General features: G+C 42.5%; 2 protein-coding genes across 2 annotated transcripts; both read right to left on the bottom strand.

Annotated features, from left to right (window-relative positions):
• Positions 1-66,128: 66,128 nt before the first annotated feature.
• LOC311246385 (uncharacterized protein) lies at positions 66,129-209,144 on the bottom strand (the record flags this gene model as incomplete). Its single annotated transcript, XM_084336544.1, has 14 exons — positions 208,965-209,144; positions 195,253-195,343; positions 169,448-169,810; positions 169,268-169,348; positions 165,438-165,554; positions 162,049-162,105; positions 161,793-161,933; positions 160,014-161,573; positions 80,589-80,876; positions 80,409-80,489; positions 78,594-78,710; positions 68,222-68,337; positions 67,159-67,252; positions 66,129-66,145 (listed from the first exon to the last, which is right to left on the bottom strand). The coding sequence occupies exons 2-14, from the start codon at positions 195,332-195,334 to the stop codon at positions 66,129-66,131; spliced, it is 3,114 nt and encodes a 1,037-aa protein (XP_084192670.1). The 5' UTR covers positions 195,335-195,343; positions 208,965-209,144.
• Positions 209,145-212,225: 3,081 nt separating this feature from the next.
• Positions 212,226-288,118, bottom strand: tbc1d31 (TBC1 domain family, member 31). Its single transcript, XM_084335818.1, has 20 exons — positions 287,760-288,118; positions 284,637-284,783; positions 273,864-273,979; positions 271,099-271,277; positions 263,982-264,133; positions 261,374-261,533; positions 258,105-258,305; positions 256,251-256,424; positions 252,259-252,338; positions 246,577-246,723; positions 240,926-241,059; positions 239,838-239,971; positions 235,235-235,414; positions 234,403-234,635; positions 231,606-231,678; positions 230,415-230,534; positions 229,883-230,080; positions 226,653-226,716; positions 214,342-214,422; positions 212,226-213,189 (listed from the first exon to the last, which is right to left on the bottom strand). Exons 1-20 carry the CDS (start codon positions 287,828-287,830, stop codon positions 213,035-213,037), a joined length of 2,799 nt encoding a protein of 932 aa, XP_084191944.1. The 5' UTR covers positions 287,831-288,118; the 3' UTR covers positions 212,226-213,034.
• Positions 288,119-288,358: the final 240 nt, after the last annotated feature.

Genomic DNA, 288,358 nt, shown 5'->3' with positions numbered 1-288,358 from the left:
AGTGGGGCCCGTCTAATCCCTGTGGCGGTCAATGTGTTAAGAGCACACAGACCACTAGTCAGGGTTTCCGTTAGAATTTTTTTTTGCAGGTCTGAGTGTCCGGTAGATTTCAATCTACCGGACAAATGGGATAAATTCCGGTCAGAGTTTATTGAGCTTAAAAACAATTGATAGGCCTATATAAATAATGACATCATCAAGGCATTTATAATATTTTAACTTAAAACTAGGCTACTTTTGCGTATATACAGTCATTAATATATTCCAAATAAAATAAGTCCCTCGAGACTTCGTGCTGCTGCCGACTTGAGACCGGCCGTCAATTAGAACGCCTCTATAAAAAAAACACCTCACCATCCACGCCGACCTCCACAAACAGCACGTCTCCTCCTACCGTGATGCACTCCAAGCTGCCAAATCTGCCCACTACTCCACCATCATCAAGAGCAGCAACCGCAACCCCCGGACCCTCTTCTCCACTGTCAAGAAACTCCTACAACCCCCGGCCAATAACTCACTCTCCTCCCCTGACCTCTGCAACTCGTTTCTCCTCTTCTTCAATAATAAAATATCTCTAATAAACAGCTCACTGACTGCCCGCATCGCCAATTCCCCCACCCTCGCCCCCCCCCCCCCCCCCCCCACTATCATTTTCCCCCCACCTGACTCCATCCCTCCCACCCCTTTTACTGCCTTCGCCCCAGTCGACTCCTTTTTCATCATGGACCTCATGACCACCTCCAAGACCACTACCTGCTCCCTTGACCCCCTCCCCACTACTCTCACCAAAGCCTGCCTCCCTGCTCTCATCCCCCACCTCACCACCCTTTTCAACCAGTCACTATCCCTAGGCCACATCCCCTCCCCCTATAAACTCGCCGCTGTCATCCCTGTCCACAAAAAACCCACTCTCGACCCATCCAACCTCTCCAACTACCGCCCCATATCCAATCTTACTTTTTTCTCCAAAACACTGGAACGCATTGCTGCCTCCCAACTCCACTCCCATCTCCAGTCCAACACCCTCTATGAACCCCTTCAGTCTGGCTTCCGTCCCGCTCACAGCACCGAAACTGCACTGGTTAAAGTCATCAACGACCTCCTCATCTCCGCTGATTCCGGTGCCCTCAACATCCTGATCCTACTCGATCTCAGTGCAGCCTTTGACACAGTGTGTCACTCCATCCTCCTCCAAAGGCTGCACCAACTGGGTGTTGAGGGCACAGCACTTGACTGGTTCTCCTCCTACATCACAGACCGACACCAATTCATCTCCCTCTCCGGCCACACCTCCTCCCCCTCCCCAGTCACACAGGGGGTACCCCACGGCTCAGTCCTTGGCCCCCTGCTCTTCATCTGCTACATTCTCCCCCTTGGTCACATCATCCGTAAATACCACCTCAACTTCCACTGCTACGCTGATGACACCCAAATCTACATCAGTACACAATCCCCCCACAGCCCACCCCTCAGTCACATCGAATCCTGCATTACCGAACTCCAAACTTGGATGACTCACAACTTCCTCAAATTGAACAGTGACAAGACTGAACTTCTCATTATTGGCACCAAAACCACCCTCACCAGATCCGGACCCATCACACTCACCATCAACGACTCCACCATCACCCCCCTCCCCCCTAGTCCGAAACCTTGGTGTCCTCCTTGACCCCACCCTCTCATTTAATAATAATAATAATAATAATTCATTTAATTTATATAGCGCTTCTCAATAACCCGAAGTCGCTGACAGTAGTCGGGAGCAGGGGTACAAACAAAGAAACGAAAGCAAAGAAACAAAAACAAAACAACAAAGAAACAAAAACAAAAGGAACATGAGACCATGGGGGGAACGGGGGAGACAGCCTGATGGCACAAATAAAAGACTGGAGGCATATCAATCAGGTTGGAAAGGAGGGGGGGGTTTAGGGGTGGGGGGGTTTAGGGGTTTGACCCCCACGTCCGCTCCATCGTAAAAATATCTTACTTTCACCTCCGCAACATTGCAAAAATCAGTCACTGCCTCTCCCTCCCTGCTGCTGAATCCCTCATTCACGCCTTCATCTCCTCCCGCCTGGACTATTGCAACTCCCTCCTCACTGGTATCACCTCCCGCTCCCTCCATAAACTGCAAATGGTCCAAAATTCAGCCGCCCGCCTCCTCACTAACACCCGGTCCCGCGAACACATCACTCCTGTCCTCCACTCTCTCCACTGGCTCCCGATCAAACACAGCATAAACTTTAAAACACTACTCCTCATCTTCAAAGCCCTCCACAGCCTGCCCCCCCCCCCTACCTGACTGATCTCCTTCTTCCCTACCGCCCCACCCGTTCCCTCCGGTCCTCCTCCACTGCCTCCCTCACTGTCCCGACATCCAAGCTTAAAAACTTTGGAGATCGGGCCTTCGCTCGTACTGCACCCCGACTCTGGAACTCCCTCCCCCAGTCCATCAGAGACTCCCCTACACTCTCCACCTTCAAAGCTCGCCTCAAAACCCACCTGTTCTCCCTTGCCTTCAACCCCCCCACCCATAAACCCCCCCCCCCCTCCAACCTGATTGATGTCTGTCTCCAGTCTTTTTGTGCTATCATGCTGTCTTGTCTGTTCCCCCCATGGTCTCTTGTTCCTTTTGTTTTTGTTTCTTTGTTGTTTCTTTGTTTTTGTTTCTTTGCTTTTGTTTCTTTGTTTTTACTTTTGCTCCCGACTATTGTCAGCGACTTCGGGTTATTGAGAAGCGCTATATAAATTAAATTAATTATTATTATACAATTGTTAAGGGGATGCATACCAGAGAAAGATGTTTGTCTTGTTTACATCAGGGTCCCCCATTTTCAATTCATAGTGACATTTATGACATACACAACATAATGACATTTATGGCATAGGGACATACATGACATACAGGTATATAGTACTGTTACATTTGTGACATATATGATATGCAAATATACAGTACTGTTACCCATAGATCCTGACAGAGTATATACATATGATGGGGAGGAGACTGTACATTGTACTACTGTGACATTGAACTACTGCTACAAAAGTAACAGTCACTTAACTTTAGCTTTTGCCCCTTTTATGCATACAATGCCTATGTTTTGGCTAGTGTTGCTCTTCTAGAAAAATAATACTTTCAGGGTTGCCTATTGAAATACTGTACACCTCCAGTACAAAACCAGTGGTTCTCAAACTTTTTACACCAAGTACCACCTGAGAACTAGGGATGCACCGATATGAACATTTGCGGCCGATACCGATTGTTCAACTAACACAATCGGCCGATACCGATATTTGTGGCAAAAAAAATATATATATTTTTTTATGAAACTACTGTATATTTGAATGTCTAAATGTTTTGATGAATTGAAAATGGAGGACCCTTATGTAAAAAAGCCAAAAGTCTTTTTCTGGTCTTCATCCTCCAGTCTTAGCACCGTTGTTGTATTGAGCTGTACTGTATTGTACCCATTAGGGCTGGGCGATATGGCCAAAAACGTTATCGTGATAAAATTATTAAATAATTTTCATATCACTCGATATCGATAATTATCGTCGATATACATGAAATAATTATTTCTGTCGAGTTTAATTAACTTCTTATGCCCGGCACCGGCGGCTATTAATAGATAGACTCACTGTATCTCTCTCAAACAAAGCTCCATGTTCTCCAGTAATATCTCCATAATCTGAGTTTGCAATGCATGTGTCGTGTCAGGTACAACAGAACCATTTTGATTGACAGTCGATTCTGCCAATTACGTCACACCGCTAGCACCCACCTCCTGCTGTTCTTACCACCAATCGGCAAGCGCTTATTCGTTTTTTACTTCCGCGAAGTCCGCCATTGATTTTGACGAGAGCTCAACAACAAAGCTAATAAAGTTAGCTCCCTGCGGCCCACGAGTAGATTACCAGCGCTCCGCAGGAGTACTAAACGAGGCATGATGATTTTACTGCAACGAATGTTATAATAAAAGCTTTTCTATACATTTGTCTAATTGAAAACTTTATTAAACAGATTGCAGAATGGGTACAATTCAGTACGGGCTCTCTGAGCAAAGGAAGGAACTGAGCTATGAATGATTTGATTTTATTACGGACCAACAACAATGCTATATGTTCGGGTAAATACGCTGATGTTATTGAACGTGTAACTATATAACGTTAATGCCACAAAACGAATGCCTTTGTTAATCATAAGTAACTTTGATGCAGTAGCGTGTGTGTGTGTGTGGGGGCGGCGTTGTGCAGGTCGCTTGACTGAAACTTTTTTCAAAGTTTGAACGTGTGGGCCAGATTGATGAGACACAAATTGATGGATATTTATCAGCTACTGCCATCGGCACATCTGAGCTTATCGGCCGATAGGCCGATGGCAGTCAACAAGGCACTTATCGGCCGATATATCGGTGCACCCCTACTGAGAACGTAGCTGGCTCTCCAAGTACCACCATATGACCGACGTTAAAATACAGTCTATTCAGCTATGCACAGTTCACGCACGAGGCAAATGTATTCCTAATACCATTATTTATTGTTAACTTTTGTCAGACAGCCACAATGTACAAAGGGGTAGCACTAGAACTAGCAAACTCTTCCACACAACTCATACAATGCAAGGGGCATTGAGAACATAATAACTAACATTCTCACATAGCAAGTGAGAAAATTAAGAACTGTATTTCACCAAATGTACTTAATTCTCTCTCTCTCACACAGCAAGCAATTGTCCTTCATTCACACACACACACACACACACACACACACACACACACACACACACACACACACACACACACACACACACACACACACACACACACACACACACACAGTTGTTGTCCATTGACAACTCACATAAGCAGGGTCGGACTGGGGAAATAATTCAAGCTGGGAAATATAGTGTGAAATTTGGTTAGAGCGTCTCTCTCTCCACACCACTCTCGGTAAGAGACAGTAGGCTACAGACAGACACCCAGTCAAGCTCAACTCAGCCAGGAACAAGACTAGGCAAGTCTAGTTAAGCGAGACCCAGCCAATAACAAGACTAGGCAAGCCTAGTTAAGCAAGACACTGACAAGAACAAGACTAGGCAAGCCTAGTTAAGCGAGACCCAGCCAAGAACAAGACTAGGCAAGCCTAGTTCAGCGAGACCCAGCCAAGAACAAGACATGGCAAGCTTAGTTAAGCAAGACCCAGCCAAGAACGAGACTAGGCATTAGGCAAGCAATCATTTCTTCTGTTTTTTTAATACAGTATATCTATATTTTTATCATGTAACAGTTTTTATATCAAATCTGCAAATGGATTATGCAAAACAACTCCCAATGTAATATTTTCTTCCCCATCTTACCGCTGACAATCTCTTGAGCGGGATTTCCAGGAGTCTTGTCTGTAGTTTAGCTCCACTTTTCTCTCCAAGCTCCTCATAACCTTGGATTACAAACCAGTCTGTGTCCTTTTCTGAAACTGAGAGAACCGTCATATTTGTTTTTGTTTATTAAAAGGGATCCCCATTAGCTGATGCCAATGGCATCAGCTAGTCTTCCTGGGGTCTGAAGTCCCACATATCAATATATACACATCCAAATATACATGCACATATATACATATACAATAGGGGTGTAATGGTACACAGAAGCCACGGTTCGGTACATACCTCGGTATTGGGGTCACGGTTCGGTACAACAGAAAAAAAAATATTTATAATTAAATTTATAATCTTTTTATTATTATAATAATAATTTTTTAAATAATAATTTATACTTATATATTTATGATAATAATAGAATAATAATAGAATAATTTTCTATAGGCTTGCCGGCAGTGTTAATTTTGGCAGCTATTTTCATTTTAGTCTTAGTCATGTGTCAAGTGCTCCTTTTTCGTTTTCATCATATTTAGTCATCTTCATTTATTTTTCGTTTAGTCAGTCAACTAAATGTCTGAGCATTTTAGTCTTAGTCAGTTTTTGTCTCCATTTTGTCTTTTTTGTTTTAGTCTAGATTTAGTCGACGAAAACGGATGACATTTTTGTCTATTTTTAGTTCATGGAAAATAATTTGTCAGAAGTCAGAAATAGTCAATATGGAACATTTTCTGATTTAAATTGCGTATTTATTTTTTAACCTAGGGGAATCTGAGTCGGCGGCACAAGTGATACACAGGAAGTATATATGTTGGTGTAGACATGGTCCAATGTATTGTTGCTCCTACAGTATATGTTGGTGTAGACATGGTCCAATGTATTGTTGCTCCTACAGTATATGTTGGTGTAGACATGGTCCAATGTATTGTTGCTCCTACAGTATATGTTGGTGTAGACATGGTCCAATGTATGCATCAAAGAGAGCATTACGGATGTGGTGACGTTGTTTCTGACCAGAGAGACGACGCTGAACTCTGTCTGTCTTCTGTTTGCTGTGTCTTTCCTTTCTCTCTGCCATGTCTGTCCTCTCTCTGCTGTGTCTGTCCTCTCTGTCATGTCTGTCCTCTCTCTCTCTGCTGTGTCTGGTAGCGGTTTATTCTATAACAGGATACTGTAAACTAAGTAAACAGAACACACAGTAGTACTAGTAGTAGTACACACTGATTGCAATCTGCTTGCATAAAAACATTATATAAAATCACATTCTGAGGTCAGTGTTAAAGTGTCACATGGAAGAGGTCTGGTTAGTGGTTAGAGGTAGTCTAGGTCTGGTTAGGGTAACTTAGGGGTAGTTAAGCATTAATTATAATTTATTATTATTATTATTTAGATAGATGGATGTAAAGGGCTAGACTAGAGCCATATGAAATCCGCGTTCACGGAATTGTGGACGGAATCGCGGAATTAACCAATAAAAATGGAATCAACTGCAATACATGGAATATTACAGAAGTTGGCCTAATCTGGACTGAAATTCCGTTTTTGGGTGGAATGTTTGGTGCTCACGCGACCGGGGAGGCGGACGCTAGAGCGGGTTACACACAACACAGCAGTCTCCAAGCGTCTCGCTGCTTTGGTGTTAACATAGTCAAGAAGCTAAGAAATTCCCCAATAAGCCCTCAATTCAGAGCAGAGCAGTATCCTAATGACTTTTATGCCTCCGGCGATAAGGTGTTTTGCCAATTCTGTCAACGTTCCGTGGACTGGAGCCACAAAAACACTTGCGACACTATTGTGATTAAATACCTATAATGTTAGGACATGATAGCTTCTTGCTAAATCTAGTGCACCCATCCATTTGTTTAATCCAAACGATTGTCATTATACACTGCCCTTTATAATCTAAATAAACTTAAATAGCTATGAAACGTTACAGTACATAGGACTATAGATGTAAATGATAGCTTCTTGCTAAATCTGGTGCACTCATCCATTTGTTTAATGCAAACGATTGTCATTATACACTGCCTTTTATAATCTAAATCAACTTAAATAGTTATGAAACGTTACAGTACATAGGACTATAGATGGAAATGATAGCTTCTTGCTAAATCTGGTGCACTCATCCATTTGTTTAATGCAAACGATTGTCATTATACACCGTCCTTTATAAACGAAATAAACTAAACTAAAGGTGCCTAAATTATGCATTACTATATTTCATCACAATATAATAGATATAGCTAGGCTACTGACATTGTCATTGTGATAATGTCAGTAGTAGCTAGCTGTATCTATTGTTTACACTTGAAATGTGTATTTTTATTTTGTCACAATATTATTTGAAAAGTATTGTGTAAAATTGAACTGTATTTCTGAGTTGCAGCACTTAAAAACATTAAATGGACTGTTATATCATATTCAATTGTGGACATTTATTCATTCCCACTTATTAGACACTATTTCTGATGGTAAAATGAGCATAAAAAGCTAAATACAGAATTCTGAAATATTAAAACGGAAAAAACTAGAATAAAATGGAATTTGGAAAATAATAAAACGGATTTCATATGGCTCTAGGCTAGGTTAAAGTTAGAGGTGGTCTAGGTCTGGTTAGGAGTTAGAGGTGGTCTAGGACTGGTTATACTGATCCAATACGAGTGCATTCATAAAAAAAAAATTATATTATATAAATTATAAAACTTTTTTACTTTTCTTTTTTACAACTACTGTTTTATGTATACTGTTTTTTAGTAATAACTAGAAAGTAATGGTATTTATTCAACAACAGGTGATTGTATAGATTAGTATTAGTATCATTAATTGACAACTAAGCTCAATGAGTTCACCCACGGAATGGTTGTTGGTACATTGGTTCCGCACGGACGTTACACGTTATTGCGCACTTCCTATCCAGGCTGCTCCGTTTAGGTTAGCTAGTAGTAACATTTATGTATTTTTAATGCAAAATAAATATTCAACTTTCTCTTTTGAGACTCCGCCTCAGACTCTTATCATTTGGCACTAAAAGCTAAACATTGTCACCGGTATGGCTGTCTGCATTATGTCATTAATTGTGTGCGAGAGGTCGATCAGTAACCACGTTAGCGTGAGCTAGCTTAGCCACTAGCTAACGCGAGCTAGATGGAAATACAAACAATGTAACGAAGTGATTTACCTTGGAATACTCCTTTGCCAACTTGCTGTACTTTGCTTGCAGGTCTGCAGCTGGATTATGAATAGTCCCAACTTTAGCCAAGGTAACGTTAAGATAAAACTAGCTTTTCAAATAGCTCTACAGCTAATGCTAATAACGGAGCTCCCCGTCACACTGCTCTGTCGGGACGATGGCATTAAGAAAAGTTATAATTATTTTGTCTCGTCTTGTTTTAGTCAACAATATCAATATACATGAAGAGAAATTTCGTCCTGGTTTTTGTAAATTACATTTTTGTGTCCTAAGTTGTGGTCAACGATATTTAATAAACTATTTAGTCTTGTTAGCGTGACATGGTCTTCAATAACGTGACGTCACGTCTCGTTGTCGTCATGAAAAAACATCTTTCGTCATCAATTTAGTCAACAAAATTAACACTGATCAGTGATACTGGTGTCATTCTGTGTTCAGGCATCCACTGAATAAATTAATTGCCTAGTGCCCCTTTAACAACTTATCCTTGCTAAGTTTCAGTTTCACTTCTAGAGAGAATTTTACTTCACAAGACTGAATACTAGAGAACAGATGACATGTTACAACAATGGCAGATAATTATTTGGATTTAAACACAGTAGCAGTTCAACTGGAGAGGAGCTCAGTATGTACGTTTATTTTTTTTATTTGATCAGCTCTGCCTGAGAGTCCGGCGGGGGAGAATGTTGGTGTGTGTGTGTCTTTCCATTGGCTTCATTTGGTTGACATTATTGGGCGAACAAGAAAACGAAAGAAAACTGTAAAATTGTAATGACCCTGCAGCTGTTCCAATGTAAATGTGCCTTTCTCCGTGCACTTTCGCCTGCTCTGAAGTCGGACTCGGTGTGCCACGCACTGTTCTCACACGGACACGGAACCCGCGAGTGCCTGCATGCGCGACTGGTGTGTGTGCGCTGTGAGGCGTATTCTTCGTATGGCTGCGCGTACCGCACCGTGACGGCCGTACCGTAAATTTGCGCAACGAATACACGTACCGTTACACCCCTAATATACACGTATACATACACACACATACATACACACACACTATATACATACATATACAGCAGATCAGTACCCTATTCACGTCAGGAATACAGTCAAATCAGAACGGCTTAGTTGAGTGAGGGAAGATCTTGTGAACTCGAGACTAGACCGATGAGTCAATATGGTCATTAGAGACACAGACCCATTGATACTAACCCATATTGCTATAAAACAATGGTAAATACTGAAAAAAGCCATTTATAATGCATGTCCCCTTTAACGACCTGTCCCAGAATATGTGCTGGAACATAAGGATGGCATTTTCTTGCCATATAAATGTCATTACCCATTTTAAATAAACCACTGTGTCAATGTGCTCTAGCCATGTTAGTCGACTATCTATTATGACTCCCAGTCATTTAACCTTATCAACCTGTTGTATGGGTTCACCAGACAAGTGCAGACTCAGTGTAGGATTGGCTAATAGTTTGTGACTGATTCCTAGGATAATGGATTTGGTCTTTGAGATGTTTAATAACACCAGCTTATTTTGTGTATCCAATTAGTTACTGCATATAACTCTGAAGATTTGTATACTTGCTTTACACAAAGCAGATGGTAAGTCATTTATGAATATGGAATACAGGAGTGGTCCAAGACAGCGGCCCTCCAACCTACAGATGCAGCTATTAGAAATCCACCCTCTGCTGCAAGGGTGCTGTATCGTTAACGCCTCGTTAACGGCACTGCCAGGTTAATGGTATATTCAACCAGTAGGGGGGATCAAGTTACATGGGTGATTATATCCATCCGAGGCGCAGATCAGCTCGATTATAAGTTGGAAGTTGGAAGGCCAACTGGAGAACAATGACATCACACAAGTGTGGACTGGAATGCAGACCATAACCGGCATTAAACCGGTGGGGGGAAGGGGAGTGGATGGAGATGTAGACCGGGCTAATCTGTTTTACAACAGGTTTGATATGGCTGCCCCGGATAGTCTCCCCCCCCCCCCCCCCGACACTACTCCAGTTGCCCCTCCCTCCCCCCAACTGCCCACCACCCGCCCTCTCTGGTGCAGCCTGTCTGCCCCCGTGGCTCGAAGAACCGCCCCTCCCCCAAACACCTGAGAACCCCACAGTGTGGCTCTCTGCAGAACAGGCGAGTGTACAGATGAAACCTGAGCCCCCCACGATCACTTAATGGTTACAGAAGGTTGAACATGTATATACAATGGAACACATGACATTCCAGCTACAGTTGAAGATGCCTCTCTTTGAGAGGAGGTGGAGGTAAATTACTACACCTATCTTAAGGTGGCTTGGGACTAGGGTTGGGCATCGTTTGGATTTGAACGATTCCGGTTCCGATTCCGATTCTCCATTTCGATTCCTGTTCTAAACTATTCTCAATTCCGATTCTTTGAGGTGCAGGTAGAGCCATATGAAATCCATTTTATTATTTTCCAAATTCCATTTTATTTTACCAAATTCAGTTTTTTCCGTTTTAATATTTCAGAATTCTGTATTTAGCTTTTTATGCTCATTTTACCATCAGAAATAGTGTCTAATAAGTGGGAATGAATAAATGTCCACAATTGAATAAGATATAACAGTCCATTTAATGTTTTTAAGTGCTGCAACTCAGAAACACAGTTCAATTTTACACAATATTTTTCAAATAATATTGTGACAAAATAAAAATGCACACAAAATAAAAATACACATTTCAAGTGTAAACAATAGATACAGTTACTACTGACATTATCACAATGACAATGTCAGTAGCCTAGCTATATCTATTTGGTTCATATCGATACTCTTATTTTGAAAATCCCGTGGCAACTCGGCGAGTCGTATCCGCCCAGTCCGTGCTAATGTCTGCTGGCATTAAGCAGAGCAGGGCTACACAGCAGTGCGCCTATTTTGCGACCCGAAATTCGTCTGTGCTGTTTTTTTTCTCACAATGGGTCAAATGCATCTAACATGCTTTGCATCGTCGCCATTCCTTTATGCCCACATCGCCCCGAAATTAACGTTACGTTAGCGTAAGCTAGCAAGCTAATCCTGATCAGAGGCAGAGCCATAGAGAGAACAGCAGAAAGTGGGGACTGAGGAAAGGGAAAGGGGGGGGGGGGAGCGGCACTCTCCCTTTCTCTGTGTGTGTGCGCGCGTTTGGAAAGACGATGAAGTCAGGAGTATATTATAGTAAACTGAGGATTACTGAGGATGGACAGATAATGTTGATATTCAAATATAAAAAAAATTATAATAATAAATGAATTCAACATAAAACAATTGTAGAAACGGTTTGGGAGAGGAAGGGGTTTTAGGTTGCGTGTTGTGAGTTCCAAAATAATTTACTTGAAGTTTAAAGCTCAATATATCAAAATGTGGCACTTTACAGTGAACAGGACTTACAGGAGGTCTATTTGTATTAAAAACAATAGATTGTTTTTTCATTTAAATGTCTGGAAGAGCTAAATAAATTTTTTTCAAATTATATTTTCATTACCTTTTTTGAGTTGCTCTAAATGTTACTGATTGTGTTAAATGGGCTTATGATATCGTCTCATATCGATTGCAGGCACCTGCATTGTATCGTATCGTGGCAGATATTGGCAAATATCTGCCACAAAAAGCTTGTCCACCAGACTATAACTTTTTTCAAATACCCAGAAAAAATAAAAGGGGCGGAGGAGTTGCAGCAATCTTCTCCTCAAAACTCTTGTTTAGAATCACAGAACTAGGCGAGTTCATGTCAATGGAATATCTTGCCATTGAACTAAAAACAGAATCAACTATTATTGTCACAATATACCGCCCGCCTAGACACTCACCAATATTTATACAGGAGCTCTCTGAACTGATCTCACTATGTGTTACCGGATATGATAAGGTGATCCTAAATGGAGACCTGAACATCCATTTTAATAAGAAAACAGACTCCAAAACTATGGAACTAAAAAATCTACTGGATAGCTTTGACCTAATACAGCATATAACAAATGCAACTCACCGGCTTGGGAATACACTAGACTTAGTTATAACAACAACTGGGCTAAACATAACAAATATCTCAATAACTGAATTACCTCTCTCCGACCATCACTGTATATTTTTTGATACTCAAATAACCCTTACTAAAACAAAAAAAGAAATCATAGTTAAAAAGAGGCTCCTAAACGACAAAGCTGAATCAAAGTTCATTGATCTTATCAGACTACATGAACCACACAATCATGACAGCTCTCTAAATGAAATGGTAGAAAATCTCAATGATGCAATGTCATCTATATTAAATTCTGTCGCCCCATTAAAAACGAAAAAGAAGAAAACTAGAGCCTCGCCCTGGTTAAACTATAATACGGTCAACAAAGAAAAAAGGAAATGTCGTGCAGCGGAGCGAAAATGGAGAAAAACAAAAACCACCATATGCTGTGATATATACAAAGATGCTTTAACTGCTTATAATAAAACCATCCGCTTAGCAAGGAAAGATTACTTCTCTAAAATCATTACAGAAAATGCTGGAAACTCCAGAATCCTCTTTTCCACTATTAATGTACTACTCAACACTGCCCCTACACCTCCTCAGTCATCAACGGTTAAGTGTGAAGAACTTGCACTATTCTTTAACAACAAAATAACCTTGATCAGGGCCAGCATTACTCATGATGGAAATAAAGTTGATTGCGGCAAACCGTGCAATGTAACCATGAGAAGTTTCACATGCATCACATTAGATGTACTCTGCAAAACTGTCTCAGAATGTAACTCCTCCACCTCAGACATTGACCCTATACCTACAGCTTTCTTCAAACGGGTATTTAATAGTGTTTCAAGCCCTGTGCTAGATATCATAAACACTTCCCTTAGGACTGGTATTTTCCCGGATGCCTTTAAAACAGCAGTTGTAAAGCCATTACTAAAAAAACCTAACTTGGATAGTAATGAAATGGCAAATTATCGTCCAATATCCAACCTACCATTCATTAGTAAAGTACTTGAAAAGATAGTTTCAGTTCAAATAAATTCCTTTCTTGAAGAAAACAACATCTTAGAAGAATTTCAGTCAGGATTCAGAAAATATCATAGCACTGAAACTGCCCTCACCAAAATAATCAGTGACCTCAGACTAAACTCTGACGAGAATAAGATCTCCATCCTTATCCTGTTGGATCTCAGTGCAGCATTTGATACAATCGATCATGATATTCTAATCGATCGTCTTGAAAACCATGTCGGTTTCTCAGACCATGTGCTGGGCTGGTTTAAAACATACATCAGAGGGAGGAAATTCTATGTTAAACTAGGAGATCACATGTCTGATATATACGACAACAACTATGGAGTTGCACAAGGGAGTTGCTTAGGTCCTTTACTCTTCTCCCTTTACATGTTACCGCTGGGTGATATCATCAGAGAACATAATGTAGATTTCCATAGCTATGCGGATGATACACAACTGTACATATCTGCTGAACCAAATGATACAGCGATTAGCTCCATTACAGACTGCTTACTGTCAATAAATAAATGGATGAGTAAGAACTTCCTGAAACTAAACGAGAACAAAACTGAAATTCTAATTATCGGCTCCAAAACTAAAAAAGAAACATTAATAAAGAACCTGGGGGGACTAACCCCTTGGATCAAATCTGAGGTCACTAGTCTTGGGGTTATCATAGATTCAGAACTGAACTTCAATTCTCATATTAGCAAAGTGACGAAAACATCGTTCTTCCATCTCAGAAATATAGCAAAAGTACGACCATTTATTAATCAGAACGATGCTGAGAAGCTAATTCATGCATTCATATCTAGCCGGTTAGACTACTGTAATGCACTTTTCACAGGTCTCCCTAAGAAAACCACAGAGAGGCTTCAGCTAATCCAAAACTCTGCAGCCCGACTGCTAACTAGAACCAAAAGGAGAGAGCACATTAGTCCAGTCCTAGCCGCTTTACACTGGCTTCCCGTAACATTTAGAATTGACTTTAAGGTCCTTCTCCTTACATACAAAGCTCTAAATGGACAGGGACCTAGCTACATCGCCAACACTCTAATAAATTACACACCAGCAAGAACACTGCGATCATCAGCTGCTGGACTACTAGAGGCTCCCAGAAGCAGTCAAAAGAGGATCGGTAATGCAGCCTTTATCAACTATGCCCCAAAACTATGGAACAAACTACCCCAAAACATCAGGGAAGCCAACTCGCTAGACATCTTTAAAAGACAGCTTAAAACCTATCTCTTTGCTCAGGCATTTCACTGATAGTTATCTGCTACCACCTAGTGGCAAGAGGAAACATCAGGGATATCCTGACACAACTTGTATTTATTCTTACCCTGCCTACTCTTTTACACTGCCTATCAAACTCATGTGTCGGTTATTGCACTTTTTACTTCTTACTGATGACTATTTTTAAACTGAATCATTTTAAACTATTCTTATTTATTGCTAGATCCAAATGTGAAACACTGCGGGTTGTGACGCACACACACACAGTCACACACACACAGTCACACACACACACACACAATCACACACAAACACACACACACACCGACATACACACATACACACACACACACAGACACACACACCGACATACACACACACACACACACACACAGTCACACACAGACACACACACACCGAGTTGTAGTAGCGTTGTAGTTGTAGATCTAGGTTAACTGTGTCCTGGTAGAGTAGTAGTAGATCTAGGTTAACTGTGTCCTGGAGTGGTAGTTGTAGAGTAGATCTAGGTTAACTGTGTCCTGGAGTAGAGTAGTAGTAGTTGTAGCGTTGTAGTTGTAGATCTAGGTTAACTGTGTCCTGGTAGTTGTAGAGTAGTAGTAGATCTAGGTTAACTGTGTCCTGGTAGATCTAGGTTAACTGTGTCCTGGGGTAGAGTAGTAGTAGAGTAGTAGTAGTTGTAGCGTTGTAGTTGTAGATCTAGGTTAACTGTGTCCTGGTAGTTGTAGAGTAGTAGTAGCTGTAGTAGTAGTAGATCTAGGTTAACTGTGTCCTGGAGTGGTAGTTGTAGAGTAGAGTAGATCTAGGTTAACTGTGTCCTGGAGTGGTAGTTGTAGAGTAGTAGTAGCTGAAGTACAACCACACACACACACACACAACACAATAAACACACATACACACTAAACAACGATGCATACAGGATTATTTATGACTATTTTTAAACTGAATCATTTTATTCTTATTATTTGCTAGATCCAAATGTGAAACACTGTGATTATTTGTTCATGAACTACAGGAGTATTACTGAATAGAGAGCCTATTAAGATGCTAGATCCTAATGTGAAACACTGTGATTTGCCATATCTTGCTATGCTCGCTCATGCCTGTATTTTTTATGTCCGTTCTATTTTATAATTTTTTGACTATTTTTAAACTGAATCATTTTAAACTATTTTTACTATTTGTGTTACTGAAAACTGTAAGCGGAGAGCCTATTGGGATGCTAGATCCTAATGTGAAACACTGTGATTCTACCCGTCTATCTTTTTATGCTCGCTTATGCCTGTATTTTTTACTGTTGTGAAGCACTTTGAACTGCAACCTCTGTATGAAAAGTGCTATACAAATAAAGTTATTATTATTATCGTTGTCCAAAGAATCTATATCGTATCGTGATGAAACTGGTGATTCCCACCCCTAGTAGAGTCCATACAGCCAACACCAAATCCCATAATTCCTTACACGTAACGTGTCTGGCTGTGTGACGTCAACTTGTCAGCATGAAAATGACAGCCAAACATGGCACTGCAACTAAATAACACAAATACAATAGGCTTTGTGACTGTTACAAATATAACACGTTTTATACTTGTGTTACAAGATTTTGGCCTGTGCTACAAAACTATCAACCTCTGTAGCACCAGTGCTATGTGCAAAAAAAGTTAACGTACAGCCCTGGTTGCTAGCTGCCGGAGCCATAGATATTATAGCTGGAGCTGCGCTTGGGCGGAAATGAGACCCGCCAGAGGATTTTCAAAATAAGAGTATCGATATGAACCGAATGCCTATCGCACCAGTGCTACTGAAGTAAATCCATTCATCACACAGACCGATGTTGCTGTAGCACGTGCAACATATATCTTGCACTGTACAGCCCTGTATTGTGATGAAATATAGTAATGCATAATTTAGGCACCTTTAGTTTAGTTTATTTCGTTTATAAAGGACAGTGTGTACTGACAATCATTTGCATTAAACAAATAGATAGGTGCACTAGATTTAGCTAGAAGCTATCATTTCCATCTATAGTCCTATGTACTGTAACGTTACATAGCTATTTAAGTTTATTTTGTTTATAAAGGACAGTGTGTAATGACAATCGTTTGCATTAAACAAATAGATAGGTGCACTAGATTTAGCAAGAAGCTATCATTTACATCTATAGTCGTATGTACTGTAACGTTACATAGCTATTTAATCACAATAGTGTCGCACATGTTTTTGCGGGTCCAGTCTGCGGTACGTTGACATAATTTGCAAAACACCTTATCGCCGGAGGCATAAAAGTCATTAGGATACTGCTCTGCTCTGAATTTAGGGCTTATTGCGGAATTTCTTAGCTTCTTGACGACGTTAACACCGAAGCAGCGAGACGGCAGACGCTTGGACACCGCTGTGTTGTGTGTAACACACAGCAAACCCCGCCTCCCCGGTCATGTTTGCTTTGCAACAAACGTTCCACCCAAAAACGGAATTTCAATCCAGATTAGGCCAAATTCTGCAATATTCCACGTTTTGCAGTTGATTCCATTTTTATTGGTCCATTCCGTGATTCCGTCCGCGATTCCGTGAACGCGGATTTCATATGGCTCTAGGTGCAGGTCAAAACAGGTCACAGCTTATTTCGCAGGAGATATATATATATATTTTTTATCCTTTATTTTTTTTCATACTATTCACATTGTCAATTGACTTGATACAGTTTAATTTGGTTGCTGTACTGTAACTAGGGTATTAATTAACAAAGTAATTTTTTTTTTTTTTTTAAGAATCGAAATGCAAACATGTTACTTCCGGTTCCGGAACCGGAAGTTAGGAACTGGTTCCTATTAGAAACGGTTCTCGGTGCCCAACGCTACTTGGGACACACTGCTTTGAGACAGGATGGTACCGATATACCGATATTGTTCAACTCTTAATTTCCGATACCGATATCAACCGATACCGATATATGCAGGGTTTCCCCCCCCCCCCCCCAAAAAACTGAATAATTTCAGGTAATTAACATTACATATGTCTTGTTGTGTAATTAACATAACATTATGCATACTTTTGACAATAAATTAAATCAGAATTTGTTCTTACTTGCTTGCCTGGGTAAATAAAGGTTATAGAAATGTAAAAAAAATTAAATAAAAAATAAAAAATTTGAAAACCGATACAGATATTTTCTGATATCACATTTGAATGCCAATATCGGCCGATAATATCAGACATCCCTAGTTAAAACCTTTTAAACTAACGTTAGCATTAAGCTAGCTAACAACGCTTCCGGTCCTCTTTCACTCGTCTCTCGTAAGCTACGTCATCCCCCGCTAAGAGTCACGGGAAATGTAGTAAATACAACAGTCCTTCCATAATTCCATGAATTATGACAGTAGCCACTACAGTAACATCATTAAGTCTGCTATAAGCCATTATCCCTCTCGTGTGTGTGTCTTTATGCAGATCTTTATGCAGTTTTAAAGAACCTCAGCTTTGTTCTGAATGCACTTTGTTGTACTTATCCTACAGAGATAAGAAAATGCACTTGACTTTAATGCACATTTTGTTGTATGCAAAGAGAAAATGTTTAAATTGTACAATCTTTCAGCATTCAGTCTGGAATTAATGTATGCATTCAAGAGTGCTGAATAAATGTTTTATGGGCCCATAATAGCAATTATTAATATTATTTAAGTTAAGTTTTGCCATAATCATGTCTTTTGCCATAATCAGGTGGCTGAAAAATCAGCTGAAAAAAATACATTATATATATATTTATATTAATCATTTTCTGCCTTTCGGCATTCGGCCAACTGTTTCCTATTTTCAGTATCGGTTCCGGCCAAGAATTTCCCATTCGGTGCATCCCTAATCTTATTTTACCTCCTGAGCCACTGTTGCCCCGTATTGAATGTAAATGTATTTATTCATTATTTTAAATGTATTTATTTTCAATTCTGTATTGAGATGGTTATATGACTAATACAAATGTGCTGGAGCAGAGGATGGACAACAAGAGAAAATAAAGACAAGAACAAGAAAAGTAACATACCGATATCCTGATGGTCTGTGGGCTCCTCCTTCAGCCCAGTGGAAATATCCATGGTTGGTTCTAGTGTGTCCTGAGCCTCTTCTTTCTTCAGTCTCATCAGTAGGTTGCTGGGTGGATCTGTTGTCATACAAACAAGCAGCCCTTCAGTGACATGTTTATTTTTGGTAAGTCAATACAGGGGGTAAATTATAATAAGGGGAATGTCACCCATTGTAAGAATCCACATTATGTGAAAGAGATCTGAAACATCTGTGTGGCGAGATTGATTGGTTTACTGTCTGGGACAACACATCTAAAAACCCTAACCACAAACATATGCACTTCAATTACTTACATAGACTTTACCTCACTCCTAGACAACATCACCTCGCGAAACACCCCTTTAGGCTAGTGCGTTTCTTATGTAATGACTATTGTTTTTCTCAATAAAAACAATTGATAACAACAAAAAATCTAAATAATTTGTGTATGTTCTTCCTGTGCCCCAGGACAGTTCAGTCAGTATTCGTGAACATGCACCGCTCTCTCCTAAAGCTAGAAATCATGGAGAGAACCCTCCGATCTGTGATGTCACTGGGATGTAAAGTCTGGGGCTGCTGCATAGACAATGAACAGGGCTATGACTTCATGAAGCCAGGCGTTTGTGTGAGCTCTTACACCCAAATGAGGGTTTCATTATGGTTCACACCTAGCAATGCTAGAATATAACCTGCATGTAGGTGTAAGAGCTCACACAAATATTAAAAAGCCATCACCTCATAAAGTCAGAGCCCCATTCATTGACAGGAGAGTGGTGCATGTTCACTGAGTGAGCTGTCCTGGGGCGCAGGAAGAACAGTGCTGATTGTAGGCAGGAATGAGTGATCGGCATGGGGTGGCGATCTTCGCTTTGTCGTCTTTGCTCCACCGTTGGACACTTGAAAGAGGCTTGATCCCACAGGCATTGCTCAGGAGCGTGACATATTTGTTGTCATACCATTTGACTGCAAGTGCCCCTTCAGCAGACTTGTAATCAAGAGATCCACATCCTCTCTGCATCAGCTCTTTGTCTTCTATCGAGCAAGCTCCACCGATGCAGTTTGGTCGGGCCCGCGCACACCGAGTCTGACGTATGCAGCGAACAGGTCTATAAGGCTGAGTTAAGTTCAACACATTTTTCAATGAGAGATAGTGACTCAAAATGTGCTCTTCCAAATCACTGAGCAGACTATTAAAGGGATTACGGGTATATTTCAGAATTTTGTTTGTAATGAATCAATCAATCAAGCAATCCATTCATCGACTTACTTCCATAACCTAGCTTTGGTGTTGCTGTCCCATGGCCATGATCCTCGTCATCTTCATCTGCATGTGGAACCACTTTGTCATCTGCATCAAAGAGTATGGGGTTGTTATGCAGTCAGAAAGGCTGTGAAGTGTTCTCCTCACTCAGCCCTGATGTTGTATCAAAGTAGTTTGCATTCTCACCATCTTCCTCCAATTTAACGTCAACACTTGCATCACTGTGTTTTTGTGATGTATCAAAGTAGTCTGCATCTTCCTCATCCTCTTCCAGCTTAACATCAACACTTGCATGGCTGTATTTTTGTGATGTTGTATCAAAGTAGTCTGCATCTTCCTCATCTTCTTCCAACTTAACTTCAACACTTGCATGGCTGTGTTTTTGTGTTCTGGAGGAGTCAGAGAGGTTGCTAGATGGTTCTCTCAAACCGAGGTGTGAGGGGTGACAAGGGGAGGCCATATTCACAGGAATCTCTGGGGACGATAAGAGGAACTGTCAGTTCATTTTACATTAATCCGAACATATAAAGAAGTGGTTCAAATGAAAATCCTGTAATAGATGTTATTTCTATGATCTTGGACAAATTAGATTTGATTAGATTCAAATGTACTGTCAATGGCAAGAATCTAACCAGAGTGCAAATGTAACAGTAAAGTGCATTAACAATATACAATGTACAAGTGATTAAATGTGATATAAATATATAACAAGCTACTGGTAATATATGCTAGAGACTGATGTATGTACAGTATAATTATGCTATAGAGTGATAAAGGTATAAAAGGTGGAACAGATATAAATATACTATGGTAGTAACTAGTAAGTCATGCTTGTTTAAATATACTATATGGTAGTAAGTCTTGCTGGTAAAAATATACTAATGGTAGTAAGTCATGCTTGTATAAATATACTATATGGTAGTAAGTCTTGCTGGTAAAAATATACTATGGTAGTAAGTCATGCTGGTATAAATATATACTATGGTAGTAAGTCATGCTTGTATAAATAATTGGTAGTAAGCCATGCTTGATAAATACTGTATACTATGGTAATAAGTCTTGCTGGTATAAATATAGTAACTAAGCCATGCTTGGCCAGTGGTATGTAACCTATAGAGTTGATCCTTACTCTTTTACTCTTACTGTATTACTGTATTACTGTATGAAGCACAATCTCAGGAGGGTCATACAGAACCAAGCATTTCACTATAATGTGTATGTAGGCCTACCTATATGTGACAAATTAAACAAAACTTGAAACTTTAGTAGGTATGGGATATAAAATGGGTCTAAATTAGGAATGAATATAGTGAAATAGATGTTATTTCTATGATCCTGGACAAATGGGTCTAGAATAGATTTCTCCCCTAAGCTACAACCAAGAAAGTAGGGCTGGAGCATTCAGTTTTCTAAGGTTTACGACTTTACTCTGGTCATGGATCCATGCAAAGGCAGTGCTTTCCCTAAACAAGGTATAGGGGTGCAGCGCCACTATGACAGTGCATCAGCGCCACCATGTGTTAAAGAAATTAATACAAATAAGAAATCTGCCGTGAAAGCTTCGGGCCAGCTTAGAAACAGACGCATGTCGTAGGAAATATTATCATGTCATTATAGATCTGTGTTGAGGAGATATCATTTTATCTTTGTACAGCTTGACTGGTTCAATATGGCCAGCTAGTATAATGTGTGTGTGTCTCTTTAAAAAGGTCAGAAAGTGGGTTAAGCGCAGAGACGAATCGCATCGGCGATCCTACAAAAAACAATGCATGCGTGTGTGTTCCGGTGTGTGTGTGTGCTAACCGTGTGTGCTAACCACTAACATTGAGGATAATTGCATGCCAATTAAAGACCTCTGAACAGGTCCTGCATTATTATTATTATTATTATTATAGTACCAAGGTTATCTTCCCAGCCAGTCAAAGCAAGGTTGTGCTATTACTTCCCGTAACTGGGAACCATTTTTATCTACTATTCATCATCATATCTGAGGTATAATGTTACGTCTATTTCTGTGTATAATGTACGTTCTGACCAGAGCTCTTTGTCACTTTATGGTCAGACGCTAGTGTGTGAACATGATGTATCTGTCTGTAAACTGTCCTTTCATTGTGGCCACAGTGAAATAAACGTCTATTTTTTTTTACAAAACGGCTCATCTTTTGTCCTTTAATATTTTCCATAACACGCATCATTGTCTAATATGTGATTTGCTCAGTCATCTGGTTCCACTGTGTGCGTGCGCTTTCGTGTGTCGTGTTAAACTATTGTGCAACCTTATACAACTAAATAACTACTTTGGAAATTACTGAACTTATTGAAATTATGTTTTTAAGTTGCAGGAAATTACAGCAAATGGCTTTTTTGCTTTTATTTGCACTGCCCCATCAGGACCACCCCCTAGTTGCAACTCAGTAACATCTTGAAAGGTATGGTTTTTACAATACCGTCATCAACAACACACTCATATGATGCCATATGATGTCAGTAAGTCTCAGTACAGTGAAACATTTAGCTGTTTTGTCTCTGTACTCCAGCACATTGGATTTGAAATGGAACAATGACCTTGAGGTTAAAGTGCAGACATCATCCAAAGTTCACATCCATATCAGGTGAACCTTGTTGGAAGTGTAGCCCCTTTTTATACATACAGTAGTCCCCCCGTTTTAGGAGACTAAAAGTAATTGGATAAATTAACTTTATCTAAATAAAGTCATCATATTTAATATTTGGCTGCAAATACGTTTCACACAAATCATTGGGCCTCATGCAAGAACAGATATGATCCTAAATTGTTGTGAACAGTTTAACCCTCAAGAAACCTGTGGGGCGCCAATGCTACTGGCATCATATGAGACGAGACCACCTAAGGAATCCATTGGTACCAAGCATGAGGGAAGGGGGCTAAATAATGTTCCAAAGTTAGGACTTTGGTGAGGGGATAAACTGGCATTTACTGGTCCCTTGACCTCTCACCTCAAGATATAGGAATTGTGCTGAAGGGTCTGCAGTTATGTAGAAATCGACCTAAGATGTCCCCCTCTAAGTTCATTAGACCCTTTTGATATGTGGGAGTTCAGTAATTATTTTCCACATACTGTTTACTTATACCGTCTGCCTGGTGATATTGCATCTTCATGTTGTGTGACAGTGCTGCCATCTACTGGGCAGAGGTGGAAGTGTTTAGTTATCATGCGTCACTTCCTGTGTCGTTCAACTTGTCCAGACTTGTTGAGAGAGAGAAATGCATCCAGCCGGGACGCGTGAATATTAAAGGCAACCAACTTGTGTTCAGCTTTTCGTTCAGCGTTTCTCTGATTGGCCACACGGCCAATCAATCAATCCACTAGCACACGCCCTTGCGGCGCGGCAGAAGCGCTGGTCGAACCAGCGGTGTTCTGTTGTGTGACTGTACTACAGCGGTGTTCTGTTGTGTGACTGTACTAAACTCTTCCACCACCATGACCGACATTTGACATACAGTACACCTCCTATCTATGTTGGGATTATGTTTGGTCATGACAAAACAATAAAAATCGCTACTGTTAGTAATGCTGCCACCACCCACTTCAATGACAGAGCTCTCATATTTGCGAATGCATAAACTATATCTTAAATTATGGCGATGTGTCTAATATGGCTGTCGCGAAGTCATTGATAAGCGACAGCCATATTAGACAAATAGCCATAATTTAAGATATAGTTTATGCATTCGCAAAATATGAGAGTGCGCCGCTGTCATTGAAGGGCTTCCTACAACAGAGCACCGCCGCTGCTGCTGCTGAAGCTGTATCAAGCCGGCGGCGGCGCACGAAAGCCGGGGATAAACCACCGCGTCGCCCCGCTGGCGCTTCAGGCTCAGCAGCCTCCACGGGCGAAATAACATATAACGTTACAGTTCCACACTGATGTACAGTGAGTGTCTAATATGGCTGTCGCGAAGTCATTGATAAGCGACAGCCATATTAGACACATAGCCATAATTTAAGATATCGTTTATGCATTCGCAAAATATGAGAGCGCGCCGCTGTCATTGAAGGGCTTCCTACAACAGAGCACCGCCGCTGCTGCTGCTGAAGCTGTATCAAGCCGGCGGCGGCGCACGAAAGCCGGGTATAAACCACCGCGTCGCCCCGCTGGCGCTTCAGGCTCAGCAGCCTCCACGGGCGAAATAACATATAACGTTACAGTTCCACACTGATGTACAGTGAGTGTCTAATATGGCTGTCGCGAAGTCATGCCTCTCCCTCTGATAATATCATAATGATGTGTTTTCTATATTATATCCACAATCATTCATCTAAAAAATTGTATGGGCTTTGATTAAACATGTAACCTACACCTACTGTAACTTACTGTACCTCTGCTTCCTACAGCACAGCAGGTAATGGCGTTAATCAATGGAACGCAAAACATAATAACGTTACGCGCTCTAGTTCAGCGCATTTCATAACTGTATGGGCTTTGTTTATACACGAGTGAATCTGGTAGTTGGTTGTTAAAAACGCGAAACATAATAACGTTACGCTTTCTAGTTCAGCGCATTTCATAGCGCTCCACTGCTACCGCAGCCCAACACAAGTGCGTTGGAACAGCAGCCACAAGTTGGTTGCCCGCGCTGCCGCTCGCGCGCGCTCCTTGGATTTCATTTGGGACGTGGGACGACTGCGCTTGCCTGCGCGTGGGGGCGCGGCCAATCAGAGAAAAGCCGAACACAAGTTGGTTGCCTTTAATATTCACGCAGCCGGGACGGTCACGGACATTTGACCACTGATGTAAAGTTGCCTATTTTGTGGACATTATTCCACCAGAGAGTGTGAGTTTTGAGTAGTTAGCTAGTTAGATGTTTAGGAAAAGTCAGTGATTCGCGGACTACAGCTAACTATCGTATTTCCAGTTATTGTTAGCAGTTAGCAGAAGCTAGCTAGCTCGGAGCTAATAGCTAACGTAGCCCGTTGCACATGAGTTGCTAGCTGCTCTGCACTGGACATATCGGATGATATAGCACAGACCGGAGAACATTTAGCTAGGTTCTGTGCCGAAGGGACTCTGTACAGAGGCACACAACCAGTAATTTGCTAGCTCAGCAGCCGCTAGCACTAGCCTGTTGTACAGAGGCGGACCGCGTGTCTTCAGTCTGGCTGTCTGCATGCTCACTACTGAGCGGAGGAGACACTCGGATACCCAACAGCGGTGCATCTGGTCTGTAGGAGCAGACTGGTAGCGCCAATCGGACCGGGCAGCGTCTTCATCGCCACGCAGCGGTCGACTACTCTTCACCACAGAACAGAACCCCTCCGGGTTCTCACCACCAGGCTTACTAACTCTCTCTCCACCTCTCTCGTCCGGCAGAGGGAATTGTTCCTCTGCTGCTACAGTAACCGCGGCAACGTTGCCCAGAACACTTTAGTAGAACAATTTGGGCACCCATCTAAATTTAGCTATAGTATTTTAATTAGGAATGGTATAAAGTACTAAGAATATTTGTATGTATGTTTGTTCCCCGTGTTTATATAAAATGGCATTATGGTTCATCAGTTTCCTCGCTCTTTCTAGTCTAGGTGACTCCATTTAATTTAGTTTACTCAGTTGTGTAATTTGGTATCATTAGTTCGGCAGTTAAGGCATCCGACCAGTCCCTAAGGTGACAATTATATACAGTCCTTTAAGCTCCAGCACAGGAATAATATGGGTTATATGAGCCAATAGTCTTCTCTTTGCATACATGCCCACTTTATGCTAATCCCATATCGTTTGGGGCAAAAACTGCAGTTTGCATGCAGTCCAAATGTGTTATTTTCACCTATTAAAAAAAAAGAAAAAAAAATATATATAAACTTTTTTCTCCTTATTTTCTATTTTTCTCCCATCCCAATTTCGTGTTTCCAATTCTCCCCTCCCCTGTCTTGAACGTTGCTTGACTATGCCCCCCACTGGTCGGTTGTAGGGAGGATAGAAGCCTTGCATCACGTGTCCCCTCCGGTACACGAGGAGGCAGCCTGTCACATCTTTTCACCTGCCAGCACGGACTCTCAGTGGCGAGGTGTAACGCATGGGAGGCTCACACTACCCCCGCTACTTCCCGTCTCTGCTGTGCAGGCGTCCCCCAACCAACCTGTAGGAGTCGCTGTCCACAACGTCCAATCCCCACCCATCGACTTCCACCCTCTAACTCTGCCAATTGAGTTAGTATGACGGCTGGCCCAAGCCGGAGGCAATGCTGACACCCGGATTCGAGACCGGAGTCTCTTGCATTGGTGACGAACGCAATCTCCGCTACACCACCCAGCCGCCAAATATATATATATTTGACTATTCCTGCAGATTGTGTTCCCTAAACAGTCTTGGAATTGCATGAATTGAGTATGACTGGGAAGCTGCAACTATTGTGGATGCAATGAGTCCAACTGTGTGATGACGTTAGACCACACAGTAGCCATTTCATTGCAGTGAGACCATTTTATGAAACTTGACCCCACTGTATAAAAACAGCCTCATGAAACTTTACAACCACAAACTAAAGACCTGGGGCATTCATAAGATGTATGGCCACCATCCTAGGTATATTGACAATAAGGGGGGGTCTGAGCAATTTCCCAAAAAATATCAATTCTTTAGTGGTAACAAATGTTCATGTTTTTCACCAAATCTGTCTAACAATGGTATCAACCCCAAAATTGCTGCAGCAATTTATGATACATAGCTGAGCATGGGAATGGCCATCATACACTTCCATCATAATGTTACATGCCCTTATACACTTTAAACATTTGATGCACGCATTGGATTGGACTGAATGAAAATGCATGAAAAAAAAAAATCCGGAATCTACATTTTACTTATCAGGCATGTAACCCGAGCCGATTGCATTCATTGCCGACCCTCAGAACAGCGTGGAATATGTGTTTCGAGTACCCAGCTTTGGATCAATAAACGCAATCGATATCTGGAATGGCGATCAGGAATTGGAATAATCTTTTTGCAGAACATCTGATGTGAGGTAAGGAATCTATTTTACCAGTCTTGGGGCAATCAGAGTTTTTTTCACATATATCTCAACGTGTCCCCTAACTGTGTATGTGTGTGCTGCTGACCAGAAAATAGATAAGGCCTAACAAAATTAATAGTTGCTTTCAGGTTGCCGACCGACCCTGCCGATTTAGGTGCGACCCAATATATTTTATGAGTTTTTAGAAAAAATTATAAAAAAAAAAATCATTTTTTTTTTTTTTTAATAAAGTTTCATAGAAATCTTAGTCAAACATTTAGTATTATGGATATTAAACATGCTGGCAGAGTATATGCATCCATGTTGTTGTGAACATTTTAATTAAATAAAGAAATTCCCTATCCATAGTCGCCGTGGGAAAGAATAAAATAAAAAAAATAAAAAAAATAAAATTCCCTACCTACCCATGGCCAAACTGACAACCAACCTGAAACCAACTATTAATTTTGTTAGGCCTAATCGATTTTTCAGCCCGCTTCTCTAGCGTGCATAAGTACACATATACTATCGATAATCTAGTGTTTATTTGAAAACGATTCATAAATAGGCCGAAAAATGACAACGTGTTTTGTGTATTCCATAGGGGTGGAACGATACGCATTCTAACTGTGTACCGTACGGTAGGGCTGCACGATTAATCGATTTTAAATCGAAATCGCGATTTGGAATGATGCAATTATCAAATCGCAAAAACCAGGAAGTCCCATTGAGATACAAGATCGGTTTGGGAGAGGGAGGTAAGGGGTTTTAGATTGTGTGTTGTGAAGTTTAGACTTCAGAGAGGGTGAGTAAAGTACAGAAAAAAAGGTACCGTTGGGTACCGGTATCGATTCCCAGGTAAAAAATTAACATTTTCAGGCTCGGTGTCCCGAACAGACCCACCGCGTAGGCCAGATGCAAGCCGCATTTTACAATAAACCTCTGTGGGGCTGCTTTAAAAAAAATCGCAAATTGTATCGCAATCGCGATATCTGTCAGAAAAATCGCAATTCGATTATTTCCCAAAATCGTGCAGCCCTAATGGAGGGCAGTATACATATGTATGTGTGTATTATGGGCATGTATTATATAGGTAGAAATATGTAGGTATAATTGTGTAGGTTGGAATGCTTTGGAGGAGGTACCCAATCTCAAGGTTATTTATTTTTAAGTGTTTACTTTATTTTATTTTGTCTGTACTGTCTTTGTACTGTCATATTGTATTGCTGTTGGCAATAAAGTAAATACACTCTGTCTTCTATATTATAAATAATAATAGATGTCTCTGTTCAGAGAATATTGTACACCACTCTATACTGCACTCAAACTACAAAAAAAGCAAGCTTACAGAAACAAGTAGCTTATAATGATGTCATGATAATATTACTTAAGAGGGCTAGATGGTGTAGTCACTGTAGTGCAAGCAAGATGTGTGTGGCTGCAGGACTTCCATCCCAAGCTGTCTTATAAATCTTATGTAGAAATGTATTTACCGGGTAAATGACTGTAAATGAGATCATCTTGGTTTTGTCCTTCAATCCCAGCAGTGGAAACACTGAGACAGTTGTCTTTATGCAAGACTCTATTTTCTTATCTTTTAAACTATGTTTTGTATGGTGCTTTTATATGTAATTTATTCTATGTATTGTCTTTTATATGGACCCTGAGTCCAAAATGTAGATTGATTGACATCCATGAGGTGTTTAGGAATGATAGAAATTAAGAACAAAATTATTTTAAAGAATGTAAAGAATGTAAAGTGGTAAAATGATCACCTCTGGCAAGCTCGTCTATGTCCAGCAGACCATCCTTGTTGCCACGGGTGATGGGAAGCGTATGGACGTCTGGACAATCCATTAGGGTTTTCTAGAGGTTGACACAAAGATGCCCAAAACAAATTCATCATGGTGGACGCAGTGGATTATTTGCCAAAAAACGAATGGCTAAATTACAGAAGGCTAAGAGAAAAAGATACCTTCATGTCATGGTTCATAATGTACCGACAATAGCCTAAATCTGCCAAACCTCTTTTTGTTGTACTGTACTTGTGCTGTATACTGACAGCTAATCTAATCTAAATTAGGGAAACCTCCTCTTCCTAACAAGTTGAAATAAAGGTTTGAAACAGAAAAAAAACTAAATGTTAGCTTCGCTAGAGCGTAAGGTAGCCTCCTAGCTTTCCAAACCATGCAACATAAAGTACTGATCACAGACAGCCAGGTATGATAGTTCTATGTATTGATCACAGACATGTAGGATAGTTCTATGTACTGACCAGACATGTAGGATAGTTCTATGTAGATTGATTGATTGATTGATTGATTGATTGATTGATTGATTGATTGATTGATTGATTGGAAACTGTATTAACAAATTGCAGAATGGGTACAATACAGTACGGCTCAATAGGATAGTTCTATGTAGATTGATTGAAAACTGTATTACACAGATAGCAGAATGGGTACAATACAGTACGGCTCAATACAAACAATTGTTAAGGGGATGGAGGGGGGTAGGAAATATTTCGCAAATTTGTGCAGTAAGGAAAACATCAATACCGCGGCAGCTCTACAGACATGTAGGGTAGTGTATTGATCACAGACATGTAGGATAGTTCTATGTACTGACCACAGACATCTAGGATAGTTCTATGTATGTATTGATCAGACATGTAGCATAGTTATATGTACTGATCACTAGGGCTGTCTTAAATACTTCAAAAAAAAGATCAATTTTTTTTTACTTCGATTTCTGTGTGTGTGTGTGTGTGTGTGTGTGTGTGTGTGTGTGTGTGTGTGTGTGTGTGTGTGTGTGTGTGTGTGTGTGTGTGTGTGTGTGTGTGTGTGTGTGTGTGTGTGTGTGTGTGTGTGTGTGTGTGTGTGTGTGTGTGTGTGTGTGTGTGTGTACACGCCATTGGGTGGGGCCGGGGGACAAATACACTGGAGGAAAGTAACCCAGCTCAGCACTGCCCAAATTATATCATCACTATTGCCTGTTTGAAGGATATCATCCTCAAACACATATACACCTACATGCCTTGTAGAATTCTACACATAAGAAAGAAAGATACTGGGATGAATAAACAAAATAGGAAATAAAATGTAGAAATGCATGCAATACATAAATAAATATGAATCTCCATATATGAAATAGAACATTTAGATAAGGTGCTACTGAGTTTTGGTGAGTTCTTTGTTTTTTTGTGGAAGTAGCCCTTCTTAAAAATGCATGAACATTCACTGATAATTGGTCTGTAGTGGAGTCTACAAGGTCTACATTGCCGGACCATGTAGAATCCGGACCTTGTAGACTGACATAATTCTGTGCATAGTTTAGTCTACACAGGCCACATTTCAAATAATCAAAATCTTACTTCATTCATCTTAAACATTCTTGATTTGGGGGATTGGTAGTTCCCATGAAATCTGAAGTTGTTCAAACGACAACAGCGATCCACCTTGAATTAAATCACACAGCCGAGTGAAACCTTGTTGGCTGCGTCACAGTCACGAAAGGGGCTACTTAATTCATTAATCCAATCCACTTTATTTATAGAGCACATTTAAAAACAACAAAGTTTACCAAAGTGCTGTACAAGTCCCACAACATAAGATAAAAAAATAAAAATAAAAAATGTAAAAAAAATAAAAATAAATTAAGCTTCGAATTAAAATCGAAGCTCGGCCCCGAAGCTTCGATTGCCAAAAAAAGCTTCGAAGGTCAGCCCTACCACAGACATGTAGGATAGTTCTATGTATTGATCACAGACATGTAGCATAGTTATGTACTGATCACAGACACAAGTGTTAATTTACGTATCGTGAAATGTCCATCGTCACTTACTTTATACATTTTTATTGGAAGCTGGAATCAAAGTGCTTGAATGTTCCGAGAGATTGTAACGCAAGTTTTTCTTTGGCAAATATTTCCTGTGACAAAATGGCATCCAATGTAATAAAAAAAGTCAACCAATGAACTCGATTCTTGTACCGGATCTCCTCTCTGGTAAACAAGAATACCCTGAAGACTCTGGCAAGAGCACTCATTCAAGGGTACTACGACTATGATTGCACCTCATGGTACCAAAGCACCTCAAAGGCGCTAAAAACAAAATTACAAACATCTCAAAACAAACTGGTCAGACTACTGCTTGACCTTACTCCTAGAACCCACCTCACCCCTGCCCACTTTGACAAACTAGGATGGCTTAGAGTAGATGAAAGAGTACAGCAACTTGCAATGGGCCTGGTCTACAAGATACACTACACAACTAAGGTACCTATGTACATGTCAAAATACTTCCCAAAGGTCAGTGAATACCACGATCACAACACCAGAGGGAGCTCCACAAATCATGTTAAACCCAGATTCGGCTCAAACAAGGGACTAAACACGTTTCGCAATTATGCCACATCAATGTGGAACGCCCTACCCAAAACTGTAAAGGAATGTGAATCACTACCCACTTTCAAAACCACTCTCAAAGAACACCTACGGGAGACTGCAATTCGAAACTGGCCCCTGTAAATGTCCTAACCCAACCCCCTCCAATGTACAGTAAATGACCTAACCCAAGAATACACAAGACACTCCTCTTGGAACCAAGTATGGTTTCGTCTAGCCCCTTTCGTGACTGCGATGTGCAAGCCAGGGGCTTTTGAATACGCAGTCACTCGCAGCTCCCCAGTAGCCAGGTTAATTTGGACCACCAAGCACTGCTTAAAAGCTCGGGGTGGGTCCGAAATATATCAGATATAATTTTCAAAGGTACCCAGCGTTCAATTAGGGTTTCAGACACACACACGGCGGGGTTTGAAAGCTCGGCGTTGCTAATAAACATTTTAAATCATTTTTATAAACTGGTCAACACTGCATTATTTCCGGCGTTGGGTGCACCAGGCAGCCAAATACGGAAATACAGCAGTTTTGAACAGTGTTGACCAGTTTATAAAAATGATTTAAAATGTTTATTAGCAACGCCGAGCTTTCAAACCCCACCGTGTGTGTGTCTGAAGCCCTAATTGAACGGTGGGTACCTTTGACATTTATATCTGATATATTTCGGACCCACCCCGAGCTTTTAAGCAGTGCTTGGTGGTCCAAATTAACCTGGCTACTAGGGAGCTGCGAGTGACTGCGTATTCAAAAGCCCCTGGCTTGCACATCGCAGTCACGAAAGGGGCTAGGTTTCGTCAATATTCCAATGTACAGTTTTGCTTGTACAGTTTCCCCCACCCACCTTCTCCATCATGATTGAGCTGTACTGTATTGTACCCATTCTGCAATCTGTTAATAAAGTTTTCAATCAAGCTTCGTAACAAAGACCCGTGTCAAGCTAGCGACAACAACAACCATAATGACTTTCTATCAGAATCGTTCAACATAAAAGCTGCAACATATGCGTCTTTTCAGCTGTGTATACCATCACCTGTAAAAGGTGTAAGACATTTTAAAACATAGCCTACCTGGAATTATCCAGTTTCATAAAACAGAAGTGGTGGTAAAGGAGTGTAGGTACAGGATCGGGTCCGAATCAGGCCAGGATCCTCGAGGAATAATGACGCACTTCCTTATATATTGTAGCGTTCCGTCATGCAGGAATACAGGGAATAATGAGGAGAGTTTCCACTGGTGAATGGTGCTTTATTTCAGCTTAAATATGGGTCTTCACAGGTTAATACCTCGCCTCGTAATACACAGCCCAGCTATATGCTTCACAACAACGCCAACATCCGGTCCGTCACTCTTATATCTCCCGGAGGGAAACAGCACCCCAGCTCAACAGTGGTTCCCCTAATACCATGCACTACTAGAGCGATACACAAAACCCCAGAACCAGAACATTACAATATGTGATTAGAATGCGCATTCGTAATTCGGTTTATTGTAGTATCCCGTGTACTTAATAACATATCAAAAGTATAATATCTGACCACTAGAAAGGTCTAATTTTCAAGATGGCCACCGCCAATTACTTAAAAGACCATTACCTCTTCATTATTCATCCTAGACAAGTACTTTTTGTGTCAAACCCCGTGTTTTGGTGATCTAGGAATCCAGTTACTGTAGCATATATAAATTAGTAAAGTGATTACAAGTAGGCCTACAATTATATACTAAAATCATTGGTTATATATTTATGTTAAGTGAAGAAGATTTTTCAATGTAATTGGACCTTCCCCTTTTTTTTCACGTGCCATAATACATAATGGTTATTTCACTTAGAATTCACTTTTTTTTATACTGTCAGGAATCCAACCGTGCTCAGATCCTCTTGAAAAGAGGGGGATCCATCACAACAAATAATTTTGTTCTATTCAGACGTGAATTTATTTTATAGTTTAATTGTGCAAAAGTAGTAAGAATAAAAAAGGCAGTTGATGTGGAAAAGAAAGACAGAGTATACTCTCGAGTCAATGCGTCCCTAGACTTCGTGCCACACAGACTAGAGGATCCAGTTAGTTTGCCTAAGAGTCCCTGGCCCTCCCTCGACAGAGAGAGAGAGAACTCTCAAGGTCGGCCTGCAAATGGAATGCTGATTACCATGGAACCTCGACAGCTTTAAAACAGTAAATATGGTACAAAAATAAAGCTGACTTGACTTGACTTATTAAGCTTCTTTAAGTTGACACAGATGCATGCTTTTCCAGACTTTTTCAGGACTGGCACCATGGGTGCGCACCACTCTGAGTCTGTTGGGTCAGTCACAGCTTCAATGATGTAGTTGGCTTCCATCCTCTCCAACTCCTCTTTCACTGCACCCAGGAGGGGTATGGGGACTTGGTGTGCGGTGCAGACTAGAGGCTGACACAGGAGTGCATTTTGACTCCCGCTCCCACAGAAATAATCCCATCCAAATCCCAAGTGATAGTTTCCAAAAAAATCCCACTCCCTCCCACTCCCACAGAAGACTGATCCCATCCCAATCCCGAGCCAAACTTTTATAGAATCCCATTCCCATCCATTTTCACTCCCACCCAATCCTGCTCCGTTTTTCTTCCTCAGTATAAAATATGCATTACATGGGTATGGGCCATGTCTGCCTTAGTTAAATATAAAACCACCAAACATTTACATCAACAGGCTTGAGGTCACACACATGCGCGTTGCATTGCATGCCGGATGCAGTACTAGACTTCCGGTGTAGTTCGTTTCGGTTGTGATGCAGTGTTGGGTGACTGAATGAAAACTACAAAGATTGTGAGGGTGATCAATGCAATGTTTAACTCGATGCTGGGGAGAAATGTTCAAATATGTGACCAGGCACAGAGAATAGGGTCTTGTTAGGCAATCTTCCATTTTTATAAGTAAGCCATCACTTGTACAAATTGGGCGAATACTTTTTAATCTATGTCTCATTAACAAAGATGATAACACAACAGCCCGTTTGTCTCTAGACTACCACAACCACAGCAGGAGACTTATTTATAACACAGGGCAGCAGCGTGAACCTGTCCACGGGAGTGAGGTGCGGGCGGAAGTGGCAATTTTTCAAAATAAAATATCCGGAAGACTAATGAACCTGCAGATTCCTCCTGAGCAACGTCAGAAGGATCTGCCCCTTCCTGACAAAAGAAGCCACCCAACTCCTCGTCCAATCAACAGTCATCTCCCGCCTTGACTACTGCAACGCACTGCTCGCTGGCCTCCCGGCCACTGCCACTAAGTCTCTTCAACTCATTCAGAACGCAGCGGCCCGCCTGATCTCAAACCTACCGAAGTCGGCCCATGTCACCCCACTTCTTAGGGACCTGCACTGGCTCCCCATTGCTGCACAAATCCGCTTCAAGGCCCTTGACCTAGCATACCGTGCGGCAAAGGGAACCGCTCCCGCCTACCTCCGGTCAATGGTCTCTAACTACACACCCTCAAGACCCCTACGCTCTGCATCTTCTGGCCGCCTCAGACCTACTCCTATCCAAGCTCCGGGAGGGTCATCAAAGAGAAGTCGCCTATTCTCAGTCCTTGCCCCACAATGGTGGAATGAACTACCCACCCCAGTTAGGACAGCCGAAACCCGTCCAATCTTTCGCCGTCGACTAAAGACGCACTTCTTCAACCATTATCTGAATAAAAAATTTAAAAAAAATAATAAATAAATAAAAATCTAACCCTAACTAACCTTACTGTCATGCACTTGTCCTAATAAACTACCCTACACTGTAGCACTCAACACTTTGATGAACATTGTTACTCAGCTGATAGAGTTGTGCCCTTCCTGATGACTTGTCGTACAGAACTTGTAAGTCGCTTTGGATAAAAGCGTCAGCTAAATGACTAAATGTAAATGTAAATGTAAATGTAAATGTAATGAAAATAAAATACATTTAATTTTAAACAACTTTATTCTTTCGTTGTGGCCCAGTACCAAATTATCCATGGCCAGGTACCGGTCCACAACCCGATGGTTGGGGACCTCTGCTATAGAGCCTTCTCTCTATACTCTCTCTATACGTTATGCACAAGCTTACAGACTTGTACTGGAGTAGATTATTCTATGCGCCAGCCAGCTTTTAGAGAAATACACTTTCAATCATGATGGAGAAGATCATTGTGAGGGTCCACCTGTCCCTGGACCTTTCTCCCCTTTCCATCCTCCTCAACAGCCCCCTCCTTTGCACAGACTTTTCCCAGCCCCTCATTCTGTATCTCCCCCTGCTGGACAATTCTCAACATTGCACCTTGTACATTTATTTCTGCTCAAACTGTCTGTCTGTCTGAGTGTTCTCACCATCCTGCTGTCTATCCCTGTGTACCTCTTGCCCCTTGTTTTCTCTTGTTTGGTATAGCTTGATTATTTTCTTTAGTGTTTTGTCCCCAGTATGTTTTGTGTTTAATCAGTATTTTACCTCCTTTGTGTCCTTGCCTGTTATTCTGTTGTTTGCTTTGTTTCCCCTGCCTTAGTCTTGTGTTGTTCAGTGTGGTATTTGTATTTCGGCCCTGTGTTGTATTGTGTTCTAGTATAGTTTATTCCCCAGTGTGTTTTGGCCATTGTGCTTTCCTATACCCCTGTGTGTTAGTTCTACCTTCCCTCTCAGGTGTGTCTTGTTACCAATTACCCCCTTGTGTTAATCAGCCTGTGTATTTATGCCTGTGTACCCCTTGTCTCCCTGTGGCGTCATTGCGTTTCCTGCCTTGTTCCCCTTGGTCTGTTCCTGCCGTTTTCGGATTAGTCTTGTCTCCCTGTGTATCCTGGCTCTCTCACCTGGTAATGCTTTTGCACCGTGTGCCTCCCCAGCTTTGCTGTATCTTGTTTTCGTTTATTTTCTAGTTTCTCAGTTTAGTGTCGTTACTGTTGTTTGGCTTTCTTTATTTTTCAAGTGTCTCTCCTGCAAGTATTTTTCAGCACCGTCTTGTGATGTGTCATTTTTGTTTTGTACATTTTTGGACTTGCTCTCTTTATGAGATTATTCTTTGTTTTGTATTTTGTCCTCTGCCAGTCTTAAACTGAGCTATTCTTTGTTTTGTATTTTGCCCTCTGCCAGTCTTAAGCTGAGCTATTCTTTGTTTTGTTTTACTGCTGCCTTTGAAGTGTTTTTTGTTACACTTCACCCCTGGCTCGAAGTGTCTCTAATTAAAGGAGCAGTGCTCATATTTGACAATTCACATCTACCTCTCCCTCGTCTCTGTTTGCGCTTGGGTCCTCTGCCAACACAATCCCTAACAATCATCTCCCGATTCAGATACAATTGAACACAAACGGTTCCAAAGATATTAATGTTTCTTGGCATATTTTTACACCGCCAACAAAGTCCGGAATGGATTTTGGTGCGTGTCCTCTTCTCTCACTTCTGTGCGTCTCCTCTCCGACACCTGAGACAGAAAGTACTTAGCCAGTAGCCACTCCCCTTAGACGTCACGCAACTGTAGTTTTTTCACACAGCAAGGAAAATAATACTGTCGGACAATCTAACAATAGTTAACACATTGGCAATCAAAATTGCCAATATCTCCATTTCGACCTATTTCTGAATTGCGTGACATTTTGGAGTTTTCTGAGGAATCGTGAGCTCCTTAACACATTCAGTGCCAGCCATGCGGGGGCGTTAAAGGGCTCCTTATGCCAGCGTCCACTTCAATGATAGAGCTCTCATATTTGCAAACGCATAAACTATGTCTTAAATTATGTCTAATTTGGCGGTCGCTTATCAATGACTTATTTGCAGTCAACATTGTCGAAACGGATTGTTTTTTTAATCGGTTCATTTCCATTTTATACCATTTTGAAAAACTCGTTTTTTGAAAGTTTCAGGAAAATATAAAGATTCTGTGATAAACGCCCTTTACTGGAATATTCTGGAATACACAAAAAACGTTGTAATTTTTCTGCCTATTTATGAATCGTTTTCAAATAAACGCTAGATTATCGATAGTATATGTGTACTTATGCACGCTATATAAGCGGGCTGAAAAATCGAATCTCTTATTTCCTGATTGCACAGACACACACACACACACACACACACACACACACACACACACACACACACACACACACACACACACACACACACACACACACACACACACACACACACACACACACACACACACACACGCTGATATATAGGTGAAAAAAGTTCTGATTATCCTAAGACTGGTCAAATAGATTCCTTACCTCAGATCAGATGTTCTCCAAAAAGATTATTCCAATTCCTGATCGCCATTCCAAATATCGATCGCGTTTATTGATCCAACGCTGGATACTGGAAATATGTATTCCACGCTGTTTTGGGGCTCGGAAATGAATCTGAGCCTCTCTGGTGGCTTGCCCGAGAAGTAAAATGAGGAAGCATGTTGCTGTGTATTTACCACGTGGAGAAATTAAAATAAATATATTCGGCATATTCGTTTTTCTAAGCAGATATATACTCTGAAGTATTTTTTGCCGAACCACTGCTGCCTGGACGCAGTGATTTCATCACCTCAAAAGCCCAGTTTTTCAAAAAACAAATGTTTTTTCCGAAAAAGGAAATCCCAAAAAAATGTCATCCTCTAGTGCAGACTGCATATAGGGCTGGGTATTGTCCTTTAGGAAATAACGTGTCATGAAACCGTTGTAGTCCTAAAACAGAGGAGATCCAGGGCTTTTGATGGACATCGAAATTTCATAAAACTACACTACCCAGCTCACACCAGCCTCTGTGAAAGCTTCTGAAAATATTAGTTGTGAAAGATTCTGTCCAAAATTGGCAGATCAAGAGCAAGTGCAGAGTTATATAGAATAAGTATGAAACAAGCATAAAATAGACAGCAGCCAAATAGACAAAGTCAAGGTAAGGCATAGAACATTCAATCACATAGTTTTTCATATTAGGATCTAACATCTTAATAGGCCTGTTTGTTTACGGTTTGATCATCACTGATCCATATAAAATCATGAAATTGGCAGATGCACATAAAATAGACACATCAACACCAGGGGCGGATTTAGGATTGTAGGAGATCCGGGGCTTAGCCCAGACGGATTTTTTTTTACTTCGACACCACAACCTTTAACTTAAACCACCACCTTAAAGCGGACAAAAGGCACTAGAGAACACTTAAATTCACACCCTTTAATTAATGAAGCAAACTATAATAATTTATTATAATAATAATAATAATAATAATAATAATAATAATAATAATAATAATAATAATAATAATAATAATAATAATAATAATAATAATAATAATAATAATAATAATAATAATAATAATAATAATAATAATAATAATAATAATAATAATAATAATAATAATAATAATAATAATAATAATAATAATAATAATAATAATAATAATAATAATAATAATAATAATAATAATAATACACTGTGTTTGTATAGCACCTTTCATACAAGAAATGCATCTCAAAGTGCTTCACAGCAGTACAAAAAGACAGGCATAAAATGAGCACAACATTGGCAGATCAAGAGCAATGCATAAAGTGCAGACATAAAGCATAAAATAGATAGCAGTAAAATAGACAGTCAAGGTAAGACATAGAACATTAAATCACATCGTTTTTCATATTAGGATCTAAGATCTAGGGTTAACTCGCCGAACGTTGAGCACCAGGACCCCCGAAAACCAGAGTATAGTCGGGTTTTCATCGTTGTTTCTTTTATTCGATATTTCCATTCATAAAGACATGCCGGCAGCCTGTGTTATCACTGGGGATGGGTCTGAGATCTCAAAAGTCCAATACCGCCGCCTAACACCTTGCGGCCGCTATTGCACTCCATTTGAAACGATGTGGCTTGGTGTCTGTCATTTTGGAAATTACACCAGACCACCCTGAAACTACACTCATATTCACGACGGTATAAAACGGAAATGTATGGATGGAAAAATTATCTGTTTTTTGCATCTTGACCGTTAGAAACTCAATGACAATCGACTATATTATTAGATCCATAGCTATAATATATAATATAGCTTTAGGCCTGCAAACACAGCCACGTATCCCCATGTTAAAAGGCGCTGGCCTTTCAACAGTAACAGTAAACAGCGGCATCTGGCGCTGAAAGTGTTAATATGCGTCTTTGATTACGGTTTGATTATCACTGATACAAAGAAAAATAGTGCAGTGCAATAAAATAGTTAATAAAATAGAATAAAATAATGCAATAGTGCATTGCAATAAAATAGCTATCATCGTATTTTTTCGGGAGGCCGGTAAGGAGTGCATTACAGTAGTCGAGTCGGCTTGAGATAAAGGCATGGATCTGGTTTTCAGCATCCTTTTGATTTATAAATGGCCGTACTTTAGCTATGTTTCTAAGGTGGAAGAATTATGTTTTTGTCAACTTGTTGATTGTGATTTAAAGCTTAGGTCTGAGTCTACCATAACACCAAGACTTAACTCACTCAAATACAGTTAGCAGCTGGATAGACTACAGATGGAAATTTGCTTCTGCTAAATCTGGTGCAAACATATTTTCATGTAACAATGATTAATTGACAAAAAAAAAAAAAAAACTGAATAGATTCTGGGCTTTTCAGAAAACATTCAGGGCTTGAGCCCAAGTAGCCACCCCCTAGCCCCGCCCCTCAACACAGTATTTTAGATGTTTACACAATACGGTTGATAAGAAAAGGGTAAAAAACAAAGTGCTTCAGCACAGCAGTATTAGCTTTTAGGCACAATAAATAATAAGAAAGCCCAGTAAAGCTTTACCATTACTCAAAACTTTGTACCTCTGCCTCCCCCTCCCACTTTGTGTGTGTGTTTGTTACCTATATGATCCACTACCTCGGTCCAGTCAGTGATGATGAAGCTCTCAGCGATCTGACCCGTCAGCCTCCTGCCTGTTGTAGTGCAGTAGGTCTGACCCTCCACTAGAGCTGGGCGGTTCCTGACTCATCCGAGGTCTCCATTAACCCGGATCCTATGAGTCCTCTGTCTGACTGGCTGGCTGCTGCTGTAGTACACATGAAACGGAAAGACCGCAGACTCAGATGATTTGTTCAATGACTCGGTTAGCGGACTCACCAGAAGCACCGCGGACTCAGATTCGTTCAAAGATTCAGGTTAGATTATCTATCAATGATAATAAACACTTCTCTATCAATGTTAATAAAAACGTATCTATCAATGTTAATAAACACTTCTCTATCAATGTTAATGAACACTGTAACGGCCAAAATGGATTAATGTGCAGTGGATTTATGTGACCAGAAGGTGGCGCTTCTTTTATTTAAGCGTCAGGTAAACCTGTAGGAGGAGGAGTTTTGACCCGGAAAAGGGCAATGGTTTTTGACCGCACGCACGCACGTGACACACGCACGAACACGCCACAGGGCGAAATGTTTGTAAGCAAATAAATATCATTTTCCAAGTAAAGCTGCCTGCATTGTGTCATTGGGACAAAGACTGTTTTGGTATGAGACCAGGATTATAACGGCGCGTCAGCCAGTCTAACTACAGGATCAAAATTGCTCAGTAGCTCCGTATAAGACGGGAGCTCCTTTAATATTAGTCAAAAACCACGCACCAGTTGGACTCTTGCTTGGAGACTGGGGAAGATTCGCTGCGTTAGGGGACGTCGGAGAATCTCCACCGGAGGAAGGCGAGGAGCTGCTGCTGTTGTTGTGTGGAGGAAGAGGGATTCCACTGTTTACTGTTGCATCGGGGAGCTGCCTGCAGCCGTTCGTGGACGAGGAGCACACCGGTGCTGATCCGAAGTTTGGCTGAGGAACAGTACTGGACCGCGAGTACTGATCCGTGAGCGACAGCATGATATCCAACGCAAGGAGGTATGTGAATAGCGCTATATAAATACATGGCCATGTAAAAATTGTGTGCACACATAACTTGGGGTTGGGCATAAATCCATGGTTGCTGAAGAGGAATAACACTTGACTACGCGGACCTTTTTGTATTGACTTTGTTGCGCGACTCGTCACCAGCCGTCTCGTTTTAACTCAGACTATCAAATAACATGGAGACGCGCAAACCGGCGTCAAACGTTTCCATGGAGACCCCAGCTCGCTCCGCTGCTAGTGGTGACGTCACTGGGAAACGTGTCATTAAAATGACTGCCAAGGCTGTTGCAGAACATTGTGGCAAATTGGAAGCCAGCAGAAAACATACATTTAACATGGCAGCCAAGATAAAAGATGCAATTCTTGGTTTCATGTTAAATAATGAGAAGGAAAAAGTAGAGAATGCTCTTACAGATTTGAGTCAGGTGTGTTATTGTGAGGATTCGCCTGTTCCCTGAGCTTTTCCCTGTCTACTCTCCTTCACCAGCCCCCACCCTTGCGAGATTTTTCCCTGTCTACTCTCCTTCACCAGCCCCCACCCTTGGACTACCTTCACGCAGCTGTCATAGTTTGTGATTAGCGCCAGAGGGCTTTATATACCTGGACCTCCCTTCCAGTCCTGGTCGGGTCGTTCTGTGTTCATGGAGTGCTGTACGTTACCATTCTGTACGTCACCATCACCTGCCGCGTCTCCGGCGTGAGACGACGGCCCAGCCATCACCACCTGTCGCCGTTTGCCTGGAGTGGGACGCCGTCTTCGCTCTCTAATTCTCTACGGGAGGTTTTCCAGTGTTCCCACTCCAGACGTCAAGGCGGCTCGCCATCGCTCCCGATTCCACGGGAGGAAGGCGTCTCTTCGTGATCCTCGTTCCTGGGGTGAGGCTTGTCGTCGCTCCCTAGTATTCCACGGGAGGACGGCGTGTTCCCATCCCGGTCCCCTGGGACCCCCTTTGTTCTGCGCTGCCCGTCTGCAGCATCCGAGGAGGAGGATCTCCGTGCCCGGCCCCCGCTGTCGGGCCCCTGTCTCCGTGCCCGGCCCCCGCTGTCGGGCCTCTGTCCCCGTGCCAGGCCCCCGCTGTCGGGCCCCTGTCCCCGTGCCAGGCCCCCGCTGTCGGGCCCCTGTCCCCGTGCCAGGCCTCCGCCGTCGGGCCCCTGTCCCCGTGCCAGGCCTCCGCCGTCGGGCCACTGTTCCCGTGCCAGGCCTCCGCCGTCGGGCCCCTGTCCCCGTGCCAGGCCTCCGCCGTCGGAACCCTGTCCTCATCCCTGTAAGCAGCTCTGGCCCTCGCCCTGTCCAAGGCCTTAACCCTGTTCTCTGTCCCTGTATCCAGCCCGCCTCTCCGGGCCTCTGTCCCTGTCCCCCTCTCCAGTGCCCCTGGTCCTGGCCCTGACACTTAGCCCTGGTCCTTAGCCCCGGCCCTTAACCTTAGTCCCTTAGCCTGTTCGCCTCTTAAAGGCACAGTGCCGCATTTTCCATATTTCCTTGACTCTAGTGTTTTTGTGTTTTCCCTTAAAGGGACTGTGCCGCTTTTTGTTCTATAATAAATATTTGCCCTGTTTTGGCTTACTCTCATACTTGTCTTGTGTTGTGCGATTGGGGTCGGTTACAAACCATAACAGTTATGAGGCGAAATGCATACATGACAATCTGTTGGGTTATACGTTACATGATGAAAAAGAAGAACAAGACACCTGGTTTAAAGCAAAAATGTTGTCAATCAATGAGTGTATTTCAAATGCAAAACTGTGGGTTTCAAATATTGAAGGTATAACGAATGTACATGATGAAAATGATTGTAAAACAACTGAAGGTGATTTGCATTTAATGGATGATAGTATTGCTCCAAATGACAGTGTGTCAAACATTGTGAGCAAATATTCAAAAACAAGTAGCAGGTCATCTGCCAGGATCTTAGCTGAAGCCGATAGAGCTGCACTTCTCGCTCGTGCTGATTCTCTAAAAGAAAAACATGCTTTGGAGGAGCAGGAGCAACAGTTGAAGGAGCAGGAACTACAGTTAAAGAGAAAAAAGGAACAACTGGAGGTGGACACTGAATTGGCTGCAAGCACTGCAAGGTTGGCCGTGTTGCACTCCTCTGAAAGTAAACGTTCATCTCGTGCACCTTCAAATGCAATGAATTCCTATTTTGAAAAGGAACACCAAATCTTAAATCCTGTTGCAAGAGAATATCAACCTGGGACATTAACACAACGAAGTAAATTGACACAATTGTCAATACCACCAAACAAGCCTGTGGATGTGAGACCAAAGGAACGTGGTCAATGGCATAGCACTGCTGCTAACCGCCAATATAATCACAACCACAAGGAACAGGAAAGCAGAATGGGAACAACTGATAACGTTCAAATCAATTCAAACCAACCTGCAAACATGCTTACCATCATGGAGAGGCAAAATGAGAACTGCTGCTCTGGTGCAGCAACAGCATTCCAGGTCTCTGCCACCACGAAACATTCCAACCTTTGAAGGTGACCCTCTCCAATATAGAACATTCATCAAAGCATTTGAACAAGGAGTGGAGGAAAAGGCAACAGAAGCTGATGCTTTGTATTATCTGGAGCAGTTCACAAGAGGACAGCCACAAGAATTGGTGCGTAGCTGCCAGCATATGGCTCCTGAGCGTGGTTACGCAGTGGCAAAGGGTCTTCTTAAAGAACACTTTGGAAACCAGTACAAAATAGAAAATGCCTACATGCAAAAGGCCTTGGCATGGCAAACAATAAAATCGGAGGATGTCAAGGCACTTCAAGTCTACTCCTTATTCTTGCGTGGCTGCTGCAATGCAATGGAGGAGCTTCATTACATGCAGGAGTTGGACATGCCTGTCAACATGAGGGCCATTATATCAAAACTGCCATTCAAGATGAGGGAGCAATGGAGGAGTACGGCTCATGGCATAATGGAAAATACACAGGAAAGAGCTCACTTCGGTGATATGATCAGGTTTGTGGAGCGACGCGTCAGTATTCTTTCTGACCCTCTGTTTGGTGACATACAGGATCCAAATTCTGGTGTGGTTGGCACAAAATCTCTCACCAGGTTTAAATCATATCCACCCAACAGAGTAAAAGGAAATATTGTCGCCACTACAGTAACAACCATGGACATATCGGAGAGAGCCAAGGAGCTAACATCACCAACATCAAGTACAATGAATGCTAGGAGAGCTGGATGCCTTTTGTGTGCTCGCAGTCACTCATTGGAGGAGTGCAAACAACTTCAGGAAAAGTGGCACAAGGAGAAAATACACTTTCTGAGGGAAAAGGGAGTTTGCTTTGCATGCTTATGTGTTGGTCACATGAGCAGGGATTGCGAAAGGCGCTTGGTATGCAAAGTCTGTGGTCAAACTCACCCCACCCTGCTTCACATTAAAAGGCAACCATCTTCTCCAGAACAGTTAAAGCAACCAACTTCACTGCAAACATGTGGACATACAGGGGCCGGTAAGGACCGGTGTGTATTAGCCATTCTCCCTGTGAATGTGAAAGCAGCAAACGGAAACATAGTACAAACATACGCCTTCTTAGACCCTGGTAGCTCAGCCACATTCTGCTCTGAACGCCTAATGCAGAGGCTGAATATCACAGGCAGAGGAACCACCTTCCTACTGAGCACCATGGGGCAAGAGACGGTTGTTCCAGCTTACTCCTTGACTGGGTTGGAGGTAGCTGGTTTGGTCAGCGATGACTTTTATGTTCTTCCGGAAGTTCTCACACAGAAGAAAATGCCAGTCACGGCTGAGAACATGGTGACACCTGAAGAACTGTCTAAATGGTCATATTTGTCCAACGTACACATCCCACGCCTAAAAGCAAATGTCGACCTGTTGATTGGAACAAACACTCCCAAGATATTGGAACCTTGGGAGGTCATCAACAGTCACGGGAATGGCCCGTATGCTATAAGGACAGTGCTGGGATGGGTCGTTAATGGTCCACTGAATGGAAACAGTGGTGTTGTGGAGTCAGAGTTTCCCTCTGCTACAGTGAACAGGATCTCTGTGTGCAGATGGGAAGAAATGCTGGCTGATCAGGACAAACACAACTTCAAAGAAGTAGCTGTGAAGGAGAAGGAAGTGTCCAGAGAAGACCTAAGCCATCTGGAAAAATTGGAAAGTTCAGCAGTGCTTCAGGAGGAGAGGTACTGCTTGAAATTACCTTTTAACAAGGAGGTCTCTCTGCCCAACAATGTGGGAGTGACTAGGCTGGATACAGTGTTGGGAAAGTTCACTTTCTACATGAACTAGTTCAGTTCACAGTTCACATTTTTTAAAACGAACTAGTTCAGTTCATAGTTCATAATTCAAAATTTTGAACTAAAGTTCATGGTTTCAAAAAAGAACTAATTTATAGTTTATAGTTCTTTTTTCAATACGTTGCTGCGAGCTATTATTTGTCAAAATTATTGCCACAACCCATATAGAACCACAGACAGCAATCAGAATACTGGCATTTCCATAACGCTTTGCTGCCGCCCATTCAGTCCACACTAGTAGCAGCTGCAGCTTTCATCTCTACAGTATATTTTCAAAAACATGAGGAAAAACGTGCTGCTTGAATGGTCTTTATTAAGTATAATAATCTAAATACTTAAAGTACCAAAAGTGAACGTACATTACAGTAGCAAACATATAAACATGTGCCAACATAACTCTGTACTAACACAACACGAGGTAGGAACCAGGCTGAGGTATGAAACTAAGGTTGTACCTCAAAGTTCAATATTCAAAGTGCAAAACATTTAAACATTAATTCTATTTTCATTAAGTCAGTCGCATTCTTTTTTGTCCTGACTTGTTTGCCCAAAGAACAAAAAGTTCTATAACTTGGGTCATAACTTGGGTGCAATATTCAGCCCAATTGAATGAGGTAAAAAAGGTAAAAAATAAAATATAAAAACTTAAAGAGTCAGTCAGAGTCCAAGGCCCATAGACAGCTATTACCTTCTGTCCAGTGTGAGTGAAAATACTGAGTGAAGATCTGTCACCACTGGTTACAGTTCAAATAAATTTAGTTCACCAAAAGTGAAAGTAGTCATATAACATTACATTACAGTAGCAAACATATAACATATAAACATGTGCCAACATAACTCTGTACTAACACAACACGAGGTAGGAACCAGGCTGAGGTATGAAACTAAGGTTGTACCTCAAAGTTCAATATTCAAAGTGCAAAACATTTAAACATTAATTCTATTTTCATTAAGTCAGTCGCATTGTTTTTTTTCCTGACTTGTTTGCCCAAAGAACAAAAAGTTCTATAACTTGGGTCATAACTTGGGTGCAATATTCAGCCCAATTGAATGAGGTAAAAAAGGTAAAAAATAAAATATAAAAACTTAAAGAGTCAGTCAGAGTCCAAGGCCCATAGACCGCTATTACCTTCTGTCCAGTGTGAGTGAAAATACTGAGTGAAGATCTGTCACCACTGGTTACAGTTCAAATAAATAACTAAAATAACTAAATCACAAATAATAATTTGTGAAAATAAAGAAAAAAGTGTCCAAAAGTGAACTTTCTGTCCATCCTGAAAATGCCTGTGTGTGTGTGTGTGTGTGTGTGTGTGTGTGTGTGTGTGTGTGTGTGTGTGTGTGTGTGTGTGTGTGTGTGTGTGTGTGTGTGTGTGTGTGTGTGTGTGATTATCTGAATGAAGATTCTCTGGCACTGGTCAAAGTGGTCTGGTCTCTCAGAGTCTCTCCCTGGTGGATCTGCTGTTTCGGTCACAGTGGTCTAGTCACTCCCTAGTGGATCTGCTGTTTCTTGCTTCCTGTAAAAACAAAAACAAGATATGTTCTGACTGTTATTTTTATGCAGCTCACCTCTGCACACCAATATACTCATCTCCATTGACAATACATTGTACTTCTATAGCCCAAAAAACAGGTCACAACAATAATATATATACCTTCAAATATTTTTGTTGGCATTCAAGATCAGCTGCTTCTCAAAGTTGTCATCTCCCAGCCGGTTTCTCCTGGGCCTGAATTAGATGAAAGAAGAAAAAAGAAAAAAGAAAAAAGAAAAAAGAAAAAAGAAAAAAGAAAAAAGAAAAAAGAAAAAAGAAAAAAGAAAAAAGAAAAAAGAAAAAAGAAAAAAGAAAAAAGAAAAAAGAAAAAAGAAAAAAGAAAAAAAGAAAAAAGAAAAAAGAAAAAAGAAAAAAGAAAAAAGAAGAAGAAGAAGAAGAAGAAGAAGAAGAAGAAGAAGAAGAAGAAGAAGAAGAAGAAGAAGAAGAAGAAGAAGAAGAAGAAGAAGAAGAAGAAGAAGAAGAAGAAGAAGAAGAAGAAGAAGAAGAAGAAGAAGAAGAAGAAGAAGAAGAAGAAGAAGAAGAAGAAGAAGAAGAAGAAGAAGAAGAAGAAGAAGAAGAAGAAGAAGAAGAAGAAGAAGAAGAAGAAGAAGAAGAAGAAGAAGAAGAAGAGAAGGCATTTTAACATCATGATTATTGTGGCAAACATTGTAACAGACAGTAATCTGTATTAAAGGAATTGTGTACTGAGGCAAATGGCAATTACTGAAATAATTAGATTAGGAATATAATCACAGCTCATCCCTACCTGAATATTTGACCACCGATGCTGAAGAGCCTCTCTACCGGAGCGCTTGAGGGCAGTGCTGTGTTGTGTTTTATGAACAGCCTTTTGAGTTTTGGAAACTGCATGTACTCATCAAACCCATCTGTGGTTGGGGCGTCCAAATAAGTGTCCACTTCAGATTTTTGAGGAACCTGAGGGTTTCTGTTAAATCTGAAGAATGAAGCTGCAGGATCTTTCTTCTTACTTTCGCCACTAGACTGGGTTTGACCTGAGTCTCTTGCATCCGAGTCATCAGAGTTGGTTTGCAATTCTCTTTTCAGCATCAATCTGTACTGCACATGTTTCTCCTCATCTTGGACCCAGTCAAGCTTGAATCTTGGCACCAGCATAGCGGACAGTATGTGCTCCCTCTTCTCCAGAAGACCTGCCAGCCTTGTGCTCAGTGACTGCAAGATGCTCTTTATGAGGGGACGGCATGTAATGAGACCCCCTGCAGCAGTGGGTTTTGTGCTCTCATCCAACAGGTCATTCATATGACATTGCAGTTGCACAATGGTTGGAGCCAGGTACCCAAGAAAGATGTTCTTCTCTGCTTGGAGGATGTTTAGTGCAAGTGCCAAAGGCCTCATCACATCCACAAACTTGTGTATGAAGTTGACTTCATCTGGCGAGAATCGACGAAAGCCAAACTCATCACTCACATCGTGCAGGAGCAGCTTGTCATGTAGGGGAGTGGCATCATTTGCAGAGGTGACCTCATCCACATTAATGTCTGCCTTGGTAGTTAGTGTTGCAATGCGAGACAGTCGCTCCATGGAAAGAAATACAGAGTTCCATCTTGTGTCATTTGGTGCAACAAAGCTAATCCCAAGCTTTTCCTCCACACTATCAGAAGCCTTTGAACTCCGCTTGACCTTGTTCCACAGAGCAGATGCTTTTGCAAAAACAGCCCTCGACATTGCTTTGTAGGATTTTTCAGTTATCTTTTCTGTATCCTTGGCCACTAGATTCAAGGTGTGAGCCATGCACCTTCTGTGAGGGGGGAGAGAGGGATGATTCAAATCTGAGAGAGGCTCAGGCTCCATCTGGTCATCTTCATCTGAGCTCTCACTGGCGGCAGCAAAGGCTGATTCTGGTTCATTGGCATCTTCACTTTCAGCTTCATCAAAGTTGACCACTGTCTCTGGCTCTTCGTCATCAATAGCCATGTCCATCCCAAAACAGTTGAATGCCTTGACAAAGTTTGAAGCGTTGTCTGTTACTGTACACACAACCTTGTTCTGGATCTTGAATTCCTTGTTCACATCTGACAATACTTTTGCCAATACATCGTGTGTATGTGATCCTTTAATCCGCCGGCATGCCAGTACTGCAGAGTGTCTCTCAGAAACATCAGTTTTGTTTAGCCAGTGTATTGTGATGCCTATAAATGACTTATTGACAGCTGTCCAGCAATCTGCTGTTGTGCACACAGTATCGACGTCAGATAGTACAGATTTAAGTTCACATATGTTTTCTTGAAATTGCTTGTTTAGCAGTGTCTGTACTCTTTTTCTTGATGGCACCTTTTTGGATGGCTGCAACCCTTTAATTAGGTTTATGAAAGCTGGCCTTTCCACTTTACTCAAAGGCTGCAGGTCTCCAGTGATGTACTGCAAAACCAGGTTGTCTATCTGCGGCTGGGAGAGAGTGGTAGAGGATCTGTTTTGGCTCTCTTTTTTATTCGCCACTCGCACATACCTTGAAAGGCTAGTCGTGTGCTTACTCTCAATGTGCCGCTTGAGGTTCGCTGTCGACGTCGTCGATGTGCGGACTTGTTTTTTTAAACCGGGCGGACACAGTTTACACGCAAACGTGAGATTTTTCCCGTCTGCGTCAGTACTGACTTTGACATAAAACTCTTTTAAATGCTCATATGCCGTAGAGTCTGACTCTGAGCGAGTGGTGCTACAGCTGCTCTCGGCTCCGTCCATGATAGGAATGCTCTCCACGTTCTTTGTTGTGATGACGTATATTTTTGTGCGACAGCCAGGCGTGTTGCCAGATTCGGTGCGTTTCCGCATTATTATGTAGCCCGTTTACAGTGTGTTTTAACATGGTTTTCGGCTGAAAAACATATGAAATCTGGCACACCTTTGAACACCGTTATAATACAAATATTGCTGAGAATGAACGCACGTTTGAACGCCGTTATACAGCGCTGAGAATGAACGCGTTCTCAATTGCGTTCATTTAGCGGATATGCAGTACGTTCAGTTCTCGTTCGCCCAAAATACGAACGCGTTCACGAACGATCGTTCATTGAACGCGTTCGGGTACATCACTGGCTGGATACAGCGTTTGACGATAGCCTCTTGAGAGTTGTAGGAAGATTGAGCAGAGGATCAACACCAGAGGAAGCTAAACCTCCACTCATTCTCTCCAAGGACCAGCATGTTTCAACGCTCATTCTCAAGCATGTACACCAGAATCGGAGACATGGTGGAAGGACTCACACAATGTCCAAAGTGAGGAAGAAATGTTGGATCACCAACGCCCATGCAGCTGAGAAGATCATCGCTGAATGCAGCTTTTGCAAACACTACAGTGACAGTGCAGTGGAGCAAAAGATGGCGGATCTTCCAGCAGGCAGAATCCTTCCCGACCTACCACCGTTTGCCAACACAGGGGTGGATGAAGGAAGAAGAAACAGGAAAGGAGGAGGAACAGGAAGTCGAAGAACCAGGAAAGGAGGAGGAGCCAGGAGTGCTAACTCGCTTCAGAGAGGAACCGGTGGCATTCATGGGTGACATTCAAGCCATGTTCCACCAGGTGAAGGTCGCTGAGGAAGACAGTGATTTTCTGTGCTTTCTCTGGGACAAGAGGAAAAGGAGTTTGGCAGCTGGAGATATTGTAGTCGTCATGGACTCTTCAGCTCCTCGTGGGTCCTGGCCACTTGGCAGGGTTCTTTCCAGACGAACAAGGTCTGGTGCGTTCTGTAAAATTGCAGACTAAAGGTGGCACCATTGTAAGGCCAGTGACAACTGTGTTTGGTTCATGAAGTGTAGATGCACTTAATCCATAACATGTTTTGGCTCTTATTTGTTTTGTTTATTTATTTTTTGAATTGTTATGTCTGCATGTCTTAACAATTAGGGGCCGGTGTGTAACGGCCAAAATGGATTAATGTGCAGTGGATTTATGTGACCAGAAGGTGGCGCTTCTTTTATTTAACACTTTGGCTGCCATGGGTTAAATTCATTATCAACCGTAGGTTGCCGGCTCTATTTGTCTATAGAGAAAGTCCCCTTCTTTGCAGGGCTATAACTTTTTAAATTCTATTGCTACATTGCCATTATTAGGGCCCATTCAAAGTCCTATATGTATTGTTCATTGTGTAGCAACGTTAAACTTTTTCATTCACATATTCATAGTAAAGTATGGTCTAATGTATAAGTATGTTTTCATCTCTTTCTGCAGCTTTCTCCAGAACGTGATATATAGCCCCAAATACATTATATTGATGATGCAATACAGTTTTATGGCAATCAGCGCGATATAAAAAATTCCAACTAGACGTACTTCTAGAAGTTACTACACGTCATCTGATGTTGACCGGATGGGCTAGGGGGCGTTTATAATTCCGTGGGCAGCGTTATACCAATCATCTAATGTGGGTCAAATGTTGATAATAGCAGTTAGTATCGAAGACGGTAACTTTACACGCTAAAACTCACCCCAGTCTCCGCGCGCCGTTGGGCGATCATCGTAGAGTAGAAATGTTATCATTATGGGATGTAGATTTACCCGGTCCATCTCCAGCTTGTATAATGGTATATACGTCCAAATCATGTTGTTTATCGAGTTATTGGCAATCGATCGTTATGTAGTGTGTCGAGATCGAGTCCCGGGACCTATTAGCGAGTGCCCGGAAGTAATACGGCCGTCCAGCACAACCTCTACGGCACTTCCTGTTAAGCGATTGCGCCGATCGGCCACCAGATGGCGCTCCTGAACCGCCAGAGAGCTCAGTGGGTCCTCCTGGTGGATCTCAGGCCAGCGGAGGGGACATATGAATCGGATCCCAGATTTTTGAAATATTGATATTAAAGACGCTGTAAGGCGTCTTCGGCAACTTGAGCATGGCCGGGAATGACGTGTTTAGGCGTTTCCCGGCACCCAAAGTGTTAAGCGTCAGGTAAACCTGTAGGAGGAGGAGTTTTGACCCGGAAAAGAGCAATGGTTTTTGACCGCACGCACGCACGTACACGCCACAGGGCGAAATGTTTGTATGCAATTAGATATCGTATTCATTATCATTTAATCAGTTTAAGGAACAAAAGCAAGGATATTCTGTTTGCACGGCGAAGCAAATAAATATCATTTTCCAAGTAAAGCTGCCTGCATTGTGTCATAGGGACAAAGACTGTTTTGGTATGAGACCAGGATTATAACGGCGCGTCAGCCAGTCTAACTACGGGATCAAAATTGCTCAGTAGCTCCGTATAAGACGGGAGCTCCTTTAATAAACACTTCTCTATCAATGTTTTTTTTTTTTTTTTTTTTTTCCTTTTTCTGTGATTTTTCTCCCATCCCAATTTACCTCTCGTGCCAATTCTCCATCCCCTGTCCTGATCGTTGCTTGCATGTGCCCCCCACTGGCCGGTCGTAGGAAGGATGGCGGCATGGTCATGCTGGACCTACAAAAAGCCTTCGACACTGTCAATCACACCATTCTGATTGACAAGCTCAAAGCAATTGGTTTTGATAGTCTATCAGTGAGCTGGATACAATCCTACCTGGAGGGGAGAGAACAGATGGTGGAGGTAAACGGTACCCTATCCCCCCCCCCTCCCAGTGAGCTGTGGTGTTCCACAAGGAAGCATACTAGGACCGCTACTGTTCCTAATTTATGCAAATTACATGTCGTCAGCTTGTGACTGCAACTTGTTCCTGTTTGCGGACGACTCAGCCCTGCTGGTCTCTGACAAGAACAAGTTACAGGTTGAAAAAACCCTCAGCTCGGAACTAGGCAAAATCTGCATATGGCTCGCCGATAACAAACTATCATTACACATGGGCAAAACAGAGTCCATTCTCTTTGGTTCAAATAACAAACTCAGCTAGACCGACGGCTTCTCAGTTACAGTGGGTGACAATATTGTCACAAGGAAAGATGAAATTACCTACCTGGGTACCATCCTAGAGGCTAATCTTTCCTGTGACAAAATGGCATCCAATGTAATAAAAAAAAGTCAACCAACAAACTCGATTCTTGTACCGGATCTCCTCTCTGGTAAACAAGAATACCCTAAAGACTCTGGCAGGAGCACTCATTCAAGGGTACTACGACTATGCTTGCACATCATGGTACCAAAGCACCTCAAAGGCACTAAAAACCAAATTACAAACATCTCAAAACAAACTAGTCAGACTACTGCTTGACCTGACTGTAAATAACCAAATTCCTCTGTGTATAACGTTAGACTTGATTTTACGTGGAATTGTTTTTGCTGTCTTTTATTTTGAAAATACTGGTGGTTCCCCTCACGCTGTGGCTACTCTTGCGTAACAACAATATCCGGTTACCTTTGCGGGTTCAGAGAAATGACGAGAGAGAGAGTACTAACGTAAATAACGGATATCTCTCATTTATATAACTGTTCGTGAAGGAAACCCCCCTTTTTACCTTGTTTAGCACCTAGCTGGAAGGCGAAGAGGTATGTGTTTATTTATGGATTGTGTTATTTGTGTTATATTTGCAATCTTCATAATTTATGTATTGAGCTGAACTAGCTAAGATGCTAGCCAGTGCTACACCTTTCTATGGAAACGTGGTCTGGATAAACGAATGACTGTATGTCTGTTTCCACTTTCAGCTCTTACGGTGTCTAATGGTCAACTTGTGTCAATAAATGGTTGGCATACCACACCATGGCCATCAGTCTCAAGGAGTTCATTTTGTCTGAAGTAAAGTCCCGCTGGGAAATGCTACAGTAAGAGCTCCGGCCACTCATCATCCCTGCCGCCCGCTGCACCGAGGAAGCCTGGTCTACGACGACGAACCACAGGGCTGAGTTGCTACTCACAATGGACAATGGACAACGAACGATTCATCAAGCAACTCGGTGCCATTCCATGGGTCTGGTAGACAAAAAGACTTCACGTGATTGATAGCTGGCTAAAGGATTGATGCGACGGTCAGACAAAGGAAAAGGAACAATTATTTCATTAAAAAGGTACAATTCATCTTCAACAAGAACATTCACAGCTGGCTAAAGGTTTGATGCGACGGTCAGACAAAGGTATGAAACAATTACTTAATTAAAAAGGAACAATTCATCTTCAATAAGAACATTGATGCTCACATTGACAGTTTGAAGAAGAAATTGAAGTAAACAATTAAGAACCTGTAGTAATATTTGATAAATCATAAATCCTAAACGTACTGGAAAATGTTCCTAATAGAAAAGGTTCTAAGTAAGCATAAGGATTGGTCATAAAAGATGTCTTTCAGTCATGAACCACAGGGGGCCAGGCCCTGAGGCTACATTGTAATAAAATAGAACAGATGGTTGTCCCTAGGTTAAGGAACTTTGTAAATAATCATAAGTCATTTAATTAGAGAATACTACTGGATTTGTGTGCAAAATGAATGCTTTATACTTTTAGTCTTAAACAATAAGTGGTTAATAGGTTGACACTCAAATATAGTTTAAACCTGATTAACCTAACAGTAAGAAGCATTTTGTATGAAAGTATTCTGTACTTCTGTATGACAACTATTAAAGAAACTTGAAACCTATAGTGATTTAGCTCAGAGATTGTGTATGCTTGTAGAGACTTGGGCGCTCAACAGTAAGTAGATTTGCATACAACTGTTGGAATGTGAAGAGATAACAGGTTTCCTTACACAGACTCTTGTTAATACAGGATGTGGGCCTAGCAGCTAAAACAATGGCATGGCCACATCACATGAAGTCGTTATCTCCTGCCCCAAGGCCTAACAGGCAGCCCAAACTGGTCTGATTACGACATGTGGAGACAGCTGCGGTAGGAGGGACTAAGAGTCACTATCTCAGTAACTCAAGTAAACTTTCAAATGTCTGTTTCTATACTTAGATTAGCTTAAAATGAACTGCAAATGATCCTGTTATATTGTGGTAACAATTCTGAATATAAGGATATGAAAAATGCCATGTTTATGAATAAGAATCACAGAGTGTGAAATTAAGCCACTTCTTAAACTACATTGGAAAACACAAAGTGCTGAATAATAACTGTATAAAATAGATATGGATTTAAGTTAACAGAAGATGATTAGAATACTATAGAAGTGGGCTTAATGGTAAAACTACTGTGATTCTCATTTAGCATCAAGAGAAACTATTCAAAAATGATATCTCTGTGTGTATGAAATCAATCTCAATTCGAATATATATATCTTGGGGTTAATAACCAAAGTATTAAGTTAGTTTAGACGGAATCTAGTTCTCTGATCTGAAACACAGCTTACTGAGGACAACCTTCTATTTCAAATTCAAACTTAGAGAGGCCGTGATTGGAGGAAAACATCTGCTGGACGTCACTCCGGTGACATCACGCAGACACTCCCGGCTTTTGATAAAAGGGGGGGTGTTGTGACTGTGGGGACACTCTGAAAGGGAACAACACAGGACGACACCCACCTTCACACAGAGGACGGCGCGACCAGAGGAGAACAAGGAGAACAAGCTTTTGGAACGAGAACAGAATCCTTTGTTGTCAGCAAGACAACAAAGACCAAAGACAATTCAATAATTCGTTAGTCTCTATAATCTGATTTCTTAGTCTAATATTGAGGGCAAGCGGCATAGTGCTTTGGTGCCGTCAATATTATAGCGTTCTTTATTTTAATTGAACCAGAACCATTGTAATTACACTCTTAACTTTGAATTAAACAGATGCTGGTACACCTTCTCCTTCATTTCTCCTGCTTAGCTGCTGTCGAACAAGACCAGTAGGTCTTTTGAAAGTACAAGGGTTTTTAGGAGACACAATTCACAACGCAGAGTAGGATCAAGCTGGTTCTGATCCATCAGAACAGAACATAGACCTTTGTGACTTAAAAACGTTCTTAATTTGATGCAGAATTCTAAGGTACCCTCCACACTAAAGTGATTTATATAGAAACCTTGTTTTTGCACTGTGATTATAATTTTTCTTAATTTGATGCAGAATTCTAAGGTACCCTCCACACTAAAGTGATTTATATAGAAACCTCGTTTTTGCACTGTGATTATAACTACTGTTGGTTACCTGATCGCCTTGACTGTAAAATGCCTCTATGGATAACTATGTGCAGTCTAAATTGTAACATAACTGGGTATTCTCTGGAATGAAAGGAAATGTTTATAATATTCATTATTCAGCACATGTGTTAGGTTTTGTTTCTCTCTGAGTGGTATAAATAATTAGGATTCTTTGTGCAGTAAAAAATAGTAAGGATTATCTGATATTTTATAGTAATAGTAAAAACAATGGTTTATTATTCAGATCAGATTTAATTTTGCATATTTAAAAATGGAGCAAGCAGAGACTGAGCACCTTTCTCCACAATTAGAGCTGGAAAATCAAATAGATAGCCTACAGCTTAAAATTAGTAAGCTTGAAGTGGCTCTCGAACAAACGCTAGAGACTACTGAGATGGAACGTATAGAGAAGGAAATTCTAAACAAAAAAGAAATCCTAAATAGCCTCAAAGGTCAAAGTCAGGAGGACGGCGAGGAGCACCTCCGACGCTCAGGCCGAATAAGGTATCCAACCCCTAAAATGCTTGAAAAGCAACAAGAAGAGGCACAGATGAAGGAAAGAAAACTCACCTCAGCGTATGAAAGGTGGAAAATTGGAGTCCGTGAGTCAAGAAAGCAGCTCAAGTCGGACCTTAATGAAAGGGAATTGGCATTAATGGCCGAAGCTCTGGAGAAAGAGAAAGAGGCTGTGTTGAGCGCCTACCTTGAAATACGAGGTCACAACAGACCATCAGTTGAACTGAGAAGCCGCATCGATACATGTGAGGCAGTTACAACAGAGATTAAGAAAATCGTCTATGAGAGGATTTTTTACATTGAAGAAGAATTCGATGTAGAACAAGTACAATGCCGTCTCAAAGAACTGCTTAAAGGCAGCTATGCTCGGTCCATCTATGGATCCACTGTCTCAAGAGTGAGTCACAAATCATTCATCACTCATGAAAGCGCCACTTTGACAGTCAAACTGGTGGACGCTGCGGCAGATCTTGCCGCTAAGGAGGTTGAATATGAAGGGTTGCTGGAAGAAAGGAAGCAAAGAGAAAATAGAAGATTTAGAGGGGCAACAAAGAAAGCAGCTTGCAGTTGAGAAGTGCGAGCTTGTATGCCTACAGGCAGAGAAGGATGTGAAGACAGGCTGCAAGTTTACACACAGGAAGGCAGCGTCCACTCAAATAGTCCAGAAGGAATTCACTATGCCTCCTCGGCGGCAAGCAGACAACCCCCCAACGTCACAACCTTGTCAACTGATGTAAATGTATCATCCCTAGCCAAAGCCTTCCAAGATAGCATAGCTCTAAATAGACTTCCAGTTCCAGAGCCATCTGTATTTAATGGCGATCCTATCCAGTTCCTTGAGTGGAAAGCCTCATTTATGTCACTCATTGACACAAGAGCCGTCTCATCTGCTGATAAACTTTATTATTTAAGGAAGTATGTAGGGGGCCCTGCTTGTAAAACCCTGGAAGGAACCTTCTATAGAAATGACAGCGAAGCCTACAAGGACTTGTGGGACAAACTAAACCACAGATATGGCCAGGCCTTCGTTGTACAGAGAGCCTTTAGAGACAGGCTTGCAGATTGGCCAAGAATACAACCAAAGGATGCAGAGGGACTAAGAGACTTTTCAGACTTCTTAAACGCCTGTCAAGACGCAATGAGGCAGATGAAGAGTCTCGAAATATTGAATGACTGAAGAGAATAGAAGGCTAATCCAAAAGATGCCAGACTGGGCAATGTCACGCTGGAACAGAAAGACTACCGAAGCCTTGAACAGGACTCAAGAGTTCCCCAGCTTCAAGGATTTCGTGGCGATGGAGGCAGAAATCGCTTGCAATCCGATCACCTCATTCCATGCTTTCCGCACCCTTGAGTCCAGCACAGAAAAACGAAACAACAGGGACCCCAACAGGAACAAAGCGTGTGTTCTCAGTACTCAAACTGAGGCCGACAGTGACAGGCAAAGACCAGCCAAGGGAAACGTAAAGCCCCCTTGTGTGTTCTGTCAGGACAATCAACACAGTCTACATGGATGTCCCAAGTTCATCGCAAAGACTCTGGCGGAGCGACAGGAATTTGTGAAGGAAAATAAGCTCTGCTATGGCTGCACGAAATTCGGTCATAGTGCCAAGGACTGCCGTCATCGACATTCCTGCGACACCTGCAAAGGTAAACATCCCACTTGTCTTCATGATGACAGCTATGTGAGAAAGGAAAGGACTGCACCACGGGAAAACATTTCCCAAAGCAAAGCTGTTCAAACAGAGGCTGCCACAACGTCACTGGCAGTCACTACTGCTGGAGCAGGACAAGCCACCAACACGTCGATGATTGTGCCTGTGTGGGTGTCCTCAAGGAACACGTCAGGAACGGAAAAACTGGTCTACGCCCTGCTGGACACACAAAGGGACACCACTTTCGTCGACTAGGAAGTCAGTAACACTCTAAAGGCAGATTCCTGTCCAGTTAAACTGAAGTTAATTACAATGATAGGACATATTCTGATCATGTGGAACCAATGTACACATTAAAATCAAGTAAATCCAACGAAAAAAAAAATTCCAGTGTGACGGGCCAGATATTATTACGGCCCACCACAGTCTGAGCATGCGTAGTGAGCTGTGGCGTCATCGTTTATCTAGAGACTATGCGTTTACAGTGGCTGCACCGATCCACTGAACGGATATTTTGGAAAATCTTTTAAATGCGTAAAATCTCTGTTTATGTCTCTGAAAACACCCTTTACGTGTGGATGAAAGGCCCAATCGTGGAATAAAATGTGCGTTTGGCAAAAGATTCAGATACGTGAGGACATGGCCGTTCCAGCAACAGCAGCAGCAGCAGCTGAGGCTCGTCAGGCAATCAAGCTCCACACTCCTTCATATACCCATTGTGTGCAGTGTTAGTTTAGCTCCCTGGTTCGTTTGGTTGTGGTAACTATTTTGTGTCTTTGTGGGAGAGCGGGTCTTTTGTAGAGCTGGTGAAGGCTCTGGCACTTTGTGCTATTAGTTAGTTTAGGAGTTTAGTTTAGTGCTGTTTGTGTGTTCTGTAGAGCTGTGGCCTTTTTGGCATGGTATAGAGCTGAGGCTCTTAGTTAGTTTTGTGTAACTCTCTGTCTTTGGGTATAGAGCTGTGGCCTTTTTGGCATTAGGCTGGTGTAGAGCTGGTACCTAATTTAAAGCTCTGGAACGTTTGAGTTGTTGTTTAATAGACCCATTGTCTTTTTGAGTACATTTCTGTTTAACCCTAACCCTGTGTATATTTATTCCTCGTCACCCAGCCTATGGTGATTGTCTTTCTTTTGTATTAATCTTTTGTTTCGCACACAGGGACAATTGAGGACAGGAAGATACCCTGGGGTCTACATTTTGCATCACGTAGGATGTTAAAGACACCAGCCTTAGAGTGAGCACCGCCACCTGTACTTTTGGGTGTCCGCGGCTGTAAAGGGGGGGGGGGGTGGGCTTTCATTTCCTTTTGATATTTAATTTGGTGCCACTGCTAGTCCTCCTTGCTCTCTGTGTTGCTGTGTTTTGGTTATTTTGTGAAATAAATACTATTATTTTGCAAATTGTTTCTTGTGTTTTGTGTCGCTGCACCCTCACCTACCCTGTCTGTGGCCTTGTGTTGCGTCTCCCCACTGGGGTACGTAACAGAGGGACAAATTGACAAAAGAGAGGGACTCCTTATTGACCAAATTGGCCAAACGTAAGTAACACATTAAGCAACATTTATATTAAATAAATAACATTATTCAATAGCGGTTTACGTAAACCCTCTGTCATGAGACAAACATGGGGTGACATCATGCATAACATTTTATTCAGGGGGCACAGATAAGCAACTCAATTTGACTTATTCAATTGCTTAACTAACAGCGTTTTTCAAGGTAGACTTTCACATTCTCTGCCATGCTTATATCCATCAATGTTTGATCTCTGCCAGCACTGAAAGCCTATGGAGATGTTTACCTTCTTTGCAGGGCTATAACTTTTTTAATTGTATTGCTAAATTGACATTACTATGGCCCATTCAACATCGATTATCTATCGTTCAGGATGTAGGAACGTTTGACTTTTTCATTCACACATTTAAGGGTCAATTATGGGCCCGAAACTATTCATACTGTATATAAATGATATAGGTAATGCGTCTAAAATATTGAAAAATGTAATTTTTGCTGACGATACAAATGTCTTCTGTGAGGGAGAGAACCTCCAAATGCTTTTAAAGAATGTCGCAGCTGAGCTAACCAAGCTGAAAGTGTGGTTTGATGTAAATAAATTATCATTAAATATAAAAAAAAAAAAAAAATCATGATATTTGGTAAACGTGATATACAAGTAAATACACCGGTGGAACTAATGATTGATAGTATTAAACTGGAGAGGGTATTTGAGAATACATTTCTGGGTGTGATAATAGACCACAAACTCAACTGGAAACCTCATATCAAATATGTCAGGACTAAATTGGCACGGAGTGTTGGTGTTCTATGCAAGATAAAACACATTCTAAACCAAAAAACACTGTATACACTGTACTGTACACTCTTCCTACCATATATGAGCTACTGTGCGGAGGTGTGGGGTAATACCTACAAAAGCACTCTACAGCCAATATGCACCATGCAAAAAAAAGCAATAAGAATAATCAACAATGTAGGATATTATGAACACACCAATAACTTATTTATAAAGCTACAAGCATTGAAATTTATGGACCTAGTGGATTACAAAACTGCCCTCATTGTATACAAAGCCAGATATAAACTAATCCCAGGCAACATTCAAAAATGGTTCAGAGACAGGGAAGGAGAATATAACTTAAGAGGGAGAGGGAATCTTAAACAACCAATGGTAAACACCACGCTGAAAAGCATGTGCATATCGGTGTGTGGAGTGAAGTTGTGGAATAATTTACCCGAATACTTCAAACAGAGTAAACATGTGGCACAATTTAAAAAGCAGCTAAAAAAAATACACATTGGAAAAATACAGAAATGAGTATGGAGGATAAACAAAGTTGTTTATTGTGTATGTAGTGCTGTACTATATTCACTGCTGTCAAGTGAATCAAGTTTTTTTCTTTTCTTGTAATCTTTTAATATAAGTAAAAGTATATTCTATATTGTAATACACTAAATTATGTTATATCTAGTAAAATTTATGGAAGAACAAATATAAATGTAAGGGGGTAGGGATCAATGAGCTTTTGTTTATAATTCCTTATTTTTTTTATGTTTTTCTTTTAATGTTTTTTTAATTTGTTGCTATGATTGTTTGGTTAGACGGAACAAGATATCATGAGTTGTTTGGAGAAATATGGAGAATAACAGTCTAGATTATAAATATGTTATCGTTTTCTGCAGTAATTCCTAGAACGTGAGATATAGGCATAAATGCATATATACATTATCAAATGCCATTTGTTGCCGATACACGCTATATTAAAAATGTCAACTGTACATGGTCCTAAACGTTATGACTGATCATGTGCGGGTGAACGGAGGGGGGGGGGGGGGGCATTTATAATTCCGTGATCGTCGTTAAATGATTTATGTAGTATGGGTGATATATAGCTCAGAGCAGTTTGCATCGATAATAATAAACAAAAACGCTGAAACTCACGGCAGCCTCCTCTTACCGTTGGGCGATGATACTGGAGCAAACAGATCCCAGTTATGTGATGGGGATCGAGGCGATCCATTTCCGGTTTGTATAATACTAATACACGCCCAAATCATGTCGATTATTGAGTTATGGCAGCGATCCATATCCACGGTGTGTGGCTAGAGTCCTGGGATGATATGCGAGTGGCCGGACGGATTTAGGAGACGCACCGATATCCAACCGGCATATCCGGTTTGGCAACTCGCCGATCATCCACCAGGTGGCAGTATTGAAGCGTTGCAGAGTTGTGCTGAGTCCCACAGCATCAGACAAGGCTCCGTGAGTGAAATATGAATACCATGGCGAAAATATGAAATATGATCAGAATAACGTCGTACGCCGTGATCTGGCAGAATTCGCATGAACTTGAAACCCGGTGTACGACGTTATTGGCGGAGAAAGTGTTAAGGGAAATTAACTGGCTTTCAAATTACGTAAAATGCAATGCTATTTAATACAGTGACAACAGAGATATGATTGACCCCTGCCAGCACATGTGCAACATATGAATGGAGACAGACAGGAAAGTGGAGTCAGAGATTGAGAGATGCTATGCTATGTTCCCATCAATTGACATTCCAGTTAATTCTGGAAGTTATGATCTGTTTAATCATATTGGCACAGTTTAGAATGCCTCTTGGCCAATCTCAATGTATGGTTGGAACTAGCTGTTCTATACTTCATTTATCTTTTTGTTTTGACTTTTCCATTGTAGCAGTACATCCAGACCAGGTGTTCAAGAGGTACCAGAAGGTCCTGCAGCACTACAGGAGAGGGACGAATCTCGCCATGTCCTATAACCATGTTGGGGTGGATAGAAACACAGTAGTGACGAGTGCACCAATACCAGAGCTGGCCATTGCCTCACCAGATAGATATGGTGAACTACTGAAGGGATATTCAAGGCAGCAAAAGCTGCAGACATTTGCATTGCACTGTGCAAATGTCATTAAAGATGACCCTGTGCAGTTGGCTGAGGTCGAAGAATTAAAAAAGGCAAGGAAACTTCTCCCTTTCCTGAAAAGGAAATAAAGTACAGGAGTGGGTGAAATTCTATGTTACAACGTTTGTAGTTTGAGTAGTTATGTTATGGCAATTAAAAGGAACACGCCAACATTTTGGGAAATTAGCTTATCGTCTTCTCCAGAGAGAGACAAGAAGATAGATACCAGTTTCTCTTTGTGCGTTCAGTAGAAAGCTATCTGGCTGCACGTTAGCCTAGCTTAGCACAATGAATGGAAGCGGACATGGCCAGTTAGCCTAGGCATTGAACAACTAACACCTCTCCGAAGGATAACTGGTCATGTCCTTTTCCATTCATTGTGCTAAGCTAGGCTAACATGCAGCCGGATAGCTTTCTACTGAACGAACACACAGCGAGGAAACTGGTATCTATCTTCTTGTCTCTCTCTTCTTGTCTCTCTTCCCAAAATGTTGGTGTGTTCCTTTAAAGATCACCCTGTGCTGTCGGCTGAGGTCGAAGAATTACAAAAGGCAAGGAAACTTCTCCCTTTCCTGTGCTGTTGGCTGAGGTCTTCAAGTATTTTTCTTTTTGATTATAAACCATGTTTATTGGTTGTTGCATTGTTTTTGTTAATAAAATTGCATTTATCTATAGTCCTAATTCTGTCACTGTTTGATGTCACAAAGGGTGGATCCGAAAGCTGTCTAGAACATTTATAACGTGATGAAAAAGTATTACACATTTGTTAATGATAAATAGTGTTCACTTTAGATTAGGGCACACAATAGCATCTGCAAATGATTTATAGATGTTTAATGACTGTCTAACAAATCATTTGTTAAACATGAAAAGACAAGTCTGGTCTTTGCCTCGTGTCTGTATTCATAAAAGCCAGGGGAGTTAAAAGTCAACAAATAATGAACAAACTGTATTACACATTTGTTAATGATGAATAGTGTTCACTTCATGAATAGTGTTCTGCAAATGATTTATAGATATTTTATGAATCATTTGTTGAACATGAACAAATAAATGCGTATAGTTGTTTTCCGATGCTGCGATCATACAAACGCATGTTTTAGGATGGAGTTTCGGTAAAGTAAACGTAAAATAGACATGACCTTTGTTTTAGAGGTACTCCATTTCTCACTTAGAGTCCAAGTGTCTTGAATCAGAACAGGATCAATACATATAACATTAGGAAACACACCTTATCATCCATATAATCCATTTAGTCTTTTTAATAATATCCAATAGTTCGCTCTAGTCTAGGCGATCGCCATTGTCGTCCTGCTCACAGCTGCTCGCAACCTACTACTGTGGGGCGGCGTGGCTCAGGGGTAGAGCGGGTCGTCCAATGATCGAAGGGTTGGTGGTTCGAATCCCGCTCAAGCCCATGTCCATCCCACTGCCGTTGTGTCCTTGGGCAAGACACTTAACCTACTTGCCTCGTATGAATGTGTATGCATGTGAATGAATGTTGGTGGTGGTCGGAGGGGCCGTAGGCGATGATTATTCGCCATGCTTCCGTGAATCTGCCTCAGGGCAGCTCTGGCTGCAATTGTAGCTTACCACCACCGGTATGACTGTGTATGAACGAATAATGGACTCTGTGAAGCGCTCTGAGTCAGAGAAGAGCGCTATATAAATCCAATCCATTATTATTATTATTACTAGTAGAGTCCCTAGTTGTTTGGGGGCTGGGGCCACCCACACTAAGCTGGCCCATATGCATGTTCATAAGGCAGGCGATACTGCCACCTGGCGGGATTCAATCGTCATTGCAATGTCAAGGTCTCAGATCAAATCAAATCAGATTTATTTATAAGGCCCGACAACACACGTTAATGTCCCCATGGGCCGTACAGGTCTTCTTTAAACAAGTCAAGAAGAAAACATAACAATAAGTCAAGAACAGAACAAGAGCACCATAAGGTCCAAAAGATTTAAGATAAATGCAAATAAATGAAAGAATGCAAGCATTCCCAGACATACCCCACGCGAAGGTAAGGAAAAACTCACTAAAACCTAACAATAGGGAACATTTTAGATGAGTCACAAAGGTCCGTGCGACTGTTTAGAATAAGAAAATTGAAAAAAAGAAAAAAGGATCTAAAAACAAGATATCTCGGGTTTGGCGCTCAACGGTTGGATTTGAAATACGAGGGTGCCAGGGTGGCGCACCACGTACAGCACTGCGGTGCAACACGGCCGTCCCTGGTTTGACTCCCGGACCCGGCAACCTTTGCCGAATGTCTTCCCCCTCTATCTCCCATACTTCATCTCTCTCTCTGCCAGACTGCCTGGAGAAAAAAACAATAAAAATCTTACCAAAAACATAATAAAAATAAAATAAAGGATTTGAAATACGAGAAATCTCGGGTTTGGCGCAGAATGAGTTAATAAAATCAGCAGATAATTTATCAATATCCTTTGCCCTTGAGTTACTCATGTTCACTATTATCTTTTTAACTGCATCACTGGATACCTCTTTGATGTAAAAATCATCTGAAAGAACTAGGGCTGTCAGTTTATCGCGTTAATTAGATTAATTAATTACACAGCAAATAATCACGTTATGAAAATTAACTCAAAATTAATTACACATTTTTTTCTTTTTTTTTATAATATTTTTTTTGTATCATTCATTCCATATGAATGTAGAATACACATTTACAGATTTTTTTTTAATATGGTCCATTTGCATGTTCTTGGTATCTGATTCTAGGGACATCTATGAATCTCAGGGAATGTATTCCCAGTGTCAGAAATACTGTGGGCTAGATTCACAAAGAATGGATTGCACGGTGCAAGGTGCACCCTTACAATTCATTATGAATTGAAAATGGGGGACCCTGATGTAAACAAGACGAAAGTCTTTCTCTGGTCTGCATCCCCTTAACAATTGTGTGTATTGAGCCGTACTGTATTGTACCCATTCTGCAATCTGTTAATAACATTTTCATTCAATCAATCAATCTGCGCGGTGATTGATTGAATGAACATTTTATTTTGAGTAAATTGTAATGAACCAAATGAGAATATCAATAAATTTTTTTTTATCTTTGACTGTGAATAACATCATGCTCAAATTGACCAGACCTGAAAAATCTCAGCAAATTAATAGATGGAAGATGATTAAACAGAAGGTTTTGTAGATACAGTACTGAATTCTGGCATCCGGACAATTTGAAATATGATTATAGAATATAGAATATCAGGCATAAAATGGTTATGCGATTAAAATGCGATTAATTAGATTAATTAATTACAAATCCTGTAATTAATTAGATTACATTTTTTAATCGCCTGACAGCACTAGAAAGAACATTACGATGTTCCACAGAAGATAACTCAGTTGGTTTAAAATAAGTTGCCAGTTGTACAGACTCAATAAAGAAACGGTTGAAAACATTGGCCATAGACTCCATCACTATCAATTAGGTTATTATCTACTTTAAGACCCCTTAAAAGAATGTATAAATGCGCTGGTGTGTCTTTAAGTCTCCAGAGTTACTGACGCTCTTCTCACACTGGTCACAGTGGTAGGGCTTCTCTCCTGTATGAATTCGCTGGTGTATGAATTCTCCAGAGGTGTACCTGTAAGGGTCCAGATTGACTGAAGCTCTTCTCACACTGGTCACAGTGGTAAGGCTTCTCTCGTGAATTCGCTGGTGTATGAATTCTCCAGAGGTGTACCTGTAAGTGTCCAGATTGACTGAAGCTCTTCTCACACTGGTCACAGTGGTAAGGCTTCTCTCCTGTATGAATGCGCTGGTGTATCTTTACTCTTCCAGATTGACTGAAGCTCTTCTCACACTGATCACAGTGGTAGGGCTTCTCTCCTGTATGAATGCGCTGGTGTATCTTTAATTCTCCAGAGGTCCTGAAGCTCTTCTCACACTGATCACAGTGGTAGGGCTTCTCTCCTGTATGAATGCGCTGGTGTTTCTTTAACTTTGCAAAGGTAGTGAAGCTCTTTTCACATTGGTCACAGTGGTAGGGCTTCTCTCCTGTATGACTGCGCTGGTGTATCTGTAAGTTTCCAAATTCACTGAAGCTCTTCTCACACTGGTCACAGTGGTAGGGCTTCTCTCCTGTATGAATGCGCTGGTGTTTCTTTAACCTGTCAAAGGCAGTGAAACTCTTCTCACATTGGTCACAGTGGTAGGGCTTCTCTCCTGTATGACTGCGCTGGTGTATCTTTAAGTGTCCAGATTGACTGAAGCTCTTCTGACACTGGTCACAGTGGTAGGGCTTCTCTCCTGTATGCATGCGCTGGTGTATCTTTAAGCCTTCAGAGGTCCTGAATCGTGTTCCACATTGGTCACAGTGGTAGGGCTTGTCTCCTGTATGAATGTGCTTGTGTTGAGGCCTTGACTCATTCATATCTCTGCTTGTTGGGGAGCAATGCAGCAATTGTACCTGGAGAAGAGAAAAGTACACCAATGAAGAGTTCAGATTTTGTGTGTTTTGCATTCTTTCAGTTTGTATTTCTCAAGTAAAAAAAAATTGTATGCTCCAAATTTAGTTGTTGATGTGATCTAACAGTGAATCTGCTCCAAGGGCGGTAATTGAAAACTGGCCAACATTAATACAATACTGAGATAAATAACCCAACAGGCAGCCTGCAATATGAATATGACATTGTGGTTGTATCTGACCTTGTAACAATATCATTGTTGTTCCTAGTTTGTGTTGTTCTGGGGAGCAATTAACACATTCATGGCCAACCCAATACTGAGATAAATAACCCAACAGGCAGCCTGCAATATGAATATGACATTGTGGTTGTATCTGTCCTTGTAACAATATCATTGTTGTTCCTAGTTTGTGTTGTTCTGGGGAGCAAATAACACATTCATGGCCAACCACGTATATATACGTGTTTGGGCGACATACTTAAACTTAAACTCGTATTTGCTTGTATTGCATTTTAATATCCTACTCAATGTCACGGAGCAGCACTGCATACATACAGACAGACACCCAGTCAAGCTCAACTCAGCCAGGAACAAGACTAGGCAAGTCTAGTTAAGCTAGACCCAGCCAATAACAAGACTAGGCAAGCCTAGTTAAGCAAGACACTGACAAGAAAAAGACTAGGCAAGCCTAGTTAAGCGAGACCCAGCCAAGAACAAGACTAGGCAAGCCTAGTTAAGAAAGACCCAGCCAAGAACGAGACTAGGCAAGCCTAGTTCAGCGAGACCCAGCCAAGAACAAGACATGGCAAGCTTAGTTAAGCAAGACCCAGCCAAGAACGAGACTAGGCAAGCAATCATTTCTTCTTTTTTTTTAATACAGTATATCTATATTTTTATTATGTAACAGTTTTTATCTGCAAATGGATTATGCAAAACAACTCCCAATGTAATATTTTCTTCCCCATCTTACCGCTGACAATCTCTTAAGTGGGATTTCCAAGAGTCTTGTCTGTAGTTTAGCTCCACTTTTCTCTCCAAGCTCCTCATAACCTTGGATTACAAACCAGTCTGTGTCCTTTTCTGAAACTGAGAAAACCGTCATTTTTTTTTGTTTATTAAAAGGGATCCCCATTAGCTGATGTCAATGGCACCAGCTAGTCTTCCTGGGGTCTGAAGTCCCACATATCAATATATACACATCCAAATATACATACACATATATACATATACAGTAGGGGTGTAACGGTACACAGAAGCCACGGTTCGGTACGTACCTCGGTATTGGGGTCACGGTTCGGTACAACAGAAAAAAATATATTTATAATTTAATTTATAATCTTTTTATTATTATAATAATAATTTTTTTAATAATAATTTACACTTATTATATATTTATGATAATTATTATAATAATTATTATTAAATAGAATTTTTTTCTATAGGCTTGCCGTCAGTGTTAATTTTGGCAGTTATTTTCATTTTAGTTTTAGTCTTAGTCATGTGTCAAGTGCTCCTTTTTCGTTTTCATCATGTTTAGTCATCTTCATTTATTTTTCGTTTAGTCAGTTTTAGTCAACTAAATGTCTGAGCATTTTTGAGTCAGTTTTTGTCTAAATTTTGTCTTTTTTGTTTTAGTCTAGATTTAGTCGACGAAAACGGATGACATTTTTGTCTATTCTTTGGACAACGATACGATATTTGCCAATATCTGCCACGATACGATACGATGCAGGTGCCTGCAATCGATATGAGACGATATCATAAGCCCATTTAACACAATCAGTAACATTTAGAGCAACTCAAAAAAGTTAATGAAAATATAATTTGAAAAAAATATATTTAGCTCTTCCAGACATTTAAATGAAAAAACAATCTATTGTTTTTAATACAAATAGACCTCCTGTTCACTGTAAAGTGCCACATTTTGATATATTGAGCTTTAAACTTCAAGTAAATTATTTTGGAACTCACAACACGCAACCTAAAACCCCTTCCTCTCCCAAACCGTTTCTACAATTATTTTATGTTGCATGCTGATCATGAATTCATTTATTATTATTTATTTTTTTATATTTGAATATCAACATTATCTGTCCATCCTCAGTAATCCTCAGTTCTATATCATGCTAGCTTCCGCTCAGCGTCATATTGCACATATCTCGCTCCAGTGTATATGCACTGAATACATTTCAAAATGTACCTTTACATACCAACAGGATGCCGGGTTCGACTCTGTGTCCCGTTGACCAGTGTTACAGTCCTCTCGGCCTGCGCTCAGGGTGAAGGTAGGAGTCCTGACCGGACTTTAAACACTTCTTCTTTTCTTCCCTTCTAAATGTTTTGTAATAACGATGTTTCCAAAACGTGTGTTGCTGCAATACATTGAGGATACGACGCGTGTTGTGTGTGATTTGTCTTGTCACTGGTATAGCTTCTCTCTCCATAGAAATCAGCGTTGTTTTTTACATGTGTGAAAATGAACTGGTTAGTTGTGATGAGAACATGTGTGTTCATGTAACGTTTGTAACGTGGGTGAACTCACAACTAAGAGGGTTAATTAACCTGTGAAGCTATGCTTAGTGACATGTGATTGAGGAATGAATCTTTTTCTCAGCCTGTGATGACAATGAACAGCATGTTCACATATTAACAGGGGTACCTGTTCAACCTGGTCGTATCAAGGGTAAGGTAGGAGGGGTGACCCCCCCGGTTTCCCTGGGGCTTCCCCCCCTCCTCTCAGACATGTTTGTTTACAATATATTGTGTCACTGTGTTTGTGGGGATACGATGTAACCCTCAGCTTAAGTTGCTGGGGTTGTGCTTCCGCTTGAGAAACTATTCTTTTCCTAAAGAAAAGGTTGTTTGGTCACTTATCATGTGTGCTTAGCAAGGCCTGTGGCCAATACGTAATCGAGGACTTATGTCTCTCTCGTTATGAAAAACGGCGTTCCTCTGTAGTAAGAGTGTACTTTTGCCATTTTTTGTTGTGATGAAGGGTTGTGTGTGTCGTTGGGATCTACAACTGGGTTAGGTTGGCCCACAGAAGCACATGTGTAAGTCTGGTACCGGGGCTCTTAAAGGGGCCCTCTCTGTTCTGTGTTTTTTTCTTAGTGAAACTCAGATAGCAGGTTAGCACATGAGCTATGTGAAGCTGTTAGATGCTTCATGTAGCATGCTATGACTGGGTCATGCTCTACTTTGTCATTACATCGTATCAGGGGTGAGGGGTCGTAAAGGGGTGAACTGGTAAACCTTTCCTCCCCTTTTCTGATTGGTCAGGGGTTCCTGTCACGTTGCTGTTTGGCACGTTACAGGGTGGGGGGGGGGGGTTTCCTGGTCCCACGCCCTGAAAAATTGGGCGTGTGCACCGCGGAAATTCCCCCGCCATAGAGTACGTCACTGAGCGTGTTTCTATTGGTAAGACTTCTGTGAGTTGTTCAGGTTCCATGTTATGGATCTGTTTCAGGGAGTTGTCAGAGCTCCTCCTCACGAAGCTCCTCCTCAGGGAGAAGTGCCTTCTGTGAGTTCGGACTCTCCTTCCCAGTGAGGGAGCCTCCTCAGAGTTTCAGAGCCTCCTCCTCAGATTGTCAAGGTGAGTAGAACTTCAAAAAGGAGTTCTGCTCTATTGTATGTGTATTCGATTCAATTCGATTATTGAGTGTGTATTGGTTCGGTGCCTCCTCCTCGGAGAGCCCTAACCCAAGTGTTACATAGCTCAATGTTGCAATATTTCTTTTCAATCTATACAGCTCGCGTGGGAAGTCTCTCTGGGGATTCCCGTCTCCTCCCTGTGGCGGGATGTAAAAAGGAAAACAATTTTACCCTCAGCCGCGTCACGTGGGATTCATGTCAGTCTGTGTTTCTTTCTTTTTTAATAAAAAGAGGAAAGAACATAAAGCACGACGGCTCCTTGTCGTTCTCCCAGGCGACTTGGAGGAACAATGTCTGGTGTCTTGTTAGACTATCCATGTGTTTGGGTCTCGACGCGTACATAGTGCTGGCTCGGGGTGTTTCTGATAAGAATCACGCATGGGGCTGGTACGCCTTGGTTGCTCATTATTAAAACGGCGTTTTTATAGGGCAACTGGGATCGAGGTTTTCTCTTCCGAGCGACTGTTACTAGGTCTCGACGAATTCTCGTTTATATCTGGGAGATGTTAACGGAATAGATCAAAACATAGGTAGAGGTTTCTCACGCCCTTGGCGTGGGCCACTGAGCACGGTACGAATGGGACCATCTGGGTGGCGCCCTCTTTTCATGTTTTAGATCGACACGCGTACCTACCCCCTCTCTTGGAGTGGGGATGTCGGCGTGATTAGGGCAAAGGACTGAGTCTGGTCACGCTGGTCCAGGTTAGTTAACCCGTTGTCCGCCGGGGACGCAGATCTTCTGTTCTGGTACCCTGAGGGACTTGTGCTTTTTTCGGGGGGAAAAATGCCGGGTCGGCCCGGGTGTCACAGGGTTGGGCGTTATGGAGACCCTTTGTTGGGTACATGTTGTACCCTGTGCTTCCTTTCGCCCCTCTCTTACGCATGGCGAAGAGGGGGCTGTTGGGGTGGTCTTATGGACCTCCTCTGGCATCCCTGTGTGCTTCCCGGTCTGCCGGGCCCGGTCCAAAGTTGTGTTTCGTCGACCCGTAGGCCTGGGATAACCCCGTTTTGAAAACTGAAACACTTGTACTGCGGTATAGCCAGTGTATACCCGCAGGTGTGTTTGAGTTTTTTCTTGAGGGGTTATAGGAACAACCACTGCATGTGGTACCAAGAGGGTGGTTGATTCCCTGGTGTGTTGGAGCGGAGTCAACTCCCGGGTTACCCGGTTGAGTGTGCCCCTGCACGTTCATGACGTCTGCCAATCGTGTCAGCCTTCTCTGCCTCGGCCCCTCTGGGTGGTTTTTTTTTTGGTGGAGGCTTTGTCATGGTGCGCAACAATGCCAGCATACGCCCCTTCCGCCGGGGGTGCTGTTTTCAGTTGACCCCTTTGGCGCCTGTCTCGTCCGCAGTGCTCCAGGCTCGGGTCAAATGCCTGCTGCCTGGATTGAGGGATCGACCTCTTCTGGAGGTCGTCTCCCCAGTGCGCTGCCTGCTCCCGCTGTAGTGTAGCCTCTTGAGTGCTTCGAGTTACAGCCATGCTGACTGCCTGAGTGTGCCAGGGTCAGTGTGCCAGGCGGCATGCTAGTGGGGGGAAGGGCCCGCTCTTGGATGGGCCCTGTCCAAATACGCTGGCGATGTGGGGGGCGGTGTCACTAGTGACCGCCTGGTGAGGTCTTGATGCTGTGGCGTCGTTGACCTCTCCGGGCCCCCTTTTTTCCGGGGGGCTCCAGTCCCTTCTGGGTCTGGGTCTTCCTTCGCGCTCCGCTGCTACGGCCTTGCCACGGGGGTTGAGTTTGCTCTTGACCCCGTGATTTTGGGGGCGGTAACGAGGTTTGTTCCTTCCGTTCGTTCCCTGGTGGCATGCGGGTTGTGCATTTGCGTAGTCGTGGGATCAAGCCACGGTCTGCTCACCCTGTGCGTTGAGTTGCTCGAGTTCCTCTTCGCACGGTCGGATCCGTCTCCCTCCCGTCCTCCAATAGGGAGGGTATCCTCCATTAGGGAGGGTCGGGGGGGCTCGGTCCTCCCCGGTCTGATGGTTGTGGGGGGCCTCAGCGGGGTACATTTGTCAAGCTTTTAGCTCCCGCTCAGCTCCTGTTGTGCAATATGACACTGAGCGGAAGCTAGCATGATATAGAACGATAGGTTATGAATATAACCGTAGTTCTATGAATGCTAGTGACGCTCAGCGTCTGGACACCACTGCAGCCCTTGATCTTTCATTGTGGTGAAATTCTTTGGGAAGGAGATGAGTGTGGCCCCACCCCTGCTTATGTAGGTAGCAGATGGGGGTGTGGTCAGACGGATGTTGGTATGTAAAGGTACATTTTTAAAGTTATTCAGTGCATATACACTGGAGCGAGATATGTGCAATATGACGCTGAGCGTCACTAGCATTCATAGAACTACGGTTATATTCATAACCTATCGTTTACTATGATATACTCCTGACTGCATCGTCTTTCCAAACTCGCACACACACACAGAGAAAGGGAGAGTGCCGCTCCCCCCCCCCCCATTTCCCTTTCCTCAGTCCCCACTTTCTGCTGTTCTCTCTATGGCTCTGCCTATCAGGATTAGCTTGCTAGCTTACACTAACGTAACGTTAATTTCGGGCGATGTGGGCATAAAGGAATGGCGACGATGCAAAGCATGTTAGATGCATTTGACCCGTTGTGAGGAAGAAAACAGCACAGACTTATTTCGGGTCGCAAAATAGACGCACTGCTGTGTAGCCCTGCTCTGCTTAATGCCAGCAGACATTAGCACGGACAGGGGCGGATACGACTCGCCGAGTTGCCACGGGATTTTCAAAATAAGAGTATCGATATGAACCAAACGTTGCTAGCTGCCGGAGCCATAGATATTATAGCTGGAGCTGCGCTTGGGCGGAAATGAGACCCGCCACAGGATTTTCAAAATAAGAGTATCGATATGAACCGAATGCCTATCGCACCAGTGCTACTGAAGTAAATCCATTCATCGCATAGACCGATGTTGCTGTAGCACGTGCAACATATATCTCGCACTGTACAGCCCTGTATTGTGATGAAATATAGTAATGCATCATTTAGGCACCTTTAGTTTAGTTTATTTCGTTTATAAAGGACAGTGTGTACTGACAATCATTTGCATTAAACAAATGGATGGGTGCACTAGATTTAGCAAGAAGCTATAATTTCCATCTATAGTCCTATGTACTGTAACGTTACATAGCTATTTAAGTTTATTTCGTTTATAAAGGACAGTGTGTAATGACAATCGTTTGCCTTAAACAAATAGATAGGTGCACAAAATTTAGCAAGAAGCTATCATTTACATCTATAGTCGTATGTACTGTAACGTTACATAGCTATTTAATCACAATAGTGATTTTGCGGGTCCAGTCCGCGGTACGTTGACAGAATTTGCAAAACACCTTATCGCCGGAGGCATAAAAGTCATTAGGATACTGCTCTGCTCTGAATTTAGGGCTTATTGCGGAATTTCTTAGCTTCTTGATGACGTTAACACTAGGGATGCCCCGATCGATCGGCCACCGATCGTTATCGGCCGATAATCAGTATAAATATGCGATCGGGAATTCCGATAATTAGTCATATTCGCCGATCGCGGAAACTGATCAAGTGGATATCTCACTCGCTTGTCTCAGACGCACAGGACCTGCAAACTGCTCCTCCTCCCTAGCCCCGCCCGTACCCGTGTAGAGTTTGTAAACACAGAGGAGGCGGACCTCCTCTGCTGAGTCTAGATAGTGCATTCGACCTGAGCTAACGTTAGCTACCTAGCTATCGTTACTGTTTAAACAAAATTGCCCAGTCAACTATTCACTTTTAGTAGGCATTGTCTAACGGTATTTAGCCGGCTAGCTACTGATAGCTCCGGATATCAACAAATGCCCCAGGAAGTCTAGTAGTCCATGTTGATATCTCCGTTAGCTTGCGTTAGCTTGCGTTAGCTGACGTTAGTTCACAGTTCAAAACTAAATGTCCGATTGAACTAAATAGTTGTCTTAACGTCATCTAGCCGGCTAGCAGTAGCTACAGATAGCTCCTGATATCAATGTCTTATAACATTGATTGAATGCGTATTCGAGCTGAGGGCTTGCTGAATGTGAAATGACCAAAGCATAACGTTACCAATAGGGTCCCGCTGCAGCGCCGGAGAATCCTTTTTGGAGCTGGAGGCTACTAGAGTACACACAGACAGTGGAGCTGTTTGCAGATAGCGAGCATTTTGACTTGTTGCGTGGTGGCGATGTCTCGCAGATAATACAAGTACAAGTCGAATTATATAATATATATATTTTATAAAAAAAAAAAAAAAAAAAAACTTTTTATATAAAATAAATTGTAATTTCTTTTTAATCAAAAACGATCGGTATCGGATCGGTATCGGCCGATATGGCTCACGACGATCTGTGATCGGTATCGGTGGCAAAAAACGTGATCAGGGCATCCCTAGTTAACACCGAAGCAGCGAGACGGCAGACGCTTGGACACCGCTGTGTTGTGTGTAACACGCAGTGAACCCCGCCTCCCCGGTCATGTTTGCTTTGCAACAAACGTTCCACCCAAAATCGGAATTTCAGTCCAGATTAGGCCAAATTCTGCAATATTCCACGTTTTGCAGTTGATTCCATTTTTATTGGTCAATTCCGTGATTCCGTCCACGATTCCGTGAACGCGGATTTCATATGGCTCTAGGTGCAGGTCAAAACAGGTCACAGCTTATTTCGCAGGAGATTATAATATTTTTTTTTGTATCCTTTATTTTTTTCATACTATTCACATTGTCAATTGACTTGATACAGTTTAATTTGGTTGCTGTACTGTAACTAGGGTATTAATTAACAAAGTTAAAAAAAAAATGAAAAAATGTAAGAATCGAAATGCAAACATGCTACTTCCGGTTCCGGAACCGGAAGTTAGGAACCGGTTCTCGGTGCCCAACCCTACTTGGGACACACTGCTTTGAGACAGGATGGTACCGATATACTGATATTGTCCAACTCTTAATCAACCGATATCAACCGATACCGATATATGCAGGGTTTCCCCCCCCAAAAAACTGAATAATTTCAGGTAATTAACATTACATATGTCTTGTTGTGTAATTAACATAACATTATGCATACTTTTGACAATAAATAAAATCTGAATTTGTTCTTACTTGCTTGCCTGGGTAAATAAAGGTTATAGATCGTTATCGGCCGATAATCAGTATAAATATGCGATCGGGAATTCCGATAATTAGTCATATTCGCCGATCGCGGAAACTGATCAAGTGGATATCTCACTCGCTTGTCTCAGACGCACAGGACCTGCAAACTGCTCCTCCTCCCTAGCCCCGCCCGTACCCGTGTAGAGTTTGTAAACACAGAGGAGGCGGACCTCCTCTGCTGAGTCTAGATAGTGCATTCGACCTGAGCTAACGTTAGCTACCTAGCTATCGTTACTGTTTAAACAAAATTGCCCAGTCAACTATTCACTTTTAGTAGGCATTGTCTAACGGTATTTAGCCGGCTAGCTACTGATAGCTCCGGATATCAACAAATGCCCCAGGAAGTCTAGTAGTCCATGTTGATATCTCCGTTAGCTTGCGTTAGCTTGCGTTAGCTGACGTTAGTTCACAGTTCAAAACTAAATGTCCGATTGAACTAAATAGTTGTCTTAACGTCATCTAGCCGGCTAGCAGTAGCTACAGATAGCTCCTGATATCAATGTCTTATAACATTGATTGAATGCGTATTCGAGCTGAGGGCTTGCTGAATGTGAAATGACCAAAGCATAACGTTACCAATAGGGTCCCGCTGCAGCGCCGGAGAATCCTTTTTGGAGCTGGAGGCTACTAGAGTACACACAGACAGTGGAGCTGTTTGCAGATAGCGAGCATTTTGACTTGTTGCGTGGTGGCGATGTCTCGCAGATAATACAAGTACAAGTCGAATTATATAATATATATATTTAAAAAAAAAAAAAAAAAAAAAACTTTTTATATAAAATAAATTGTAATTTCTTTTTAATCAAAAACGATCGGTATCGGATCGGTATCGGCCGATATGGCTCACGACGATCTGTGATCGGTATCGGTGGCAAAAAACGTGATCAGGGCATCCCTAGTTAACACCGAAGCAGCGAGACGGCAGACGCTTGGACACCGCTGTGTTGTGTGTAACACGCAGTGAACCCCGCCTCCCCGGTCATGTTTGCTTTGCAACAAACGTTCCACCCAAAATCGGAATTTCAGTCCAGATTAGGCCAAATTCTGCAATATTCCACGTTTTGCAGTTGATTCCATTTTTATTGGTCAATTCCGTGATTCCGTCCACGATTCCGTGAACGCGGATTTCATATGGCTCTAGGTGCAGGTCAAAACAGGTCACAGCTTATTTCGCAGGAGATTATAATATTTTTTTTTGTATCCTTTATTTTTTTCATACTATTCACATTGTCAATTGACTTGATACAGTTTAATTTGGTTGCTGTACTGTAACTAGGGTATTAATTAACAAAGTTTAAAAAAAAATGAAAAAATGTAAGAATCGAAATGCAAACATGCTACTTCCGGTTCCGGAACCGGAAGTTAGGAACCGGTTCTCGGTGCCCAACCCTACTTGGGACACACTGCTTTGAGACAGGATGGTACCGATATACTGATATTGTCCAACTCTTAATCAACCGATATCAACCGATACCGATATATGCAGGGTTTCCCCCCCCAAAAAACTGAATAATTTCAGGTAATTAACATTACATATGTCTTGTTGTGTAATTAACATAACATTATGCATACTTTTGACAATAAATAAAATCTGAATTTGTTCTTACTTGCTTGCCTGGGTAAATAAAGGTTATAGAAATGTAAAAAAAAAAATTAAATAAAAATAAAAATATTTGAAAACCGATACCGATATTTTCCGATATCACATTTTAATGCCAATATCGGCCGATAATATCGGACATCCCTAGTTAAAACATTTTAAACTAACGTTAGCATTAAGCTAGTTAACAACGCTTCCGGTCCTCTTTCACTCGTCTCTCGTAAGCTACGTCATCCCCCGCTAAGAGTCACGGGAAATGTAGTAAATACAACAGTCCTTCCATAATTCCATGAATTATGACAGTAGCCACTACAGTAACATCATTAAGTCTGCTATAAGCCATTATCCCTCTCGTGTGTGTCTTTATGCAGATCTTTATGCAGTTTTAAAGCACCTTGGCTTTGTTCTGAATGCACTTTGTTGTAGTTATCCTACAGAGAAAAGAAAATGCACTTGACTTTAATGCACATTTTGTTGTATGCAAAGAGAAAATGTTTAAATTGTACAATCTTTCAGCATTCAGTCTGGAATTAATGTATGCATTCAAAAGTGCTGAATAAATGTTTTATGGGCCCATAATAGCGATTATTAATATTATTTAAGTTAAGTTTTGCCATAATCATGTCTTTTGCCATAATCAGGTAGCTGAAAAAAAAATACATTATATATATATTTATATTAAACATTTTCGGCCTTTCGGCATTCGGTTTTCGGCCAACTGTTCCCTATTTTCGGTATCGGTTTTGGCCAAGAATTTCCCCTTCGGTGCATCCCTAATCTTATTGAATGTAAATTGTATTTATTCATTATTTTAAATGTATTTATTTTCAATTCTGTATTGAGATGGTTACACGACTAATACAAATGTGCTGGAGCAGAGGATGGGCAACAAGAGAAAATAAAGACAAGAACAAGAAAAGTAACATACCGATATCCTGATGGTCTGTGGGCTCCTCCTTCAGCCCAGTGGAAATATCCATGGTTGGTTCTAGTGTGTCCTGAGCCTCTTCTTTCTTCAGTCTCATCAGTAGGTTGCTGGGTGGATCTGTTGTCATACAAACAAGCAGCCCTTCAGTGACATGTTTATTTTTGGTAAGTCAATAGAGGGGGTAAATTATAATAAGGGGAATGTCACCCATTGTAAGAATCCACATTATGTGAAAGAGATCTGAAACATCTGTGTGGCGAGATTGATTGGTTTACTGTCTGGGACAACACATCTAAAAACCCTAACCACAAACAGATGGACTTCAATTACTTATAGACTTTACCTCACTCCTCGACAACATCACCTCGTGAAACACCCCTTTAGGCTAGTGCGTTTCTTATTGTAATGACTATTGTTTTTCTCAATAAAAACAATTGATAACAAAAAATCTAAATAATTTGTGTATGTTCTTCCTGTGCCCCAAGTTTCTCAAGTTTCAAGTTTCTTTAATATTTGTCATACAGAAGTACAAATACTTTTATACAAAATGCTTCTTACTGTTACGCTCCAGAGACTGTGCAAGACAAGATAAGTATGAAATAAAATAACATAGTAAAATTAGAAGTAAAAAAATGAGGTCACAGTGTTCAGTTTAGACATATGTACAATGTTCGATGCAGAATAGACGTAGTTACCATACAATATACAATACTGTGCAGTGTACTAATATACAATACTATATAGTGCAAGGCAGAAATGGGACGAGGTGCAATTTAGGTACAATTCACAGTAGGTGTACGAGTTGTAGTGCAAATCCTTTATCAATAAATATAAAGTGTAAAGTGTGTTTGTGTGATCTAAAGTGTGGAGAGTGGGTGCTGCAGTGTGTTGTTTGTTTGAGTGAGTGTGTGCGTGTGGGTGTGTGTGCTGTGTGCATTTGATGGTTGTTGCATAGTGTTTATTGTTCGTTTAGCAGCCTGATGGCCTGGGGATAGAAGCTTCTTCTGAGGAACAGGACAGTTCAGTCAGTATTCGTGAACATGCACCGCTCTCTCCTAAAGCTAGAAATCATGGAGAGAACCCTCCGATCTGTGATGTCACTGGGATGTAAAGTCTGGGGCTGCAGCATAGACAATGAACAGGGCTATGACTTCATGAAGCCAGGCGTTTGTGTGAGCTCTTACACCCAAATGAGGGTTTCATTATGGTTCACACCTAGCAATGCTAGAATATAACCTGCATGTAGGTGTAAGAGCTCACACAAATATTAAAAAGCCATCACTTCATAAAGTCAGAGCCCCATTCATTGACAGGAGAGTGGTGCATGTTCACTGAGTGAGCTGTCCTGGGGCGCAGGAAGAACAGTGCTGATTGTAGGCAGGAATGAGTGATGGGCATGGGACGGCGATCTTCGCTTTGTCGTCTTTGCTCCACCGTTGGGACACTTGAAAGAGGCTTGATCCCACAGGCATTGCTCAGGAGCGTGACACATTTGTTGTCATACCATTTGACTGCAAGTACCCCTTCAGCAGACTTGTAATCAAGAGCTCCACATCCTCTCTGCATCAGCTCTTTGTCTTCTATCAAGCAAGCTCCACCGATGCGGTTTGGTCGGGCCCGCGCACACCGAGTCTGACGTATGCAGCGAACAGGTCTATAAGGCTGAGTTAAGTTCAACACATTTTTCAATGAGAGATAGTGACTCAAAATGTGCTCTTCCAAATCGCTGAGCAGACTATTAAAGGGATTACGTGTATATTTCAGAATTTAGTTTGTAATGAATTAATCAATCAAGCAATCCATTCATCCACTTACTTCCATAACCTATCTTTGGTGTTGCTGTCCCATGGCCATGATCCTCGTCATCTTCATCTGCATGTGGAACCACTTTGTCATCTGCATCAAAGAGTATGGGGTTGTTATGCAGTCAGAAAGGCTATGAAGTGTTCTCCTCACTCAGCCCTGATGTTGTATCAAAGTAGTTTGCATTCTCACCATCTTCCTCCAATTTAACGTCAACACTTGCATCACTGTGTTTTTGTGATGTATCAAAGTAGTCTGCATCTTCCTCATCCTCTTCCAGCTTAACATCAACACTTGCATGGCTGTATTTTTGTGATGTTGTATCAAAGTAGTCTGCATCTTCCTCATCTTCTTCCAACTTAACTTCAACACTTGCATGGCTGTGTTTTTGTGTTCTGGAGGAGTCAGAGAGGCTGCTAGATGGTTCTCTCAACCCGAGGTGTGAGGGGTGACAAGGGGAGGCCATATTCACAGGAATCTCTGGGGACGATAAGAGGAACTGTCAGTTCATTTTACATTAATCCGAACATATAAAGAAGTGGTTCAAATGAAAATCCTGTAATAGATGTTATTTCTATGATCTTGGACAAATTAGATTTGATTAGATTCAAATGTACTGTCAATGGCAAGAATCTAACCAGAGTGCAAATGTAACAGTAAAGTGCATTAACAATATACAATGTACAAGTGATTAAATGTGATATAAATATTAGGGGTGCACCGATATATCGGTCGGGTATCGGTATCGGCCGATAAGTGCCTTGTTGACTGCTATCGGCCTATCGGCCGATAAGCTCAAATGTGCCGATAGCAGTCGCCGATAAATACCCATCAATTTGTGTAGCGTCAAAAGGCAAAAAAAAAAAGTTCACTCGCGCGATCTACCTGCACAACGCCCGCCGTCCCCCCCACACACACACAATCTACTGCATCAAAGTAACTATTTATGATTAACAAGGCATTCGTTTTGTGGCATTAGCGTTATATAGTTAGTGTTACACGGACAATAACATCAGCATATTATTATTACCCATAGCAGCAAGGCATTACTCCGAGTCCGTTCATTAGCTCGGTTCCATTCCGTTGCTCATTCCGTACCCAACTACACATTCTGCAATCTGTTAATAAAGTTTTCAACCAGACAAATGTATAGAAAGGCTTTGTTTTATTATAACATTTGTTGCAGTAAAATCATTATGTCTCATTTGGTCATGCGTGGAGCGCCGGTCGGCGGGCCGGGCAGCTAACGTAGCTACGTTATTAGCTATTAGATGCAAGACTAACGTTACTGGTGAAAATGTGATTTGCGTTGGAATACTCCTTTGTCAACTTGCTGTACTTTGCTTGCAGGTCTGCAGTCATTATTGCTGCATTATGAATAGCCGCAACTTTAGCCAAGGTAACGTTATGGCTAAACCTTTAACAATAGTTAACGCTAGCTTTCGGTTAGCTGTTCAATGCTATTAATAACACAACTCCCCGTCAACACCCTCTCTCGGGAAGATGGCATTTAAGAAAGTATCTGCTGTTAAAATGAAGTGTTACACGTTCAATAACAAGCATATTATTTACCCGAAGATAGCAGTAAACAAGGCATTACTCCGTTAGTACGTTCATAGCTCGGTTCCATTCCGTTGCTCATTCCGTACCCAACTACACATTCTGCAATCTGTTAATAAAGTTTTCAACCAGACAAATGTATAGAAAGGCTTTGTTTTATTATAACATTTGTTGCAGTAAAATCATTATGTCTCATTTGGTCATGCGTGGAGCGCCGGTAGCTACGTTAAATGTGTTCTGCTCTCGCAAACAGAACATGCCCGGAAGTAGAAAAATTTATAAACGCTTGCCGATTGGTGGTAAGGACAGCAGGAGGTGGGTGCTAGCGGTCACCGGTGTGGCGTAATTGGCCGAATCGACTGTCAATAAAAAAAATGGTCCCATTGCATTGGTTGAAAGCTCTGGTTGAGAGAATAGTATCCTGCTGCAGGCCGCAAGAATGGTTCCATTGCATTGGTTGAAAGCTCTGGTTGAGAAAATAGTATCCCTCTGCAGGCCGCAAGACGATACTGGGAGAGAGATAGTGATACCATAAACATATTTCTTGATGTTTCCTTTTTTTAAGTAAGTAAAGAGGCCTACAAATACAAACATACACATACAAATATACAGTAGTTTCATTAAAAAAAAAAAAAAAATTAAAAAAAATTAAAAAAAAAAAAAAAAAATTACAAATACTTATATACAAATATACAAATATCGGTATCGGTATCGGCCGATAGTGTTAGTTGAACAATCGGTATCGGTATCGGCGGCCAATTTTCATATCGGTGCATCCCTAATAAATATATAACAAGCTACTGGTAATATATGCTAGAGACTGATGTATGTACAGTATAATTATGCTATAGAGTGATAAAGGTATAAAAGGTGGAACAGATATAAATATACTATGGTAGTAACTAGTAAGTCATGCTTGTTTAAATATACTATATGGTAGTAAGTCTTGCTGGTAGAAATATACTATGGTAGTAAGTCATGCTTGTATAAATATACTATATGGTAGTAAGTCTTGCTGGTAAAAATACAAGTCATGCTGGTATAAATATATACTATAGTAAGTCATGCTTGTATAAATAATTGGTAGTAAGCCATGCTTGATAAATACTGTATACTATGGTAATAAGTCTTGCTGGTATAAATATAGTAACTAAGCCATGGTTGGCCAGTGGTATGTAGGGGTGGGACGATACATCGATCCAGATCGATACATCGATGTAATTATCAACAATCGAATCGGATCGATGCGATGTAATAAGATCGATTCATATCGATACTCTTATTTTGAAAATCCTGTGGCGAGTCTCATATCCGCCCAAGAACAACAGCAGTAGCTCCGTGTTATTTAAATGTTATTTAAACATAAACAATATAATACATAATAAATGTAGGCCTATACATGATCATGCAACATCAACAAATTGTTGTAGGAACGGTTTGGGAGAGGGAGGTTGTGAGTTTTGAGTTCCAAAAAATGTAGCTTAAAGTTTAAAGCTCAATATATAAAAACGTGGCACTTTACAGTGAACAGGAGGTCTATTTGTATTAAAAACAATAGATTGATTTTCCTTTAAATGTCTGGAAGAGCTCAAAAATACAAATGTCAAATGATATTTTCATTACCTTTTTTTTGTTGATCTAAATGTTACTGATTGTGTTAAATGGGCATATGATATCATCTCATATCGATCGCAGGCACCTGAATCTAATCGTATCGTATTGTATCGTGAGAGACTTTGTGATATCGGCAAATATCGTATCGTTGTCCAAAGAATCGATATCGTATCGTATCATGATTAAACTGGTGATTCCCACCCCTAGTGGTATGTAACCTATAGAGTCGATCCTTACTCTTTTACTCTTACTGTATTACTGTATGAAGCACAATCTCAGGAGGGTCATACAGAACCAAGCATTTCACTATAATGTGTATGTAGGCCTACCTATATGTGACAAATTAAACAAAACTTGAAACTTTAGTAGGTATGGGATATAAAATGGGTCTAAATTAGGAATGAATATAGTGAAATAGATGTTATTTCTATGATCCTGGACAAATGGGTCTAGAATAGATTTCTCCCCTAAGCTACAACCAAGAAAGTAGGGCTGGAGAATTCAGTTTTCTAAGGTTTACGACTTTACGCTGGTCATGGATCCATGCAAAGGCAGTGCTTTCCCTAAACAAGGTATAGGGGTGCAGCGCCACTATGACAGTGCACCAGGGCCACCATGTGTTAAAGAAATGAATACAAATAAGAAATCTGCCGTGAAAGCTTCTGGCCAGCTTAGAAACAGACGCATGTCGTAGGAAATATTATCATGTCATTATAGATCTGTGTTGAGGAGATATCATTTTATCTTTGTACAGCTTGACTGGTTCAATATGGCCAGCTAGTATAATGTGTGTGTCTCTTTAAAAGGTCAGAAAGTGGGTTAAGCGCAGAGACGAATCGCATCGGCGATCCTACAAAAAACAATGCATGCGTGTGTGTTCCGGTGTGTGTGTGTGCTAACCGTGTGTGCTAACCGCTAACATTGAGGATAATTGCATGCCAATTAAAGACCTCTGAACAGGTCCTGCATTATTATTATTATTATTATTATAGTACCAAGGTTATCTTCCCAGCCAGCCAAAGCAAGGTTGTGCTATTACTTCCCGTAACTGGGAACCATTTTTATCTACTATTCATCATCATATCTGATGTATAATGTTACGTCTATTTCTGTGTATAATGTACGTTCTGACCAGAGCTCTTTGTCACTTTATGGTCAGACGCTAGTGTGTGAACATGATGTATCTGTCTGTAAACTGTCCTTTCATTGTGGCCACAGTGAAATAAACGTCTATTTTTTAATAACGACTCAGAATGATTACAAAACAGCTCATCTTTTGTCCTTTAATATTTTCCATAACACGCATCATTGTCTAATATGTAATTTGCTCAGTCATCTGGTTCCACTGTGTGCGTGCGCTTTCGTGTGTCGTGTTAAACTATTGTGCAACCTTATACAACTAAATAACTACTTTGGAAATTACTGAACTTATTGAAATTATGTTTTTAAGTTGCAGGAAATTACAGCAAATGGCTTTTTTGCTTTTATTTTCACTCCCCCATCAGGACCACCCCCTAGTTGCAACTCAGTAACATCTTGAAAGGTATGGTTTTTACAATACCGTCATCAACAACACACTCATATGATGCCATATGATGTCAGTAAGTCTCAGTACAGTGAAACATTTAGCTGTTTTGTCTCTCAAATCCAGCACATTGGATTTGAAATGGAACAATGACCTTGAGGTTAAAGTGCAGACATCATCCAAAGTTCACATCCATATCAGGTGAACCTTGTTGGAATTGTAGCCCCCCCTTTTTTTTTTATATTTTTTGCACAAATCTCTCCAATATTCAACACATATCTTTCTACATCACAATATGCAACGTCCAAGATTTGCTTTTTTCTTTTTTTGTAAGAACATACAAAACATGTAAAAGACTCATACAAATACATTAAAAACTGACATGGAAATTAAAAAAAGACTTACTAAAAAAAATACTATACATTGTGCATATATATCCCTGATGCACATACTTTACATGTAGACCGATCTACCTGCAAGCAGGTATGTGCTGCATCTTCTATCGGGATGCCATCCTTCTCCATATTGCATGTGAGAGAATGCGTCTCAGATATATGTAGGTGTGCATGAGAGCATGCATGCATGTGTGTCTCAGATATATGTGCGTGGGTACGTGTATCACGTAAGTATGTGTGCATGCCTCATACGTGTGTGTGTGTGTGCATCTTTCTGGTGTGTGACTGTACTCCTACCTCTTGTGTGTGTCTCGTATCCATGTGTGCCTCTGCCCCCTATGTGAGTGTGTATCTCAGGTATGTATATGTATGTGCGTCTCAGCTACGTATGTGTGTGTCCCCTATGTATGTGTATATCCCCCATATGTGTAAGTGAGAGCCTATGCTTCAACTATGTGTATATGTACGTGTGTGTATGCCTATTTCCTATAAATGAGTATGTGCATGTATGTGTGCCCCTGGCATGTATATCTCAGCCTTGTGCATATGAGTGTGTGTAAATCTATTATGTACACATACGAATATGTGTATCCTAGATACGTGTATGCGGCTAAACATGCGCATATGAGAGTGTGATAGAGACGGTGGCCATTCCATAGATACACCATCCAGACATAAAATCTATGCATATACATACATAATACAATATAAAGTACAAGTACCATCAGATCAGATCCCCTTTTTCACATTCATCCTTGATACCATTGTAATCCCACCTTAATAATTTGTCCCCAGACCGTTCAGTCAGGTGTAGAAAACTGTCCCATACCTCAGCAAAGATATCCTCTTTCCCTACGACTCTATATGTCACCCAGGGAGCGAAATAAACTTTTTGACTCACCGGCCAGTGGCGGGTAGATGGGAAGAGTCTACCCGCCAAGCATATTTCTTACCTGCCAAAAATGTTTTGATTAAAAAAAAATATATATATATTTTATATAAAAAAAATAAATTTTTAAATAAAATATATATTATATAATCATACTTGTAGTTGTATTATCTGCGAGACATCGCCACCACGCAATAAGTCAAAATGCTTGCTATCCGCAAACAGCTCCACTGTCTGTGTGTATACTTGAGTAGCCTCCAGCTCCAGCAAGGATTCTCCGGCCCTGCAGCTAGACCCTATATTCAGCTAGACCAGGGGTGGCCAACCAGTCAGAGACTAAGAGCCACAAAAATGACTGTGGTACCACAAAGAGCCACACCATATACCAGCGTTTCTCAACCTTTTTTTTCAGTCACGGCACCCTTCATGTGTTTATAGGTCTCACCCTCTGGCCTCTGAAGTAGCTAATGTCTTTTTTATTTGGGCCTCACAGGGTTAAAAGTACCCTGTGAGACCCACGGTTGCAAAATTACAAAATCACTTTTAGCCATTTAAAAAAATAATGTTTATTTCAAAATTTTTAAAGGGGAACTATTTTACTATTTCTTTCACTATTTGGGCACTTTTACACAATTCATGTGAGTCTATGGAACACCTAGGTTTTTTTCAAAAAAAATGCATTGTTTTGTATTTCTAATCAAGTACTAAAAACCGCATTTTTCTACCTCAAGATCTTAAGCCGTTTTGAGGCTTAACTGAACTGCCACATCAACTGCCACATTATTATGCAGCTGAGAAATCTCTGACATCACAGATATGCACATTTTCAGATGACTCAGTTCAGTGAGGGTGAATATTGTGAGAGGAGAATTGGAAGAATGCGCCAATATGAGAATTAGAGACATATATCATATTAATATAAGTCCACATAGCTAAGAAACAATGGTAAACACTGAAAAAGGCCATTTATAAGATAGTTCCCCTTTAAGCACATGTATAGTCAATTGGTCCTGTTGTTCAGCCTCACAATGCTATTTTATAGTAAATGTGTTTATATGTCCCACCCTCTGGCCTCTGAAGTTGCTAATTTCTTTTTAATTTGGGCCTCACAGGGTTAACCTCTTAAGCCCGAGATATACAGTAAAAGTGTATATTTTCAGCATTACGTTTGTTTACCAATTATTTTAACTGTTATTAGTGAAATATAAGATTATAGAAATCTCAGGGCATTGAGTCGGAAACCGGCGCATATTGACAGGAGGAAGTGGCACAGCCAAAAGTGAGTGTAGTCTTTTGAAGGAAGAGACTCAGGGCTTTCAAATTTCGAAAAACTACCCTACCCAGCTCACACCAGCCCCTGTCAATCATCTGACTTCTGGATTTACTTTTTAATTTCTCTTATTTTTTCGGATTATCTCCCACAAACCTGAACGTTATTGCCATAAAAGAGAACGCAGTTAGTTTCTCTACCTTTCTGTGAATGTCTTGCAAAAAACGGTGTTGCAATATGATGAAAAATGGTGGAGAAATTTACATTATAAAAAAGATGGCAGAATTCAGTACTGTATCTACAAAACCTTCTGTTTAATCATCTTCCCTTTATTCATTTGCTTAGATTTTTCAGGTCTGGTCAATTTTAGCATGGTGTTATTCACAGTCAAAGATAATTTTTTTTTTAAATAGAATTGATATTCTCCTTTGGTTCATTACAATTTACTCAAGCCTAGTAACAGACACACTATTTCTGACACTGATCCATATATGTCCCTAGATTCAGATACCAAGAACATGCAAATGGACCATTTAAAAAAAAATAAAAATGTTTATTCTACGTCCTTATGGAATGAGTAAAAAAAAAAAAAAAAAAGTAAAAAAAAAAATTAAGTAAAATATTTTTTTTTAATTTTTTTTTATGGATGGAAGAGCCGCACATTGACGGGCAAAGAGCCGCATGCGGCTCGCGAGCCGCGGGTTGGCCACCCCTGAGCTAGACCCTACATTCAGCATGCAAGGATTCTCCGGCGATGCAGCTGGACCTATTTATAACGTTACCGTTCTTTTGTCAAATCACATTCAACATGCCCTCAGCTAGAATACGCATTCAATCAATGTTATAAGACATTGATATCAGGAGCTATCTGTAGCTACTGCTAGCCCGGTAGATAACGTTAAGACAATTTAGTTTACTGGGACAGATGGATCAACGTGAGCTAGCTAAGCTAGCTAACGAGGGAACGGAGGTATTATGCACTCGAGTAGACTATTGCTGGAGCATTTGTTGATATCAGCAGCTATCAGTAGCTAGCCAGCTAGATACCGTTAGACAATGCCTCGTCATGTATTAAACTAAAAGTGAATAGTTGACTGGGTCATTGTTTAAACAGTAACGTTAGCTCTTGGAGGTCCGATATAGACTAGAGCAGATGGAAGTAAACAAGCCAAATGATAGCTTCCGATTGGTCATTTGCTTTTTTTCTCATGAAACCAGTCACATCACTCTACTGTGATTGGACCGTTGACTTGAGTGTGCGATGTGGGACTTGTAGTTTTTTAACGATCTCGCGGCGGAGAAAACAAAGACGAGCGGCTATAATCTGTACTCGCACAAGAGTATCGTTATCATAGATAGTATAATATATATATATATATTATATCTATGATCGTTATGAACTACACGTCTACACGCCACACAGCGGGCAGCCCTCTAAGTGTCATGCGCCAAAGGTAAAAACAGACCGCCCCTGGCGGGCGGCGGGCTTTAGTTTCGGTCCCTGATGTCACCCTTTCATATGATGCTGTCCGGAACATTAGTTCCATCCATTCTTTAAAAGTAATATCAACGGGTGATTTCCAATGTCGTAATGCAATTCTACATCCTGATATCATGGCCATTCTATACCACATTCCCTGGTATTTAGGCAGTTTAATCCCTTTCGGTACTATACCCAAAACACATGCCATTGGGGAGTTATTTATCTTCACATTCAGAACCTTACTTAGGAGTTAGGAATATCACAATTTGATCCCACATTTTCCGGACCTTCTCACATTCGTATAGCATATGTAGTAAAGTGCCTGTCTCCTTCTCACATCTCCAGCAGATGTCACTGTCCCTTAATTTTAGTCTGGCCAGTTTACTAGGCGTCCAATAGCTTCTGTTCAACACTTTGTAAAAGATAAGTTGTGATTGTGCCTCCCGAGAGAATTTACCCCATTTGGACACCAGCTTCTCCCACATTTCCTCAGTAATATCCTCACGTACATCGTTCTCCCAGCTCAGCCTCAGACCCGCCAACTTGGGTGCATTGTATTCTCTTATAACATCATAGAATCTTGACGCACCGCCTTTCCTACGCCATCCTTTATAAAATATTTCTTGAATTGCAGTAATCGGGCCACACTTTGGCCCTCCCATTGATGACGATATACAATGTCTAATCTGTAGGAATTTATAGAAGTTTTTATTATCTATACCAAAATCCTCTTTAATATCCTCAAAAGGTAAAACCCCATCTTCCCTGGCTATATCACCTATTACATGTATCCCCCTTTTAATCCAGTCGTCCCATATGACTGATTTCTTACCAATCTTTCGTTTTTTATTATACCATATAGAGCAGGGGTGGGCAATTATTTTTCCCGGGGGGCCGAATGAGCAACTGAAAATATGTTGGGGGGCCGGGCCAAAATTCCAAACTCAATTATGCATAATATACATTTTATTTCTATATAAAAAGCAGTAAATGGCATTGTTTTGACCCCTGGTAAGAGTGTATGTTATTATTTGGCAATTAAAAGGTGAGGTTAGCTTTCAAAAATATCATTTATTCAAATAGAATTTATTTCCAAAATGATAAACTAAATGTGAAACATGAATAACGAGTTTCTATTGTTTCTATTGAAACAAGGATTTTCTTAGCTTTCTAAAGACATCACATCATCTTATAGCAAAAATAAACAAGACATGTCACTGTACTGTGTAAAGAAAAGTGTCCCCGTTTTGTAGCCTTTTTTACTTTACATGCCTATATTAAACATTTAAGAAAAAAAAATATCAAGTGTCCCATTTCACTTGTTATATTTCCACATTTTAGTGTTCTTCAGTTCTTTTTTGTTTCATTCAGTGTGAGAAATCCAGTCTCTGTTGAGCTTTAACAAGTCCATCAAAGTCAGGTTGCATGTCTGAGGTGGAGATGCGAAGCAAAGCTGCCAGATGTTCATCAGTGAGAGAGGATCTGTACCTGGACTAAATGTCATGACTGAGAATGTCTGTACACATATGTAGGTGGATCAAAAGAGAACCAACATCTTCTGAGCATGTCTCCTAAGCGTATATTGTGCGTGTGAACGTTGACATGAAGAAAAAAAAAGTATAAAAAAAAAAAAAAAAAAAATTAAAAAAAAAAAAAAAAAAAAAAAAATTATTATCATGTAATCTTTCGCGGGCCGGTCAGAATCATCCCGCGGGCCGGATGCGGCCCGCGGGCCGTACAATGCCCAGGTCTGATATAGAGGCTCTTGTAGTTAAATATGGGCTATCACCAGTCAGCCTGTGCGACTGATTCCAAGTTTCCCTGACAAATGCCATTAGAGGGTTCTTAAAAGGTATAGGTCTGTCTGATTGTGTCAGGAAGGATTCCAGAGATGAGGGATATAACATTTCCTCCTCCATCTTGACCCAAGCAGGTGCCTCCTCAGTCGAGTGATTCAATTTGGAGAGCTGGGAGAGCGAGAACGCAGTGATACCAGTCTAGTTTAGGCAGGGATAAGCCGCCATTTTCCTTTGCTGAATACATTTTGGCCCGTCCAAATAGCGGCCTTTTGCCCCCCCACAGATATACATTAATGACTTTGTCATACTGTTTGAGTAACTGGGTCGGGAGAGTCATTGTAGCCCCTTTTTATACATACAGTAGTCCCCCCGTTTTAGGAGACTACGGGTGTTTTCACACCTGTAGTTCGTTTGCTTTGTTCCGATTCAGGGACTATTATGATACAATTGTTGCACTTGATTCTTAGTTCGTTTGTGTTCACACGGCTGTGTTCACACGGACCAAAACAAACGCACGCGCGAGCAAACTATCACTCATTGGTCAGATTTTGGGGTGTGCCCCCCCCCCCCCAACCCTGAATCTCCGCGTTACATTGAAATCGGGGAGGAGAGAGCGGGGGAGCAAATGAATGAATGTGGATGAGAGCCGTGATGTAAGTGGTTGCAGATACGGCTGTGGGGGTGCTAGAGACATGATCGAATAGTCTTTTATGCGCCTCAATCTCCTGAACACGGCGCGAGCCATTCCTAATCGATCAGAACTAAATCGGCAGCAATTAAAGCCCATTTTAAAGCACCTATTATTACCCATGGACATGCGCAGATTGCCCACAGAGTCTGGAGACGCGAGATGACGCACAAATGAATGTGGACTGTTCCATCAGAGGGGGGAGCTTCGGTGGCCAGTGTCCTTTCAGCCGACCAGGATAATAAAACAATGATCCCACTAAATGGCCAGAAGCGTCTTATGGCGACATCTACAATTACCTCATTGAGTCTCCAGGTAGACTAATGTTTATATTTAAGTGCAGCGGTCTGTAGCCACTCACATTACCACCGAAGCTCCCCGATGGAACAGTCCACATTCATTCTCTCGGTGAGAGAGAGAGAGAGAGTCAGTGAGAGGGAGAGAGAGAGAGGAGGTGTTGTCTCGCACGGTGCTGCTGTTGCAGCGTCACTACAGTCACTAAACTTTCTGTACACTTGCGTGTTCTCCAGCATCTGACGAATGTGATCGATCGTCTGCCCAAATATCAACGAGGCAGTGTACCGAGTCATCGCTGCTCCACGTTGACCCACGGCTCACTATTATTATTATTGTGTCGGTTTGCTAAATCGATTGCATTCTCACAGCATACGAGTCGCGTCGGGTTCGTTTGGAAATGCGCCGAGACCACCCTCTCTAGGTGGTCTCGGTCCGCTTGTTTTGTTCCGCAACAGAATGTGATTGCTGTGTTCATATATGCCCAACTGAACCGAAATAGCGGGTAAACGCTCCAGGTTTCGGATCAACAGCTCCAAACGAGCCAGGTGTGAAAACGCCCTAAAAGTAATTAGATAAATTAACTTTATCTAAATAAAGTCATCATATTTAATATTTGGCTGCAAATACGTTTCACACAAATCATTGGGCCTCATGCAAGAACAGATATGATCCTAAATTGTTGTGAACAGTTTAACCCTCAAGAAACCTGTGGGGCGCCAATGCTACTGGCATCATATGAGACGAGACCACCTAAGGAATCCATTGGTACCAAGCATGAGGGAAGGGGGCTAAATAATGTTCCAAAGTTAGGACTTTGGTGAGGGGATAAACTATTTACTGGTCCCTTGACCTCTCACCTCAAGATATAGGAATTGTGCTGAAGGGTCTGCAATTATGTAGAAATCGACCTAAGATGTCCCCCTCTAAGTTCATTAGACCCGTTTGATATGTGGGAGTTCCGCGGACCGCGTGTCTTCAGTCTGGCTGTCTGCATGCTCACTACTGAGCGGAGGAGACACTCGGATACCCAACAGCGGTAGGGATGGGTACCGAATTCGGTACTTTTGAGGTACCGAACCGAAACACGTCGGTACTACCGAGTATCGAATCAAGTGAGAAACCAAAAAGAAAAAAAAACGAAAATATTTTTTATAAATTTTTTTTTTTACTTTATTTTTTTTGTCATGTCAACGTTCACACGCACAATATATGCTTACCTAGGATTTGACTTGATTCAACAACAAAGCAGTCGGAGCAATGACAAGCCGAAAACTGTCGAAATTGTAGTTATTTGAAGTTTGGATTTTTTTTTTACGACTGAGGTAGGTAAATAAAATTTCTTGAGACTAAAGTACCGAAAAAAGGTACCGTTGGGTACCGGTATCGATTCACAGGTACCGGTACCGGTATCGGTTCAAATGTGAAAGGTACCCATCCCTAAACAGCGGTGCATCTGGTCTGTAGGAGCAGACTGGTAGCACCAATCGGACCGGGCAGCGTCTTCATCGCCACGCAGCGGTCGACTACTCTTCGCCACAGAACAGAACCCCTCCGGGTTCTCACCACCAGGCTTACTAACTCTCTCTCCACCTCTCTCGTCCGGCAGAGGGAATTGTTCCTCTGCTGCTACAGTAACCGCGGCAACGTTGGCCAGAACACTTTAGTAGAACAATTTGGGCACCCATCTAAATTTAGCTATAGTATTTTAATTAGGAATGGTATAAAGTACTAAGAATATTTGTATGTATGTTTGTTCCCCGTGTTTATATAAAATGGCATTATGGTTCATCAGTTTCCTCGCTCTTTCTAGTCTAGGTGACTCCATTTAATTTAGTTTACTCAGTTGTGTAATTTGGTATCATTAGTTCGGCAGTTAAGGCATCCGACCAGTCCCTAAGGTGACAATTATATACAGTCCTTTAAGCTCCAGCACAGGAATAATATGAGTTATATGAGCCAATAGTCTTCTCTTTGCATACATGCCCACTTTATGCTAATCCCATATCGTTTGGGGCAAAAACTGCAGTTTGCATGCAGTACAAATGTGTTATTTTCACCTATTCAAAAAAAAAAAAATATATATATATATATCCACTTTGTTCTCCTTATTTTCAATTTTTCTCCCATCCCAATTTCGTGTTTCCGATTCTCCCCTCCCCTGTCTTGAACGTTGCTCGACTATGCCCCCCACTGGTCGGTTGTAGGGAGGCTAGAAGCCTTGCATCACGTGTCCCCTCCGGTACACGAGGAGGCAGCCTGTCACATCTTTTCACCTGCCAGCACGGACTCTCAGTGGCGAGGTGTAACGCATGGGAGGCTCACACTACCCCCGCTACTTCCTGTCTCTGCTGTGCAGGCGTCCCCCAACCAACCTGTAGGAGTCGCTGTCCACAACGTCCAATCCCCACCCATCGACTTCCACCCTCTAACTCTGCCAATTGAGTTAGTATGACGGCTGGCCCAAGCCGGAGGCAATGCTGACACCCGGATTCGAGACCGGAGTCTCTTGCATTGGTGACGAGCGCAATCTCCGCTACGCCACCCAGCCACCAAATATATATATATTTGACTATTCCTGCAGATTGTGTTCCCTAAACAGTCTTGGAATTGCATGAATTGAGTATGACTGGGAAGCTGCAATTATTGTGGATGCAATGAGTCCAACTGTGTGATGACGTTAGACCACACAGTAGCCATTTCATTGCAGTGAGACCATTTTATGAAACTTGACCCCACTGTATAAAAACAGCCTCATGAAACTTTACAACCACAAACTAAAGACCTGGGGCATTCATAAGATGTATGGCCATCCTAGGTATATTGACAATAAGGGGGGGTCTGAGCAATTTCCCCAAAAAAAAAAAAATGGTATCAACAATGGTATCAACCCCAAAATTGCTGCAGCAATTTTATGATACATAGCTGAGCATGGGAATGGCCATCATACACTTCCATCATAATGTTACATGCCCTTATACACTTTAAACATTTGAAGTATCTGTACTAAACAGATTTATGACTAGGGAATTGTGAATTTATGACTAGGATTACCATGGAATTATTTAAGTAGGCCTATACATAGTCTGATACCATGGCACAATTGCAAACAATCATAGCTGCCTACCACTATGGATGAATGAATGAATGAATGAATGAATGAATGAATGAATGAATGAATGAATGAATGAAAACTTTATTTAACAGATTGCAGAATGGGTACAATACAGTACGGCTCAATACATACAATTGTTAAGGGGATGCAGACCTGAGAAAGACGTTTGTCTTGTTTTCATAAGGGATGTTAACACTTTGAGTGCCAGCCACGAGAAATCTTGTTAGTTCATGCCATGCGTTGAGTGCCAATGACGAGAAATCTCGTTTTTTTTTAATCGTCATTTCTTTTATTAGCGATTTCCATTCATTTTTCATCAATCTAGCCTCACGTTACCATTGGGACTGGCTCTGAGCTCGAACAGGGAAAATACCGTCGCCTATCGTCTCCCGGATGGTAATGCATGCATTGGACTGAATGAAAATGCATGAAAAAAAAAAATCCGGAATCCACATTTTACTTATCAGGCATGTAACCCGAGCCGATTGCATTCATTGCCGACCCTCAGAACAGCGTGGAATATGTGTTTCGAGTACCCAGCGTTGGATCAATAAACGCGATCGATATCTGGAATGGCGATCAGGAATTGGAATAATCTTTTTGCAGAACATCTGATGTGAGGTAAGGAATCTATTTTACCAGTCTTGGGGTAATCAGAGTTTTTTTCACATATATCTCAACGTGTCCCCTAACTGTGTATGTGTGTGCTGCTGACCAGAAAATAGAGAATCGATTTTTCAGCCCGCTTCTCTAGCGTGCATAAGTACACATATACTATCGATAATCTAGCGTTTATTTGAAAACGATTCATAAATAGGCCGAAAAATGACAACGTGTTTTGTGTATTCCATAGGGGTGGAACGATACGCATTCTAACTGTGTACCGTACGGTAGGGCTGCACGATTAATCGATTTTAAATCGAAATCGCGATTTGGAATGATGCAATTATCAAATCGCAAAAACCAGGAAGTCCCATTGAGATACAAGATCGGTTTGGGAGAGGGAGGTAAGGGGTTTTAGATTGTGTGTTGTGAAGTTTAGACTTCAGAGAGGGTGAGTAAAGTACAGAAAAAAAGGTACCGTTGGGTACCGGTATCGATTCCCAGGTAAAAAATAAACATTTTCAGGCTCGGTGTCCCGAACAGACCCACCGCGTAGGCCAGATGCAAGCCGCATTTTACAATAAACCTCTGTGGGGCTGCTTTAAAAAAAAATCGCAAATTGTATCGCAATCGCAATATCTGTCAGAAAAATCGCAATTCGATTATTTCCCAAAATCGTGCAGCCCTAATGGAGGGCAGTATACATATGTATGTGTGTATTATGGGCATGTATTATATAGGTAGAAATATGTAGGTATAATTGTGTAGGTTGGAATGCTTTGGAGGAGGTACCCAATCTCAAGGTTATTTATTTTTAAGTGTTTACTTTATTTTATTTTGTCTGTACTGTCTTTGTACTGTCATATTGTATTGCTGTTGGCAATAAAGTAAAAAAAAAATAAAAAAAAAAAGCTGTTTAGACATGCTGCCATTGTAATACACTCTGTCTTCTATATTATAAATAATAATAGATGTCTCTGTTCAGAGAATATTGTACACCACTCTATACTGCACTCAAACTACAAAAAAAGCAAGCTTACAGAAACAAGTAGCTTATAATGATGTCATGATAATATTACTTAAGAGGGCTAGATGGTGTAGTCACTGTAGTGCAAGCAAGATGTGTGTGGCTGCAGGACTTCCATCCCAAGCTGTCTTATAAATATTATGTAGAAATGTATTTACCGGGTAAATGACTGTAAATGAGATCATCTTGGTTTTGTCCTTCAATCCCAGCAGTGGAAACACTGAGACAGTTGTCTTTATGCAAGACTCTATTTTCTTTTATTTTCTTATCTTTTAAACTATGTTTTGTATGGTGCTTTTATATGTAATTTATTCTATGTATTGTCTTTTATATGGACCCTGAGTCCAAAATGTAGATTGATTGACATCCATGAGGTGTTTAGGAATGATAGAAATTAAGAACAAAATTATTTTAAAGAATGTAAAGAATGTAAAGTGGTAAAATGATCACCTCTGGCAAGCTCGTCTATGTCCAGCAGACCATCCTTGTTGCCACGGGTGATGGGAAGCGTATGGACGTCTGGACAATCCATTAGGGTTTTCTAGAGGTTGACACAAAGATGCCCAAAACAAATTCATCATGGTGGACGCAGTGGATTATTTGCCAAAAAACGAAAGGCTAAATTACAGAAGGCTAAGAGAAAAAGATACCTTCATGTCATGGTTCATAATGTACCGACAATAGCCTAAATCTGCCAAACCTCTTTTTGTTGTACTGTACTTGTGCTGTATACTGACAGCTAATCTAATCTAAATTAGGGAAACCTCCTCTTCCTAACAAGTTGAAATAAAGGTTTGAAACAGAAAAAACTAAATGTTAGCTTCGCTAGAGCGTAAGGTAGCCTCCTAGCTTTCCAAACCATGCAACATAAAGTACTGATCACAGACAGCCAGGTATGATAGTTCTATGTATTGATCACAGACATGTAGGATAGTTCTATGTACTGACCAGACATGTAGGATAGTTCTATGTAGATTGATTGATTGATTGATTGATTGATTGATTGATTGGAAACTGTATTAACAAATTGCAGAATGGGTACAATACAGTACGGCTCAATAGGATAGTTCTATGTAGATTGATTGAAAACTGTATTACACAGATAGCAGAATGGGTACAATACAGTACGGCTCAATACAAACAATTGTTAAGGGGATGGAGGGGGGTAGGAAATATTTCGCAAATTTGTGCAGTAAGGAAAACATCAATACCGCGGCAGCTCTACAGACATGTAGGGTAGTGTATTGATCACAGACATGTAGGATAGTTCTATGTACTGACCACAGACATCTAGGATAGTTCTATGTATGTATTGATCAGACATGTAGCATAGTTATATGTACTGATCACTAGGGCTGTCTTAAATACTTCAAAAAAAAGATCAAATTTTTTTTACTTCGATTTCCGTGTGTGTGTGTGTGTGTGTGTGTGTGTGTGTGTGTGTGTGTGTGTGTGCATGCGCCATTGGGTGGGGCCGGGGGACAAATACACTGGAGGAAAGTAACCCAGCTCAGCACTGCCCAAATTATATCATCACTATTGCCTGTTTGAAGGATATCATCCTCAAACACATATACACCTACATGCCTTGTAGAATTCCACACATAAGAAAGAAAGATACTGGGATGAATAAACAAAATAGGAAATAAAATGTAGAAATGCATGCAATACATAAATAAATATGAATCTCCATATATGAAATAGAACATTTAGATAAGGTGCTACTGAGTTTTGGTGAGTTCTTTGTTTTTTTTGTGGAAGTAGCCCTTCTTAAAAATGCATGAACATTCACTGATAATTGGTCTGTAGTGGAGTCTACAAGGTCTACATTGCCGGACCATGTAGAATCCGGACCTTGTAGACTAACATAATTCTGTGCATAGTTTAGTCTACACAGGCCATATTTCAAATAATCAAAATCTTACTTCATTCATCTTAAACATTCTTGATTTGGGGGATTGGTAGTTCCCATGAAATCTGAAGTTGTTCAAACGACAACAGCGATCCACCTTGAATTAAATCACACAGCCGAGTGAAACCTTGTTGGCTGCGTCACAGTCACGAAAGGGGCTACTTAATTCATTAATCCAATCCACTTTATTTATAGAGCACATTTAAAAACAACAAAGTTTACCAAAGTGCTGTACAAGTCCCACAACATAAGATAAAAAAAAAATAAAAAATTAAGCTTCGAATTAAAATCGAAGCTTGGCCCCGAAGCTTCGATTGCCAAAAAAAGCTTCGAAGGTCAGCCCTACCACAGACATGTAGGATAGTTATATGTATTGATCACAGACATGTAGCATAGTTATGTACTGATCACAGACACAAGTGTTAATTTACGTATCGTGAAATGTCCATCGTCACTTACTTTATACATTTTTATTGGAAGCTGGAATCAAAGTGCTTGAATGTTTCCGAGAGATTGTAACGCAAGTTTTTCTTTGGCAAATATTTCCTGTGACAAAATGGCATCCAATGTAATAAAAAAAGTCAACCAATGAACTCGATTCTTGTACCGGATCTCCTCTCTGGTAAACAAGAATACCCTGAAGACTCTGGCAAGAGCACTCATTCAAGGGTACTACGACTATGATTGCACCTCATGGTACCAAAGCACCTCAAAGGCGCTAAAAACAAAATTACAAACATCTCAAAACAAACTGGTCAGACTACTGCTTGACCTTACTCCTAGAACCCACCTCACCCCTGCCCACTTTGACAAACTAGGATGGCTTAGAGTAGATGAAAGAGTACAGCAACTTGCAATGGGCCTGGTCTACAAGATACACTACACGACTAAGGTACCTATGTACATGTCAAAATACTTCCCAAAGGTCAGTGAATACCACGATCACAACACCAGAGGGAGCTCCACAAATCATGTTAAACCAGATTCGGCTCAAACAAGGGACTAAACACGTTTCGCAATTACGCCACATCAATGTGGAACGCCCTACCCAAAACTGTAAAGGAATGTGAATCACTACCCACTTTCAAAACCACTCTCAAAGAACACCTAAGGGAGACTGCAATTCGAAACTGGCCCCTGTAAATGTCCTAACCCAACCCCCTCCAATGTACAGTAAATGACCTAACCCAAAGCTCGGGGTGGGTCCGAAATATATCAGATATAATTTTCAAAGGTACCCAGCGTTCAATTAGGGTTTCAGACACACACACGGCGGGGTTTGAAAGCTCGGCGTTGCTAATAAACATTTTAAATCATTTTTATAAACTGGTCAACACTGCATTATTTCCGGCGTTGGGTGCACCAGGCAGCCAAATACGGAAATACAGCAGTTTTGAGCAGTGTTGACCAGTTTATAAAAATGATTTAAAATGTTTATTAGCAACGCCGAGCTTTCAAACCCCACCGTGTGTGTGTCTGAAACCCTAATTGAACGGTGGGTACCTTTGACATTTATATCTGATATATTTCGGACCCACCCCGAGCTTTTAAGCAGTGCTTGGTGGTCCAAATTAACCTGGCTACTAGGGAGCTGCGAGTGACTGCGTATTCAAAAGCCCCTGGCTTGCACATCGCAGTCACGAAAGGGGCTAGGTTTCGTCAATATTCCAATGTACAGTTTTGCTTGTACAGTTTCCCCCACCTACCTTCTCCATCATGATTGAGCTGTACTGTATTGTACCCATTCTGCAATCTGTTAATAAAGTTTTCAATCAAGCTTCGTAACAAAGACCCGTGTCAAGCTAGCGACAACAACAACCATAATGACTTTCTATCAGAATCGTTCAACATAATAGCTGCAACATATGCGTATTTTCAGCTGTGTATACCATCACCTGTAAAAGGTGTAAGACATTTTAAAACATAGCCTACCTGGAATGATCCAGTTTCATAAAACAGAAGTGGTGGTAAAGGAGTGTAGGTACAGGATCGGGTCCGAATCAGGCCAGGATCCTCGAGGAATAATGACGCACTTCCTTATATATTGTAGCGTTCCGTCATGCAGGAATACAGGGAATAATGAGGAGAGTTTCCACTGGTGAATGGTGCTTTATTTCAGCTTAAATATGAGTCTTCACAGGTTAATACCTCGCCTCGTAATACACAGCCCAGCTATATGCTTCACAACAACGCCAACATCCGGTCCGTCACTCTTATATCTCCCGGAGGGAAACAGCACCCCAGCTCAACAGTGGTTCCCCTAATACCATGCACTACTAGAGCGATACACAAAACCCCAGAACCAGAACATTACAATATGTGATTAGAATGCGCATTCGTAATTCGGTTTATTGTAGTATCCCGTGTACTTAATAACATATCAAAAGTATAATATCTGACCACTAGAAAGGTCTAATTTTCAAGATGGCCACCGCCAATTACTTAAAAGACCACTACCTCTTCATTATTCATCCTAGACAAGTACTTTTTGTGTCAAACCCCGTGTTTTGGTGATCTAGGAATCCAGTTACTGTAGCATATATAAATTAGTAAAGTGATTACAAGTAGGCCTACAATTATATACTAAAATCATTGGTTATGTATTTATGTTAAGTGAAGAAGATTTTTCAATGTAATTAGACCTTCCCCTTTTTTTTCACGTGCCATAATACATAATGGTTATTTCACTTAGAATTCACTTTTTTTTATACTGTCAGGAATCCAACCGTGCTCAGATCCTCTTGAAAAGAGGGGGATCCATCACAACAAATAATTTTGTTCTATTCAGACGTGAATTTATTTTATAGTTTAATTGTGCAAAAGTAGTAAGAATAAAAAAGGCAGTTGATGTGGAAAAGAAAGACAGAGTATACTCTCGAGTCAATGCGTCCCTAGACTTCGTGCCACACAGACTAGAGGATCCAGTTAGTTTGCCTATAAGAGTCCCTGGCCCTCCCTCGACAGAGAGAGAGAGAACTCTCAAGGTCGGCCTGCAAATGGAATGCTGATTACCATGGAACCTCGACAGCTTTAAAACAGTAAATATGGTACAAAAATAAAGCTGACTTGACTTGACTTATTAAGCTTCTTTAAATTGACACAGATGCATGCTTTTCCAGACTTTTTCAGGACTGGCACCATGGGTGCGCACCACTCTGTTGGGTCAGTCACAGCTTCAATGATGTAGTTGGCTTCCATCCTCTCCAACTCCTCTTTCACTGCACCCAGGAGGGGTATGGGGACTCGGTGTGCGGTGCAGACTAGAGGCTGACACAGGAGTGCATTTTGACTCCCGCTCCCACAGAAATAATCCCATCCAAATCCCAAGTGATAGTTTCCAAAAAAATCCCACTCCCTCCCACTCCCACAGAAGACTGATCCCATCCCAATCCCGAGCCAAACTTTTATAGAATCCCATTCCCATCCCTTTTCACTCCCACCCAATCCTGCTCCGTTTTTCTTCCTCAGTATAAAATATGCAGTACATGGGTCACACCATGTCTGCCTTAGTTAAATATAAAACCACCAAACATTTACATCAACAGGCTTGAGGTCACACACATGCGCGTTGCATTGCATGCCGGATGCAGTACTAGACTTCCGGTGTAGTTCGTTTCGGTTGTGATGCAGTGTTGGGTGACTGAATGAAAACTACAAAGATTGTGAGGGTGATCAATGCAATGTTTAACTCGATGCTGGGGAGAAATGTTCAAATATGTGACCAGGCACAGAGAATAGGGTCTTGTTAGGCAATCTTCCATTTTTATAAGTAAGCCATCACTTGTACAAATTGGGCGAATACTTTTTAATCTATGTCTCATTAACAAAGATGATAACACAACAGCCCGTTTGTCTCTAGACTACCACAACCACAGCAGGAGACTTATTTATAACACAGGGCAGCAGCGTGAACCTGTCCACGGGAGTGAGGTGCGGGCGGAAGTGGCAATTTTTCAAAATAAAATATCCGGAAGACTAATGAACCTGCAGATTCCTCCTGAGCAACGTCAGAAGGATCTGCCCCTTCCTGACAAAAGAAGCCACCCAACTCCTCGTCCAATCAACAGTCATCTCCCGCCTTGACTACTGCAACGCACTGCTCGCTGGCCTCCCGGCCACTGCCACTAAGTCTCTTCAACTCATTCAGAACGCAGCGGCCCGCCTGATCTCAAACCTACCGAAGTCGGCCCATGTCACCCCACTTCTTAGGGACCTGCACTGGCTCCCCATTGCTGCACAAATCCGCTTCAAGGCCCTTGACCTAGCATACCGTGCGGCAAAGGGAACCGCTCCCGCCTACCTCCGGTCAATGGTCTCTAACTACACACCCTCAAGACCCCTACGCTCTGCATCTTCTGGCCGCCTCAGACCTACTCCTATCCAAGCTCCGGGAGGGTCATCAAAGAGAAGTCGCCTATTCTCAGTCCTTGCCCCACAATGGTGGAATGAACTACCCACCCCAGTTAGGACAGCCGAAACCCGTCCAATCTTTCGCCGTCGACTAAAGATGCACTTCTTCAACCATTATCTGAATACAAAATTTAAAAAAAATAATAAAAAAATAAAAATCTAACCCTAACTAACCTTACTGTCATGCACTTGTCCTAATAAACTACCCTACACTGTAGCACTCAACACTTTGATGAACATTGTTACTCAGCTGATAGAGTTGTGCCCTTCCTGATGACTTGTCGTACAGAACTTGTAAGTCGCTTTGGATAAAAGCGTCAGCTAAATGACTAAATGTAAATGTAAATGTAAATGTAAATGTAATGAAAATAAAATACATTTAATTTTAAACAACTTTATTCTTTCGTTGTGGCCCAGTACCAAATTATCCATGGCCAGGTACCGGTCCACAACCCGATGGTTGGGGACCTCTGCTATAGAGCCTTCTCTCTATACTCTCTCTATACGTTATGCACAAGCTTACAGACTTGTACTGGAGTAGATTATTCTATGCGCCAGCCAGCTTTTAGAGAAATACACTTTCAATCATGATGGAGAAGATCATTGTGAGGGTCCACCTGTCCCTGGACCTTTCTCCCCTTTCCATCCTCCTCAACAGCCCCCTCCTTTGCACAGACTTTTCCCAGCCCCTCATTCTGTATCTCCCCCTGCTGGACAATTCTCAACATTGCACCGTGTACATTTATTTCTGCTCAAACTGTCTGTCTGTCTGAGTGTTCTCACCATCCTGCTGTCTATCCCTGTGTACCTCTTGCCCCTTGTTTTCTCTTGTTTGGTATAGCTTGATTATTGTCTTTAGTGTTTTGTCCCCAGTATGTTTTGTGTTTAATCAGTATTTTACCTCCTTTGTGTCCTTGCCTGTTATTCTGTTGTTTGCTTTGTTTCCCCTGCCTTAGTCTTGTGTTGTTCAGTGTGGTATTTGTATTTCGGCCCTGTGTTGTATTGTGTTCTAGTATAGTTTATTCCCCAGTGTGTTTTGGCCATTGTGCTTTCCTATACCCCTGTGTGTTAGTTCTACCTTCCCTCTCAGGTGTGTCTTGTTACCAATTACCCCCTTGTGTTAATCAGCCTGTGTATTTATGCCTGTGTACCCCTTGTCTCCCTGTGGCGTCATTGCGTTTCCTGCCTTGTTCCCCTTGGTCTGTTCCTGCCGTTTTCGGATTAGTCTTGTCTCCCTGTGTATCCTGGCTCTCTCACCTGGTAATGCTTTTGCACCGTGTGCCTCCCCAGCTTTGCTGTATCTTGTTTTCGTTTATTTTCTAGTTTCTCAGTTTAGTGTCGTTACTGTTGTTTGGCTTTCTTTATTTTTCAAGTGTCTCTCCTGCGAGTATTTTTCAGCACCGTCTTGTGATGTGTCATTTTTGTTTTGTACATTTTTGGACTTGCTCTCTTTATGAGATTATTCTTTGTTTTGTATTTTGTCCTCTGCCAGTCTTAAGCTGAGCTATTCTTTGTTTTGTATTTTGCCCTCTGCCAGTCTTAGGCAGAGGTTACACCTTTCGTATCATCTTCGTATTGTTTTCTTATGCGTATCGCCGCGACGTCGTGCGCCTGAGTCACACTTTCGTTTTTTTTTTGTTTTTGTCAGCCAAGCACACTGATGTAGTACACTGCCAAAGCAGTAGGTGGCAGTAGGTGGCAAACATGAAGGCAATTTCAACCAATCAGAACGAATGTGCCAATACACTTCCTGGTGGAAGCTCCAGCAAAGAAATGTCAATAAGGCAGGCGCCTATGCCGCGCCACCATCTTGCTTGCTCACTCAATGCAGCAATTATTTTTTCAGCAAAGCCTAATAAAAGTGCAATAAACAAAACGGATACATTCACTGTGTGTTCTGCCTGTCATTTGTTGATGAAACAAAACTAACATCAACACAAGTGACCACCAAGAGCAGATAGTTTAGTCTAAAAACGATCGGTAGCATTGTTAGCTGCATGCTAACGTCAATGGAGTATGCCATTATAACAATATAGCATTGTGGCTAGAAGCTAACGTTAGCTCACGCTACTTAGCCAGCACGAAACTGATGATATCGCGAGCTATCAGTAGTTAGATAACATTAGAGACAACGCTGTGTGTATTAAACAAAGGTGAATAGATGACTGGGCCATTTTGTTTAATGCTTGTTAAGTTGAAAGAGGAACTCTGAGCTAACAGGGTCTGAATCCTGATAGCTCACGTTAGCCAGCTCATGCAATCGGTAATGCTAGCAGAATGAATGGATGTAAACTTTATTTAACATATTGCATATGGGTACAATACAATACGGCTCAATACAAACAATTGTTAAGGGAATGCAGACTGTTGTAGCTTGGACTGGGGTCCTTATAACAATAACTTGACAACACATGGTAGCTGAAGCTATTTGGGACACGGAGCTCTGTCCCAAACACACACACTGTACACAGGAAGGGCACGCAGATGGTATCTACTGCGCATGGGCGTTTTCGCAACAACTGCTCCGTGCTGACTACACGCTGTATTCCTGGCGTTTTTTTTGCGTATCTCCAAACGCAAACACAATTTTGCGTTTCAGCCGTATCCACAAAAAAACGCCAAAAAACGCGTTTCTGTGTAGATAGGACATGATACGTCGTCAAAAACGTATAAAAAAAACGCCAGGAATACACTAGTCTAACCTCAGCCTTAAGCTGAGCTATTCTTTGTTTTGTTTTACTGCTGCCTTTGAAGTGTTTTTTGTTACACTTCACCCCTGGCTCGAAGTGTCTCTAATTAAAGGAGCAGTGCTCATATTTGACAATTCACATCTACCTCTCCCTCGTCTCTGTTTGCGCTTGGGTCCTCTGCCAACACAATCCCTAACAATCATCTCCCGATTCAGATACAATTGAACACAAACGGTTCCAAAGATATTAATGTTTCTTGGCATATTTTTACACCGCCAACAAAGTCCGGAATGGATTTTGGTGCGTGTCCTCTCCTCTCACTTCTGTGCGTCTCCTCTCCGACACCTGAGACAGAAAGTACTTAGCCAGTAGCCACTCCCCTTAGACGTCACGCAACTGTAGTTTTTTCACACAGCAAGGAAAATAATACTGTCGGACAATCTAATTAAGCATTACATCACGCGCAGGAGTGGTTTGTGACCAATAAACCATGCCTAGGGGTGGTCGTTAGACCCCCCTAGGCATGGTTTATTGGTCACAAATCACGACTACAAGTGGTGTAAAGCTTTTATACAACTGCCAGATTCATCCAACCTTATTTCTATACAATAAACACACATTAATCGAAGATTTATTGAAAAAACCATCCGCCAGAAAAAGTAGTTCCCACAACTACAAAAAAGACAAGTTGCCTCCATGTGGAAGCAGCTTGAAGTGCATCCAACCAAACTAACACATCCAACTGTGTATTATTGGAATGATTGAGAGAAGTTGCCTCATGTGGAAGCAGCTTGAAGTGCATCCAACCAACTAACACATCCAACTGTGTATTATTGGAATGATTGATTGAAAATTTTATTACCAGATGCAGAATGGGTACAATACAGTACGGCTCAATACACACAATTGTTAAGGGAATGCAGACCTACTTTCCATAGAACTTCATTCTTAGATGCTTCTATATAAAGTAGGTAAAACAAATTAAAACGTTTTCTTTGCCCTATAGGAAAAAAACGTTTTCTTCGCCCTATTTTTTTATTTATTTCTTTTAGCCTAAACTTAACCAGTTGGAAACCAGGGGTACAGTAATAAAATTAGCAATCAACCAATCAATCAATTCAATAGACCATGCTCACTTAAAACAGCGCTGCTTCTCTCTCAGTCTGACTCCCCCGCTGTTGCAGACAGGAGTGTGTGTGTGTGTGTGTGTGTGTGCGTGTGTGTGTGTGTGTGTGTGTGTGTCACAGTGTGTGTGTGTGTGTGCGTGCGTGTGTGTGTGTATGTGTGTGTGTGTGTGTGTGTGTGTGTGTGTGTGTGTTTGTGGGTACGCCAGCGTCGGACAGTGTGAGAGAGAACGCTGCAGTCAGTAGAAAGTAGGAAGGAAGAAATTTAAATCAATCAATTAATCAATCAATCAATCCGCGATTTTTCTTTTGTTCTAGATTGACTCAAGACCCATCAATTACATCATCCAACATTGTTTAAAGGACTAACACATTCCCCTTGACAGAATCGCTTCATATTTAGTCGTTATGGTGCTTTCAACATAACCATTTGTTGTCCGCGATCTTGTTTTCTCCCGGAGTGAGCCGGGGAGTGATATGTGATTCGGTTGTGGGCGGGTCCTGAGCCCAGGACCGTGGATTGTTGCCAATAAAGACGTGTAAATGGCCAATCAGAATCGAGAAATTTGCATGCCGTTGTATAACAATAGTTAACACATTGGCAATCAAAATTGCCAATATCTCCATTTCGACCTATTTCTGAATTGCGTGACATTTTGGAGTTTTCTGAGGAATCGTGAGCTCCTTAACACATTCAGTGCCAGCCATGCGGGGGCGTTAAAGGGCTCCTTATGCCAGCGTCCACTTCAATGATAGAGCTCTCATATTTGCAAACGCATAAACTATGTCTTAAATTATGGCTATGTGTCTAATCTGGCGGTCGCTTATCAATGACTTATTTGCAGTCAACATTGTCGAAACGGATTGTTTTTTAATCGGTTCATTTCCATTTTATACCATTTTGAAAAACTAGTTTTTTGAAAGTTTCAGGAAAATATAAAGATTCTGTGATAAACGCCCTTTACTGGAATATTCTGGAATACACAAAAAACGTTGTAATTTTTCTGCCTATTTATGAATCGTTTTCAAATAAACGCTAGATTATCGATAGTATATGTGTACTTATGCACGCTATATAAGCGGGCTGAAAAATCGAATCTCTTATTTCCTGATTGCACAGACACACACACACACACACACACACACACACACACACACACACACACACACACACACACACATATGGCACACGCTGATATATAGGTGAAAAAAGTTCTGATTATCCTAAGACTGGTCAAATAGATTCCTTACCTCAGATCAGATGTTCTCCAAAAAGATTATTCCAATTCCTGATCGCCATTCCAAATATTGATCGCGTTTATTGATCCAACGCTGGATACTGGAAATATGTATTCCACGCTGTTTTGGGGCTCGGAAATGAATCTGAGCCTCTCTGGTGGCTTGCCCGAGAAGTAAAATGAGGAAGCATGTTGCTGTGTATTTACCACGTGGAGAAATTAAAATAAATATATTCGGCATATTCATTTTTCTAAGCAGATATATACTCTGAAGTATTTTTTGCCGAACCACTGCTGCCTGGACGCAGTGATTTCATCACCTCAAAAGCCCAGTTTTTCAAAAAACTAATGTTTTTTCCGAAAAAGGAAATCCCAAAAAAATGTCATCCTCTAGTGCAGACTGCATATAGGGCTGGGTATTGTCCTTTAGGAAATAACGTGTCATGAAACCGTTGTAGTCCTAAAACAGAGGAGATCCAGGGCCCTCATTCATCAACCTGACTTACGCACAGATATGTGCTTAACCTGTGCGTACGACCATTTCTAAGCAAAGAGTGGGATTCATCAATTTCAACTTGAACTTGACTTCGTGCTTATGTGTACGCACAGCTCGGAGCACACTTAGCTGACGCCCAGTGGTAGAACATCGTTACTACGGCATAAGCGCTCCTCAGTTCTGCATTAGTTTCAAGGCGGAAATAAGCTTCCGTGCATTAGTGTTCAACTTCTGTATGACCCGTAATTCATTATAGTTCATTATAAAATAGCGACAGTAGTGTAATTATAACGGGCTCACACGCGAACAAGAGGTTGGCCTGCTTGTTTGGCACGGGGGGGCAGACGCAAAACACCAACCTCCAAACGCGATTAAATATTGTTTCAAATAAAAAGCGAATTATTTTGTGTTTCATGTTTCCAAATAAGATTGGTCACGAAATGCTTTCTACTTCAATTTGTTGGTTAGAATAGATGACCTCCGTTGAAACTTCACTGAGACTAACAGTCTATTTGTGAGCTCCCGCTCAGATGTGATAATAATAACAATAATAATAATAGCTTCATTTTATATAGCGCCTTTCAAGAGACCCAAGGTCGCTTTACATAGATAGGGGGGGGGAATAACAAAGTAACAGACATAGTGGACAGACACACAACATATAAATATGATGATGGAATTCATTCAAGATCCTCTCCACCCTCGGGTCTTTGCCACCGGCACGGTCCATCGTGATATTGGAGATGGATCGAGCAATAGACTGTTACTGTAGCTGTCAAAGCTCCATCACAAATGCAGTTATGTGAATAGAAAGGGATTCCACTAAGTCAATGTTGCGATGCGCATTTGCCTGATACATGTTGTTGCTGCATGCCGGGAGGAAGGCGATGCTGAATGTTTTCAATTCATTAAATAAAACGGATACTTTTTGCAAGGGTTTACTGACTGTCATACAAATAATCAACCAACTACATACTGTAACTTTTCAGTGCACGTTCTTATTTACATTGTGACAACAGCCTTGTGAGTTCCCGCAGTGACCCGCACACAGACATGATGGAATTCAAGTTCAAGTTTGTATTGATCACATATAGGCAGGCTACACATGGCGTATAGGCTACATCATTGGCAGTGAGATTCATTGTTCTTGTATATGCTCTCGTATTATTGTTTATATAGGCTACCCAATACTGACATCAAAATAGATTGTATGACTCTAGAAATCATATGCAGCAGGTAGAAAATTGACGGAAAATCCGTCGCGATTTGGAATAAAATTGAGGAGAACTTTAATCCCTGGGTATTAATCAAACAAAACGGAAAAAGGCAGTCATATTCCAGCACGGTCTTTATTAGTGTTTGCGCTGCCCAGGCAGCAATGGTTAATAGATATCATATCCGATACCACCGTACGTGTACACGTCTGTCAGCCTGTCTCATAACACGCTTCCCTCGGTTTAGTCCATTCTTCCACATTTCATGGGGGTGCCCATTACCGTATATGGTTAATCGGGGCGGTTTTGGTATGCAAATACGTGAAAGTGTGCACGAGCCTCGGCGCAGGGCCAAGGTGATATTTATCATGACAGGTGTGCGTAGAACCTGCGTACGCACGTGTGGTAAATCCCGTTTTTTTTGTGCGTGCACTGATTCTAAATTCTGAGCTTACGTGCGGAAATAGAACATTTTCTACGCCACGTTGATGAATGAGGGCCCAGGGCTTTTGATGGACATCGAAATTTCATAAAACTACACTACCCAGCCTCTGTGAAAGCTTCTGAAAATATTAGTTGTGAAAGATTCTGTCCAAAATTGGCAGATCAAGAGCAAGTGCAGAGTTATATAGAATAAGTATGAAACAAGCATAAAATAGACAGCAGCCAAATAGACAAAGTCAAGGTAAGGCATAGAACATTCAATCACATAGTTTTTCATATTAGGATCTAACATCTTAATAGGCCTGTTTGTTTACGGTTTGATCATCACTGATCCATATAAAATCATGAAATTGGCAGATGCACATAAAATAGACACATCAACACCAGGGGCGGATTTAGGATTGTAGGAGATCCGGGGCTTAGCCCAGACGCATTTTTCTTTACTTCAACACCACAACCTTTAACTTAAACCACCACCTTAAAGCGGACAAAAGGCACTAGAGAACACTTAAATTCACACCCTTTAATTAATGAAGCAAACTATAATAATGTATTATAATAATAATAATAATAATAATAATAATAATAATAATAATAATAATAATAATAATAATAATAATAATAATAATAATAATAATAATAATAATAATAATAATAATAATAATAATAATAATAATAATAATAATAATAATAATAATAATAATAATAATAATAATAATAATAATAATAATAATAATAATAATAATAATAATACACTGTGTTTGTTATCACTGGGGATGGGTCTGAGATCTCAAAAGTCCAATACCGCCGCCTAACACCTTGCGGCCGCTATTGCACTCCATTTGAAACGATGTGGCTTGGTGTCTGTCATTTTGGAAATTACACCAGACCACCCTGAAACTACACTCATATTCACGACGGTATAAAACGGAAATGTATGGATGGAAAAATTATCTTGTTTTTTGCATCTTGACCGTTAGAAACTCAATGACAATCGACTATATTATTAGATCCATAGCTATAATATATAATATAGCTTTAGGCCTGCAAACACAGCCACGTATCCCCATGTTAAAAGGCGCTGGCCTTTCAACAGTAACAGTAAACAGCGCCATCTGGCGCTGAAAGTGTTAATATGCGTCTTTGTTTACGGTTTGATTATCACTGATACAAAGAAAAATAGTGCAGTGCAATAAAATAGTTAATAAAATAGAATAAAATAATGCAATAGTGCATTGCAATAAAATAGCTATCATCGTATTTTTTCGGGAGGCCGGTAAGGAGTGCATTACAGTAGTCGAGTCGGCTTGAGATAAAGGCATGGATCTGGTTTTCAGCATCCTTTTGATTTATAAATGGCTGTACTTTAGCTATGTTTCTAAGGTGGAAGAATTATGTTTTTGTCAACTTGTTGATTGTGATTTAAAGCTTAGGTCTGAGTCTACCATAACACCAAGACTTAACTCACTCAAATACAGTTAGCAGCTGGATAGACTAGAGATGGAAATTTGCTTCTGCTAAATCTGGTGCAAACATATTTTCATGTAACAATGATTAATTGGCAAAAAAAAAAAAAAAAATGAAAATAGATTCGGGGCTTTTCAGAAAACATTCGGGGCTTGAGCCCAAGTAGCCACCCCCTAGCCCCGCCCCTCAACACAGTATTTTAGATGTTTACACAATACGGTTGATAAGAAAAGGGTAAAAAACAAAGTGCTTCAGCACAGCAGTATTAGCTTTTAGGCACAATAAATAATAAGAAAGCCCAGTAAAGCTTTACCATTACTCAAAACTTTGTACCTCTGCCTCCCCCTCCCACTTTGTGTGTGTGTTTGTTACCTATATGATCCACTACCTCGGTCCAGTCAGTGATGATGAAGCTCTCAGCGATCTGACCCGTCAGCCTCCTGCCTGTTGTAGTGCAGTAGGTCTGACCCTCCACTAGAGCTGGGCGGTTCCTGACTCATCCGGGTTAAAGATCCGAATCTTTGTACTGAATCAGGAATCACGAGTCCGAGGTCTCCATTAACCCGGATCCTATGAGTCCTCTGTCTGACTGGCTGGCTGCTGCTGTAGTACACATGAAACGGAAAGACAGCAGACTCAGATGATTTGTTCAATGACTCGGTTAGCGGACTCACCAGAAGCACCGCGGACTCAGATTCGTTCAAAGATTCAGGTTAGATTATCTATCAATGATAATAAACACTTCTCTATCAATGTTAATAAAAACGTATCTATCAATGTTAATAAACACTTCTCTATCAATGTTAATGAACACTGTAACGGCCAAAATGGATTAATGTGCAGTGGATTTATGTGACCAGAAGGTGGCGCTTCTTTTATTTAAGCGTCAGGTAAACCTGTAGGAGGAGGAGTTTTGACCCGGAAAAGGGCAATGGTTTTTGACCGCACGCACGTGACGCACGCACGAACACGCCACAGGGCGAATGTTTGTAAGCAAATAAATATCATTTTCCAAGTAAAGCTGCCTGCATTGTGTCATTGAGACAAAGACTGTTTTGGTATGAGACCAGGATTATAACGGCGCGTCAGCCAGTCTAACTACGGGATCAAAATTGCTCAGTAGCTCCGTATAAGACGGGAGCTCCTTTAATATTAGTCAAAAACCACGCACCAGTTGGACTCTTGCTTGGAGACTGGGGAAGATTCGCTGCGTTAGGGGACGTCGGAAAATCTCCACCGGAGGAAGGCAAGGAGCTGTTGCTGTTGTTGTGTGGAGGAAGAGGGATTCCACTGTTTACTGCTGCATCGGGGAGCTGCCTGCAGCTGTTCGTGGACGAGGAGCACACCGGTGCTGATCCGAAGTTTGGCTGAGGAACAGTACTGGACCGCAAGTACTGATCCGTGAGCGACAGCATGGTATCCAACGCAAGGAGGTATGTGAATAGCGCTATATAAATACATGGCCATGTAAAAATTGTGTGCACACATAACTTGGGGTTGGGCATAAATCCATGGTTGCTGAAGAGGAATAACACTTGACTACGCGGACCTTTTTGTATTGACTTTGTTGCGCGACTCGTCACCAGCCGTCTCGTTTTAACTCAGACTATCAAATAACATGGAGACGCGCAAACCGGCGTCAAACGTTTCCATGGAGACCCCAGCTCGCTCCGCTGCTAGTGGTGACGTCACTGGGAAACGTGTCGTTAAAATGACTGCCAAGGCTGTTGCAGAACATTGTGGCAAATTGGAAGCCAACAGAAAACGTACATTTAACATGGCAGCCAAGATAAAAGATGCAATTCTTGGTTTCATGTTAAATAATGAGAAGGAAAAAGTAGAGAATGCTCTTACAGATTTGAGTCAGGTGTGTTATTGTGAGGATTCGCCTGTTCCCTGAGCTTTTCCCTGTCTACTCTCCTTCACCAGCCCCCACCCTTGCGAGATTTTTCCCTGTCTACTCTCCTTCACCAGCCCCCACCCTTGGACTACCTTCACGCAGCTGTCATAGTTTGTGATTAGCGCCCCAGAGGGCTTTATATACCTGGACCTCCCTTCCAGTCCTGGTCGGGTCGTTATGTGTTCATGGAGTGCTGTACGTTACCATTCTGTACGTCACCATCACCTGCCGCGTCTCCGGCGTGAGACGACGGCCCAGCCATCACCACCTGTCGCCGTTTGCCTGGAGTGGGACGCCGTCTTCGCTCTCTAATTCTCTACGGGAGGTTTTCCAGTGTTCCCACTCCAGACGTCAAGGCGGCTCGCCATCGCTCCCGATTCCACGGGAGGAAGGCGTCTCTTCGTGATCCTCGTTCCTGGGGTGAGGCTCGTCGTCGCTCCCTAGTATTCCACGGGAGGACGCCGTGTTCCCATCCCGGTCCCCTGGGACCCCCTTTGTTCTGCGCTGCCCGTCTGCAGCATCCGAGGAGGAGGAGGAGGATCTCCGTGCCCGGCCCCCGCTGTCGGGCCCCTGTCTCCGTGCCCGGCCCCCGCTGTCGGGCCCCTGTCCCCGTGCCAGGCCCCCGCTGTCGGGCCCCTGTCCCCGTGCCAGGCCCCCGCTGTCGGGCCCCTGTCCCCGTGCCAGGCCTCCGCCATCGGGCCCCTGTCCCCGTGCCAGGCCTCCGCCGTCGGGCCCCTGTTCCCGTGCCAGGCCTCCACCGTCGGAACCCTGTCCTCATCCCTGTAAGCAGCTCTGGCCCTCGCCCTGTCCAAGGCCTTAACCCTGTTCTCTGTCCCTGTCTCCAGCCCGCCTCTCCGGGCCTCTGTCCCTGTCCCCCTCTCCAGTGCCCCTGGTCCTGGCCCTGACACTTAGCCCTGGTCCTTAGCCCCGGCCCTTAGCCTTAGTCCCTTAGCCTGTTCGCCTCTTAAAGGCACAGTGCCGCATTTTCCATATTTCCTTGACTCTAGTGTTTTTGTGTTTTCCCTTAACACTTTGACTGCCATGAAACGTCTTTTCACGTCATTGCTGGCCATGCTCAAGTTGCCGGGGGACGCTGTACAGCGTCCTTATATCAATATTTCAAAAATCTGCGATCGGATTCATATGTCCCCTCCGCTGGCCTGAGATCCACCAGCAGGACCCACTGAGCTCTCTGGCGGTTCAGGAGCGCCATCTGGTGGCCGATCGGCGCAATCGCCAAACAGGATGTTGAATAGAGGTTGTCCTAGACGACCGTAGTACTTCCGGCGCTCGCTATAGGTCCCGCGACTCTGGCTCGTCACACTACACAGTGATCGATTGCCAATAACTCGATAAACAACATGATTTGGACGTATATACCATTATACAAGCTGGAGATGGACCGGGTAAATTTACATCCCATAATGATAAGATTTCAACTCGACAATGATCGCCCAACGGCGCGCGGAGACTGGGGTGAGTTTCAGCGTGTAACGTTACCGTCTTCGATACTAACTGCTATTATCAACATTTGACCCACATTAGATGATTGGTATAACGCTGCCCACGGAATTATAAACGCCCCCTAGCCCATCCGGTCAACATCAGATGACGTGTAGTAACTTCTAGAAGTACGTCTAGTTGGAATTTTTTATATCGCGCTGATTGCCATAAAACTGTATTGCATCATCAATATAATGCATTTGGGGCTATAGATCACGTTCTGGAGAAAGCTGCAGAGATGAAAACATACTTATACATTAGACCATACTTTACTATGAATATGTGAATGAAAAAGTTTAACGTTGCTACACAATGAACAATACATATAGGACTTTGAATGGGCCCTAATAATGGCAATGTAGCAATAGAATTTAAAAAGTTATAGCCATGCAAAGAAGGGGTACTTCTCCATAGACAAATAGAGCCGGCAACCTATGGTATATCATTAATTTAACCCAAGGCAACCAAAGTGTTAAAGGGACTGTGCCGCTTTTTGTTCTATAATAAATATTTGCCCTGTTTTGGCTTACTCTCATACTTGTCTTGTGTTGTGCGATTGGGGTCGGTTACAAACCATAACAGTTATGAGGCGAAATGCATACATGACAATCTGTTGGGTTATACGTTACATGATGAAAAAGAAGAACAAGACACCTGGTTTAAAGCAAAAATGTTGTCAATCAATGAGTGTATTTCAAATGCAAAACTGTGGGTTTCAAATATTGAAGGTATAACGAATGTACATGATGAAAATGATTGTAAAACAACTGAAGGTGATTTGCATTTAATGGATGATGGTATTGCTCCAAATGACAGTGTGTCAAACATTGTGAGCAAATATTCAAAAACAAGTAGCAGGTCATCTGCCAGGATCTTAGCTGAAGCCGATAGAGCTGCACTTCTCGCTCGTGCTGATTCTCTAAAAGAAAAACATGCTTTGGAGGAGCAGGAGCAACAGTTGAAGGAGCAGGAACTACAGTTAAAGAGAAAAAAGGAACAACTGGAGGTGGACACTGAATTGGCTGCAAGCACTGCAAGGTTGGCCGTGTTGCACTCCTCTGAAAGTAAACGTTCATCTCGTGCACCTTCAAATGCAATGAATTCCTATTTTGAAAAGGAACACCAAATCTTAAATCCTGTTGCAAGAGAATATCAACCTGGGACATTAACACAACGAAGTAAATTGACACAATTGTCAATACCACCAAACAAGCTGTGAGGATTCGCCTGTTCCCTGGACCTTTTTTCCCTGTCTCCTCACCTCACCAGCCCCCACCCTTGTGAGAACTTTTCCCTGCCTCCTACTCTTCACCAGCCCCCACCCTTGTGAGAACTTTTCCCTGCCTTCTACTCTCCTTCACCAGCCCCCACCCTTGGACTTTCTTGTTCAATTACCATCACGCAGCTGTCATAGTTTATGATTAGCGCCCCAGAGGGCTTTATATACCTGGACCTCCCTTCCAGTCCTGGTCGGGTCGTTCTGTATCTGTATCTGTGTTCATGGAGTGCTGTACGTTACCATTCTGTACGTCACCATCACCTGCCGCGTCTCCGGCGTGAGACGACGGCCCAGCCATCACCACCTGTCGCCGTTTGCCTGGAGTGGGACGCCGTCTTCGCTCTCTAATTCTCTACGGGAGGTTTTCCAGTGTTCCCACTCCAGACGTCAAGCCGGCGCGCCATCGCTCCCTATTTCCACGGGAGGATGGCGTCTATTCGCCCCAGTCCCCTGGGACCCCTGTGTTCTGCGCTGCCCGTCTGCAGCATTCGAGGAGGAGGAAGAGGATCTCCGTGCCTGGAGTGGGACACCGTCTTCGCTCTCTAATTCTCTACGGGAGGTTGCCAGTGTTCCCACTCCAGACGTCAAGCCGGCGCATCATCGCTCCCTATTTCCACGGGAGGATGGCGCCTCTTCCCCCCGGCCTCCGCTGTCGGGCCCCTGTACCAAGTCAAGTCAAGTCAAGTCTCTGTGCCCGGTCCCCCCGGCCTCCGCTGTCGGGCCCCTGTCTCCGTTCCCCAGCTTCAAGGATTTCGTGGCGATGGAGGCAGAAATCGCTTGCAATCCGATCACCTCATTCCATGCTTTCCGCACCCTTGAGTCCAGCACAGAAAAACGAAACAACAGGGACCCCAACAGGAACAAAGCGTGTGTTCTCAGTACTCAAACTGAGGCCGACAGTGACAGGCAAAGACCAGCCAAGGGAAACGTAAAGCCCCCTTGTGTGTTCTGTCAGGACAATCAACACAGTCTACATGGATGTCCCAAGTTCATCGCAAAGACTCTGGCGGAGCGACAGGAATTTGTGAAGGAAAATAAGCTCTGCTATGGCTGCACGAAATTCGGTCATAGTGCCAAGGACTGCCGTCATCGACATTCCTGCGACACCTGCAAAGGTAAACATCCCACTTGTCTTCATGATGACAGCTATGTGAGAAAGGAAAGGACTGCACCACGGGAAAACATTTCCCAAAGCAAAGCTGTTCAAACAGAGGCTGCCACAACGTCACTGGCAGTCACTACTGCTGGAGCAGGACAAGACACCAACACGTCGATGATTGTGCCTGTGTGGGTGTCCTCAAGGAACACGTCAGGAACGGAAAAACTGGTCTACGCCCTGCTGGACACACAAAGTGACACCACTTTCGTCGACCAGGAAGTCAGTAACACTCTAAAGGCAGATTCCTGTCCAGTTAAACTGAAGTTAATTACAATGATAGGACGAGACACAATAGTCAAAAGCCAAAGAGTCTCAGGGCTTCGTGTACGAGGTTACAGCTCCTCCCTGCACATCGATCTTCCTCCTGCCTATACCAAGGATTGCATACCGGTGAACCGCACCCACATTCCAACAAAGGAAACGGCCAAGAAATGGAATCATCTCTCCACAGTCGTAGACGAGATTCCACCGCTACAGGATTGTGAGGTTGGTCTTTTGATAGGATATGACTGTTCAAGGGCCATGGCACCAAGACAAGTAATATCAGGAGGAAATGATGAACCTTATGCAGTTCGAACCGATTTAGGATGGAGCATTGTGGGGTGCTCTTCACCGCGCCTTGACACTCCAAGCCAGGCGAGAGAATGCTTCCAGATTGCGGTCAAAGAGCTCCCACCAGTCACCCCTGCAGATGCCATTCGCGTTCTGGAGTCCGACTTCAAGAGAACGAGGAAAAGTATGTCAGTTGGACATATTCTGATCATGTGGAACCAATGTACACATTAAAATCAAGTAAATCCAACGAAAAAAAAATGTCCAGTGTGACAGGCCAGATATTATTACGGCCCACCACAGTCTGAGCATGCGTAGTGAGCTGTGGCGTCATCGTTTATCTAGAGACTATGCGTTTACAGTGGCTGCACCGATCCACTGAACGGATATTTTGGAAAATCTTTTAAATGCGTAAAATCTCCGTTTATGTCTCTGAAAACACCCTTTACGTGTGGATGAAAGGCCCAATCGTGGAATAAAATGTGCGTTTGGCAAAAGATCCAGATACGTGAGGACATGGCCTAATTTCCAGCAACAGCAGCAGCAGCAGCTGAGGCTCGTCAGGCAATCAAGCTCCACACTCCTTCATATACCCATTGTGTGCAGTGTTAGTTTAGCTCCCTGGTTCGTTTGGTTGTGGTAACTATTTTGTGTCTTTTTGGGAGAGCGGGTTTTTTGTAGAGCTGGTGAAGGCTCTGGCACTTTATGCTATTAGTTAGTTTAGGAGTTTAGTTTAGTTTTGTGCTGTTTGTGTGTTCTGTAGAGCTGTGGCCTTTTTGGCATTAGTTTGGTATAGAGCTGAGGCTCTTAGTTAGTTTTGTGTAACTCTCGTCTTTGGGTATAGAGCTGTGGCCTTTTTGGCATTAGGCTGGTGTAGAGCTGGTACCTAAAGCTCTGGACCGTTTGAGTTGTTGTTTAATAGACCCATTGTCTTTTTGAGTACATTTCTGTTTAACCCTAACCCTGTGTAGTATATTTATTCCTCGTCACCCAGCCTATGGTGATTGTCTTTCTTTTGTATTAATCTTTTGTTTCGCACACAGGGACAATTGAGGACAGGAAGATACTCTGGGGTCTACATTTTGCATCACGTAGGATGTTGAAGACACCAGCCTTAGAGTGAGCACCGCCACCTGTACTTTTGGGTGTCCGCGGCTGTAAAGGGGGGGGGGGGGGGGGGGGGTGGGCTTTCATTTCCTTTTGATATTTAATTTGGTGCCACTGCTAGTCCTCCTTGCTCTCTGTGTTGCTGTGTTTTGGTTATTTTGTGAAATAAATACTATTATTTTGCAAATTGTTTCTTGTGTTTTGTGTCACTGCACCCTCACCTACCCTGTCTGTGGCCTTGTGTTGCGTCTCCCCACTGGGGTACGTAACAGAGGGACAAATTGACAAAAGAGAGGGACTCCTTATTGACCAAATTGGCCAAACGTAAGTAACACATTAAGCAACATTTATATTAAATAAATAACATTATTCAATAGTGGTTTACGTAAACCCTCTGTCATGAGACAAACATGGGGTGACATCATGCATCAAATTTTATTCAGGGGGCACAGATAAGCAACTCAATTTGACTTATTCAATTGCTTAACTAACAGCGTTTTTCAAGGTAGACTTTCACATTCTCTGCCACGCTTATATCCATCAATGTTTGATCTCTGCCAGCACTGAAAGCCTATGGAGATGTTTACCTTCTTTGCAGGGCTATAACTTTTTTAATTGTATTGCTAAATTGACATTACTATGGCCCATTCAACATCGATTATCTATCGTTCAGGATGTAGGAACGTTTGACTTTTTCATTCACACATTTAAGGGTCAATTCTGGGCCCGAAACTATTCATACTGTATATAAATGATATAGGTATGCGTCTAAAATATTGAAAAATGTAATTTTTGCTGACGATACAAATGTCTTCTGTGAGGGAGAGAACCTCCAAATGCTTTTAAAGAATGTCGCAGCTGAGCTAACCAAGCTGAAAGTGTGGTTTGATGTAAATAAATTATCATTAAATATCAAAAAAAACAAATTCATGATATTTGGTAAACGTGATATACAAGTAAATACACCGGTGGAACTAATGATTGATAGTATTAAACTGGAGAGGGTATTTGAGAATACATTTCTGGGTGTGATAATAGACCACAAACTCAACTGGGAACCTCATATCAAATATGTCAGGACTAAATTGGCGCGGAGTGTTGGTGTTCTATGCAAGATAAAACACATTCTAAACCAAAAAACACTGTATACACTGTACTGTACACTCTTCCTACCATATATGAGCTACTGTGCGGAGGTGTGGGGTAATACCTACAAAAGCACTCTACAGCCAATATGCACCATGCAAAAAAAAGCAATAAGAATAATCAACAATGTAGGATATTATGAACACACCAATAACTTATTTATAAAGCTACAAGCATTGAAATTTATGGACCTAGTGGATTACAAAACTGCCCTCATTGTATACAAAGCCAGATATAAACTAATCCCAGGCAACATTCAAAAATGGTTCAGAGACAGGGAAGGAGAATATAACTTAAGAGGGAGAGGGAATCTTAAACAACCAATGGTAAACACCACGCTGAAAAGCATGTGCATATCGGTGTGTGGAGTGAAGTTGTGGAATAATTTACCCGAATACATCAAACAGAGTAAACATGTGGCACAATTTAAAAAGCAGCTAAAAAAATACACATTGGAAAAATACAGAAATGAGTATTGAGGATAAACAAAGTTATGTTATATTGTGTATGTAGTGCTGTACTATATTCACTGCTGTCAAGTGAATCAAGTTTTTTTTCTTTTCTTGTAATCTTTTAATATAAGTAAAAGTATATTCTATATTGTAATACACTAAATTATGTTATATCTAGTAAAATTTATGGAAGAACAAATATAAATGTAAGGGGGTAGGGATCAATGAGCTTTTGTTTATAATTCCTTATTTTTTTTATTTTTTTTATGTTTTTCTTTTAATGTTTTTTTAATTTGTTGCTATGACTGTTTGGTTAGACGGAACAAGATATCATGAGTTGTTTGGAGAAATATGGAGAATAACAGTCTCTAGATTATAAATATGTTTTTATCGTGTTCTGCAGTAATTCCTAGAACGTGAGATATAGGCATAAATGCATATATACATTATCAAATGCCATTTGTTGCCGATACACGCTATATTAAAAATTTCAACTGTACATGGTCCTAAACGTTATGACTGATCATGCGCGGGTGAACGGAGGGGGGGGGGGGGCATTTATAATTCCGTGATCGTCGTTAAATGATTTATGTAGTATGGGTGATATATAGCTCAGAGCAGTTTGCATCGATAATAATAAACAAAAACGCTGAAACTCACGGCAGCCTCCTCTTACCGTTGGGCGATGATACTGGAGCAAACAGATCCCAGTTATGTGATGGGGATCGAGGCGATCCATTTCCGGTTTGTATAATACTAATACACGCCCAAATCATGTAGATTATTGAGTTATGGCAGCGATCCATATCCACGGTGTGTGGCTAGAGTCCTGGGATGATATGCGAGTGGCCGGACGGATTTAGGAGACGCACCGATATCCAACCGGCATATCCGGTTTGGCAACTCGCCGATCATCCACCAGGTGGCAGTATTGAAGCGTTGCAGAGTTGTGCTGAGTCCCACAGCATCAGACAAGGCTCCGTGAGTGAAATATGAATACCATGGCGAAAATATGAAATATGATCAGAATAACGTTGTACGCCGTGCTCTGGCAGAATTCGCATGAACTTGAAACCCGGTGTACGACGTTATTGGCGGAGAAAGTGTTAAGGGAAATTAACTGGCTTTCAAATTACGTAAAATGCAATGCTATTTAATACAGTGACAACAGAGATATGATTGACCCCTGCCAGCACATGTGCAACATATGAATGGAGACAGACAGGAAAGTGGAGTCAGAGATTGAGAGATGCTATGCTATGTTCCCATCAATTGACATTCCAGTTAATTCTGGAAGTTATGATCTGTTTAATCATATTGGCACAGCTTAGAATGCCTCTTGGCCAATCTCAATGTATGGTTGGAACTAGCTGTTCTATACTTCATTTATCTTTTTGTTTTGACTTTTCCATTGTAGCAGTACATCCAGACCAGGTGTTCAAGAGGTACCAGAAGGTCCTGCAGCACTACAGGAGAGGGACGAATCTCGCCATGTCCTATAACCATGTTGGGGTGGATAGAAACACAGTAGTGACGAGTGCACCAATACCAGAGCTGGCCATTGCCTCACCAGATAGATATGGTGAACTACTGAAGGGATATTCGAGGCAGCAAAAGCTGCAGACATTTGCATTGCACTGTGCGAATGTCATTAAAGATGACCCTGTGCTGTCGGCTGAAGTCGAAGAATTAAAAAAGGGAAGGAAACTTCTCCCTTTCCTGAAAAGGAAATAAAGTACAGGAGTGGGTGAAATTCTATGTTACAACGTTTGTAGTTTGAGTAGTTATGTTATGTTATGGCAATTAAAAGGAACACACCAACATTTTGGGAAATTAGCTTATCGTCTTCTCCAGAGAGAGACAAGAAGATAGATACCAGTTTCTCTTTGTGCATTCAGTAGAAAGCTATCTGGCTGCATGTTAGCCTAGCTTAGCACAATGAATGAAAGCGGACATGGCCAGTTAGCCTAGGCATTGAACAACTAACACTTCTCCGAAGGATAACTGGTCATGTCCGTTTCCATTCATTGTGCTAAGATAGGCTAACATGCAGCCGGATAGCTTTCTACTGAACGAACACACAGCGAGGAAACTGGTATCTATCTTCTTGTCTCTCTCTTGTCTCTCTTACCAAAATGTTGGTGTGTTCCTTTAAAGATCACCCTGTACTGTCGGCTGAGGTCGAAGAATTAAAAAAGGCAAGGAAACTTCTCCCTTTCCTATGCTGTTGGCTGAGGTCTTGAAGAGAGTCTTTTTCTTTTTTATTATTATTATAAACCATGTTTATTGGTTGTTGCATTGTTTTTGTTAATAAAATTGCATTTATCTATAGTCCTAATTCTGTCACTGTTTGATGTCACAAAGAAGGGTGGATCCGAAAGCTGTCTAGAACATTTATAACGTGATGAAAAAGTATTATACATTTGTTAATGATGAATAGTGTTCACTTTAGATTAGGGCACACAATAGCATCTGCAAATGATTTATAGATGTTTAATGAATGTCTAATAAATCATTTGGTAAACATGAAAAGACAAGTCTGGTCTTTGCCTCGTGTCTGTATTCATAAAAGCCAGATCGTTCATAACAGGTGAGTTAAAAGTTAACAAATAATGAACAAACTGTATTACACATTTGTTAATGATGAATAGTGTTCACTTTAGATTAGGGCACACAATAGCATCTGCAAATGATTTATATATCTTTTATGAATGTCTAACAAATCATTTGTTGAACATGAACAAATAAATGGGTATAGTTGTTTTTTCATATCCATTTTTCAAAGCATCTACAAATGTGTTACTACACATTCGATATCATTATTAAATGTTGCACTAATAATGAACAAATAAGGTTGATCATGTGGAAAAAAGTTACCAACAGATCGAATTTTAAACGAGTGCATTTACAAATGATGTACTAATCAGTTGTAAATGGTTTTGTTCATGATTAGTTCATTATCCACTATAGCGTTATAAATAATTTGTAAATGTAATACAAATAGTTATAAATGATTTAATAATCATTTATGAATGTATATAAATGGTTTGTTCATGATTAGTTCATTATCCACTAATGCGTTATAAATACTTTGTAAATGTTATACAAACATGATTAGTTCATTATCTACAAATACCTTATAAATGTATTATAACAGGGTGTTATTATAAAGTGCTACCAATTAACCCTTTATCTGCCAGGGATTATTCTGATCTTAATCCCCTCTTTGCCACCACTGTAAGTCTATGGAGATGTTCCCCTTCTTTGCAGGGCTATAACTTTTTAAATTGTATTGCTAAATTGACATTACTATGGCCCATTCAACATCAAGTATCTATCGTTTAGGATGTAGCAACGTTCTACTTTTTCATTCACATATTCATACTAAAATACGGTCTAAAGTATAAATATGTTTTTATCGTTTTCTGCAGCATTCTGCAGAATGCGAGTTATAGCTATAAATACATATATTACATCATCAAATGTAGTTTGATACCGATTGACGTCATATTAAAACTTCAATTGTACAAGGTCCTAAACGTCCTGCCTCATCATCTGCTGGTGACCGGAGGGGGGGGGGGGGGGGGGGGGGGGGTTTATAAGTCCGTGGCCGACGTTAAATCATTCATGTAGTATGGACGATACATAGATCACAGCAGTTTATATGGATCATAATATTCAAACACGCTGAAACTTACCGCACCTTCCTCTGACCGTTGGGTGGTCAGCGTGGAGCAGAAAGTTTGCGATTATGGGATGTTGATATATGCAATCCATTTCCAGGTTGTATAATAGTATATACGTCCAAATCATGTTGTTTATCGAGTCATTGGCAACGGATCGCTGTCCAGTGTGTCGAGCTGGAGTCCCGCTAATGATAGCGAGTGCCCGGAACGAATATGGATGAGCACCACTTCCGGTGCGTCACTTCCTGTTTGGGCGATCCGCCGATCGGCCACCAGATGGCGCTCTTGAACCGTTGGAGAGTTGAGAGGAGATCAACAGGAGATCCCAAGTCTCCGTGGGTGAAATATGATTGCCATCACAGATTTTAGAAATATTGATCTCAAAGACGCCTTACGGCGTCATTGGCAGATTACGCATGGCGGAGAATGATGTGGTAACACGTCATTGGCGAATAAAGGGTTAATCACATATTAATCACATCAATATTTGCTCTGAGAAGGGCAAAAAGAAACAGAATTTTCTTGAATTCCGTTTTATTCTCAAATTCTTTCCAGGTTATTTTACCTGTTTACTATTTATAGTACAACAGGGACAAAACAGTTCATTTCTACCTCCCTTTGTTTGTGCGCTATACCACGGTAAACATCGCCCTGTTTCAAAATAATCTAGTCTGGTTTTCTAGATTGTGAGATAAAGTGTGTTTTGTGCAGCGCATGCGCAAATCTCGCGGCTGCTAGCCTGGAACCTATATTATTGCCAGGTCAAAGGTAAACACATGACCTTGTTTCTTCACAAAGCCAGGGAGGGGGGGGGGGGGTCGTTTTCCGATGCTGCGATCATACAAAGCATGTTTTAGGATGGAGTTTCGGTAAAGTAAACGTAAAATAGACATGACCTTTGTTTTAGAGGTACTCCATTTCTCACTTAGAGTCCAAGTGTCTTGAATCAGAACAGGATCAATACATATAACATTAGGAAACACACCTTATCATCCATATAATCCATTTAGTCTTTTTAATAATATCCAATAGTTCGTTCTAGTCTAGGCGATCGCCATTGTCGTCCTGCTCACAGCTGCTCGCAACCTACTAGTAGAGTCTGGGGGCTGGGGCCACCCACACTAAGCTGGCCCATATGCATGTTCAAGGCAGGCGATACTGCCACCTGGCGGGATTCAATCGTCATTGCAATTTCAAGGTCTCAGATGAGTAACAAAGGTCCGTGCGACTGTTTAGAATAAGAAAATCGGAAAAAATGATCTAAAAACAAGATATCTCGGGTTTGGCGCTCAATGGTTGGATTTGAAATACGAGGGCGGCGCCCCACGTACAGCGCTGCGGTGCAACACGGCCGTCCCTGGTTTGACTCCCGGACCCGGCAACCTTTGCCGAATGTCTTCCCCCTCTATCTCCCATACTTCATCTCTCTCTCTTAGAGCCATATGAAATCCGTTTTATTATTTTCCAAATTCCATTTAATTTTTTCCCAAATTCCATTTTTTTTTGTTTTAATATTTCAGAATTCTGTATTTTGCTTTTTATGCTCATTTTACCATCAGAAATAGTGTCTAATAAGTGGGAATGAATAAATGTCCACAATTGAATAAGATATAACAGTCCATTTAATGTTTTTAAGTGCTGCAACTCAGAAATACAGTTCAATTTTACACAATATTTTTCAATTAATATTGTGACAAAATAAAAATACATATTTCAAGTGTAAACAATAGATACAGCTAGCTACTACTGACATTATCACAATGACAATGTCAGTAACCTAGCTATATCTATTATATTGTGATGAAATAGTAATGCATAATTTAGGCACCTTTAGTTTAGTTTATTTCGTTTATAAAGGACAGTGTATAATGGCAATCGTTTGCATTAAACAAATGGATGGGTGCACTAGATTTAGCAAGAAGCTATCATTTCCATCTATAGTCCTATGTACTGTAACGTTTCATAGCTATTTAAGTTTATTTAGATTATAAAGGGCAGTGTATAATGACAATCGTTTGCATTAAACAAATGGATGAGTGCACTAGATTTAGCAAGAAGCTATCATTTCCATCTATAGTCCTATGTACTGTAACGTTTCATAGCTATTTAAGTTTATTTATATTATAAAGGGCAGTGTGTAATGACAATCGTTTGCATTAAACAAATGGATGGGTGCACTAGATTTAGCAAGAAGCTATCATTTCCATCTATAGTCCTATGTACTGTAACGTTTCATAGCTATTTAAGTTTATTTAGATTATAAAGGGCAGTGTATAATGACAATCGTTTGCATTAAACAAATGGATGGGTGCACCAGATTTAGCTAGAACTTCTAGAAGCTATCATTTCCATCTATAGTCCTATAACGTTACATAGCTATTTAAGTGTATTTAGTTTATAAAGGGCAGTGTATAATGACAATCGTTTGCATTAAACAAATGGATGGGTGCACTAGATTTAGCTAGAAGCTATCATGTATTCATGTCCTAACGTTATAGCTATTTAATCACAATAGTGTCGCAAGTGTTTTTGCGGGTCCAGTCCACGGAACGTTGACAGAATTAGCAAAACACCTTATCACCGGAGGCATAAAAGTCATTAGGATACTGTTCTGCTCTGAATTGAGGGCTTATTGTGGAATTGTTTAGCTTCTTGACGATGTTAACACTGAAGCAGTCAGACGCTTGAGCACCGCGGCTGTGTTGTGTGTAACACGCTGTAGAGTCCCCGCCTCCCCGGTCGCGTGTGCACCAAACGTTCCACCCAAAAACGAAATTTCAGTCCAGATTAGGCCAAATTCTGCAATATTCCACGTTTTGCAGTTGATTCCATTTTTATTGGTTAATTCCGCGATTCCGTCCGCGATTCCGTGAACGCGGATTTCATATGGCTCTACTCTCTCTGCCAGACTGCCCGGAGAAAAAAACAATAAAAATCTTACCAAAAACATAAATAAAAATTAAATAAAGGATTTGAAATACGAGAAATCTCGGGGTTGGCGCAGAATGAGTTAATAAAATCAGCAGATAATTTATCAATATCCTTTGCCGTTGAGTTACTCATGTTCACTATTATCTTTTTAACTGCATCACTGGATACCTCTTTGATGTAAAAATCATCTGAAAGAACATTACGATGTTCCACAGAAGATAACTCAGTTGGTTTAAAGGGGAACTATCTTATAAATGGCCTTTTTGAGTGTTTAGCATTGTTTCCTAGCTATGTGAACTTATATTAATATGATCTATGTCTCAAAATTCTCATATTGGCGCATTCTTCCAATTCTCCTCTCACAATATTCACCCTCACTGAACTGAGTCGTTTGAAAATGTGCCTATATGTGATGTCATATAGTCACTGCTGCATGTTAATGTTCAGGCGAACACGACGGTGCACAGTGGTTTAGGAGCCCAGGCTCAAAACGGCTTAAGATCTTGAGGTAGAAAAATGCTGTTTTTGAGGACTTGATTAGAAATACAAAACAATGAATAAAATAAATATATATATTACAGAGGTGTTCCATAGACTCACAGGAATTGTGTAAAAGTGCCCAAATAGTGAAAGAAATAGTAAAATAGTTCCCCTTTAAAATAAGTTGCCAGTTCATGTACATAGACTCATCACTATCAATTAGGTTATTATCTACTTTAAGACCCTTTAAAAGAATGTATAAACGCGCTGGTGTGTCTTTAAGTCTCCAGAGTTACTGACGCTCTTCTCACACTGGTCGGCTTCTCTCCTGTATGAAGCACGGGACTTCCGGTTGTGTGATGTCCGAGGTAGCAGCTTGAGTCTCTTGCTCCTCAGAACCAGGCATGCGTTGTTCATGGGACGGGGTCCCACGGTGTGGGACCTCACTCGCTATTTGCATATCAATAGCTCCGGTCGTCAGGTGTGTTAAATACGTTCTCAGACACATTCACACCTAACCTTGTTGTGAAGACGTGTTACATTCCATTCGTAGAGGCAATTAGGCACTGTCTTTAGTCTGTGCCCAAGCGAGGGGACATTAAATGCGCATTCGCGGGAGCGCGCGCACGCGCAGGGAGCGCGCGTGCACGTGGTGCGTGTCACCCCAGATGATTTCAATAACGCACCACTGCTCAGAACCCCAGAGATAAATGACCCAACAAACAGATATTGTCAGCAACATTTAACGAGTGAGACGGTAAGAAGTCTAAAGATGAGCCAGAAGAAACAAAATGCTAAAAGAAAGACCAAAACCGACTCTGGAAATGAGAAAGAGGTCACGCCTGAACAGGCTTGTCAAACTAGCTCTTCCGACTCCGACGAGGAAACAGAGAGAGAGGAATCCGCGATTCTAAAAGAATTAAAAGATCTAAGGAGAGAGAATAAAGAAGCACATAATGCCACTCAGTCTTCAGTGAGCAAACTTGAAACATCTATGTCGCAAGTAACTGAATGGATGACAAAACAGAAGGTAGAATTACGGACATTGAATCAGAAATCACTAAACTGGATGATAGAGGAATGAGACACCAGAGGGCGCTCAAATACCTTCTAAGAAGAGATGCAGAAATGACGGCAACATGCGAAGATTTGCAAAACAGACTCAGACGCAACAATATCCTGATCTACCAAGTCCCTGAAGGTAGCGAGGACAAGGATACTAAAGAGTTTGTGAAGCAGCTATTGACAACATCCCTGAAAATAACACCTGAACTTGAGTCTGAGATTAAGATAGAAAGAGCGCACAGATCACCGATGGCCAAACCGAGAGATTCTAGCGCCCCCCGCGCTCTATCATTGTGCGCTTTCTAGATTTCAATATCAAAGAACAGGTATTACAGCTTGCATGGGGACAACCCGTCACATTTCAAGGGAAAAGGATCTATTTTGATCACGATTACTCCCCAGACCTGCAAAAGAAGAGGGGACAGGTGCGTCACGTCATCAAACAGCTGAAGGAAAAAGGGATACGCGCTAATTGCCCATACCCGGCACGACTCAGGATGACAACAGAATCGGGAACGAAGGTGTTTGACTCCCTGGTGGATGCAATTCCCACACTGAAAAAACTGGGAATTCATGTCCAAATCGACGAAAGAGAAACTACAAAGAGAACTGACAAGGGACAGGTGGCGAACACAAAGAAGCGGGCGAGAGCAGCGAACGAAAGGAGCCATGACGTCACTATCTGGCGCAGACCTAAGATCATTCATGGACGATAAAGATGAGTAAACCAGTTAGATATAGTAGACTCACGAAATGTTTACAATAAGTGTAAAACACAAGAAATAATGGACATGCTGCTGACTAATATGATTATTCTTTACCCTGAGTATTAATTACCTGTTGGGAAAATTTAAATATATCAAATCTACTTTAGTTTATATGTGGTTCTGAGGCCAGAGACTGAGCCATAGACGGATCACACTTAGCCTGTGTTATCAGGCAAAGGTTAACCCTATACGTTCGTGGTTAGCTTCTCTGCACTTAGTGCAATATGCTCCCTGAGAGAGAAAGCTACACCTCTCTAGAACATCGGGAGATTATTTCATTTGTGATTTATGTAAGACAGCTTACTGGAAAATTGGAAGCCCTAGGTTTTCGTCTCCGGCTGTCCCTGAGCAATGACCGGAGTGTTGAATGTCCCGTGACTAAGACGGGGAGGACGTGACCCTCTTTGCGCCGCCCCTGTGCCTCAAATAGATCCGCTATCAGCTCTATCTTTATTCTTTCAAAATGTTCATTTGCTATCGCTATTAGCGCTATCTTTAATCTTTCAAAATGTTCAGTTGCTATTGCATGCACTCATCTGTGTTTCACTACACACATGAGTGCATGCTTACCAACTGTCCGTCTGCAACACTACTATCAACAACATCTAAGAAGGGAGATCCCCCCTTGAATGGCCCTTCTAAGGTTTCTCTCCTCCACACAGCTTTTTTCCCTATTGTTAGGTTTTAGTGAGTTTTTCCTTACCTTCGCGTGGGGTATGTCTGGGAGTGCTTGCATTCTTTCATTTATTTGCATTTATCTTAAATTCTTTGGACCTTATGGTGTTCTTGTTCTGTTCTTGACTTATTGTTATGTTTTCTTCTTGACTTGTTTAAAGAAGACCTGTACGGCCCATGGGGACATTAACGTGTGTTGTCGGGCCTTATAAATAAATTTGATTTGATTTGATTTGAGTTTTCCCTTACAAGTGAATAGGGGACCATTTTGTTTTGTTTTTTATGTTGTATACTCTTTGACAAATGCCTCAAGCTCATATACTATGGAAGATATATCTATGTTGTACATACGAAATACAATGACATTATGACAAGCCTTAAATGTATTAGTTACAATATAAATGGTCTTAACAACCCAATAAAGAGGAAAAAACTTTTTGGACAACTTAAGAAAATGCAGTGCTCTATAGCATTCATTCAAGAAACGCACTTATCAATAAACGAACACCAGAAACTGAAGAGAGAATGGGTGGGCCAGGTGTATAGTGCGTCCTGTCAAACAGGGAAAAAAAGAGGAGTGGCTATTCTATTTAACAAATCAGTATACTTCACCAAAGAAAAGGAAATTGCAGATGACCAGGGCAGATATGTTATGGTCCTGGGGTCAATAAGAGGATCAATCATAACCGTTCTAAATATATATGCACCAAATGAAGACTGCTCCAATTTCTTTAAAGGTATAGCCTCAATTTTGGCTGGTAACGCCAAAGGAATTATCCTTATGGCCGGTGATTTCAACTGTGTACTAAATCCAAAAGTAGACAAACTTCCTGTAGATTGTGGACCCATTTCAAAAAAATCTAGATCACTGAATGCAATGATAAAAGAATTTGGACTTATAGATGCATGGCGTTTCCACCATCCTAGGCAGAAATACTTTACCTTTAGGTCTGGGGTCCATGGTAGCTACTCTCGGATAGATTACTTCTGTATTTCCAAGCAAGATATTGACAAGGTTGAATCATGTATCATTGAACAGCGACCATCTCAGATCATGGACCTCTAACTCTTCAACTTAACCTCAGTACCAATAAGATCTTTAAATATTGGAGGCTCAATGTATCCATGCTGTCTGACTCTCACACACGGGAGAGGATAGGTGAAGAACTGAAGAGTTATTTTGATCTCAACAATAAGGGGGATGTCTCACCATCAATTTGATGGGACGCGGCGAAGGCTGTAATGAGAGGTAAAATTATCTCAATTTCAAGTGCACTAAAGAAACAGAGAAATGAAAAACAGCAGAACCTAGAAAATGAGGTAAAAATACTAGAAAGGAAACATAAAATGAACAGAGATGAGGAAGACTTAAAAGCTCTACTAATCTGCAGACAAAAACTAGATGACCTGTTGAGATACAAAGCGGAAGGAGCCCTTAGATTTGCTGGTAGGAATGAGATGGGAAATCAAATCAAATCAAATCAAATTTATTTATAGGGCCCGACAACACACGTTAATGTCCCCATGGGCCGTACAGGTCTTCTTTAAACAGGTCAAGAAGACAACATAACAATAAGTCAAGAACAGAACAAGAACACCATAGGGTCCAAACATTTTTTAGATGAATGCAAATAAATGAAAGAATGCAAGCACTCCCAGACATACCCCACGCGAAGGTAAGGAAAAACTCACTAAAACCTAACAATAGGGAAAAAAGCTCCACAGGCAGTGTGGAGGAGAGAAACCTTAGAAGGGCCGTTCAAGGGGGGATCTCCCTTCTTAGATGTTGGTGATAGTAGTGTTGCAGACGGACAGTTGGTAAGCATGCACTCATGTGTGTGGTGAAACACAGATGAGTGCATGCAATAGCAACTGTACATTTTGAAAAATTAAAGATGGAGCTAATAGCGATAGCAAAGAAATAGGGCAAGCAAGCTACTGTCATTCCAGCTCCACAAAATACAGTCAAGTCGGATAGTTCCAAAGATTAAACACCCCAGCACACACATGGAAGTAATGCAAACACAAGAAATTGCTAATGCATTTGCAGATTACTATACCGACCTCTACAAAGCACAGCAATTGGAAAACAAGAAAGAAAAAATCAACAACTTCATAGATAACCTTAAACTTTCTAAACTATCCCCAGATGAGGCGGATGAGCTGACCTCCCCTATTACGGAGAAGGAGATAGGGGAAACTATTCAGATGCTTAAAAACAATACATCACCAGGTACAGATGGGTTTTCAAATGAATTTTATAAACATTTCACTGAACAGTTAACACCAGTATTAAGTGTAGTTTATAACTATGCCCTATCTGAGAGAGACCCACCAGGAAGCTGGTCAGAAGCTATTGTCTCGGTAATACATAAAGAAGGTAAAGACCCCACAAGATGTAGTTCCTATAGGCCCATAAGTCTCCTTTGCAACGATTTCAAGATATTGACATCTATACTTAAAAAAAGAATACAGAAACATATAATAAAACTGATCCACCCAGACCAGACTGGCTTTATCACTGGTCGACAGGGTGCTAACAACATCAGAAGAACTTTAAATCTGCAAACAGTGGCTGGATCTCGAAAAGAACCATCAATGCTTCTCGGCTTAGATGCCGAGAAGGCATTTGATAGAGTTGATTGGCTGTACCTTGAACTAACATTGAAAGGTATGGGATTCAATAACACATTTATAGATTGTGTTACAAAGGATCAGATTAAACCGAATATATATATTTATTGATTGATATATATTGCATAGTATTTGTATATCGTTTGATATCCCTTGTATATTCCTTGTACATATACACGGAATATCCCTTTAGCCTAGTACAGACCATAATATTTCATTCTCCTATTGGACAGCGGTCCACAGGCTCCAGGGCCTTGCCTCCAGAGTCAGGTTCAAAGCCACCGTCAAGACATGTCTGTACATGCCCGGCCTTGCCCAGGAATACGAGACAGAAATGAGGTTGGCACTAGATTGTTCGCTGTGCATATAAATATGGCGCAGGTGAATACAGAAGTAGAGTTACCCAATAAGTTGAAGCCTCACCCACGATACTCCGTGCGGTGAAGTATGGCCTGTTTGGCCCCAAAATAGAGCATTGAGACCGCGTGCGAATTAATAACTGAATTGTCAGAGTTTGGCGCTATACCGTCGAGTGCGACATATTTCTATTAAGTCAGTAATAGTCTATTTGTGTATAGTGTATCGTGCGGCTAAAGTTCTACAGTGACCAGCATCACCAACGCTTCCTCGTACCAGCTAGAGTGCTTATCCAGGCTGGGCTGCTTTCATGGCGCTTTCACCCGAGGAGACCTAGACGAGAACCGTGTGGACATGTACACTGGATTAATCTACCCGACGACTACATAGCCCTTTGCGGCTGGATTATATTTGTTTTGGTCCTGTGATTTATGGAGCGGAGAATCGCCGACGCCTACACGTGTGGGATTTACCCGGTGAGGAGCCACGTCGAGTCTGCGCCTCAGAGAGCCTGAGGCCGGCTAGCTTTCTTCACTGTGGAGCTACAGTCTACGGAGAACAGCTGTATTCGTCTGTGGATCAAGAGACTATTGCACCGTCTCCTGTACTTGGAGTCTCCTTAGTCATCGTTGACCAGACTCTCTACTACCGACAGATCCTCTACCCCTGCTGGCTTACAACCGGGGGGACCCTTCCAGTATCTCCCGCTATATATTACTAGTGCACCATAGATATAATTCCCTAAGATTCAGGTTGTATAATTACCTCCTGCGTAACCAGAGAATGGACATTCATTATTGATTTGCCTACGCACATTCCTTTGCCTTATAAGCGCATCCAAAGTAAAATAGAGAAGTATATTATGTACCTTTTGCTGCAATAAATACTTAATTACCACTTTGTGTGGAACCGATTCATTGTGGGAAGTGTTCATCATATTTATATATCATGTACTGTATGGCCAGTAATTAAAGTACATAAAGCGGTAGTGGTTTAATGATACCATACTTATCAATACAGTCAGGGAATTGTACCCCTCAGTTACAGATTGGATAAAATGTTTATATAAAAATCCTAAATCTAGAGTAAGGGTGAATGGTCACTGCTCTCACTTCTTTGAGATACAGAGAGGGACACGCCAAGGAGACGTTTTGTCTCCGTTACTATTCGCAATTGGCATAGAGCCACTAGCGGAGATGATTAGATCAAACCCTCAGATACAGGGAATAGATGACCAAAAAGGCATTACACACAAGATCTTGTTATTTGCTGATGACATTTTACTTTATATCAAAAACCCTTTAGAATCAATTCCAAACATAATGATGGATTTAAGAAATTACGGCGAACTGTCGGGTTATAAGATAAATGAGACCAAATCAGAAGCCATGATGATAGTGGGAACATGGCCAACACATCTGAATAGTATAGCACCCTTCCATTGGGCTAGAGATGGATTCAGGTATTTAGGAATCATTCTGACTCCCAGCAGCAATCAGTTATATCAAGCAAACTACAAAAAGTTTATTGTAAAAATCAAATCAGACATGGCCAGATGGGACATTTTACCTCTCTCCCTAGTGGGAAGAATAGAATCAATTCGAATGAATGTGCTACCTAGATTTATTTTCCTCTTCCAGTCTCTACCTATACCAATACCTGCCACTACCTTTAAAAGGTTAGATAAACTCCTATCCAAATTTATCTGGCAGAGGAAAAGACCTAGAGTAAGGCTCAAAACACTATGTTTGCCAAAGAACAAGGGTGGTCTTGGTCTGCCAAACCTAAGAAACTACTACTGGGCAGCTCAATTACGCATACTTGTGCATTGGATACAAAAGGACCTAGACTCCGGATGGGTACAGATTGAGCAAAACTCAATTCCAAAGACTCCTCTCAGATCCATAATATTCCTGGGGAAAGCATACTGGAAAAAAATTAAGATTGGCAACAAATGGATTACAAATACATTAAAGGTGTGGGAAAGTGTAAGGAAAAAGGGGGGAGGTCCACGATCAATATCTAGGGCCATGCCAATAGCAGACAATACAGAATTCCGGCCAGCTATGGAGGATGGGGGCTTTAAAAAATGGGCGGATTTGGGCCTGGTTACTATCAATCAATTAATGGAAGGAGACTGTTTTAAATCGTTTGCACAGCTACAGCAATGTTTTGATCTACCTTCGAAAGACATGTTTAGATACTTTCAAATAAGACACTATGTAATGACTCACAGTGAGTGGGAAGCAATTAAGAGACCGCCAACAAACGTGGAGCGGTACTTTATTAACACAATAGAAAAAAACTTGATGGAAAGAAAGCAGATATCCAATATTTACAACATGTTACAACTAGACGATCCAGGAGACACCACCTATATTAAAGAAAAATGGGAGTTGGAAGCTAATGTGATCATAGAAAATGAAGAATGGGAGGACAGCCATTCAAGCAATCATAAAATCACAAATAGCCCAATGTGGAAGGAGTTTGACTGGAAGGTCAAGGTCAGGTACTTTAGGACTCCTCAAGTTCTCTCTGGATTTGCTGGTGGGTCCTCACCACTATGTTGGAGAGGATGTGGAATGATCGGAGATCATACACATATTTTCTGGGACTGTCCAAGGGTGCAGACATTTTGGGTGAATATTAAAAATGAGATTAAAACCATTCTAGATCTTGACTTACCTCTGAATCCATCGTACTATATCGTGGGATGTATACCGAAAGGCACATACTATGGAGATACGTTATACATCTTGAGAGTGATACTGTTAATAGCAAGGAAAATGATAACTATGGCATCCCTCCCCCTTCTCTCTGAGTACCCGTCTCCTGGCGCTGACCAAGGTGATGGATGCCTCGGGGTCTTGGCCAAGCTTGTAGTGACTGCTCTACATGCACCTCCGAGGCCTTGGATCAGTTATTCTCCGCCGTCTGTCCGTGGTCCTGTCAACTGATTAACAGACTGTTAACAGATTAACAGTCAACGCGGTTTCATTGCTGGGTTAAGTACTTCTATTCTATTCACATAATACGCTTACTTCATATATCTACTCCATTCACATATATGCCTACCACTTGTATCTATTGCTATGTCCGCCTACTACAATCTCATGAGCTGTCTAACGCCTGTCCCGTCTCCCTGTCTTCCTATGACTTGCTGTCCTGGAGTGTTGTCCGGAGTGTTGGACGTCCCGTGACGAAGGCCGGGAGATTGCGACCCCCTCTGCGTGCCCCCCTGTCTCCGGAGGTCTCGTAGTGGTGACCGGAGTGCCGGATGTCCCGCGATGATGTCGGGGAGTTCGCGACCCTCTCTGCGCCACCCCCTATCTCCCTGTCTCCGGCTGTCCCTGAGCAACGACCGGAGTGTTGAATGTCCCGTGACTAAGACGGGGAGGACGTGACCCTCTCTGCGCCGCCCCTGTGCCTCAAATAGATCCGCTATCAACTCTATCTTTAATCTTTCAAAATGTTCAGTTGCTATCGCTATTAGCTCTATCTTTAATTTTTCAAAATGTACAGTTGCTATTGCATGCACTCATCTGTGTTTCACCACACACATGAGTGCATGCTTACCAACTGTCCGTCTGCAACACTACTATCACCAACATCTAAGAAGGGAGATCCCCCCTTGAACGGCCCTTCTAAGGTTTCTCTCCTCCACACTGCCTGTGGAGCTTTTTTCCCTATTGTTAGGTTTTAGTGAGTTTTTCCTTACCTTCGCGTGGGGTATGTCTGGGAGTGCTTGCATTCTTTCATTTATTTGCATTCATCTAAAAAATGTTTGGACCCTATGGTGTTCTTGTTCTGTTCTTGACTTATTGTTATGTTGTCTTCTTGACCTGTTTAAAGAAGACCTGTACGGCCCATGGGGACATTAACGTGTGTTGTCGGGCCCTATAAATAAATTTGATTTGATTTGATTTGATGGTTACAAAATCAACCACCGACAATCAAACAATGGACCAAGAGACTGAGACAGATGTATACAATGGAAGAAATGATTGCACAATTGCAACTGAAAAAAGATATGTTTATGCAGAGATGGTCACTTGTAAGCTTGTACCTGGAGATACACTAGCATGAGTCTGACCCTCCTGACTCCCTATTTTTTTTTTTTTCCCCTTTTGCTAAATAAATGTTTCTATTTCGTTTTTCGTTTCTTATCCTACTGTATGTCCTTAAAAAAAATTTAAATCCCCCCCCCCCTGGGTTGTTTATGAGGCGTACTCGGATTATACAGCTTATTTTGATTATGCTGAATACTTTGAAAACAAATTGAATAAGATGGAAGAGCCTGAGTAACAAATGTCATTGACTATGTGAATCAAGTATATTATACTGTATGATCAATGCAATGTGATGTTCATTATGACACAAAATAAAAGAAAGAATTTGCTCTGAGAAGGGCAAAAAGAAGCAGGATTTTCTTGAATTCCGTTTTATTCTCAAATTCTTTCCAGGTTATTTGACCTGTTTACTATACACAAAACAGTTCATTTCTACATCCCTTTGTTTGTGCGCTATACCAGGGTAAACATCGCCCTGTTTCAAAATAATCTAGTCTGGTTTTCTAGATTGTGAGATAAAGTGTGTTTTGTGCAGCGCATGCGCAAATCTCGCGGCTGCTAGCCTGGAACCTATATTATTGCCAGGTCAAAGGTAAACACATGACCTTGTTTCTTCACAAAGCCAGGGGGGGGGGGGGGGTCGTTTTCCGATGCTGCGATCATACAAAGCATGTTTTAGGATGGAGTTTTGGTAAAGTAAACGTAAAATAGACATGACCTTTGTTTTAGAGGTACTCCATTTCTCACTTAGAGTCCAAGTGTCTTGAATCAGAACAGGATCAATACATATAACATTAGGAAACACATCTTATCATCCATATAATCCATTTAGTCTTTTTAATAATATCCAATAGTTCGCTCTAGTCTAGGCGATCGCCATTGTCGTCCTGCTCACAGCTGCTCGCAACCTACTAGTAGAGTCCCTAGTTGTTTGGGGGCTGGGGCCACCCACACTAAGCTGGCCCATATGCATGTTCATAAGGCAGGCGATACTGCCACCTGGCGGGATTCAATCGTCATTGCAATTTCAAGGTCTCAGATGAGTAACAAAGGTCCGTGCGACTGTTTAAAACTTTGACCAGTCAGCTGGTTCTTTTTAGCGTTTATCGCTTTTTTTTTTTTCGTCGCATTCATACTTGGTCAAGTTCGACCGACAGAAGCAGGCTGAAAGGGTTCAGATGGGGGGAAAGACACTCTGGGAAAGGCACGGCTGCCGTCCGGGATTCGAACGCGCTCAGCCCCAGATCCGCGCGAGCGCGGTTGTCCACGGCGCTGAAATAGCACTCGCGGTACGTGGTGAGCTACTGGAGCTCCCCTCCGTGCGACTGTTTAGAATAAGAAAATCGAAAAAAAGAAAAAAGGATCTAAAAACGAGATATCTCGGGTTTGCCGCTCAATGGTTGGATTTGAAATACGAGGGCGGCGCCCCACGTACAGCGCTGCGGTGCAACACGGCCGTCCCTGGTTTGACTCCCGGACCCGGCAACCTTTGCCGAATGTCTTCCCCCTCTATCTCCCATACTTCATCTCTCTCTCTGCCAGACTGCCCGGAGAAAAAAACAATAAAAATCTTACCAAAAACATAATAAAAATAAAATAAAGGATTTGAAATACGAGAAATCTCGGGGTTGGTGCAGAATGAGTTAATAAAATCAGCAGATAATTTATCAATATCCTTTGCCGTTGAGTTACTCATGTTCACTATTATCTTTTTAACTGCATCACTGGATACCTCTTTGATGTAAAAATCATATGAAAGAACATTACGATGTTCCACAGAAGATAACTCAGTTGGTTTAAAATAAGTTGCCAGTTCATGTACATAGACTCATCACTATAAATTAGGTTATTATCTACTTTAAGACCCCTTAAAATAATGTATAAATGCGCTGGTGTGTCTTTAAGCCTCCAGAGTTACTGACGCTCTTCTCACACTGGTCGGCTTTTCTCATGTATGAATGCGCTGGTGTATCTTTAATTTTCCAGATTGACTGAAGCTCTTCTCACACTGGTCACAGTGGTAGGGCTTCTCTCCTGTATGACTGCGCTGGTGTAGCTGTAAGTTTCCAAATTCACTGAAGCACTTCTCACACTGGTCACAGTGGTAGGGCTTCTCTCCTGTATGAATGCGCTGGTGTATCTTTAATTTTCCAGATTGACTGAAGCTCTTCTCACACTGGTCACAGTGGTAGGGCTTCTCTCCTGTATGACTGCGCTGGTGTAGCTGTAAGTTTCCAAATTGACTGAAGCACTTCTCACACTGGTCACAGTGGTAAGGCTTCTCTCCTGTATGAATGCGCTGGTGTATCTTTAATTTTCCAGATTGACTGAAGCTCTTCTCACACTGGTCACAGTGGTAGGGCTTCTCTCCTGTATGAAAGCGCTGGTGTATCTTTAATTCTCCAGAGGTCCTGAAGCTCTTCTCACACTGGTCACAGTGGTAGGGCTTCTCTCCTGTATGACTGCGCTGGTGTAGCTGTAAGTTTCCAAATTCACTGAAGCTCTTCTCACACTGGTCACAGTGGTATGGCTTCTCTCCTGTATGAATGCGCTGGTGTATATTTAATTTTCCAGATTGACTGAAGCTCTTCTCACACTGGTCACAGTGGTAAGGCTTCTCGCCTGTATGAATGCGCTGGTGTTTCTTTAAGTGGTCATATCTACTGAAGCTCTTCTCACACTGGTCACAGTGGTAGGGCTTCTCTCCTGTATGAATGCGCTGGTGTATCTTTAATTCTCCAGAGGTCCTGAAGCTCTTCTCACACTGGTCACAGTGGTAGGGCTTCTCTCCTGTATGACTGCGCTGGTGTAGCTGTAAGTTTCCAGGGGTCCTGAAGCTCTTCTCACACTGATCACAGTGGTAGGGCTTCTCTCCTGTATGAATGCGCTGGTGTATCTTTAATTTTCCAGATTGACTGAAGCACTTCTCACACTGGTCACAGTGGTAGGGCTTCTCTCCTGTATGAATGCGCTGGTGTATCTTTAAGTGACCAGGGGTCCTGAAGCTCTTCTCACACTGATCACAGTGGTAGGGCTTCTCTCCTGTATGAATGCGCTGGTGTATCTTTAATTCTCCAGAGGTCCTGAAGCTCTTCTCACACTGATCACAGTGGTAGGGCTTCTCTCCTGTATGAATGCGCTGGTGTTTCTTTAACTTTGCAAAGGTAGTGAAGCTCTTCTTACATTGGTCACAGTGGTAGGGCTTCTCTCCTGTATGAATGCGCTGGTGTATCTTTAATTCTCCAGAGGTCCTGAAGCTCTTCTCACACTGGTCACAGTGGTAGGGCTTCTCTCCTGTATGAATGCGCTGGTGTATCTTTAATTCTCCAGAGGTCCTGAAGCTCTTCTCACACTGGTCACAGTGGTAGGGCTTCTCTCCTGTATGACTGCGCTGGTGTAGCTGTAAGTTTCCAAATTCACTGAAGCTCTTCTCACACTGGTCACAGTGGTAAGGCTTCTCTCCTGTATGAATGCGCTGGTGGATCTTTAATTTTCCAGATTGACTGAAGCTCTTCTCACACTGGTCACAGTGGTAAGGCTTCTCTCCTGTATGAATGCGCTGGTGTATCTTTAATTTTCCAGATTGACTGAAGCGCTTCTCACACTGGTCACAGTGGTAAGGCTTCTCTCCTGTATGAACGCGCTGGTGTTTCTTTAAGTGGTCATATCTACTGAAGCTCTGCTCACACTGGTCACAGTGGTAGGGCTTCTCTCCTGTATGAATGCGCTGGTGTATCTTTAAGTGTCCAGAGGTTCTGAAGCTCTTCTCACACTGATCACAGTGGTAGGGCTTCTCTCCTGTATGAATGTGCTGGTGTATCTTTAATTCTCCAGAGGTCCTGAAGCTCTTCTCACACTGATTACAGTGGTAGGGCTTCTCTCTTGTATGAATGCGCTGGTGTTTCTTTAACTTTGCAAAGGTAGTGAAGCTCTTCTTACATTGGTCACAGTGGTAGGGCTTCTCTCCTGTATGAATGCGCTGGTGTATCTTTAATTCTCCAGAGGTCCTGAAGCTCTTCTCACACTGGTCACAGTGGTAGGGCTTCTCTCCTGTATGAATGTGCTTGTGTTGAGGCCTTGACTCATTCATATCTCTGCTTGTTGTTGGGGATCAATGCAGCAATTGTACCTGGAGAAGAGAAAAGTACACAAATCAAGAGTTCAGATTTTGTGTGTTTTGCATTCTTTCAGTTTGAATTTCTCAAGTAAAAGAAATTGTTATGCTCCAAATTTAGTTGTTGATGTGATCTAACAGTGAATCTGCTCCAAGGGCGGTAATTGAAAACTGGCCAACATTAATACAATACAGCCTGCAATATGACATTGTGGTTGTATCTGTCCTTGTAACAATATCATTGTTGTTCCTAGTTTGTGTTGTTCTGGGGAGCAATTAACACATTCATGGCCAACCACGTATATATACGTGTTTGGGCGCCATACTTAAAGGGCCAACCACGTATATATACGTGGTAAACTCGTATTTGCTTGTATTGCATTTTAATATCCTACTCAATGTCACGGAGCAGCACTGCAGATGTACCCTACTCTTTGAATTCGGAAAAGTGCATTACCGGCCAGATCCTGGTAGTGGCGCTGTCTCGAGAATGGAGTACTCCTTGTTTTCAGACCGGATGTAAATGTTTTTCATTCAGGCCTACTTTTTTTGTTAGCCTGAAGCTATGCCTTCATCAGATCGCATGGAATACCTTTTGCGACGCCGAATTCAGTATGCAGTAAAGGAATATAGCATCAGCCAATGGACATATCGATCTATCAGATGGCAATCAATAACTGGGAAATCCTTTTTGGGATCCAACCGGCCACAGGTAAGAACGATTTCACGTAGATTTCATGCTGATCAGGCCTTGCTTTGATAGCCAACCAGCCGATCAGCGAATGAGGCTAATGCCGTTATTGGTCATCAAAAATCAGAAACGACATCCCCCGCCCCCCCCCCCCCTTTCATGCATTCATGGTGGAACATGATACCGATCAAATGCATTTTGATTTTTAGCTCTAGCTTGTGTATAGCCGAAACGCCAATTGATTTAACGTTATTAGCTTAGCGCCCTGTAACTCGTTTTGCAGGAATTATACCGGACCATTGCGGTATATAGTTCATATTCACGATGCTATAGAATGGGAACGTATTCATGAAAAAAAAAATCTTTAAGGCATATTGAAGGAAAGGTTTATAGTGTCAATTGACAATGAGAATGGACAGATAGCAATAATTTAAAATATAGATTTAGCTCTACAAACACCCTCACGCATAGTTAAAACGTGTTATGATAAGCTGGCCTTATAGAGTGGGGCCCGTCTAATCCCTGTCGCCGTCAATGTGTTAAGAGCACACAGACCACTAGTACAGATACTTCAGTCTGAAATTATATATTCAATGGAATGGACATTATATTAGCAATATCAATTACATGTCAATGAATCCATGTATTGTTTATCCAAAGATCATCAAATCATTTGTTTGTAATATGTTTATCAGATCATGATCATGAATTAAGATAACATTTGCCTGTTTTATAGTATCCAGCATATTGCCACCCTATAAATCATGTTAAGCTGTAGCCCTATTTTCTGAAAATTTGCCTAAAAGTACATGCCTAAGTAAATGGAAGATTGCTCCACTTCTACAAGGTCAATTAGCATGTTCTTGGTATCTACGACTATCTAGGGACCTGAGGGTATGTATTCCCAGTGTCAGAAATATTGTGTAAATACTGTTACTAGGCTTGAGTAAATTGTAATAAAAAAAAGGAGAATATAAATTATGATTTTATTTTGCATCTGTGCCGGTGAATAACACCATGTTACAATTGCTGTGCTAGAGATCTCGCTCACTGAGCTCATTCAGCACCTTCTTGAGATCAAGCGTACAAAAGATCTAAGCAAATGAATAAAGGGAAGATGATAAACGGATTTGTAGATACAGTAATAAATTAGAATCCATTTTAATTATAAATTCATATTTGACCTTGAACTTGACCTTATTATGGCCAAATCATACATCTATGGATAGGGAAAATTATCCTCTTTCCAATGGCAGTGTTAAATCTGGATTTAGTCATTTTATTCATGACTAGCATTTTTTCGATAAATTCTTATTTTCAGTAAATCTTATAAAACATTGGTAAAAATTTAAATATACACTTTGACTAGGGCTGTCGCGATAACCGCATCACCGCAATCCCGCAGTGTTGTCAAGTCACCCGCGGGTGTAGAACAACCGCAGGTAAAATAAAAGGGGCGTCATCATTTTTTACTTAATTTAACACATCCCACGCCGGAAACGGCTTACGACGTGTTTCAAGTTCATGCGAATTCTGCCATTCCACGGCGTACAACATTATTGAGATCATATTTAATTTTTTTGCCATGTTATTCATAATTCCCTCACAGAGCCTGATCTGATGCAGTGGGAGCCTGCACAACTCTGCAACGCTTCAATACTGCCGCCTGGTGGATGATCGGCGAGTTGCAACCGGAAGTGGATCTCTCGCAAATGCGTCCGGCACTCGCATATTGTTGCGCGACTGTAGACACACATCCGTGTGTAGCGATACGATTTGGGCGTTTATTATGATTATACAAACCGGAAATGGATTTAGGAGATCGCCGTCAAATAAGTGGGATCTTTCTCCTCCAGTCTCATCGGCGAACGGTAAGAGCACGCTGACGTTACTTTCAGCCTGTTTGTTTATTATTATCAATGCAAACCGCTCTGATCAACATATCACCCATACTACATAAAGCATTTACTGACGATCACGGAATTATAAACGCCCCCCCCCCCCCCCCGTTCATCCGCGCATGATAAGTCGTAACGTTTAGGGTCATGTACAGTTGAAATTTTTTATATAGCATGGATCGGCAACAAACGGCAGTTGATAATCTATATATGCGTTTATGCCTATATCTCACGTTCTAGGAATTACTGCAGAAAACGATAAAAACATATTTATATTCTAGACGGTATTTTTGTATTAATCTATGAATGAAAAAGTAAGACGTTCCTACATCCTGAACGATAGATAATCGATGTTGAATGGGCCATAGTAATGTCAATTTAGCTATACAATTTAAAAAGTTATAGCCCTGCAAAGAAGGTGAACATCTCCATAGACTTAGAGTGGTGGCAGAGAGTGGTATAAGATGCTCAAATTGCGTGGCAGGGAATGTGTTAATGACGAGGCATCCGTTTTCCAGTAGCATGAGCTAACTTCACGTTTCCATACAGTTTACAACTCACACATGAAATCAGGATTTATTTTCATATCCCGGACTCGAGCCCCCAATGTATGAATTTTTCTGTATAAATCTGAGCCGTAGTAGAGTACAGGGGAGCAGGGCCGAAGTGCCTGTCATGTAACATGCTTGTTATAACTAGCCGGACTTCGGGGTAATTCCCTCTGTAAAGTGGTGACAGTAAACCAGGAAACCGTTCTCTCAAGGACTGGGTGTTTATTTCCGTTTGCAGCTCTCTATTCTTCATGTTAGTGACTAACGTTACACGCAGATTGGGTGCTGCCTCTCTGCCGTGGTCCAGACGCTAGCTACTGGCTAGGCTAGCTATCTGTAGCATTGGCGTGGTACCGATGCTAGCTAGCTACTGGCTAGGCTAGCCATCTATTGTAGATGGCTAGCCAGTAGCTAGCTAGCGTCGGTACCATGCCAGCGTTGTGGATGGCTAGCCAGTAGCTAGCTAGCGTCGGTACAACGCCAGCATTGTGGATGGCTAGCCAGTAGCTAGCTAGCGTCGGTACCACCCTACTACTACATTTCAGAACGTTGATGGACAAATAGATAGATTATCAAACATGTTTAAAATAGTTTCGGGACTCCTACGACCTTAGAATTATTTTCTAATCACGATCGTGGGTAAACTTGCATATCTTAATAATAATAAAAATATATACAGGTATATAAAAAAAATTAAATTATTATTTTTTTTTATTATTATAGAAGTGCGGTACCACCGCATCCCGCGGTGATTAGCCACACACACAACCGCGGTGAGAAAATGTCATACCGCGACAGCCCTAACTTTAAGGTCTTTACTCTTGGATAAAAAGAAAACATTAACCTTTTAACACATTGGATGCCACGACTCTTACTCATCATTAACCCATCATGCCAACTATTAACCCCATGTCACCTTGTTTGTAGAGCTATAACCATATTCTATATTATAGCTATGGATACAGTACTATAGTCATTTGACACTGGGTTTCTTCCGGTCAAGATGCCATACATTCCCGTGTTATACCGTGGTGAATATAAGTATGGTTTTAGAGCCATCTAGGGTAATTCATGAAATGCTGAGTAATAGCCCTACACGTCTATTACATTGTGGACTCTACCGTTCCTCGCCTGAACCCGCTATTGTTCCGGATTCAAGTCCACATTATCTGTATTATGTTCCATCATGAAAGCCTGAAAGGGGGGGGGGGGGGCGTCGTTTCTGATTATTCGAGCGTCGGTAACGGCATTCGCATTGAACACTAGACACGGTTACCAGCCCGATCGCTAAGAAGGCATTGCAGGATCAGGCTAGAATTTACGTAGAATCGATCTTACCTTCGGCCGAAAGTAATCCAAAAAGAATATTCTGATATGCTGACAAGTTGACGTCACACAGCCAGACACGTTACATGTAAGGAATTTATGGGATTTGGTGTTGGATGTATGGACTCTACTAGGGGTGGGAATCACCAGTTTCATCAAGATACGATATCGATTCTTTGGACAACGATACGATATTTGCCTATATCTGCCACAATACGATACGATGCAGGTGCCTGCAATCGATATGAGACGATATCATAAGCCCATTTAACACAATCAGTAACATTTAGATCAACTCAAAAACGAAAATATAATTTGAAAAAAATGTATTTAGCTCTTCCAGACATTTAAATTAAAAAACAATCTATTGTTTTTAATACAAATAGACCTCCTGTTCACTGTAAATTGCCACATTTTGATATATTGAGCTTTAAACTTCAAGTAAATTCTTTTGGAACTCACAACACGCAACCTAAAACCCCTTCCTCTCCCAAACCGTTTCTACAATTGTTTTATGTTGCATGCTGATCATGAATTAATTTATTATTATTTATTTTTTAATATTTGAATATCAACATTATCTGTCCATCCTCAGTAATCCTCAGTTTACTATAATATGCTCCTGACTTCATCGTCTTTCCAAACGCGCACACACACACAGAGAAAGGGAGAGTGCCGCTCCCCCCCCCTTTCCCTTTCCTCAGTCCCCACTTTCTGCTGTTCTCTCTATGGCTCTGCCTCTGATCAGGATTAGCTTGCTAGCTTACGCTAACGTAACGTTAATTTCAGGCGATGTGGGCATAAAGGAATGGCGACGATGCAAAGCATGTTAGATGCATTTGACCCGTTGAGAGAGAAAAAACAGCACAGACTTATTTCGGGTCGCAAAATAGGCGCACTGCTGTGTAGCCCTGCTCTGCTTAACACTTTGATTGCCTAAGGCTAAATTCATGATATACCATCCGTTGCCAGCTCTATTTAACATGGAGAAGTTCCCCTTCTTTGCAGGGCTATAACTTTTTAAATTCTATTGCTAGATTGCCATTATTAGGGCTCATTCAAGGTCCTATATGTATTGTTCATGGTGTAGCAACGTTAAACTTTTTCATTCACATATTCATACTAAAATATGGTCTAAGGTATAAGTATGTTTTCATCTCTTTCTGCAGCTTTCTCCAGAACGTGATTTATAGCCCCAAATGCATTATATTGATGATGAAATACAGTTTGATAGCAATCGGCGCGATATAAAAAATTCCAACTGGACGTACTTATGGAAGTTACTACACGTCATCTGATGTTGACCGGATGGGCGAGGGGGCGTTTATAATTCCGTGGGCAGCGTTATACCATTCATCTAATGTGGGTCATATGTTCATCAGATCAGTTAGTATCGAACACGGTAATATTACACGCTAAAACTCACCCCAGTCTCCTCGGGCCATTGGGCGATCAGCGTGGGGTAGACAGTTTTCCATTATGGGATGTCGAAATACCCGGTCCATTTTCAGGTTGTATAATAGTATATACGTCCAAATCATGTTGTTTATCGAGTTATTGGCAACGGATCGCTATGTATTGTGTCAAGCTCGAGTCCCGGGACCTATAGCGAGTGCCCGGAAGTAATATGGGTGATCAGCACTTCATCCACATGACTTCCTGTTTGGCGCTTCTGCCGATCGGCCACCAGATGGCGCTCTTGAACCGCTAGAGGATTGAGAGGAGCTCAGAACTGTGTGTAAAGGCTGCAGAGGGGAAATATGATTCCGATCACAGATTTTTGAAATATTGATATCAAAGACGAGTTACGGCGTCCTAGGCAACTTGAGCATGGCTAGGAAAGACGCCTAAACACGTTTCCGGCACTTAAAGTGTTAATGCCAGCAGACATTAGCACGGACTGGGCGGATACGACTCCCCGAGTTGCCACAGGATTTTCAAAATAAGAGTATCGATATGAACCGAATGTTGCTAGCTGCCGGAGCCATAGATATTATAGCTGGAGCTGCGCTTGGGGCGGAAATGAGACCCGCCACAGGATTTTCAAAATAAGAGTATCGATATGAACCAAATGCCTATTGCACCAGTGCTAAATCCATTCATCGCACAGACCGATGTTGCTGTAGCACGTGCGACATATATCTCGCACTGTACAGCCCTGTATTGTGATGAAATATAGTAATGCATAATTTAGGCACCTTTAGTTTAGTTTATTTCGTTTATAAAGGACAGTATGTAATGACAATCGTTTGCATTAAACAAATAAATGGGTGCACTAGATTTAGCAAGAAGCTATCCTTACATATCTATTTAATCACAATAGTGTCGCACGTGTTTTTGTGGGTCCAGTCCGCGGTACGTTGACAGAATTTGCAAAACACCTTATCGCCGGAGGCATAAAAGTTGGTTGAAAAAAAGTTATGAGGCTTTTACTGCGCGCTGCGCAATTCCTCTTCCCTGCTGCCTGAAACAGTATGTCCACGTCATGACAAGACAAGACTTCCTTTATCAAAACCAACATGGGGGGGGGGGGGGTGCGAAGTTACCAAACGTTATAAAGCTATTTAGACTGGTAATTTTTTTAATCACAGGGAAAGCATTGCATTGTGAGTCTGATTGATTGAGTGATTGATTTATTGATTGAATGTTACTATTAGAAATAAACAAACTTGAAATGCAGTAATACTATTATATCGATCAGGTGGGAATATATTGTGTGGGAGCTATTAACTATTTTTACATTTATTTGTTATGTGATTTTGTAGTATTAATTTGTTTACGGCCATATTATTTAAGTTATGAGTCGCAGCTAAATGCTTTTACTTTGAAGGGGTTCTGGGCAATTGGGAAGCACAGCTGGGTGTATTTAGGTAATTAGAGGCAATAGCACAGTGGGCATCAGGGAAGGTATATGGTTTTTACCAGCGTCAGGAGATCATATAGAATCAAACATAATTTTTCTGTATTCTTTGATTAACAGACAATAAACACCACAAAACAGTCAAATGCTGTCTGGACAATGGACTTCCTGATCTGCGTGAGATTCGCTGCCCTGGTGCTTCAGTGGCCTTTTAGTTTTTATTAGTTGTTGTTGACAAATAGCCACTACATAAAGTAAAAACCGTTCCTTATTGAAGCGGACACTTTTTATTGTTGTTTTGGATTTTTGCCGTTGGACGTTTTGGACATGGAAACACCACGCTCAAACGGAGGATCATTCAGATCAGAGGACATGGATGCTGGCGCTCCAGCGTTTGGTCTGGAGATCGAAGACTATGATCAGTGACTTTTGTGAAGCTTGAATTGCCTTGGATCAACCTGTTAAAGACACGATCGGAGAACGGAGGACCACACGGTCTAATGGACATCGCACTCGAACAAAACAACATCATTGGTATGTGAAGAATAATCCGTCAGCTTTATTGGAAAAAGGCAAACTGGAGTGACTGAATTATTGTCTCGCGACGCTAAATGATGTTGATGAATATTGGGAGTTGTTGAACTTCATTGTAAAGACATTCATTCATAAATCTCCGACGTGAAGTTGGCTGTATGAACCAATCAGACAGTATGGAGCAGCTGGTTGGGACATATGAGACAACGCCTGTGGTTGGTTCAAACGTTGCAAGTGTGGAGAATGTTGCTCCGCCCAAGCCCTCTGTAAAACGGGGCATCAAGTTTACCGCAAAAGGGTTGGCATTTTACATGCAATCATGTCAAGAAAAGAGGTCTGCAAAAATCAAACAGGCCAAGAAATACATTGAACCAATACGTACCTTGCTGAAATCTACTGACAATGTGAACTATGTACAAGCTCATTTGAGTAACTTCATCAATTGTTATGAGGACGCTAAGGACATGCATGAGTCTTTCATAAATATGGATTTGCCTGAGGAAGAGGTTAAAAGGCAAAATACATGTTTCAATGCAACAATAATGAAATTTTGTAATTTCACAGAGGATGTAAGGGTTTGGTTGTCTGCTGCTGGGCACCCTCAGGTGGAATCAAATGCAAATATTGACAATGAAACTAATGATGTTGTTGAAACAAATGAAGATGATGATGAGGCTCAATCTAAACAAAGTGTTGTTATTGATGATATCAATCCTGAGGACAGTGCCTCTAACATTTCATGTACAAATGAAAAGCAACAAAAGCCACACTCCAGTGTATCAAATACATCATCCACCGCGTCTACCAGGCTAAAGGCGGAGGCTGACAAAGCATCACTACTGGAGCGGATGAAAGCCTTAAAAAGGAAACATGAGTTGGAAGCAAAGCAGGAGGAACTAAGGAAGGAAAAGGAACAGTTTGCTCTGGAAACTGACCTAGCTGCAGCCAATGCGAAAATCAATGTGCTGGAAACCAATTCAAAATGTAACTCTAAAAGGTCGGATGGAATGAACTCGTATCTGGACAGGAATATAGCTCAAAGAATGACAGGCCAACTCAATCCTCAAGCTGGTCAATTTGTCCCGCAGGGAAATAACATGCAAAATGAATTTCATCCTGAGGCCCAGGCTGTCACTGTAAGGCCCAAAGGACCATCACAGACCATTGGGTTTAAAGATGCATCACAGACTGTCAGGCCTAAACAAATGGCAGTATTACAGACGGACCTCAGACCACTATACACTCAAGCACCAACACAAGTGGTCCATGATGCTCAACAGACAGGACGAGCATCCTCCCTGAATATGGCATGCAATAATGACACCCAAAATGACATTGTGATTATCATGCAACGCCAAACTGACATCACTACAATGTTGGTACAGCAAAATTTGGCATCTTCTCTACCAGTGAGAAATATAGCCATATTTGATGGTGATCCTCTTCAGTATCATTCCTTCATCAGATCCTTTGAAAGTTGTGTTGAGGTTAAAACCGACAATGCAAGTGATTGTTTACACTTTTTAGAGCAGTACACCAGGGGACAACCAAGAGACCTGGTGAAAAGCTGTCAGCACCTACCCTCTGTTCAGGGATATCAACGCGCTAAATCCCTGCTTGCTGAACATTTTGGAAATTAATACAAAATTGCTTCTGCTTATATGGACAAAATTGATAGCTGGCCTCTGGTTAAAGATGAAGATGTAAAATCACTACAATCATTTTCTCTGTTCTTGCGAGAAATGCTCTAATTTAACACAGAGAATCATGCAAATGAATGAGTTGGACATGCCATCAAACCTCAGGAACATTGTGATGAAGCTTCCTTATAAGCTGAGGGAGAAATGGAGGAACGTTGCATGTGATTTGCAGGAGCAACGTGGTTGCAGAGCACTATTTATTGACCTTGTGAACTTTGTTGAAAAACAAGTTAGAATTGCCTCTGATCCACTGTTTGGAAATATTCAGGATTCAAAATGTACCAGCCGCAACAAACCCCCCATTGACAGTCAACCAAAGCAAAGGAAACAGAGCACCTTTGCCACCAGTGTCACTGCAATGAAAGAAGGAAACAACAAAAGGTACATGGATAATAAGATCAAGTCCTTCTCTGCCCAAAGTCACATCAAATGCTGTTTATTCTGCCAACGAACAAGCCACTCACTTGAAAAATGCTCACAGTTTAAGTTAAAGATACAAAAGGACAAAATACATTTCATAAAGGAGCATGGAATTTGTTTTGGTTGCTTGAAAGTGGGACACATAAGCAAAGACTGCAGGAGTCGATTGGATTGCAGTGTGTGTCAGCAAAAGCATCCATCAGTCCTACACATTGAGCAGAAGGGTATAAGTACACCTTTTAATAAGGCAGAAGAGCCTGTGAGCCATCTGAGTGTAACATCTGTTCAGTCTCAAACATGTGGCCGTATAGGGGCCGGAGATGAGGACAATGCTGTGTTTTCGATTGTTGCAGTTCAAGTGAAAAGCCAAGTGACTGACAGAGTTGTGCAGACATATGCATTCTTGGATCCGGGAAGTTCCGGTACTTTTTGCACTCATAACCTGGCAAAGAGACTGGGGCTAAGTGGCAAGCCAGCCAATATTCTATTACGAACAATGGGGCAAGAGAAAATTGTGAGCACCAATGTATTGTCTCACTTGGAAGTGTCTGGCATAGATAAGGAGGATTTTATTGAATTGCCCAATGTCTTAACCCAAAGAGCTATGCCAGTGTCATGTGTGAACATTCCACGACAGGATGATGTGGAAAAATGGCCTTACTTGAGTAACATAAAGCTGCACGACTTGAATGCAGATGTGGATTTGCTCATCGGAACTGATGCAGCAAAAGTAATGGAACCATGGGAGCTGATCAACAGCCAAGGTGAAGGACCATATGCAGTCAGAACAAGAGTCGGCTGGGTCATAAATGGACCACTTAGGAGTGGAAGTAACAGCAGAGTTAAGACTGGCTGCTCTGTTGTCACAACAAATCGAATATGTGTGGAACATCTGGAAGAAATGCTCATGAAGCAATACAACCATGATTTTAACGAAAAAACATCAGAGGGGTCATTGGAAATGTCAAGGGAGGACATTCAATTCATGAAGATAATGGGAAGAACAACAGAGTTGAAAGATGGACATTATTACATTGACTTACCTTTCAGAGAAGAGGAACCGGTCTTGCCAAATAATCGCTGTGTTGCAGAGCAGCGACTTCAAGGCCTGAAGAGGACATTTGAAAAGAACATCAAGTTTAAAGAGGAGTACACCTCATTTATCAATGATATGCTGGTTCAAGGTTATGCTGAAGTTGTACCCATTGAACAGCTGGAACAAGATGAGGGAAAAGTGTGGTACATTCCCCACCATGGAGTACATCACCCCACCAAAGGAAATCTGAGGGTTGTATATGACTGTGGAGCCTCATTCAAAGGAACATCTCTGAACTGTCAGCTCTTGCAGGGCCCCGATCTCACCAACACTCTTATGGGGGTCCTCATTCGCTTCAGGAAAGAGCCTGTCGCAATCATGGCTGACATCAAGGCCATGTTTCATCAGGTGCGGGTGCCTGATAAACATGTGAACTTTCTTCGCTTTCTTTGGTGGCCTCAGGGCAACACTGACCAGGAACCAAGAGAATATCGAATGAGGGTACATTTGTTTGGAGCTGTTTCGTCCCCCAGTTGCGCCAATTACGCCTTGAGGCGAACTGCAGAGGACAATGCAACTCACTTCCCTCCTGAAGTGATCAAAACAGTCAATCACAACTTTTATGTAGACGACTGCCTGAAGTCTACATCTTCGGAGGGAGATGCAATTAAGCTTGTAAAGGATTTGACTCTGCTCTGTAGTCAGGGAGGATTCAGCCTTCAGAAATGGGTGACAACCAGCCGTTATGTTTTGTCATCGATCCCAGGTGACATCAGAGCAGCAGAGATGAAAGAGCTGGATTTGGACAAAGATCACCTGCCTATGGAAAGAGCACTTGGACTGCAATGGTGCGTTGAGTCCGACCAGTTCAGCTTTAGGACTTCATTACAGCCACGCCCACAAACCAGGAGAGGTATCTTGTCGGTGGTCAGCTCTCTGTATGACCCTATAGGATTTTTGGCTCCTTTTACAATGCCAGCCAAGTTACTGTTGCAGGAGCTTTGCCGGCAAAACCTGAAGTGGGATGAACACATTTCCCCCTCCTTCTCCAAACAGTGGTCTGATTGGCTGAGCGACCTCCAAAGGATGAGTGTATTCAAGGTGGAACGCTGTATCAAAACCCTGAACTTTGAAACATCTGTGACAGCACAAATTCATAATTTTGCTGATGCCAGTGAAGCTGGTTATGGTACAGTATCGTACCTGAGACTGAAGGATAAAGATAGAGACGATAAGGTGCATGTTTCATTTCTTGCCGGAAAGGCCAGAGTTGCACCTCTGAAGCACATCACCATTCCTCGTTTGGAACTCACAGCAGCAGTCCTTGCTGTCCGAATGGATGGCATGCTTCAAAGGGAACTACAGTGGCCACTGGAGAAGTCAGTGTTTTGGACCGATAGCACGACTGTCATCAAATACATCTCCAATGAAACCAGACGTTTTCATACGTTTGTTGCCAACAGAGTCACTGTAATCAGAGAAGCTACAGATGTTGACCAGTGGAAGTATGTGGGCTCCAAGGTCAATCCTGCTGATGAAGCATCACGTGGATTGAGAGCTGAAGAATTTCTCACACACGGAAAATGGATTAAAGGCCCAGATTTCCTGTATTTGCCTGAAAATGAGTGGCCTACACTGGAAATGGATTCAGTGATTCCCATTGATGACCCGGAGGTCAAAAGAGAAGCGGCAGTGAATGCCATTGTTAAGGATTCAGAAAATCCAACAGACCATCAGCTACTTCTCATCTTGGAAGAAGCTTAAAACGTCTGTTGCCTGGTTCCTTGAACTTAAAGGACTTCTGTTGCTTCTGAGTAAAAAAAGAAAGGAACTTAAAGCTACCGAAGATGACAAAGATGCTGGAGTGAAAAGTACAGTTGAACAGAAACTCAAGAGCTTCAAAGCCACACTCTGTGGAAAACATTTGACTCCAGACGATTGTGATGAAGCAGAAAAGGCAATAATTTGTTTTGTTCAGAAACACAGGTTCAAGAGTGAAATTGCCTCCCTCAAACATATCGTCTCCAAGGACAGCCCACTGTACAAACTAGACCCCATACTGGAGGACAACATCCTCAGAGTTGGGGGTCGTTTGAACAGGTCTGCATTACCATCAGAAACCAAGCACCCTGTCATTCTTTCCAAAGACCTGCATGTCTCCCAGCTCATTTTACGTCATATCCATCAACAACTAGGACACGCTGGGAGGAACCACATGTTGTACAGACTTCGACAGAGGTATTGGATAATCAATACCAATTCAGCTGCAAGGAAGACTATTACAGAGTGCATGGTGTGTAGACGGCACAGAGGAAAACTTGGGGAACAGAAGATGGCAGACCTGCCTGAAGAGCGAGTTGTGCCAGACAAGGCTCCTTTTACTAAAGTGGGAGTTGATTATTTTGGGCCCATAAAGTGAAAAGAGGAAGAAGCCTTCTAAAAAGGTATGGAGTGATTTTCACTTGTCTGACCAGCCGTGCAATACACCTGGAGGTGGCACATTCACTTGACACAGACTCTTGCATTAACGCCTTGCGGAGATTCATATGCAGAAGAGGCCCTGTGTCAAATTTAAGATCTGATAACGGCACAAATTTTGTTGGAGCAAACAAAGAATTGAAGCAAAGTCTTGCTGCTTTGAATAATGCAAGGATCCAGGATGCCTTAATTCAGGATGGAATTAAGTGGAGCTTTAATACGCCAACAGCCTCACACCAAGGTGGCGTTTGGGAGCGTCTCATTCGATCAGTAAGGAGTATACTGACCTCTGTTCTTGGACAGCAGGTTTTGGATGATGAAGGCCTGCAGACACTGTTTTGTGAAGTAGAGGCGATACTAAACGATAGACCCCTCACAAAAGTGTCTGATGACCCTAATGACCTTGAGGCCCTCACCCCAAACCATATTCTCCTGCTGAAAGGAAAACCCATATTTCCCCCAGGACTCTTTGAAAAGAGTGACCTGTACATCAGAAGAAAATGGAAGCAAGTACAGTATATCGCAGAGCTGTTTTGGAAGAGATGGACATCCGAATACTTACTTGTGATGCAGGAAAGACAGAGATGGGCAGCTCCAAAAAGAAACTTCTCCCCAGGAGATATTGTCATTATTGCCGATGCTACAGCTCCAAGAGGATCCTGGAAGATGGGTCGAGTTTTGAGTACCAAGTCAGACTACAAAGGATTGGTCCGGTCTGTGTGCATCCAAACTAAAACCAGCGTTTTGGAGAGACCTGTAACAAAGATCTGCCTGCTGGTGGAGGCCACAGAATAATAATAATACCTGTTCTATCTATTCTCTCTTTCTATCCTGTCTTCTTACCATCTGTTTTCTTTCAGTGGCAGCAGAGAAGGAGACACAGAAGACGCTTGAATAGAAAGAATAGCTCCCTTACATGTTATATATATATATATATATATATATATATATATATATATATATAAGGGTAATTGTGACTCACAATTAGGGGCCGGTTTGTGGGAGCTATTAACTATTTTTACATTTATTTGTTATGTGATTTTGTAGTATTAATTTGTTTACGGCCATATTATTTAAGTTATGAGTCGCAGCTAAATGCTTTTACTTTGAAGGGGTTCTGGGCAATTGGGAAGCACAGCTGGGTGTATTTAGGTAATTAGAGGCAATAGCACAGTGGGCATCAGGGAAGGTATATGGTTTTTACCAGCGTCAGATGATCATATAGAATCAAACATAATTTTTCTGTATTCTTTGATTAACAGACAATAAACACCACAAAACAGTCAAATGCTGTCTGGACAATGGACTTCCTGATCTGCGTGAGATTCGCTGCCCTGGTGCTTCAGTGGCCTTTTAGTTTTTATTAGTTGTTGTTGACAAATAGCCACTACATATTGTATTGATCAGGTTAGTAGATATTGTACCGATAAGGTATTACAGATATGTGCATGAAATAAACTAAAATTAGACTGTTTCTCATTCATGTACTGTGTATACTCTGCTCCTGTGTTGTAGACACTGTGTTGCTCTGTACCTTCCTGTTTTCCAATAATAGATTCGTCCATACATGATATAAACACATTCATAAAGTAATAATATCTTGTATAATAATAATAATAATAATAATAATGCAGGACCTGTTGCAGAGGTCTTTATTTGGCATGCAACGACACTCAATGTTTTAGCGGTACACACAGCGGTTAGTTTTTTTAGCACACACACCGGAACACACACGCATGCATCGTCTCTTTAGAATCGCTGATGCGATCGTCGTCGTTCCCCCCCGCCTATTGCTTATTAACAGCGAAGGAGTGCGCCGAATGCTTCCGCGTTTTCCCTGATTGGCTGCGACACGCCCCGCGGCAGGCGCGGCAACCGCAGAGCGGAGCGGCAGAGCTTGCGGCATTATTTAGCCGTAAACCGTCATGATTCTCATTCGAAGCTTAGCTCACCTGGCAGCGCGGCGGTCCTGCGGTCCGTTGGTTTCAAGTTCGAATCCCATCAATTTTTTTTATTTTAACGTGTATTCTTTCGCCGGTTAAGGTTAGGCATGGTTATGGTTAAGGTTAAGGTTAGGCATTGTTTCGGAGTTGGTTAAGGTTAGAAAGGTTAAGTTTAGGCGCTGTTAAGGAGCTGGTTAAGGTTAGAGTTTGTCTTAGAGAATGGCAATATTCTTTCTATGGTTAAGGTTAAGGTTAGGCATGGTTAAGGTTAGGCATTGTTTCGGAGTTGGTTAAGGTTAGAAAGATTAAGTTTAGGCGCTGTTAAGGAGCTGGTTAAGGTTAGCGTTTGTCTTAGAGAATGGCAATAGACAGCCTATTTCCGCACTGCCGCTCTCTCGCGCTGCCGCGGTCACATGGTCACATTGTCACATTCTTGCACTCCTCCGCTGTTAAAGCAACACGCTTCCCCCCCAAGGGCAGCCGGGAGCAGACAGGCGTCAACGTGAGCCGCGCCAGGGGACCAATCCAAGTGCTCCTGTCCGTCTTCGTCAAGGACGCCACAGCGTTAGCGATCTGTTGTTGTGCATGTTTTTCCATTGGGTTTATCTTATCGGGGGGGAAACCCTACCTGTATTGATCAGGTAGTAGTATTTCCAGGTGAAACTAAATGATATATTATCAACCACCATGGGGCCTGGCACTAACGAACAAGTAAGTTATAACTACTGGTGTAGGTCCAGAACATTTTATTATAAAATACAGAATACTTTATAATGCAGAAAACTTGAAACGTTGATGAAGTGAAAAACATTTTTACTTCAGAATATGTACAATAAACTGGGTGACTGTAATCAGAACCAACCATTGTTTCTGTGCATTAGATACATATGCTGGTAACATTCACAGTATACAATTATGGTAATTTACCAACACAATACTTTATAAAAGTATACACTGGGTGACTGTCATCAGAACCAACCATTGTTTCTTTTTTTGTATTTTATTTTTTTATTATTTTTTAAACAAACACATAAACAAACATGACAACACACGATAAGATATACAAGCATTAGTTGTCAGTGCACATCCAATGAGATCACATTTTAGTTAATTGTCTTATATAGGATATACCCTTAATACCTGTTATCTAAAAACCTACACACATATGCTCCAGCTCGTACCCCCCCCTTCCGGACCCCCCATTGGATAATCCATCCATTTTCCCTCGCTCCTAACCAGACATTACCATTATATGCTAGCTTTTATTTTCTCCACCACTTCTAACCACAATGTCATTTTGGATTCATTGAGACCCAAAATTCTTGCTGTAGATATTTCTTGATAGATCACATCGAGATATGTAATAATCCAGACCTTTCGGCACATTTTTTCCGGTTGGAACCATCGTGATGCTATCAGCTTTTTAGCCACTGTGATACCCGATAAAACCAATCTCTTTAGCTGTGGATGTACTGCACACTCAAAAACATCATTCAGCAGTAGTACAGAGGGGTGTACAGGTATATTCCAAGTTAAGAGATTTGATAGTTGCTGGGTCACCTCTTTCCAGAATATCTTAACTGGTGGGCAGTCCCAGTACATGTGCATAAATGTCCCCTCGTCCCCATTTGTACATAAGGAGCATTTGGAATCTTGTATAAGACCCATTTTTTTCAGTCTTATAGGAGTCAAGTATGTCCTGTGAATATAGTTAAGATTGATTTGTTGATGGTCCGGGTTTCCTTGATGTGAATCGAATATTTGCCCAGGCTTCTTGCCAATCAAAATCACTTTCCAGGTCTGGTATATCCCTCCTCCAGACGGAGTCTAGTTGGAGGGTTTCATATGAGGACGTTAGTAATTGATGATAAAAATCTGAAACAAAACCTCTTGATGTCTCTCTTTCATAGAAGAATTTGTGGTATCTGTGGTGTACAATTGGTATATTTAATGGAACACCGTGAGCCTTCAAACATGCCAATAACTGTGCATAAAAGTAATATGTGGACTTGGTGAGATTACATTTTTTGCGTATTTCATTGAAACTACAATAACCCTGTTTATTGAAGACGTCTCCTAATGAGTGTATGCCTTGCTTTTCCCATCTAGGGAATCTTATAGGTTGTTTTCCTATCCAGAGTGCATTGTTATTGAATAAGGGAGTATGATTATGCCATTTATGTAGGGTAGAATATTTATTTTGTGTTTCGTGCCATATCCGGATCGCATGAGTGATTATGGGGCCAAATTTTCGTTTGCATTGTTTAATTGGTAATTTGGTGTATACTATGCCCTTTAGCTTATGTGGAGCTACTATATTTTCTTCTAAATTTCTCCAGGCTACTAATGCTTGGGGATCAAACCATGTTGTTAGTGGTCTTAAAGTGTACGCCTTAAAGTAGTGGTAGAAATCTGGAAATGCCATACCTCCGTCTGCTTTGTTTCTCTGTGCATTATATATACTTTATAAAAGTATAAACTGGGTGACTGTCGGCAACCATTGGTTCTGTGCAAACGGTTAAAAATTAGGGGGGAAAAAGATAAAAAAATAAAGAGGCCAAATAACTGCAACAAACTATATACACACACACAATGCATGATCACCAGCCTCCACAGGGCAAATGATGAATGGCGTTGACAAAGCTAGATCACTAACATAACGTCTCATCTGCAAGTGGTCCAAACATGCCTATGCAATATTTACAACAGTGGCCCAAATACATCTGTACAACGCATTTGTCTTGTACAGAAAACAATACAAATACCCACTATGCTATGCTATGCTATGCTATACTATACTATACTCACTCAGCTAGCTATACTATACGACCAGCATCCACATGGTTCTCTCTGTATCACACAATGATGGATTATTTAGAAGTATTCTGTACTTCTGTATGACGGATTATTTAGAAGTAGTCTGTACTTCTGTATGACAACTAATAAAGAAACTATTTAGCATAATCCTTCTTTGTGTGGTACAGAGTGAAGCATTTGTCACGATGCAGGGGGACATTGCACGATGTGCAATAGTATCTGGTCTCACTTCTGAGGCCACGCCTACTGCAGACCCGACATTTCCTACACGGTAGCTTTTGCTTCGGGGTGGCTTTGTAGGCCACCATACCATGTTTCCCAAAGCCACCCACTAATCTGCTCTGCGGGTCCCCCGGTGGGGCCTTAGGGTCGTGCTGCCTGCCACACCCCACCTGCTCAGCCCCTGCCTCCTCCTCCTCCTCCTCACCCCCACCTCCCTCCTCCTCTGCCACCCCAGGAATTTTTAACTCCTGGGCCCCTGTGTAGGTCCGCCCCACAGCCATGGTGTACCGGAGGAGGCTATTATAATACCCGCTGGGGTGCCTGGTTCTGTACAAGACAAACGAGTTGTACAAACATATTTGGATCAGATACAGCACAAACTTTTTGGTCCACTTTCCAGTCTTACGTGTACACGGATAGTACGCTAGGCTTTGATCCATTTGGTCAACTCCTTTCATGCATTTATTATAAGACATAATAGATGACGGCTTTAGCATCTCCACCCTCACTGAATGACCTTTCTGCCAAACTTGTGCAATTTCCATTGTGTCCTCATGGAAGGTGGTGATCATCGTCACGATCCTCTTGTCCCGCCATGCCACGATCATGACCTGCTGGTTGTTCACGGCAATGCGCTCCCCCACACCGATGTCAGCATTGGTCAGGTTTTTGATGATGGCTGGCTCCCCCCGGTGCTTCCTGAGGGTACCACAGACGTCGGTCCTCAACAGTCGGAGCCTGTTGCACAGGCTCACAGAGTTATAGAAATGGTCCATGTACAACGTATGACCTAGGCCCGCTAAACGTCCAAGCAGACCGACTACCGTGTCCCCCAGGTGCCCCCCTTCCCCACAATACGGCTGCAAGGCGAGGCAATATCCTGTGCGGGATTCGCACAGGAAATAGGACTTGATGCCATACCGGGTTGGCTTGTTTGGGTTGTAGACCTTGAACGCCAGGCGGCCTCGCCATGCCATCATCCCCTCATCAATGGCGATGTCGCGGCCGGGCTGGTAAAGCTCCTTACACCGCGCACCCACATGATCTACTACAGAGCGTACTTTGCAAAGTTTGTCTCTCACATCTAGGGCTGTGTTGTCGGCGAAGTGGAGGAAGCGCCATATCAGTTCATAACGGTTCCGTGGCATGGTGGTTGAGAAGAACGGTGTGATGATCGTCTCATCTGTGGACCAAAACATATCCAAGCGAGGCTTCGGATGTACACTGGTTAAAAAAAACAGGCCAAGGAACTCCTTGAGCTCCTTCAGTGAGAGGGGCTTCCAAACCAGTGCCCTGCTACTGGTTAGTGTGGGATCCAGCAGGGCAATGGACTGATCCGCGTACAAGTTGGTCTGAGCAACGATCATGTTGAGGAAGTTGTCAGTTAAAAATAAATTTAGCCAGGCTGCAGGCCGGGCAGACTCCAGTGCCGCAGCGTCCTGGAGCAGTCCTGGTTGGGCTGTGAAGGGCAGTCTGTGAGGCACCCAGCCCTCACGAGACCAGGCATCCTCCTGGTTCTTACGGCTCGCCACCGACCTGCTCCTCGCTCCTCGTCGCACGCTGCGACCTGTCAATTATACAAATATACAATTATCATAACACCCCTACTGTAGACAAACATTCATATAACACGTAGTTACAAACTGTGTGTGAGTGAATGAATGAGTGTGTGTGGGGTTCAGAGGTCAGAGCTGGACGTGGTGTGGGGGTCAGAGGTCAGAGCTGGACGTGGTGTGGGGGTCAGAGGTCAGAGCTGGAAGTGGTGTGCAGAGTGAGGCCAACTTACCCCTCTTAGATGTGCGTTTTCTCCCTGAACCGGGTTCAGGAACATCAGTCCCCACCTCTGGTTCTGGAATCACAGGACTGAGTGACACGCTCATGCGATTTGCTCTGTCCAACGGGGCGGCATCGCTCTCTGCTCCAGAATCTGGGATATTGAATTCATTCAGTCAGTGTTAGTCACATAAGCACAATTTACACACATACAGTAAACACACACATTTACATTTACATACACACATGAATGCAGTGTTAGTCCGTACCTAAAATTGACGGGGTTCCTGCTCCCTCACCACCGGATGCAGAATCTGTGTCAGAACCTATAATACATAAATTGCATGCTCAGCTGTCTTCCAAATACACAGATAATTGCATTTCACATGGAAAAGGTATGACATCAAAGCGCTATGAGGCAGACAGCACCATACCGTGACATGCACATCCCCCAAACGAGAGACAGAGACAGAGACAGAGACAGAGACACACACACACGTACGTCATGAAATCACTTTTTTTTTTAAGATTCCGGAACCGGAAGTTAGGAACCGGTTCCTATTAGAACCGGTTCTCGGTGCCCAACCCTACTTGGGACACACTGCTTTGAGACAGGATGGTACCGATATACCGATATTGTCCAACTCTTAATTTACGATACCGATATCAACCGATACCGATATATGCAGGCCCCCCCCCCCCCGCCAAAAAAAATGGAATAATTTCAGGTAATTAACATTACATATGTCTTGTTGTGTAATTAACATAACATTATGCATACTTTTGACAATAAATAAAATCAGAATTTGTTCTTACTTGCTTGCCTGGGTAAATAAAGGTTATAGAAATGTAAAAAAGACAGGGTTGCCCTCTCTCCCCGCTACTATTTGCGTTAGCGATCGAGCCACTAGCTATTACCTTTCGCATGGACCGCCATGTCCAAGACATCATTAGAGATGGACAGGAACAAAGAATCTCGCTATATGCGGACGATGTCCTGCTGTATATCGCGGATCCAGCGGCCACACTTCCATGTGTCCTTCACATACTACACGAGTTTGGTGTCTTTTCTGGTTATAAATTAAACTTAAACAAGAGTGAACTTTTCCCCATAAACTCTTTAGCTAGAAATATCCCCCCCTCTATGTTCCCCTTCAAGCTTTCTCCAAGCTGCTTCCGTTACCTTGGCATAATGATAACACAAACATTCTACTTTCATAGCGTCCAACTTCACCACTCTACTGGAGCGCACCAAGCAGGATTTTATCAGATGGTCGTCACTTCCTTTATCACTTGTTGGCAGAGTGAACACTGTGAAAATGAACACATTACCGAAATTTCTGTATTTATTTCAAAATATTCCAACCTTCATTCCAAAGTCATTTTTCAAAGCCCTCGACAGGGCAATATCAGATTTTATTTGGAATAAACAAATTTATGTCTTTCACACAACTGTCCCTAAGTTTAACTTACCAAATTTTTTTTTTCAGATATCTACAGATACGTGATTTTGTTAAGAGCAGATTTGCTCAGTTCCCCCATACACCTCCAAAAACTGTGATCGACCGCATCTTGGAGGTGAAGGTTGCAATCAAAGGCTCAATATCTAAACTATATAACATCATATCCCTTTCCCTACCCTCCTCAGTATTGGCTATAAGACAAAACTGGGAGTCCGATCTAAATCATCAATTTACAGACAAAGAATGGGAAAATGCTCTTGCCCGAATACACTCTTCCTCAATATGTGCCCGCCATTCACTGATACAGTTCAAGCTCCTCCACAGTCTATATTGGTCAAATATAGACTTGCGAAGATAAATCCTGGCATGGATCCCACATGCGACCGGTGCCACCAAGCCCCTGGCTCACTTATTCATATGTTTTGGCATTGTCCAGCACTGGCCCCTTTCTGGACTTCCATTTTTAAATCTTATTCAGACATATTTTTTATGAATGTTGACCCATGCCCTCTTATTGCATTATTTGGTCTGACACCGGAGAATGCTGCAATATCTATTGGGCAATCCAATGCCATGGCCTTTGCCTCACTCATTGCCAGACGCCTCATCCTATTCAACTGGAAGGCAGCCACTCCCCCCTCACACTTACACTGGATGAGGGATGTTATGTCTCTTATACATAGAGAAAATCAGATTTACAACACAAGGCTACACAGATACCTTCCACAAAACATGGCAGCCCTTCCTATCTCATTTCAAAACCCATATGACTCCTTCTAAACTTGGGACCCCATGACCCCCCTCCTCCTCCTATCTACCTTCCTGACACTGCTAGCCCACGTATGGCTGGGGAGATGGCATTGTGGTGGTCTGCTAAGGGTGTTAAATTTACTTTCCATTTTATTTGTTTTACCATCTGGAAATTACGCTACTAAAATGGAGAGTATCGCTTATATTATATATTATTATTACGGTCTTTCCTATTTATATATATATATATATATATATATATATATTTATATATTTTTTAATTTTACTTCATTTCTTTTTGCGTAGCTTTGTCTGTCACATCTGTATTTATGTTTAATTATTAAAAATAAATAATTTTTTATTTTTATTTTATTTTAATTTTTTATTTTAAATGTATGTTTGTCGTCGCCCTCACTGGGTGGGATGGGATTAGGGGATAGGAATGGGGAAGGAAATGGAAGTTGTATAATTTGGATAACTGAAATGTATAAATATGTACAAATTCTTCAAAAAAAAAGATAAACCAAAAAAAAAAAAAAAAAAAATGAAAACAGATACCGATATTTTCAGATATCACATTTTAATGCCAAGATCGGCTGATAATATCGGACATCCCTAGTCAAAACCTTTTAAACTAACGTTAGCATTAAGCTAGCTAACAGCGCTTCCGGTCCTCTTTCACTCGTCAGCTACGTCATCCCCCGCTAAGAGTCACGGGAAATGTAGTAAATACAACAGTCATTCCATAATTCCATGAATTATGACAGTAAGTAGTAAGTAAGTAGCCACTACAGTAACATCATTAAGTCTGCTATAAGCCATTATCCCTCTCGTGTGTGTCTTTATGCAGATCTTTATGCAGTTTTAAAGCACCTTGGCTTTGTTCTGAATGCACTTTGTTGTAGTTATCCTACAGAGAAAAGAAAATGCACTTGACTTTAATGCACATTTTGTTGTATGCAAAGAGAAAATGTTTAAATTGTACAATCTTTCAGCAGTCAGTCTGGAATTAATGTATGCATTCAAAAGTGCTGAATAAATGTTTTATGGGCCCATAATAGCGATTATTAATATTATTTAAGTTAAGTTTTGCCATAATCATGTCTTTTGCCATAATCAGGTAGCTGAAAAATAAAAAAAAAAAAAACATTATATATATATTTATATTAATCATTTTCGGCCTTTCGGCATTCGGTTTTCGGCCAACTGTTTCCTATTTTCGGTATCGCTTTCGGCCAAGAATTTCCCATTCGGTGCATCCCTAATCGTATCTTACCTCCTGAGCCACTGTTGCCCCGTATTGAATGTAAATGTATTTATTCATTATTTTAAATGTATTTATTTTCAATTCTGTATTGAGATGGTTATACGACTAATACAAATGTGCTGGAGCAGAGGATGGACAACAAGAGAAAATAAAGACAAGAACAACAAAAGTAACATACCGATATCCTGATGGTCTGTGGGCTCCTCCTTCAGCCCAGTGGAAATATCCATGGTTGGTTCTAGTGTCTCCTGAGCCTCTTCTTTCTTCAGTCTCATCAGTAGGTTGCTGGGTGGATCTGTTGTCATACAAACAAGCAGCCCTTCAGTGACATGTTTATTTTTGGTAAGTCAATACAGGGGGTAAATTATAATAAGGGGAATGTCACCCATTGTAAGAATCCACATTATGTGAAAGAGATCTGAAACATCTGTGTGGCGAGATTGATTGGTTTACTGTCTGGGACAACACATCTAAAAACCCTAACCACAAACATATGCACTTCAATTACTTACATAGACTTTACCTCACTCCTAGACAACATCACCTCGTGAAACACCCCTTTAGGCTAGTGCGTTTCTTATTGTAATGACTATTGTTTCTCAATCAAAACAATTGATAACAAAATCTAAATAATTTGTGTATGTTCTTCCTGTGCCCCAGGACAGTTCAGTCAGTATTCGTGAACATGCACCGCTCTCTCCTAAAGCTAGAAATCATGGAGAGAACCCTCCGATATGTGATGTCACTGGGATGTAAAGTCTGGGGCTGCTGCATAGACAATGAACAGGGCTATGACTTCATGAAGCCAGGCGTTTGTGTGAGCTCTTACACCCAAATGAGGGTTTCATTATGGTTCACACCTAGCAATGCTAGAATATAACCTGCATGTAGGTGTAAGAGCTCACACAAATATTAAAAACCATCACCTCATAAAGTCAGAGCCCCATTCATTGACAGGAGAGTGGTGCATGTTCACTGAGTGAGCTGTCCTGGGGCGCAGGAAGAACAGTGCTGATTGTAGGCAGGAATGAGTGATGGGCATGGGACAGCGATCTTCGCTTTGTCGTCTTTTCTCCACCGTTGGACACTTGAAAGAGGCTTGATCCCACAGGCATTGCTCAGGAGGGTGACACATTTGTTGTCATACCATTTGACTGCAAGTACCCCTTCAGCAGACTTGTAATCAAGAGCTCCACATCCTCTCTGCATCAGCTCTTTGTCTTCTATCAAGCAAGCTCCACCGATGCGGTTTGGTCGGGCCCGCGCACACCGAGTCTGACGTATGCAGCGAACAGGTCTATAAGGCTGAGTTAAGTTCAACACATTTTTGGACAAGCTGATCGAGCTGGGTCTGAGCTCCGCTCTGAGCACCTGGATACTGGACTTTGAGTGAAAGACCCCAGGCGGTCAGGGTGGGGGGTCAGACCTCCAACACCATCACCCTGAGCATCGGGTCCCCCCAGGGCTGTGTTCTGAGCCCCCTGCTGTACTCACTTTACACACACAACTGTGTGGCCAAGTTCAGCTCCAACTCCATAGTGAAGTTTTCGGACGACACAGTGGTGGTGGGGCTGATCTCGGACAACGACGAGAAAGCCTACCGGGAGGAGGTTGAGGTACTGGAACGCTGGTGCCAGGACAACAGCCTGCTCCTAAACATTGGTAAAACCAAGGAGCTAATCGTGGATTTTAGGAGGAGACAGCAGGAGATACACACACCACTGAGGATAAACGGGGCTACCGTGGACAGGGTGAGCAGCTTCAAGTACCTGGGGGTCCACATCTCAGAGGACCTGACATGGACAACACACAGACTCCAGGGCTCCAGACTAACTTTTTTCACCACCGTCCCAGAACCGTCCCGAAATACAATTTTAACCGTCCCAAAGTGAATGTAACCGTCCCAAAAATACCAGTGCATACATTTATTTTTTTTATTTTTTTTAATTAAATTATATAAATTATACTTTTTTTTAATTCTTTTTTATACAGCTACTGTTTTATATATACTGTTTTTTAGTAATAACTAGAAAGTAATGGTATTTATTCAACAACAGGTGATTGATTATGATACTAATACAAATCTATACACCGAGTATGGGGCTGCAGCACTGCAGATATACCCTACTCCAACGATCCACACGGACATTACACGGTGTTGCACTCGTTACCAAGTGGCTCTGCAGATATACCCTACGCAGCTACAAGGCTCCGTTGGAGACGATCGGTTGTGATTTTTGCACAATAAATATTCAACATTCTCTTTTGAGACTCCGCCTCAGACTCTTATCATTTGGCACTAAAAGCTAAACATTGTCACCGATATGGCTGTCCGCAACATGTCATTAATTGTGTACGCGAGGTGGTTCAGTGACGACGCTAACATGAGCTAGGTTAGCTAGCATGTAGCTGCAGATGGAAAGACTAACTTTACTGGTGAAAATGTGATTTACGTTGGAATACTCCTTTGCCAACTTGCTGTACTTTGCTTGCAGGTCTGCAGCCATTATTGCTGTATTATGAATAGTCACAACTTTAGCCAAGGTAACGTTAAGCTAAAACTAGCTCTTCAGCTAATGCTAACACCAGCAATCGAACCCATCAGAGCTCCCCGTCACACTGCTCTGTCGGGAGGATGGCATTTAAGAAAGTATCTGCTGTTAAAATGACAAACAGCATTGACACTTTAATTCACGGTCGGTTAAACACACGTTTGTTTTATAATGCTCACAGCAGACCGCAGTGTTGTTGATAAATTACGTGGGGATTTAAGTTCCGCAAAAAAAGGTTCCGCACCGTTGCAATCGTACGGTGCACAGCGCGTACTGTACCGGAGGAGAGGTGGGTAGGAACTTGATGCTGGATGAGCGTATTGCTGCGTTGGGAGGCGGAGATAGTCATTGGATTTGGCAAATCACGCTACGTTTAGACTTCAGTGAACTTAGTCAGCACGAGACATTAACCATTTGACAGCAATATATGCGCGCACTGACAGTCGTCCAATTGACATTTCCTGTGAAAAAAAAATCCTCTCCGTCCCGGATGCGTCCCAGCAAAGATTTCTGTTCGTCCCAAATCAATATTTGATCGTCCCCGGGACGACGGGACATCGTTAGTCTCGAGCCCTGATAGACTCAGTCGTAAAAAAGGCGAAGCAGCGCCTCTACCACCTGAGACAGTTAAGGAAGTTCAGAGTATCTGGGAAGATACTCCAGTCCTTCTACTCCGGAGCTGTAGAGAGCATCTTGACTGGAAACATCACTGCCTGGTATGGCAACAGCACGGCACAGGACAAGAAGGCCCTACAGAGAGTGGTGCGCTCAGCCGAGCGTACCACGGGTATTGCACAACCAACCCTGCAGGTCCTATACAACAAGAGGTGCAAATCCAGAGCCTGCAGGATAATGAAAGACCCTCACCACCCCAACAACAGCCTGTTCATGCTGCTGCGGTCAGGCAAACGCCTGCGAGCACCAGTAACGAGGACAGAGAGACTTAGGCTCAGCTTCTTCCCACAGGCCATCAGAGCCTTGAACACTGAACTCTCCACGCACAAGCACACATGAGCACACATACAACACACACACTGTACACGCTCACACACTAGCAGCCACTTTAACATGAGCACACACACACTCATGCTGCACACGCTCACACTACGGACACTTTACAGAAGGAAAGATCACTTTAAGAATGTACAGATACCGATATGCCTACTTTGTTTACTTGTTTATTGCACTATGTCGCTCTATTGGTTGGACTCTTATATTATATTATTACTTGTATTATGCACATCGTTGCGGGCGAGACCCCCCGCATTTCACTGTATACCGTGACAAATAAAACTCTTGTATCTCTTGTATCTTGTATCACATTTTTCAATGAGAGATAGTGACTCAAAATGTGCTCTTCCAAATCGCTGAGCAGACTATTAAAGGGATTACGTGTATATTTCAGAATTTAGTTTGTAATGAATCAATCAATCAAGCAATCCATTCATCGACTTACTTCCATAACCTAGCTTTGGTGTTGCTGTCCCATGGCCATGATCCTCGTCATCTTCATCTGCATGTGGAACCACTTTGTCATCTGCATCAAAGAGTATGGGGTTGTTATGCAGTCAGAAAGGCTGTGAAGTGTTCTCCTCACTCAGCCCTGATGTTGTATCAAAGTAGTTTGCATTCTCACCATCTTCCTCCAATTTAACGTCAACACTTGCATCACTGTGTTTTTGTGATGTTGTATCAAAGTAGTCTGCATCTTCCTCATCCAGCTTAACATCAACACTTGCATGGCTGTATTTTTGTGATGTTGTATCAAAGTAGTCTGCATCTTCCTCATCCTCTTCCAGCTTGACATCAACACTTGCATGGCTGTGTTTTTGTGATGTTGTATCAAAGGAGTCCGCATCATCCTCATCTTCTTCCAACTTAACTTCAACACTTGCATGGCTGTGTTTTTGTGTTCTGGAGGAGTCAGAGACGCTGCTAGATGGTTCTCTCAAACCGAGGTGTGAGGGGTGACAAGGGGAGGCCATATTCACAGGAATCTCTGGGGACGATAAGAGGAACTGTCAGTTCATTTTACATTAATCCGAACATATAAAGAAGTGGTTCAAATGAAAATCCTGTAATAGATGTTATTTCTATGATCTTGGACAAATTAGATTTGATTCAAATGTACTGTCACAGCACAAGTCAATGGCAAAAATCTAACCAGAGTGCAAATGTAACAGTAAAGTGCATTAACAATATACAATGTACAAGTGATTAAATGTGATATAAATATATAACAAGCTACTGGTAATATATGCTAGAGACTGATGTATGTACAGTATAATTATGCTATAGAGTGATAAAGGTATAAAAGGTGGAACAGATATAAATATACTATGGTAGTAACTAGTAAGTCATGCTTGTATAAATATACTATATGGTAGTAAGTCTTGCTGTTACATTTACATTTACATTTAGTCATTTAGCTAACGCTTTTATCCAAAGCGACTTACAAGTTCTGTACGACAGGTCATCAGGAAGGATACAACGACAGGTCATCAGGAAGGATACAACTCTATCAGCTGAGTAACAATATTCATCAAAGTGTTGCGTGTTACAGTGTAGGTTAGTTTATTAGGACAAGTGCATGACAGTAAGGTTAGTTAGGGTTAGATCTTTATTTTTTTTTATATATTTCTTTAAAAAAAAATCAGATAATGGTTGAAGAAGTGAGTCTTTAGTCGACGGCGAAAGATTGGACGGGATTCGGCTGTCCTAACTGGGGTGGGTAGTTCATTCCACCATTGTGGGGCAAGGACTGAGAATAGGCGGCTTCTCTTTGATGACCCTCCCGGAGCTTGGATAGGAGTAGGTCTAAGGCGGCCAGATGCAGAGCGTAGGGGTCTTGAGGGTGTGTAGTTAGAGACCATTGACCGGAGGTAGGCGGGAGCGGTTCCCTTTGCCGCACGGTATGCTAGGTCGAGGGCCTTGAAGCGGATACGTGCAGCAATGGGGAGCCAGTGCAGGTCCCTAAGAAGTGGGGTGACATGGGCCAACTTCAGTAGGTTTGAGATCAGGCGGGCCGCTGCGTTCTGAATGAGTTGAAGATGCTTGGTGGCAGTGGCCGGGAGGCCAGCTAGCAGTGCATTGCAGTAGTCGAGGCGGGAGATGACTGTTGATTGGACGAGGAGTTGGGTGGCTTCTTTTGTCAGGAAGGGGCGGATCCTTCTGACGTTGCTCAGGAGGAATCGGCAGGTTCTGGTTGTCGCTGCGATGTGAGCAGAGAAGTTCAACTGGTCGTCGAGGACAACACCAAGGTTCTTGGCGGTTGGGGATGCGGTCACAGCTGCATTCTCGACTGTGATGGAGGTCGGTCAGGTGGGAGGATTTGGCCGGCAGGTGGAGCAATTCTGTTTTGCTTAGGTTCAAATATATAGTATATGGTAAAAATATACTATGGTAGTAAGTCATGCTGGTATAAATATATACTATGGTAGTAAGTCATGCTTGTATAAATAATTGGTAGTAAGCCATAAATACTGTATACTATGGTAATAAGTCTTGCTGGTATAAATATAGTAACTAAGCCATGCTTGGCCAGTGGTATATGTAGCCTATAGAGTTGATCCTTACTATTTTACTCTTACTGTATTACTGTATGAAGCACAATCTCAGGAGGGTCATACAGAACCAAGCATTTCACTATAATGTACATGTAGGCCTACCTATTATGTGACAAATTAAACAAAACTTGAAACTTTAGTAGGTATGGATGGGATATAAAATGGGTCTAAATTAGGAATGAATATCGTGAAATAGATGTTATTTCTATGATCCTGGACAAATGGGTCTAGAATAGATTTCTCCCCTAAGCTAGAACCAAGGGCTGGAGCATTCAGTGTTCTAAGGTTTACGACTTTACGCTGGTCATGGATCCATGCAAAGGCAGTGCTTTCCCTAAACAAGGTATAGGGGTGCAGCGCCACTATGACAGTGCACCAACGCCACCATGTGTTAAAGAAATTAATACAAATAAGAAATCTGCCGTGAAAGCTTCGGGCCAGCTTAGAAACAGACGCATGTCGTAGGAAATATTATCATGTCATTATAGATCTGTGTTGAGATATCATTTTATCTTTGTACAGCTTGACTGGTTCAATATGGCCAGCTAGTATAATGTGTGTGTGTCTCTTTAAAAGGTCAGAAAGTGGGTTAATCGCAGAGACTAATCGCATCGGCGATCCTACAAAAAACAATGCATGCGTGTGTGTTCCGGTGTGTGCTAACCGTGTGTGCTAACCGCTAACATTGAGGATAATTGCATGCCAATTAAAGACCTCTGAACAGGTCCTGCATTATTATTATTATTATTATTATTATTATAGTACCAAGGTTATCTTCCCAGCCAGCCAAAGCAAGGTTGTGCTATTACTTCCCGTAACTGGGAACCATTTTTATCTACTATTCATCATCATATCTGATGTATAATGTTACGTCTATTTCTGTGTATAATGTACGTTCTGACCAGAGCTCTTTGTCACTTTATGGTCAGACGCTAGTGTGTGAACATGATGTATCTGTCTGTAAACTGTCCTTTCATTGTGGCCACAGTGAAATAAACGTCTATTTTTTAATAACGACTCAGAATGATTACAAAACGGCTCATCTTTTGTCCTTTAATATTTTCCATAACACGCATCATTGTCTAATATGTGATTTGCTCAGTCATCTGGTTCCACTGTGTGCGTGCGCTTTCGTGTGTCGTGTTAAACTATTGTGCAACCTTATACAATTAAATAACTACTTTGGAAATTACTGAACTTATTGAAATTATGTTTTTAAGTTGCAGGAAATTACAGCAAATGGCTTTTTTGCTTTTATTTGCACTGCCCCATCAGGACCACCCCCTAGTTGCAACTCAGTAACATCTTGAAAGGTATGGTTTTTACAATACCGTCATCAACAACACACTCATATGATGTCAGTAAGTCTCAGTACAGTGAAACATTTAGCTGTTTTGTCTCTGTACTCCAGCACATTGGATTTGAATGGAACAATGACCTTGAGGTTAAAGTGCAGACATCATCCAAAGTTCACATCCATATCAGGTGAACCTTGTTGGAATTGTAGCCCCTTTTTATACAGTAGTCCCCCCGTTTTAGGAGACTAAAAGTAAAGTTGGATGCTTGAAGTGCATCCAACCAACTAACATCACTTCCTGTTTCCTGTCTAGCAGCAGCATGCAATTTTTGGCTACAAGCCATCCAAATGTTTTATTGTGATTCTGGACTCTTTTAAATACTTTTTTCAAAGCATACAAAGCTATTTTTATCATATTTTAAAGCTATATATAGAGAAGAGTTGCTGAAGTGTGGATGACTAACACCGAAAGAGATTTTTGATGGATTAAGAATCCGGGCCTACTGTTCTACCACCATCCAACCTACCTGACTGTCTTCTATCCATTGTCAAAATCCTCATACCAACTTCTACAGAGGGTAAGCATGTCCCCTCGCAAGATCAAAACAAGACAAAACATCTCTACTCAAGATGAGGACTATGTCTCTATGGAAAATGTGAAAGAAATGATGGATCAACAGAAATTATTCTATGTGGAAATGCTTAACAGGCAAGAGTCAAACTTCATGTCCTTTACCAAGCTCATCATGGAATCTACAACCACTAGAATTGATGGCATTATGAAAGAGGTACATGAGGTCAAGTCCAGCCTTCAGTTCTCTCAAGCCCAAATTGATGACTTGAGAGTGATGGAGAAGAAACTTGGCTCATTTGAATCACAGCTCCAGTCATTCCAGTCCCTGCCCACTCAGGGTATGACCCCGGAAAGCAAAGACATCATATCCAAAATGGACTATCTGGAAAATCAGAGTCGAAGAAACAATGTAATTATTGATGGTCTGACTCAGGAAAATGTGTATGAATCCTGGTCAGATACTGAGCAGATGGTCAGAGAATTCCTAAAAAACAAACTGGAAATTGATCCAAAGTTCATCGAAATCGAAAGAGCCCACCGCACTGGGAGTGTGAAACAGAACACTGATAAAGCAAGACCAATTGTTGTGAAACTCCTGAGGTTCAAGGATAAAGACCTCATACTTGCCAAGGCGAGAGCTCACCTCAAGAACACCTTAATTTATGTAAATGAGGACTTCTCTGACTTGTTAAGGAAGAAGAGAGCTGACCTCATTCCAGCAATGAAACAGGCAAGGGATGAAGGAAAGTATGCCGTCATTAACTATGACAGACTGGTGATCAAACCACGAAAGCATCAGGGGGTGATTCCAACCACACAACACGAGTGAAAGTCAGTGGGAACCTACCATGCTATGATGACCCCTTTTAATGATCTTTTCTCCACCTATATCATGTCATCTTCCTCACACAACCAATTTGGCACTCATCTCCAAACCTTCCCTACATCTGTCTCTGGTTCATTACATGTAAACTCTAACTCCAACCCATATGATCAAGTAAATGAACTTTTGAAGGACCCGCCCACTACGTTGCTTCAGTCAGAAAGTGAATCTCGGGACTCATCAACATCAAACCTTTTATTCAATAATGACCCTGACACACATTGTTTTGCTCAAATGAAACAAGTCTCTGGAATATCTGATTACTTCAGTGTGAACGAATTCAATTCCACTGTTGACCCTCAAAATACTAGGAGTGACTTTTCCCTCATCCATATCAATGTCCGCAGCCTGCCAAAAAACTATGATACTTTATGCCTTTGTTTGACTAACCTTGACTTCTCTTTTAGTGTAATAGGGCTTACTGAAACATGGCTGTCTAAAGACAATGCTGATTTGTATGAATTCAATAACTATAAGCATATTCATAGATGCAGAGAAGGCCAAAAGGGTGGGGGTGTTTCTCTATATCTCAATCCGAACATGGTGTATAAAGAAAGGCATGACATCGAAAAGTATTTAACCCTTTCTGCTGAGGCTGTGTTTGTTGAAACCCACCAGGCCATTATTGCATGTATTTATAGACCTCCCAGCTTTAGCTTGTCTGCATTCAATGCTGATCTAACAAATGTTCTGGATGTCATTTCCAAAGAAGGGAAAAAATGCTATTTAATGGGTGACCTAAATATCAATTTTATAAACCATAAGAATGATAACTCAACTAAGGAGTTTATTGACACAATGTATTCCCACTACTTTCATCCTATGATTGCAGTACCAACCAGAGTGACGGAGACATCTGCCACTCTGATTGACAATATCTTTACTAATGTGTTGGATAAGAGCATGAAATCAGGAGTTCTGTGCATGGATATTGCTGATCATTGTCCAATCTTTCTCATATTATATAGGGAACATGAAAAGTCTCCAACTATGCTATATCCTAAATATAAGAGACGCTTTAATGAAGCTAGTTTGACCAGGTTTGGACTAGTGGTCGGCGAGTATCCATGGACAGATATCCTCCATTCTGTTGATGCACAAAAGTCTTTTACTTTGTTTTCTGAACGTATCTCCCAGGCCTATGACCTATGTTTTCCCCTTGTACAGGCATCTCCCAAGCCTCATCATAAACTGATCAAACCATGGATAACCCCAGCTATTATCAAATCCCTAAATACTAAACGTAGATTGTATAAAAAATATCTTCTCAATCCCACTCCATTTTATCTTGCTCAATTTAGGAACTATAGAAATAAATTAAACCACATTATCAGAGGAGCTAAAAAGCATTACTACAATATGGAATTATCTAAAAACAAAAATAACATGACTCTCTTATGGAGAACAATTAACTCTATCCTCAACAAAAAAAATAAACGTAATCAGTTGCCTAATGAATTTAAGGTTGATGGGGTTATTATCACTGACCCGCAATTAATTGCCAATAACTTTAATAACTTTTTCTCAGAAGTTGGTCCAACACTGGCTGCAAAGATTCCATTTAGTAACCATAGTCCCCTTCAGTTTATGAATCCTCCAATCAATGACAGTTTTAACTTCTTGCCGGTTACAGAGGATGAGGTTCGGGAGATCTTGATCAACCTGGGGGACTCTTCTCCGGGTTATGATGGTATTGGAGGCAGATTACTGATATCCATTCAAGAATCCATTGTGAAGCCATTATGTCATATTTTTAATACATCACTGGAGAAGGGAATCGTCCCACTGGAACTTAAAATAGCTAAGATCATCCCTATTTATAAAGATGATGACCCAGCCGTCTTCAACCATTACAGACCTATATCCATCCTTCCTACCTTGTCAAAAATACTTGAAAAGCTGGTCTATAAAAGATTAATTGAACATCTTAATAAGCACAATATTATTTACACTCACCAGTACGGGTTCAGAAAGAAACATGCAACATATATGGCAATAACACATCTAATTAATGAAATATACAAAGCTAAAGACAGAAAGGAAAACACTATAGGTATTTTTTTAGACTTATCAAAGGCATTTGATACAGTCAATCACAATATCCTCCTGCAGAAGCTCTCACATCTTGGAATAAAAAACAATGCACTGCTATGGTTCACCAGTTACCTTAAAGATAGACGTCAGTCTGTATCCTATAATGGGACAAATTCTCCTTTTCTTCCTTTACTTTGCGGTCTGCCCCAAGGTTCAATTATTGGGCCTTTGTTATTTTTGTTATATATCAATGACCTCCCTAACGTCTCAGACAGGCTGTCGAAAATTTTATTTGCAGATGACACGTGTGTATTCTATTCACATAAAGATCCTGATACCATCATTAGGGTCATAAATGAAGAACTTAACAAACTATCAATTTGGTTTAAATGCAACAAATTATCACTAAACATTAAAAAAACGAATTTCATTTTTTTTGGTCTCAAATCTGTGATTTTTAACTCTTCATCTAAAGTAGTGATCAATGACATCCCCATAGCTAGGGTGTGTTTTACACGATTCCTTGGTGTTCTGCTTGATGAATCCCTATCATGGAAACCTCATATCACAGCCATAACTACAAAAATGGCCAAGAGTATTGGTATTCTTGGAAAAACACGTCACTTGCTGAGCACCGAGGTTGCCACAATGTTATATTACTCTATGGTTTACCCATATATCAACTACTGTAATTTAGTTTGGGGTAGTACGCATCAGACCAAACTTGAGCCCATATACCGTCTGCAGAAACGAGCTCTAAAAATAATCAGCTGTGTACATCGAAGTCATTCTTCTCAGCCTCTATTCCATAAGTTAGGTATCCTCAGTGTTTATCAAGTGAATCATCTTCAGACTGGTTTATTTGTGCATAGTTCTTTAAACAGAGCCCTTCCCCCTTTTTTTCATGACATGTTTGCCCACAATCACCAAATTCATAATTACCCCACACGTAGTTCCTGTTTGCTAAGACCACCCTTTTCACGCACTTCCCAATCTCAGTTTTGTTTGCTCTACCGAGGGTCAAAGTTGTGGAACTCTTTGCCTCCACATATTTTGGAATTTTCTTTTCTGAAATTCAAAAGAGCACTGAAATCTCATCTCCTAGATCACCAATATTTCCCATATGGACTTCCTTTACAAACTGTAGTCTGATGGCTTGATGTATTTTTGTTATTGTATTTTCGTTTTATTATATATTCTTACTGTCATTGATTGTTTTCTCTATACCAGAAATCGTATGGCATGGGGTACCTACTTCGGTGTCTAAGTAGGCCTGCTTGTGTGTGTTTGTTTGTTCAGGGGGGGGGGGGGGGGGGGGATTTTATCTTATATTTTATATTTATCTTGATATAATGTAGTTTTGCTTCCTGGTGAATGCCACATGCAAGCCCCTTGAGGGTTTTTAGGCAATTCTCCTACACATCCCTTGTGGACTATATTGTATTATATATGTAACTGTTTTTATATGTGTAAATAAACAAACAAACAAACAAACAAACAAACGTCTATTTCTGTGTATAATGTACGTTCTGACCAGAGCTCTTTGTCACTTTATGGTCAGACGCTAGTGTGTGAACATGATGTATCTGTCTGTAAACTGTCCTTTCATTGTGGCCACAGTGAAATAAACGTCTATTTTTTAATAACGACTCAGAATGATTACAAAACGGCTCATCTTTTGTCCTTTAATATTTTCCATAACACGCATCATTGTCTAATATGTGATTTGCTCAGTCATCTGGTTCCACTGTGTGCGTGCGCTTTCGTGTGTCGTGTTAAACTATTGTGCAACCTTATACAATTAAATAACTACTTTGGAAATTACTGAACTTATTGAAATTATGTTTTTAAGTTGCAGGAAATTACAGCAAATGGCTTTTTTGCTTTTATTTGCACTGCCCCATCAGGACCACCCCCTAGTTGCAACTCAGTAACATCTTGAAAGGTATGGTTTTTACAATACCGTCATCAACAACACACTCATATGATGTCAGTAAGTCTCAGTACAGTGAAACATTTAGCTGTTTTGTCTCTGTACTCCAGCACATTGGATTTGAATGGAACAATGACCTTGAGGTTAAAGTGCAGACATCATCCAAAGTTCACATCCATATCAGGTGAACCTTGTTGGAATTGTAGCCCCTTTTTATACAGTAGTCCCCCCGTTTTAGGAGACTAAAAGTAATTGGATAAATTAACTTTATCTAAATAAAATCATCATATTTAATATTTGGTTGCAAATACGTTTCACACAAATCATTGGGCCTCATGCAAGAACAGATATGATCCTAAATTGTTGTGAACAGTTTAACCCTCAAGAAACCTGTGGGGCGTCAATGCTACTGGCATCATATAAGACGAGACCACCTAAGGAATCCATTGGTACCAAGCATGAGGGAAGGGGGCTACATAATGTTCCAAAGTTAGGCAAAACTTTGGTGAGGGGATAAACTATTTACTGGTCCCTTGACCTCTCACCTCAAGATATAGGAATTGTGCTGAAGGGTCTGCAGTTATGTAGAAATCGACCTAAGAGTAATTATTTTCCACATACTGTTTACTTATACCATCTGCCTGGTGATATTGCATCTCATGTTGTGTGACAGTGCTGCCATCTACTGGGCAGAGGTGGAAGTGTTTAGTTATCATGCGTCACTTCCTGTGTCGTTCAACTTGTCCAGACTTGTTGAGAGAGAGAAATGCATCCAGCCGGGACGGTCACGGACATTTGCCCACTGACGTAAAGTTGCCTATTTCGCGGACATTATTCCACCAGAGAGTGTGAGTTTTGAGTAGTTAGCTAGTTAGATGTTTAGGAAAAGTCAGTGATTCGCGGACTACAGCTAACTATCGTATTTCCAGTTATTGTTAGCAGTTAGCAGAAGCTAGCTAGCTCAGAGCTAATAGCTAACGTAGCCCGTTGCACATGCGTTGCTAGCTGCTCTGCACTGGACATATCGGACGATATAGCACAGACCGGAGAACATTTAGCTAGGTTCTGTGCCGAAGGGACTCTGTACAGAGGCACACAACCAGTCATTTGTTAGCTCAGCAGCCGCTAGCACTAGCCTGTTGTACAGAGGCGGACCGCGTGTCTTCAGTCTGGCTGTCTGCGTGCTCACTACTGAGCGGAGGAGACACTCGGATACCCAACAGTGGTGCATCTGGTCTGTAGGAGCAGACTGGTAGCGCTAGAGCTGCCGCGGTATCGGTATTACCGCGGTATCGCTGTTACATCACGCCCACCGCAGAGTTGGGCTGAATACCGCATCACCGCTGTTTTTTATAATAATAATAAAGTACCCTGCTCTCGTTGGGCTTGCGGCTCTGCAGATATACCCTACTTCTCTGTCGAGGTTCCAAGCGACCCTATTGGGTACCAGAAAAGTCACATGAAACACTGCAGACCACTGATTTGTCAGAAGAGATACGCGTCACACGTTGGAGCGTCCTGCAGTGCTTTTACTTCCTATTGTCAGCCATTGATCAGAGCTCACAACACGGCTAATACGTTAGCTCCCGCCGGAGACCGGAGTGGATTACCGTCGCTCCTCAGGGAACGAGGCATAATGATTTTACTGCAACGAAATGTTATAATAAAAGCCCTTCGTTCTATACACTTGTCTGATTGAAAACTTTATTAACAGACCGCAGAATGGGTACAACTCGGCACGCTCTGAGCAAAGAAAGGAACCGAGATATGAATTGAGTAACGCTTGCCTTGCTATGGTCCGGTAAATACGCTGATGTTATTGAACGTGTAACTATATAACGTTAATGCCACAAAACGAATGCCTTTGTAATCATAAGTAGTAACGTAATAATAAGAAGAAGAAGAAAGGGTCGGGGGGGTAACCTGCCCGCGACACAGAGGGGAGACTTCGAATCCGTGTTTCACTTTTAATAACAATGCGTGCTTGCCGAATCCCAAACAATATTCATGCTGCAAAGTCATCCTCTAAAGATAGACATTTAGACTAGAGGCAGGCTATATGCTATAAAGAGTAGACTACAAAAAAAAATGCATTCAAATATATATATTTTTTTTGTGTGTGTAATAACCGCAGCGGTAGGAAATATTTCGCAAATTTGTGCGGTAAGGAAAACATCAATACCGCGGCAGCTCTAGGTAGCGCCAATCGGACCGGGCAGCGTCTTCATCGCCACGCAGCGGTCGACTACTCTTCGCCACAGAACAGAACCCCTCCGGGTTCTCACCACCAGGCTTACTAACTCTCTCTCCACCTCTCTCGTCCGGCAGAGGGAATTGTTCCTCTGCTGCTACAGTAACCGCGGCAACGTTGGCCAGAACACTTTAGTAGAACAATTTGGGCACCCATCTAAATTTAGCTATAGTATTTTAATTAGGAATGGTATAAAGTACTATGAATATTTGTATGTACCGGTATGTTTGTTCCCTGTGTTTATATAAAATGGCATTATGGTTCATCAGTTTCCTCTCTCTTTCTAGTCTAGGTGACTCCATTTAATTTAGTTTACTCAGTTGTGTAATTTGGTATCATTAGTTCGGCAGTTAAGGCATCCGACCAGTCCCTAAGGTGACAATTATATACAGTCCTTTAAGCTCCAGCACAGGAATAATATGAGTTATATGAGCCAATAGTCTTCTCTTTGCATACATGCCCACTTTATGCTAATCCCATATCGTTTGGGGCAAAAACTGCAGTTTGCATGCAGTACAAATGTGTTATTTTCACCTATTCAAAAAAAATATTTTTTTTTACCCACTTTTTTCTCCTTATTTTCTATTTTTCTCCAATCCCAATTTCGTGTTTCAAATTCTCCCCTCCCCTGTCTTGAACGTTGCTCGACTATGCCCCCCACTGGTCGGTTGTAGGGAGGATAGAAGCTAGAGCCATATGAAATCAGTTTTATTTTTTTCCAAATTCCATTAAATTTTTTTCCACATTCCGTTTTTTCCGTTTTAATATTTCAGAATTCTGTATTTTGCTTTGTACGCTCATTTTACCATCAGAAATAGCCTAAGTGGGAATGAATAAATGTCCACAATTTAATAAGATATAACAGTCCATTTAATAGGGCTGTCTTAAATACTTCGAAGCTTCGAAGCTTCGTTCGATGGGCATGGGATTCGAATATGAAAATAAAATATTATTAAAAAATATAAATATTTTGCTAAATCAACTCTGCCTCTCTTTGTTAATTACAACAAGCCATGCTGTTTGTTATTTAAGATGAGGTCGGACTCGGCACTGACAGATTTGTGTTCATTGTGCTGCTTTTATAAAGCCTCAAATGACGGCTTACAATATTTCATGAAAGCAAAGTGTTTTGTTTTTCTAAGATTTAAAAAGGTTTAAACTTTACAGCACTGACAAAGTTGAACAAAGTGCTGTACAAGTCCCACAACATTATATATAAAAAAAAAAAAATACAGTTGATTCCATTTTTATTGCTCAATTCCACGATTCCGTCCGCGATTCCGTGATCGCGGATTTCATATGGCTCTAATAGAAGCCTTGCATCACGTGTCCCCTCCGGTACACGAGGAGGCAGCCTATCACATCTTTTCACCTGCCAGCACGGACACGTGTATCCTTTCGGCAACTAACGTTTCCTTCCGCGTTGCTCTGATTGGCCAGCGATCTACGCTCGTTTCGCCCCTACGCCGGTAGATAATAATAATACTTAGACAAACGCACGCAATTGGCACAAGTGTAAATTATGCATTCGTCACTCAGTTTTAACATCGACGCACTTAGCTCAACTCGTTCGCCAGCTTGCTGTGGAGCCTATGGTCACAAGTTCGAATCACTCTTAGTTCATTTTTTTTTACGTTAAGAGTGGATATATGTTGCAGAACATGCCTGTTAATTACCTTTTAAATATCGGTTATGTGGTTAGGGTATGTATTTTAAATAAATGCCCAGTCTTGTGCTTTGTCACCACCTGTCAATCTGTTCTGTTATTGGTCCATGATGGCAATACATTTATGATTTTTACAGCCTAATCTAAAACAGATTTTTTACACATTTGTTCAAACGCGATCACGGAAGGTGACAACCCTAACATGTCATGTTGTGTCACAACAGAATGAGTAGTTGAGTGTTAGGCCTACAGAAAGTGTAATCTATTGATTGACTTGTGCGACCTAGTCAATTCGGTAGAAGAGTCTGGGGGGCGAGATTATGCATGACCAGCCTGTGATCTAAATATTACCTATGTGTTGATGGAATCACGTTAATATAGAGAGATGAAAACAATACAATACGTTATTTCAATTGATATGAATAGCTAGTTACGTTAATATAGAGAGATGAACGTTATTTCGATTGATATGAATAGCTAGTTACGTTAATATAGAGAGAAAAATAAATTAAACGTAAAAAAAACGTGTGACCATAGGCTCCACAGCAAGCTGGTGAACGAGTTGAGCTAAGTGCGTCAATGTTAAAACTGAGTGACGAAATTTACACTTGTGCCAATTGCGTGCGTTTGTCTAAGTATTATTATTCTAAGTATTATTATTATTATTATTATCTAGCGGCGTGGTGGCAAAACCTGCATTATTATTATTATTAAACCCTGCGTGTGTGAGCGTGTGGGCATGTGGGGGCAAAAACTAAATGCGTCTGCGCGCGCTACCGGCGTAGGGGCGAAACGAGCGTAGATCGCTGGCCAATCGGAGCAATGCAGAAGGAAACGTTAGTTGCCGAAAGGATACACGCAGCACGGACTCTCAGTGGCGAGGTGTAACGCATGGGAGGCTCACACTACCCCCGCTACTTCCTGTCTCTGCTGTGCAGGCGTCCCCCAACCAACCTGTAGGAGTCGCTGTGCACAACGTCCAATCCCCACCCATCGACTTCCACCCTCTAACTGCCAATTGAGTTAGTATGACGGCTGGCCCAAGCTGGAGGCAATGCTGACACCCGGTGTCTCTTGAATTGGTGACTAGCGCAATCTCCGCTACGCCACCCAGCCGTCAAATATATATATATTTGACTATTCCTGCAGATTGTGTTCCCTAAACAGTCTTGAAATTGTATGAATTGAGTATGACTAGGAAGCTGCAACTATTGTGGATGCAATGAGTCCAACTGTGTGATGACGTTAGACCACACAGTAGCCATTTCATTGCAGTGAGACCATTTTATGAAACTTGACCCCACTGTATAAAAACAGCCTCATGAAACTTTACAACCACAAACTAAAGACCTGGGGCATTCATAAGATGTATGGCCATCCTAGGTATATTGACAATAAGGGGGGGTCTGAGCAATTTCCCCAAAAATATCAATTCTCTAGTGGTAACAAATGTTCATGTTTTTCACCAAATCTGTCTAACAATGGTATCAACCCCAAAATTGCTGCAGCAATTTATGATACATAGCTGAGCATGGGAATGGCCATCATACACTTCCATCATAATGTTACATGCCCTTATACACTTTAAACATTTGAAGTGTCTGTACTAAACACAATGTTTAGTACAGATTTATGACTAGGGAATTGTGAATTTATGACTAGGATTACCATGGAATTATTTAAGTAGGCCTATACATAGTCTGATACCATGGCACAATTGCAAACAATCATAGCTGCCTACCACTATGGTATGTTTTCGTAAGGGATGTTAACACTTTGAGTGCCAGCCACGAGAAATCTTGTTAGTTCATGCCATGCGTTGAGTGCCAATGACAAGAAATCTCGTGTTTTTTTTTTTTTTTTTTTTTTTTTTTTTTTTTTTTTTTAATCGTCATTTCTTTTATTAGCGATTTCCATTCATTTTTCATCAATCTAGCCTCACGTTACCATTGGGACTGGCTCTGAGCTCGAACAGGGAAAATACCGTCCCCTATCGTCTCCCGGATGGTAATGCACGCATTGGATTGGACTGAATGAAAATGCATGGGGAAAAGAAAATCCGGAATCCACATTTTACTTATCAGGCATGTAACCCGAGCCGATTGCATTCATTGCCGACCCTCAGAACAGCGTGGAATATATGTTTCGAGTACCCAGTGTTGGATCAATAAATGCGATCGATATCTGGCGATCAGGAATTGGAATTTTTTTACCAGTCTTGGGGTAATCCAGGGCTGTACGTAAACTTTGTTTGCACATAGCACTGGTGCTACAGAGGTTGATAGTTTTGTAGCACAGGCCAAAATCTTGTAGCACGGGTATAAAACGTCTCTAAAATCTCTAAAAACAACCACAAGTAGTGCAGTTCATTACTTAAACAGGTATGTGACTGGCAACTGGCAAGGGACATGAATCTTGCATACAGGGCACACAAAATCCAAACTTTAACAAGAAATGCTTTCAGACAAATTCTTTCTTTATTTGCCCATAATGTAAAACTAAAAAAACAAGGACATAACCATATAACCGATATATAACAGAAGCAGTCTGAGACCAGGCAGCGCTGGTGTGGACTCAGATTACAGGGAAAGCTAGAAACCAACCTAGAAACCAAAATAACAAATATATATAATGCATACAAACACCTGTACATATTTGTGGAACCAAATAAATAATTATTATTATTATTACAATTATTCAAGTGTGTGTGTGTGTGTGTGTGTGTGTGTGTGTGTGTGTGTGTGTGTGTGCACTGCACACGTGTCACAGTTCCAGCATCATGTCTGCTGGCCACTTTTTCAGATCCACACACACACCATTGCATTAATCAGAAGTACAAGGAACTCTGCATGAATGAAAAGTGTTTTATAAATAAAATGAATTATTATTACCTTATTTGCATATTGTCTCGTTATTAGATAGATAGATAGATAGATAGATAGATAGATAGATAGATAGATAGATAGATAGATAGATAGATAGATAGATAGATAGATAGATAGATAGATAGATAGATAGATAATTAATACTTTATTGATCCCGGAGGGGAATTTAAGTAGCCATACAATGGAGTTATATCTAGGGATGGGTACCTTTCACATTTGAACCGATACCGGTACCGGTACCTGTGAATCGATACCGGTACCCAACGGTACCTTTTTTCTGTACTTTAGTCTCAAGAAATGTAATTAACCTATCTCAGTCGTAAAAAAAAATCCAAACTTCAAATAACTACAATTTCGACAGTTTTCGGCTTGTCATTGCTCCGACTGCTTTGTTGTTGAATCAAGTAAAATCCTAGGTAAGCATATATTGTGCTGTGAACGTTGACATGAAAAGAAAAAAGTAAAAAAAAAAAAAAATCCGGTTTCTCACTTGATTCGATACTCGGTAGTACCGACGTGTTTCGGTTCGGTACCTCAAAAGTACCGAATTCGGTACCCATCCCTAGTTATATCGGCTCTGTTCTTTTTACAGAGTAAAATTAGCGGCTTAAATTTAGTGAACGTAGGGCTGGGCGATATGACGATATTATATAAATATCGGGTACAGTTCATTAACGATACACTTTTTAAACGTATCGTGGATATCGTGATGTTTTGCCCAAGAGGCTTGTGTTGCGTCAATCTGGTCCACACGTTGACACTTTTGAACAGCGCCGCCCCACACACACACACTACTGCATCAAAAGTTACTACTTATGATAACAAAGGCATTCGTTTGGTGGCATTGACGTTATATAGTTACACTTTCAATAACATCAGCGTATTTACATAGCAACGACCGAGGTCGACCTAGATATAGCAAGCATTAGCCGTTCATATCTCAGCCCGTGCTGACTCCGTTGTGCCCATTCTGCGGTCTGTTAATAACGTTTTCAATCAGACAGATGTATGGAAAGGCTTTTATTATAACATCCGTTGCAGTAAAATCAGTATGCCTCCAGTCGTTTAGTCATTCTGCAGAGCTAAAAGCTAAACGTCGGCCGCGGCGAGCTACCGCTGCCATTGTTGTTTTCATCGAGATCTCCAATGGCGGAAGTAAAAAATGAATACGCGCTTGCCGATTGGTGCTAAGAACAGCAGGGCGGGTGCAAGCGATGTGACGTAATTGGCAGACGCGACTGTCAATCAAAATGATTCTGTTTGCCGACTGAATGAATATAAACGTTATTAACAGATTGCAGCATAGGTACAATACAGTACAGCTCAATACAACAACAGTCAACAGTGGACTGGAGGATGCAGACCAGAGAAAGACTTTCGTCTTGTTTACATCAGGGTCCCCCATTTTCAATTCATCATATTTCATATCTAAATCATATAATATCTCATTGCTAAATATATGCAATATATAATCTAATAATCCAATAATCTAAATCTAATATATAATATAAAAATGCTAAATGCATGGGTATTTTATTTTGTCTTTAATGTTAGCTTGCAAACTCAAATACTGTCTTGGTAAGCCTCATAATGAATTGTTTGGGGAAAAAAAGAAAAACATCGTGATGCGTATCGTGTATCGCCGAAAGGTCAGAAAATATCGTGATATCATATTTAGGCCATATCGCCCAGCCCTAAGTGAACAGCATTTCTTCCTTGGCGATGCAATATGCCACATTCATCTTAAGCTTTACCTCGCGGAGATCAGCATCATCCGCTCTGGTCGCCTGTTTACTCAGCGAGTGCAATAGGGTGCCGGCCCGCTCAGGGTTTTGTTTAGCGTTGAAGGCATCCCGGGCAAGAATGTGTCGATGGGACGTATTGTGTTTATTAATGTTATCCCTTTTTAGGATATTGTTACCCACGACATAGGGATTCTCTGATCGGATCTTTTCCGGAGCCTCCCGGCACCAGTGACACAAGAATAATAGCTGCGCTTCCTCATAAAAAATTTGCCACGGAAAATAATTTTTCCACTCTGCGTTATATCTGTACATCTTGTTAATCTTCTCCTTTTGTCTCGTTTCTATTAACGTGGTCCCTCTCGGGCTCGTTTGGTATTTTGGGCTTGTACTTCTTTTGTTGGATTTAATACCTTAAAAAAGCGCTTCATCTTGTCGAAGTCACTCAGTCACTGTACATTGAGCTCGCAACTTGCGGGCATATTGTTCGCTAGGGATTATGGGATTTGGTGTTTGATATATGGACTCTACGCAGCAGACAGCACATTGTTTTTAATCGCACGAGACTACAAGTACCAAGTGGATAACGTGGCGCCGTGGTCCATTCAATTTACCGTCACACTTTTTTTTTTGTTTTTTTCTCGCGCCAGGCACGGGCCATCGCACCAGTGCTACTGAAGTCAATCCATTCATCGCACAGACTGACGTCAGTGTCACACGTGCGACATATGTCGCACTGTACAGCCCTGGGTAATCAGTTTTTTTCACATATATCTCAACGTGTCCCCTATCTGTGTATGTGTGTGTGTGTGTGCTGACCAGAAAGATTGATTTTTCAGCCCGCTTCTCTAGCGTGCATAAGTACACATATACTATCGATAATCTAGCGTTTATTTGAAAACGATTCATAAATAGGCCGAAAAATGACAACGTGTTTTGTGTATTCCATAGGGGTGGAACAATACGCATTCTAACCGTGTACCGTACGGTAGGGCTGCACGATTAATCGATTTTAAATCAAAATCGCGATTTGGAATGATGCAATTATCAAATCGCAAAAACCAGGAAATCCCATTGAGATACAAGATCGGTTTGGGAGAGGGAGGTAAGGGGTTTTAGATTGTGTGTTGTGAAGTTTAGACTTCAGAGAGAGTGAGTAAAGTACAGAAAAAAAGGTACCGTTGGGTCTCCTCTGACATAATATCCGCTCTACCTTTGAGTAACACCTTCTCTGCTCTCCCCACAGAGATGGCAACCTCCACCCTCCTCTCAGCCCTTGCAACCTCCTTCGACAAGCTCTGTCGTTGAGAAACCTGCCCGCCATTCCCCACCCAGTCCATGGCTGACGGATGCAGTGAGAGAACAAAGACAGGTCCTGAGAGCGGCTGAGAGGAAGTATAGAAAGTCACGCCTCACTGCTGACATCGACACATATCACAACCTCTTGTTAACATTCTCCAAAACCAGGGGGGCTACGTGGCGTAGTGGGCAAGGCACTCGCCACGAATACTGGAGACGCTGGGCTCGCCTGTTCGAACCCAGCGCTCCACATTGCTTTCAGTTTAGCTGGTCGTCCGTACTAATACACATTGGCCGTATTAGGGGGTGGGAAACTGATGGGTGGGGATCGGGCGTTGTGGACAGCGACTCCTACAGGTCGGTTGGTGCGCCTGCGCAGTAGAATCAGGAAGTGTCAGGGGGAGCGTGAGCCTCCCACGCGTTACTCCTCGCCACTGAGAGATCGAGCTGCGCAGGTGAAAAGATGCGACTGCTGTTACCTCAAGTACCGGAGGGGACTTGTGCTATGTATGACTTAGTCCACATTGCAGCCGGCTTGTGGGAGGCAAGAAACAGCGTTCGTGACAGGGGAGGGTTGAATTGGATGATACGAAATTGGGATGGGAGAAAATATAGAAAATGGGAGAAAAAGTGGATAAAAAGAATATTCTCCAAAACAATTACTAATGCCAAAGCTTCTTTCTTTCACCATAGGATCGAGGCCTCTGCCAAGAATTAGGGATGTCCCGATCACGTTTTTTGCCACCGATCACCGATCGTCGTGAGCCATATCGGCCGATACCGATCGTTTTTGATTAAAAGAAATTAAATTTTATTTTATATACATTTTTTTTTTTTATATAAAATATATATATTATATAATTAGACTTGTACTTGTATTATCTGCGAGACATAGCCACCACGCAACAAGCTCCACTGTCTGTGTGTACTCTAGTAGCCTCCAGCTACAGCCAGGATTCTCCGGAGCTGCAGCTGGACCTATACTCGAGTAGCCTCGAGCTACGGCCAGGATTCTCCGGCGCTGCACCTGGACCCTATTGGTATAACGTTACTTAACTGTGCTCAGCAAGCCCTCAGCTCGAATACGCATCGAATCAGTGTTATAAGACATTGATATCAGGAGCTATCTGTAGCTACTGCTAGCCGGATATAGCCAATGGTGGAATGAACTACCCACCCCAGTTAGGACAGCCGAATCACGTCCAATCTTTCGCCGTCGACTAAAGACGCACTTCTTCAACCATTATCTGAATAATAAAAAAAAAAAAAACTATAAAAAATCGAACCCTAACTAACCGTACCGTCATGCACTTGTCCTAATAAACTAACCTACACTGTAGCACTCAACACTTTTATGAACATTGTTGCTCAGCTGATAGAGTTGTGCCCTTCCTGATGGCTTGTCGTACAGAACTTGTAAGTCGCTTTGGATAAAAGCGTCAGCTAAATGACTAAATGTAAATGTAAATGTATATATAACGTTAATACAACGCCTCAGTGAATTATTTAGTTCAATGGGACATTTCGTTTTTAACAGTGAACTAACTTGCGCTAACGTGAGCTAACAGCTAACGGGTATCATACCTACCTACTATACTTGCTAGAGCGTTTGTTGATGTCAGGAGCTATCGGTAGCTGGCCGGCTAGATACCGTTCGGTTAGACAATGCCTCATCATGTATTAAACTAAAAGTGAATAGTTGACTGGGTCATTTTGTAACGGTAGCTAAGCTAACGGGAGACGCCGACATGCCGTCCTCCCGTGTCTCACTAGACTAGACCCGTGTTTACATGCGTGCGGGAGGGGCTGGACTCGAGAGCAGACGCCGCACCACCGGTGTCTGAGACAGAACTCAGCAACAGCGACTGAGATCGGGTTTGACGATCGGTGAAAATAAAACATTATCACCGATCACCGATCGATCGGGGCATCCCTACCAAGAATCTTCGCAAACTGCATGCTACCATGTCCTCCCTGCTCATTCCCCCCCCCCCCCCCCCCCCCCCACCCCCTCCTCCCTCATCTTTTTCTGCCGAAGACTTTGCGATCTTCTTTGAGGAAAAAGTGGAGAACATCCGCAGCTCCTTCTCCCAACCCCCACCCATTCCAAACACTGAATCGAGAACCTCATCCTTCACTCTGTCATCTTTCTCTCCCATTACAGAAGTCGAGACCCTGACACTGGTAACGTCGAACCGTCCGACTACATGCCAGCTGGACCAGCTACCCTCCCGACTCCTCCAGACCATAGCACCGGACATCCTCCCATTCCTAACTGCAACCATCAACTCCTCACTCAACTCGGGGGTGGTCCCCACCTCCCTAAAACAAGCCAGAGTCACGCACCTCATAAAAAGAAAAACCCTGAACCCCACCGTCATAGGCAACTATCGTCCTGTCTCTCTTCTCTCCTTCCTTTCTAAAACACTTGAACGTGCTGTATCCAACCAACTTACTGCTTATCTCTTACAGAATGACCTCCTAGACCCCAATCAGTCTGGCTTCCGGACTGGCCACTCCACAGAAACGGCCCTCATTGCGGTCACAGAGGCACTTCACTTAGCAAAAACGAAAGGCCTCTCCTCTGTCCTGATTCTCCTAGATCTATCTGCAGCCTTCGACACAGTCAACCATCAGATCCTCCTCGCAGCCCTGGCAGGAATGAGAGTGGCTGGATCTGCGCCGACATGGCTGACATCATACCTCAACGACCGCTCCTACCAAGTGTCATGGAGAGGGACTCTGTCGGCCACCCGCCCCCTGCGGACGGGTGTCCCCCAGGGCTCGATCCTAGGACCCCTTCTCTTCTCCCTCTACACTAAATCACTGGGTAACATTATCACGTCTCATGGCTTCTCATATCATTGTTATGCCGATGATACTCAACTCTTCCTCTCCTTCCCTCCCTCAGATATCCACGTCTCTGAGCGGATCTCGGCCTGTCTGTCCGACATCTCCGCCTGGATGACGACCAACCACCTCAAACTGAACCTAAGCAAAACAGAATTGCTCCACCTGCCGGCCAAATCCTCCCCCCTGACCGACCTCTCCATCAGTCGAGAATGCAGCTGTGACCGCGTCCCCGACCGCCAAGAACCTTGGTGTTGTCCTCGACGACCAGTTGAACTTCTCTGCTCACATCGCAGCGACAACCAGAACCTGCAGATTCCTCCTGAGCAACGTCAGAAGGATCCGCCCCTTCCTGACAAAAGAAGCCACCCAACTCTTCGTCCAATCAACAGTCATCTCCCGCCTCGACTACTGCAACGCACTGCTAGCTGGCCTCCCGGCCACTGCCACCAAGCATCTTCAACTCATTGAAAACGCAGCGGCCCGCCTGATCTCAAACCTACCGAAGTCGGCCCATGTCACCCCACTTCTTAGGGACCTGCACTGGCTCCCCATTGCTGCACGTATCCGCTTCAAGGCCCTCAACCTAGCATACCGTGCGACAAAGGGAACCGCTCCTGCCTACCTCCGGTCAATGGTCTCCAACTACACACCCTCAAGACCCCTACGCTCTGCATCTTCTGGCCGCCTCAGACCTACTCCTATCCAAGCTCCCGGAGGGTCATCAAAGAGAAGCCGCCTATTCTCAGTCCTTGCCCCACAATGGTGGAATGAACTACCCACCCCAGTTAGGACAGCCAAATCCCATCCAATCTTTCGCCGTCGACTAAAGACTCACTTCTTCAACCATCATCTGAAATGATAATAAAAAATAAAAAATAAAGATCTAACCCTGACCTTACTGTCATGCACTTGTCCTAATAAACTAACCTACACTGTAACACGCAACACTTTGATAAACATTGTTACTCAGCTGATAAGAGTTGTACCCTTCTTGTTGTCTTGTCGTACAGAACTTGTAAGTCGCTTTGGATAAAAGCGTCAGCTAAATGACTAAATGTAAATGTAAATGTACAGTACCGGTATCGATTCCCAGGTAAAAAAAACATTTTCAGGCTCGGTGTCCCGAACAGACCCACCGCATAGGCCTGATGCAAGCCACATTTTACAATAAACCTGTGGGGCTGCTTTAAAAAAAAATTATCGCGAATTTTATCGCAATCGCAATATCTGTCAGAAAAATCGCAATTGGATTATTTCCCAAAATCGTGCAGCCCTAATGGAGGGCAGTATACATATGTGTATGTGTGTATTATGGGCATGTATTATATAGGTAGAAATATGTAGGTATAATTGTGTAGGTGGGAATGCTTTGGAGGAGGTACCCAATCTCAAGGTTATTTATTTTTAAGTGTTTACTTTATTTTATTTTGTCTGTACTGTCTTTGTACTGTCATATTGTATTGATGTTGGCAATAAAGTTAAAAAAAAAAAAAGCCATTTAGACATGCTGCCATTGTAATACACTGTCTTCTATATTATAAATAATAGATGTCTCTGTTCAGAGAATATTGTACACCACTCTATAGAGTAGTAATCCCCAAGGAGAAGGATGCCTCAAACATTGATCAATTCCGGCAGATCAACCTGCTGAATGTTGAAGGGAAGGTCTTCTTTAGCATTGTTGCTAAAAGGATGACAACATACCTGAAGCAAAACAACTTGATTGACACATCTGTGCAGAAGGCCGGCATTCCTGGTTTCTCAGGATGCTTGGAACATACAAGCATGATATGGCACCAAATCCAATCTGCCAAAAGGGAAGGAAGAGACCTGCACGTCTTATTCCTGGACCTAGCCAACGCTTTTGGATCCGTCCCCCCTCTCATCTGGACAGCCTTCAACTTCTTCCACATCTCAAATACCATCACAAACCTGGTGAGAAATTACTTCCAAGATCTGCAATTCTGTATCAAAACAACAGAATACACAACATCATGGCAATCTTTGGACGTGGGAATAATGGCTGGATGTACCATCTCCCCACTAGCCTTCACCATGGCAATGGAAGTGGTCATTCGAGCTTCCAAGTGGGTTGTGGGAGGAGAACGTCTGCAATCTGGACAGCGTCTACCTCCTATTCGTGCCTACATGGATGACATGACCACCTTGACCTCAACCATAGCATGCACCAAACGTCTGCTGGGAAAGCTTCATGCCAACATTACATGGGCACGGATGAAGTTCAAACCCAGCAAATCCAGGAGCATATCCATCGTCAAGGGAAAACTCGTGGACCAGAGGTTCCACATCAAGGATACACCCATTCCTTTGGTGTCAGAACTGCCAGTCAAGAGCCTAGGGCGATGGTACAACGCGAGCCTCAAAGACTCAGACCAGAGTGATCAGCTGAGGGAAGAAACCATCAAAGGCCTTGTCAGCATAGACAAGACCTTGCTCCCTGGAAAGCTGAAACTCTGGTGCCTGCAGTTTGGATTGCTCCCCCGCCTGATGTGGCCTCTAACGGTCTACGAGATCCCCATGACCAAAGTCGAGAAGCTGGAGAGGACAGTCAGTTCATACATCAAGAAGTGGCTTGGCCTCCCGCGTTGCCTCAGCAACATCGGCTTGTATGGACACGGGGCCCTGGAATTGCCTGAGGAGGAGTTTAAATGCACCAAAGTCAGGCTGAACATGACCCTGACCGAGTCTCAAGATGAAGTGATCCGAGCGGCTGCTCCCAGACTGGCAACTGGGAGGAAATGGATCCCATCTGAGGCCGTACAGCAAGCAAAATCTGCTCTCAGGCATGGAGACATTGTAGGACAGGTGCAGCATGGAAGAGGTGGGTTTGGACTTGGGACAAGTCGACCCACATGGCACAAGGCAACATCAACCCAGAGGAGAAAGCTGGTGGTGGCTCAGGTTCGGCAACAAGAGGAGGCAGACAGATGCGCAAAGGCAGTCTCACAGTCGAAACAGGGCCAATGGACTAGCTGGGAAAACCTGGAGCATCGTAAGCTCACATGGAAGGATCTTTGGGAGATGGAAGGAAGCCAAATCAGCTTCATCATCAGAGCCACCTATGATGTTCTCCCCACGCCCAAGAACCTAAACCAGTGGTTTGGAGAAGATCCTTCTTGTGTGCTTTGCCAAACCCCCGCAACACTGAGGCACATCCTCACCGGCTGCAAAACCAGTTTGTCCCAAGGGCGCTACACCTGGAGACACAACCAGGTCCTAAGACAACTGGCAATCACCCTGGAAGGAAGGAGAACTACCAACAATGCCCTCCCTCCCCCAATGCCTAGACACTCAAACACCACTTCTTTTGTAAGAGCAGGACAGCTCACAGCAAAGCCATCTGCAAGAGTGGAGGCAACCCTCCTGGACACTGCCCGGGATTGGAGAATGCAGGTTGACTTGGACCAGAAACTAATCTTTCCGCCTGAGATAATTACAACTAACCTCAGGCCGGACCTGGTCTTGTGGTCAACCTCCCAGAAGTCTGTATTCATTGTGGAACTAACTGTACCATGGGACGCTGCAGTTGGTGAAGTAGTACTCCGACATAGCAGCCGAGGCAGAACAACGCGGCTGGCGTGCCCAGGTGCTTCCGGTGGAGGTTGGTTCTAGAGGATTTGTTGCCATGTCCACAACCAAGCTTCTTAAGGGGATGGGAGTGCGAGGACAGGCATTCCGACAAGCTGTCAAAACACTGTCAGAGGCTGCCGAACGAAGCAGCAGATGGCTATGGATTAAGAGAAAGGACCCAAATTGGGCTGCAAAATGACCATCGAGGGGTAAAAGCAGAGGGGGGCACACCTGGGACGCCAGGTGTTGCCGTTGAGCCCTTCGGAGGTGTCGTGGGCCTGTCAACGAAACACCAATGAAGGAGGGTGCCCACCTGAAGACCCCAGTGAAGCTTTTACCACTACCCCATTCAAAAAAGTGCTGATTATCTAAGGGATTGTAATATCTAGTCCTATAAGCTCAACTGCACTCAAACTACAAAAAAGCAAGCTTACAGAAACAAGTAGCTTATAATGATGTCATGATAATATTACTTAAGAGGGCTAGATGGTGTAGTGCAAGCAAGATGTGTGTGGCTGCAGGACTTCCATCCCAAGCTGTCTTAAGAATCTTATGTAGAAATGTATTTACCGGGTAAATGACTGTAAATGAGATCATCTTGGTTTTGTCCTTCAATCCCAGCAGTGGAAACACTGAGACAGTTGTCTTTATACAAGACTCTATTTTCTTTTATTTTCTTATCTTTTAAACTATGTTTTGTATGGTGCTTTTATATGTAATTTATTCTATGTATTGTCTTTTATATGGACCCTGAGTCCATGATAAAATGTAGATTGATTGACATCCATGAGGTGTTTAGGAATGATAGAAATTAAGAACAAAATTATTTTAAAGAATGTAAAGAATTTAAAGTGGTAAAATGATCACCTCTGGCAAGCTCGTCTATGTCCAGCAGACCATCCTTGTTGCCACGGGTGATGGGAAGCGTGTGGACGTCTGGACAATCCATTAGGGTTTTCTAGAGGTTGACACAAAGATGCCCAAAACAAATTCATCATGGTGGACGCAGTGGATTATTTGCCAAAAAACGAAAGGCTAAATTACAGAAGGCTAAGAGAAAAAGATACCTTAATCTAGGGCTGACCTTCGAATTTTTTTTGGCAATGGGAAGCTTCGAATTAAAAAATTTTTTATTAATTATTATTATTATTATTTTTTTTTTATCTTATGTTGTGGGACTTGTACAGCACTTGGTAAACGTTGTTGTTTTTAAATGTGCTCTATAAATAAAGTGGATTGGATTAATGAATTAAGTAGCCCCTTTCGTGACTGTGACACAGCCAACACAGTGATTTAATTCAAGGTGGATCGCTGTTGTCGTTTGAACAACTTCAGATTTAATGCGAACTACCAATCCCCCAAATCAAGAATGTTTAAGATGAATGAAGTAAGATTTTGATTATTTGAAATATGGCCTGTGTAGACTAAACTATGCACAGAATTATGTCAGTCTACAAGGTCCGGATTCTACATGGTCCGGCAATGTAGACCTTGTAGACTCCACTACAGACCAATTATCAGTGAATGTTCATGCATTTTTAAGAAGGGCTACTTCCACAAAAAAACAAAGAACTCACCAAAACATCTCAGTAGCACCTTATCTAAATGTTCTATTTCATATATGGAGATTCATATTTATTTATGTATTGCATGCATTTCTACATTTTATTTCCTATTTTGTTTATTCATCCCAGTATCTTTCTTTCTTATGTGTGGAATTCTACAAGGCATTTACATTCACATTTACATTTAGTCATTTAGCTGACGCTTTTATCCAAAGCGACTTACAAGTTCTGTACGACAGGTCATCAGGAAGGATACAACTCTATCAGCTGAGTAACAATATTCATCAAAGTGTTGCGTGTTACAGTGTAGGTTAGTTTATTAGGACAAGTGCATGACAGTAAGGTTAGTTAGGGTTAGATATTTTTTATTTTATTTTTAAAAATGTATTTCAGATAATGGTTGAAGAAGTGCGTCTTTAGTCGACGGCGAAAGATTGGATGGGATTCGGCTGTCCTAACTGGGGTGGGTAGTTCATTCCACCATTGTGGGGCAAGGACTGAGAATAGGCGTGTAGGTGGTGTATATGTGTTTGAGGATGATATCCTTCAAACAGGCAATACCCACCCAATGGCCCCATGCACACACACACCGAAGTAAAAATAAAAATAAAATAAAAAATTAGATTTTTTTTTTTTTTAAACTTCGATTTTTTTTAATGTTCGAAGCTTGTGCCATCGAACGAAGCTTCGAAGCTTCGAAGTATTTAAGGCAGCCCTACCTTAATCATGTCATGTAGGGCTGCAACGATTAGTCGACATAATCGACGACGTCGATTATAAAAAATCGTCGACGAGAAATTGTTGCGTCGATTAGTCATTAAAAAAAAAATAATAAATAAAAAAAAAAGATTTAATTTTTTTTTTTTTTTTTTTTTTTTTTGTGCACTACCTATCTTTGTGAGAGTGGCTTCTCAGGGTTCCAGACAACATCATAACATGATGATCCCATAGCAAATTTTGGACATTGAAAACATTGTTCCCCTGCAGGAGATGATGATCAGACTAGACACACAATACATTACACACGCACTCCTCTCACTCACACACAGCGATCAGAGTAAGACACACACATACACACTCCTCTCACTCACACACAGCGATCAGAGTAAGACACACACACATACACACTCCTCTCACTCACACACAGCGATCAGAGTAAGACACACACACATTCACACTCCTCTCTCTCACACACAGCGATCAGAGTAAGACACACACACATTCACACTCCTCTCACTCACACACAGCGATCAGAGTAAGACACACACACATACACAAATTACACAGTACACACCTCTCACTCACACAGCGATCAGAGTAAGACACACACACAAATTACACAGTACACACACTCCTCTCACTCACACAGCGATCAGAGTAAGACACACACACATACACACACACACGGACTCCTCTCACACACAGCAAACAAAAGTTATTTAAAGTACACTTCCACTTTCATTTGTATTATTTAATTTATTTATCTTGTTATGAGTGATTGCTGTATTGTTCTTCAAATACATTTTCATTTAAAGTGGCTTAAAGATCCAAATTCAAATGTTTCATGAGTCATTATTTTAATTTGCTATGGGATCATCATGTTATGATGTTGTTGTTTGGTCCTGACAAGAGTCTCAAAGTCTGGGGTGATGGTAGACAAGCAACTCTGAGGTCATGCTCAATGTCCAATCTGTTCCTCTGCTATGTCTTCAGCTGGACCAGAGCTGAGAAGCCACTTTCACAAAGATAGGTAATTAAAAAAAAAAAAAAATGTTTTTTTTTGTTGTTGTTTACATTGGTTTTCGATTAGTCGAATAATCGAAAAAATAATCTGCAGATTAGTCGACTACCAAATTAGTCATTAGTTGCAGCCCTAATGTCATGGTTCATAATGTACCGACAATAGCCTAAATCTGCCAAACCTCTTTTTGTTGTACTGTACTTGTGCTGTATACTGACAGCTAATCTAATCTAAATTAGGGAAACCTCCTCTTCCTAACAAGTTGAAATAAAGGTTTGAAACGGAAAAAACAAAATGTTAGCTTTAGGCTAGAGCGTAAGGTAGCCTCCTAGCTCTCCAAACCATGCAACATAAAGTACTGATCACAGACAGCCAGGTATGATAGTTCTATGTATTGATCACAAACATGTAGGATAGTTCTATGTACTGACCAGACATGTAGGATAGTTCTATGTGACAGGCAACATGAATGAACACAAGACGGCGAGATACAACGTCAGGAGAGCAGTAATAGAGGCAAAACGGCGTTATAGGGATAAAGTTGAACTTCAGTTTGAACAGGCTGACTCTAGAGGTATGTGGCAGGGCCTCAGAACGATGACAGATTACAAAGGCACCTCCCTCAAACTGAACAGTGACATCTCCTTAGCAAATTATCTCAATACCTTCTATGCAAGGTTTGAGGCTGTGAATAACAACACCAGCCTACAAGCCACGGCAATGGGGAGGGGGGGGTGTCTGCTGAGGGAGATTCAGTGTTCAGAATAACAGAACATGAGGTGAGGAGGACCTTTAAGAAAGTGAATATCAGGAAGGCAGCAGGACCGGACGGCATCCCCGGCCACGTCCTAAAAGTATGTGCCGACCAACTGGCCCCGGTATTCACTGACATCTTTAACCTGTCCTTAGAACAGGCTGTCATCCCCACCTGTCTGAAGAAGTCCACCATCATCCCTGTACCCAAAAAATCTACGCCCGCTTGCCTCAACGACTACCGCCCTGTAGCTCTCACCTCCATAGCCATGAAGTGCTTTGAGAAGCTAGTGAAGGGCTACATCTGTTCCTCCCTCCCCATCAACCTGGACCCCATGCAATTTGCATACCGCCCCAACAGGTCCACGGAGGACGCCATAGCCCATGTGCTGCACACAGCAGCATCACACCTGGACAAGAGGCAGGGGAACTATGTGAGAATGCTGTTCATCGACTACAGCTCAGCATTCAATACCATAGTCCCCTCCAAACTCATAGCCAAGCTCAGGGACCTGGGCTTGAACTATGACCTCTGCCAGTGGGTCTTGGACTTCCTGACGGGCAGACCCCAGGTGGTAAGAGCAGGCAACTGCACCTCCTCATCCATCACGCTCAACATAGGGGCCCCCCAGGGCTGTGTTCTGAGCCCCCTCTACTCCCTGTACACACATGACTGTGTGGCACAGCGGAACAACAACACAATCATCAAATTTGCTGATGACACAGTAGTGGTGGGCCTGATCTCTGCCAACGACGAGAGGGCCTACCTGGAAGAGGTAGAGAATCTGTCACAGTGGTGTCAGGAGAACTGCCTCTCCCTGAACGTCAGCAAAACAAAAGAGATGATTGTGGACTTCAGGAGGTCGGGGGTCAGGGACTACAGCCCCCTCAGCATCGACGGGGCACCGGTTGAGAGAGTGAACAGTTTTAAGTACCTTGGAGCTAGGGCTGGACGGTATGGTCTAAAATTTATATCACGGTATAATTTACATTTACATTTACATTTAGTCATTTAGCTGACGCTTTTATCCAAAGCGACTTACAAGTTCTGTGCGACAAGACAGCAAGAAGGGTATAACTCTATCAGCTGAGTAACAATGTTCATCAAAGTGTTGCGTGTTACAGTGTAGGTTCGTTTATTAGGACAAGTGCATGACATTAAGGTTAGTCGGGGTTAGATTTTTTTTTTTTTTTTTTTTTTTTTTTATCATTTCAGATAATGGTTGAAGAAGTGAGTCTTTAGTCGACGGCGAAAGATTGGACGGGATTCGGCTGTCCTAACTGGGATGGGTAGTTCATTCCACCATTGTGGGGCAAGGACTGAGAATAGGCGGCTTCTCTTTGATGACCCTCCGGGAGCTTGGATAGGAGTAGATCTGAGGCGGCCAGAAGATGCAGAGCGTAGGGGTCTTGAGGGTGTGTAGTTAGAGACCATTGACCGGAGGTAGGCGGGAGCGGTTCCCTTTGCCGCACGGTATGCTAGGTCGAGGGCCTTGAAGCGGATACGTGCAGCAATGGGGAGCCAGTGCAGGTCCCTAAGAAGCATAGACGGTAACGGTATATATCACGGTATATTAACTTATCTTAAAATGTCTATATAAATGCTTCTGAAGGGGTAAAACACTGGTACAGCTGCTGAGCTATACTATAGCTAATGTCCATCAATATCTTCCTTTTTAATTAAATAGGTTCAAGAATCGAATCAGGATTGTTAGCAGAGAGAGAGAGAGAGAGAGAGAGAGAGGGAGAGAGAGGGAGAGAGGGGGCTGCTAGTGGAGCCAGCTACCGTTAACTTGCCGAGGCTCCAGCACATCGACAAGCTGCTGGAGTCAGCTACCGTTAGCTTGCCGAGGCTCCAGCACATCAACAAGCTGCTGGAGCCAGCTAACGTTAGCTTGCCGAGGCTCCAGCACATCGACAAGCTGCTGGAGCAAGCTAACGTTAGCTTGCCGAGGCTCCAGCACATCGACAAGCTGCTGGAGCAAGCTAACGTTAGCTTGCCGAGGCTCCAGCATATCGACAAGCTGCTGGAGCAAGCTAACGTTAGCTTTCCGAGGCTCCAGCACATCGACAAGCTGCTGGAGCAAGCTAACGTTAGCTTGCAGAGGCTACCAGCACATCGACAGTTAACATTACATAAGGTTTTAGCGCGACGTGGGCATTCCAGAATGGCGAGGATGCAAAGCATGTTAGACCATTGGACTCGTCGCAGAGTTTACATTACACATAGAAACTGCGCGACTCGCGAGAGAAGTCACACAGCTGTGTGCAACGCAGGGCTGAAGAGCTAGTTCGCTTCTGTGTTTATTATGAAATGACAATTGCGTGTTGACACGCCCACTGCGCGAAGCCTCTGTGCTCCTAAATAACTTTTTCCAGTTCGCACATATCTATTATCTATAACTAATTCGATCTGTTTTTAGGGGCAAATACGAGTGAAATAGTCGCGCTGTGGTTACATGACGTCATTGCTATTTTAGAGCTGCTCTACCGGTTACAAGGTATAGTCAAAATCCATACCGTAGAGCAAATTGATACCGTTTATACCGTATACCGTTTATACCGTCCACCCCTACTTGGAGCCCACATATCCGAGGACTTGACATGGACCACACACATTGACAGTGTTGTGAAGAAGGCACGACAACGCCTCTACTTCCTCAGGCGCCTAAGGAAGTTCCAAGTCAGTCAGAAGATCCTTAAGAACTTCTACTCATGTACAATAGAGAGCATCCTGACTGGCAATATCACCTCCTGGTTTGGGAATAGCACCGCACGGCACAAGACCGAAGCAGACTACAGAGCAGGGCTGTACACTGCGATGAGATGATCGCGAATTGCCCCTTTAATTGGCCGTTGCGATTGGTAAATATTATCTGGGGGCGGGCTTGCGAGTAGTGCTTTCAAGCCTTGCATTCGCATTTCACTCCTAAATTATCCAAGGCGTGTGATGACGCGATGACGTCACTCACGCGAGCTGAGCAGTGAGCACTCAGTCAGCCGGTATGATCAGCGGGAACAATCGACTGAGCACTCACTCTGATAGACTGGCTGACTGTCTGATTTAGCTATGAAGAAAAGTAAAGTTAGTATTGCTTCATATTTTCGACACGTTCGACCTCCTATAGTGAGCCGAACTGAACTGAACTCAGACACACGGAGAGAGCTGCGGCTTCTGCGGCTCCTCCTCCTCCAGCCGTAAACACTAGTCTCTAGTAGGGGTGGGACGATACATCGATCCAGATCGATACATCGATGTAATTATCAACAATCGAATCGGATCGATGCGATGTAATAAGATCGATTCATATCGATACTCTTATTTTGAAAATCCTGTGGCGAGTCTCATATCCGCCCAAGAACAACAGCAGTAGCTCCGTGTGTGTAGACGTTACAGCATAGCATTCTCCCTTTCTGTGTGTGTGTGTGCGCGCGTCTTTGGAAAGACCAGATGAGGTCAGAGGAGTTTGATGTTTAAATGTTATTTAAACATAAACAATATAATACATAATAAATGTAGGCCTATACATGATCATGCAACATCAACAAATTGTTGTAGGAACGGTTTGGGAGAGGGAGGTTGTGAGTTTTGAGTTCCAAAAAATGTAGCTTAAAGTTTAAAGCTCAATATATAAAAACGTGGCACTTTACAGTGAACAGGAGGTCTATTTGTATTAAAAACAATAGATTGATTTTCCTTTAAATGTCTGGAAGAGCTCAAAAATACAAATGTCAAATGATATTTTCATTACCTTTTTTTTGTTGATCTAAATGTTACTGATTGTGTTAAATGGGCATATGATATCATCTCATATCGATCGCAGGCACCTGAATCTAATCGTATCGTATTGTATCGTGAGAGACTGTGATATCGGCAAATATCGTATCGTTGTCCAAAGAATCGATATCGTATCGTATCATGATGAAACTGGTGATTCCCACCCCTAGTCTCTAGTGGGACACTGGGACCTCGGTGAGCCTGCCAGCAGGCTAGCTACTGATAGTCTAGTAGTGCATGATAGCTCGCGTTAGCTCACTGTTCAAAACGAAACGTCCCATTAAACTAAATAGTTCACTGAGGAGTTGTCTTATATAGCAGTAGCTACAGATAGCTCCTGATATCAATGTCTTATGAGTCGATGCGTATTCGAGCTGAGGGCACGCTGAATATAGTCAATAGGGTCCAGCTGCAGCGCCGGATAATCCTGGCCGTAGCTGGAGGCTACAGTATAGGGTCCAGCTGCAGCTCCGGAGAATCCTGGCCGTAGCTGGAGGCTACTCGAGTACACACAGACAGACAGTGTAGCTGGTTGCATATAGTGAGCATTTTGACTTGTTGCGTGGTGGCGATGTCTCGCAGATAATACAACTACAAGTATGATTATATAATATATATTTTATTAAAAAAGAATTATATAAAATTCTTTTTTTTCTTCTTTTTTAAATCAAAAACAATCGATATAAATAATGGTAAAATTGTTATTAAAAAGTTTGCCCCTAAAAAATATTTTTTGCCCCTAAATTTCTCATTTAGGGGCAAGTGTGCCCCTAGTGAAAAAGCTTAGCGTACAGCCCTGCAGAGACTGGCACGTTCAGCCGAACGCACAATTGGAGGGGGGCTTCCCACTCTCCAAGACATTTACAACAAGCGGTGCAGGGGTAAGGCTAAGAGAATTATTAAGGACTCCAGCCACCCAAACAACTGCCTCTTTGAACTGCTGCGGTCAGGCAAGCGATACCGGAGTCTCATGGCAAGCACAGAGACTCAGAAGAAGCTTCTATCCCCAGGCCATCAGGTTGCTCAACGAACAATAACACTATGCAACAACCATCAAATGCACTCACAACACACACATCCATACGCACACACTCACTTTAAACAAACAACACACTGCAGCACCCACTCTCCACACTTTAGACACACTTTATATTTATTGGTAAAAGATTTGCACTACAACCCATACCTCAGTACACCTTACTGTAAATTGTACCTAAATTGTACCTCATCCCATTTCTGCTTTGCACTATATAGTATTGTATATTAGTATATTGCATAGTATATTGTATATTGTACGGTCAGGGCTGTACACTGCGACGAGATGATCGCGAATTGCCCCTTTAATTGGCCGTTGTGATTGGTAAATATTATCTGGGGGCGGGCTTGCGAGTAGTGCTTTCAAGCCTTGCATTCGCATTTCACTCCTAAATTATCCAAGGCGTGTGATGACGCGATGACGTCACTCACGCGAGCTGAGCAGTGAGCACTCAGCAGGTATGATCAGCGGGAACAATCAACTGAGCACTCACTCTGATAGACTGGCTGACTGTCTGATTCATTTAGCTATGAAGAAAAGTAAAGTTAGTATTGCTTCATATTTTCGACGCGTTCGACCTCCTATAGTGAGCCGAACTGAACTCAGACACACGGAGAGAGCTGCGGCGTCTGCTGCTCCTCCTCCCTCCCGCACCCGTGGCTGTTGTAAACACTAGTCTCTAGTGGGACAGTAGCTCACTGTTCAAAACGAAACGTCCCATTAAACTAAATAGCTACAGATAGCTCCTGATATCAATGTCTTATAACACTGAGTCAGGGTTCGAAATTAACGGGGGCTTGGGGCAAAATGCCCTCGAAAATTGACCAAATGCCCTCGAACATCAGTTAAGGGGGGCAAAAAAAGCCCCCCGACAGTTTACTAATTATATCTATAATTATATATATGCTCTACAGTGCGAGCATTTCCCTCGTATTGCCCCTAATAATATGTGTGTGTGCAAACCGGAAAAATCATTTACTTGCAGTGTGCGAGACAGACGAGTGATTGTGAAGATTACAAAACAGCTCCGCTGTTAATAGTTCAGATTGAAACTGGACTGAAATTCAGTTTTTGGGTGGAATGTTTGTTCCAAGGAGGAGGGAGGCGGGGCCCGCTGCGTGTTACAGGCACTTGAGGATGCGAACACAGAGAGAGCGCTCTGCTCTCATCAAGCATTACACTGCTATCTTAACGTTAGCAAGCTAAGCATCTGCATAGCGCGACCTGTGTTCTGTGTAACGTTAAGTAACTTGTGTTCGGCGGGGAAAGACCATTCCATTTGTAACACAACTCCAAAAGAATAACATCCAAATCCGATCCCGATGCGCATTTCCTTCATTCCACAGCGCTGAGCGCGCAACGTATTTCATTGATCGATCTGGCCAGAGCCTATACTCACAAGTCACAAACGTTGCGTGTGTGGGGTTTTTCATCAATTTGAAACAAGCTTCTTGACTGTTGGAATTAGGGATGTTAAAAATAAAATATCTAATAATATTATTCAATATTAGACATTCATTGATCCAGAGGCAACCGGTTATTATATCAAGACAACAACACAACTTGCCCTCACTCAGGGACAATAATATTTAATCTATTTAGATAGAGTATGTATGTATTATTTACAGATAATTGAAGGTACCTCAAAACATGAAACCAAGCCATGATGTCACACATCGTGTGCGTGTGTGTGTGTTACTTGAACAATTGTCACTGTGCTCCTAAATTTCTGTGTGCTCCTAAATTTGTATTTAGATTTTATTTATTAACATTTTATTTAGGAGCACATGTGCTCCTTGGGAAAAAGGTTAGCGTAGAGCCCTATATATGGAGACATTAACATTACGTTATCAAACATAGGGACGAAGACTGTAAAAAAAGTGTCAACAATGTTTTATAATCTTTATGTTAATTTTCATTATAAAAATGTTGTGCCCCCGAAATACAAAAAAAGCCCCCGAAAAGCAATTAAGGGGGGCAAAAAAAGCCCTTGAAAAAAAATGTTAATTTCTAACCCTGCACTGAGTCGATGCGTATTCGAGCTGAGGGCACGCTGAATATAGTCAATAGGGTCCAGCTGCAGCGCCGGAGAATCCTGGCCGTAGCTGGAGGCTACAGTATAGGGTCCAGCTGCAGCTCCGGAGAATCCTGGCCGTAGCTGGAGGCTACTCGAGTACACACAGACAGTGGAGCTGGTTGTATATAGCGAGCATTTTGACTTGTTGCGTGGTGGCGATGTCTCGCAGATAATACAACTACAAGTATGATTATATAATATATATATTTTATTAAAAAAAATTGTATATAAAATAAAATAAATCTTTTTTTTTAAATCAAAAACAATCGATATAAATAATGGTAAAATTGTTATTTAAAAATGTGCCCCTAAAAAAAATGTTTTGCCCCTAAATTTCTCATTTAGGGGCAAGTGTGCCCCTAGTGAAAAAGCTTAGCGTACAGCCCTGTGTACGGTAACTCAGTTACTCTATTCTGCATCAAACATTGTACATATGTATATACTGAACACTGTGTCTACGTACGTGACTTCTATTTTTACTTCTATTTTTACATGCTATACTATTTTATTTTATTTTATACTTATCTTTTGTCTAGCACAGTCTCTGGAGCGTAACAGAAAGAAGCATTTTGTATAAAAGTATTCTGTACTTCTGTATGACAACTATTAAAGAAACTTGAAACTTGTAGATTGATTGATTGATTGATTGATTGATTGATTGATTGATTGATTGATTGAAAACTGTATTAACAAATTGCAGAATGGGTACAATACAGTACGGCTCAATAGGATAGTTCTATGTAGATTGATTGAAAACTGTATTACACAGATAGCAGAATGGTACAATACAGTACGGCTCAATACAAACAATTATTAAGGGGATGCAGACCAGAAAAATACTTTTGTCTTGTTTACATCAGGGTCCCCCTGTTTACATCAGGGTCCCAGGTACATTATGAATTGAAAATGGGGGACCCTGATGTAAACAAGACGAAAGTCGTTCTCTGGTCTGCATCCCCTTAACAATTGTGTGAATTGAGCCGTACTGTATTGTACTTATTCTGCAATCTGTTAATAAAGTTTTCAATCAATCAATCAATCCCCCTGATGTAAGGTTGCTTTTTGTATTGATCACAGACATGTAGAGTAGTGTATTGATCACAGACATGTAGGATAGTTCTATGTACTGACCACAGACATCTAGGATAGTTCTACGTATGTATTGATCAGACATGTAGCATAGTTATATACTGATCACAGACATGTAGGATAGTTCTATGTATTGATCACAGACATGTAGCATAGTTATATGTACTGATCACAGACACAAGTGTTAATTTACGTATAGTGAAATGTCCATCGTCACTTACTTTATACATTTTGATTGGAAGCTGGAATCAAAGTGCTTGAATGTTCCGAGAGATTGTAATGCAAGCTTTTCTTTGGCAAATCTTTCCTGTGACAAAATGGCATCCAATGTAATAAAAAAAGTCAACCAACGAACTCGATTCTTGTCCCGGATCTCCTCTCTGGTAAACAAGAATACCCTGAAGACTCTGGCAGGAGCACTCATTCAAGGGTTCTACGACTATGCTTGCACCTCATGGTACCAAAGCACCTCAAAGGCGGTAAAAACTAAATTGCAATTTACAAACATCTCAAAAAACTAACTGGTCAGACTACTGCTTGACCTTACTCCTAGAACCCATCTCACCCCTGCCCACTTTGACAACCTAGGATGGCTTAGAGTAGATGACAGAGTACAGCAACTTGCAATGGGCCTGGTCTACAAGATACACTACACGACTAAGGTACCCATGTACATGTCAAAATACTTCCCAAAGGTCAGTGAATACCACGATCACAACACCAGAGGGAGCTCCACAAATCATGTTAAACCCAGATTCGGCTCAAACAAGGGACTAAACACGTTTCGCAATTATGCCACATCAATGTGGAACGCCCTACCCAAAACTGTAAAGGAATGTGAATCACTACCCACTTTCAAAACCACTCTCAAAGAACACCTACGGGAGACTGCAATTCGAAACTGGCCCCTGTAAATGTCCTAACCCAACCCCCTCCAATTACAGTAAATTACCTAACCAAAACCCTAACCCTCTATTCCATAAGTTAGGTATACTCAGTGTTTATCAAGTGAATCATCTTCAGACTGGTTTAATTGTGCATAGTTCTATAAACAGAGCCCTTCCCCCTTTTTTTCATGACATGTTTGCCCACAATCACCAAATTCATAATTACCCCACACGTAGTTCCTGTTTGCTTAGACCACCCTTTTCCCGCACTTCCCAATCTCAGTTTTGTTTGCTCTGCCGAGGGTCAAAGTTGTGGAACTCTTTGCCTCCACATTTCTTTTCTGAAATTCAAAAGAGCACTGAAATCTCATCTCCTAGATCACCAATATTTCCCATATGGACTTCCTTTACAAACTGTGGTCTGATGGCTTGTTGTATTTTGTTATTGTATTTTCGTTTTATTATATATTCTTCCTGTCATTAATTGTTTTCTCTATACCAGAAATCGTATGGCATGGGTGCCTGCTTCGGTGTCTATGTAGGCCTGCTTGTGTGTGTTTGTTTGTTTGGGGGGGGGGGGGGGATTTTATATTTTATCTTGATATAATGTAACTAATTTTGCTTCCTGGTGAATGCCACATGCAAGCCCCTTGAGGGTTTTTAGGCAATTCTCCTACACATCCCTTGTGGATTATATTGTATTATATATGTAATTGTTTTTATATGTGTAAATAAACAAACAAACTGCGATGTGCAAGCCAGGGGCTTTTGAATACGCAGTCACTCGCAGCTCCCCAGTAGCCAGGTTAATTTGGACCACCAAGCACTGCTTAAAAGCTCGGGGTGGGTCCGAAATATATCAGATATAAATTTCAAAGGTATCCAGCGTTCAATTAGGGTTTCAGACACACACACGGCGGGGTTTGAAAGCTCGGTGTTGCAAATAAACATTTTAAATCATTTTTATAAACTGGTCAACACTGCATTATTTCCGGCGTTGGGTGCACCAGGCAGCCAAATACGGAAATACAGCAGTTTTGAGCAATGTTGACCAGTTTATAAAAATGATTTAAAATGTTTATTAGCAACGCCAAGCTTTCAAACCCCACCGTGTGTGTGTCTGAAACCCTAATTGAACGGTGGGTACCTTTGACATTTATATCTGATATATTTCGGACCCACCCCGAGCTTTTAAGCAGTGCTTGGTGGTCCAAATGAACCTGGCTACTAGGGAGCTGCGAGTGACTGCGTATTCAAAAGCCCCTGGCTTGCACATCGCAGTCACGAAAGGGGCTAGGTTTCGTCAATATTCCAATGTAAAGTTTTGCTTGTACAGTTGTACAGTTTCCCCCACTGAAACTTGAAAATGGGGGACCCTGATGTAAACAAGACGAAAGTCTCTCTGGTCTGCATCCCCTTTACAAATTGTGTGTATTGAGCTGTACTGTATTGTACCCATTCTGCAATCTGTTAATAAAGTTTTCAATCAATCAATCAAGCTTCGTAACAAAGACCCGTGTCAAGCTACCGACAACAACAACCATATGACTTTCTATCAGAATCGTTCAACATAAAAGCTGCAACATATGCGTCTTTTCAGCTGTGTATACCATCACCTGTAAAAGGTGTAAGACATTTTAAAACATAGCCTACCTGGAATTATCCAGTTTCATAAAACAGAAGTGATGGTAAAGGAGTGTAGGTACAGGATCGGGTCCTATTCAGGCCAGGATCCTCGAGGAATAATGACGCACTTCCTTATATATTGTAGCGTTCCGTCATGCAGGAATACAGGGAATAATGAGGGGAGTTTCCACTGGTGAAGGGTGCTTTTTCAGCTTAAATATGGGTCTTCACAGGTTAATACCTCGCCTCGTAATACACAGGCCAGCTGCCTGTATCAGTTCCGCAACGTGGCAGCCCAGCTATATGCGTCACAACAACGCCAACATCCGGTCCGTCACTCTTATATCTCCCGGGGGAAACAGCACCCCAGCTAAACAGTGGTGCCCCTAATACCATAGATATATATAGAACATATCTATGCCTAATACCATGCACTACTAGAGCGATACACAAAACCCCAGAACCAGAACATTACAATATGTGATTAGAATGCGCATTCGTAATTCGGATTATTGTAGTATCCGGTGTACTTAATTAATAACATATCAAAAGTATACCAATATCTGACCACTAGAAAGGTCTAATTTTCAAGATGGCCACCGCCAATTACTTAAAAGACCATTAGGCTATCCCTTCATTATTCATCCTAGACAAGTACTTTTTGTGTCAAACCCCGTGTTTTTGTGATCTAGGAATCCAGTTACTGTAGCATATATAAATTAGTAAAGTGATTACATAGGCCTACAATTATATACTAAAATCATTGGTTATATATTTATGTTAAGTGAAGAAGATTTTCCAATGTAATTGGACCTTCCCCTTTTTTTCACGTGCCATAATACATAATGGTTATTTCACTTAGAATTCACTTTATTTTTATACTGTCAGGAATCCAACCGTGCTCAGATCCTCTTGAAAAGAGGGGGATCCATCACAACAAATAATTTAGTTCTATTCAGACGTGAATTTATTTTATAGTTTAATTGTGCAAAAGTAGTAAGAATAAACAAGGCAGTTGATGTGGAAAAGAAAGACAGAGTATACTCTCGAGTCAATGCGTCCCTAGACTTCGTGCCACACAGACTGGAGGATCCAGTTAATTTGCCTATAAGAGTCCCTGGCCCTCCCTCGACAGAGAGAGAGAGAACTCTCAAGGTCGGCGACGGCATGCAAATGGAATGCTGATTACCATGGAACCTCGACAGCTTTAAAACAGTAAATATGGTACACAAATAAGGCTGACTTGACTTGACTTATTAAGCTTCTTTAAATTGACACAGATGCATGCTTTTCCAGACTTTTTCAGGACTGGCACCATGGGTGCGCACCACTCTGTTGGGCCAGTCACAGCTTCAATGATGTAGTTGGCTTCCATCCTCTCCAACTCCTATTTCACTGCACCCAGGAGGGGTATGGGGACTCGGTGTGCGGTGCAGACTAGAGGCTGACACAGGAGTGGAATTTGACTCCCGCTCCCACAGAAATAATCCCATCCAGATCCCAAGTGATAGTTTCCAAAAAATCCCACTCCCTCCCACTCCCACAGAAGACTGATCCCATCCCAATCCCGAGCCAAACTTTTATAGAATCCCATTCCCATCCCTTTTCACTCCCACCCAATCCTGCTCCGTTTTCCTCAGTATAAAATATGCAGTACATGGGTCACACCATGTCTGCCTTAGTTAAATATAAAACCACCAAACATTTACATCAACAGGCTTGAGGTCACACACATTGCCGGATGCAGTACTAGACTTCCGGTGTAGTTCGTTTCGGTGGTGATGCAGTGTTGGGTGACTGAATGAAAACTACAAAGATTGTGAGGGTGATCAATGCAATGTTTAACTCGATGCTGGGGAGAAATGTTCAAATAATGTGACCAGGCACAGCGAATAGGGTCTTGTTAGGCAATCTTCCATTTTTATAAGTAAGCCATCACTTGTACAAATTGGGCGGATACTTTTTAATCTATGTCTCATTAACAAAGATGATAACACAACAGCCCGTTTGTCTCTAGACTACCACAACCACAGCAGGAGACTTATTTATAGGCGTGTTCGAGATGGGATAGGCGGACGCAGATCTGCGCAGGTTTTACTAGGTTGTACTGAATCAGGAATCACGAGTCCGAGGTCTCCATTAACCCGGATCCTATGAGTCCTCTGTCTGACTGGCTGGCTGCTGCAGTGCTGCCTGCTAAGTAGTACACATGAAACGGAAAGACCGCGGACTCAGATGATTTGTTCAATGACTCGGTTAACGGACTCACCAAAAGCACTGCGGACTCAGATTCGTTCAAAGATTCAGGTTAGATTATCTATCAATGATAATAAACACTTCTCTATCAATGTTAATAAACACTTCTCTATCAATATTAATAAAAACTTCTCTATCAATGTTAATAAACACTTCTCTATCAATGTTAATGAACACTTCTCTATCAATGTTAATAAACACTTCTCTATCAATGTTAATAAACACTTCTCTATCAATGTTAATGAACACTTCTCTATCAATGTTAATGAACACTTCTCTATCAATGTTAATGAACACTTATATATCAATGTTAATGATCACAGAGACTAGAAGATTATCACTGGAACTCAACTAGAAGATTATCACTGCAATTCGGACTAGAACACACAGGGAATGCTCTTCACAACATAATAATGTTACTAGATTTCAGAGTGGTTTTGGCAACAAACAGAACCCCCCCCCCCCTGCTGGTACCCAAAACCCCCCTGCAGATACCACAAACCCCCCTGCAGATACCCCAAACCCCCCTGCAGGTAACCCAAACTACCCTGCATCTGGCAACCACTAAACAGAAATGAGAGTACACAAAACTTTTACTTCAGTGTGTTCAAACCTGTTACTCTATTTCATTAGCACTCAGTGATTTTTCTTTAATGTATAAGAAGCTTCGGAATGTTACCTTTCAAAAGAGACCAGACTCATGCATGTGCTATAAGAAATAAAGTATAATAAATCGCAAATGACTTTGGGTATGCGCAATCGTCAAAAAAAATACAAGAAAAAACTAGCCCCATTTTTGCCCGACGCTTAAGTGGTTAAATGTGACTAAATAACCAATAGAAAACATAGAGACTCTGATCACACAATAAAACAAGAGAACATGATTCACGGTTTAAAAAATATTTTATTAAAAACAAGTTTTAAATTAATCATACACACACAACTAATTCAAATGTACCTGAACACAGGAGAGAAAAGACCCCTGAATATTCCAATATAATTATCATAATTAACAAGGCTAACAATATGGATTCTGCGCAGAAGTGAGCCAAGCCTTTAGCTATTACTTAGGTCAGACCAGGGTGGTTGTCACGGTCAGACCAGGGTGGTTGTCACGGTCAGACCAGGGTGGTTGTCACGGTCAGAGTAACAACTCAATGTGATTACAAGGCACAGCAGCTGAGTGCTTTGGTATTAAGTGTTTTCTTTCTTTATAGTGGTGTTCTACTGGAAGAATGAATGGCAATGCCTTACTTCAAGAGGCACAATAATAACCATTAAGTATCCTGGAACAAATGAGGAACTATTGTGCTATCAAACCACAGATTCAGTTTCTATCAAACCACAGATTCAGTTTCTATCAAACTACAGATTCAGTTTCTATCAAACCACAGACTCAGTTTCTCAAGGCTCAATCTGACGTCTCAGTGCAGGGACAGGTGATGGACTGGAGTGACTGGGTACTGAATACGGTCACTGGGACAGAGAGACTGGGTACTGAATACGGTCACTGGGACACCGGGGACAGAGACTGGGTACTGAATGAGTTCACTGGGACACCAGGGACAGAGACTGGGTACTGAATACGGTCACTGGGACACCGGGGTCAGAGACTGGGTACTGAATACGGTCACTGGGACACCGGGGACAGAGACTGGGTACTGAATACGGTCACTGGGACACAGGGGACAGAGAGACTGGGTACTGAATACGGTCACTGGGATACAGGGGACAGAGAGACTGGGTACTGAATACGGTCACTGGGATACAGGGGACAGAGAGACTGGGTACTGAATACGGTCACTGGGATACAGGGGACAGAGACTGGGTACTGAATGAGTTCACTGGGACACCGGGGACAGAGACTGCTGGGACTGTGAGGCTGTAGAAGTGGCCTGTCTGGCCCGAGCTGCCAGTTTCTGTCTCATTTGTCTGATGTCCTTCATCATCTGTCTCTCTCTGCCGTCCAGCTCAGCACGGCCTCGGTCCAGAGAAACTGACCAAGAGATGAGAGAGAGGAGAGAAAGAAAACGTATGAATGAATGATTAATAACAATCGCTTTTGATTACAACTTATTAAAGATGCACTATCCCTAAGATGTTCGATCATTTGAAATGAGGAGCGTGTACTTCTTTAGTGTAGACTTAATCACTGCAATACAAACATTATTATTATTATTGTATTTTTTTAACATGCTTATTCCACGTTGTACCTGCTTACGTGGAATGATAATCGATTAATCGGATAAAAAGATTATTGTAAAAAAAAAAATTATGTTATTCCCAGTTTTGTACAATACTCTTTCAAACAACTTTTTGACTGACTGTTGGGAGGGCCCTCCCACTCAGCCTGCAGAACTTCCTGTTTACTTCCTGTTGTGAGGGCCCTCACACTCAACCTGATGAAGTTCTTGTTTCCCACTCAGTCTGATTAACTTCCTGGCTACTTCCTGTTGGGATGGCCCTTCCACTTAGCCTGATGAACTTCCAGTTGGGAGGGCCATCAGGTAATGAGGCTGTTTGTTTAACTTTTGTTCAGACCCTTCAACACCTCAATGGTCTAGATCCCCAGCACTGACCAGATAACTCAGACCCAGAGGTCCCAGTTGGGACTGAAGTGACAATGGGGCAGGGTTCTGTGACCTTAGATCCAAAACCTCTCCTCCTACACTGGAGATTCAGAATGGAGCAATTGGAATAAACGATAAATACAGACAATATTAGCCTGTGTGCTCAGCCCAGAAATTCCAGATCAAAGGAGCAATGATCTTGTCAGACAACATAACCAGCAGTGTATTTTTGTCCTATTTTGTCCTATTTATTCAACGCCTAGCGTCTAACTGTCTAAACACAGTCTTCCTCATTGTTTTAACTTGCCTGTAATCTCAACGTCACTGAAAATGAGGGAAGACCTCAATGATAATCTTTCAAGAATAAATAAAGGTTTGAATGAATGTTGGCAGGTAACCAATCTGTTCAGGTTCTTTCCAATTCAGAAAAACAAAGTCTGGTGAATCTTCACTCAACATGGCTATCCAGTGTCAAGTTAGCTTCCTGTCCTGGTTAAAACAATAACAATGATTAACACGTTAAGGAAAAATGTATTAGGTAATAGAAAAAACCAGCCTATCCTAGAGGATCTACTTACAGTTAGTGGAGGTGCTTCCTGGTGGAGACACTTCATTGAGACACTTGGTTTGAGGTTGACTGGGACCCGGGGTGTCGGTGGCTACAAGAGAAACCAAACAGGCGTCAGAACCACTGATATAGTAGGTTCTACTGTAGGTTCTACTGTAGGTACGACATCTCTGCCTCTTCCAAGAGTCACAAAGTCTTGGCTGTATCATCTATAAACACTTTCTGCGCCAATAACGTATATACTCGTTATTGCCCGCCAGCGGTTAACACACTTTGGCTGCCAGCGGCTTTAGCCATCTTTGTACTCAGTGTGCCACGGCTGTAAAGTATAGGCATTTTCACTGTGTGTTGCAGTGTTTGCAGGGCTATATCTATATTCTATATTATAGCTATGGAGACAATACTATGGCTCATTTGACATTAACAATCCATCGTTCAACATGTGAAAAAGAATAACATTTTTCATGTATACGTGCGCGTGTTATACCGTGGTGAATATTGTATAGTTTCAGAGTGATCCTGGCTAATTCCTGGTAACTGTGTTATGGAGATACGTTGATCGGTCGGATCGACATGAAATCATTGTAGGATCAAGGTGGAATTGATGTCATAATGTGCCTAGGCATGGTGTTCAGGGTCATGTTGAGGGATCTTAATTTTTTTTTTTTTTTTACATATTATGAAAGTACAGATTCATACCTTCAAAATAAGCCATCACTTGAACATTTTGGTGGGATACTTTTCAAGCTACTTCCTATGAATCATGGTGATATCACAAAACATATTCAGAGATAATAGCCTTCAAGAGACGAGCAGGCTATTCTGTGACAATAGTGAAACAACTACAACACTACCCAGAATTCATTGTAATCCATGGCCCCCCTCTCTCTGGGGCAATTAACACCTGGCAGCATTCCAGTCTCAGGCTCTTTGTTATTACAATGAATGAATGAATGAATGAATGAATGAATGAATGAATGAATGAATGAATGAATGAATGAATGAATGAATGAATGAAAACTTTATTTAACAGATTGCAGAATGGGTACAATACAGTACGGCTCAATACATACAATTGTTAAGGGGATGCAGACCTGAGAAAGACGTTTGTCTTGTTTCCATCAGGGTCCCCCATTTTCAATTCATATATGAACCTTCTCTAGTGTGGTAGTGAAAGGTAAAGGAACACTTTATACTTTTACTCAGACTCCACTACATTTCAAAGGAAATATTGTACCTTTTACTCGACTACATTTATCTGAACACATCAGTTACTAGTTACTTTGAAGAGAAAGATTTGGCATAGAAAACATTGCAAAATGTTTGAAGCCTGACAACTTTAAGAGGATGTAATCAGAGCAGCATAACTGGACCACATACCACTTTAACCTGTAGAGGTCAATGGATCAAGGCTTGAATGCTCCCAAGCACTGGAATACACAAACACGTCTCAACACCTCAAAATAGTCAAGATATTAATCAAGTTTCAAGATTTTTATTATCATTTAAAATAAAGTACAGAATAGAGCTGTATTAATAATAGCTCACATTATTCATACCGGTCGCTTTGGATAATTCCAATAAAAAAATAGGCATGATAAAATAGACATGCTAAAGTCCTGAGATAGTGCAATACAATGTTAGATGTTACAATGTTATTTTGATTAGGGTGCAACCGTTTTGAAACTAATTTCAGATCTAATTGTTGCTACATGCTAACAATAGGGAAGAGAAACTAACTATGTTTCAATATTTGTCATAAACATTACCTTTTGTGGTACAATTATCCTGAATAATAGCAGTTATTGGAATAATTCATACAGTACTATGAACCTTGAACCCCATAGAATCTTAAGGGAAGTGTAGTTTTTCAAAATTCAAACGCAGAACCAGACAAATGGATCTTCGTTACAAAATTCCCATTCCCCCCGGTTTTACAAAATGGTTGCCTCTCGCGGAGGAAAATCTATCTATATAACACTTTAACCTATTCCTAAACTAACGTATTGATGATAATATACAGTCTAAATGCTGTTGTGACATGATTATGATGTTTATACTTGAATACGTTTGAACCCCCCCCCCCCCTTTCCTCACGGATGGGTCAAAATCCATAGCCAGCTACCAGGTTGCTGTAACTGTAAGTGAAAACAGTAGTAAACTGTAGTAGATTAAATTACTTTATTATGACATTAGGTTGCATTAAATCCACTCTAATGAAATTCGTTCGCTCATAAAATTTGTGACATTCTAAATGTGATTTAACACATTCGGCGCCATTGGGACCCATCTAATCCCACTCTATGAGGCCAGCTTTTCATTACAAGTTTTCACTGTGCATGAGGTTGTTCGTAGAGCTAAATCTATATTTTATATTATTGCTATGTGTCCATTGTCATTGTCAATTGACAGTATAAACCTTCCCTTCAATATGCCATAAAGAAATATTTTATATTACGTTCCAGTTTTATAGCGTTGTGAATATGAACTATATATCGCAATGGTCTGGGGTAATTCCTGCAAAGCTAGTTATAGGGCGCTAAGCTAATAACGTTAAATCGATTGGCGTTTCGGCCCTACACAAGCTAGAGTTAAAAATCTAAATGCATATGATCGGTATCATGTTCCACCTTGAATGCATGAAGTGTGGGGGGGGGGGGAAGTAATTTCTGATTATTGATTACCAATAACGGCATTCGTTATTGCAACATCATACGCTGACCGGGTGGATGGCTATGAGAACAAGGCCCGATCAGACTGAAATTGACGTCAAATCGCTCTTACCTGTGGCCGGTTGGATTCCAAAAATAATTTCCCAGTTATTTGATCGCCATCTGGTAGATCGATATGTCCATTGGCTGATGCTATATTCCTTTACTGCATACTGAATTCGGCGTCGCAAAAAGTATTCCAGGCGATCGGGTTGAAGCCCTCGCTTCAGGCTAACAGAAAAGCTAACCCAGAATGAAAAAAAAGTGACACCTGGTCTGCAACAGGGGAAACTGCATTCTCGAGACAGCGCCAATACCAGGATCTGGCCGGTACTGCACTTTCAGAGTCCCGATATGTCATTTTCCAGCCAAAATACAGCTCTGTGACATTGAGTAGGATATTCAAATGGAATAAAAGCAAAACCGAGTTTACCACGTATATATATACTAGGGGTGGGAATCACCAGTTTCATCACGATACGATATCGATTATTTGGACAACGATACGATATTATCCGATATCACACAGTCTGCCACAATACGATACGATTCGATTCAGGTGCCTGCGATCGATATGAGACGATATTATATGCCCATTTAACACAATCAGTAACATTTAAATCAACAAAAAAAAAGGCAATGGAAATATCATTTGACATTTTTATTTTTGAGCTCTTCCAGACATTTAAATGAAAAACAATCTATTGTTTTTAATACAAATAGACCTCCTGTTCACTGTTTTTGGTTCGTTTTTATTTTTTTTCGATATTAATATCCTATTCACTGTCACAGAGCTGTATTTTGGCTGGAAAAGGCATATTGGGAGTCCGAAGGTGCAGTACCGGCCAGATCCTGTTAGTGGGGCTATCCCGAGAATGCACCCTCCTTCCCTGTCCCCACTTCTCTCTGCCTATGGCTCTGGGTTAGCTTGTTAGCTTACGCTAACGTAACGTTATCTTCGATCTTTAACGCGACGTGGGCATAATGGAGTGGCGAGGATTGCAAAGCAGGTTAGATGCATTGGACCCGTTGCGGAATAAAACAGCAGGGACATGTTTTGGGTCACAGAATAGGCACACTAGTCTTGCTCTAGTGACGCTCTAGAACTAGACGCTACTGCTGTGTGCTGTTGATCCGAGCTGAGCGGATACGACACATGGGATTTTCAAAATAAGAGTATCGCAATATGAATCGATCTTTTTACGTTGCATCGATCCTATTTGATTATTGATAATAGATCGATATATCGATCTGGATCGATGTATCGTCCCACCCCTAATATATACGTGGTTGGCCTTCAAAGGATGGCGCCCAATCACGTATATATAGGCTGTTGGCCGCGAATCGCTTAATGTTGTTTAATGTCTGGGACAAAACGGCCCGTACAGACGCTGGCACTGGTCTAATACACTAAATGGCGCTGTTTTGTTCATCATTGCGTCGCCGGTTTGATGCTGTTTTTCATAGGGAAATAGTCAGACATCACAGAATTATTTCATTATACAGTTTTGAATGGACGTTTGGTTTAAACAAACCAAGTTGTATGATGAACGGTATTTTCGGAGTCAGTTCGACTCGCGTAACACTGGCGCTGGTCACAAGTTAAGTTGCTATAACGTTAAGATAAGTGTAACTTAACGTTTCGTTCTCTCTGCTATTATGAAAGCAGAGCTATCGCCTGTGTGTGCTTCAACACCTCTCTAAGTACCTGTGATTAATGAATGAATAACACGCACAGACAGACCACACCCAGAGCAACCCCTTGCCCTGGCTTGTAGTCTTTCCCCCAGCATTGAGACACATAATATCGGACAATATAACAATAATTAACTAATTTACAAGTTGTATTAAGTTTAGCAAATAAGGGAACATAGAAAGAACATTTTAAAGCAATCAAAAAAGCAATATTTAGATTTTTACCTATTTCTGAAGTGCGCGACATATTCGCGATTTGTGATGCTTTTAACCTCCTGTCACAAGTTGGGTTTGACCACGCCGAGTCACATAGTCCTTACCTTTACTAGGAGGTATCCCAAAAAGGATATTCCAATTGCCTGATCGCGATTTCCAGTATTGATGTCGATCTGGTCCCTGACACGAAGTGGCACAGGATATGCCTCAAGTGTGCTGAACGCGTTTCGAAGTGGTCAGATAAAGCGATTCACTTGGCTTGGTCTAAATTCTCCGCCCGGACCATATACGATGTAACACAGAGTGTGAAATAAGGTTTCAAAGGGTGGGCAATACTGCCACCTAGCAGGATGCGACCATATACACTTTATATGGTCCGGGCGGAGAATTTGGACCCAGGCAAGTGAAACGCTTCATCCGAGCACCTTGGAATGCGTTCAGCACACTTGATGCATATTTTGTGCCATTTCATGTCAGGGACCCGATGGACATCAATACTGGAAATCGCGATCAGACAATTGGAATATTCTTTTTGCAATACCTCCTATCAAAGGTAAGGACTATATGACATTAATCCTACTTTGATCCAACAATGATTTCACATCGATCGCAACGATCAACGTATATATTATTCAAAACGTATGCCGTTGCTGACGATCAGAGCATCACAAAACGTGATGCCTTCATGATGAAACATAATACCTATTATATACCTTTGATTTGGAAATAATAGTGTCCAGGCGAAAAACGCAAATGACTTTCGCAAAATGCACATAGCGCTCCATAACTCAGCTTCCAGGAATTAGCCCGGATCACTCTGAAACTATACAATATTCACCACGGGATAACACGCTAACGTATACATGAAAGAATTTACTCTTTTTTACATGTTGGACGAGAGATAGTGACTGTCAAATGAGCCATAGTATTGTCTCCATAGCTATAATATAGAATATAGATATAGCTCTGCAAACATTGTGACGCACATTGAAAATGCCTATCTTTTAGCGTGGCCCATTGACTACAGGGATGAGGGTAATCGCTTGCGCTGAATGAGTTAAAGGAAGAATCTGAAATGTTGTCAAACAGCAACCTCTAGGCCAGGGGTGTCAAACATACGGCCCGCTAAAGGGTCCAGCTCGGCCTGCCGGATGACTTTGCTAAGTGTGGAAGACATACTGCCCATCACCCACAAACACCAACCCCACCACCCCAGCCAACAGCACACTACCTACGGAGACATCAGCCCCAACCCTGACCATCACTAACAGCCAGGTCAGGAGGTAGCTCTCCAAGATTAGTGTGAATAAGGCCAGAGGACCGGACAACACCAATCCCAGGGTGCTCAAAGCATGTGCGGAGCAGCTGGCAGCACCGCTCCAACATCTCTTCAACCTCTCCCTGAGGCTGGAGAGGGTGCCCCAGCTCTGGAAGACCTCCTGCATTGTACCGGTGCCCAAGAAGGGACAACCCAGCACCCTCAACGACTACAGGCCAGTCGCTCTGACGTCACACGTCATGAAGCCGTTTGAGAGACTGGTCCTGCAACACCTCAAGCCCCTGGTGCAAGACTCCCTCGACCCCCTGCAGTTTGTATACCAGGCAAACATCGGGTGGAGGACGCCATCATCTATATGCTCCACAGAGCGTAAACGCACCTGGAGAAGCCGCGCAGCTCAGTGAGGATTATGTTCTTTGATTTCTCCAGTGCCTTCAACACCATCCAGCCGTCACTGCTAGCGGAGAAGCTCTCTGTGATGCAGCTGGAGCACGGCTTGGTGGCCTGGATCAAGGACTACCTCACTGAGAGACCGCAGTACGCCAGACTAAAGGACAGTCAGTCTGATGTACTGGTGAGCAACACCGGCGCCCCCCAAGGAACTGTGATGTCACCCTTCCTCTTCACCTCTATACCTCAGACTTCTGCCGCAACTCAAGCGGGTGCCACCTGCAGAAGTTCTCTGACGACTCCTCCATCGTAAGCTACATCACCGACGATGATGAGGAGGAGTATAGAGCCCTGGTGGAGAGCTTTGTGAGGTGGAGCGACAGCAACCACCTCCAACTAAACACCAGTAAGACCAAGGAGCTGGTGGTGGACTTCCGGAGGGGCAAGAAGAGGCCCCCCCCGATTCCCATCACCATCCGAGGGGAGGAGGTTGAGGTGGTGGAGTCATATAAGTTCCTGGGGGTACACCTGAACAATAAACTGGACTGGTCGGACAACACAGAGGGCCTCTACAGGAAGGACAGAGGACAGAGCAGGCTGTTCTTCCTGAGGAGACTCAGGTCCTTCAACGTGTGCAATAGACTGCTGCAGTCATTTTACCAGTCTGTAGTGGCCAGCGTCCTCTTCTATGCTGTGGCATGCTGGGGGGGCTCGAGGGACACCAACTCGAGGGACACCAACAAACTGAACAAGCTGGTGAGGAAGGCTAGCTCCGTGGTGGGAGTCGAGCTGGTCAGACTAGAGGTGATGGCAGAGAGGGGGATGAGAAGGAAGCTGGCTGCTATCCTGGAGAATCCCTCCCACCCCCTCTACGACGAGCTAGTCAAGATGAAAAGCACGTTCAGCCACAGACTCATACCTCCCGACACTCAACTAACCGCTTTGGACAGTCCTTCATACCAGCGGCCATCAGGCTCCACAACAGTGGGCAGGGACTGCTGCCAGACATCCAACTAGAACTAATAGGAACCCAAGGAGGACAATAACACTACCTTATGCATACCTTATGTGAATACTGCACCTTATGTGAATACTGTGATACTGTGAATTCTGTATATTTCAGTTAGTTAGACTGTAAATTATAACACTACCTTATGCATACTGCACCTTATGTGACACTGTGAATACTGTATATTTCAGTTAGTTAGATAGTAAATTATATTGACTTATTTGTTTACACTGCTTGTGTTGTTTTTACTACCTGTACCCCCCCCCCACCCCCAATGCTGCTATGATGCTTGAATTTCCCCAAGGGGATCAATAAAGGAATATCTTATCTTATCTTACATTGCATTTCTATAAAATCTTGCTATATAATAAAAGTAACTGCTATTCCTAATCAGTCCACCTGGGGTCGCACTGTATCCGTAAGAGCATAGATAGACTGTATATAAAACAAGAGTTAACTGGCCAGCGGTTGAGAGCTAGACCCGAGATTTCTCGGGTTTTGGTCGTTTTTTCTTTTATTCTATATTTTTATTCATTACAGGTTCACGGACCTCGGTGTTACTATAGGAAATCATTCTGAGATCCCCAAAGTGCAATACCGGCCGCATCCTGCTAGGTGGCCCACCATTTGAAACCTTATTTCTCACTGTGTGTTACATCGTATATGGTTCGGACGGAGAATTTAGACGACGCCAAGTAAATCGCTTCATCCGAGCATTTCAAAATGCGTTCAGCACACTTGAGGCATATCTTGTGCCACTTCATGTCAGGGACCAGATGGACATCAATACTGGAAATCGCGATCAGAAAATTGGAATATTCTTTTTGGAATAACCCCAATCAAAGGTAAGGACTATCTGACATCAATTCCACCTTGAGCCTACAATGATTTCATATCGATCCAGCGTGTGTGGTGTTCAAAATCAATGCCGTTACTGGCGATCAAAGCATCAAAAAACGACCCCCCTCTTTATTGCACGTTCGACGGGAGACACCGACTGTCAAATGACCATAGTATTGTCTCCATAGCTATAATATAGAATATAGATATAGCTCTACAAACATGGTGACGCACAGTGAAAGTAGGCTATGGAAACCTGGCGCATTAGCTACAAGGATGAGTGTAATGGCTGGCGCTGAAAGTGTTAATAGCCGATGGCATCAATCCACCTGTCAAAAATACGACCGCTTGCAAAGACAACTGAGAAAAGAGAAGATAAATTACATGCTAGCGGGTCTAAAGAAACAACCGTTTTTACCCGCAGCTGAGAGATAAGTGATGCAGCAGTGAAAGCTAGCTATCTTATTGCTAGCAAAATAGCACCAGCCTCAAAGTCATACTGTGAGGGTGAGTTCGTGAAAACATGCTAATCGTGTATCTGCATCTTTTGGCCAGGATACCCCAAATTGACAGACCTGGCAGCAAAGTTTTGAGCGTGTTTGGGACCTACCTTTGTGAACAGGTTTTCTCTGTAATGAACATCACTAAAACAAAGCTGCACTCAAGGCTTGCACATGAGCATTTGAATGATATTCTTAAATTGGCTGCTACTCAGGATTTTAAGCCTGATATTGATGCACTTGTGATGGCTAAAATATGCCAAATTTCTGGAGCAAATTCATCAGTGAGTTGACCTACTTCATGTAACATAATGCTTCAGACACTTTTGCATCCTGAAGAATAGAGTTCTGTGAAAATTAAAACTTACTGTTGAAATATTTGACACTGAACATTGTGTGCAATATAATGTCAATCAGCAGCTTCAGTACAAAAGAGTTTGGTTTGGTGGAACACTGGATTATGCACTGCCCCAACGTTTTTTAAATGTATAAACTGAAACTCTATATTTACAAGGCACGGGGGATAACCTAACATTTTTTTAAAACAAGACGTGTGTGAGGACTGCCGTCAAGTGTCTGGTGAAAAAGGGAACCTTGGTCCAAGTCACGGGTACCGGAGCCTCCGGCTCTTTCAGGATCAACAAGAAGGCTGAGGTTAAAGCAAAAAAAACAGCAAAGAAGCCAGCGGCCAAGAAGAAGAAAGAGAGAAAGAAAGAAAGAAAGAGACGACGACAGGATGGGAGACGAAGCAGTCCAGTTGCCGTCGCTGCCACAGCTGGCTCCGCCAGGCAGGTTTGATTTCTACAATAATATTAATGACTGGCCAAGATGGATGAAGCGATTTGAACGTTATAGAATAGCGTCGAGATTGGATAGACAGTCAGAAGAATTCCAAGTAAATGCCTTCATGTATGCGGCGGGAGATGACGCCGAAGACATATTAAGTGTTTTGCCGCTCACAGAGGAACAGAAAAATAAATACAAGGATGTCACGAATGCTTTCAATGCACATTGTGTCAGTAAGAGGAACGTTATATTTGATAGAGCATGTTTCAACAGATGGAACCAAGAACCGGGTGAGAATGTTGAATCCTTTATCACTGCTGTACACACACTGGCTGAACATTGTCAATTTGGAACCCTAAGAGAAGACTTGATAAGGGACAGAATTGTAGTAGGCATAAGAGATGCCAAGCTATCAGAAAACCTGCAAATGGATGCAGATTTAACTCTGGAAAGGGCAATGACTAAGGTGAAGCAGAGTGCAGCAATAAAGAAACAACAGCCCGTCTTAAGAGGCACTGAGCAGCAGGCAGCTGCACATGTAGAGGCCATACAAAAATATGAATGGCAGAAGGTACAACAGTACAGGACTGACACACAGTCTCCTGGATGAAAAGACGGTGAAAAGACTGTGGAAAGGAGGAGGCGACAAGGCAAAGGCGCTGCTGGTATACCGCGCCACGCCCCTGGAGAGCGGTTATTCCCCTGCACAGCTCCTCATGGGGAGACAGATTAGCTCCAACATACCACAACTCCCAAAGTCTCTACTCCCTCGCGGGCCAAACCTCAGGGACTTCGGGGAGTCGGAGATGCAGGCAAAAGAGCGACGACGTCGCTACAATCTGCGTCACGGAGCCCGTCCCTTACCTACGCTGCAGTGTGGCCAAAAGGTGTGGCTCTCCAAAGCGGACGGAGGAGGGTCTGTCATACAGCAGGCAAGGTCATACATCATACAGACGGACGAAGGACAGTCGAGAAGAAATCGTGCTCATCTGTGCACTCTTCAACAACCTGCTCCACAGACAACAACACCTGAGGTACCTGAGCCGACTGTGGAACAAGGTAACTCAGACACACACACATGCCAGCCAGCTCAATGTGGCAGTGACATTAGAAATGACAGACATTCTGATAACACCAAAGTGCCCTATGTGACTTTCTCTGGCAGAGTGTCACATCCTCCAGTTAGATTGGATATGTGAAAGACTGTTTGAAAGAAAAGAAAAAAAGGAAAAAACAGTAAATGAAGTATTGTGATGATCGGAGAATGTGAATTGTTTCTGAAAAAAAAAGAGAAAAAAAAAGATGGGAAGAGAGAGGAAAGATGATGTGATTTGTAGGTGTTCATAAGTTCAGTAAGATTTATTGTTTGAAAATGTTATGCAAATATTGGATGCCTATTGTGGTGTAAGATTTATTATTATTATTATTATCATTATCATTATCATTATTATTATTATTATTATTATTATTATTATTATTATTATTATTATTATTATTATTATTATTATTATTATTATTATTATTATTATGATTTGTTATTAACACTTTAATCGCCGGGAACGCCGTAACTCATCTTTCCCCGCCATGCTCATTCTGCCGAAGACGCCGTAACACGTCTTTGATATCAATATTTCAAAAATCTGTGATCGAAATCATATTTCTCCTCCGGGGACCTGAGATATACTGCTGAGCTCCACTCAACTGTCTAACGGTTCAAGAGCGCCATCTGGTGGCCGATCGGCAGATCGGCCAACAGGAAGTGACGCGCCAAACAGGAAGTGCTCATCCATATTTCGTCCGGGCACTCGCGATCGTTAGCCGGACTCCATCTCGACACACTGGATAATCAATCGCTCGCCCTAACTCAATAAACAACGTTATTTGGACGTATATAGTATTATACAACCTGGAAATGGTTCATCTAGATCAACATCCCATAATAGCAAAATGTCTACTCCAAGCTGATCGCCCAACGCCGCGAGGAAGGTACGGTGAGTTTCAACGTTATTTTCTAACGTCTTCTATACTAACTGATCTGATGATCATATGACCCACCCTAGATGAATGATATAACGTTGCCCACGGAATTATAAATGACCCCCCGCCCATCCGGTCAACATCAGATGATACGTAGTAACGTCTAGAAGTACCTCCAGTTGAATTTTTTTTATCTGGCACCGATCGCTATCAAACTGTATTTCATCATCAATATAATGCATTTGGGGCTATAAATCAAGTTCTGGAGAAAGCTGCAGAAAACGATAAAAACATACTTATACTTTAGACCGTATTTTAGTATGAATATGTGAATGAAAAAGTATAACGTTGCTACACCCTGAACAATATATATAGGACATTGAATGGGCCATAATAATGTCAATTTAGCAATACAATTTAAAAGGTTATAGCCCTGCAAAGAAGGGGAACTTCTCCATAGACAAATAGAGATGGCTAGGGATGGTAAATTATGAATTTAACCATGGCGATCAAAGTGTTAAGGGACGGGGAGATGTTTCTTACTAAAAGGGGAAGATGTCATGTAAGGTATTGGCTCGTGTTGCTACACGGACAGGTATATATGTGGCACAGTACTTCCTGGTCGGGAAGCTAGTAAACAGTCAACGTGATCACACGCTCTCCGTCTCGTTATTATATGTGAACCAAAGAGTACGAGGTTTACACAACAGTAGTAGTAGTAGTAGTAGTAGTAGTAGCAGTAGTAGAGGTAATAGTAGTAGTAGCAGTAGTAGTAATGGCAGTAGTAGTAGTAGTAGTAGTAGTAGTAGTAGTAGTAGTAGTAGTAGTAGTAGTAGTAGTAGTAGTAGTAGTAGTAGTAGTAGTAGTAGTAGCAGTAGTAATATCAGTAATGTGCTGTTCTTGTGTGTGTTGTCTTACCTGTGTCTGCTGAGGACGAGGGCTGGTGCTGATCCCGGTCTCTCCCACCCATCAGCTCCTCCCACTAAAGCACATGGACATAAATATTCAGCTTCATTCATCAGGCAGAATGAAATGGTGATTAACCCTTTCACTGCCGCACTACCAAACAGTTAACCCTTTCACTGCGACAACACAGAAGGTTGACCCTTTCACTGCCGCACGACAGCAGGTTAACCGTTTCACTACCACACTACAGAAGGTTAACCGTCTGTAGTGTGATAGTAAAGGGTTAACCTTCTGTAGTGTGGTAGTGAAAGGGTTAAAGCAGGGGTCTCAAACTCGCGGGCCAATTGCGGCCCGTTGGATGATATTTTGCGGCCCCCTACTTGACATCAAAGTTTTGTGTTAGTACGGCCCGCGCGCAACTTTTTGCCGCGTTGTTGTGCGAGTTGGATGTTTTATTTATTTTATCACTTGTAGGCTACCATAGCGCAGGCTCATGACAGCAACGTTACGTTAGTGACTTGGTTAAAACGTGATTCCGGAGTGATACCAAGTGGATGTGGAAGGAAAATATATCCAGTGCGTCCTCGATATATCCTCGAAATTCTCCGCTATGCCTATCTCCTCTGCAAGCAGTGCTCTGCCTGTCCGGAGGCACTGCTCGCTCCACTGTCTGTGTCTGTCTACTCTGGTCCAATCACATTCAGCGTCCCGTCAGCGTTTCCCCCCCACACACAGTCTGCGAATCAGAGGCTGAGTAGGGCGGGTCTTCACGGAATGCGTGTCGTCTTTTTCAACAGGTCGGAGTCAGAGCGAGAGTTGACAGCTACAGGTAGTCTAATCTGCAGGTACTGTAATAATAATAATAATAATAATAATACTTCGTTTTATATAGCGCCTTTCAGAGGACCCAAGGTCGCTATACATAAGGGGGGGGGGGGGGGGGGAGATAACAAGTCAACAAACATAGTGGACAGACACAACACATACATATAAAGTGAGAAAGTTAGGGGTTGAAGGCCAGGTTGAAGAGGTGGGTTTTGAGCAGTTTTTTAAATGAGTCCAGAGTTGGGGTGGTGCGGAGTTCTGCAGGGAGGGAGTTCCAGAGGGTGGGAGCTGCCACACTGAAAGCTCTGTCCCCGAACGTCCGCAGTCTGGTTCGGGGGATGGAGAGCTGACCAGTGTCTGTGGATCGCAGGGACCGTGACTGAGTGTAGGGGTGGAGGAGGTCAGTGAGGTACTGAGGTGCCAGGGCGTGAAGGGATTTGTAGGTGAGCAGGAGGGTTTTGTAGGTGATGCGGGATTTGATGGGGAGCCAGTGGAGCTGGATGAGGATGGGGGTGATGTGCTGCCAGGGTTTGGTGCGGGTTAGAACCCTGGCAGCTGAATTTTGAACATACTGGAGCCTGTCCAGGGTTTTGCTTGGGACCCCGGACAGGACCCCGTTGCAGTAGTCCAGGCGGGAGGTGACGAAGGCGTGGATGAGGGTCTCAGCTGTGGTGTCGGAAAGTGATGGTCGGAGTCTGGAAATGTTTCGGAGGTGAAAGAAGGCGGATTTGGTGAGGGAATTTACATGGGATTGATAGGAAAGGGTGGAGTCCAGGATAACGCCCAGGTTGCGGACCTTAGGGGATGGGGAGATGGAGCAGCCGTCAATGTTGAGGGTGAGATCCCCAACCTTCCGGAGCAGGGCCTTGGGTGCCACAACCATGAGCTCGGTTTTATTGTTGTTGAGCTTGAGGAAATTTTATGACATCCAGGTTTTTATTTCGTGCAGGCAGTTGATAAGGGAGTGTGGGGGGAGATGGGTGGATGGTTTGGTGGAGAGGTAGAGTTGAGTGTCGTCGGCATAGGAGTGGAAGTTGAGGCCATGGCGGCGGATGATCTGACCAAGGGGGAGCATGTAGATGGTGAATAGGATTGGGCCAAGTACGGAGCCTTGTGGGACGCCTTGGTTGACTGGGGCCGGGGTGGAACTGGAGTCGCCGATGGTGATGAACTGTGTGCGGGTGGTGAGGTAGGATTGAAACCAGGAGAGTGCTGAGCCAGTGATGCCGAGGTTGTTGGATAGGCGGTTGAGGAGGATGGAGTGGGAGACTGTGTCGAATGCTGCAGAAAGGTCAAGGAGGATGAGGATGCTTATGTGGCCAGAGTCAGCTGCAAGGAGGAGGTCGTTGGTAATTTTGATGAGGGCGGTCTCTGTGCTGTGTTGAGTTCTGAAGCCGGATTGAAAAGGCTCATAGAGCTCATGGTTGGACATGTATTGTTGGAGTTGGGCGGCCACTGCTCTTTCCAAGATTTTGCTAAGGAAAGGAAGGTTGGAGATCGGACGGAAGTTGTTTAGCTCGTCTGGGTCAAGGCCGGGTTTCTTACTGTAGCTAGTAACCTCGTTCCCAGTTTTATCTCCGTGAGATAAATGTAGTTAGTAGCCTAGTTTCGCCAGCAGGCAGTTAGTAGAAAAATGTGGCATGTTCAAAGATGGCCAGTAAAAGAAAAGTCGACAGTGAAAATCGCTGCAATTCAAAGGTGAATGGACTGAAAAATATGCGTGCATCATCCCAGCACCAAACCAATGCGCCTAATTATGCCAAGAAACGGTAGTTCTTGTGAAGAGTGGCATATTTGAAATGCCACTACGAAACAAAACAGTTATTTTGATGCAACCTTTCCTCAAAATTCAGTGCTAAGAACCACAAAAATAAATGGAATGAAATCATCATATCAAGCTGCAAGCAGAATTATTGTTAAATCTATGTCACAACGAGAAAAAGCAACCAAGTCCTCACTCAGTGGCATGGGTGTTGGCTAAACACAAGAAGCCATTCTCTGATGCATAAATAATAAAAATAATGTATGACTGAAGTGATGGAGACCATGTTTGAAGGCAAACTAAAGCAAATCCTCCTCAGATAGGACAGCAACCAGAATAACTGAAATACTGGCTGATGATTTGATTAAACAGCTTTGTGATAGAATAAAAAAAATGCACAGTGCATTTCCATAGCTGTGGTTGAGTCCACTGACACCACTGAGAATGCTCAGTTGCTGGTGTTTGTGAGGTTTTAGTGAGTTTGTGAGAAGATTGGATCAGTTGTACTTTTTTTTGGAATACTTGAAACCCTTTTTTGTGGAATATTTGATGCGGCCCAGCCTCACCCAGACTCTACCTCCAGCGGCCCCCAGGTAAATTGAGTTTGAGACCCCTGGGTTAAAGGATACAAAGAGCATCTCTCCGTCTCTCCTACCCTCTTGCCCTCCACGTCTCTCATGGTGTGGACCAGTAGTTGTTGTTGGACCAGTGTGTCTCTCTGTCCTCCTGCCAGCCTGTGTCTCCTGTCCTCCTGCTGCTGGTGTGCCTGCCCCAGGCGCTGTGCCACCGCTCTCTGCCAGTCTGCCTCCACGCCCAGCTGGCAGACCTCCGCCAGAGACGCCTCCTCCATGGCCTGAGTGAGGTTATACAGACATGACTTTACATTTTTTATTTTATTTTGTATTATGTTTTTACTACCGGGCAGTCCGGTAGAGAGAGAGAGAAGAAGGAAGAACGGGAGACAGAGCGGGGGGAAGACATTCAGCAAAGGACGCCGGGTCCGGGAATCTAACCCGGGTCGGCCGCTTCGCGACGCAGCGCGTTACATGGTTCGCCACTTAGGCGCCCCGACTTTACATTGTTATACAGTATGTACCAGTGTAGATGTAAACATGGTGTAGTGTGGCATGCGTGTGTGTCTCTGTGTTGTGTGTAAGTGTGTGTGTGTATGTGTGTGAGAGAGTCACCATCAGGCTGGTCTCTGGGTTGTGCATCAGTTCCTCTTCCTCCTCTCTCTCCTTCCTCATCCTCAGCTCCACCTCCTCCTGCACCTCCCGGCCCACGCGCTCCTGCCGCCGCAACAGTTTCTACAGGAAACACAATCAGACCTCCTTCACAACCCCGTCGGCAAACCAATAGTGATTAGACTATGACATCATCAGGGTGTAGAATCAAAGCATCCAATGAGTGGACAGAAGAAGGAATGTACTAGGATCTACTAGGATGAACACTAGGATGAACTAGGATGTACTAGGATGAACTAGTAAAGCATTACATCACGCGCAGGAGTGGGTTGTGAGAATTAGACCATGCCTAGGGGTGGTCGTTAGGCCCGAGGCGCAGCCGACAACCCACGACTGCACGTGGTGTAATGGCTTTTATACAACTGGCGCATTCATCCAACCTTATTGCTATACAATAAACACACATTAATTGAAGATTTATTGAATAAAACATCAGCTGAAAAAGTAGTTCCCAAAAAAAAAAGAAGAGAAGTTGCCTCCATGTGGAAGCAGCTCGGAAGTGCATCCAACTGTTCTCAGTAAGACATCCAACAAACTAACACATCCAACTGTCTCTCAACTAAGACATCCAACAAACTAACACATCCAACTGTCTCTCAACTAAGACATCCAACAAACTAAGACATCCAACTGTCTTTCAACTAGACATCCAACAAACTAACACATCCAACTTTTCTTTAGTTTTGAACCTACTTTCTATAGAACTTCATTCTTAGATGCTTCTATAGAAAGTAGGTCAAACAAATTAAAAAGTTTTCTTTGCCCTATATTGGGGAGAAAAAAAAGTTCTCTTTGCCCTATAAGATTTATTTAAATGTTTTTCTCACAACCCACTCCTGCGCGTGATGTAATGCTTTATTACATTACATTTAGTTACATTACATTCAGTTACATTACATTCAGTTACATTACATTTAGTACTTACATTACATTCAGTGTCATTTAAATGGACTCTATGGCTCACTGCTCAAGACAACAGAACACAGTAAGACAACAGAACACAGTAAGACAACAGAACACAGTAAGACAACAGAACAGAACACAGTAAGACAACAGAACACAGTAAGACAACAGAACAGAACACAGCAAGACAACAGAACACAGTAAGACAACAGAACACAGAGAGCTGCTCACCTGCTGTGTGTGATAGGCCTCCTCTTCAGCCTGGCGACGCACACAGTCCTGATGCAGCTCTGAGACCGCTTGTCTGGAGAGAGACGTGCAGTTACATTAACATTACATTACATTTACATTAACATTACATTACATTTACATTACATTACATTTACATTACATGACATTAACATTTACAATTAACATTAACATTACATTAACATTTACATACATTAACATTTACATTACATTAACATTACATTTAGTTGAACGCTTGTATCCAAAGCGACGTACATGTTCTGTATGACAGGTCAGCAGGAAGGGTACAACTCTTTCAGCTGAGTGACAATGTTCATCAAACAGTGTTGAAACTTGGCTGCAGTGTTGAGTGCATAGTAGTAGAGACATAAGAATAGTAATAATAATAATAATAATAATAATAATAATAATAATAATAATAATAATAATAATAATAATAATAATAATAATAATAATAATAAACTTGACACTTTTCATACAGAAATTGCAGTTCAAAGTGCTTCACAGCAGTACAAAACACAGGTATAAGCGAGCATAAAAAAGAGAAAAGAGGTAGCAAGGTAAGGTAAATCACAATTTTTCACATTAGGAGAAATCCCAATAGGCCTCTCTGTTTACGGTTTCATTCAGTAAAATAGAATAGACAGAGTAAAAAAGTGCGGTTTGATTCAGTTTAAAAATAGGCAATACTAAAAATTATAAAATAAAATAGACATAGTAAAAAAGTGTGATAAAATAGTTCAATAAAAATATACAATAACATTTACAACAGAGCAGTGCATCGCTCATAACACTTAATAGAACAACAAAGCAGTGCATCACTCTTAACTCATTCAGCGCCATCGCTTAATGCGCCAGAGGGCGCTAGAACACCATCGCTTTAATCAATGGGGGAACTGTGAGATTTGCGAGTGCTTAAAATATATCTTATATTATAGCTATGGGTCTAATACACCCGTCGATTGTCAGTGAGTTGCTTCCAGCCAACATGCACAAAACAGATTGTTTTTTCATCAGTACATTTCCGTTTTATACCGTTTAGAATATGAGTATAGTTTTGGTGATTCTTAGTAATCCCAGGAAAAGACGCGATAATAGCCTTTAGTGGAATACACTAAACACATTTTATATTAAATGTGATATGTTACATGTGTGTTTTTATGTTACACATTAAATGTAATAATTCAACTTGGTACCCCTGTGTACATTTAATATTGGTTAATTAATTATTTAGTATTTGTCAATCTCATTATTTAAATACAGTCATAATGATTATGATTATTATTATATATTATTGTTATATTATTATTTATTATTATACAGGCCTAGGTTATACTCACAATAAAGGGGTGGCGTATTATAGAATGAAATATGAACTAAGTTAAGCACAATAGAATAGAATAGAATTATGAAATCGAATATAGGCCATGGCTTTACAACTTAATAAAGCTATTTTCAAGTCTTACTGGACAAAATAAATACAAAGAAAATATGAATTAATGTTCAATCTAAATAATACCTCTTCTGTATTAGGAAATCCAGCTTTCAAGAATATATCTTTGTATCTTTTCAATGTAATTATAAAACAGTAACCTCACAAAGATAATGCATAACTTGCAATTAGTGTACAAAACAAATTTATTACACACGCAATACTTAGAATGATTGTATCATAAGCATCTTATATCATCATAAATCAAACCAAAACATAATTTTGAGGAATCAAAATCATTTTAAATTATTTTCTTTATCTCTCTGTATAGTTGCACTTCAGTCAACTTTGCCATCAAACTCTCGCCTCGCACAGCTCGACCGGGACGGTAAATTGGGAATTTTCTCTGCAGTTAATCTGTAATGCACATTTTCGCTTCGGCATATTGTGAGCAGAATAAATGCTGGTCGGATCTGTCCGCTTCGTGCTTCCTCCTCTGTTTGTGTGAGCGTAGTAGGGCCGCTCACAAAGCAGCCTTCTCTGGGACAACGTCACACACGCAACAGAGTACCGTGGTATTCGGTGCAACACGCCGGTAAATGTAAGAATATGCATAATGGTCCCGCAGAAAACAATGAAGTCCGGACTGATATCTGCCAACAGTGCTGCTGTCAGGAATCCCCGCGAGCAAATCAGGAAAAATAATGGGCATGTCAACGCTGGTATCATCCACGCAATGTGCTTTTAGTGGATAGCTCGTAAGCGCAGAGCACAATCCGTGGGTGGGATTAGCTTCGTGCAAACCATTCTTTGTGGATTCCGCCCACAGTCTTTCATAGACACACACACCCTTTCATATACTGTAGACACACACACCATTTCATATAGACACACAGACCCTTTCATAGACACACACCCTTTCATATAGACACTCTTTACTAGACACACACACCCTTTCATATACACACATTCTTTCATATATACACACACACCCTTTCATATAGACACACACACCCTTTCATATAGACACACACATTCTTTCATATAGACACACAAGACACCCTTTCATATACACACAGTATTTCATATAGACACACACACCATTTCATATAGACACACAGTCTTTCATAGACACACACACCCTTTCATATAGACACACACTCTTTCATATAGACACACACACCCTTTCATATAGACACACACCCTTTCATATAGAAACACACACCCTTTCATATAGACACACACCCTTTCATATAGACACACACCCTTTCATATAGACACACACCCTTTCATATAGACACACACACCCTTTCATATAGACACACACACACACACACACACACAGACCTCTCTCGGAGGTACTCCGTCTCCTGCTGCCGTATCTTCTCCCTCTCCTGGCTCTGGTACGACACTATGAATTCTGGGTAGTGGTTGAAGACAGGATACTGGCCCCTGGTCAGAGGGGTGAAGTCAGACAGCAGGGTCCTGGGGTGCAGCTCCGCTGGGGTGCTGCTCATCAGCACATAGGCCTCCTCCAACATGGCCGACAGGTCCAGACAGTTGCGATGGTGGAAGAAATACTGAGGGGGGGGGGGGGGGGGGGGAAAGCGAGAGAGAATGAGAGAGATTAATTGTTTAATTAGGAACAAAATATTCTTTGTTACATCAACACATTTGTTTTAATATCAGAGTAGTGAAGAGCAGTGGTTGGTCGGATGAGAACGAGGGTCTATGTCCTGCTTGGAAGCTTCAGTAATAATAATCATCAGCAAATAATCAAAGCTTCATTCTTCCCACGTGCAAAGTTTCAATGTGGCAGTAGATTTTATTTTATTTTATTTTATTACGGATCCCCATTAGCTGGTGCCATAGCAACCAGCTAGTCTTCCTGGGGCCCAAAAAAAAGAAAAAAAAAAAAAAATACAAAAACAATTATTATTGCAAAACAAAATTATTCAAAGTCAGTACTCAACAAACAATGCATAATGAAACTAACAATTAAGGGGGGCTATGTGAGACTGTTGTTCATTGACTACAGCTCAGCATTCAACACCATAGAACACAACACAACAGGACAGAACACAACAGAACACAACACAACAACAGGACAGAACACAACACAACACAACAGGACAGAACACAACAGGACAGAACACAACACAACACACCAGAATCCCACCTCAAAGTCCTGTCTCTGGGAGCAGCGCAGCAGGGGGCCTCGGCAGCAGGTGACGTAGGCGATGCAGCACATGTAGAGGAAGGACGGGTGGTTGGAGAAGACGTTGTCAAACAGGCGGAGCCACTCGTCACGGGTCAAAACCTCAGAGAACAGAGTCTCCAGCAGGGGCCACACATACAGCTGAGAGAGAGAGAGAGAGAGAGAGAGAGAGAGAGAGAGAGAGAGAGAGAGAGAGAGAGAGAGAGAGAGAGAGAGAGAGAGAGAGAACACAGTACAAAGAGGTTTCACTTAGTAACACAGTACAAAGAGGGGCAGTGTTTCCCCTACCATTGCCTTGGCGCCAACGGGACGCCCGCCCCTCCAGAAAAAATTATAATAAAAACAATATATAATCTTTTTAATTTTTTTATTATTAAAGTTTGCTTTAATCACAGTACCGTTGGCGAGCTAGCTAAATTATACATAAATCAGTTTTCATATAAATCTATCTTCACTAAGACTTTAAAACGGTGGTGCGGCACGGTCTACGGAGACGCAGAAAAAAGCTACCAAATCCATTCCAAGACAACTCCGAGACAATTCCGAGACTGACTGACGTCGCACGTCTCAGTCGCTCTCTCTCTCCTTCAAGTAGCCAAACATTACACTATAAAAACGAACTGGATAGTTGATATATGAACTGGATAGTTCATATAAGCCATTCTCCCTTTCTGCGTGTGTGTGTGTGTGTGTGTGTGTGTGTGTGTGTGTGTGTGTGTGTGTGTGTGTGTGTGTGTGTGTGTGTGTGTGTGTGTGTGTGTGTGTGTGTGTGTGTGTGTGTGTGTGTGTTCATGTGTGACTGTGTGTGGAGGGATCAGTGTTGGGGTCCACATTATGAAATGTTCTCTCTTTTTTAGATTTCTTTGTCAAATATGGACATAATCGGACAATGCCATGGATTGATGCCACTCTCAACTTAAACTGGTGACTGAACCAAGATTTGTTTAAGGCAATGTGATTAATTGTGTAGTTTAGGGTACCGGTAGTTAGGAGTATGGCAAACATCTTATTTATTTTATAGGAGACAGACTGTGAGTCAGTGAGGGTGGTGAAAGAGCCAGGGAGAGAGACTTCAGATGACCATTGCCACCTACTGGCCTTTCTTGGTATTGCTAGTTGTAAATACAAATACCTACATACATACTGAACTGATAAGGAGCACTGCTATAACTATTAATATTAGTAGTACAACATCTAAAAAAATTTAATTCTGTGGGATTTTTATAAACTTTGGACTGTATGACTATAAGACTTCAGGCTATGGAACCGTTGTGTTGTCCAGCTCCTACCTCAACTGGGACCCAAAAACAGGAATCTGGCGACAGTCAACACAAAAGTAAGAAAATATATTGAATGCTGAATTAATAGCATGTTTTGCTTTACATCGTGTAAGTGTGATTGATATCGCAACTGGGATTGTTCCGAAGCAAATAAGTCAACACGTGAATGCATAGGGGAATAGGAGCGAGTGTTTTAATTAAGGCTGTCAAAGTTAACGCGGTATTAACGCATTATCGCCCGATTCTATTAACGCCACTATTTTTGTAACTCACGATTAAAAAAAAATAAAAAATAATTGTACGTTCTTTTTTTTTTACCTTTTTTTCTTTTCTTTTTGGCTTCACTCAGGTGTATTATTGATGCTCTCATTGATACTATGTTTGTTTCTGAAGTGTGTGTGTGTGTGTGTGTGTGTGTGTGTGTGTGTGTGTGTGTGTGTGCGTGTGTGTGTGCGTGCATGCGTGTGTGAGATATAGAGAGCGAGAGTGGGGTGAGAGAGATGAGGAAGGGGCAAGAGAGAAAGAGAGCTGGGAGAGTGTGTGAGAGAGAGAGGGGGGGTGTGTGATTAGTCAGCCCTTGTGTGGGTGAATGTAACAAGTTCCTAACGTTTTCTTTCCCCTATTATTTCATGCACACTTTATTCATTGTTTTAAATTATTATTTTCTTTTAAGTTATTTTGTGCATCACTCTGTTTTGAATTTGATGCAGATTTGCAATGCATGAGGGTCATCCTTTTGTGTTAAATGGCTGCATAAAGCAAGCATTTGTTGGCTCGCATGTTGATAAGAGTATTAAAACTTGGAACTTGAAAAAGATCCGTTTAGTTAACACTTTGAATGCCATCCACAAGTTTTCTCGTGTTTCCCCCCGCGGGTTGAATGCCCACTCACGAGAATATTCGTTTTATTCGTTTTTTTTTATTAGCTATCTGAAATCATATTGCATCAAGCGACCCTACCGTTGGAGATCCAGTCACCCCAGGCGCTCAGATGTGAAAAAAGCACCCCCTATCGTCTCCCAGATGGTAAATCACCCTTTTGGATTGGACTCAATGGGGGAAAAAAAAACCTGCACTCCACATTTTACTTCTCACTCATGTAACCGGTGTCTACCAGAGTTCACTCTGCAGCCTCGGAGAATATGTGTTTTACTGTATACACGATGGATCAATCAAATGAGCGATTTTTTCGAATGGAATTGGAATAAACCATTTGGATACCATCTGATCTCAGGTAAGGAATCTATGTTATCAGTATTAGGATAATCAGACTCGTTTTCACAGAGATATAAGCTTTTATGTGATTATGGTGATAGGCTGTTTGACTCTGCTCGCGGTCAGGAAATAGGAGAATCGATTTTCACCTGGCGGCACGAGCGTGCATGCGTACACATATACTATCGATCATCTAGCGTTTATTTGAAAACTATTCATAAATAGGCCGAAAAATTACAACGTTCTAGAATATTCCAGTAAAAGGCGATTATCATAGAATGTGTTGTTTTTTCCGTGAAATCGAGTGATTTTCAAAATGCTAGAAAACGGAAATGAAGCGATAAAAAAACAATCTGCCATGACAATGTTGACTGGAAAATGAGTCTTTGATAAGCGACGGGCAGATTAGACACATAGCCATAATTTAAAACATAGATTAGGCGATATTAACGTTAACATTGGAGTGGATGTGGGCATTCAAGGGGGTAAAAAGGAAAACACGGCTGGCTCCCAAAGTGTTAAGGTAGGGGGAAAAAATGTGATCGCAAGTTAACTATGGACAATCATGCAATTAATCGAGTTAAATATTTTAATCGATTGACAGCACTAGTTTTAATGCAACTGATCTCCATTTTGACGCAAATGCAAATACATCAGAAAAGTTGGGACAACCCTTCAGTTAACTACCTATCAATTATCCAGTAGTAGTAATTATGGTTCCTCAATATACATTTAACATATTACAACGTAGGCTGTAATGTGTTACAGCACTACTTGTGGTGTCGCCCCCCAGGAATTGCTCTTGAGAAAATGTAATGTAATTGTCCCCCCCAAAGTTGATATCAGATTGTCGCCCCTGAGCAGTGTTGTGCTAGTTACTGAAAAATAGTAACTCCGTTACTTTACTAGTTACTTACACCCAAAAGTAATGTGTTACTGTGAAAAGTAACTATTTAGTTACTTAAAAAAAAAAAAAAAATTGCTCCCATGCCCTTACAGATACTCAAAATCGGTTGATCAACTTGACAGTTTCCATTCACATCACTGAACTCTGCTAAGCAATGTGGTCTATACAAACACAAATCTGACACAAACACAAATGTTGTCCCGAGTCCCGATGTAATAAGAAATGCGCCGTACCTAATTGTATCGCCGCTTAGGTTGAAGGAACAGCCTTGATGTCGCTGGAGCGTTTCATTATAACCGTCTTGCAACGTTGTTTAAGATATCAATCGTGCATTGCAACGTTAGAATAGTTAGGATATCAATTGTGTATGAAAGGACTATATTTATATTGTTTGATTAGTAGTGATGAGATTCCCTGGCAGATTCGTACAGTCAAAATCCGTTGATCAACTTGAGTTTCCATTCATTTGCATTCACATCACTGCACTCACCAAAGTCTGCGGTGGTCGAGATGTAACGTTAGTCCAGCCCCTCAAACATTTTCTTTATCTCATTTCCATGTTGTATCTTCTCTCTCCAAGTAGTTGGAAAAAGTGTTCCGTCCCATTTGCTGTGTGTCGCCTGGTATCATGCTAACTACTGTAGATCCCTGAAAGCGGGTGGCGAGTGGCTTCGGATGAGTCCTGGTCGTTAACGTTAGACTCCGCTACTAGCTTCGTTGAAGCATGGGCAGTAGATAGTATCTTTGAGCCAAAACACAAATGACATTTAACTAAAACGTTATTTTCTTTGTGCTCGACAAAAGAGAAATAGTGAGAATATCCATGTGTACAAACGCGAGTAGCTGGGCGCTGCCATGACAGTCAGGAGGACTATAGTAAACAAAACACGCCCACAGCACAGCATGTCCCCGCAGGTGAGTGACACACAGACAGGAGTCAGGAGGACTGCGCTGGATCACTACTGCTCGCTATCAATCTACATAAAAATAACGCAGTAACGAACCATTCAGTAACGCTAATGGCGTTACTGAATTTCAAAAGTAATGCATTAGAGTACTAGTTACCGCCAAAAGTAACGGCGTTACTTTGTAACGCGTTAGTCCCAACACTGCCCCTGAGTATAATTATGTATAAGTACGTATACAGAAGCGTGCAGTCTACCTGCGAGGTGATTCCACAGTCGACCAGGTGCTGCAGCAGCTCCTTGTCACGGTGAGCAAGGACGTTCTCCACCAGGTTCAGCACGTTCAGAGGAGGGTTGGGGAAGTACTCGAACCAGTGCTGACACCAGTTCACTGCAGGACAGAGGAGGGGGAATACTCAAACCAGTGCTGACACCAGTTCAAGATTCAAGATTCAAGAGTTTATTCATCACATACATACCAGGGCATACAGTGAAATGCGGTTGGCCATGCCCGCTACGATTGTGCACTAAAACAATAGTAATAGTAATAATAATAATAATAATAAAAAGAGAACTAGAATAGACATGGTAAATAGACATGTTAATAAATTGCTTAAAGGCACTGGATCCTATGTACACTCCTATACAATGTGCAGTTTTTCTTCTATGTCCCTATGCTATACTTGCTGTTACTAACTATACTGTGCAACAATCACCACAAGTTATTTTCTTAAAGTGTCCTTTTCCTTCCTTTAAAGTGTCCTTTTTGTGTGTGTTTAAAGTGACCTATGGTGCGTTTGTGTACGTGCGAGTGCAGAATGTTGTGTTGTGTGTGTGTATGTGTGTGTTCATGTGTGCTTGTGTGTGGAGAGATCAGTTCCCTGCAGGACAGAGGAGGGGGAATACTCAAACCAGTGCTGACACCAGTTCACTGCAGGACCGATAGAAATAATCGTGATTCTACCTCTTGCAATTCTGCACCGAAATTCTAAAAAGTCAATAGTACAGAGTAGTATTAGTTGTGTACAGCCAGCAGGTGTTGAGTATGTGTGTGTGTGCGTGTAACCCTTCCTCTAGCAAATACTCCTCCCAGATCCTACTGTACGTAGGAATGCATTCTCATTTCTCACTTAACTTGTCTGCCAGATAGGGGTAAAAAAAAGAAAGAGAAAAGAGAAGTGTACAGTGTACGTTCATTTCTAGTGTATCTGTACCTATGACAGTGTACGTTAAGCTGGTAATTTCTACAGTGTATCTGTACCTATGACAGTGTACATTAAGCTCATCCACAGTGTATCTATACCTATGACAGTGTACGTTAAGCTCTTTCATAGTGTATCTGTACCTATGACAGTGGCCACCACCTCAAAGCAGATAAGCGGGTTGTTCTGGAAGAGCTTGACGAAGGGGAAGGCCACCAGGGGGAGGTACTCCGTCTCTCCAAAGATGGCCGACCAGTGGGCCAGGGTCGAGAGCACCCTGAGGAACAGAGGAGAGAGAGAGAGGTATGAGAGAAGAAGAGGAGAAGTCTCATTTCTTTCCTCTCTCCCTAGGCCTTCAAGGCCGTTCCTACCGCCGCCTCTATTGCTCCATGGAGCCCGACGCTGCTATGCTCTGCTTCGTGCCGGTGGCCGGACTATACTCAAATCAACTCTAAATGGATCTAATCAGTGGATTGCATATTTTCTTCAAGAAGCAGAATAAGGCTAACCCTCTCTGCCTATTGGGACATCATAATCGGGCTACCAACTTGAAGACGTGGTCATTTTTGGATTATCTAAGCTTTTGGACTGCAATAAGAAGATTTTGGATCTGTTTACCGCGCACAGGATCTACCAAAATGAACTGATAAGACACTTGGACACTTGGACTAATAATGCATTCAGTCATTTGGACGGAGTTGTTAAAACTCACTCCACTCAAATCAATAGTTATATTTCACTCTATTCAAATCAAATTTAAAGTGACGTGGCTGGGATAAATGGGCCAGTCAGTCAGCCAAAACAAATTCCTGGACCAAGGTCGAAACAGGGAGCTGCTGGAGTCGAAGGCCCTCTGGGAGATAAGAGTGGCGAGCGGCTTCCCCACCCGCAATCCCTACCTCCCCCACCCAGGACTTGGCTTGTGCTTGGCTTGTGCTTTAATCCTACCGATCTCCATCTAGTGGATATGAAAAAGAATACAAGGAAGACAAGAAACCACATTGCAGAGACATCTATAATGTCTAATTATATATTATATTATATACATAAAGGACATAAAATCATAATGGAAGTCATTTAAAAAAATACTCCCACCAGGGCAACAACAAAAAAACATTCATTCAAAGACAGCTGATCATCCAGGCGTTCTTTATGGAGCTGTATTCTAAGTAAGGTTTCAGTTTGCTGAAGGTGATGACAGATGGACTTTTCTTTTGTTGAAGATATTTTTTCTTTAATCTAAATTACATTTGTGATTGACAATCTTTGTTTTGATACTTTTATGAGCATAAACATGTATGTCATCGACATTTGGTTGAAAACAAAATAGGCCACCACAAATGTGAGCAAAAAAAAGCAAAAAAAAAAAAAAAATTAATTTGCCATGAAAGCAAAACATTGTGTGTTATTTCAGTTAACAAACTTTGCCATCTTATTTATATTTAAAAATATTTTTAAATAAATTGTATAGTACATTTTGCTCTGGTTGTTGATCTGGTGGGATCAAGATAATCCAGTTTTTTTGGGATCAAACTGAACTCGGTTTGAACTACCCGTTTTGAAGATTTGATCCAGATTAAAGGTTGGATTTTATTTCCTGATCTGATATCAAAGTGATCCTAATCCTGTTTTTTGGTTTTCAACTACCCAAAATACAAATCTGATCCAATCAGATAAGAATTAAAAGTTTTGAACTCCTGGGCCCTGATGATCAAAAGTGCAGATGAGCGTCTGTCTGCCCTAACAGTTATATTATACATTACAATAAATATGGTTGCAATAAACACAAAATATATACTATGAGTAAGTAAAGTGCACCAAACGCTGACAACCCCTATACCCCTGGGAGATTTGAAGTCATCATCAATAACAATGGACAGCCATAAGCAAGTAAGTGTGTGTACCTCAATGACCGCTCCTACCAAGTGTCATGGAGAGGGACCCTGTCGGCCACCTGCCCCCTGCGGACGGGTGTCCCCCAGGGCTCGGTTTTAGGACCAGGGAGCGAAATTAACTTTTTGACTCACCAGCCAGTGGCGGGTAGATGGGAAGAGTCTACCCGCCAAGCATATTTCTTACCCGCCAATATATATTTTATATATACAATTTTTTTTTAAATAAAATATATATTATATAATCATACTTGTAGTTGTATTATCTGCTAGACATCGCCACCACGCAATAAGTCAAAATGCTTGCTATCTGCAAACAGCTCCACTGTCTGTTTTGGCTGTGTTGCTCTTCTAGAAAAATAATCCTTTCAGGGTTGCCTATTGAAATACTGTACACTTTCCTACTGTACACTTTCCTGATTAATTGAAATGGGGGACCCTGATGTAAACAAGACGAAAGTCTTTCTCTGGTCTGCATCCCCTTAACAATTGTGTGTATTGAGCTGTACTGTATTGTACCCATTCTGCAATCTGTTAATAAAGTTTTCAATCAATCAATCAATCACACCTCCAGTACAGAAACATTGTTTGAGTTTGCGTGTCAGGTAGACCATTGATTGACAGTCGAGTCTGCCAATTACATCACATCGCTTGCACTCCGGTGCTGCAGCTGGACCCATTGCCCACCTCTGCTGTTGATAACGCTAGCCAAGTTATTATACACACAGATACACAGTGGGCCAGTGACTTTGGTGTAGGGGTGTAACAATGCATCGATCCTAAGGGGGAAATTCAACTGCATCGATTTGAAAATGTTAGAATAGATTATCGCAATTTTAATGTGTACACGTTATGTTATTGTCATGTCCATTACAGCCAACACACCGACATACGCTACTGCATCAACGTTATGATTAACAAAGCAAGGCATTCGTTTTGTTGCATTAACGTTATATTACTATTGCTATCGATAAATCTAGGTGTTCTAAAATCTATTGCTATTGGTAAGAGAGACTATAATAAGTTGGTGTCTCGGAAAACGAGAGCCCTGATCGCGGAGTTTCAGGAAGTAAACAAGAAAAATGAGAGCTTCCGATTGGTCATTTGCTTTATTTCCCATGAAACCAGTCACTTCACTCTACTGTGATTGGACCGTTGGCTTGAGTGCAATGTGGGACTTGTAGTTTTTTAACGATCTCGCAGCGGAGGAAAAAAAAGACGAGAGAGGCTATAATCTGTATTCGCACAGCGTGCGCGTAATTGATTTTTACCGTTCGCATACAAATATTTTTAGGGGCCTGCTTATGAACTACACGTCTACACGCCACACGGCGGGCAGCCCTCTAAGTGTCATGCGCCAAAGGTAAAAACAGACCGCCCCTGGCGGGCGGCGGGCTTTAGTTTCGGTCCCTGTTTATTAGGACCCCTTCTCTTCTCCCTCTACACTAAATCACTGTGTAACATTATCATGTCTCATGGCTTCTCCTACCATTGTTATGCCGACGATACTCAACTCTTCCTCTCCTTCCCTCCCTCAGATATCCACGTCTCTGAGCGGATCTCGGCCTGTCTGTCCGACATCTCCGCCTGGATGACGACCAACCACCTCAAACTGAACCTAAGCAAAACAGAATTGCTCCACCTGCCGGCCAAATCCTCCCCCCTGACCGACCTTTCCATCACAGTCGAGAATGCAGCTGTGACCGCGTCCCCGACCGCCAAGAACCTTGGTGTTGTCCTCGACGACCAGTTTAACTTCTCTGCTCACATCGCAGCGACAACCAGAACCTGCCGATTCCTCCTGAGCAACGTCAGAAGGATCCGCCCCTTCCTGACAAAAGAAGCCACCCAACTCCTCGTCCAATCAACAGTCATCTCCCGCCTCGACTACTGCAACGCACTGCTCGCTGGCCTCCCGGCCACTGCCACTAAGCCTCTTCAACTCATTCAGAACGCAGCGGCCCGCCTGATCTCAAACCTACCGAAGTCGGCCCATGTCACCCCACTTCTTAGGGACCTGCACTGGCTCCCCATTGCTGCACGAATCCGCTTCAAGGCCCTCGACCTAGCATACCGTGCGGCAAAGGGAACTGCTCCCGCCTACCTCCGGTCAATGGTCTCTAACTACACACCCTCAAGACCCCTACGCTCTGCATCTTCTGGCCGCCTCAGACCTACTCCTATCCAAGCCCCGGGAGGGTCATCAAAGAGAAGTCGCCTATTCTCAATCCTTGCCCCACAATGGTGGAATGAACTACCCACCCCAGTTAGGACAGCCGAATCCCGTCCAATCTTTCGCCGTCGACTAAAGACGCACTTCTTCAACCATTATCTGAATTAAAAAAAGAAGAAAAAAAAAAAGATCTAACCCTAACTAACCATACTGTCATGCACTTGTCCTAATAAACTAACCTACACTGTAGCACTCAACACTTTGATGAACATTGTTACTCAGCTGATAGAGTTGTGCCCTTCCTGATGGCTTGTCGTACAGAACTTGTAAGTCGCTTTGGATAAAAGCGTCAGCTAAATGACTAAATGTAAATGTAAATGTAAATGTGTGCGTGTGTGTGTGTGTGTGTGTTAGGGCTGGGCGATTAATAGATTTTATCGATTAATTCGAATTAATGATTTAGGACGATTTTGTGTGTGTGCTGTGTGTGTGTATGCTGCTGCTGCTTTAACACATTCCCGGCCAATCACGTATATATACGTGATTGGGAGCAGACGCTTGACGGCCAATCACGTATATATACGTTTTTAACTTGTTTTTTCTTTTATTCGATTTTAATATCCTATTCAATGTCACAGAGCTGTATTTTGGCTGGAAAATGCATATTGGGACTCGGAAAGTGCAGTACCGGCCAGATCCTGGTATTGGCGCTGTCTCGAGAATGCAGTAACCCCCGCTGGAGACTTGGTGTCACATTTTTTATGCTCCGGGCGGAATTTTTTGTTAGCCTGAAGCGAGGGCTTCACCAGATTGCATGGAATACTTTTTGCGACGCCGAATTCATTATGCAGTAAAGGAATATGGCATCAGCCAATGGACATATGATCTAGCAGATGATGGCGTTCAAATAACTGGAAAATTATTTTTGGAATCCAACCGGCCACAGGTAAGAGCAATTTGACGTCAATTTCAGCTTGATCATGCAAGGATTTAATAGCCATCCCCCTGCTCATCCTATGTTGTGGTAATAACGAATGCCGTTATTGGTAATCATCAATAATCAGAAATGACTTCCCCCGCCCCCCCCTTTCATGCATTCATGATGGAACATAATACCAATCATATGCATATGGATTTTTAACTCTAGCTTGTGTAGGGACAAAACGCCAATCGATTTAACGTTATTAGCTTAGCGCCTTATAAATAGCTTTGCAGGAATTATCCCAGATCATTCCGATACAAAGCTCATATTCACCACGGTATAAAACGGGAACGTATTGATGAAAAAATTATTTCTTTATGGCATATTGAACGGAAGGTTCATACTATCAATTGACAATGACATTGGACCCATAGCTATAATATAAAATATAGATTTAGCTCTACAAACAACGTGATGCACAGTGAACGTTTGTTATGGGAACGCTGGCCTTCCTAGAATGGGGCCCATCTAATGGCTGGCCGTGAATGTGTTAAAAAAAATTCCAAAGCGCTTTACAATTTGTCACATTTTACCCATTCACCCACACATTCACACACCGACGGCTGGAGGCAACCATGCAAGGTGCCAACCTGCTCATCGGGAGCAATTAGAGGTTAAGTGTCTTGCTCAAGGACACAACGGCACGCTGCCCGGGAGGAGCGGGAATCGAACCGGGAACCTCCGGATTGCCAGACGACTGCTATACCTCCAGAGCCACTGTCGCCCTGCGTGCGTGCGTGTGTGTACCTCTGCAGGCCTCTCTGCAGCTTGTGGTTCTTGATGGGGTATCTGTCCTGCAGGGTGAGGAAGGCTGGATGGAGGCCTCGCTCAGTCAGGCTGCTGTAGGTCGCATGGTTCTCTGGCAGACGCAGCAACGAGCGCCACACAAACATCCTGAAACAGAAGCATTGTTTCCAATGTTCACCTTTATGTCTCTACTCTCTAGGCAACAAGGAGTTTAAGTTTAAGTTTAAGTTGATTTGGATCCCCATTAGCCACAGCGGTGCTGGGGCTATTCTTCCTGGGGTCCATAACACGTACAATACAGTTACAGACTCACAGGTGCAGCTCGATAAATTAGAATATCGTGGAAAAGTAATTTTATTTCAGTAATTAAATTAAAAAAGCGAAACTCTCGTATATTATAGATTCATTACACACAAAGTGAAATATTTCAAGCCTTTATTTGTTTTAATTTAGATGATTATGTCTTACAGCTCATGAAAGCCCAAAAGTCTGTATCACCAATACAAATTTTTAAATAGATGTATTTTTCTTTTGTATATAGAAATGTCGGCCTTCTGAAAAGTATGTTCATGTATGTTCACTCAGTACTTGGTTGGGGCTCCTTTTGCACAAATGACTGCATCAATACAGCTAAATATATAGACTTTTCCACAATATTCTAATTTATTGAGCTGCACCTGTATACACTCACAAGTCATACAGACAATTAAAACAACAATAAAAACTCCTAATCAAATTCATAATACAATACAACAATATACACGCCTAATGAATTCATAATACAATAATACCTACTCATAATTCATTCATAATACAATACAGCATAATATACTATTTAGCTTTTACATACATTATCTATGTTCATATCAGCCAATTATACAATCTTTTAATAATATATCCCTATCAGACACATACCTTTTCATCTACGTATATCCCTATCTCTTTATCAGACACACTCTTTTTCATTTACGTACACACTATCTATTAGGGAATGTCAATTTCTTTGGTTGAAAATGTTGTTTTACCACAATTTTGAGGACATTGGCAGCTCCTCTTTATGTCTCTAGGCAACAAGGACACTGCCAGCTCTTTATGTCTCTAGGCAACAAGGACACTGCCAGCTCTTTATGTCTCTAGGCAACAAGGACACTGCCAGCTCTTTATGTCTCTAGGCAACAAGGACACTGGCATCTCTTTATGTCTCTAGGCAACAAGGACACTGGCAGCTCTTTATGTCTCTAGGCAACAAGGACACTGGCAGCTCTTTATGTCTCTAGGCAACAAGGACACTGGCAGCTCTTTATGTCTCTAGGCAACAAGGACACTGGCAGCTCTTTATGTCTCTAGGCAACAAGGACACTGGTAGCTCTTTATGTCTCTAGGCAACAAGGACACTGCCAGCTCTTTATGTCTCTAGGCAACAAGGACACTGGCAGCTCTTTATGTCTCTAGGCAACAAGGACACTGGCAGCTCTTTATGTCTCTAGGCAACAAGGACACTGCCATCTCTTTATGTCTCTAGGCAACAAGGACACTGCCAGCTCTTTATGTCTCTAGGCAACAAGGACACTGCCAGCTCTTTATGTCTCTAGGCAACAAGGACACTGGCAGCTCTTTATGTCTCTAGGCAACAAGGACACTGGTAGCTCTTTATGTCTCTAGGCAACAAGGACACTGCCATCTCTTTATGTCTCTAGTAGGGATGTCCCGATCATGTTTTTTTGCTCCCGATCCGATCCCGATCATGTGATTTTGAGTATCTACCGATACCGATCTTTCCCGATCCGATCAAATTATTATTTTTCTTTCTCTTTTTTTTTCAACAAACATGACCATGTTCACGTCTTAAACTCATACTGAGGCCTTAGTTTTGGTTTTAAATTGCATATCATCATTCATTTATTTATTGTCACACAGAGCAGAAGAATTTTGCCAAAACAAACCAATAGTATCCAGCTGAAGAACGGCAGACCAGCCACACTCTCAGACCCAAACGCATTTCCTTTGATTTAATTATACATTAAATTATTTATGTCAAGGATTGCAATGCCTCGCTTGAATGAAGTTAACTTTTCACCTGGATAACGTCAACATTCAGGGTGAATTTAATGTGAGAAATTGGGATTAAAAAAAATTATAATTTAATTCGGGTCTGAGAGTGTGGCTGGTCTGCCGTTCTTCAGCTGGATACTATTGGTTTGTTTTGGCAAAATTCTTCTGTTCTGTGTGACAATAAATAAATGAATGATGATATGCAATTTAAAACCAAAACTAAGGCCTCAGTATGAGTTTAAGACGTGAACATGGTCATGTTTGTTGAATAAAAAAAAAAGATCCCGATCTTCGGAAAAGATCCCGATCACGTGATTGGATCGGGACATCCCTAGTCTCTAGGCAACAAGGACACTGCCATCTCTTTATGTCTCTAGGCAACAAGGACACTGCCATCTCTTTATGTCTCTAGGCAACAAGGACACTGCCAGCTCTTTATGTCTCTAGGCAACAAGGACACTGCCATCTCTTTATGTCTCTAGGCAACAAGGACACGGCCATCTCTTTATGTCTCTAGGCCAGTGGTTCTCAAACTGTGGTACGCGTACCACTAGTGGTACTTGGTGGTACTGCTGGTGGTACTTGAAAACATTTACAAAAAAGCAATTTTTTTTTTTTTTTTTTTGCCACTGAACTTAGAAGCAGGCCAGGCCAGTGTTTCTGGTTGCGGCGGCGCGATAGTTAGATAACCTAAGTGGGGAACAACCAGGAGATCACTGTGACAGAGAGTAATGCAGTCTAAACAGTCATACATCTTTAATTCAACTTCAGCCCTGATCATAGCCATTTATTTTTTTATTTTTTGTAATGTCAGATAAAAAATGAAGTACTCCCACTTTTCTGAAAAGAGTTGGTGTTAAATCTGACATTACAAAAAATCCATCAAAATCTGTGTTGCTGCTAATCATTGACACATGCCTATAGCCTGTAATAATCCCCCCCAGAAAAATGTACTTTGCATTTGATATATTGAAAATATTTTACTTTTTTTGTGTTTTTTTTAACAATAATTTGTGATGCCATCACACAAACTGGCATTTAAAGGGTAAACATTCAAAAATGTATTGAATATGTGTTTTCTTTTCTTTTTTACAATAATTTGTGATGCCCATCACAAACACTGGCATTTAAAGGGTAAAAATTCAAAAATTCCTGTACCAGAATGCAGGAAATTAAGTTTTTGTAACAAAATAATTGTGTGTGTGTGTGTGTGTGTGTGTGTGTGTGTGTGTGTGTGTGTGTGTGTGTGTGTGTGTGTGTGTGTGTGTGTGTGTGTGTGAGAATGACGGACAATTGCTTGCTGTGTGAGAGAGAGAGAGAGAGAGAGAGAGAGAGAGAGAGAGAGAGAGATAGATAGAGATAGAGAGAGAATTAAGTACACTTGCTGAAATACAGTTGTTCTTAATTTTCTCACTTGCTATGTGAGAATGTTAGTTATTATGTTCTCAATGCCCCTTGCATTGTATGAGTTGTGTGGAAGCGTTTGCTAGTTCTAGTGCTACCCCTTTGTACATTGTGGCTGTGTCTGAATAAAGTTAACAATAAATAATGGTATTAGGAATACATTTGCCTCCTGCGTGAACTGTGCATAGCTGAATAGACTGTATTTTAACGCCGGTCATATGGTGGTACTTGGAGAGCCAGCTACGTTCTCAGGTGGTACTTGGTGTAAAAAGTTTGAGAACCACTGCTCTAGGCAACAAGGACACTGCCATCTCTTTATGTCTCTAGGCAACAAGGACACTGCCATCTCTTTATGTCTCTAGGCAACAAGGACACTGCCATCTCTTTATGTCTCTAGGCAACAAGGACACTGCCATCTCTTTATGTCTCTAGGCAACAAGGACACTGGCAGCTCTTTAGGTCTCTAGGCAACAAGGACACTGGCAGCTCTTTAGGTCTCTAGGCAACAAGGACACTGGCAGCTCTTTATGTCTCTAGGCAACAAGGACACTGCCATCTCTTTATGTCTCTAGGCAACAAGGACACTGCCATCTCTTTATGTCTCTAGGCAACAAGGACACTGCCATCTCTTTATGTCTCTAGGCAACAAGGACACTGCCAGCTCTTTATGTCTCTAGGCAACAAGGACACTGCCATCTCTTTATGTCTCTAGGCAACAAGGACACTGGCATCTCTTTAGGTCTCTAGGCAACAAGGACACTGCCAGCTTGCCGCAGCATCTAGTAAAGGATATATTAGCCTTCAAGGTAAATTTTGAATGAAAAATGTCACTAGTTATTTTTGTTACAAGTAGAATGAGGTAGCTAAGCAGTATTTGTCCATAAAAGAATATGTATTATTCATTCGGTTTGGGAATATCCACACTAGCTAGGTCGCTGGTTTGATCCCAGACAGGAGGGTGTATTCCAGCTGTGAGCTGGTGACTGAAGGGTGGCTGGTATTACATCTACGGTTGCCAACCATGCTGCCTACGTGCCCTTGAGCAAGGCACTGAGCAAAGACTTCTCCAGGCGTGCTGCACTGCAGGCGACCCTGACCTCTCTGATGAAATGCATACGTGTGGAAGACTGTGTGTATGTGTATGTGTGTGTGTGTGTGTGTGTGTGTGTGTGTGTGTGTGTGTGTGTGTGTGTGTGTGTGTGTGTGTGTGTAACTAGGAGGGATATGAGGACTGTGTGTGTGTGTGTGTGTGTGTGTGTGTGTGTGTGTGTGTGTGTGTGTGTGTGTGTGTAACTAGGAGGGATATGAGGTCTGTGTGTAACTAGGAGGGATATGAGGTCTGTGTGTAACTAGGAGGGATATGAGGTCTGTGTGTAACTAGGAGGGATATGAGGTCTGTGTGTAACTAGGAGGGATATGAGGTCTGTGTGTAACTAGGAGGGATACGAGGACTGTGTGTAACTAGGAGGGATATGAGGTATGTGTGTAACTAGGAGGGATATGAGGACTGTGTGTAACTAGGAGGGATATGAGGACTGTGTGTAACTAGGAGGGATATGAGGACTGTGTGTAACTAGGAGGGATATGCGGACTGTGTGTAACTAGGAGGGATATGTGAAAATATAATTAAATTGCCTTGTGTACCTTGACGATAAATAAAAGATAAATCTTCTTCATCTTTGCCAATGGACAGAATAAGGTGAATTCGGCTGGAAAACTAATGTTAAGAGTTTAGAATCGGCAGCTTCTTAAAGCAACAGAGATGGATGGACAATACTGCCTGCAACAGAGTTGGGGACTGACATCTTGGGACAAAAACCAAGACAGTACTTTAGTGGAAATCTCTCTTCCTTTACATAGTGTCTTCAAAGTGTCCCCACTGGACAGTTAGAGTATACCGTGTGTGTTTTTGTAATCAACAGACAATCCTGTCTGCCCATCATGTCTGTCAGGGTTAAATATACAGTAGAACAGTCCATGCGTTTCATCCAATTCTTTTGACCCTCTGAGTAAAAAGACTCGGCACGTGGCTGCAGGGTGAATAGAGCTGGTTAACAGTAGTAATGATTACTCTGACACAACGGGAGCTTCTCAGCACGTGGCTGCAGGGTGAATAGAGCTGGTTAACAGTAGTAATGATTACTCTGATACAACGGGAGCTTCTCAGCACGTGGCTGCAGGGTGAATAGAGCTGGTTAACAGTAGTAATGATTACTCTGTCTGTACCTGTACTTGTCAGGATACTCCCCAAAGGCCTTCAGCAGAGCCACCAGCCTCTTCTTATTCAGACCGTCTGGAAGTTCATTCTGTTCAGAGACAAACAGCAGGACAAACACTCAGCCATCTCACACGCATAAGCTGGATTGTGTGTGCATGTGCGTGTGTGCGTGTGCATGTGCGTGTGCGTGTGTGTGTATGTGTGTGTGTGTAGGTCTTTCCCTAAACACTGGTATAGGGGAGCATCGTCACTATGACAACTCACCAGCACCACCATGTGTTAAAAAAAGTGAAAGCTTGGGGTTTAGAAACAGATGCATCAGTGGTTCCTCTGTCTGTGTGTGTGTGTGTGTGTGTGTGTGTGTGTGTGTGTGTGTGTGTGTGTGTGTGTGTGTGTGTGTGTGTGTGGTAAATTGTACATGGTGCATTTATATATCTCTTTTATCCAAATCGCTTTACAATTTGTTCCTCACATTTAACCCATTCACTCACACACAGACGGTGGAGGCGACCATGCAAGGTGCTGACCTGCTCTTCGGGAGCAGTTAGGGGTTAAGTGTCTTGCTCAAGGACACGCTGCCGGGAAGAGCGGGAATCGAACCGGTAACCTTCTGATTACCAGACGACTGCTCTACCTCCCGAGCCCCTGTCGCCCCACATGCGAGTGTCCCACGTGTGTGTGCGTGTTTTCATGTTCAACGTTAAACTATTGTTTACTAACCTTATACACTGTACTTAAATAAATTGCTTATTTGGAAACTACCTTTGTGTATGTACATTTGCATTTAGTAAATTTAGCTAACGCTTATATCCATAGCAACTTACATGTTCTGCCAGCAGGAAGGGTACAACTCTGGCAGCTAAGTGTCAGTAACATTGTTCGTCAAACAGTGTTGAACTTGAGTGCTACAGTCTTGAGTGCATATTAGCATAGTAGGTAGTATAATAGGCAAGGTAGATTACTTAGTAGCAGAGTGCATAATAGTAAAATACAGTACAAAGGTTAGTCGTTTTTTTGGATTGTATATGTATTATGTATGTATCTGTGGAATGCTCTCCCTGACCACCTGAGAGCACCACAGACTGTGGATGCTTTTAAAAAAGGGCCTCAAAACTCATCTTTTTAATAGAGCCTTTTGTTGATTTTTATCTAGTTTTAGCTCCACACATTTTATGTTCTTTTACAAAACTCATCTTTTTAATAGAGCCTTTTGTTGATTTTTATCTAGTTTTAGCTCCACACATTTTATGTTCTTTTACAAAACTCATCTTTTTAATAGAGCCTTTTGTTGATTTTTATCTAGTTTTAGCTCCACACATTTTATGTTCTTTTACAAAACTCATCTTTTTAATAGAGCCTTTTGTTGATTTTTATCTAGTTTTAGCTCCACACATTTTATGTTCTTTTACCAGTTTAACCCTTCTTATTTTATGCCTTTTTACCATTTTACTAGTTGTAGTGTTCTTTTTACTCCTTACTAGTTTTAGTCTTGCTTATTTTATATTCTTTGTTTTACTCTTTTGCTAGCTTTTATGTTCTTTTACAATGTAGCGCTTTTATATGTATATTATATGTACTGTATACATCAGTCTGTCTGTGAGTGTTGTCCTACCTCTTTGTCCTGTCTGTCCTACAGACCCAGCAGAGGGTCTGAGTGTTGTCCTACCTCTTTGTCCTGTCTGTCCTACAGACCCAGCAGAGGGTCTGAGTGCTGTCCTACCTCTTTGTCCTGTGCTACAGACCCAGCAGAGGGTCTGAGTGCTGTCCTACCTCTTTGTCCTGTGCTACAGACCCAGCAGAGGGTCTGAGTGTTGTCCTACCTCTTTGTCCTGTCTGTCCTACAGACCCAGCAGAGGGTCTGAGTGTTGTCCTACCTCTTTGTCCTGTCTGTGCTACAGACCCAGCAGAGGGTCTGAGTGTTGTCCTACCTCTTTGTCCTGTGCTACAGACCCAGCAGAGGGTCTGAGTGTTGTCCTACCTCTTTGTCCTGTCTGTCCTACAGACCCAGCAGAGGGTCTGAGTGCTGTCCTACCTCTTTGTCCTGTGCTACAGACCCAGCAGAGGGTCTCTGAGTGCTGTCCTACCTCTTTGTCCTGTGCTACAGACCCAGCAGAGGGTCTCCGAGTGCTGTCCTACCTCTTTGTCCTGTCTGTCCTACAGACCCAGCAGAGGGTCTGAGTGTTGTCCTACCTCTTTGTCCTGTCTGTCCTACAGACCCAGCAGAGGGTCTGAGTGTTGTCCTACCTCTTTGTCCTGTCTGTCCTACAGACCCAGCAGAGGGTCTGAGTGTTGTCCTACCTCTTTGTCCTGTGCTACAGACCCAAGTCAAGTCAAGTCAAGTACATTTTATTTATATAGCACATTTCCAGGCAGCGGCAGCTGGCACCAAAGTGCTTCACAGGCAGGTTGATAAAAACAAAATAATGTGATGCAAGATATAAGATTAAAAACATAGTAAAGCAATGAAAGTAATAAAAACTAAATAATATGATGCAAGAAATAAGATTAAAAACATAGTAAAGCAATTAAAGTAATAAAAACAGGTAGGACACAGTAAAACAAAGAGGATAGAAGGACCAGGGGTCTAATGGTGATTAAGTGGGGGGGAAGGCCAAGGAGAACAGGTAGGTTTTTAAAAGTGATTTAAAAGCCTGCACGGTCCGTACGCTGAGGGGGAGGCTGTTCCACAATCTAGGCGCTGCGGTGGAGAAAGCTCTGTCTCCCCTAGTCTTGAGCCTAGTTCTAGGCACCACCAATAGCAGCTGGTCAGCTGATCTGAGGGATTGGTGGGGGGTGTGGCGGTGCAAGAGCTCGGACAGATAGGGAGGAGCCGTGCCATTAGTGATTTAAAAACATTTAGGGCTAATTCAAAAATCGATCCTAAAGCGAACAGGCAGTCAGTGGAGCGAGGCCAAAACTGGGCTGATATGTTCATGTTTTGTTTTTTTTTGGTGAGGAGGCGCGCGGCTGCGTTCTGCACCAGTTGTAGGCGACGAAGCAGGGATTTGTCGATGCCCGTGTAAAGGGCATTGCAGTAGTCGAGGCGAGTGGTGACAAAGGCATGTATCACCGTCTCTAGGTTACTTTGGGAGAGGTATGCCTTTGTCTTCGCCAGGAGTCTAAGGTGGTAAAAACTGTTTTTGACTACGGCGCTGACCTGTTTGTCAAATTTAAAATTGCTGTCGAAGATGACCCCGAGGTTCCTGACAGAGGTGGAGAGGTTTGGACCCAGGGGACCAAGTGCGTCAATGAGGGGGGCCGGGGGGGCACTATTAAAAACAATGACCTCAGTTTTCCCTTCGTTTAATGTCAGGGAGTTTTCAGACATCCAGCACTTGATTTCTGCCAGGCAGTCAAGTAGTGGTTTTATTGATGTTTTCCCTTGAGTGGGTTTTAAGGGGAGGTAGACCTGTACGTCATCGGCGAAGCAATGGAATGAGATGTTATGTTTTGCCAAGATCTGGCCAAGGGGGAGTATATATAGGAGGAAGAGAGTGGGACCCAATATCGAGCCTTGGGGCACCCCGCAGGTGAGAGGGGGCCACAGAGGAAGTGAAGTCACCAAGTTGGACAGAGAAGGTCCTATTGCTTAAGTAGGACCGGAACCAGTCTAAGAGGGTCTCTGAGTGCAGTCCTACCTCTTTGTCCTGTGCTACAGACCCAGCAGAGGGTCTCTGAGTGCTGTCCTACATCTTTGTCCTGTGCTACAGACCCAGCAGAGGGTCTGAGTGCTGTCCTACCTCTTTGTCCTGTGCTACAGACCCAGCAGAGGGTCTCTGAGTGCTGTCCTACCTCTTTGTCCTGTGCTACAGACCCAGCAGAGGGTCTCTGAGTGCTGTCCTACCTCTTTGTCCTGTGCTACAGACCCAGCAGAGGGTCTCTGAGTGCTGTCCTACCTCTTTGTCCTGTGCTACAGACCCAGCAGAGGGTCTCTGAGTGCTGTCCTACCTCTTTGTCCTGTGCTACAGACCCAGCAGAGGGTCTCTGAGTGCTGTCCTACCTCTTTGTCCTGTGCTACAGACCCACCAGAGGGTCTCAGGACTCTGGTCTGCGTGCGTCTGCCAGAGGTCTTGGCTGGTCGCTGAACACCCTCTGACCTCACCTTGACCGTCAGAGCTGTGAGGTCACGGCCCCCGTCATTACCCGACACCACCGCTACCTGTGGGGGAGGGGGCTATGGGAGGAAGAGAGAGAGAGAGAGAGAAATAAAGACAAAGCATGATGCTGGATAATGTTATGTCTGCATTTATATAACAAATGTATCCAAAGCTCTTTACAACTTATGCCTCACATTCACCCATTCACTCACACATTCACTCACACACCAGGGTTTCCCATTAATTACCTAGACTGTGGCGGCCCGCCACAGTTGTATAACGAACCAAAAAAATTATTAATTACATTTTTTTTTTTATAAAGTTTGCCAATAGGGATGTATCAGTTGTATTGGCAGTGGTAGTAGTCGTAATAGTAATCCACTATATTTTTTTATTTTCTAAAAAATAAACCAGTTCAACACAGGTAACCACTTTTGCTTCATTTCTTTAATAGCTCAAATGTATGCTCTAGTCCAGTGGTTCCCAAACCTCTCCTCGAGGCACCCCAGCCGTTCCATGTATTTGTTAAATTCCACCACCAGCACACCTTGATTCAACTAATAAAGGGCTAGTTAAGTTGAATCAGGTGTGCTGGTGGTGGAATTTAACAAATACATTGAACGGCTGGGGTGCTTCGAGGAGAGGATTGGGAAGCACTGCTCTAGTCGATTTTGTGTTTTGAGCACAAAGTTCATCATAGATCTAGCCTCTTTATTTTGCTCTCAAAGTGCACCAGATTGATGCATTTAACTTTAAAATGTACCCCAAAAAAAAGTTACGGGGGGGCATGGCCCCGGACCCCCCTAGATAGAGGGTCGGAGGTTCACCACCCATAGTCTCTGAAAATCCTGTGGGAAACACTGCACACACATTCACTCACACATTCACTCACCCATTCACACACACATTCACTCACACATTCACACACACATTCACTCACACATTCACACACCGACGGCAGAGACAACCATGCAAGGTGCCGACCTGCTCATCGGGAGCAGTTAGGGGTTAAGTGTCTTGCTCAAGGACATTTCGACACGCTGCCCGGGAGGAGTGGGAATCGAACCGGGAACCTTCCGATTACCAGACGACCGCTCTACCTCCTGAGCCACAGAGCCCCAATGTAGCACGATGCTCAGTACATGGGAATCAACCCCCACTGGACTAACTCAGCAAACGTATGGCATGCCCATGGTAACATGTACTCCAATTCTACGGTAGCATCTAAACGGTTAATGGTGCATTTATATAGCAGCTTTTATCCAAAGCGCTTTACAATTTGTTCCTCACATTTTACCCATTCACTCACACATTCACACACCGACGGCGGAGGCAACCATGCAAGGTGCCAACCTGCTCATCGGGAGCAGTTATAGAGGTTAAGCGTACCTCCCGAGCCACTGTCGCCCCCTGAACTCTCTCTAAACTCTCACACTTTTTACTGTCCGTTCTATTTTATTATTTTTAGCCTATTTTTAAACTGAATCAAACCGCACTTTTTACTCTGTCTATTCTATTTTATTATTTTTATTACTGGATGAAACCGTAAACAGAGAGGCCTATTGGGATCCTAGATCCTAATGTGAAAAACTGTGATTTACCTTACCTTGCTAGTACCTCTCTATCTTTTTTATGCTCGCTTATGCCTGTATTATTTACTGCTGTGAAGCACTTTGAACTGCAATTTCTGTATGAAAAGTGCTATACAAATAAAGTTATTATTAAAAAGAGAACATCCCAAATTGCGCAGCATGTACCTTGTTATATTCCTGCGTGAAGCTCTGGACGCTGTAGACGTTGATGCTGCCGTTGTCCATGATGGCCACAACATGGCGTCCATTAGGACTGACGGTCGCCCTGGTGATGGCGTCGCCCTGCGAGCCGATGTGGAAGAGCTGCTTGCCGGTGTGGATGTTGATGAAGCGCATGACGCCGTCCTGACTCAGCACACTTAGAGTCTGAAGACAAGACATACTGACTCAGCACACTTAGAGTCTGAAGACAAGAGACATACTGACTCAGCACACTTAGAGTCTGAAGACAAGAGACATACTGACTCAGCACACTTAGAGTCTGAAGACAGGAGACATACTGACTCAGCACACTTAGAGTCTGAAGAGAAAAGACATACTGACTCAGTACACTTAGAGTCTGAAGAGAAAAGACATACTGACTCAGCACACTTATTCTGAAGACAGGAGACATACTGACTCAGCACACTTAGAGTCTGAAGACAAGAGACATACCGACTCAGCACACTTAGAGTCTGAAGACAAGAGACATACTGACTCAGTACACTTAGTCTGAAGACAAGAGACATACTGACTCAGCACACTTAGAGTCTGAAGACAAAAGACATACTGACTCAGTACACTTAGTCTGAAGACAAGAGACATACTGACTCAGCACACTTAGTCTGAAGACAAGAGACATACTGACTCAGTACACTTAGTCTGAAGACAGGAGACATACTGACTCAGCACACTTAGTCTGAAGACAGGAGACATACTGACTCAGCACACTTAAGTCTAGTCTGAAGACAAGAGACATACTGACTCAGCACACTTAGAGCCTGAAGACAGGAGACATACTGACTCAGCACACTTAGTCTGAAGACAGGAGACATACTGACTCAGCACACTTAGTCTGAAGACAGGAGACATACTGACTCAGCACACTTAGAGTCTAGTCTGAAGACAAGAGACATACTGACTCAGCACACTTAGTCTGAAGACAGGAGACATACTGACTCAGCACACTTAGAGTCTGAAGACAAAAGACATACTGACTCAGCACACTTAGTCTGAAGACAGGAGACATACTGACTCAGCACACTTAGAGTCTGAAGACAAAAGACATACTGACTCAGCACACTTAGTCTGAAGACAGGAGACATACTGACTCAGCACACTTAGTCTGAAGACAGGAGACATACTGACTCAGCACACTTAGTCTGAAGACAAGAGACATACTGACTCAGCACACTTAGAGTCTAGTCTGAAGACAAGACATACTGACTCAGCACACTTAGAGTCTGAAGACAAGAGACATACTGACTCAGTACACTTAGAGTCTGAAGACAAGACATACTGACTCAGTACACTTAGAGTCTGAAGACAAGACATACTGACTCAGCACACTTAGTCTGAAGACAAGAGACATACTGACTCAGCACACTTAGAGCCTGAAGACAAGAGACATACTGACTCAGTACACTTAGAGTCTGAAGACAAGACATACTGACTCAGTACACTTAGAGTCTGAAGACAAGACATACTGACTCAGCACACTTAGTCTGAAGACAAGAGACATACTGACTCAGTACACTTAGTCTGAAGACAAGACATACTGACTCAGCACACTTAGAGTCTGAAGACAAGAGACATACTGACTCAGTACACTTAAGAGTCTGAAGACAAGACATACTGACTCAGTACACCTAGAGTCTGAAGACAAGACATACTGACTCAGCACACTTAGTCTGAAGACAGGAGACATACTGACTCAGCACACTTAGTCTGAATACAAGAGACATACTGACTCAGTACACTTAAGAGTCTAAAGACGAAAGACATACTGACTCAGCACACTTAGTCTGAAGACAGGAGACATACTGACTCAGCACACTTAAGAGTCTAAAGACAGGAGACATACTGACTCAGCACACTTAAGAGTCTAAAGACGAAAGACATACTGACTCAGCACACTTAAGAGTCTAAAGACAGGAGACATACTGACTCAGCACACTTAAGAGTCTAAAGACGAAAGACATACTGACTCAGCACACTTAGAGTCTGAAGACAGGAGACACTGACTCAGCACACTTAAGAGTCTGAAGACAGGAGACATACTGACTCAGCACACTTAGAGTCTGAAGACAAGAGACATACTGACTCAGCACACTTAGAGTCTGAAGACAGGAGACATACTGACTCAGGCACTCAGCACACTTAACACATTGGGTGCCACACCTTTTTCGGGCCCCATCTATTCACTGCCACGCTTTAAAAGATAGGAGTCCGTCACCTTGTTTGTAGAGCTATAACTATATTCTATATTATAGCTATGGATACAATACTATGGTCATTTGACAGTGACTTTCTTCCGGTCAAGATGCAAAAAAGAGAAAATGTTTCCATGCATACATTCGCGCGTTATACCGTGATGAATATAAGTATGTTTTTAGATCGGTCTGGGGTAATTCCTGAAATGCTGAGGAATAGCCTTATGAGTGTATTATACTATAACCGTTGCCGTTTCTTGCCTGGACCCGCTATTATTCTCAAATCAAATCTATATCATAGGTATTATGTTTCATCATGAATGCATGAAAGGGGTGGGGGGGGGGGGGGGGGGTCGTTTTTTGATGCTTTGATCGCCACCAACGGCATACGTTGTGGACTAACGTTACACACACACGTTCGGATCGAGGTGAAGACATGCTTGGATCAACGCAAGATTGATATCATATAGCCCTTACCTTGACTAGGATGTACCCCAAAAAGAATATTCCAATTATCTGATCGCAATTCCAAGTATTGATGTCCATCGTGTCGCCAACATAATCTACCACACATCATGCATCGGGCGCATTTGATTCTTCTCAATCCGACCGTTATAACGGCTCAGCTTGAGCGAAATATTTTTTTACGACGCACAGGCCAAGATACAAGGTTTCAAAGGGTGCTCGATACCGCCGTCTAGCTGGAATGCGGCCGGTATTGCACTTTGGCGACCTCAGACTCATTCCCTATGGTAACAACAATACAACAATAAAAATATCGAGGAAAAAAAAGAAAAACGACACAGAAACGTGTTAACACGTTTTTGGCACTCAATGGTCGGGGCCCAGAAACGTGTTAACACGTGATTGGCACCCAAAGTGTTAAAAGTCTGAAGACGAGATACAGACTGAACTGACTGAGAACACTAAAGAGTTTGAAGACAAACACTAAACCCGGAGTGTAGAGGGGAGGAGGAAAAAAGAAAGAATGTTGGTTGTTCACCAGCGCTCCAGCGTTCGTACCTGACTGGCTCCTCCATCGAAGCTGTCAGGCAGGAATTCCAGCTGTCGGACCGTCCTGACTTTAGCAGGCATATTGACCACCCTGACCAGCTGCCTGTTCTCCAAGCACCACAGGTGGAGCAGGTTGGAGCGTCCGCCTGCTGCAAGAGTCTTACCATCACTGTCGACAAACATACAGAGTCTTACCATCACTGTCGACAAACATACAGAGTCTTACCATCACTGTCGACAAACATACAGAGTCTTACCATCACTGTCGACAAACATACAGAGTCTTACCATCACTGTCGACAAACATACAGAGTCTTACCATCACTGTCAACTAGGGGTGTAACGATGCATCGATTAATTGAAATGCATCGAATGTGTTAGAATCGATGCATCGATTTGAATATGTTAGAATCGATTATAATAGAAATGAATTGAAATTAAAAAAAATAATCTGTTCCCCCAGCCACATTTGTGTATTCAACATTTTTGGGGGAATTAACTGATCTAATCGAATCGTGGTCAAATGAAGAGATTTCATGATGCATTGAATCATTGCCTGAATAATCGTAAACGAATAGAATCGTTGTGAGGTTGCATCGTTACACCCCTACTGTCAACACACATACATGCACTCGTTATTAGGGATGCACCGATTGTTCAAATAACACAATCGGCCAATACTGATATTTGTGCCCTGGCAAATAAAAATTAAAAAAAATCTAATTTTTTCTCAAAAAAATAAAATTTATTATATTTTTATGATATTCTCTCTCTTACATAGTACTGTATATTTGTATGTCTCTAAATATTTTGATGAATTGAAAATGGAGGACCCTTATGTAAACAAGCCGAAAGTCTTTTTCTGGTCTTCATCCTCTTAGCAGTTATATTGAGCTGTACTGTCTGGTCTTAATCCTCTTAGCTGTTGTATTGAGCTGTACTGTATTGTACCCATTCTGCAATGTGTTAATACATTTTTCAATCAATCAATCAATCAATCAATCAATCAGACAAATGTATAGAAAAGCTTTTATTGTAACATTCTTTTATATAACAAATAATTATATTATTGTTTAAGACAATGTTTTAGCCCTATGCTTGACTATTATTTTAGGCATGGCACAACAAATACAATAATAAATAATAATAAAATGAATAAATCAAATATTAAATAAATAAATAGGCTACACTTCTCTCTTTTTGTGTTACGAATATGTTCACTGATATGAACATAGGCCTCTTTACTTACTTAAAGGGGACATGTACTATAAATGTCATTTTTCAGTCTCTAGCATTGTATTATAGTAATAGGAGTTCGTATCAATGTGTTTTAGTGTCTAAATACCATATTGGCGGATTGCTCTGATTCAGCTCAGATAATTTCCTTCTCCAGTAAATTAGGCCATCCTGATTTGAAGGCCTGAATGACGTTACTCAGGCTCTGGGTAGCAGACAGTGATGTGATTGGCTCTGTGGTTGTAGCTAATGCCCGCCCACAATCTACATAGACTGACTGTACACAGCGAGTGGAAAACCACTTCCTCATACTCTGCGTGCACTCTGGAGGGAGAGAGAGAGATGGAGAGCATTCAGGAGCACTTGGGGGGGGGGGGGGGGGGGACCTGCGGCGCGGAGGTCCGCGCGACACACACCTCCGAACGGGAGAGTGATAAGAAAAAAAGGAAGAGAGAGGGAGGAAGGGAGGGCCCCCCCCCAGCACACCGAGAGGCAGAGAAAAAAAGAACGGCCTCTCTCACTCACTCACTCACTCACTCTCACTCTCTCTCTCTCTCGCTCTCTCTCACTCTCCCACCCCCTCCCTCTCTCTCTCTCTCTGTCTACCAGTCGCAGACTGTGTGGACTGACTGTCACTCAAAGTGCTTATGGGCGGAGAGCTTTCATATAACTAACCTAACAGACTAACTTGTCTTGCTCAAGACTTGTTTATGAGTTTGCAATGCATGTCAGGTAGACTACAACAAAAACATTTCTGCCAATTACGTCACATCGCTTGCACCCACCTCTGCTGTTCTTACCACCAATCGGAAGCGCTTATTTGCTTTTTTACTTCCGGAAAGTCCGCCATTGCCTCTACTCGAGACTTTTCCGAGACAGTACGTTAATTTAACTTTATTCTAGTCTAATGACACCTAGATTCATCAATAGCAATAGTAATATATATGTAACGTTAATGCCACAAAACGAATGACTTTGTTAATCATAACGTTGATGCAGTAGCGCATACACTACTACTGTATAGTGCGTGATCGTGTTGGCTGTAACGAACATGAAACATTTTGCTTGTGTGTGTGTTGTGCAGTTTGTTTGACTGGAACCCCATGGTACGCTACTGAAACTGACCGATGTTTCCTTTTTATCGGCCACTGCCATGGGTAAATTTGATCTTATCGGCCGATAAGCCGATTGCAGTCAACAAGGCACATATCGGCTGATACCGATAGGCAACCGATATATCGGTGCACCCCTACCCACCGTGTGACAGCAAAGGCTTTATAGTGGAGGCCAGGCCCGTGCTCAGGATCAGGGAGCTGGTGTTTACAATAGAATACAAGCTAACTAACTAGCTAGCTAGTTCGTCGGTTAGTTAGAAACCCACCGTGTGACAGCAAAGGCTTTATAGTGGAGGGCAGGCCCCTGCTCAGGAACAGGCAGCTGGTATTTACAGACCAGTGTGTCGCTCTCCCAGGCAAAGATGGAGTCGTCACTGAAACAGCTGAGGATGGAATTACTGAGCGGCAGGAAGAACACCTGTAACAACAATAACAACAGCAACAGTTGAGAACACGTCAGGTCTGGTTGAAGCACGAGGAACACTGAGCTCCAGCAAACTTCTCATCCCATCAAATTAATATATATATACTGTATATATATATAGCGGCTCAGGAGGAGCAGTCGTCTGGTAATCGGAAGGTTCCCGGTTCGATTCCGGCTCCTCCCGGCAGCGTGTCGAAGTGTCCTTGAGCAAGACACTTAACCCCTAACTGCTCCCGATGAGCAGGTTGGCACCTTGCATGGTCGCTTCCGCTGTCTGTGTGTGAATGTGTGAGTGAATGTGAGGCACAAATTGTATATAAATGCAGAACATTAACCATACTGTATATATAAATGGCTGCATTTATATAGTGCTTTTATCCAAAGCGCTTTACAATTTGTTCCTCACATTTTACCCATTCACTCACACACATACAGTATATATATAGAACATTATATAACCACTGGACTATATATTTGTATATACAATCAAAACTTGTACTTCATACTTCTTCATACTTTTTTGCACATTACTGCCCAATTGCACAGCCCTGCTAAATATTCCATCCCACTGTATGGTTATAATTAGTGTATATACTTGACCACATTGTGCACAGTTGTACAGCCCTGGCCTATTTTTATTTTATAATTATATTATATTCTGTTGTGCTTCTATGTTCATTTAGTTTATTCCATTTTATTTTATTTCACCTTTACATTTTTTATTTTACCGTAATTGTCTGTCCGTCAATGTTGCACCAAAAACGACCAAATCCAATTCCTTGTATGTGAAAACTACTTGGCAACAAAGACCTTTCTGATACAGATTCTGATATATTGAAAGAAGATGTTAATATTAAATGCAGAGAAGCCAGAAGAAGAAGCTGGACGACCAGCTGATTAATCTGTGAGCCTCACAGGAACAAGTTTCAAGTTTGTTTTTATTTGTCACGTATAAAGTACATGTACATTACAGTGAAATGCTTGGTTCTGTATGAGCCTCCTGAGAATGTGCTTCATACAATAAAACATTTTAAGTAAAAAGTAAGTAAAAGTGGAATACATCGCAACACTATACAATACAAACTAAAGTACAACCTAAGTACAATGAAGTAAAAATGCAGACAACGAGGTACAAAAACATTAAAAAAAAAAAAAAAAAAAAAAAAAAAAAGGCAAGATGCAAAATGAGGTATGGATGTAGTGCACATATTTTTAATAAATAGATACAAATATGGTGTAGCTTTAAAGTGTTTAAAGTGTCTATAAGTGAGTGTTAAGGTGAGTGTTTGTTTAAAGTGAGTGTGTGCCTGTGGATGTGTGTGCAATGAGTGTAGATGGATGGGTTGATGTTACATAAGAGTCATTGAGCATCCTGATGGCCTGGGGATAGAAGCTCCCTTTGAGTCTCTCTGTGCCGGCCATGAGACTCCAGTAGCGCTTGCCTGGGGATAGAAGCTCCTTTTGAGTCTCTCTGTGCCGGCCATGAGACTCCGTTTGCGCTTTCCTGGGGATAGAAGCTCCTTTTGAGTCTCTCTGTACTGGCCATGACTCTGGTAGCGCTTGCCTGGGGATAGAAGCTCCTTCTGAGTCTCTCTGTACTGGCCATGAGACTCCAGTAGCGCTTGCCTGGGGATAGAAGCTCCTTCTGAGTCTCTCTGTACTGGCCATGAGACTCCAGTAGCGCTTGCCTGGGGATAGAAGCTCCTTCTGAGTCTCTCTGTACTGGCCATGAGACTCCAGTAGCACTTGCCTGGGGATAGAAGCTCCTTCTGAGTCTCTCTGTACTGGCCATGAGACTCCAGTAGCGCTTGCCTGGGGATAGAAGCTCCTTCTGAGTCTCACTGTACTGGCCATGACTCCAGTAGCGCTTGCCTGGGGATAGAAGCTCCTTCTGAGTCTCTCTGTACTGGCCATGAGACTCCAGTAGCGCTTGCCTGGGGATAGAAGCTCCTTCTGAGTCTCTCTGTACTGGCCATGACTCTGGTAGCGCTTGCCTGGGGATAGAAGCTCCTTCTGAGTCTCTCTGTACTGGCCATGACTCCGGTAGCGCTTGCCTGGGGATAGAAGCTCCTTCTGAGTCTCTCTGTACTGGCCATGAGACTCCAGTAGCGCTTGCCTGACCGCAGCAGTGCAAAGAGGGTTGTTTGGGTGACTAGAGAAAACATGTATGTAGTGTATGTTCCAGGAACAATGGACAAGGAAAGTGCTTAAGGCTAGAACCAGTGTGATGTTACTTCTAATGCGCTCTATAATAAGAGAGGAGGCGAGCTGCTAGAGACTAACCTCAGCCCGACTGAAACTCCATGAAAGAAGACTTGAATGAAAGCAACAAGGTCGAGCAGCTCTTTCACACACGGAGGGTCGGAGAACACAGCTGGAGAAGCCCAACGAGTCACTCCAAAAGGAGAATAAGGATTTGAGAGAAGTATTATGTCTGTGTGTGTGTACTAGTCCTTTGTCCTGTTTACTTGTAATATCATAAGTCTATAATATGTCGCATGGTCACAGTATAAGTATTTTGTGGACCCCAGGAAGAATAGCTACTGCAATGCTGTAACTAATTGGGATCCTAATAAACTAAACTCAAGAACATAGAAACAAAAAAAAAATGTATCCACTTTTTCTCCCAATTTTTTTCAATTTTTCTCCCATCCCAATTTCGTATTTCCAATTCTTCCCTCTCCTGTCTTGAACGTTGCTAGACTATGCCTCCCACTGGTCGGCTGTAGTGAGGATAGAAGCCTTGCATCACGTGTCCCCTCCGGTACACGAGGAGGCAGCCTGTCGCATCTTTTCACCGCAGCAGCTCGAACTCTCAGTGGCGAGGAGTAACGCGTGGGAGGCTCACGCTGCCCCCGATACTTCCTGTTTCCGCCACACCGGCGTCACCCAACCGACCTGTAGGAGTCGCTGTCCACAACGTTCAATCCCCACCCACCGGCTTTCCCACCCTCTAACACTGCCAATTGTGTTAGTATGACGGCCGGCCAAGCCGGTAGCAACGCCGAGAGCTGGGCTTGATACCAGCATATCCCGCGTTAGTGGCGAGCGCCTTGCCCACTGTGCCACTCAGCCGCCTACTAAATATTATTTAAAGATGATACTGAATTCAAGAAGGAGCGCTGTTTCTAGTCTTCCCACTCCTCAAACAGTTCACAACTTGTGGCTCACATTCACCAAATCACTCAGGAAGGCAGCCACACTGACAGAGAAGGCAGGAAGGCAGCCACACTGACAGAGAAGGCAGCCACACTGACAGAGAAGGCAGGAAGGCAGCCACACTGACAGAGAAGGCAGCCACACTGACAGAGAAGGCAGGAAGGCAGCCACACTGACAGAGAAGGCAGCCACACTGACAGAGAAGGCAGGAAGGCAGCCACACTGACAGAGAAGGCAGCCACACTGACAGAGAAGGCAGGAAGGCAGCCACACTGACAGAGAAGGCAGCCATACTGACAGAGAAGGCAGGAAGGCAGCCACACTGACAGAGAAGGCAGGAAGGCAGCCACACTGACAGAGAAGGCAGGAAGGCAGCCACACTGACAGAGAAGGCAGGAAGGCAGCCACACTGACAGAGAAGGCAGGAAGGCAGCCACACTGACAGAGAAGGCACTGTAGGGCTGTCTTAAATACTTCGAAGCTTCAAAGCTCCGTTCGATGGGCATGGGATTCGAATGGGAAAATAAAATTCGATTTTTTATTTTTTTTTGCAAAATCAACTCTCTTTGTTAACTACAACAAGCAATGCCGTTTGTTATTTAAGATGAGGTCGGACTCGGCACTGACAGATTTGTGTTCATTGTGCTGCTTTTATAAAGCCTCAAATGACGGCTTACAATATTTCATGAAAGCAAAGTGTTTCGTTTGTCTAAGATTTAAAAAGGTTTAAACTTTACAGCACTGACAATTCTCTATAGTATTTTTTATAGTGTCTAGGGCTGACCTTCGAATTTTTGGCAATCGAAGCTTCGGGGCCGAGCTTCGATTTTAATTCGAAGCTTCGAATTTAAAAAAAATTATTAATTAAAAATCTTTTTATATAATTTTTTTTTTTTTTTTATCTTATGTTGTGGGACTTGTACAGCACTTTGGTGAACTTTGTTGTTTTTAAATGTGCTCTATAAATAAAGTGGATTGGATTAATGAAATAAGTAGCCCCTTTCGTGACTGTGACACAGCCAACACGGCTGTGTGATTTAATTCAAGGTGGATCGCTGTTGTCGTTTGAACAACTTCAGATTTAATGCGAACTACCAATCCCCCAAATCAAGAATGTTTAAGATGAATGAAGTAAGATTTTGATTATTTGAAATATGGCCTGTGTAGACTAAACTATGCACAGAATTATGTCAGTCTACAAGGTCCGGATTCTACATGGTCCGGCAATGTAGACCTTGTAGACTCCACTACAGACCAATTATCAGTGAATGTTCATGCATTTTTAAGAAGGGCTACTTCCACAAAAAAACAAAGAACTCACCAAAACATCTCAGTAGCACCTTATCTAAATGTTCTATTTCATATATGGAGATTCATATTTATTTATGTATTGCATGCATTTCTACATTTTATTTCCTATTTTGTTTATTCATCCCAGTATCTTTCTTTCTTATGTGTGGAATTCTACAAGGCATTTACATTCACATTTACATTTAGTCATTTAGCTGATGCTTTTATCCAAAGCGACTTACATGTTCTGTGTGCTTACCCTCTGTTCTGTGTGCTTACCCTCTGTTCTGCGTGCTTACCCTCTGTTCTGTGTGCTTACCCTCTGTGTGCTTACCCTCTGTTCTGTGTGCTTACCCTCTGTTCTGTGTGCTTACCCTCTGTTCTGTGTGCTTACCCCTCTGTTCTGTGTGCTTACCCTCTGTTCTGTGTGCTTACCCTCTGTTCTGTGTGCTTACCCTCTGTTCTGTGTGCTTACCCCTCTGTTCTGTGTGCTTACCCTCTGTTCTGTGTGCTTACCCTCTGTTCTGTGTGCTTACCCTCTGTTCTGTGTGCTTACCCTCTGTTCTGTGTGCTTACCCTCTGTCTGCTTACCCTCTGTTCTGTGTGCTTACCCTCTGTTCTGTGTGCTTACCCTCTGTCTGCTTACCCTCTGTTCTGTGTGCTTACCCTCTGTTCTGTGTGCTTACCCTCTGTCTGCTTACCCTCTGTTCTGTCTGCTTACCCTCTGTTCTGTGTGCTTACCCTCTGTTCTGCGTGCTTACCCTCTGTTCTGCGTGCTTACCCTCTGTTCTGTGTGCTTACCCTCTGTTCTGTGTGCTTACCCTCTGTTCTGTGTGCTTACCCTCTGTTCTGTGTGCTTACCCTCTGTTCTGTGTGCTTACCCTCTGTCTGCTTACCCTCTGTTCTGTGTGCTTACCCTCTGTTCTGCGTGCTTACCCGTCTGTTCTGTGTGCTTACCCTCTGTTCTGTGTGCTTACCCTCTGTTCTGTGTGCTTACCCCTCTGTTCTGCGTGCTTACCCTCTGTTCTGTGTGCTTACCCTCTGTTCTGTGTGCTTACCCTCTGTTCTGTGTGCTTACCCTCTGTCTGCTTACCCTCTGTTCTGTGTGCTTACCCTCTGTTCTGTGTGCTTACCCTCTGTCTGCTTACCCTCTGTTCTGTGTGCTTACCCTCTGTTCTGTGTGCTTACCCTCTGTTCTGTGTGCTTACCCTCTGTTCTGTGTGCTTACCCTCTGTTCTGTGTGCTTACCCCTCTGTTCTGTGTGCTTACCCTCTGTTCTGTGTGCTTACCCTCTGTTCTGTGTGCTTACCCTCTGTTCTGTGTGCTTACCCCTCTGTTCTGTGTGCTTACCCTCTGTTCTGTGTGCTTACCCTCTGTTCTGTGTGCTTACCCTCTGTTCTGTGTGCTTACCCTCTGTTCTGTGTGCTTACCCTCTGTCTGCTTACCCTCTGTTCTGTGTGCTTACCCTCTGTTCTGTGTGCTTACCCTCTGTCTGCTTACCCTCTGTTCTGTCTGCTTACCCTCTGTTCTGTGTGCTTACCCTCTGTTCTGCGTGCTTACCCTCTGTTCTGCGTGCTTACCCCTCTGTTCTGTGTGCTTACCCGTCTGTTCTGTGTGCTTACCCTCTGTTCTGTGTGCTTACCCTCTGTTCTGTGTGCTTACCCCTCTGTTCTGTGTGCTTACCCTCTGTTCTGTGTGCTTACCCTCTGTTCTGTGTGCTTACCCTCTGTTCTGTGTGCTTACCCTCTGTTCTGTGTGCTTACCCTCTGTCTGCTTACCCTCTGTTCTGTGTGCTTACCCTCTGTCTGCTTACCCTCTGTTCTGTGTGCTTACCCTCTGTTCTGTGTGCTTGCCCTCTGTTCTGCGTGCTTACCCTCTGTTCTGTGTGCTTACCCTCTGTTCTGTGTGCTTACCCTCTGTTCTGTATGCTTACCCTCTGTTCTGTATGCTTACCCTCTGTTCTGCGTGCTTACCCTCTGTTCTGTGTGCTTACCCTCTGTTCTGTCTGCTTACCCTCTGTTCTGTGTGCTTACCCTCTGTTCTGTGTGCTTACCCTCTGTTCTGTGTGCTTACCCTCTGTTCTGTGTGCTTACCCTCTGTTCTGTGTGCTTACCCTCTGTTCTGTGTGCTTACCCTCTGTTCTGTATGCTTACCCTCTGTTCTGTATGCTTACCCTCTGTTCTGTGTGCTTACCCTCTGTTCTGTGTGCTTACCCTCTGTTCTGCGTGCTTACCCCTCTGTTCTGTGTGCTTACCCCTCTGTTCTGTGTGCTTACCCTCTGTCCTGCATGCTTACCCTCTGTTCTGTGTGCTTACCCTCTGTTCTGTGTGCTTACCCTCTGTTCTGTGTGCTTACCCTCTGTTCTGTATGCTTACCCTCTGTTCTGTGTGCTTACCCTCTGTTCTGTATGCTTACCCTCTGTTCTGTGTGCTTACCCTCTGTTCTGTGTGCTTACCCTCTGTTCTGTGTGCTTACCCTCTGTGTGCTTACCCTCTGTTCTGTGTGCTTACCCTCTGTATGCCGACAGACTGCCTGATGTTCAGCTTCCTCTTCCTCTGGAAGGTGTCCAGGTCCCAGAGCTGGGCCGTGTCTGAGGAGGTGCTGATGGCGTAGCGGCCGGAGCTGTGCACAGAGATGGACGACACGGCTCCCTCGTGGCCTCGCATCCAGCTCACCAGCTGCTTGGTGTCTGGGAGAGAAACACACGTTAACGACGTGGTAGTGTAGAGAGGTCCGAGGACTCGCCTGCCACCGCAGAGACCCCGGTTCAACCTCCGGCTACCTCGTCCTTACCAACGCAACGGGTCGTGTTCGCAGGGGTAGAAGAAGCCGGTATGAGTCCTGGGTGTTGCAATAGCGACTCCTACTTGTCGGTCGGGCGCCTGTTCAGCAGGGAGGGGATCTGGGGGAGATAACGTGTACCTCTGTGTGTGCGTTACGCTCTCCCAGTGAAACTCCTCGCTGTCAGGTGAAAAGAAGGGACTGGCGACTCCACATGTATCGGAGGAGGCATGTGGTAGTCTACACCCTCCCCAGATCGATAGCGGAGGCATGTGGTAGTCTACACCCTCCCCAGATAGATAGCGGAGGCATGTGGTAGTCTACACCCTCCCCAGATCGATAGCGGAGGCATGTGGTAGTCTACACACTCCCCAGATCGATAGCGGAGGCATGTGGTAGTCTACACACTCCCCAGATCAATAGAGGAGGCATGTGGTAGTCTACACACTCCCCAGATCGATAGAGGAGGCATGTGGTAGTCGACACACTCCCCAGACTGACAGAGGAGGCATGTGGTAGTCTACACACTCCCCAGACCGACAGAAGAGGCATGTGGTAGTCTACACCCTCCCCAGACCGACAGAGGAGGCATGTGGTAGTCTACACCCTCTCCAGACCCACGGAGGAGGCATGTGGTAGTCTACACCCTCTCCAGACCCACGGAGGAGGCATGTGGTAGTCTACACACTCCCCAGGCAGACAGAGGAGGCATGTGGTAGTCTACACCCTCCCCAGACCAACAGCAACAACCAGGAGGGAATCGACTAAATTGGGGGATGGGAGGAAAGGTTAGAAGAAATGAATTAATCTGAACATGTTGTGACCTGTGTATTTAACACGTGGAGAAATAAATAAATAAAAATTTTGACATTTTCGTTTTCTAAGCAGATATATACTCTGAACAATATTTTGCCGAACCACTGCTGCCTGGGTGCAGTGATTTGCTTTTTGAAAAACAGGGCTTTTGAGGTGATGAAATCATCTAACTCCAGGGTAGATGGCAAATAAGCGAATTTCCCAAAAAGTTGGCGTGTTCCTTTAACCACCAGTATCAGGCCCCTAAGTATCAGGCCCCAAAGAATTAGGCCCCTAAGAATTAGGCCCCTAAGTCACATTCAACCAAGACATGCAGGTCAAGTTCAAGTTGTATTTGTCACATATAAGGTACATGTACATTATAGTGAAATCCTTGGTTCTGTGATTGTGCTTCATACAGTAAAAGAGTTAAATAAAGAATATTGACCTAAAAACATACATAAAATTTACCAAATGCAAAAAAAAACGAAATGCTAAAATAAGGTAGAGGAGGTAGTGCAAATTTGTAAGAATAAATAGATAAAATATGGTGCAATGTTTAAAAGAGTTATGTTAGAGGCGGTCAGGTGGCGTAGCGGAGATTGCGTTCGTCACCAACACCGGAGACGCTGGATTCGCCTGTTCGAATCCAGCTCACAGCTCTGGCGTTGTCACCAGCTTGGCTGGCCGTTCACACTAATACAATTGGCAGTATTAGAGGGTGGGAAAGCTGGCGGGGTGGGTCCGGGTCGTTGTAAACAGCGACTCCTACAGTTTGGTCGGAGAGAGAGAGAGAGAGAGAGAGAGAGAGAGAGAGAGAGAGAGAGAGAGAGAGAGAGAGAGAGAGAGAGAATACTAGCAGACTTGGTTGAATGTGACCTTAGGGGCCTGATACTGAACTGCATTCTGTTTTCACTTCAGTCTGAAGTGCTTCCAGTCTGACTGACTTCAGGTGTGATTGTTCCGGTCTACAGACCTGATACAAGTAGACTCTGCCTGGTAAGGGTGCTGATTGGCCTGGTTGAAGTTCCAACCAGAGAAGGCACCAATCCAACCAGAGAAGGCACCAATCAGGGCAGCAGAAACTGGTTCTGACTCACACAATACTTCAAAAGAAGGCGGGACTAGCAGCTTGTGATGTGAGGACTGAATCCAGACAGGTCTTCTGGTTAAAGGAACACGCCAACTTTTTGGGAAAATAGCTTATTTGCCATCTACCCTGGAGTTAGATGATTTCATCACCTCAAAAGCCCAGTTTTTCCAAAAGCAACAAGGCTTTTGAGGTGATGAAATCACTGCGCCCAGGCAGCAGTGGTTCGGCAAAAAATTGAGTATATATCTGCTTAGAAAACGAAAACGAAAATGTCTAATTCTATTTTATTTTTTTCACGTGGTAAATACACAGGTCACAACATGTTTACAGGAACGTTTTTGGAGTTGTATTTGGAGTGTATTTCGTGACTGTTGGGAACTAGGCTACACTGGCACACATACTTCCAGTGAATGACGCTAAGCTAGGCTAACGGTGCGGCTGATCCCTAAGCCTAATGCATGCACAGAGAAGAAAATGGTATCTGCTTGTCTAACTCCAGGGTAGATGGCAAATAAGCGAATTTCCCAAAAAGTTGGCGTGTTCCTTTAACCTATCCTTGGCACTTGATATTCTGATTGTTGTGATAGGACTAGAATATGATCCTACCTTTGTCAAAGCATTTGATGGAGTAGTCGGCCAGGGCTACCAGGAACTCTGTGGTCCTGCGGAGGTTGAAGGCCAGAGCAGTGCAAGCCTGCCCCGTTTTCTGCACCAGGCGAAACCTGCAGTGGAACAGTGGTACAGTCAGTGGTACAAAACAAGAAGCAGGTTCACCCACGCCGGGGTGTCATTGGGGTTTCACACACTAGCACCACAGAACGTTTCATTAGGCCAACGATAACAATAGGTTTCATTATTCAAAGTCGAGTTCAAGTTCTGTTTTATTTGTCATTGCTTTGTCATTACTACATTCATTGCACACACATCCACATGCACACACTCACTTTAAACACGCACCTTTAACATTCACTTTAAACACTTTTTTTGCATTTGAAAAAGTTTGCATTTTGTACTTCACAGTGTTTCCCACAGGATTTTCAGAGACTAGGGGGGGTGAATCTCCGACCCTCTAGGGGGGTGCAGGGGCATGCCCCCCCCGGATTTTTTTTTTGTTTGTACATTTTAAAGTTAAATGCATCAATCTGGTGTGTTCTGAAGGATCAGATTAAACCGAATATATATATTTATTTATATATATATATTTAATTGTATTTGTATATCCCCTGATATCCCTTGTATATTCCTTGTACAATATGCATTGAATATCCCTTCTAGTCTACTGAACATCCCATAATAGTCTCCATTCTACCATTGGACGAGACCTTGGTGCCAGGTCGCCATACCCCTCAGACCAGGTTCAATCGTACCGCTCAACATGTATGGACAAGTCCTAGTTCCGCGTAGGAATATGTCTACCGCACCACTAATGGTACTATTTGTTCATAGTGCGTATATATACTGCGCTATTAAAGTAGAGCTTTCTTTTAGTCCAGTTCCTTACCCTCCAACAGAGTGACAGACGCAAAAGCCTCCCCGCGAACCACGTGTGGGCAGTAAGGCCAATTCGGCCCAGTATCGGCATTGAGACATCGTGTATATTAATATTTGAATAGTCATATTTGGCACTATATCGTCGAGTTGGACGTATTCTATTAAGCTAATAATAGTCTATTCATATGTAGTGCCTCGTGCGGTAAGAGTTCTATAGTAATCAGCACCCCCATCGTTTCGGGCATCAGCTGGACGCTTATCCAGGGTGGTTGACCCCACGTGAAGCTGCACCCGAGGAGCTCCAGGCCAAAGAGCGAGTGGACCTGTATATTGGATTATTCTACCGACGACGGCTAGCCTTCCCCGGCTTGGATTATGCTTTGAGTACTTTGATTATTCTATGGATAAAGGCCAACACTGCGGTGTGTTGGAAATACCCCCCCCGGAGAGGACGACAGGTGAGAAGACGCTCTACACGACGAGGTCGCCTCACGTCTCTCCATCGTGGACCGGAGGACGCCGGCCACAGAGAGTCCAACTGCTTTCATCTGTGGATCGAGGATCGCTGGGCACCGGGTCGCACGACTGTGGGCTCTCCCAGGATACCCTCGGCCAGACGGGATACAGCCAGACTCTACCCCCCCCCTCCAGCTGTCCTACAAGCAGTCGGAACCTTCCCCTAGTGTATCCAGCTATATAATCATTCAAGTATCATTGCTATTGTTCCCTAAATATTCCAGGTTGTATATTTGCTTCCTGCGCAATCAGAGATTGGACATTCGATATTGATCTACCTACGAATACTCATTTGCCATAAAAGTGCATACTATTTCAAATCATAAATGTAATTAAGTGATCGTTGTACATACCTTTTGCTATGTATTATTATTAAACGCAGACTTTCGACTTGGTACATTTGTGTTGGATCCGTTTCATCAGGTGGGAGTGTTTATCATAATTATTTATACCTAGTACTGGGTGGCCAGAGTCTAAAGTACAAGAGGTAGTGGTAGTAAGTATCATATCTAACAATACAGTCAGGGAATTGTACCCCTCAGTTACAATTGGTCCTTCGAGCCGGAGGGTAATCAGTGTAATATTAATATAGTGTTATTAATATTAAAATGGCCTATGATGAACACTCCACGAAACGATCCTCCTAACCAACAACGCCCGCGGCGCAAACGACAGCTCCCTCAGTACCTAGAGGCTTACGCTGTCAGTCAACAACCTAGTCTTCTACCAACAGTAAACGCGGTAAAACTAGAAAGTAAAATTATGTCTAACCCTAACAACCAGGCTACCCCGACCATAGAGGCCCCTATGGGTTCTAACGTAACTGACCCAGCTCACGGTGGGGACCAGGGGGAACCAGACATGACTTTACACCCCGCCAATACCAAAGAAGTAGTCCCCGACGAGTCCCGGGAGGAAGACAACACTACCGAGAGAGAACTCGGCACGGAAGAAGATGAGGAGAGCACCGTGGAGATAGAGCTCCAAGACTCCGCACGGAGTACCCCAAGGGACGGCTCCCCTATACAACCGTCTTCTCCCAGCGAGGCAGAGAGGACACTACAGCAGGCATTCCTCGTCAGCCTGAAAGCCTCTACTGAACGCGATAGACTCCAGGGTGAACGCGATCGATTGCAGATACAGCAACGGAGCGAAGAAGAGCACATACGCCTGGAAATAAGACGCATTCAGATGGAAGAGAATATGGCAAGAGACCGGGCCGACGCCCAGCGCGCCGCCACCGGTGCCCAGAGAGAATCGGATCTCACCAAGCGCGAAGCCGAGCGCGACAGAGCACAAGCGCAACTAATAGAACAGCTGATCAGAAGGACAACACCCCCTCCCTCCACCAGAGGCTCCAGGAACTCGTCTAGACATCACTCCAGGGCGGCATCCCCTAGCCGAGTAAGCGACCCTGAACTTGACCAACAGACGAGGTTTATACCCCCCGCAGACCCCCTTCCCCAACCGGTCCAAGCGAGACCCAGCCACCGGGAAGGAGCAGCATACACTGCGGAGAGGCTAAATCAGAGACTACAAGCCCTGGATGACCTAACGGAAGACGAAGAGGAAGAGGAGGAGAACCACGCCCGACGACAGCACAGTACTCTACCGGACCAGGAGGTCCAGTACAGCCCAGGCTATACCCCCGCGGAGCTGCGCTACAGACCCCCGACGCTATTCACGGGTGAGCACGACGCACGACCCGCACCGAGGAACAGCACCTGGACCAGCGGGCCATGGTACACAGCCGGTACCAGCCCACGCCAAGGAGCAGGAGGAGACTCGCCTAGGAGGCCTCTCCCCCAACGCTCGCCGATGTATCAACAATCCGCGTCATACATTGGCACACCTATGGTACCAGACTTCACCCAGGAGAACCGGGCCCAGTATACGGAGCTCTGCATGTGTCTGGAGACAATGTTGGTGGATGTCATTGATGAACGCCATAAATACGCGATACTACTGAAGCATTTAAAGGTACCCCGCGCGCACAACATAGCGCTCGCCTACGCCACTTCCACGACCCCATACACCGCAGCGCTGGTAGCGTTGGACCAGAGATATGGACGTATATGGGATTACGTGATCCAGGAGATCAGGCACATCGACCGCCTACCCCCAGCAACAGACAATCGAGCACTGGACGACCTGTCCATCAGAGTGCAGTCCCTGGTAGGGATGCTGGGAGCGCAGAGGGAAAAGGGTAGGCATGAACTATACGCCAACTCAAATGTAGAGAGGATCTTGGAGAAGCTACCGCCCGCCCGACAGGAGCGCTTTAGGCGGCAGAGAGACCACCGAGACCCTAATGGCCCCGAACCGAACCTCCTCGATCTAGCCGACTTCCTGGCGAGAGAAGTCAGCAGCTTACGGCTAGATACATTCGGACGGAGCACCCCTGGCTCCAGAGAAGGAACCAGGAGACTAAATGATGGAAGAAGATCGGTGACTGTCATGCACCAATCGGAGTCAGTGCCAAGCAGTAGGAGCCACAGTACCCCCTCAAGAAAGGAGAAGTGGAAGATAGTGTGCCCCTACTGTGAGAAAGAACACTGGCTGTCACAATGTGACTCATTCCCCAAGATGAATGCGGAGGAAGCGAGTCAATGGATAAAGTCCAACAGACGCTGTTTTCGCTGTGCGCGATCACACATGGCAGCCGAATGCCGCTTAAAGAAAAAGTGCAGTCGGTGCGATGGAGCCCATCTGGACATACTCCACGACAGTAACAGACGGCGGCCTCCACCCGCACCATCAAGCAGCAAAGCAAGCGTCATGTACATCGACCCCGCCAGCAGCAGCGGAGCCAGAGTGCTCTTAAAGGTAGTCCGTGTGACATTGAGCTACCAGAATAAAGTCATGGACACTTACGCCGTCCTTGATGACGGGTCAGAGAAGACCCTTCTGCTCGCGTCCGCTGCGGCCCAGCTAGGGCTGCGGGGGAGCGAAAACCAAATGACAATTCGGACAATAAGAAGAGATTTGAAAACGATAAAGGGCGAGAACGTCTCATTCTCTATCGCAGCAAGCGGCCAGCCCGAGCGACGGTACAGGATTACAGACGCTTTCACCAGCCAAGAAATAGGACTCTCGCGGTACACATACCCCGTAGCCAAGCTGATGGAGAAATATGTACATCTACGCAAGCTACCGATCCCACTCATAGACGGTGCTACCCCGACACTGTTGATAGGCTCCGACCATGCAGACCTCATTGTCCCGATAGACCGGGTTCATACCGGACCCAGAGGCTGTCCTGCAGCAGTCGAGACCCGCCTAGGATGGACTCTCCAAGGCCCACTCGCCAAATCTCTCAACCGAACCACAGCCACTAGCTGTCTCCACTCCCGAGTCACAGAGGGAGACACCGCACTCCTGCAGCATGTAGAGAGGCTATGGACCGTAGAACAAATGCCCTTTAAGAACGAAAAGAAAGACATTCGCTCTAAAGACGACATCTACGCCATTAACCTCCTCGAGACGGGAACAAAGAGAGTCCCAGTCAGCGGCGTGTTGAGATACGCCACGCCACTCCTGCGGCGGGAAGGGATGCCTACCTTTCACGCAAAGAAAGACGCCACAGAGCGGTACCTACTAAACACAGAGCGGCGCTTAGCCAAGGACCCCGCCCAAGAAAGTGTATACCGCGCCGAGATTGAGAAGCTCATCACAGCGGGACACGTCACAAAGATTGACATTAAAGAGGCCGACCAGACGACTGAATCGTGGTACGTGCCCCACCACAAGGTTCATCACAACGGCAAAGACCGCATCGTGTTTAACTGCAGCTACCAGATCGGATCCCAAAATCTGAATAAAGAGCTATTGCCCGGTCCTACACTCGGCCCCTCCCTACTAGGCGTACTACTCCGCTTCCGCCAGGACAAGGTGGCTATCAGCGGGGATATCAAAGGGATGTTCCTGCAGGTGAGATTAGTAGAGGGGGACAAGCCCCTGTTGCGGTTCCTATGGAGAGAGAGGCCAGGAGATGAGCACCCAGCCATCTACCAATGGGAAGTCCTCCCTTTCGGAACTACATGCAGCCCATGCTGTGCTACATTTGCACTACAGAGACATGTCGCAGAGGACCCAGCAGCGGACGAAGAGGTCCGACACAGTGTGAAGAACAGCTTCTACGTAGATAACTGTCTACAAAGCGTTTCGACCCAGGAAGAAGCCGAGGCTCTCCTACATAAACTCCGCGCCTCTCTGATCAAAGGCGGCTTTGATCTCAGGCAGTGGGCCAGCAGCGATCCGCACGTACTGCGCAGCCTCTCCTCCGAGGACAAGGCAGCGAGCAGCGAGACCTGGATGGCCACAATCCCAGGAGAAGCCCAAGAGATGACACTAGGACTAGTGTGGCGCTTCAAAACAGATTCGCTCCACTATAGACACAAACCCCTGACCACGGAGCAGGGAAGGTCGACGGCAATACCGACCACCAGACGGAGTGTGTACAGAACACTCGCCCGACAATATGACCCGTTAGGATGTATACTACCGTACACCACCAGGGCAAAGATGATTGTACGAGCATTGTGGGACAAGGACCAGGGCTGGGACGACCCCATTCCCGCACACCTTGCATCCACCTGGAGAGAGTGGGAGATGGAACTCCACTCACTCCCAGGCATTAATATACGCCGAAGCTACTTCCCACCCACGGTGAGGCCAGAGACATGTAAAATGGATTTACACGTCTTCAGTGACGCCTCCGAGGTCGCCTACGGATCAGTAGCCTACTTGCGGGCCCAAGAAGAGGGGGGAGAGATCTACACAGCATTCATCCTCGCCCGCTCGAGAATAGCCCCACGCAAGCAACAGTCTATCCCACGTCTAGAGCTCTGCGCAGCCCTCGCAGGAGCGCATCTAGCCACGCTCATCCAACGTGAGCTCACCATTCCGGTGCATAGAACAATCCTGTGGTCAGATTCCACAACAGTACTCGCCTGGATCAAATCGGATTCATGCAAATACAAAGTCTTCGTGGGAGTCAGAGTCACTGAGATTCAAGAGTTAACCGGAGAGTTAACCGGAGAAGCAAACTGGCGCTATGTTGATACAAAACACAACCCAGCTGACGTCATCACCCGGGGAATGTCCCTAGATGACTTAACCCGTCATAACATCTACAGTGACGGACCAGCATTCCTCAAGCTCCCGGAAGGAGATTGGCCCACGCCCACCCCGAGGGAAGCAAGTGACGAGGAGGCTGAGAATAAGAAACCCATGTTCTGTGGATTGAGCACTGTTGTCTCCGCAGACCCCAACATAGACGATTGCATTACCATAGAGAGTGCGCAGCAACGGACATTCCTGCGGCACCACCCAGAGATTAAGTCCCCCGCTGATATGTCAGCAGCTGACTACGAGGAAGCAGAACTGCTTCTACTGCAACGAGCCCAGAGAGACTCGTTCCCCGATGAACTAGACTGTCTACAGGGAGGAAAGCCCGTCCCATCAGACAGCAGATTGATTCATCTGGCCCCCGAGAGTGACACACATACCCTCATCAGAGTGGGTGGTCGCCTGCGGAGAGCCCCCAATTTACCGGATGACATTAAGTACCCGATCGTATTGAACAGCCGACACAAGGTCACAGAGCTGATTATAAGGAAATACGACGAGGATGTACACCACGCAGGAGCAGAGAGAGTCTTCGCGGAAATCAGACGTCGTTACTGGATACTTCAAGGAAGAGAGGCGGTGCGACGCTTCCAGCGAACCTGTCTAGACTGCCGAAAGTGGCGCGCGCAGCCCAGCATACCACGGATGGCTGACCTACCTCCATGTCGCCTCCGACTCGGCGACAAGCCATTCCACTCAACAGGCATGGACTGTTTTGGCCCGCTGCACATAAAGAAAGGAAGAGGCACCGAGAAGCGGTGGGGTATTGTATTCAAATGCATGACCACCAGAGCGATACATATCGAGCTCCTTCCGACCATGAGCGCAGACTCATTCCTTATGGCCTTCCGAAGATTCACATCACGGAAAGGAAAACCGTCTACATTATTGTCCGATCACGGGACAAACTTCAAAGGCGGAGAAAGAGAGCTGAGGGAGAGCTTCCAAGCTATGGGCCCAGAACTTAAGACCCACCTCGCTCCAGCCCAGATTGACTTCCAATTCAACCCCCCAAACGCACCCCACTTCGGTGGAACTTGGGAACGAGAAGTACGTTCTATAAAGACAGCCCTGTACGCAGTACTTGGGGCCCAGACTGTGGCGGAAGAAGTCCTAATGACAGTCCTCACGGAGATTGAGGGAGTATTGAACTCAAAGCCCCTCGGTTACGTCTCCAGTGATGTAGCAGATGTCGACCCAGTCACCCCCAACACCCTCCTGATGGGGCGGCTAGATCCCGCGTTACCCCAGACAATGTACCGGCCTGAAGAAGCGAACGGCCGACGAATGTGGAGGTACAGCCAAGTATTAGCCGACAAGTTTTGGAGCAGTTTCCTACTGCACTACCTACCGTCTCTACAGACCCGCCAGAAGTGGGTAAAAGAGAGAGACAATTTGACGGAAGGAACAGTCGTCATGATTATTGACCAGTCACTACCCAGAGCTATGTGGCCGGCTGGCCGCGTAAGCAAAGTGATCACCGGTGCCGATGGCAAGGTCCGAGCAGCTGAAGTACTCGTCCAGGGGCGCATTTACACCCGTCCTGTGGCGAGGCTCATAGAACTGCCCCGACTCCCAGACACAATCGATGATGACCATGACCCTATGACTTTGTGAGTTGACTGACCCTTACAGCAAACCCTTGAGTGGTTGACAGTGAGGTTAATCTGTCTCTGCTTAACTAATTGGGTTGGGACCAATTAGGGGGCGGCTGTTCTGAAGGATCAGATTAAACCGAATATATATATTTATTTATATATATATATTTAATTGTATTTGTATATCCCCTGATATCCCTTGTATATTCCTTGTACAATATGCATTGAATATCCCTTCTAGTCTACTGAACATCCCATAATAGTCTCCATTCTACCATTGGACGAGACCTTGGTGCCAGGTCGCCATACCCCTCAGACCAGGTTCAATCGTACCGCTCAACATGTATGGACAAGTCCTAGTTCCTCGTAGGAATATGTCTACCGCACCACTAATGGTACTATTTGTTCATAGTGCGTATATATACTGCGCTATTAAAGTAGAGCTTTCTTTTAGTCCAGTTCCTTACCCTCCAACAGAGTGACAGACGCAAAAGCCTCCCCGCGAACCACGTGTGGGCAGTAAGGCCAATTCGGCCCAGTATCGGCATTGAGACATCGTGTATATTAATATTTGAATAGTCATATTTGGCACTATATCGTCGAGTTGGACGTATTCTATTAAGCTAATAATAGTCTATTCATATGTAGTGCCTCGTGCGGTAAGAGTTCTATAGTAATCAGCACCCCCATCGTTTCGGGCATCAGCTGGACGCTTATCCAGGGTGGTTGACCCCACGTGAAGCTGCACCCGAGGAGCTCCAGGCCAAAGAGCGAGTGGACCTGTATATTGGATTATTCTACCGACGACGGCTAGCCTTCCCCGGCTTGGATTATGCTTTGAGTACTTTGATTATTCTATGGATAAAGGCCAACACTGCGGTGTGTTGGAAATACCCCCCCCCGGAGAGGACGACAGGTGAGAAGACGCTCTACACGACGAGGTCGCCTCACGTCTCTCCATCGTGGACCGGAGGACGCCGGCCACAGAGAGTCCAACTGCTTTCATCTGTGGATCGAGGATCGCTGGGCACCGGGTCGCACGACTGTGGGCTCTCCCAGGATACCCTCGGCCAGACGGGATACAGCCAGACTCTACCCCCCCCCCTCCAGCTGTCCTACAAGCAGTCGGAACCTTCCCCTAGTGTATCCAGCTATATAATCATTCAAGTATCATTGCTATTGTTCCCTAAATATTCCAGGTTGTATATTTGCTTCCTGCGCAATCAGAGATTGGACATTCGATATTGATCTACCTACGAATACTCATTTGCCATAAAAGTGCATACTATTTCAAATCATAAATGTAATTAAGTGATCGTTGTACATACCTTTTGCTATGTATTATTATTAAACGCAGACTTTCGACTTGGTACATTTGTGTTGGATCCGTTTCATCAGGTGGGAGTGTTTATCATAATTATTTATACCTAGTACTGGGTGGCCAGAGTCTAAAGTACAAGAGGTAGTGGTAGTAAGTATCATATCTAACAATACAGTCAGGGAATTGTACCCCTCAGTTACATGGTGCACTTTGAGAGCAAAATAAAGAGGCTAGATCTATGATGAACTTTAAACAAAATCGACTAGACTAGTGCTTCCCAATCATCTCCTCGAAGCACCCCAGCCGTTCAATGTATTTGTTCAATTCCACCACCTGATTCAACTTAACTAGCCCTTTATTAGTTGAATCAAGGTGTGCTGGTGGTGGAATTGAACAAATACATGGAAAGGCTGGGGTGTCTCGAGGAGAGATTTGGGAACCACTGGACTACTAGAGCATACATTTGAGCCATCAAAGAAATGAAGCAAAAGTGGTTACCTGTGTTGAACTGGTTTATTTTTTTAGAAAATAAAAGAATATAGTAGATTACTATTACGACTACTACCACTGCCAATACTACCGATACATCCCTATTGGCAAACTTTATATTTAAAAAAAGGGTAAAAAAAATAAAGAAACAAACTTGTTTTTGGTTCATTATACAACTGTGGCAGGACTAATTAGCGGGCCGCCACAGTCTAGGTAATTAATGGGAATCAATGCTTCATTGTTTGCATTTTGTAGTGTTTGGACTTTATTCTTTTAACTTGTTTACTGTATGAAGTACAATCTCAGGAGGCTCATACAGAACTAAGCATTTCACTGTAATGTACCTTATATGTGACAAATAAAACAAAACTTGAAACTTGACCAGGTTCCAGTGTCTCAATACCGTCCCATTCTATAAATCAGGAACTGATCAGACGGTGTTGCTACGCTGGTACAAGTACAAATACCTACATTTGGGTACTTGCCGATACCAAGTACCGATATGAGTACTTATAATACCATTAGAGTTCTAACAATGACTTTGAAAACATGTTTTATTGACCTTCTTTATTGACCGATCTGACCGTCACAAATTAAATATACAACATGACGCTGTTGCTGACATTTTAATATTTACCGGTAATATAACAGCTTAACATTCAACGTTCCTGAACAAATATGGCACTTCCATAACGCCACGTCACCGTAATAAAGTGGTATCGGGCGTGGTTGTATCCGAGTAGTAAGTACGAGTACAGGAGCACAGTATTCAACAACACTATTACATGAACTGCCGTGTTGACGACGTGTGGCGGGCGGCTGACCACGACTCACCTGTTTCTGCTGATGTCAAAGACATAGATGTTGCCGTGGTGATCGCCAGCTAGGAAAGAATCTCCAGTGGTGTCAAAGGTCACGTGGAGGAAACGCACAGTCTTGAACTGGTGGGCGGGCACGGTGCGGACGACCGTCACCAAGATCCTGAGATAGACAGGAACAGGATATTGTCTGTAGTTTGGGATGCACTGATCCGATATTGATATCGGATATCGGCCCCGATATGACTAAAATAGCTGGATCGGGTATCAAAAAATATATATAAAAATTTATATAATAAATAATACAATATAATAAGAAATAAAATGAGAAATAACAATTCAGTATATTTATATCCATGTGTTAATTTGTTACATTTTGTTTCACTAAGTTAGGAAAGTAATGTTTTAAGACAAGCCTGATGTTGCCTTGCACAAAATAATGATCCCAGTCTCTTCCACACAGTGAGGCATACAGTTTATTAATTGAACAATGGGTATCAGATCGGTACTCGGTATCGGCCGATACCCAAAGCCCAGGTATCGGTATCGGGGCTGAAAAAGTCGGATCGGTGCATCCCTGTCTGTAGTGATTATAACGTGTGGACCACCGTCACCAAGATCCTGAGATAGACAGGAACAGGATATACTTCTGTGTGCGTTCAGTAGGAAGCTATCTGGCTGCACGTTAGCCTAGGCTACCCGTCACTGTCCGCTTCCATTCATTGTGCTAAGCTAGGCTAACATGCAGTCAGATAGCTTTCTACTGCTGAACGCACAGGGAGGAAACTGGTATCTATCTTCTTGTCTCTCTTTGGAGAAGACGGTAAGCTAATTTCCCAAAATGTTGGCGTGTTCCTTTAAGATCAAATTCTGAAAGGTGCACTATGTAGTTCAGTGAGTCAGAGAAGGGAATAATTTCTAAGGTATATTTTCATAACCAAATAAAGAAACTGTCCTCAGAGGAAAGTTGGATCCCTGGAAATACTGTTTGAAGCTAGAAAGATACCTGACAAGTTAGTTACTATTTCACTGATGTCGTTTATAAAGGCAGGGCCCGCAATTTTGTTAAACATATTCTAGGCTTACGTTTGGTTCACAGTGCCAAAGAGTTATTTTGTTTAAATTTATGATAAGATAAGAGAATAATTCTAAGAATTACAGTAAATGTCTTTTGCAGGCTCTGCAAACAAATCCCCCTCCTCCGAAACTGCATAGTGCAGCTTTAACCCTTTCACTACCACACTACAGAAGGTTAACCTTTCACTACCACACTACAGACTTAACCGTCTGTCGTGTGGCAGTAAAAGGGTTAACCTTTTGCATTGTCCCGGTGAAAGGGTTAACCATTTGGTAGTGTGGTAGTGAAAGGGTTAAGTGGCTCACGCCGCTCACCGCTCACCTAGTTCTCTTTTCTCATAAATAAATCAAAGCATCCAAATAATGTCTTGCAAAATAGCCTCTTTTTTCTTTTTCTTGCACAGTGTTCCTCTGAATGTTAAAATACTGTCTTGTTCAGTGTTCCTCTGAATGTTAAATACTGTCTTGTTCAGTGTTCCTCTGAATGTTAAATACTGTCTTGTTCAGTGTTCCTCTGAATGTTAAATACTGTCTTGTTCAGTGTTCCTCTGAATGTTAAATACTGTCTTGTTCAGTGTTCCTCTGAATGTTAAATACTGTCTTGTTCAGTGTTCCTCTGAATGTTAAATACTGTCTTGTTCAGTGTTCCTCTGAATGTTAAAATACTGTCTTGTTCAGTGTTCCTCTGAATGTTAAATACTGTCTTGTTCAGTGTTCCTCTGAATGTTAAAATACTGTCTTGTTCAGTGTTCCTCTGAATGTTAAATACGGTCTTGTTCAGTGTTCCTCTGAATGTTAAATACTGTCTTGTTCAGTGTTCCTCTGAATGTTAAAATACTGTCTTGTTCAGTGTTCCTCTGAATGTTAAAATACTGTCTTGTTCAGTGTTCCTCTGAATGTTAAATACTGTCTTGTTCAGTGTTCCTCTGAATGTTAAAATACTGTCTTGTTCAGTGTTCCTCTGAATGTTAAATACTGTCTTGTTCAGTGTTCCTCTGAATGTTAAAATACTGTCTTGTTCAGTGTTCCTTGAGGCTGGTCTGTTGGAAACTCGAGTGCACGTATGGGATATCCAGGTTTTCAAGGTAACATCTGAATGATAACCGACGTATAAGCTCGCCAGCTGCAACAGGTGGATTATAGAGTTGAAACCTTTACTGTTAACTAAGCTGTAAAAGTAAACATTGCAGGGTCAACAAGTAATATGTCAGAAAAAGTTGAAATAATTCTGCTAAAACTGTTTTGGAGTTAGTAACCACACAAAACAGCACTCTCTAACGCAGGTGCACACACTAAACAGCACTCTCTAAAGCAGGTGCACACACTAAACAGCACTCTCTAAAGCAGGTGCACACACTAAACAGCTCTCTCTATAGCAGGTGCACACACTAAACAGCTCTCTCTAAAGCAGGTGCACACTAAACAGCACTCTCTCTAAAGCAGGTGCACACACTAAACAGCACTCTCTCTAAAGCAGGTGCACACACTAAACAGCACTCTCTCTCTAAAGCAGGTGCACACACTAAACAGCACTCTCTCTCTAGCAGGTGAACACACTAAACAGCACTCTCTCTATAGCAGGTGCACACACTAAACAGCACTCTCTCTAAAGCAGGTGCACACACTAAACAGCACTCTCTCTAAAGCAGGTGCACACACTAAACAGCACTCTCTCTAGCAGGTGCACACACTAAACAGCACTCTCTCTACAGCAGGTGCACACACTAAAAAGCACTCTCTCTATAGCAGGTGCACACACTAAACAGCACTCTCTCTCTAGCAGGTGAACACACTAAACAGCACTCTCTCTATAGCAGGTGAACACACTAAACAGCACTCTCTCTAAAGCAGGTGCACACACAAAACAGCACTCTCTCTAAAGCAGGTGCACACACTAAACAGCACTCTCTCTAGAGCAGGTGCACACACTAAACAGCACTCTCTACAGCAGGTGCACACACTAAACAGCACTCTCTCTATAGCAGGTGCACACAAAACAACACTCTCCCATACGATACAAAACAGCACACAGAGCTTCTACTAACTCTTTCAAGCCACCTACCCTTTGCTCGGTGTTGGTTTCCGATGCCAGACCTTCCCTTCCTCCTTGTTTCCTATGTCTGTCACCTGCATTTTGAAAATCACTATGTGAAATGTTGAGGGATCAGCACTTCTCTACCGGATTACTGGGAGATCACGTTCTGTTGGCCAGCGCCTATCTCTCTCTAGGCAGCCAGCCTATCGTGTGGCGGAATGAACAGCGCCAAATTTTGAAAGAACATATTATTCGCTATATTTACCAAACCAAACTACTCCCAAGTACATCGACATGTGTTAAACATTCTGCATTAGTTAGGCAAAAGATATGTCAATTTCATTCAAACTCTTTCCCCCAAAACAACGCGAAAGTCCTCCTTCTGTTTGTTTGTTTGGGATTTTCACGGCGGTTTGTCGCCTCAGAGTGACGTCGCGTCATGTCCCGCAGGTAAACAGAGGCGTGTAGGAACTGTAGTTCGTCTGTAATTTCTCTAATAATTCCTCACCTGCATTTGGTAAATATAATCAATACACAAGTGGTTATATAGCTAAATAAATGACTGAACGGAATCGTCTTAAATGTATCAAGCAATAATGCAATAGTTTCGCAACATTTTCATAACG

The sequence above is a fragment of the Notolepis coatsorum genome (genome assembly GCF_963971535.1).
Source record: "Notolepis coatsorum genome assembly, chromosome: 19".
Taxonomy (NCBI): Eukaryota; Metazoa; Chordata; class Actinopteri; order Aulopiformes; family Paralepididae; genus Notolepis; species Notolepis coatsorum.
The sequence above is the reverse complement of the archived record's forward strand: the minus strand, read 5'-3'. Positions and strand labels throughout refer to the sequence as shown.

What these genes read in the sequence shown, in the direction of transcription:
- tbc1d31 (XM_084335818.1), bottom strand. Translation starts at nt 287,830, where the DNA reads ATGCAGGTGACAGACATAGGAAACAAGGAGGAAGGGAAGGTCTGGCAT. An exon ending in AGGCCTATCACACACAGCAG is followed by an intron (nt 230,535 to 231,605) that starts GTGAGCAGCTCT and finishes TGTTTCCTGTAG; the next exon opens with AAACTGTTGCGGCGGCAGGA. An exon ending in GAGACGTGGAGGGCAAGAGG is followed by an intron (nt 226,717 to 229,882) that starts GTAGGAGAGACG and finishes CATGTGCTTTAG; the next exon opens with TGGGAGGAGCTGATGGGTGG.